Source organism: Hyperoodon ampullatus, assembly GCF_949752795.1.
Source record: "Hyperoodon ampullatus genome assembly, chromosome: 7".
Lineage (NCBI taxonomy): Eukaryota > Metazoa > Chordata > Mammalia > Artiodactyla > Ziphiidae > Hyperoodon > Hyperoodon ampullatus.
Window position 1 is genome coordinate 71,721,954 of NC_136920.1, and position 288,358 is coordinate 72,010,311.

Consider the following 288,358-nt stretch of genomic DNA (forward strand, 5'->3'; position numbering starts at 1 on the left):
TTTTTTTGTTGTTGTTATATTCACTAGTTTGTTGTATTTTTTAGATTCCACATATAAGTGATATCATAAAGTATTTGTCTTTCTCTGTCTGACTTATTTCACTTAGCATAATACCCTCTGAGTCCATCCACATTGTTGCAAATGGCAAAGTTTCATTCTTTTTTATGGCTGAGTGGTATAACATTCTGTGTCTGTGTGTGTGAGTAATATATCACATCTTCTTTATCCATTCATCTGTTGATGGACACTTAGCTTGCTTCCATATCTTGGCAATTGTAAATAATGATGCTATGAACATTGGGATGCATGTATTTTTTCAAATTAATGTTTTTGGGTTTTTTGGATATTCCCAGGAGTGGAATTGCTGGGTCATATGGTAGTTCTATTTTTAGTTTTTTGAGAAAGCTCTATACTGTTTCCCACACTGGTTGCACTAATTCACATTCCCACCGACAGTGTACAAGGGTGCCCATTGCTCCACATCCTCGCCAACATTTGTTATTTGTGTTCTTTTTGATTATAGCCATTCTGACAGGTGTGAGGCAATAGCTCACTGTGGTTTTGATTTGCATTTCCCTGATGATAAGTGATGTTGAGAATCTTTTTATGTGCCTGTTGACCATCTGCATGTCCTCTTTGGAAAAACATCTATTCAGGTCTTCTGTACATTTTTTAATTGGGTTGTTTGTTTTTTTTAATGTTGAGTTGTACGAGCTGTTTATATATTTTGGATATTAACCTCTTATCAGTCATATCACTTGCAAATATTTTCTCCCATTCAGTAGGTTATCTTTTCATTTTAATAAAGGTCATATATGACAAACCTACCACTAACATCATACTCAACAGTGAAAAGCTGAAAGCATTTCCTCTATGATGAGGAAGAAGACAAGGATGCCCACTCTCACCACTTTTATTCAACATAGTATTGGAAATCCTAGCCACAGCAATAATACAATAAAAAGAAATAAAAGGAATCCAAATCGGAAAGGAAGAAGTAAAACTGTCACTGTTTGCAGATGACATGATACTATACATAGAAAATCCTAAAGGCACCACCAGAAAACTACTAGAACTCATCAGTGAATTTGATAAAGTTGAAGGATACAAAATTAATACACCAAAATCTGTTGCATTTCTATATGCTAACAATGAACTATCAGAAAGAGAAATTAAGAAAACAATCCCATTTATCATCACACCAAAAAAAGTAGGATACCTAGGAATAAACCTACTTAAGGAGGTAAAAGATCTGTACTCGGAAAACTATGAGATACTGATGAAAGAAATTGAAGACAACAGAAACAGATGGAAAGATACATTGTGTTTCTAGATTGGAAGAATTAATATTGTTAAAAAGGCCATACTTCCCAAGGCAATCTACAGATTCGATGCAATCCCTATCAAAATACCAATGGCATTTTTCACAGAACTGGAACAAATAATCTTAAAATTTGTTTGAAAACACAAAAGATCCCAAATAGCCAAAACAATATTGAGAAAGAAGAACTGAAGGAATCATGCTCCCTGGCTTCAGACTATACTACAAAACTACAGTAATCAAAACAGTATGGTATGGGCACAAAAACAGACACAGATCAATGGAACAGAATGGAGAGCCCAGAAATAAACCCATACACTTATGGTCAATTAATCTATGACAAGGAGGCAAGAAAATACAATAGAGAAAAGACAGTCTCTTCAATAAGTGGTGCTGGGAACACTGGGCAGCTACATGTCAAAGAATATTAGATCATTCTCTAACACCATATACAAAAATAAACTCAAAATGGATTAAAGACCTAAATGTAAGACTGGATACTATAAAACTCCTAGAAGAAAACATGGGCAGGCCACTCTTTGACATAAATCATAGCAATATTTTCTTGGATCTGTCTCCTAAAGCAAAGGAAACAAAAGCAAAAATAAACAAACAGGACCTAATTAAAATTATCTTCCATTTTTAAGCTTTTCATGTAAAAATATCTTTTTTTCCTATTCATATTACAAACTCATTAATGGCAGAAATTGTTCTTCAAAGACCTGAACATTTCCCAGAGTTTTTATATCCAGCTGAGCATTAGCGCTTAATAAATATATGTTGAATAGACCTAACTGATTCACCTTGAAGAAAATAACAGAAAAATATTCTAAGGAGAAGTTGCCCTAAATCATTATTAGAACAAGGTAGGAGTATATACAAACTTAAAAATAAAATAAAATACAAACATAAATATATAATATACATATACTTCCAAAAGGAAGTCTAGTTTGATCTGAATTTCTCCGTCCCAACCAACCCATGGTCTTTCCTTAGCATATGAGAATTCAAGGGATTTCCCCCAAACTAATAAATACTGGGAGTTCTCTGGACTGGCAGCACTAGCCCCAAGCCCAAAAATAATCCATTTGACCAAAGCAGATATCAACTTACATGCCTGTGATAGAATGATATACAGTAGGAAATCTGGATTATAGGTTATACCTATAATGTCCCTTGACCACTAGAGAAATCAAGACCATTTGAGCACCTAGATTAGTGCTGTACAATAGAACTTTCTGCCATGATGGAAATGTTCTATATCTGTCTAGCCACTAGCCACTTGTGACTATTGAGAATTTGAAACATGGTTAAGTGAGACTAAGAAACTAAATTCTGAATTTTATTTAATATTTGTTAATTTAAATAGAAATTTAAATAGCCAGATGTGGTTAGTGGCAACCAAATTGGATAGCATATACCTAGATGCTTTGATTTCCTTGAAAAAAATTTTGATTTTTTTATAAACTTGATTGTGAGAGTTTTCTAACTTTGTACACTATTATTCACTTTCAATTAATTACTCATTATGCTGTAGCTTTTAGTGTGAAGTTTACTTTAAAAACACAGCATTCCTCAAAAACCTAACCAACTAAAACTGAGACCTAGAGAGTTACTTCCCTAATGTAGAGCAAAGACAAAAACCTATGTCTTCTATTACAATTTCAGAGCACTTCAAACTATATCATACTATGATATCATCTTCTACATTATAAATTCTAAATAGAGAATAAACTTTTCAGATGTGACATATTTTTTTCCCTATTATTGACTTTAAAACACACTTTTCTAGTTCCTGGAGTTAGTCTAAATTTAAATATTTAAAGAATTTAATTATTTTAAAGTGTTTATGAAATGAAGAAAATATTTTATTAATAATTTGAGAAAATTCACAAATGATTTACAAACTAATAAAAGAATTGATGGATTATCTGTCTAATTGTATTTTTTATTATAAAATATCAATTACGTATGCTAATGTTCATGCAATTTTGCTAGCCACTATACATATTTAAAACAAACTCCCAAATTCTTATCATCTAAGACTTTATATTCTAAAGAAAAGCTTCCATGTATTTTTTAAAAACACTATGCTGGTGTTTATTAGAAGAGATAATTTCTCTGAAGTGCTTTAACCCTTCTATGAAATAGAGCCTATATCCCTGTACCAGCAATTAATTAATGAGTATGCTACTTGAGGAAAACACATTGACTATGTAAACTGTTAAATTTACTCTATATGACTTTCTGAGTCAGACCATTGGAAAACACTTCTACAAACATCGGAACCTTCCTCTTACAGACCTTTTTCCAGTCCAAGGACACTGGCTAGCTCTGAAGTTCAATCACTTTTTTCCACTAGTATCCTTCATTCCCTCTAGGCATGGAGAATTTGGACGATTCCCTATTCCAAGCTCACTGGCCAGCCTTCTTGTTTTCCTGAGTCCCCAATCTTCTGAAGGTGTTTGATGTCCCAGACACCTTCAGAAAGCCTGTGTTGTACTGTAATATTTTATGAACAAGGAAAGAAAAATCCTGAATGTTGGATTTTACATCTCCTGAAACAGTCCATGTCAAAGAAACTACCTATGCAATAAACATATATATAAAATTCTTCTCCATACATCTGTTTAAGGAATAGGTTTCCCTTGAATGTTTAGCAAATAAATAAATAATAAATAAAACAATTATTATAAGGTCACAAATGGCATGAAATTTGAATTTACTTTCCTGCAGCATTAAAAATGTACCTTATTTGCCTATACTTTAATAAGTTACAGAGTGTGTCCATAGAATGTGTTACTACATGATCAAATCACACTGATCAGTGTAATATAATACATGGAAAATATATAATTCACAAATATGGATTAATGACCATGAGGGTGTCACAAAATATTTCATATGTTAATGTTAAATGATTAAATTATACTTGTAAGCTGGTCATTGTAAGATTTTCTGAACACCTGGTAATGAAACATTTAATTATTTTATAACTGCCAGAAACATTCTTTTAAATTTTGTTTGATTAAAAAAATGGCTAGTGAATATTTTTTATGAAAAAAATTATTCAAGATAGAAAGAGACCTCTGTGCCAGGTTCCAGCCCAGAGGAATTTTTAACTACAAAGACTTATTTAAATTACGAAGGCCTTTTTCACTTTTGAGTTTCTCAAAGTGTTTCATAATAATATAAAACTAGAAATATAAGCTGGAAAGTAGAGGGGAATGCAAATGGAAAGCTTGAGTGCTATAAAATAAACTTGATATATGTTTTGCTTTTACTTCTCTCCCCATCAAAAACAAACTTACTTTAAAAAATGTATTTGTGCTTAGTTGTTTATTTCATCTTTTTTATAACGTGCTCAAACCTGATAGCTTATGCTTTAAAATTTTACCCATGGAGCATCACTTGTGAATTATAACACAGAGGAATTTTTATTTTGCTCAAAAGTATCACTCTGTGATACACCTTGCAAATAGCTGTCATACAACTATAATTTGTCTGTTTTTCTCTCACAGCAGGTACTCAGTAAACACTTGTTGAATGAATGAATAAATCTCAATGAAGTGCCTTAACTTCTCTTGCCAATTATAGAACTTCCACTTTCACCTCCCACCTTTAAACAGTTCCATGTCAAACAAACAAGTCTAATTTGCTATGGAAGGAACCATCAATTTTACTCAGATTGAAAGGAAATAAACAAGTTGTAATACTGAAGAATAGGAAGAGAAGATCCCAGAATCTCAGATAACCTACAATCTATATGTATCCTTAAATTCCTACCACTGGAAAAGGTAAAATAAGAGAAATCTTATAAGCATGAGTGCTTGGATAATAAAGAATTCATTAAAACTCTGACTCTAATCCAACTAATATCTTCAATTTTACATAGATAGAAAAAGGGGGGTAACATTTAGATAACATTACATTGTTTAAAAGTACAACTCTGTGACCCAGACTGATCACCTAACTTCAATAAACTAAATTCAGCCCCTTATTTCTATAGATAAGGCTCAGATATAGCATGTACTTTGTTTTTCTAAAATTATAAACTTTAAATTGTTTTAAATTAAACCAATGAAATGTTTTATTCTTTTTGATAAATTATTTAGCTGTTTTAAAATACTTTTTCTATTCTTTCAATTTATAACATACCATTATAAAACCATTTTTTTCCTACTACACCTGGGTGACCATAATTAATTATTCCAGGCAAAAATCCTCTTGTCTGTGCATTGATTCTTTGTCAACCTCACTGTCATTCCTTTTTCCACATTACTGGTTTATTTTGCTTCTGGGTTTTTTTAGTTTCAGAAAGACAAAATACACATTGGTGAACAAATGTATCTTTCCATAGACTATTACCACTTTAAAAAAACAAAATAATTCAATAAAAGATGGTTCTTCGTGTTTACATCCCAGTTCCTTACTCTTTCTCAGTACTGCAAAATAAATGCTAAATGAAATCCTTAATTTGGAATTTCAATTTAAACACTCACAAATTGCACAAAGTGAGTGTTTTACTTAAAGTAAGTCACTTTTTCCATTTTTTGTTTCTGCCCTAAGAAACGAGATATAGTTAATTTTAAATGTAAAACGTTGTGCACTATGCAAATCATGTCTGTGTGTCTAAGAAAATAACAAACTTAATGAGGAATGTTAAAAAAAAATCAGAACCCATTAGTTTAAAGATACATAGAAGCAGCCAAAGATGACAAACACGCATAAAATTCAAAACAGTGGGAAAAGGGAATAGGCACTGAAACACATAAATCAGTGTTTTGAATTCTTTTTCTCTGTGGGTATAATTGTACCTTAGTTTCTTATAATGATTTATTGAGGTAAATATTCTGTATGGTTTAACAGCTACAGCTTCAAAGGGTCAGGCACAGGCTCTCCTTTATTCATGAGGCAGCTGAGTATTGGGATGTGAATTCACTTCTGTATTCTGGGACTTGGCAAAGTTTGTTTTTAAGGTCCTTATAAAGAATTCATGTTGATGCAGTCTATTCAAATGTGAAAAACACTGTGTTGTAATGAGTGAAATAGAAAATCTTTACAGTAATTCTGGAGAAAAAAGTAAATAAATTGAAATAAGCCACACAGAATTACTTTCAGCAAAGTAAAAAATGCCCCTGAGTTCATTTCAACCATTTTTTCAGGTTTAGGGATGCCTATAAACCCCATCATTGGATGGGCTACTAACCTAGATACTAAATCTAATATCATACAAAAAGAAAATGGTCAGAGAGAAATACATTTAAGTCTCAGTTTGTAATATTCACGTAAGGAAGTCTTGAGGGTTGATTTTCAATTTGCACATGCTATTGCTCTGGGATTAAGGTCTAAACAACAGAAACCAGTAATAACATTTGCACAGTAGATTATTAAAGTTACCATATAGGAACTTTGTAGTTTGGAGGGGGAAATGAATAATTTACCAAATATATTTCTTTTGAAAGCATCATGCCAAAAGAAGTTACACCTGGATATTTAAGGCACAGAGCCCTATCTTGGAACTCATTGATCTTATGCTTGTCTATGCCAAGATTTTGGCAGGAAATTCAGATTTTTGCCAAGAAATACATGTGCCTTAGATGTATAAGTTCAGCGTGCAGTGGAAATTCAACCTTCCTGGACAGTGGTTCTCTGGTACATGCATACTCCTACCCAGAGTGGCTTTATGATTCCCCACAAGATTGTTTCCCAGTTTAGGGGTTTAGATGTCAACTAAAAGAAAATTTTTAAAAACTTTTTTTTTTGTAATGAGCTTTCCTCATTTCCAGTTAATATAAACTAGGCTTTCAAATTTTGTTCACTTGAGAGAACATTTCACATTATTAGAGAGAGATGACACTAAAAAGTGGCTTTGCTTTTTCACGATTTTTCCTTTAAAATTAAGAATGACCTAAAAATTCTGCCTGCTAAAAGCCACTCATTAAATTATAAACTTTTTAGTTATCCTCACAGAGTCTAACATAGCCATGCCTGGGGTAGATGATCAGTAAATAAGGACTTAAATCAGATAGTAGCTTATTAGTTTAAAATGGCTCTAAAAAAGTGTTATTTTTCAAATGACATCTTTTTTTTCCCAGAATAACTTTTTCACCCAAAAACACACTAAATAAATATACCATAAGACGTGATATTTTGATATTACACTTTCAGGCAAAAATACTCACTAGTTTACCGAACTTAACAATTTCTAGTCAGACAATATCATCTGGAAAGTTCTGCATTTTGTACCATGACCCAAAATGTTCTGCCTTGCTAATGAACAATGAAGATGTAGCATCTTGCAAAACTCTAAAAGTGTGCCATATGTTCATATTAAATTCATGTGAAGACAAGATAATTATGAGCCCCTAAAAGGCTAAAAAGTTGATGGGGAAATGGTACAGAAAGAACATACCTTCCAAAGAATGAATACCTCCTCTTCCACCAGCCACCATCCATTATCCATTTTTCTTCTCCTCCTTCAACAAATACAATAAAACTTTATTATTTTATAGTTTATGTATAATCTACATTTATTTGCTTTCAAATGTTATCATTTATACAAACTTGCTTTCATTGTTCCTCAAATAATATATATTTTCTATCTGTAAAGAGCCTGGGTATCTTGGGTTGGGATAATACATATCATAATTTTTACCATTAAAATTAATGGAAATATTTTTTATTTTATGGCTTTTCACTAAACAGCAGAATTTTCAGAAACAAATTAACATCTTTAAGCAAGGGATAGGTATGCTCTATTTAAATTTTCAAAAGGCATCACACACCTAGAGAAGAAAGAAATTAGTATCAACTGAGCATCCCAGATTTGTCAGGCACAACTCCAGGTAAAGACATGTTAGTTCATCATGTACTTTACAAGAGCTGTGTGAGAGAAGTATTGTTATTCCCCTTTCCAAAGAAAATTGAGACTCGATAATATGAAATGAAGTGTTCAAGTTCACACAGATAGAAAGTAGCAGAGCCAGAATTCAAATCAAATGTTGCCAAATCCAGTGGTCATTTCTCTGTGCTCATCTTACTTGCATTTCTCATCAGCATTCAACACAATCAACACCTCCTTCCTTCTTGAAACACTGACCTCTTCACCTATGAATACCATACTCTCCTGGTTTATTTCATCCTCGCTAACCACTACCTCTTAGTCTCCACTGTTGAACCTACCTCTTCTACCTGACTTGTAAGTTCTAGGGTTCCTCAGACCCAGGCCAAAGTCCCCTGAGATTTGTCTCTTTTCTTGGAATAGTTCACCCATTCCCATGGATTTAAATACTATCCTTATGCTGATGACTTCCACATATGTATGTCTAGCTCTGACTTATATGAATTTCATATCTGAATATTTAATTACCTACTCTGTTTCTTGACATCATCACCTAAACATGTCAAAGACATTGAAAACTTATTGTGTCCAACAAAGAAATAGAAAAAGAAATCATGATACCTACTCACCCAAGTCTGTTCATCTTCCCCCATCTGAGTAAAGAGAAATTCTGTCTACCAATTGTTCAAGTCAGAAACCTAAGAATCATCTTGTATTCCTTCCTTTCCATCATCCCCAATGTCCAATTCATCAGAAAGTTCTACGGTTTCTAATTCTAAAATATATCTTAAATTTTTCTACATCTCTCCATCTCCACCATACCACCTTAACTCAGGTCCTCGTTATTTCTCAACTGGACTGTGCAAAAGCTTCACTTCTACTCAAACCTCCTTTAATCCATTCTTTATATTGTAATAAGAGTTAATTTCTTAAAACATCAAATCAATCACTCTTCTGCTAAAAACCCTGCAAAGGCTTACCATGGCACTTAGGATAAAATCCAAACTCCATAACATGATCTACAAAACCCTGCCTATCCTTCCAACCTCATCTTATGCCATTCTCCTATCTTTTCACTACACTCTAATTCACAATGCTCTTCTTTCAGCACCCAGAACACACTAGGTTCTTCCCAGCCTCAAGGCCTTTTCAGATGCTGTTCCCTCTACCTAAAACACTTCCCTATTAATTCTAGCTCCTTTTCCTCCTTAGTCACAACCTCAAAGAAACAGTCCCAAACCACACTGTCAAGAATCCCTTGTTTGTTTCCTTATGGTACTTATTAAATTTTGTAATTGTTTTATGTACTTGTCTTTTTGTTGTCTACCAAAACAGAACATAAGCTCTACAAAGATAGAGACTAATTAGTTGATTGATTTATATTGTTAATTAGTATTTCCAGTGCCTGGCACAATATAGCTCTCAATAAATACTTGCTGAATGAATGAAAACCAAATGTGTCTGATTCTAAAACCAATATTCTTTTCACTATATCATGCTGCCATCTTAATGGATCTTAGAAATTATCTAGTCCAAACTTCTCTTTTTACACAAGTAAAAACTGTGATCCAGAAAGACAATTTATTTACCCAAGATCACACCATAATAAGTGACAGAACCACAATAACTCTAGGCTTTCTTACTTCTGATTCAGGCTTTTTCTTCTAGACCACATTGCTTTATGCTGATAGCCCCATCCAAAAATATGACTAAGAAGTTTTCCACAAGGTGGCCAAAAATACCACTAAAAACTTTTGCAACCATTTACAACATCAGATAATACAAGAAAGGAATAGATATACATCTATATATTTGTACATACACATACGTATATAAAATAGTGGTACACAAAGCACTGATTGTCCAAATCTTTTACATAATTGTTTTTGTTTTTAAAGAAAAATTTGAAAATATAGACAAATGGTTCTCTATTTTACATTACATAAATCATTTACTTCACAATATAAATAAAAAGTTTTATTTCATATGGATAATACATCTGGAATAAACTTTCTTAGGGAATCATACTTTGTCCCTTAAAATTTACTTTAAGTTTCCCCAATAGCCAGTAACTCTCTAAAATTCATGCAAAATATAAAATTCATGTAATTTTGAAACTAAACAAGAAACTAAGCAAAATATCCACAGTTAGTAATAACCACAGATAAAAGAAGAAACAATCAAACCCAGGAATCCTATACTGCCTACTTCTGGAATCTAATTTCTGGTTTGTAAAGCATTTAGCCATATGTCTACCTACTCAGTTCATGAATCAATGCAGTTGACACAATGCAGTATGTGCAGTATGTCACAACTATACACTACCGCCGCTCCTTCCACTCCTCCAGAACCCAAATCAAATAGCTACTAAACCATCTCAAGCTGCGATTGTCACCTGGAGACTGATGGAGAAAACTATGATCCAACTTTCCTCACCAGCAACTTTTACTTCCCTACTAAACACAGAGTATCAATACTCACTATTCTGTCTACTTGTGTATATATATTTAAATTTCCATGATAAAAATTTAGAAAAATTAAGCTCTATCATTAACCATTTAGTCCTTAAAAACAGCTTTGTCATCATCTACCTCCTTCCTCATCTTCTAAAGAATTCTACATATGGGCTTCCCTGGTGGCGCGGTGGTTGAGAATCTGCCTGCTAATGCAGGGGACACGGGTTCGAGCCCTGGTCTGGGAGGATCCCACATGCCACGGGGCAACTGGGCCCGTGAGCCACAACTACTGAGCCTGCGCGTCTGGAGCCTGTGCTCCACAACAAGAGAGGCCGCAAGAGTGAGAGGCCCACGCACCGCGATGAAGAGTGGCCCCTACTTGCCACAACTAGAGAAAGCCCTCGCACAGAAACGAAGACCCAACACAGCAAAAATAAAATTAATTAATTAATAAACTCCTACCCCCAACATCTTCTTTAAAAAAAAAAAAAAGAATTCTACATAATTTTTCAAAAGTATTAAAAACTATAAAATATAAATCTTTTACTTTTAGCATTATAATAGTATTTATTACTGCAAATGATAAAATATTACAGTTAAGATAGATTTATGTAGGCTATCCTAGTGAACAAGACATTATTTATAGCATTGTTCTCAAAAAAAAAAATCTGCTTCTATGGAAATTTTGTTTGAGCTCCAACTTCCCTAAAGTTACTATGCTAAACTTTCGAAGTTTGTCTTAGTCCATTTGGACTGCTATAACAAAAATACCATAGACTCGGTGACTTAAAAAACAAACATTTATTTCTACCAGTTCTGGAGGTTGGGAAGTCCAAGATCAAGGCCCCGGCAGACTGGTGTCTGGTGAGAACCCACTTCCTAGTTCATAGATGGCTGTCTTTTTGCTGTGTCCTCACATGGTGGAAGGGTCAAGGGAGCTCTGCCCTCATAACCTAATCATCTCCCAAAGGCCTTACCTCCAAATACCATCACACTGGGGATTAGGTTTCAGCATATGAATTTGAGGGGACATAAACATTCAGTTTACAGCAAAGTTATTTTCATATAGTTAGTCATGTCTATTGTTTTTCCCTCATTAAAATTTCACAGTTATTATATAACCTTTGTTATTTACCTTCCAGTTGCTCTGAATGTTGTGTCTCTTAGTTTTCTTTTTTTTTTTGGCGGCGTTGGGTCTTTGTTGCTGCACTTGGGCTTCCTCTAGTTGCTGCAAGTGGGGGCTACTCTTCGTTGCAGTGCACGGGTTTCTCATTGCGGTGGCTTCTCTTGTTGCGGAGCACTGACTCTAGGCACGTGGGCTTCAGTAGTTGCAGTGCACAGGCTCAGTAGTTGTGGCGCATGGGCTTAGTTGCTCCACAGCATGTGGGATCTTCCCAGACCAGGGCTCCAACCCGTGTCCCCTGCATTGGCAGGCGGATTCTTAACCCTGTGCCACCAGGGAAGTGCCTGTGTCACTTAATTTTCATTAGGTCTTTTAAGTCCACCAAATGTCTCTCTTGCTGCTGCTCATTAGTATGCAAATTACTTCAGAATATACTGGACTCCTATAGGTTCAAGGTTCTGATTTAAAAGTTGTCATTTAAACTCTGGCAAAATAGTCCTGTTGGAAAAGTTTCAAAAAATAAATTTCAGTGGTAGAGTTCAGAGCTCTTTCTTATTCACTTTAGAAACTCAAAATCCTATATCTCAAACATAAACTAACAACCCACTATTAGTATACATTATAGTGCAATATAGCCAAAAGCATGAGTTAATAATATCAAGTTTGTACAGCACTGAGCACTCTCCGATTCTATCATGGAAAGCCCCAAACCTGTGCTGTCCAATATAGTAGCCAATAGCAACCTGTGGCTTATTGGGCTACTGGAAATGTGACTACCCCTAACTGAGATGTGCTGTAGTATAAAGTACACACTGGGGACTTCCCTGGCAGTGCAGTGGTTAAGAATCTACCTGCCAAGGCAGGGGACACGGGTTCAAGCCCTGGTCAGGGAAGATCCCACATGCCACAGAGCAACCAAGCCCATGCACCACAGCTACTGAGCCTGTGCTCTAGAGCCTTCGAGCCACAACTACGGAGCCCACATGCCACAACTATTGAAGCCCATGTGCCTAGAGCCTGTGCTCTGCAACAATAGAAGCCACCGCAATGAGAAGCCTGCACACCACAACAAAGAGTAGCCCCTGTTCACCACAACTATAGAAAGCTGGCACTCATCAACGAAGACCCAACGCAGCCAAAAATTAATTAATTAATTAATTAATTAATTTTAAAAAATAAAGTACACACTGGATTTTTGAAGACTTAGTATAAATAAATAATGTTAACTATCTCAATAGTTTTTATATTGATTGCATGTTGAAACAGTAATATTTTGGATATGTTGATTTTCATAAAATACATTATTAACGTTGTTTCTTTCTACTTTTTTTAGTGTGACTACTAAAAATTTTAAATTACATACATGACTCATATTTGTGACTACTTTTTATTTCTATAGTACAGCACTGGCCCAACTGTAATAAACAGAGTTCTACTGTACCTAAACTGTTTATCCCTCGTCCTCTTACAAAAAACTAAATTCTCCTTATGGTGATGATGATGATGATCATGATCATGGTAACACCTTAAATTTTACCACGTACTTTCAAATACAGCATTGTATAAAAGAAGCTAGATATAAAATTATACATACTGGATGGTTCTATTTAAATAAAACTCAAAAACAGGGAAAATTAATTTATGCTCTTAAAAGTCAAGACAGCTATCTTTGGGAAGGAAGAGAAGGTAGTAAGTGGGAGGGAAGAGTTAAGGGGCACTTAAAATATTTTATTTCTTTTTTCTTTTTTAAGTTTACCATTTTATTTATTTATTTATTTTTGCTGTGCTGGGTCTTCGTTGCTGCGTGTGGGCTTTCTCTAGTTGCGGTGAGCAGGGGCTACTCTTCATTGCAGTGCACGGGCTTCTCATTGTGGTGGCTTCTCTTGTTGCGGAGCACGGGCTCTAGGCGTGCAGGCTTCAGTAGTTGTGGCACATGGGCTCAGTAGTTGTGGCACACGGGATTTAGAGCGCAGGCTCCGTAGTTGTGGTACACGGGCTTAGTTGCTCTGTGGCATGTGGGATCTTCCTGGGCCAGGGATCGAACCTGTGTCCCCTGCATTGGCAGGCAGATTCTTAACCACTGCACCACCAGGGAAGTCCCAAAATGTTTTATTTCTTGACCTGGGCAGTGATCACATAGATATGTTCATTTTGTGATAACTGAATTATATACTTAGAATTTGTACACTTTTCTATATATCTATAGTATTTCTATTTAAAAAATTCAAAAAATAAAATTCTGTGGTCACACTAAAATTTCATTTTATATTACTAGTTAAATTAAGACATCATCTGAAACTTAGGAATCTTTTTTTTTAATTGAGATTTGCTTTTTAAAGAGGATTTTATCCTTAACAATGCTTTCACAGGTTTTAAATTCACAGAATTACAGAGCTTTGCAGACGGAAGAAAAATAAACTAGTTTGGCTCTAAGAGAGTTTAGGTGACATGGCCGTGATTAAATTGATAGCAGTGATAGGACTAAAATTCAGAACTTCCATATTACATGGAAGGACTTTAAAAGTTTTTTAAGTAGAGTTAGACTCCATTAGAGAGACTTAGAGTCCCTCTATAATCTTGATGGTTTATAATGCTAAAACAACAAATACTACAAGTTGGTCATTCATTCTTCCATTTCTGTTATAATAAAATAATGAATAAATCATAAAACAAGGAAGGAACGTCATACTCAGCCTTCTGGTGAGGAACTTTATAAGAATTAGCAATCCATGTCCTTTGAACATTTTTTTAAAACTTACTCTTTATGAAAACATACAGAACATTTGTGTTCAACCAAATACTGTATTAAAAACAGAATAGTCTCAATGCACATTGCCTCTTTCTCTTTCACTTTTGTAACTTGTGCATAAGCCAGTTTAGTAGCAACAAAATCAAAAAGTGTTGATTCCTGCTGGAAATGCAGCTACATTTGAGCTACCAGCAATTCACAAGATTCAAGGCTATAACCACTTATTCTCTTTGTTTCCTTCAGACTTTGAAGCAATTCTTCGTCTTTGTTCTTTCTTTCTTTTCTTTTTCTTTCTTTCTTTCTCTTTCTTTCTTTCTTTCTGTCTTAAGAAGAAGCCATTCTTCTGGCTCAGAAATTTAAAATAAGCTATGGTAACATCATTTATGTCTGGTCTTTTCCTGTTTAATCTCTTTTATTTTTTAAAACTATTTTGTTTTGGGGGAAGGGAAGGAAGGAGAGTTCTAAGAAAAGCTTTCATAACAGGTTCAAAAGTATAAAAGCCATTTCAAGCTCCAGACATTTGTAGCCTTTATTTCTATAGTCATTGAAAGGGCTTTTTAAATGTTAACAGCTAGGATAGGACTGCTTTACTACACTGATTTTCCAGGCTTCATTTCCTTTGTAGTCTTGGGTTCTTCCCCACCCTTAAAATCCCCCAATAACCTCCATGCCAGCTTCTTTTCTAAAATAAAACAAAAACAATTAAAAAAAAAAGATTTCATTCATCATGGTAATGTGGATAGGCAGACTTCTGAGATCCCATACAGAGTGACCATCTCTCAAATATAGAGTATTAAAATATTTTTGCTTTAATTTCTTCTGTATTTGGTGCTTTCATGTGCCTACTTAACATCCTTTCATTTCTAACATAATGACATGTCACCTGCAAAGTTATTAGAACTAAAATTGCTGACAAGAAGCTTTGTTAGCTCCCTCTCCTTAGAAATGCTGAAATACAATCTTCAAAAACTAAATGCCAAAAAGGTGCTCATTTATATGCTCTTAAGTTAAAAAAAAAAAAAAGGCTTAACTCATTTAAATCAATAAGGGATACAGGGCTTCCCTGGTGGCGCGGTGGTTGAGAGTCCACCTGCCGATGCAGGGGACATGGGTTCGTGCCCTGGTCCGGGAGGATTCCACGTGCCGCGGAGCGGCTGGGCCCGTGAGCCATGGCTGCTGAGCCTGCGCGTCCGGAGCCTGTGCTCTGCGGCGGGAGGGGCCACGACAGTGAGAGGCCTGTGTACCACAAAAAAATAAAATAAAAAAAAAAGGGATACAATCTTATCCAATTTTAGAAAAAAAATTAAATAAACACAAAATATAAGTCTGAAACACTGAATTCCAAGGTCATAACAATTATTATTTCTGGGTGGTGAGATCATAAATGTTTTTATTTTTTAATTTTCTTCTTGCTTATGAATATGTTTTAATTTATCTTAAGTGTACATTCATTGTTTGTAATAAGGGAAAATGCTGCTCTTAGTTTAAAAAATAAGAGCTGTTTTAATACTTCCAGCACATATGAATCCTTCTTAAAAATTCATATACATATATGCGTACATTTAACTAATTACATGTGCATTTTATAAGTAGTTAAAAATTCTAAAGTATAATATCCAAAAGGGTAAAATCATGACTCTCATATAAATACAAACAAGAACAGCAATCATGAGTTAAAATGTTAAGTGCCAGGGATTTTATTTAACATATTAACAAGGAAACCAGTAAGAAGTAAAAATCAAAATCCAAAGCTGAGACCCGGGAGCTGTGAGAACAAAGAAGAGAAAGGGAAATCTCTTCCAGCAGCCTCAGAAGCAGTGGATTAAAGCTCCACAATCAACTTGATGTACCCTGCATCTGTGGAATACATGAATAGACAACAAATCATCCCAAATTGAGGAGCCAGGAGTGCTGTGCCTCTGAGGGGGGAGAGCCAACTTCAGGACACGGGTCCACAAGAGACCTCCCAGCTCCACATAATATCAAATGGTGAAAATCTTCCAGAGATCTCCATCTCAACACCAGCACCCAGCTTCAGTCAACGACCAGCAAACTACAGTGCTGGACACCCTATGCCAAACAACTAGCAAGACAGGAACACAACGCCACCCATTAGCAGAGAGGCTGCCTAAAATCATAAAAAGTCCGCAGACACCCCAAAACACACCACCAGATGTGGACCTGCCCACCAGAAAGACAAGATCCAGCCTCATCCACCAGAACACAGGCACTAGTCCCCTCCACCAGGAAGCCTACACAACCCACTAAACCAACCTTAGCCACTGGGGACAGACACCAAAAACAATGGGAACTACGAACCTGCAGCCTGCAAAAAGGAGACCCCAAACACAGTAACATAAGCAAAATGAGGAGACAGAAAAACACACAGCAGGAGAAGGAGCAAGATGAAAACCCACCAGACCTAACAAATGAAGAGGTAATAGGTAGTCTACCTGAAAAAGAATTCAGAATAATGATAGTAAAGATGATCCAAGATTCTATTTCCAAGATCCAAAATCTTGGAAATAGAATAGACAAAATGCAAGAAACAGTTAACAAGGACCTAGAAGAACTAAAGATGAATCAAGCATCGATTAAAAACACAATAAATGAAATGAAAAATACTCTAGATGGGATCAATAGCAGAATAACTGAGGCAGAAGAACGGATAAGTGAGGTGGAAGATAAAATAGTGGAAATAACTGATGCAGAGCAAAATAAAGAAAAAAGAATGAAAAGAACAGAGCCCAGTCTCAGAGACCTCTGGGACAACATTAACCACACCAACATTCGAATTATAGGGATTCCAGAAGAAGAAGAGAAAAAGAAAGGGACTGAGAAAATATTTGAAGAGATTATAGTTGAAAACTTCCCTAATATGGGAAAGGAAATAGTTAATCAAGTCCAGGAGGCACAGAGAGTCCCATACAGAATAAATCCAAGGAGAAATACGCCAAGACACACATTAATCAAACTGTCAAAAATTAAACACAAAGAAATCATATTAAAAGCAGCAAGGGAAAAACAACAAATAACACACAAGGGAATCCCCATCAGGATAACAGCTGATCTCTCAGCAGAAACTCTACAAGCCAGAAGGGAGTGGCAGGACATAATTAAAGTGATGAAGGAGAAAAACCTGCAACCAAGATTACTCTACCCAGCAAGGATCTCATTCAGATTTGATGGAGAAATTAAAACCTTTACAGACAAGCAAAAGCTGAGAGAGTTCAGCACCACCAAACCAGCTTTACAACAAATGCTAAAGGAACTTCTCTAGGCAAGAAACACAACAGAAGGAAAAGACCTACAATAACGAACCCAAAACAACTAAGAAAATGGGAATAGGAACATACATATCGATAATTACCTTAAATGTAAATGGACTAAATGCTCCCACCAAAAGACACAGATTGGCTGAATGGATACAAAAACAAGACCCATATATATGCTGTCTACAAGAGACCCACTTCAGACCTAGAGACAGATACAGACTGAAAGTAAGGGGATGGAAAAAGATATTCCATGCAAATGGAAACCAAAAGAAAGCTGGAGTAGCAATTCTCATATCAGGCAAAATAGACTTTAAAATAAAGACTACTAGAAGAGACAAAGAAGTACACTACATAATGATCAAGGGACTGATCCAAGAAGAAGATATAACAATTGTAAATATTTATGCACCCAACATAGGAGCACCTCAATACATAAGGCAAATACTAACAGCCATAAAAGGAGAAATCGACAATAACACAATCATAGTAGGGGACTTTAACACCCCACTTTCACCAATCGACAGATCATCCAAAATGAAAATAAATAAGGAAACACAAGCTTTAAATGATACATTAAACAAGATGGACTTAATTGATATTTATAGGACATTCCATCCAAAAACAACAGAATACACATTTTTCTCAAGTGCTCATGGAACATTCTCCAGGATAGATCATATCTTGGGTCACAAATCAAGCCTTGGTGAATTTAAGAAAATTGAAATTGTATCAAGTATCTTTTCTGACCACAATGCTATGAGACTAGATACCAATTACAGGAAAAGAGCTGTAAAAAATACAAACACATGGAGGCTAAACAATACACTACTTAATAACGAAGTGATCACTGAAGAAATCAAAAAGGAAATTAAAAAATACCTAGAAACAAATGACAATGGAGACACGACGACCCAAAACCTATGGGATACAGCAAAAGCAGTTCTAAGAGGGAAGTTTATAGCAATACAATCCTACCTTAAGAAACAGGAATCATCTCAAATAAACAACCTAACCTTGCACCTAAAGCAATTAGAGAAAGAAGAACAAAAACATCCCAAAGTTAGCAGAAGGAAAGAAATCATAAAAATCAGATCAGAAATAAATGAAAAAGAAATGAAGGAAACGATAGCAAAGATCAATAAAACTAAAAGCTGGTTCTTGGAGAAGATAAACAAAATTGATAAACCATTAGCCAGACTCATCAAGAAGAAAAGGGAGAAGACTCAAATCAATAGAATTAGAAATGAAAAAGGAGAAGTAACAACTGACACTGCAGAAATACAAAAGAGCATAAGAGATTACTACAAGCAACTCTAGGCCAATAAAATGGACAACCTGGAACAAATGGGCAAATTCTTAGAAATGCACAACCTGCCAAGACTGAATCAGGAAGAAATAGAAAATATGAACAGACCAATCACAAGCACTGAAATTGAAACTGTGATTAAAAATCTTCCAACAAACAAAAGCCCAGGACCAGATGGCTTCACAGGAGAATTCTATCAAGCATTTAGAGAAGAGCTAACACCTATCCTTCTCAAACTCTTCCAAAATATAGCAGAGGGAGGAACACTCCCAAACTCATTCTGCGAGGCCACCATCACCTTGATACCAAAACCAGACAAGGATGTCACAAAGAAAGAAAACAACAGGCCAATATCACTGATGAACATAGATGCAAAAATCCTCAACAAAATACTAGCAAACAGAATCCAACAGCACATTAAAAGGATCATACACCATGAACAAGTGGGGTTTATCCCAGGAACGCGAGGATTCTTCAATATACGCAAATCAATCAATGTGATACCCCATATTAACAAATTGAAGGAGAAAAACCATATGATCATCTCAATAGATGCAGAGAAAGCTTTCGACAAAATTCAACACCCATTTATGATAAAAACCCTGCAGAAAGTAGGCATAGAGGGAACTTTCCTCAACATAATAAAGGCCATATATGACAAACCCACAGCCAGCATCATCCTCAAAGGTGAAAAATGAAACCATTTCCACTAAGATCAGGAACAAGACAAGGTTGCCCACTCTCACCACTCTTATTCAACATAGTTTTGGAAGTTTTAGCCACAGCAATCAGAGAAGAAAAGGAAATAAAGGAATCCAAATCAGAAAAGAAGAAGTAAAGCTGTAACTGTTTGCAGATGACATGATACTATACATAGAGAATCCTAAAGATGCTACCAGAAAACTACTAGAGCTAATCAATGAATTTGGTAAAGTAGCAGGATACAAAATTAATGCACAGAAATCTCTGGCATATACTAATGATGAAAAATCTGAAAGTGAAATCAAGGAAACACTCCCATTTACCACTGCAACAAAAAGAATAAAATATCTAGGAATAAACCTACCTAAGGAGACAAAAGACCTGTATGCAGAAAATTATAAGACACTGATGAAAGAAATTAAAGATGATACAAATAGATGGAGAGATGTACCATGTTCTTGGATTGGAAGAATCAACATTGTGAAAATGACTCTTCTACCCAAAGCAATCTACAGATTCAATGCAATCCCTATCAAACTACCACTGGCATTTTTCACAGAACTAGAACAAAAATTTTCACAATTTGTATGGAAACACAAAAGACCCCGAATAGCCAAAGCAATCTTGAGAACGAAAAATGGAGCTGGAGGAATCAGGCTCCCTGACTTCAGACTATACTACAAAGCTACAGTAATCAAGCCAGTGTGGTACTGGCACAAAAACAGAAAGATAGATCAATGGAACAGGATAGAAAGCCCAGAGATAAACCCACGCACATATGGTCACCTTATCTTTGATAAAGGAGGCAGGAATGTACAGTGGAGAAAGGACAGTCTCTTCAATAAGTGGTGCTGGGAAAACTGGACAGGGACATGTAAAAGTATGAGATTAGATCACTCCCTAACACCATACACAAAAATAAGCTCAAAATGGATTAAAGACCTAAATGTAAGGCCAGACACTATCAAACTCTTAGAGGAAAACATAGGCAGAACACTCTACGACATAAATCACAGCAAGATCCTTTTGGACCCACCTCCTAGAGAAATGGAAATAAAGACAAAAATAAACACATGGGACCTAATGAAACTTAAAAGCTTTTGCACAGCAAAGGAAACCATAAACAAGACCAAAAGACAACCCTCAGAATGGGAGAAAATATTTGCAAATGAAGCAACTGACAAAGGATTAATCTCCAAAATTTATAAGCAGCTCATGCAGCTCAATAACAAAAAAACAAACAACCCAATCCAAAAATGGGCAGAAGACCTAAATAGACATTTCTCCAAAGAAGATATACAGACTGCCAACAAACACATGAAAGGATGCTCAACATCTTTACTCATTAGAGAAATGCAAATCAAAACTACAATGAGATATCATCTCACACCAGTCAGAATGGCCATCATCAAAAAATCTAGAAACAATAAATGCTGGAGAGGTTGTGGAAAAAAGGGAACACTCTTGCACTGCTGGTGGGAACGTGAATTGGTACAGCCACTATGGAGAACAGTATGGAGGTTCGTTAAAAAACTACAAATAGAACTACCATATGACCCAGCAATCCCACTACTGGGCATATACCCTGAGAAAACCATAATTCAAAAAGAGTCATGTACCAAAATGTTCATAGCAGCCCTATTTACAATAGCCTGGAGATGGAAACAACCTAAGTGTCCATCATCGGATGAATGAATAAAGAAGATGTGGTACATATATACAATGGAATATTACTCAGCCATAAAAAGAAATGAAATTGAGCTATTTGTAATGAGGTGGATGGACCTAGAGTCTGTCATACAGAGTGAAGTAAGTCAGAAAGAGAAAGACAAATACTGTATGCTGACACATATATATGGAATTTAAGGAAAAAAATGTCATGAAGAACATATGGGTAAGACAGGAATAAAGACACAGACCTACTAGAGAATGGACTTGAGGATATGGGGAGGGGGAAGGGTAAGCTGTGACAAAGCGAAAGAGCGGCATGGACATATATACACTACTGAACGTAAGGTAGATAGCTAGTGGGAAGCAGCCGCATAGCACAAGGAGATCAGCTCGGTGCTTTGTGACCACCTGGAGGGGTGGGATAGGGAGGGTGGGAGGGAGACGCAAAAGGGAGGGGATATGGGAACATATGTATATGTATAACTGATTAAATTTGTTATAAAGCAGAAAAAAAAAGAAGTGAAAATCAATTCATAATAGAATCTGACTTACAGAGATTTATATTCTCTACTGGAAAAAAATTGTTTTGCATTGCCAAGAATAGGAATCAATTACAGTGTTATGGGCAGGAAACATTTGCATTGTTTTCAGTTTTCTACAATTTAACTTTTATCCCTACAGAGCTGTCAAACATGACAAAAAGTACACACTCATATAGAATCAGATAAACCCTCTAGGGCCCCTAACATTCAGCATTCCCTTGAAAAGAAACTCAGTGATTTTTTTTTTTTGTCCATCTCCAAGTCTTTGACAAATTTTTCTGAAACATTTTACTAATTAGTAAACTAAATTAAAACTATCACAGTTAAAATTTTAATTTATTTAATTCTCTTTCTTATGCATCCCCTAGAAATGTTTAGTAAAGTGTGCTGAATTTAATTTGTACATGGTCAAGGTATATCACAAAATATTTGAGGTAGTACAAGCTTTAGAAACTTCAGACCAGTCTAAATGATAAAACATCATGAAATACTGATATACAAAATGGGAAAAACTGTATAAAGAAATGATGAGTAATTCAATATAAAATCATAGTCCCAAACACAAATGTCCATAGAGAAACAAGCTGTTAAATAAAGCATGATCAACTCTGTTTTTCCATTGGTAACTTTTCTAAAGTTGAGAAAATTTTAAGGGAGAAAATCTTAAAACTGAGAAAATTCCATCTGCTGAACTAAATTCCCCTTCTCAACTAAAAAATGATTGTCATCATCTGAGTATTACAATGGAACAACTAAATCCAAATCATAGAAGCATAGTTTGACTAAGAAACTGAAACCCGAAGTATTTCAGTGACACTCCAAGGTCATATAACTACTTAGATATTGAACAATACTTGCTGTTATAAAAATTATAATTCACAGTAGTCCTACCTTACATAAAACATAAAATATCATAAAAACATAAACACAAAAATATTTTAATAATTACTCGACACGGTAATGAATGAAGTGATTAACTACTAGACACAAGCACATTGAAGGAATCCTTGATTTTTTAGATTATTGTCTTGAAAGAGAACAATTATTTCTCGGGATTGAGCATCACAAATTTGTAGGAAATTGATTATTTGCAAGTTTTCATTCAATAAATATCCTGTATGCCATGTGTGAATTAACTCTACATGTAGCAGCATAACATAGTGATTAAGAACATAAACATTACAGCCAGAGCAAGCCATCAGCTCTACTGTTTTTAGATACATGATCTTGAGCACATTATTAACCTTTATATGCCTCCATTTCCTTGGCAAGTTACTTAATCTGTATATGCCTCAATTTCCTCACCTGTAAAATGAGATATTAACATATATAGAACACTTAAGGAAGAAACTGGGCACAAAGGAAGCATTACCAACATGTTTGTCAAATCACTGGTTCTAAACATGTGGTCCTCAGACCAGCAGCAGCATCCAGAAACTTGTTACAAAATCTTCTGACACATCACAGTCCTAACTGATTAAGAAACTCAGGTAGGGCCCAACAATATAAACTCTCACAAAAAATCTTCCAGGTGATTCCAATGCGCACTAAAGTTTGAAAGCCATTGGTGTAAATTAATAAGATTTTATCTCTTTCTCTCTGGACTTTAATACAATGTCATTAGTATACATAGCCATTGGTATACTTGGTGTTTTGCACACCTCATTTTTTACCACAAAACATCTCAAAGATTTGGTTTCAAAACTGAAGGTAACTTCACATCTACTACGATAGCTATAATTAAAAAAACAGATAATAACAAGTATTGCCCAGGCTGTGGAGAAACTGGACCCTTCAAACATTGTTGGTGAGAATGTAAAATGGTGCAGTCACTTTGCAAAACAATCTGACAGTTCTTCAAAAAGATAACCACTGAGTAACCTCATGACGCAGCAATTCCACTCCTAGACATATACCTATGAGAACTGAAAACATGTTCACACAAAAACTTGTACATAAATGTTCATAACAGCATTATTTATAATAGCCAAATAGTGGAAGCAACCCAAATGCACATGAAGTGATGAATGAATAAACAAAATGTGGTATATGACACAATGGAATCCTATTCAGCTATAAAAAGGAATAAAGTACTGATACATGCCACAATATGAATGAACCCTGAAAACGTTATGCTAAGTCAAACTTAATCCCAAGAGACCACATATTGTATGATTCCATTTATATGAAATGGCTAGAATAGGCAAATCTATAGATTCAGAAAGTAGATTAGTGGTTGCCTAGGGCTTGGGGAAGTGGAAGGAAAAGCTGCTGATGGATACATGGTTTCTTTAGAAGATGATAAAATTGATTTTGGTGATAATTGCACAACTCTGTGACTATATTACAAAAATATTTAATTGTGCACTTTAAATAGGTGAATTATGTGGTATGTGAATTATATCTCAATAAACCTGTTATTTAAAAAGCCTAAAGGCTATGCCAAAATATTATTGATGGAAAATATTTGTAAAATAAAAACTGATGCAATAACAAAAATCTGTACCTAAATCGTAAATTATATTATCCTAAAAGTGAGGGAGGGAAGAAAAGGGCAAAAGGAAAAGTGTTAAATTCTTCACACATTTGACAGGGGAGTCAGGAGAGGCTGAGATATTGTTTTAATCTTGATTAGAGTAAAAACTAAAGTATAACCATTAATAATATTGAAAACAAAATGTATATCCTCCAAATTAATAGAAAAAAGAAACTAGAAGGATTTACATTTAGATGTTAACTAGTTACCTCACACCTATGGCACTATGAGTGATTTTTATTTCCTCTTCATTTTCCACATTTTCTACAAAGGGTTGTTTTATCTTCGTGTAAGTCTGCTTACCTTTGTGACTCTGACTTTTTTAAAATCTAATTTTATTTACTTATGTATTCACTTATGGTTAATTTTTAATATGCCAATAGATTCAGGTAATTTAAAATTCAAAAGATACAAAACGGATGGTGAAAAGTCTTGCTGCTACCAGTGCACTCAGCCCCCAGCCACCACCACAAGCATGGAGTCTACAAATATTAGCAGTTTACTTCTTGGGTATCTTTGTTGACATATTTGATACATATATATCAATTCTTTTCTATCTTTTTAATACAAATACAGTGTAACATATACACCGTTTTGTACCTTCCTTTTTTCATTCAACAATGTATCTTAGAGATTGTCCCATATCAGTACCTGCAGAGCTTCCTCTTTCTTTTTAATGGCTACATGGTAGTTCACTGTATGGATTACCATAATTTATTGAGCCTCATATTCACATACTACTTTTATAAATGTCAAGAACAGCAAAGTGATTTTGGAGAAAAAACTATCTTTTAATCTCAGGCTCTTCTTCCTCATTCTACTTTTTTTTTTTTCCTTTTCCAAGTAACTGTCTTCTACATGTTCACTGGGTGAATGCAATCACTCTACTAGTTTGCCCAGCATATCTAGATGGGTGATTTCCACATTTTTGGCTCTCTCCGAACTTTGAAGCCCATATTTCTAACCGTCTACTAGACAACTTCACTCGGTATTCCACTAATACTTTAAATTTAACATGTCTAAAATTAAAAACTTCTTACCACATAAACCTGCTCCTCTCTCACCACATCCATTCATATATTAATACAATAAAATTTTATTGAATCATGGTTTATACACAAGACATGATGCTAATCTTAGATCCTATCCAAAAGAATCTTAAAGCCTAGAATAGCCAGCAAGATGTATATCTTTGTTCATACCTCTGTGATAGCACATATATTTTTGTTGTAAACAGTGATGACAGACTAAGCAAGATAAATAAAAGGTAGTAGTAGAAAATAAAATTGGAATGGATGTTGAGGTCAGAATATAGACCCTTAATTATAGGCTTAATTATATCAACTTAAATCTGTATAAAGTGGAAAGCTCCAGAAGTTTTTGAGCAGGAGAGTGTCTACATTCCATTTTCAGATGATGGATCCGGCCATGATGTGTAAAATGGATTTAACTGGGGAACTATTCAAGGATGAGAGAAGGATATAATAAATCTATTAAACAGATGATTTGAACCTGAACAGACATAGTGGAAGACTGAAACTCAAGGCTTTGATCAGGCTGGCTTTGATCAGGCTACAGAGTTTTGCCTCAGAATATGATACTTTTGCGCTTATCAGGTTTCAGTCACACAAGACACTAACCATTCCCAAATACATGCCCCACCCTGCCTCCACTGTTTTCAAGGCCTACCTCAAACACTTTTGGGGAGGAATTTCCACTTTTCCCTCAGCTAAAGTGAACTGCTATAACTTACTGGTGCCACTTAACCATTCTTCCCCCACCAAGCTGTAAACTCCTTGAGGTAAGGGATTACCCATTATTTATTCTGGTTTTCCAGAAATTTAGCACACTGCCTGACACATACTAAGCACCCTATATAAATGTTGAGTTATACTGGCACAGTGGAAAGTGCATGGGTTTTTGGAGTTTGACAGACTTAAGGACTCGATCACAGCTGAGCCACTCGCTTGGTAGCTCTATGATTATGGACAAGTATTTAACATTTCTGAAGCTTCATTATCTATAAAATAAAAATTCTTGCAAATTGTTGTGAAGCCTTGAGATCAGTTATTTAAAAAGCACCTAACAAAGTATATAGCACATAGTGGATATTCAATATATAATAGTTATAATAATGGCTTCAGGAATTTTTTTTAGTCTCAGGTAAAACAGCAGATTTTTTTGTACAGAGCTTTTATTTCTTCTTTAGGTTTGTTAACTATGCTCACTTATGACTCCCCTTAGTTGAGTGATATCAATGTATGCACTCAACAAACATTTATGAATGCCTACTACATGCTAAGCATTGAGTATATAAAACTGAGGAAGGCATGGTCTCTATACTCAGGAAAATTATTTTAAAATCCTATTAGTATCAGGGTCTCCTCTCCTTGTCTTTACTACCCAAGAAAGAAGGACACTGCAGAGTTTCTGGGCCTTATATGACATACAACTCTGTTATATTGTATAATTTCATATTTCCCATATTAATTTTAAAAATAGGGCTTCCCTGGTGGCGCAGTGGTTGAGAGTCTGCCTGCCGATGCAGGGGACACGGGTTCGTGCCCCGGGCCGGGAAGATCCCACATGCCGCGGAGTGGCTGGGCCCGTGAGCCATGGCTGCTGAGCCTGCGCGTCTGGAGCCTGTGCTCCGCCACGGGAGAGGCTACAACAGTGAGAGGCCAGCGAAATGCAAAAAAAAAAAAAAAAAAAAATATTAACTACCCTGTGGCAGGCATTGTTCTAGAAGATACAGAAACAAAAAAACTGAAGATGGAACAGTTCCAATCCTGAAGAAGGTATTTTAGAGTAGCTTCTTCTTGTTTTTAAAAACAGGGAAGAATGCACCCAACATAGGACCACTTCAATACATAAGGCAAATACTAACAGCCATAAAGGGGGAAATCGACAGTAACACATTCATAGTAGGGGACTTTAACACCCCACTTTCACCAATCGACAGATCATCCAAAATGAAAATAAATAAGGAAACACAAGCTTTAAATGATACATTAAACAAAATGAACTTAATTGATATTTATAGGACATTCCAACCAAAAACAACAGAATACACATTTTTCTCAAGTGCTCATGGAACATTCTCCAGGATAGATCATATCTCGAGTCACAAATAAAGCCTTGGTAAATTTAAGAAAATTGAAATTGTATCAAGTATCTTTTCCGACCACAATGCTATGAGACTAGATATCAATTACAGGAAAAGATCTGTAAAAAATACAAACACACGGAGGCTAAACAATACACTACTTAATAACGAAGTGATCACTGAAGAAATCAAAGAGGAAATCAAAAAATACCTAGAAACAAATGACAATGGAGACACGACGACCCAAAACCTATGGGATGCAGCAAAAGCAGTTCTAAGAGGGAAGTTTATAGCAATAAAATCCTACCTTAAGAAACAGGATATGGGCTTCCCTGGTGGCGCAGTGGTTGAGAGTCCGCCTGCCGATGCAGGGGACGCGTGTTCGTGCCCCGGTCCGGGAAGATCCCACATGCCGCGGAGCGGCTGGGCCCGTGAGCCATGGCTGCTGAGCCTGCGTGTCGGGAGCCTGTGCTCCGCAATGGGAGAGGCCACAGCAGTGAAAGGCCCGCGTACCGCAAAAAATTATATATATATATATGATGCTGACTAGTGGGTAAATTGTACATTTGGAATGTAGATTTAGATTGTAAACTTTCTTTCAATAAACAAACTTTAAAAAAAAAAAAAAGAAACAGGATACATCTTGAGTAAACAACCTAAACTTGCACCTAAAGCAATTAGAGAAAGAAGAACAAAAAAACCCCAAAGTTAGTAGAAGGAAAGAAATCATAAAGATCAGATCAGAAATAAATGAAAAAGAAATGAAGGAAACGATAGCAAAGATTAATAAAACTAAAAGCTGATTCTTTGAGAAGATAAACAAAATTGATAAACCATTAGCCAGACTCATCAAGAAAAAAAGAGAGAAGACTCACATCAAGAGAATTAGAAATGAAAAAGGAGAAGTAACAACTGACACTGCAGAAATACAAAGGATCATGAGAGATTACTACAAGCAACTCTAGGCCAATAAAATGGACAACCTGGAACAAATGGACAAATTCTTAGAAATGCACAACCTGCCAAGACTGAATCAGGAAGAAATAGAAAATATGAACAGACCAATCACAAGCACTGAAATTGAAACTGTGATTAAAAATCTTCCAACAAACAAAAGCCCAGGACCAGATGGCTTCACAGGAGAATTCTATCAAGCATTTAGAGAAGAGCTAACACCTATCCTTCTCAAACTCTTCCAAAATATAGAAGAGGGAGGAACACTCCCAAACTCATTCTACGAGGCCACCATCACCCTGATAGCAAAACCAGACAAAGATGTCACAAAGAAAGAAAACTACAGGCCAATATCACTGATGAACATAGATGCAAAAATCCTTAGAAAATACTAGCAAACAGAATCCAACAGCACATTAAAAGGATCATACACCATGATCAAGTGGGGTTTATCCCAGGAATGCAAGGATTCTTCAATATATGCAAATCAATCAACGTGATACACCATATTAACAAATTGAAGGAGAAAAACCATATGATCATCTCAATCGATGCAGAGAAAGCTTTTGACAAAATTCAACACCCATTTCTGATAAAAAAAAAACCCTGCAGAAAGTAGGCATAGAGGGAACTTTCCTCAACATAATAAAGGCCATATATGACAAACCCACAGTCAACATTGTCCTCAATGGTGAAAAACTGAAACCATTTCCACAAAGATCAGGAACAAGACAAGGTTGCCCACTCTCACCACTCTTATTCAACATAGTTTTGGAAGTTTTAGCCACAGCAATCAGAAAAGAAAAAGAAATAAAAGGAATCCAAATCAGAAAAGAAGTAAAGCTGTCACTGTTTGCAGATGGCATGATACTATACATAGAGAATCCTAAAGATGCTACCAGAAAACTACTAGAGCTAATCAATGAATTTGGTAAAGTAGCAGGATACAAAATTAATGCACAGAAATCTCTGGCATTCCTATACACTAATGATGAAAAACCTGAAAGTGAAATTAAGAAAACACTCCCATTTACCATTGCAACAAAAAGAATAAAGTATCTAGGAATAAACCTACCTAAGGAGACAAAAGACCTCTATGCAAAAAATTATAAGACACTGATGAAAGAAATTAAAGATGATACAAATAGATGGAGAGATATACCATGTTCTTGGATTGGAAGAATCAACATTGTGAAAATGACTCTTCTACCCAAAGCAATCTACAGATTCAATGCAATCCCTATCAAACTACCACTGGCATTTTTCACAGAACTAGAACAAAAAATTTCACAATTTGTATGGAAACACAAAAGACCCTGAATAGCCAAAGCAATCTTGAGAATGAAAAATGGAGCTGGAGGAATCCAGCCCCCTGACTTCAGACTATACTACAAAGCTACAGTAATCAAGACAGTATGGTACTGGCACAAAAACAGAAATATAGATAAATAGAGCAGGATAGAAAGCCCAGAGATAAACCCACGCACATATGGTCACCTTATCTTTGATAAAGGAGGCAAGAATATACAGTGGAGAAAAGACAGTCTCTTCAATAAGTGGTGCTGGGAAAACTGGACAGGGACATGTAAAAGTATGAGATTAGAACACTCCCTAACACCATACACAAAAATAAACTCAAAATGGATTAAAGACCTTTATGTAAGGCCAGACACTATAAAAGTCTTAGAGGAAAACATAGGCAGAACACTCTATGACATAAATCACAGCAAGATCCTTTTGGACCCACCTCCTAGAGAAATGGAAATAAAAACAAAAATAAACACATGGGACCTAATGAAACTTAAAGGCTTTTGCACAGCAAAGGAAACCATAATCAAGACCAAAAGACAACCCTCAGAATGGGAGAAAATATTTGCAAATGAAGCAACTGACAAAGGATTAATCTCCAAAATTTACAAGCAGCTCATGCAGCTCAATATCAAAAAAACAAACAACCCAATCCAAAAATGGGCAGAAGACTTAGATAGACATTTCTCCAAAGAAGATATACAGATTGCCAACAAACACATGAAGGAATGCTCAACATCATTAATCATTAGAGAAATGCAAATCAAAACTACAATGAGATATCATCTCACACTGGTCAGAATGGCCATCATCAAAATATCTACAAAGAATAAATGCTGGAGAGGGTGTGGAGAAAAGAGAACCCTCTTGCACTGTTGGTGGGAATGTAAATTGATACAGCTACTATGGAGAACAATATGGAGGTCCCTTAAAAAACTAAAAATAGAACTACCATATGACCCAGCAATCCCACTGCTAGGCATATACCCTGAGAAAACCATAATTCAAAAAGAGTCATGTATCAAAATGTTCATTGCAGCTCTATTTACAATACCCAGGACATGGAAGCAACCTAAGTGTCCATCATCAGATGAATGGATATGAAGATGTGGCAGATATATACAATGGAACATTACTCGGCCATAAAAAGAAACGAAATTGAGTTATTTGTAGTGACATGGATGGACCTAGAGTCTGTCATACAGAGTGAAGTAAGTCAGAAAGAGAAAAACAAATACCATATGCTAACACATATATATGGAATCTAAGAAAAAAAAAAAAAGGTCATGAAGAACCTAGGGGTAAGACGGGAATGAAGACACAGACCTACTAGAGAATGGACTTGAGGATGTGGGGAGGGCGAAGGGTAGGCTGTGACAAAGTGAGAGAGTGGGATGGACATATATATACTACCAAACGCAGAATAGCTAGTGGGAAGCAGCCGCATAGCACAGGGAGATCAGCTCGGTGCTTTGTGACCACCTAGAGGGGTGGGATAGGGAGGGTGGGAGGGAGGGAGATGCAAGAGGGAAGAGATATGGGAACATGTGTATATGTATAACTGATTCACTGTTATAAAGCAGAAACTAACACACCACTGTAAAGCAATTATACTCCAATAAAGATGTTAAAAAAAAAAACAAGGAAGAAGAGTATTACCGAGTTTTTCTGCCACATATGCAGTTCCATTACACTGCATAATTTCATCCTTACCTATATAGCCTTCTGTATATGAAACTGAATAAAATCTGATGAAACGATCCAGACTTTATTATCTCCTACGTTACTTCTTGGATTTTAATCTTGTTTTATGATAACTTGAAAATTTAGCCATCCAGGTACCAACAATTCTGGTGAAGAAATAAAGGTCACTAGCTCAAGAAACTTTTCTGGACTTTCATCAATTAGTAAAGTTAGAATTATTTACTAACTACTAACCTTATTGACGGCCGTTTCTTATTTCAGAATTCTTTCAGAAGTCTACATTACCTATTCAGCCATCCTATTTGTTTATTGATAACAAAAGTAAGGATTCTAAATTATATATATTATAGTCCGTCAAACCCTTTGAGTATGAACTGTAGTCCATCCTAGAAAATTCTGTAACTTAACTGTATTTCATTGTAGTTATGATAATAGAAACTTGGTAGAATCATGGAGTTAAGCAAAATATTATAAGTAATTTAATTAATAGTAAAGAGCAAGCAACCACTTCCCAAAAATACCTTTTCTCCTCATGGGTTTACTCTTCTCCTCCTTGATTTAAAGTTTATTCTTACCACAGAACTAATTGATAAAGATACACTTGCTTCGTTATAAAATATGACCCTACCTTAGATTTTTAAAAATATTACCCTAATTAGAATTGTTATTCCTTTGCTTCCAAAATAAAAGAGCAAAATTTGAATACATGACTGCATAAATTAAAGAAGTGTCTTCCACTAGTCACAGTTCTATAAAAGATTCAGTCATCATCTGAAATCTAGGAAAGTAATACTATTTCTGCACAGGCAGTCAAACTAGAGTAATTGCTGAGATCAGAAGCTAATAGTTAAGTAGTTTCACGGGCTGCTCTCAGTACCAAAACGCACTCTTCATCTGTATTGTCTGTACAGACTGTACTTACTTTTGTTTTAAAACAAAATTAAAATTCTGAACAAGGTCAGAAAGCTTCAGAATAAGTAAGGAAAAAGGAGGTTCAGGTTCAGGCCTAGTTAAAACTTCAGATACTTTGACACTCCATGAATTAAACTCCAGTATCCTAGTAATACCTATAGATTCAGTGCTTTCTTTCTGACAGTGGTTGGTGGGGAGAGGGGAGAAGGGGGAAGGTCTGCTTAATGGGTATTGACAGTTCCTTTTGGGGGGATGAAAATGTCTTGGAACTAGGAAGAGGTAACGGTTGCACAGCACTGTTTATGTATTAAGTGCTACTTAACTGTACACTTTAAAATGGTTAATTTTGTATAATGAGAATTTCACCTCAATTTTTTTAAAGTAAATATTTCTTAAAAAGAAAAGAAAAAGATACAGGGCTTGTTCGCAGAGATGGACTTCACTTTGCTAAGGCCCCCAAATTACAAAGCCTACATACCAGCAGCGAGGTTGAAGAGGGTCACTCCCACTTCACATAAAGCCGCGTGGAAAGCTTACAGGATTCCCTCGTATGAACCCTAGTTACAATAATGGCCAATTAACTGGCATTTAACACCAATATGAACTCATTTAAGTGAAAATGAGAAAGCGGGAAAACGTTTGTCGGGAGTGTTTTAAAAGCTGCCCCACCGATTTAGAAATCACCTACGAGCAATAGAGAACACCACGGTGGAAACGGTAGGAGCCATATTTTTTTCTGAAAGGTTTTTGTCTTGCGGTGACTGTACTCGTGAGGATTCAATAAGCATCAAACATTACCTTTAAACCTAGGTGCTTAACTATAACGAATGCATTTGTCAGTGGGGCAGCGTCTCACAGGGAAATGCGAAAACCCAGCCTAAGCCTCTTTCTGTAGCGACGAAGCTTGAGCCCCAGGCTCACCGCCATATCCACCCGCGGAAAAGCTCCCTCCACCAGCCGAGGAAGACGCAGCTTCGGCGGGCACTCCCGCCACACAGCGCGAGCTGCGCCGCTGGGCTTCCCGGGATTTGTAGTTTTAGTCAACCCTCCGTCTCCTTTGTTCAGGCGGTATGTGGTGAACCAGAAAACTACAACTCCCAGAGCGCTCCGGGGTGGAGAGCGCACGCGGCGGTGACGACAGTGGCGGAGAAGACCCGGAGAGGCTCTGCGTTGTGGAGTGGCGCTGCTTGTGCTGGTGGCAGACTGCAGGCTGCTGGCGCCGCGGCTGAGGAGAACGGCGAGTGGGTTCGGCATTTCCCGTTGGGGTCTCCGCAACGATGAGTGCTGCCAGAGAGTCCCATCCGCACGGGGTGAAGCGTTCAGCCTCCCCAGACGACGATGTAAATAACAATGGCGGAGTGGTGGAGGGTTGAGGCCTACTAAAGGCTGGGGTAGGCCGGGAAGGGTGGATGAAGACGGAGGAAGCGCCTGAGGTGACCTGAAGGGGGAGGGCCGAGGGGGAGGACCCAGAAGAATGGGAAATATACCTTTTTCTTAATTTGAGTTGGAATGTTTGAAGAGGTCCGCACGCTAAGAGCCGGAGGCCTGCGTAGGAAGGGGAATCGAGGAAGGAAATCCTGAATGGTTGAGAAGTGGAAGAGCTTAGTCAAGGGACCATGTTTGCCTGTTCGGGGGCTGATGAAGCTTCTTTATGGGGCCTTTCTATTCAGTAGAAACGGCAAGATTCCTGTTTTAGGCTTAAAATGCTCCTGTGATAAAGTCAAGATGTTCATGCAAATTTGGACAGATTTTTCTGGCCGGGATTATTTTTGCAATGTACTATTAAGAGTTAAACTTAACTGTACTATTAAGAGTAAACCAAGAAAATATTGAACGGAAAAATGGTACCAGGGGAATAATTTGGTACTGGCGCACCATGCTGAGGCCTAAGACGTTGAGACGTAGAAGCCCGTTTAGATGTCAAGTACCTCTCTTCCCTCTCCTCCCTCCCCCTACAGTTGCCAGTTTAAATTGCAAAGCATTCATTCCTTAAAGTAAACCATTAAATATTTACTGCTGTGCCAGGTGTTGGGAATTCAAAGATGAATAACTGGTGTTTATCCTAGGCCTTTTGTGTATTTGTACTAGCTCCTAGCGCGGTGTCATGGACGCTGCAGTAACCAGTAAACGTAAAACTAGGTCCTTCATACAATGGATAAATGCCATGGAAACGTTGATGGGGAAATTGGGGGGGGCGATGGAGAGGTCATAGTTAAGAGTGATGAAAGGAGGACATCTAGTTTTCTTTAGGTTGTTTAAAGTGCTGTCAATTTCTGAATGTGTAGAGTTTATTTTCTATAGTGCAGTTGAGTGCCTTTCATAATATTTTACTTTGCGAACCATAAAAAGCTCACTGGACACTGTTAGTGCATCAGTTGTAGCAATGAGATGATGTTAAGACTCATCCCTCTTTGGTTAAGTGGTGGGGTTAGGTCCAGAATAGTAAGGCTCTTTACTGAAATTGATTTTAGCTGTGCAGAGAGATTAGTAATCAGTAAAGATTTGGAGATAAATAGTTATATAGTGAGATTTATTCATTCCCGCTGTTCCTCCCTACACCTGGCTTTGAGAACTTTCTTGTTAATATGGTAGGCCAGTACCTACCAGGAATGTATCTAGACTTTTGAGTAACCTGGGTGCCCTTTTAAAAGCTATTACATTGTTTTCCTCCTGGTATTTAACTGTGACTTGATTGCTAGAATGTCAAGCACCTGTTTTGCTAGAATCAAAAAAATAATCTTTTAGTTTGACACAAAACTCTAGGTGATATTAGGTAATTTAACAAAGTTAAAGGGATTAAGTAATTAAATCTCTACAGCTTTTGATGGGATCACTTTAAACTAGATGACCTTTAAGACCTTTTCCAATCCTATAAGCATTCTCTTTGAAAGAGGTGGTTACAGTTGCAATTCAAGATTAGGTCCTAGGACCTTCACACATTATCTGAAAAGGATTATGTTGCTAATTCTATATTTTAGTGCAATACAGTAGTAACTTGTCCCTTGACAGTGATTTTATTTTTTTAGTCAGTTTCTTTAATATTAATTTTATTTTTGTTGGTAATTGGGAGTTATCTTTAAGTGCTTGTGTTTTTAATCTTTTAAGTATAATATATATTGATAGATTTTATTTATTTATTTATTTATTTATTTATTGGCTACGTTGGGTCTTCGTTGCTGTGCGCGGGCTTTCTCTAGTTGTGGCGAGCGTTGCGGTGCAAGGGCTTCTCATTGCAGTGGCTTCTCGTTGCAGAGCACAGGCTCTAAGGGGCGCAGGCTTCAGTAGTTGTGGCTCACGAGCTCTAGAGCGCAGGCTCAGTAGTTGTGGCGCACGGGCTTACTTGCCCCACGGCATGTGGGATCTTCCCAGACCAGGGATCGAACCCGTGTCCCCTGCATTGGCAGGCGGATTCTTAACCACTGCGCCACCAGGGAAGCCCCAGAATATTATATATTTAAGTTTTTTAAATATATGTCTACGTTTAGAAATTCAACCAATTATAGTGTGTACTTGGTCAGCAATTTCTAATGAACCTCTGCATGTAAAAGATAATCAAAGTTTTCTTTGCCCACTGACCTCACACATTTAATGGGGGTAACAAATCATTGAATCCAGTTGTAGGAAAATGCTGACAATGGTAGAAATAAATTCTAATAGTTGCTACAGTGTGTACTGAGGAGGAGGTAAATTGACTGTTTCTATAATAAGAAACAATAAGCTGTTCTATAATAAGGGTATTAAGGATGAAGCCAACTTAAAAATGGTTTCATTGGTTTGATTGGAGGGGAGAATTGAAAGCTATCTTTCAGGAAGTAAAAGGAATGGGGAGGTTAATTTTAGTAACTGGTGGAGAATCTCTAAGAATGTATCAGGCACCCATGTGCTTTTTAGAATGCAGCACTTGAGCAAGGTACTTACTACGCTATGCCAGGTCCAGGAACAGTGATTTAGTGAGAATCAGAACTTAAGCTTCACTGGTACTTTGGTTTTTGGTTTTTTGTTTTGTTTTGTTTTAACTGTATTGAGCCAGAAACAGTTAAGAACTAACTAGTCTATGAAAAAATATGAACTGTCAGATGGAAAGAAGTAGAGATTTGGAACTTAGGTAGACAAAAGGAATAACCATAAATGGGTGTCCAGTATGGTACAAATACTTCAACTCTCATATGCCCAGGAGGGATGGTCATCATTGTTTGATATATGTATTATTCTATTAGTCTTTTATGAATAATATTCAGAAGAATAAAAGGATAGTAAAAACAACTATTAGAAATTTTGATATGAACTTAACCATAGCAGACTTAGTTTTCTTGATTTCTCTCTCTCTATATATATATATATGTATATATATCCAAAATGTTTAGCATTCTCTGAATATAGCTAACAGCTTATCAGTTGTCATGTGTGAAACTGAAACATATAATTTCAGATTTCAAATTTGTTTCTAATAGATTTTAGCTTTATTTTACTTCTTGGATTTGCATCATCAAAATATGATACTTGAAGAATTTTTTTGAAGCGTTTTCATTGCTCATTGTTTTGTGTCAAACGGGGTTTGTCTTCTTTGCTCTATAATTGCAAAACATTTTCATTTTTAGATTATAAACTCAATTAGAATGATCAATCCAATGAATGTTTTCATTTCTATATTCCTTCTAGTCACCTGCCCTCAGCACTTGTCCACTTACAAACCATATCAAGTAAATTTTGGTGTACAAATATCATAAAAGATGATATTAAATAGTCACATACCTCTTTAGAAAAACGGGATGGTCCAGGCTGTTGTAGCAATATTGCAAAATATTGCAAGATGAAGTTCTTCCTGTCGAATGGCTTTCTAGATGAAAGTACCATATTTTTTTGTTTTTTTGTCTCTTATTGACTCCCGGTTGGAGAAAAGTTATCTAGTATTTCATCATCCAAAAACTCATAGTTTAATTGCAGTTAAGTTTGCCATTATCATTAGTTTAGACAGTACCTGTCATTTTGCATTCACCTTGTTATTTGTCTAATAATTGTGAAATGCCTCCTGTCAGTTTTCAGTTTTTTACTCGGTTGTCATTATGAGTAGAAATTAAAATTTTCAACTGGGTCCAAAGAGAGCTAGAAGCATACAACGGAGGGGTGATGTCTTCTTTAAAGATGATGCAGCACTTTGGACAACACGATGAGAAAACTTTTCTGCCACTTTTTCTATCTTATTATTTTAGTCATTTTTAGCATATTTGGGAATGATTAATGGATTATAATGAAATAATTCTTAAATTTGTTTCAATATGTAGGGGAAAATATCACTAGGATTCCATAATATATATTAGATTTATAAAAGGGTTCAATAGACCCATTTGATAATTACAAGATAGAATGAGTTTTAGTCTATTCTTTTTTAAAAAAAAAATTAGTAAATTTTCTCTTTGTTCTTTGGAAGACCTTTAAGTAAGAATAAAAGTCCTAACAGGGACTTCTCTGGTGGCACAGTGGTTAAGACTCTGCGCTCCCAGTGCCCGGGGCCTGGGTTTAATCCCTGGTCAGGGAACTAGATTCCACATGCATGCCACAACTAAGAGTTTGCATGCAGTAGCTAAGGAGGCAGCCTGCCACAACTAAGACTGGGCCCAACCAAATAAATATTAAAAAAAAAAAAAAAAAAGTGCTCACACATCAGTCCTTACAATAAGGAAACTGTTCAAAAAAGAAACTAAAATTGGGTCCAGTTGACTCTGATATTGTACTGTTCTTTAGAATATCAATATAGCCAGAGTTTTAAGTTCAGTTAACGGCTGTAGCAGCCTCCTGGATTCAAAGTTTTAGGTACCCTAGGGCCCTGCAAGGCTCTAAGGCAGTAGGTCTCGAAGTGTGGTACCCTACATCAGCAGCATCAGCATCTCTTAGGAATTTGTTAGAAGTGAAATAAATCTTCAAGCCCCACCCCAGATCTGCTAAGTCTGAAACTCCTGAGGTGTAGCTCAGCAGTTTGTGTTTTAACCAGCCCTCCAGGTAATTCTTATAGTATAAACATTTGAAAACCAGATCTCTGGCTGCAAAAGAACTACAGGACTTTCCCTTAAGGTAACAGAAAAGGAGTATATTCTAATTCGGATATTATGCATATGCTTAACTTCCTAAGCAAGAGTGAGTCCAGTTTATAGTGAAAACTGACGGGGAAAAAGCTTGGGATTTACTGGTAGACTTTAAATTTTAAATATTTGTTACTATGCAAAAAAGATTAATTGGCTAATTTCTTTTCCAGCTTGGATCTAGCAATTGGGAGGCAGCAGACTTAGGTAATGAAGAAAGAAAACAAAAGTTCTTGAGACTTATGGGTGCAGGAAAGGTAAGCATCAGACAGAATATGTTTTTATCTTTTCTATGCAAATAATGCCCTTTTTTATGTATGTTAAGTGAGAAGGAATTAATACACTTGGATCCCATTTTACTGCATGACTACTTTAGGCTTTCGGAAATATAGCTGACCTCACTGAGCTGCTTCTAGGATTCTCAGTGCCACTGGGTGGTAATGTTTAGAGACTGCATAGAGAAAAAATTTGGTTTGAGGAGACTCCTGTGGAAGAAAGAAAACGTGAAAGTTCATGATTTTCCATCTGTTAGCCTGATCATTTGATACAGGGTACTTCTGGGAAGACCATTTGGTAGGTCTTTCATATTTTATAGCTCCTTCCAGCCCTTGAAGTAGTAGCCAAGGGAATAGCCTTTGTCAAAAACTTAATTTTAAAAATGTTCAATATATTTTGAAATCTTTTTCAGTTCGATTAACGTAACAGAAGATATAAAATATAGGTACCAGGAAACATCACCTGTTGGAAAAAACTCTTGTTCCTAGCAATTAATTTTTACATGCAAATACAGTGATCTCTAAATACTGATTTTTTTTGTAAGCAAGTACATTTATTTTCCTAACACTGTCCCAGTAATCTTTCTGCAGAGCTGATGTGGAAGAAAAAGGAAAACTTTTTTCTCTTTCAAGCTCTTTAGAAATAAGTTCTGCCCTTTGTTTTTGTTATTTATATGGGAACGCATTTTACCAACAGCTATTGACTATATACTACATGCCAGGCACGGTACTAGGTCCTGGGTAGGTGGTCACATAGATCAGTAACATAAGTTTGGAGCTATCATGTGCTGGAGGAAACCAGATAATAACAATATAGAATTATAATTGCTATGGAAGAGCTATGCACATAATGCTGTGGAATCAACAGGCAAGGGAAGCTCACTCTGGCTTAGCAGCACAAGAAAGCTTCCCAGAAATAGAATTGATCTGAATCTGAGGGGATTAAGAGTTAGCCAGACTAGAACAGTGGATTTGGGCATAGGGAGAGATCATGTAAGATGTTAAGACCTATACAAAGGAAGCATTTGTATAATATCACATTAATCCAGATTTCCCAATAATTTGTGATTTGTCATAGAAAGTAGTCTGAAGTTTCTCTTGGTTCATGCAAATAAAAGATTTTGCTAAGGATATATAAAGTAATAGTTTAAGGGTATGCTCAACCTAGTAGGATCACATTTAAGTACCTAGGAAGAACACCCTAACAAAAGTGTATGAAATTTAGCTACCAGTAGTCAATTATATCTCAATAAAACAGGGTGGGGGTGGGTGGAGAACAAATGAACAATTTTAAAAAATGTGGCTGCCGATAAATGGGCATAGCATACGTTAAATTCTTTGCTAACAAGGGCAAAGATCATAGCTTTGATCTTTTACGTAGGCTGTTTAGATTTATACTATTTTGTGGCCCCAAAGTACATTCCTAATCCTAGCCACTGAGTATTTTATTGGTCACAGGGAGAACCAACTGAGAAAATATGATAGACCAGTATAATACTATCATCTTAGAATAACTTGATGCCATTATGTATGTTCAAATCTTGTTATGAGGTGTCTTCTGCAATCTGAAGGAACAAACTACTGAATTATTGATTTGCTTTTGTGCTAATAACATGTAAGGCAATAAGCATTAATGCTTGAACCTTTTCAGGAGTATCATCTTTGGGTATGGAGAATGCGTCATGATTTCACAATAGGGTGATTTGTTACTTACTGTATACACAGATAATTGGTTAAGATTGCAAAGTCAAATTTAATCTCACTTTCACTCAGTTTTAGTGAACAATTTCCCTTTTTTTCAGTTTTTTTTCTTAATTGAGGTATAACTGATTTACAATGTTGTATTAGTTTCAGGTATACAGCGAAGTGATTCAGTTATGCATATATATAGATAGATAGATATTCGTTTTCAGATTCTTTTCCATTATAGTTTATTATAAGATCTTGAATATAGTTCCCTGTGCTATATAGTAGGACCTTGTTGTTTATCTATTATATATATATAGTAGTTTGTCTCTGTTAACCCAAAATTCCAAATTTATCCCTCCCACCTCCTTTCCCCTTTGGTAACCATAAGTTTGTTTTCTATGTCTGTAAGTCTGTTTCTGTTTTGTAAATAAGTTCATTTGTATCATAATTTTTAGATTTCACATATAAGTGATATCACAATATTTGTGTCTCTCTGTCTGACTTCACTTAGTATGATACTCTCTAGGTCCATCCATGTTGCTGCAAACGGCATTATTTCATTCCTTTTTATGGCTGAGTAGTATTTCATTGTGTGTGTGTGTGTACCGCTTCTTCTTTATCCATTCACCTGTTGATGGACATTTAGGTTGCTTCCATGTCTTGGCTGTTGTAAATACTGCTGCTATGAACATTGGGATGCATATATCTTTTTGAGTTAGTTTTCTCTAGATATACGGCCAGAAGTGGGATTGCTGGATCATGTGGTAACTCTTAGGTTTTTTTTGTTTTTTTTGTTTGTTTGTTTTTTGCGGTACGCGGGCCTCTCAACACTGTGGCCTCTCCCGTCGCGGAGCACAGGCCCTGGATGCGCAGGCCCAGCGGCCATGGCTCACAGGCCCAGCCGCTCCGCGGCACGTGGGATCCTCCCGGACCGGGGCACAAACCCGCGCCCCTTGCATCGGCAGGCGGACTCCCAGCCACTGCGCCACCAGGGAAGCCCAACTCTTAGTTTTTTAAGGAACATCCATACTGTTTTCCATAGTGGCCGCACCAATTTACATTCACACCAACAGCATCGGAGGGATCCTTGTTCTCCACACGCCCCTCCAGCACTTATTATTTGTAGACTTTTTGATGATGACCATTCTGATCAGTGTGAGGTGATACCTCCTTGTAGTTTTGATTTGCATTTCTCTAGTAATTAGTGATGTTGAGCATTGTTTCATGTGCCTGTTGGCCATCTGTTTGTCTTCTTTGGAGAAATGTCTATTTAGGTCTTCTGCTTGTATGTTGATTGGGTTGGGTTGTTTTTGTTTGTTTTGTTTTGGGTATTGAGCTATATGAACTATTTGTGTATTTTGGAAATTAATGCCTTGTTGATTGCATCATTTTCAAATATTTTCTCTCATTCCATAGGTTGTCTTTTCATTCTGCTTATGGTTTCCTTTGCTCTGCAAAAGCTTTTAAGTTCAATTAGGTTCCATTTGTTTATTTTTTTATTTCCATTACTCTAGGAGACGAATCCAAAAAAGTAATGCTGCGATTTGTGTCAAAGAGTGTTTGGCCTGTGTTTTCCTCTAGGAGTTTTGTAGTATATGGTCTTAAATTTATGTCTTTAATGCATTTTGAGTTTATATTTGCATATGGTGTTAGAGGATGTCCTAATTTCATTCTTATGCATGTAGTCCAGTTTTCCAAGCACCACTTCTTGAAATTAGTGGTCTTTTCTCCATTGTATATTCTTGCCTCTTTCATCGTAGATTAATTGACCATAAGTGCATGGGGTTATTTCTGGGCTTTCTATCCCGTTCCATTAATCTCTGTCTGTTTTTATGCCAGTACCATACAGATTTGATTACTGTAGCTTTGTAGTATAGTCTGAAGCCAGGGAGTGTGATTCCTCCAGCTCTGTTCTTAAAATTGTTTTGGCTATTTGGGGCCATACAAATTTTAAAATTATTTGTTCTAGTTCTGTGAAAAATGACATTGGTGATTTGATAGGGATTGCATTGAATCTGTAGATGGCCTTGGGAAGTATAGTCACTTTAACAATACAGAGTCTTCCACTTCAAGAACATGGTGTATCTTTCCATCCGTTTGTGTCATCTTCAGTTTCTTCTATTAGCATCTTATAGTTTTCACAATACAGTTCTTTTGCCACCTTAGGTAGGTTTATTCCTAGGTATTTTATTCTTTCTGATGTGATGGTAAATGGTATTGTTTCTTTAATTTCTCTTTCTCATATTTCATTGTTACTGTATAGAAATGCAGCCAATTTCTGTATATTAATTTTGTATCCTGCAACTTCACTGAATTCACTGATGAGCTCTGGTAGTTTTCCGGTGGCATCTTTAGGATTTTCTATGTATAGTGTCATGTCATCTGCAAACAGTGACAGTTTTACTTCTTCCTTTCCAATTTGGATTTCTTTTATTTCTTTTTCTTGTCTGATTGCTGTGCCTAGGATTTCCAATACTATGCTGAATAAAAGTGGCAAGAGTGGGCAACTTTGTCTTGTTCCTGATCTTAGAGGGAATGGTTTTAGCTCTTCACCATTAAGTATGATGTTAGCTGTAGGTTTGTCGTATATGGCCGTTATTATGTTGAGGTAGGTTCCCTCTATGCCCACTTTCTGGAGAGTTTTTAATCATAAATGGATGTTGAATTTCATCAAAAGCTTTTTCTGCATTTATTGAGATTGTCAACTGAAAAAGTGCACAACCTAGAAGTTGAGAATTATGTTTTATTTGGCGGATTTTCTGAGGACTTAAGCCTAGAAGACAGCCTCTCAGATTGCTCTGAGGGACTGCTCCAAAGAGGTAAGGGAGGAACCAGGATGTATAGGAGTTTTGCAATAAAAACCGGATAGTTGGAACATCAAAAGATTACTGTTAATTAATGGAACTGTTAAGGGAAACCAGACATGTCAAGTTAATGAATTTAACACTTTTCTACATGTAGGAAGATGCAAGACTAGACTCATTGAAATCATTCCTTTGATTTGCACCTTAACTATCTAGGGCCAGTATCCTTCTTTTCTCCATTCTGAATCCCCACCGGGTGCACGGTTGGGGGTAGCTGCAATGGCTGCTGGTTTGATGGCTGCAACATCCTTTGTTTACTGATAGGGCAGCATTTTTCATTCACAGTGCTTCCCCTTGATCATAAATTCAACCAACGTTTGGGAGGCATTTCATGACCAATTTTGTCCCACAGTGCTAGGAAGGCTCATTCCTAGATCAGGCAAAGATTCTGTTGATAGGCCACTCAAATTTTTGGATTAGGACCTGTTAATAATCTAAAATTCTCTGGATCACCTATCTTACTAGTCTGCTATGATCTAGAAAATGTTTTCTCTTGTTGCTTCTTTCCATACCGAGAGTTGCACTGTTACAGTTATCCTGTGTAGAGTCTTTTATATACATATATATATATATATTTGTGTGTGTGTGTGTGTGTGTGAGTATGATCAACTGTTTCAAGACCTTTAGCCATCATTAATTTTTTTGGAGACCTGGTTACACATTGGGTAAGAGACAATCTTATAAACTAGACAGGATAATTAATATAGTCAGTAACATTAATAAGGTCATAGTACAGCAGAGAGAGACACAGAGCATAAACAATTCAGGAACAAAGAGAACAAATTAAAACTGATTAATGGATAACTAATAAGAACCTGCTGTATAAAAAAATAAATAAAATTCAAAAAAAAACAGTGATTAGTATAACTAGTTGTAATCTGGTCCCAGTAAACCATCAAGTCCATAGGAGAGCCAGGTGGAGAAGCCAAATATGGAAGGATCAGGCAGAGAGGAAAAAATATGTTTTATTTTTGTTTATAAAAGAATACTTGATCAACTTGTAGGTCATAGCATAATAGAGGAAACGTTTTTGTGGAAAACGAAGAGGAAAAGCCAATATATTTCCCTGAAAAAGTCATAAAGTTATAAATCATATTTACAAATTCATTCAGTCCCGTGTAATTCCTGTTGATTTGGATGAAGTAGTCAGGTTTTACATTAGAGTTTTGTCATTTCTTACCCAGTTCAGTGGTATGATCTAAAAGTTATCAGAAACTTATACTTGTTAAAAAGTCCTTTTTATGAATCTTGAAGATCTTCCTTTTATAAAAGCATCAGAATAAAACAATGACTATTTATAAATGACAGGACTTAAAATGCCATAGTTAAAGATCTGATTACAATGCAGTTGACAAGGAACTTGGATATTTCGATAATAACTAGAATTATGATTGATAACGTTATATCTGCATATCTCAGATTTTAGTAATTTCATATAAATTTTGGAATATCTGTATTAATGACATTTATACATACAATATAACATAAGGTTCATCACTGGTTACTTGGCAGTGCTTTGCAAGTACTGGGTTGGCCAAAAAGTTCGTTTGGTTTTTCTATAAGCTGTCTCTAGTAGCACTTAGTTGTCTTTAACTTCATTCGAAACAATTTTCTTAGATTGTATTGTGACAGTTGTCATATCAGTATGCATTTTAAAAAAACTTTATCAAAACTGGTGAATTTTTGTGTAGCCATTTTAATATTGAAGATGGAAGAAAGAAAGCAACAACTTCGGCATATTATGCTTTATTATTTCAAGAAAGGTAAAAACTCAACTAAAACGCAAAAAAAGATTTGTGCAGTGTATGGAGAAGGTACTGTGACTTACTGAATGTGTCAAAAGTGGTTTGCAAAGTTTTGTGCTTGAGATTTCTCGCCGTACGGTGCTCCGTGGGCAGGTTGGGCAGGTAGACCATTTGAAGTTGACAGCAGTCAAATCAAGACATTGATTGAGAACAGTCAACGTTACACCACATGGAAGATAGCCTACGTAGCCAGAATATCCAAATCTAGCGCTGAAAATCATTTCCACCAGTTTCGTTATGTTCATCGCTTTGATGTTTGGGTTCCTCATAAGTTAGTAGTAGCTTTAGTAGCTTTAATTTCATATTTAAATTAGAACTCTCAACCCTTAAAAACTTTGATTTCTAGTGAATACTAAGTAAGCAATTATGAACTGTCTTTTACATTAGCGTTCTGTAGATTGGTGAACATAAATACCAATTTTTATAAACTTTCATCTCAATTCTGCCAACTTTTACACCTTTGATGTTAGTTTCTCTTAGGACCCAATCAGCGAGTCTCGGTATTACAAGGAGTCCTAGAAGCTTTCCTTTCTTTTTTTCTCTTGACCATTTTATCTATTTTGTATAAAAGGCTCTGGGGTCCCCAGTGAGAGGTTGAGCCAACTGACTCAGGCCCTTTTGTCAACTTGATTAATTGGCCTAATTGTTGCCCCAAGTAATTGTTGTTCAGGTACCTCAGTGTAATTTAAACAGGGGTAAATAGAGCAGACTTGCTTGGGGTCCTTTAATGTTGGGTACCAGTACAATGGAGAGGGGTTTCCATTTGGCCCATTGAACCTTAGGTAATGTATCAAAACGTTTTGTTTTAATCCCATTAACATTCATTTTATTTATCCCATTTTAAAGTAATCATTTATCTTAAGATTTCTTTATCCATTTAGGATAAGTTCCTTTAAAAAGTTTACCTTGTGGGGAAAGAGTCTCTAGACTTTCCCTTTAGTTTTTTCTCTTATTTTTCTGTTAATCAACCTAATTAATATTAATTATTCTGATGTTTTTATTAGCATCTGTAAGATCTATTAAGGGGAATCAGAAACCACAATAAGGTTTCCCAAACCAGTTTTTTTGGTTTGTTTTAAACTAAGGGAGTTCTTAAGTTAACCATTATATATTTTTTTCCCACCTTTAATTTTTTTTTCCCATAGATGTCAATAAAACACCTGTTTATAATGAGAGTTCTCTAAAAATTTACCAATTTAGAAGTTTCTCCAATTTAAAGGATCTGTCATCTGGCCATTAATGAGATATATGTTAATAGTGACTTAAACCAATAGGATGCAAGAGGCTTCCCCACAGGAGAGTGTGAAGGATGTGACCTAAACAGATCCAGAAAGTTTACTCCCAAAAATAGTCTAAGAAAGTAAAGGCCCTCACTAAACAGGCTGACACAATGAAGGTTAAGATGGCAAAAATTCAGACAAAAGCCTGCTCAGAATCTCAGTCTATTCGATTGGCTGCTAAATGTACACCATATGTGTACCTTTTGGATGACAGAGACCAAGAACTTAAAACACACAAACACACACAAGACCTGAAGATCAGACAAAACATTTACATCTCAAAGACAAAGGAGGAGGAATGCAGCTTCCCCCTAGAAGGGCTTTTGTTTTTTTAACATCAGAATTCTGAAAATACGTTTTTATGAAGCCAACTTTTTCTAACATAGCTGCGTATACAATAAAAGAGCTCCATTTAGTCATTTTCAGGGCAAGATTTCCTTTATTTACTTGCAGGTATGAGCTCTGTACGTACATGAATCTGGCTGGAGAGTTAGTTGGAGGTTGGCTTTCTGACACCCCTCATTTCTCTGAGAGAATCTGTTTCCCATTTGAACTTGAATTTCTCAGGCATAAAATTTTATTCGTGTACTTTTATCCTGACACATTCTTGTCAAGATAGCCAATTTGAGGAAAATGTCAGGTAAACCTCTTACCTAACCAACTGTTCAGCTGAGACTGCTCAGTATCTTTCAAACTGAGGAAATCCTGGTGTCTTTCAATTGAGTTACCCTAGTATCTTTCAGGTAGGGGACACTTTCTCCCAGTGTCTGTCAACTGGGCTCCCCTAGTATCTTTCAACTAGCAGGGGCCACTCCCCAGTATCTTTCAACTGGGGAGCCAGGTACCTGTTAGACACCGCCAAATAAGACTCAGGATCATCAGCCAGTAATGGGGAGATCCAAGAACCAGGAGGGACTCACCCAAATTCACCTGGACTCTCTGCGGAGCCGGATGGGCACAACAGGCCTCTGCTGGTACCAAGGCCCCAGTTCCTTGTAGAGTTCAGGCAAAGGAGAGACGTCTGCTCTGAGTCCCTTCCTGGTCACCAAAACTGTCAACTGAAAAAAATACACAACCTAAAAGTTGAGAATTATGTTTTATTTGGCGGATTTCCTGAGGACTTAAGTCAGCCTCTCATATTGCTCTGAGGCACTGCTCCAAAGAGGTAAAGGAGGAGCCAGGATATATACGCATTTGGCATCAAAAACTAGGTAGTCGAAACATCAACGGATTACTGTTAATTAAAGAAACTGTTAATTATGGAAAACCAAACATGTCAAGTTAATGAATTTAACACTTTTCCACGTGTGGGAAGATTCAAGCGTCTGGACTCATTGAAATCATTCCTTTGATATACACCTTAACTATGTAGGGCCACTTTCATGCTTTTCACCATCCTGAATCCCCTCAGGGTGCACAGTTGGGGATGGCTGCTGGCTTGATGGCCACAGTATCCTTTGTTTACTGATATAGCAGGCCACATTCCTCATTCACAAGATGATCATTTGGTTTTTATTATTCAGTTTGTTAACGTGGTGTATCACACATTGATTTGCAGATATTGAAAAATCCATGCATCCCTGGGATAAATCCCACTTGATGATGGTGTATGATCTTTTTAATGTTTTGTTGGATTCGGTTTGCTAGTATTTTGTTGAGGATTTGTGTGTCTGTGTTCATCAGTGATATTGGCCTGTAATTTTCTTTTTTTGTGTTATCTTTGTCTGGTTTTGGTATCAGGGTGATGGTGACCTCATAAAATGATTTTGGGAGTGTTCCTCTGCAGGAAGTTTTAGAAGGATAGGTGTTAACTCATCTCTAAATGTTTGATGGAATTCCCCTGTGAAGCCCTCTGGTCCTTGTCTTTTGTCCGTTGGAAGTTTTTAAATTACCATTTCAACTTCAATACTTGTTATTAGTCCCTTCATATTTTCTATTTCTTCTTGGTTCAGTCTTGGGAGATGGTACCTTTCTAAGAATTTGTCCATTTTTCCTAGGTTGTCCATTTTACTGGTGTATAATTGGTTGTAGTAGTAGTCTCTTATGATCCTTTGTATTTCTGTGATGTCAGTTGTAACTTCTCCTTTTTCATTTTTAATATTGATTTGAGCCCTTATTTTCTTGATGAGTCTGGCTGAAGGTTTATCAATTTTGTTTATTTTTTCAAAGGATAAGCTTTTAGTTTCATTGATCTTTTCTCTTGTTTTCTTATTTCTGCTCTGATCTTTATGGTTTCTTTCCTTCTATTAACTTTGGATTTTATTTGTTCTTCTTTCTCTAGTTGCTTTAGGTGTAAGGTTAGGTTGTTTGAGATTTATCTTCTTTCCTGAGGTAAGCTTGTATTGCTATTAACTTTCCTCTTATAACTGCTTTTGTTTTCTGTTTTTTCTCATATTGTTTGCTTATATATTTTTTATTGAAATATAGTTCAGTTACAATGTGGTGTTACTTTCTGGCATTTTTCTTACAGCAAAATGATACTTTGCTGTACTTTATATATATTCTTTTTCATATTATTTTCCATTATAGTTTACTACAAGATATTGAATATAGTTCCTGTACTATACACTAGGACTTTGTTGTTTATTTTATTTTTTATTTTAATTTAATTTTTATATTATATTAGAGTAAGGTTGATTTACAGTGTTGTGTTAGTTTCGGGTGTACAGCAAACTGATTCAGTTATAGATATACATATATCTATTCTTTTTCAGGTTCTTCTCCCATATAGGTTATTACAGAATATTGAGTAGAGTTCCCTGTGCTATACAGTAGGTCCTTGTTGATTATCTATTTTTATATATAGTAGCATGTATATATTAATCCCAAATTCCTAATTTATCCCTCCCCTCCCACCTTTCCCCTTTGGAAACCATATATTTGTTTTCAAAGTCTGAGAGTCTGTATCTGTTTTGTAAATAAGTTCATTTGTATCATTTTTTTTAGATTCCACATATAAGTGATAGCATATGATATTTGTCTTTTTCTGTCTGACTTCATTTAGTATGATAATTTCTAGGTCTATCCATGTTGCTGCAAATGACATTATTCTTTTTTATGGCTGAGTAATACTCCATTGTATATGTGTACCACATCGCAGTATCATATGAGATTTCTCTTTCTCTGTCTGACTTAACTTTACTCAGTATGACAGTCTCTAGGTCCATCCATGTTGCTGAAAGGGCATTATTTCCTTCTTTTTGATGGCTGAGTAATACTCAATTGTTTACATGTACCACATCTTCTTTATCCATTCCTCTGTCGATGGGCATTAGGTTGCTTCCCTGTCTTGGCTATTGTAAACAGTGCTGCAATGAACATTGGGGTGCATGTATCCTTTCGGACCATGTTTTTCTCTGGATATATGCCCAGGAGTGGGATTGCAGCGTCATATGGTAGCTCTATTTTTAGTTTTTTAAGGAACCTCCATACTGTTCTCCATAGTGGCTGTACCAGTTTACATTCCCACCAACAGCGTAGAAGGGTTCCCTTCTCTCCACACCCTCTCCAGCATTTATTGTTTGTGGATTTTTTGATGATAGCTGTTTTGACTGGTGTGAGGTAATCCCTCACTGTAGTTTTGATTTGCATTTCTCTAATAATTAGCGATGTTAAACATTTTTCATATTGGCCATCTGTATGTCTTCTTAGGAGAAATGTCTGTTTAGGTTTTGTATTGCTGTATTCTTTTAAGTTTTCACTTGTCTGGGAAATTCTTTATCTCTCCTTCTATTCTAAATGATAATCTTGCTGCATAGAGTATTCCTAGGTTTCAGGTTTTTCCCTTTTAGGACTTTGAATATATCTTGCCACTCCCTTCTATCCTGCAGTGTATCTATAGAGAAGTCAGCTGATAGACTTATGAGGGTTTCCTTGTAAGTAACTCTTTTTCTCTAGCTGCCATTAGAATCCTCACTTTAACTTTTGCCATTTTAATTATATGTCATGGTGTCATGGTGTAGGTTTGCTTGGGTTCATCTTGTTTCGGACTCTCTGTTCTTCTTGTACCTGGATATCTGTTTCCTTTTGGTTTGGGAAGTTTTCAGCCATAATTTCTTCAAACACATTTTCAATCCCCTTTTTTCTTTCTTCTCCTTCTGGGATCCTGTTATGTGTAGATTGACTCGCTCTATTTTATCCCATAAGTCTCGTATATTGCTTTCTTTTTTTTTTCACTTGTCTTTTTGTCTGCTGTTCTGATTGGGTGATTTCCATTATTCTGTCTTCCAGATCACTTATTTGTTCTTCTGCCTTATTTAGTTTGCTATTTATTGCCTTTAGCTCAAGTTTTGTCTCCACAGATGAGTTTTCTAATATTAATTGGCTCCTCTTTATAGTTCTAGTTTCTTGTTACAGTGATCTGCATTTCTTTTGATAGTCTTTGTTAATTCCTTTAGTATTTTTATTACCTTCTGTTTGGACTCGGGGTCTAGTAGACTGGAGAGGTGTTTCATCGTTTGTACTTCCAGGGGATTTCTCTTGTTCTTTTAGTTGGGAGTAGTTCCTGTGTTTCTTCATTTTACTTATGTTTCTCTGACGCTATGACTTTAGGAGAAACAGTTATCTACTGTGGTCTTAAAGGGCTGTTTTTATGTGGGAATGTCCCTGTGTAGCCTGAATGAGTCTAATATTTTTGGTGCAAAAGCTGTTTTTAGTATGGATGACTGCCATGTCTTTCCTCAATGTGTGCTTGCCCTTATCCCCTTGATAGGGGGTGTGATTGGTGTTGTGGTGACTGGAGCCTGCACTGGATGTTGAACAGGGGCCTCCACTTTGCTCTGTAGCTGTCACAGCCCTGCTGGGGGCAGGGTTTGCTCCCCAGGTGTTGGAGTAAAAGCTCTCAGATCCGTTGCTAAACTGCAGTGTGAGGTAGATGGGACTAGAGTGCTCCCACTGGGAGAGGAGCCACTGGGTATTCCTCCCAGGAGCTGTCCACTGGAAAGTATGCTCTGTGGTGTCTCCTGTCACCTGTCACAAGTACTCACAAAGTACACTGTGGTTGGCACTGCTCTCGGCCCCGCTTCAGCTGTGGGAATGCAGTCAGTTGGCCCAGATGCCCCTCAGGCGCAGTTATCAGAAAGCAACCAGTGCACATCTGCCAAAGTCAGGCACCATGACCCACCTGAGTCGGGCACCTGGACCCACCATGGGAGCTATGGAATTAGCCCTGGACCCTCCCTAATCACAGAAACACCAATAATCTGCTTGGATGTGCCCCAGGTGCTGAGCTTACAAAGGCACCAGAGGCATAAATCTGCCAAAGTCTCAAAGCTGCTGGCTGGACACAGCTCATATTTCAGCCCCACCTCTGTGTGTAGGCAACCACCAGGGCTTGTCTACTAGCAGAGCTCATAGAGTCAAGAGTTGTGCCCACTGTGAGCACAAGGAGAATGAGGCTGCTGTGGTGGGGTCCTGACCCTCCCTTCATGAGCACATTACCAGTGGGGCTTCTGTGGTGGACCCAGGCATTATCCTGCCCACACCTTGTGGCCCGGGCCATACTCCAGTACATTTTGGCTGTCTCCGTGCAGTCAACCCCAGTCCTCTCCCCAGGTCTGTCCCCTAAAGCCAGAGTTTTAGCACCCAGCCCCCTCGCACCAGCAGACACACATCTCAGGCTGGGGAGTAAGTAGAGCAAGGTGGCCAGGACTATCAGTGCTGGTCTCTCTTTGTTCTGCCTGCCTAGAGCCGGTTGCTGCACTCGTCTGAGCTAGTGAAGCTCACTTTCTGTCCTGGCTGATTTTTCCCGGGTGGTGAAGGGGGTTCCCAGGGTTAGAGAACCTTTCCTCTTACACAGCTCCCTCTCCCAAAATTGTTTTCGATTTGTTTTTGTAGGTCTTTCACCTTTTGTTCTCTTCTCTTGTGATTTGATGACTATCTCTAGTGTTGTGGATAATTTTGTGTGTATATCTATTACAGATTTTTAGTTTGTGGTTACCATGAGGTTTTTGTAGAGCAGTCTATATGTATACGTGATTGTTTTAAGTTGCTGCTCTCTTAATTACAAATGCATTTTTGAAATCCTGCGTTTGTACTCTCCTCCCCTCACAATTACTGTTTTTGATATCATATTTTATATCTAATTGCTTTGTGTATCCCTTAACTGCTTATTGTAGATACAGATAATTTTTCTACTTTTGTCAGTCAACCTCCCTACTAGTTTGCATGTGGATTATTTCCTAGCTTTATGTTTGCCTTTATCTGTGAGCTTTTTCATTTCTTAATTTTCTTGTTTCTAGTTGTGGCCTTTTCTTTTTCACCTAGATAAGTTCCTTTAGCATTTGTTCTAAAGCTAGCTTGGTGATGCTGAATTCTTTTAGCTTTTATTTGTCTGTAAAAGTTTTGATTTCTCCATCAAATCTGAACAGGAGCTCTGCTAGGTAGAGTATTCTTGCTTGTAGGTTTTTCCCTTTCATCACTTTAAATATATCGTGGCACTCCTTTCTAGTTTGCAGTTTCTGTTGAAAAATCAGCTGATAGCCTTATGGAATTCCCTTGTATGTTATTTATTGCTTTTCCCTTGCTGCTTTTAATATTCTCTCTTTTATCTTTAATTTTTGTCATCTTGATTACAGTGTGTCTTGGTGTGTTCCTTGATTCTTTGTACTTCCTGGACTTGAGTGACTGTTTCCTTTCCCAGGTTAAGGAATATTTCAGCTATTATCTCTTCAAATATTTTCTCAGGCTTTTTCTTTCTGTTTTCTCTTTCTGGGACCTCTTTAATGCTAATATTAGTGTGCTTGATGTTGTCCCAGAGGTCTTTGAAACTGTCCTCATTTCTTTTCATTCTTTTTTCTTTTTTCTGTTCAGTGGCAGTGATTTCCAGTACTCTGTCTTCCAGCTCACTGATCCATTCTTCTGTATCACTCAGACTGCTATTTATTCCTTCCAGTGTATTTTTCATTTCAGTTATTGTATTTTTCATCTCTGTTTGGTTGTTCTTTAAATTTTCTAACTCTTTGTTAAAAACTTCTACCTTCTTGCTCTGGCATCCATTCTCCTCCCAAATTCTTTGGTCATCTTTACAATCATTATTCTGAACTCCTTCTCAGGTAGATTGCCTATCTCCAGTTAGTTCTTCTGGGGTTTTATCTTGCTCCTTCATCTGGAACATATTCCTCTGCCACATCATTTTGTCTAAGTTGTTATTTGTATTTTTATGTATGTGGTAGGTTAGTTACATTTCTTGACTTTGGAGAAGTGGCCCTCTAGGATGTGTCCTATGCATCCCAGCAGTGCACGCCCTTCTTGCCACCCAAACTATATGCTCTAGAGTTTCCTCCTAAGAGGGCTGTGTGGGTCCTTCTGTTGTGGTGGCCTGACTATGTGAGTGATCTGGTGGGCTTGGTTGGCCCCTAGTCTGGTTGGTTGCCAGGCCCTGCCTCATGCGGATGCTGCTGGCTGCTGTTCAGCAGGCCCTGGTCATGAAGTGGCTGCTTGCAGAACCCTAGGGGGCCCCAAGGCTAGTGCTGGCTACGTGGTCAGAGTCAGGTTCATGAAGACTGTGGGGCTGTTGCCCACCCATTGGCAGGTTAAGCCAGATTCTGGGGGCAAGTGGGCAGTCAGAGCTAGTTCCCGGAGTCTGGCTGCAGGGCCCCTGGATCCCAGAGCACATATAAGATTTGGGGTTAGGAGGTCGTTCTTGACACAGTTGATTATGGGGTCCAGGGTGTCCTGAAGGTTGCGTTGGCCTGCTAGCGGGTACGGTCTGGCCTGCTGTGGGCAGACTTGGTCCGTAGTCTGCGGGAATCATATTTTTCTTGCATCTGGTGTCTGCCCCCTGGGTGGTGAGGCTGCTCTAGAGGCTTGTGCAGGCTTCCTGGAGGGAGGGGCTAGTGTCTGCCCACTAGTGGGTGGAGCTGGGTCTCAGTCCTCTCCTGGGCAGAGCCATGTCTAGGGGGCATATCTTGAGGTGGCTGTGGGCTCAGTAAGTCTCTAGGCAGCCTGTCTGATGAGGGGTGGGGCAGTGTCCCTGCCCAGTTAGTTGTTTAGCCTGAGGCGTCCCAGCACTAGCACCTACAGACTGTTGGGTAGGATAAGGTCTTGGAACTAATGAGCCAAGATGTCAGCCACCAACAGTGTTCCCCAGTATTCTGCCATCAGTGTCTGTGTCCCTAGGGTGAGCCGCAGTCCCCCCACCACCCCGCGTCTCCAGGAGACTCTCCAAGACTAGGAGGTAGGTCTGGCCCAGGTGCCTATCAAATTACTGCTTTTGCCCTGTGTCCGGGTGCATGTGAGATTTTGTGTGCTCCCTCGAAGAGTGAAGTGTATTTCCCCCAGTTCTGTGGAGCTCCTGCAGTTAAGACCCAGTGGCCTTCAAAGCCAAATGCTCTGGGGGCTCATCTTCCTGGTACCAGACCCCTGGGCTGGGGAGCCTGATGTCGGACTCAGAACTCTCACTCCTGTAGGAGAACCTCTGCAGTGTAATTATTCTCCAGTTTGTGGATCACCCACCCCAAGGTGTATGGAATTTGATTATATCCAGGTTGTTGTGGTTCCTTCTTTATGTCTTTAGTTGTAGAAGATCTTTCCTGGTGGGTTCCAGTCTTTTTCATTGATAGCTGTTCTGCAGATAGTTGTGATTTTCGTGTGCTCGTGAGAGGAGGTGAGCTCAAGATCTTTCTGCTCTGCCATCTTGGCCAGTCTCCCGAACAATTTATTTCTTTACCTTGTGAAACTGATGCCGAAAACTCGGCCTCTGTGCACCAGTATGGAATTGAATCTCAGAGACAGTTTGGGATGAAGTAGAAGAGAACAGCTTTATTGCTCTGCCAGGCAAAGGGGGACACAGCAGGCTCAGTGCCTCTCAAAACTGTGTGTCCCGACCCAGAGGGATTTGGTGAGGAGTTTTATAGCAGTGGTTCAAAGGAAGAGTTGCTGATAAGGATCAGGGTGTGTGCAGGGCCTGGCTTCAGGTGGTCTGATGAGTTTCTGTGACTCATTTAATCTGGCCTCAGATGGTCTCTTGAAGAGCTTCTCTGGTTCCTTTAATCTGGAATAAAGAATGCTAATATCTTACATTTGTTGGGGGTTTTCATTCTGTAAAGAACTCATTGTTACCTGTATCCCTTCAGGCAGAACCAGGACCCTATGCAAAGGCTACACTGTTGTTTCTTGACTGCTCCTCCCTTGTCTCTGCATCACCTCCCTTCCCTGTTAAGCAACAGTTCGAATCTGCCCTTTGGAACTCAGGGAGTGTCATGGAGGCTGGAGTCTGTTCCCTATAAATAAGAAACTGGGGACATGGAAAGGCTTCCATGCCCAGGAGCCCCACGGGCTCATGCTCGGTTTCAAACCTAAATATGAACCATGAAGAGTGGATTGGAACTGATAAATTGAGAGTAATTATGTAAGCTGATCAGTTGGTAACTTTGAGTCAGATTTATTTTTATGTTTTATAGAACTAGATTGTTTTAAGTTCTGTGCTTTTTTTTTTTTTTTTTTTGCTGTATGCGGGCCTCTCACTGTTGTGGCCTCTCCCGCTGCAGAGCGCAGGCTCCAGGCGTGCAGGCTCAGCAGCCATGGCTCACGGGCCCAGACGCTCCGCGGCATGTGGGATCTTCCCAGACTGGGGCATGAACCCGTGTCCCCTGCATCGGCAGGCGGACTCTCAACCACTGCGCCACCAGGGAAGCCCCAAGTTCTGTGCTTTTTGATAGTTTGAAAGTGGGTGTTTATTGTAGTCAAAAGTAATGAGCTAGCTATTTGTGGTATGTTAAATAGTAATGGTTATTTTTATGTTTTATATTTTAAATTTTGATCACTTTGTTCATTATAAATCTATTATTTTTATTCAGTTAAATAATCTCATTTGCTTTCTTTCCATGATATATGCCTGAGACATCAGAAAGAGAAGGTGGAAAAATTAAAGCAACTCATTTAACTGGCATTTTAGGAAAGAAAATGTTTAGATTGATCCACTTTTCTAGCTATCTATCCCATTTAAAATTCCAGCTTGAACTCTACATACGTTCTATCCCCTTCCTCTGCTTGGTTTATTGTAATTACACTGCCTTCACACGTACTGTAATTTACTTACTGATTTTGTGTCCCCTCCCTATCCCTATCCATGCAAGAATGTAAGTTCCATAAAGACAGGGATCTTAATTTAGTTCTTTTTCTTCACTGTATCCCATAAGCCTGGAATGTTGTCAGGCACATAGTAGACACTTAATAATTATGTTGAATTAGTGGTCTCAAATTCTAATAAATTTCCTGCCTTCTTACAGAAAGAACATACTGGTCGTCTTGTTATAGGAGATCACAAATCCACATCTCACTTCCGAACAGGTAAGAAAGTAAAATATAATTAAAGTGGAGGTGCTAAATTTGGAATATGAAATATTTGTACATATTTTGGGTATTCTAACTTCCATGTATAATTGTTGATTAGTTCTAGTGATTAACAGATATTAGAAATATATGTAGTATATGTAAACATGTTACGTATATCATTTAACAGTATATACTTTCATAAAAGATTTGAGTATATATACATCAATATGATATTCTAACCAAGAAACTGACCAGTTTCTGTCTCCATTTTTACTAACTCACAACATGTAGTATTTTAATGGTAGTGAGGTTTTATGCCTCATCTTGCCAACTATAGTATCTAGAGTTTACATGTATTTTGTAAATTATTTAATATACAGTGTTATAGTTGGCATATTATACTGGTTTTTAGTTTATTCACTGAGTTTTGCTCTGATATCTTTGAAGAGTATAGACTCATTGGAAAGCCTGAAGAAATTAATTTTTCTTTTAATTTTTGGGGGAAAAACTTTAAAAGTAAAAACTGAAAATGAATTAGAATTTGGATTTGAATTCAGTCTGCTGAAAAGTTTTATCCCATTTAAAATTGGCCCTAATCATAGACATTAGAAATTAATAGGCGTTTCATATTTCTGGTGTTGAACAGTTATTTCAAATTGATTTGCACTGCTACAAAAGGCAAGAGTCCCTGAGCTTTGGCAGAATGGAAATACATTTAACTGTTGCATTCATTCTTTTAAAATATGAAATTCTTCTTGTATTTACAAATTAAAATGTCATGTACAGAAAGCTTCAATGGTATTGGTAATGTTCTACTTCTTGGGTGTTAAGTTTATAGGTGGTTGTTTAGTATTCTGCTTCATAACATATATAACAGAATATATGTTAAAAATAATTTATATATCAAATGTTGCATGATAAAATTACAAATAAGTTTATGTTGGTGCAGTAAACTGATATGCAAAGAAAGGCATAAAGGGAAGCCATTCCAAGGTCATTTTATTTAGCCATTCTCTGAACAGAATTTTGTGCCTTTTCATTATTTCTGTTCAAAGACAGAAGCTTTTGTTTGTTGGAGGATTTTTTCTACATGACTAGGAGGAAACTTTCAGGAGAACCATCATTAGACTATAAATAAACTAAAACATGATGCCCAAAGTTCTTAGTAATTAATATTTACAATATGTAAATTTAAGCAGTTCTGAGATTCCTGTATCTGGTTTGAATTATTACATGGGAAAAATTAAGTTTTTCATCTTTAATAAACAACTTGTGCTTCAGGGGGTTGGTTACTAAAGAAGTAATCATGAATACATCCTTCAATTATTTTATCTGTTGGGTAACTACCTATGGTTTATAAACCCATCCACAAAATTCACTGTAAAATTAGTCACAGTTAGAGAAATCAGCCCTGAATATAATAGCATCTGTATTGTGGGTTTTTTGTGTAATCAAATATTTTTATTAATTTGACTGAAACATAATCAAAGTACACTGGACATACAGGGGAAGAAGACAAGAAAATTAATGAAGAACTGGAGTCTCAATATCAACAAAGTATGGACAGTAAATTATCAGGAAGATATCGACGACATTGTGGACTTGGCTTCAGTGAGGTAGTAATTATGTATTTTCATTAAGTGGGAAGATAATTTCCAATTTGATTATCATTTATTTGTGTTAAATTACTCTAGCAATCAAGAATCCTATGTAGAAAGCTTTCTTTATGCAGTTACTTAAAATATTTTTACATTCCAAACTAGGTCTTTGTAGATAATGAGAACAGATATTTTTGAGAATTTTAGAAATATGTTTTCTGATACTAGCTTAATGTAAATTCTGCTTAGATAATCATTAGGGCACATCTTAATTAGGCATGAACAACATACAAGTTACATGAAATATTTCATGTAAATACCAGTTCAGGAGAGTTTTCTTGGTTGTTTCCTACATCATCTCTTTTCATATAATAACTATTGGTCCATTACTCCAAAGTAATGTAATATGCAAAAAACATTGATAACTGTTTAAATATTCCCATGGATCAGTGGTTAACTTGCCTTATTTACTTAAAATCATACTGTTTCCATCAGGAAGATAATAATATATTATTTTCAAACCAGGGGGGAGGGGAGAAGGTGAGTGGTCTTCAGAGCCCTTTCTTAAACCCAAATCCTACTCAAGTCCCAGTGTATAAAACACATGGAGGTGCCTGAGTCCTCATTTCTTCCCTAGGCAGCCTCTGATCTTAAACTGTTAATTTAATGGCTACGGAGTGAGACAAAAATTTTAGGGTCTTTTCCAGTTTTTGTACTGGATAATGTATTTTAATAGCTGTTGATTGATGTTTTTAGGTAGACGATCATGATGGAGAAGGTGATGTGGCTGGAGATGATGATGATGATGATGATTCACCTGATCCTGAAAGTCCAGATGACTCTGAAAGTGATTCAGAGTCAGAGAAAGAAGAATCTGCTGAAGAACTCCAAGCTACTGAGCACCCTGATGAAGTGGAGGATCCCAAAAACAAAAAAGATGCAAAAAGCAACTATAAGATGATGTTTGTTAAATCCAGTGGCTCATAACTCCCAAACACTTAGTCTTTGTATTAAAAGTAAGCCTTATTGTTATAATGCACAGTGGAGGACTGCTTATAGAGCACAGACCTTTGTATTATAATTTTTAAAAAGGCCCTTTTAAATAATTACAAAGAGTGTTTGCTTTCAGATGCCATGGGTTACACTTTTATGGGCATGACTATAACCATTTTTGTAAACAGTAAGAGTTGTATAAAATAAGAAATAAATACAATACTCAACTTCCTTTCATGTTAGCATCATCAAACTTCTAATACTACCTTTTTACCCCTTCAAATACAGTTATGGGGGAAACTATTTTTTGTGTGGTAGCTGTTTATCTTTTTTTGTTCCTTCATGTCTCTCTCTTATAAAAGTTTATCTGGTACTGTGATGTGTTCATAAAAATATTCTTTTATTATACTCTCTTATAGTAGAACTATTCAACATGGATATTTCTGCTGCCAGTAACAATCTGAATTAATGCTGGCAAAAGATTAGGTACTTAGTTTACTCTTACTGAATCAGCTCTACTCTTTTGGACCAAAGCAACATGAGAGCAAATACTTTTCACACCGGTTAGGATGGAGTTGCAGTTGTCATATATTTGGAATGTTATGATCCCAAGCAGTCTTTACATAATTTGAATGACACTGTATGTTAGATTTTTGATAAAATTGGCCAATTTTTACAGAAGAAATTTTTTCTCTGAACATTTGGTCCTGTCTATTTAGGAATATGTAAAACTGGACTTTTTTTTTTAAGGTAATATGTGACCAAAGTTGATTTTCTTCCTAACACCTAAATAAAGAGAAAGCAGTTTCTCATATGTGGTTGTGATACCTTTATCCTCATTATCTGAAAATGAGGAATAGGCTTATTGAACAAGAAGCTGAAACAAGAAATTCTCTTCATTTTATCCCAGTGCTGTTATCCTGATGATCTAATTACAAAAAGGAGTATTGTTGTATGATTTTATCGCCACTTCTGTTGGAGTAAGATCTGACTGTTATTATGTGGTTAGTTTGTACAGCAGATTAACACAAACTGCATTATGGGCTAGTCAATGATCTTTGAGTAACTGGGTTCAAAATCTTAATGTTTAAGTGACATGTTCAAAGGCTTTGAGTTAAACCTTTTTGTTTGCTGAACTGTTACACATCTAGATACTTAAGTATGTGTTTAATGTGTTGGTTTTTTTTTTTTAATTCCTGTGTCATTTTGAAGTTCAGAATGTTCGAGGAATGTAGCAAATAGAACAAGTGATTTCTGGATTATGCAGTCCATCCTGAAATTTTTTTCATATATCAGACCTCCAACATTTCATTTTTTCTTATTTCTCACATTGTTTTATAATAGGTGCTACCCTATATAGTAAAATACTGAGTCAGTGACTAGTAGACAGAATGTGTAACATTTAACAAATAGTATCTGGTTTAAACAAGTTTGGCTTTGTTTAAATTTCAGTTTGGCCACTGATTGTCAAATAGCTAGTCTGTAGGGTTGCTTATTACAACTAATTTAAGTAGAAATTGAAGACTGATATATGTTTAAGAATGGCAGAGGGAGAGACCAGTATTATGTTTCAGAAGGTATTTTCATCAATTTATTTAAATATGCTCGGTTATTTATAAGTCTTGGTTCTTATATGTAAATAGGAGAGCCTCCTTCTAAAATAACTACACTGGAAGACCTTTTTTTCTTCATCTTCAGAGAGAGAAATTCTCATTCCAATTCATATATTATTGGACATTAACAAAATTCAGGCTTGGAATAAATTTAGGTCTGTTGGTCCATGTGGCCTAGTGTCCCAGCACCACATTAAATATCATGGCTGTCTTTTAAGCATGAACATTGGGTTGGTTTTTGCTTTTTTTTTCCTTATCAAATTGTGTGTGTGTGATGGGTGGATTAAAGGAGGAGAGATGCCATGGCATTTTTATATCCCTACTGAAGTACCAGAAGGGAAAACAATTTTTTTTGTGCCGTGAAACATGCTATTGACGGGAAAGTTGAGTGGCAACTTTTTCTTACTATTGATAATTTTTTACCTGAAATACACTTCTCCCAAGTGCTTGACTATACCAGTGATCCAATGATCTTTCTATTGTAAAGGTTTTCAGGAACGCAGATTCCAATTTTGTGTGTATTGATAGGTAAAAATCCTCTTCTCAAATCTAATTTCTTAAATCCGGATGAATTGCAGGTACAGAAGAAAGTCTGAAATGATTGCTGTTCTGATTAAACAACAGTTTGAGAGCAGAAAGATAGATCATATTCTTTGAGTAAATTTTGAGGAAATAAATTGCAACTACCTGGTTGACATCAGTGGCCACTTATGGGGCTTTAGTTCCATTACTCTTGTCTCCACAGCAGCCACATCTTGGCTACTTTCAATATCCCAAAACAACTTTACCTCTGAAATCACAAATGTAGAAACCTCACCTCTGACCATAACAGTTGTATTCCTTTACACAAGTTCAAATCAGGTCATCATCAGTCTGTTTTCACCAGTTCCATAAGCCCTGTCGATTTTTAAGTGATCTGTCAATTCAGTGTCACTGTTGTCAGTGTCCCAAATAACCCTCCCCAGTGTCATAACCTTTCTGGAAAATACAGCCCTAGATGTATCCAATTTCCTATGGATTATTTCTGGAGAAAGGCCACCAACTGTACAAATCAATATTACTGTTAATTAACAACACTGCATGTTATCCTGTTATCTCTCATCAACTCTTCCTGTTCTTAACTGTTGAAAACCCCTGTTCTCAAGTTGTGACCCTGTCTTTTTTCCTTCACTCTTACAACATGTCCTTGCTTTCTGGCTTACATTAAAGAGATTTTATCAGGCAGAAATTCCCTGACTTCCACCTAAATTGACACCTGTGGAGAAGTGCTCCAATGCTCTAGGTGACATCCCAGCTCTACCAACTTAGTGATAAACTCAGTGACCTTGGGCATAACTAAATCTGAGTCTCCTTTCCTCATCTGTAAAATGAGAATATCAACAGCAACCACGTTGCATGGTTATTGTGAGAATTAGTTGAAACAGGTAAAAAGCTTCAGCACACTAATAAAAAAACAGCTCAGTAAATGCCAACTACTGTTAACCCTTTGCATCATCTTGTGAACCTAGTACTTTTGATTATCTTGTTTTAGGAGTCTTCAACCTCTCCCTTAGTCTGTTGATGCTTTTTTGTCAACATTTCTCCCCAAGTCCCTAGGTTATTTTACATCTTTTTAAAAAGATTTTTTTTCTAGATACCATATACTTCAGCTATAATCCTATCTCCACGTTTTCAATATTCAGCTTTAATAACATTTCTATTACTGTCTGCTTCAGTACCATCCCCTTTCCCCTCAACCCACTCCAATATAGCTTCTACCCAACTTTTTTTGTTTGTTTTTGGCTGCATTGGGTCTTCATTGCTGTGTGCAGGCTTTCTCTAATTGCGGTGAGCAGGGGCTACTCTTTGTTGCGGTGCACATGCTTCTCATTGCGGTGGCTCCTCTTGTTGCGGCACACAGGCTCTAGGCGCTCAGGCTCAGTAGTTGTGGCTCGCGGGCCCTAGAGCGCAGGCTCAGTAGTTGTGGTACAGAGGCTTAGCTGTTCCATGGCACGTAGGATCTTCCCGGACCAGGGCTCGAACCCGTGTCCCCTGCATGGCAGGTGGATTCTTAACCACTGCGCCACCAGGGAAGCCCTACCTAACTTTAATACAGCTGTATTGAAAACTACTTTGATCAAATCAACAATTCTTATTTTCCTAAACCGTATTTTAATTCATTCCTTGCTTGACCTGATATAGCAGTGCTTGGCATTGTTAGCCAGTAGTCTTCAAATGAATATACACTCCTGGGATACATGAAGGGGTTCAACAGAATCAATTTCCCGACACTGTACATTCATATCTACTTGTTCTAAATTGATCTCTGAAAACTACTATTCCTTTCACTGTAACCCTTCACCCGTTAGAAAAAAGGAAATACCTCTCATCCATCCCAGAACTCACTGTGTTTATCAGTAAAGCCTCCAAACAAAGGGACAATTTGAAACGTTGATGTTAAGGTCTGAATGACTCCTTTTGCAAGTCAGGTAGTTTCCAGTTACAGGCCCTCAATAAAAATGGTAGAGAACTGAATTGTCAGCTGATTCATCAGACATACAATTTGAAGAAAGATCACTATGATATTTGGCCTAAATTCCAAGAGTTCAGAGGATTAAGTGATGTTTCTAAAATCTATTACTGACTTCATGTGAGCAAGGTTTCTCAGTGCTTTCATCTATAAAAATAGAAAATAGAAATTTTCTCCTTTAGAAGCTCCAATTATGTGCATGTTACATCTCCTATCTCCATGTCATTTTTCTTTATTTTTGTTTTCTCGTGATTGAGCACTGTATACTCTATCATTCCAATTTTGTACTTTTATGATTATGTAATTTTTTTCCTTGAATTCTGCCAGCTCACGTTTCTTCTGTTGTATTTCTCCTCTTGTATTTCTGATGTCAGCACTTTATCGAGATGTTACGATATTAAGGTTGTCATGAGATCTTTGATTATAGTTTTCAACCATCTCTTGAGGCAACATGTTTCTGGTCAGTGCTCTTCACCTGCCATGTATTTTTCTTGATCCTTTTCTATTTTAATCTCCTCCTCCAAACCCTGTGCCAGTTTTTTTATTGTTTGGTCAACTGCAAATATTTTCTCAGCACCTACTATGTGCCAGGCACTGTTCTAACCACGGGGAATACAGCAGTAAACAAAATCAGTCCCTCCTTTAATGAAGCTTTTACACTCTGGTGGAGGGGAGACAAACAATAAACAAATATATATCATTTGTGATAAATATTAAGAAAACAAGGTAAAGGGGTACAATGAATAATAAAGCTAGGGGCAGCAGAGGGTTGTGAGATGAGTTCAAAGAGATAGCAGGAATAAGATCATTAGTGTTGTGACAAGAACTTTGGATTTTATGCTAAGGAGAGTGAGAAGACACTGGAGAGTTTTTATTAGAGTGACATGATCTAACAAAGCTTAGGCAGCTGTAGGGAGTCAACTATAAAAATGGAGAGCACAATTATGAAATTATTGCAAGATTCTAAGTGAGCACAGGGGCTCGGACTAGGGTAGTCATAGCGGAAGTAATGAGAACTAGATTTTAGATTGGATGTAGCATATGAGAGGAGTCAGAAATGAGCTCTTGGAAGAAAGGAATTTCTGTTTACCTGGATGGGGAAACAGATGACTTGTCTTTAAATGAAGTTCTTCCCAGGTGTTGCAGGGTTTTCATGTAGGGGAAAGGTCAAGCTGGCAGAAAAATTTATCATGGTCCAGAGTTATGTGTGTGAACCATTGTAGCCCTGCCAGTGAAGATCAGATGCCAAAGGGGTTTTCACATCGCAGGGGCCCTCGTCCCTGCTGCTCTCACAGACCTGTCCCACAAATAGCCTCATGTTAAAGAAGACACTAGCTAGGTTTCTCAGATCCTGCAGAGGCAAGCATATCCCCCGTACTCTCCTTTGACATTTACTACTTTTTCAACTCTTTCACCCATTTTAGAGTTAAGAGTTTCAGATGTCTCCTAGTTTCGTTGAAGCTGGAGTCAACTTCCTTTTCTCATTCTCCTTATTGCTTCTGGGTGATTTTCAAGAGAGGAGAGAAAGGACTTAACTCTTCTGTCTCCGAACTTGGAAGTACACATTAACTTTGAATACCCAAATTACTATGCCTTGAACCCCTACTCATCTGATTTCTGAACTTACCTACTTACCCCACTCTCAGAAAGCATTCCACAATTACTGCGGGCCTGAGAAAAAGCAAAGGAATACCTCCCATATGCTCCCCACAAGATATGCCACCCACAGTTACCCAACAATGCCTTCCCCCTTCTCCCCAACTCCCAAAACCTGCCCTCAAAGCTGGCCTCAAGTAGCCTAACTTGTACTACTGCAAATGGTGCCTCTTGTGCCGTTACCAGTACCAAGATGTTGCCTGCTAAGGCTTTTCATATGGAGACACTTTACCTGCTGGTCTTTTCAAATTATGTGAAGCCATTTCCTAAAAGATTGTTATGTTAGAAATAAGATCACCCTAACACCATACACAAAAATAAGCTCAAAATGGATTAAAGACCTAAATGTAAGGCCAGAAACTATCAAACTTTTAGAGGAAAACAGGCAGAACACTCTATGACATAAATCACAGCAAGATCCTTTTTGACCCACCTCCCAGAGAAATGGAAATAAAAACAAAGATAAACAAATGGGACCTAATGAAACTTAAAACCTTTTGCACAACAAAGGAAACCATAAGACCAAAAGACAACCCTCAGAATGGGAGAAAATATTTGCAAATGAAGCAACTGACAAAGGATTAACCAAAATTTACAAGCAGCTCATGCAGCTCAATAAAAAAAAAACCAAACAACCCAATCCAAAAATGGTCAGAAGACCTAAATAGACATTTCTCCAAAGAAGATATACAGACTGCCAACAAACACATGAAAGAATGCTCAACATCATTAATCATTAGAGAAATGCAAATCAAAACTACAATGAGATATCATCTCACACCAGTCAGAATGGCCATCATCAAAAAATCTAGAAACAATAAATGCTGGAGAGGGTGTGGAGAAAAGGGAACACTCTTGCACTGCTGGTGGGAATGTGAATTGGTACAGCCACTAAGGAGAACAGTATGGAGGTTGCTTAAAAAACTACAAATAGAACTACCATATGACCCAGCAACCCCACTACTGGGCATATACCCTGAGAAAACCATAATTCAAAAATAGTCATGTACCAAAATGTTCATTGCAGCTCTATTTACAATACCCAGGAGATGGAAACAACCTAAATGTCCATCGTCGGATGAATGGATAAAGATGTGGCACATATATACAATGGAATATTACTCAGCCATAAAAAGAAATGAAATTGAGCTATTTGTAATGAGGTGGATGGACTTAGAGTCTGTCATACAGAGTGAAGTAAGTCAGAAAATTAAAGACAAATACCGTATGCTAACACATATATATGGAATTTAAGAAAAAAAAATGTCATGAAGAACCTAGGGGTAAGACGGGAATAAAGACACAGACCTACTTGAGAATGGACTTGAGGATATGGGGAGGGGGAAGGGTAAGCTGTGACAAAGCGAGAGAGTGCCATGGACATATATACACTACGAAACGTAAAATAGATAGCCAGTGGGAAGCAGCTGCATAGCACAGGGAGATCAGCTCGGTGCTTTGTGACCACCTAGAGGGGTGGGATAGGGAGGGTGGGAGGGAGACACAAGAGGGAAGAGATATGGGAACATATGTATATGTATAACTGATTCACTTCATTATAAAGCAGAAACTAGCACACCATTGTAAAGCAATTATACTCCAATAAAGATGTTAAAAAAAAAAAAGAAAAATGATCAGTCCTGAAAACTGAGGCTCACAGTTAATGTAGTAAATACGAAACTTAGCTTTGAGCTTCCAAACAGCCAAAGTCAAAGGAACACACAGCTATGTCTCTAGTTTAACCGGTGATGTGCTTTCTTTCACAAAGCAGGCCATTGATATTAAGTTTGAAGTGGGTCTTTCTCGTCTGGAGTACCATCCTTAGACCAATGGTTGTCAACCAGGAGGGGTTTTGCCCCACCAGGGAACATTTGGCAATATCTGGAGATATTTTTGCTTGTCACACTGGGAGGTGCTACTGATATGTACAGGGTAGAGGCCAGGTATGCTGCTAAATATGCTACCATGCACAGGACAGACCTTCACAACAAAGAATTATTTTGCCCAAAATATCAGTAGTGTTGAGATTGAGAAACCCTACCTTTAGACCCAGGTAAGATGGGCTCCTGCCTTGGGGCCTATGTGTTAGAGGTCCCTGCATATCACAAATAGATTTTTATCAAAGAGCATGTGGGTGTCTCAGTCACTCAGAATTTGCCACTGAGGACTAGCATAATGCAGCCTATAACCTTAAATATTTAACCTTTAACCAGGAAAATCCTCCATGCCTTTTGCCCTATATCCTTGAAACAAAAAGTGGCCATGTCCCAATTCCATGAAGGTTTGTGGGTTATGTCAGAGACAGACACTGCTTCTTAGTACAGGGAAATTAGAGTGGCAAAAGCATTTCAGTAAGAGAAATGCTAGTTGATTTGTCAAATCCTTTTCACATGGATGTAATGGATTCTTGCATAATAAGATATTGTTTCCCAGGAATGGAAAAAGAGAGTAAAAAGGGTTAGAATTCATATAATTGGAGTCCCTGAAAGAGAAAAGAGAGAGTATGGAGAAAACCAATTTTCAAAGAGATAAAGGTTAAGAATCTTCCAAAAATGACAAAAGATACCCACACATAGATTTGAGATCTACAAATCCTAAGCTGGATAAAGACAAAATCACATCTAGGCATATTACAGTGAAAGTGCTGTGACCCAAAGAAAAGAAGAAAACAAGTACAGACAGAGAAAAAAAAAAGGACACATTAACTTTAGGGGTGCAAGAATAAGACATTTAACTTCTCAACATAAGCCAAAAAAGCCTGAAGACAATGTAATGATATCCTCAAAGCACTGAAAAAAATAATCACCAATTTACAATCCTATCCCGGTGAAAATATCCTTCACGAATAAAGGTGAAGAAATCCGTGGTGGCCAACCCATATAGGGCTTCTAGTCATTGAAAGGGAAGCACACGCAATGAGTCCCACATTCCACCCAGATTTCTCCCTGAGGTCATTTTTCAACCACAGTAAAGGAAACAAGCACAAACAGGTGGCAGACTTGCTGGGTGGAAGAAACAGACAAGCACACGGGGCTGACAAGAGATTGCAATTTGGAGGGAAGAGTACCAGAGGCGAGAAAGCTGTAGAGCCCCCAAATCTACATAAAGATACTCCCCTGGGTCCTTGACTGACTCCTAAGCTGTACACAAACATAGTGAGACTAGGACAGTCTATCAAAAAACAGCTCAGGCTCTCACAGCCAACAGCTTTTGGAATGGACAATTCACTTCAGGAGGAAAAGTGATACCAAATGTTGACCTCATGCTTCCTATTTTTCCTCCTTTCCTCTGGATCTTGGCTCAATAAATTTTCACAGCTTTAATAGCTCTCCATTGCCTTCAAATACGTATTTTCAAAAATATTTTAGCCTCCTTTTCCATTTGTTCTCAGTAGGAAAGTTGCTTCAAAGCATCCTTGTCTACCATTGCTAGAAGCAGAATTCTTTTCTTTTTTTCTATAAAATATTTTGGAGAGAAATATTTAAAGGTTTAAATAAATGAATTTATCATATTCATAATTAGTACACTCATATTGTAGAGATGTAATTCTCTCCAAAGTAATCTACATGCAATGTAGTCTCAATAGAAGAAAAAATCCAATGGAGGATGGGGAGTAAAACTTGACATGTTTGTTCTAAAATTTACAAGGAAAGGCAAAGACCAAAAATAGCCAGGATAGTTGTGAAAAATAAGAAGAGAGACACATTGCTCTTCTGTGTGTCAACACTTACTATAAAGCTCCACTAATTAAAATAGTGCGATATTGGCACAATGATGGACAAACAATGGAACAGAAAAAGAGATTCATACGTATACAGATACTCGATTATGACAAAACGGCACTGTACAGCAGTGGGAAGGAAATGATAGATTCTTCAATAAGTTGGGCATTTATGTGGAAGAATGAAACCTGATGCCCACTTCACACCTTACTTAAAAACCAGTTCCAGGGGCTTCCCTGGTGGCGCAGTGGTTGGGAGTCCGCCTGCCGATGCAGGGGACACGGGTTCATGCCCCGGTCCGGGAAGATCCCACACGCCACAGAGCGGCTGGGCCCGAGAGCCATGGCCACTGAGCCTGCACATCCAGAGCCTGTGCTGCGCAATGGGAGAGGCCACAACAGTGAGAGAGGCCCGCGAACCCCCCCCCCAAAAAAAAAAGCAGTTCCAGGTAGATTGTAGATCTGTGAAAGGCAAAACAAGAAAGCTCCTAGAAAATACGAGAGGAGAACATTTTTATGACTTAAGTAAGTACAGGAAGACTTTTTGAATAAGATGCAAATAACCACAAACTACAAAGGAAAAGACTTACACACTTGCTTACCTTAAAATTAGTAATGTCTATTCATTGAAAGTCACTGTGAAAAGGCAAGCCCGAATGGGAAAAGATATTTGCAATGCATATCATCTATAAGAGGCTATGTGTCAGATATTCCTTGTGCTCCACTGCACATCCTCTTGGCACCCATTTTATTCTAGATATTACTGCAGTAGGATCTCATTTTAGCCACACCTCTCACGTGATGCTCCAGGGCTTCTTAGTTGCCCCAGTGTGGGCTTCCTATGGGAATCACTCACACATGTGGGATCTGGAGATGTGAAGGATTTAACACCCCATGGGGAGCCCTTGGTCAAGGGGGGGCCCTGAGCTAGAAGATAAATGCGCTTCTCTTTTATAACACAGGTGGATAATTTTGAGGAACATTTTACATGGCTCTTCAGAAGGCCCCAATGAGAATGAGCCCAAGTTTCCCACAACAGTGACCAACTTGAGAAGGCGTGCTTCTATTGGTTTCCCCTCCTTTCCTTTCTACTTCTGTTCCTTGGATCATTTCCCAAATTAACTCTCTGCCTGCAAGCCCTTGCCTCAGGCTCTGCTTTCTAGGGGTAGCCCAGGCTAAGACAGGCTTACATCTAGAACCCCTACAAATCAACAAGAAAAAGATCTATAACCCAACGGAATAATGATAAGAGTCCTGACAGGTACTTCACAAAAAAGGAAATCCAAAAGGTCAACAAACATTTGAAATGGTGCTCAATATCAATAATGTCAGAAAGATGCTAATAAACCTAATTCATACACATTGAAAATGGCTACAATAAAAAAAAAGTCTTGTTGAGTATATTAATTATCTATTGTCATGTAACAAATTACCCCCAAAACTTAACAGCTTAAAACAATAAACATTTATCTCAGTTTCCATGAATCAGGAATCTGGGCTCTGCTGGGTGCTTCTGGCTGAAGGTCTCTCACAAGGTTGTAATCAAGGTGTCAGACAGGGCTACAATCATCTCAGGGGTTAACTGGAGGCTGGGAGAACCCATTTCCAAGCTCATTCATGTGAGTTCTCAGGTCCTCACTGGCTGTTGGTCAGAGACATCTGTTCCTTGCCCTGTGGGCCTCCCCACAGGTTAGCTCACAACATGGTCCTCACAGTAAGCAAGTGAGAAAGCAGAGGACGCCCAAGACAGAAGCTATAGTCTCTTTATAACTTCATCATGAGAGTGCCATCCTGAACTTTGCTGTACAGAGCACAACATTGTAAAGCAACTATACTCCAATAAAAAAGAAAGAAAGAAAGCGACATCCTGTTATGTTCTGTCACATCCTATTCATTAGAAGGGAATTGCTAGCTCCAGCCCACACTTAGTGGGGAGGGGCTTACAGAGGGTGTGAATGCAAGAAGGCGGGGATCACTGTCTCAGAGGCTGCCACCAGAACGAGGATGTGAAGCAACTCACATGTTCATGGTAGGAGTATAAATTAGTACTACTTTGGAAAACAGTTTGGCATTTTCTACCTAAGTTAAAGATATGCTTACCTTATAACCTAGCAACTCTACACGTAGGTATATACCAAAAGAAATATGAGTGCACGTGGATCAGAGATATGTTTAAAAATGTACATAGCAGCATTATTTGTAATAGCTCCAAACTGGAAACATCCAAATGTCCCTTAACAGTAGAATGGATAAATACTCCTCGAATATTCCTACAGTGAATACTATACAACAGCAAAATGAATGAAACAGTTACATGGATGAATATCATAAACAATGTTCAGTGAAAAAAAGCCTGGCACAAAGGAATGCATTATTATTCCATTCTATTATTCCATTTGTACACATTTCAGAGAATAAATAAAAGAGTATCTGATGATGCCTGATTAGATAGAAAAACTATAAAGAAAAAGCAAGTAAGGGACTTCCCTGCTGGCGCAGTGGTTAAGAATCCGCCTGCCAATGCATGGGACATGGGTTCGAGCCCCGTCCAGGAAGATCCCACATGCCACGGAACAACTAAGCCCGTGTGCGACAACTACTGAAGCCCGCGCACCTAGAGCCCATGCTCCGCAACTAGAGAAGCCACCGCAATGAGAAGCCCGTGTACCGCAACAAAGAGTAGCCCCCGCTCGCCACAACTAGAGAAAACCCAGGCGCAGCAACGAAGACCCAATACAGCCATAAATAAATAAATAAATAAATTTATTTTTTAAGAAAAGGCAAATAAGCAGTAGCAACAAAAGTCAGGAGGGTGGTTATCCTTCGTGGGAGAGGGAGGGCCTACTGAGCAGGAAGGGGCACCAGCAGGGCTTCCTGCATCCTAGCAAACTTGAATTTCTTAACTAAGGTGGTGACTGCAGAGATGTTTGTTTTCTGATCATTTACTGAGCTGTGTGCTGTTATCTTATATACCTTCTACATGTATGTTGCATTTTACCGTGAAGAAAGCTTTCACAAAACTACACACATACCCACATCCTATTATTGAATTGCGCACAAAAGGGGGCCCAGCAGAGGGCCTGGCCTGAGGTAAGCGCTCAGTGTATGTGAGCCAGTATCCACTTCCGGGACCCCTTCGGGTGAGAAATCCTGTCTGCCCCCTCTCTTTGACCATGCCAGGCCCTGGAAGGAAAGAAAGGCAACAGGGCTGTGCCTCCTGGAAGCCCCGCCATGTGCAGCAGGGTTGGGCCTGGAGGGGCCGAGGCTCCTCTACCTGTTAGAGGGCCCAATCTTCTCCCATGTTCCCAGCAGGAGGCAGGAGTGGGGCTGGATGGGGGGACCTCGGGCCAGGGGTCAGGGACCAGGAGCCCTTTTGGAGCAGTCACTGGAGCTCAGCTCTAAGACAACCTGCCTGCCCCATGTGACTTCAGCGAGAAGACGCAAAAACCCTCTCTCACCACCTCCCCACCCCCGCCCCCAAACACACACACACAGGACTTCAATGAAAAGGTCAAGGGAATTTTCCTCCCCTGTAAGTGGAACGAATCTTTCTTGGGCCCAGAAAGAATTATTTATCAGGTGTTCATGGCATTCCGAGTGCCTTTACAGGGCCCAGCTGTGCTCTGAGGCACAATAGACAACTTTCTTCCTGAAAGCTCGGTTTACAGGCCAACTTCAAAGCCCATGTCCTCAGGGCAGGGCACGAGGCTCCAGTGTGGGAACTGACATCAAAGGCGCCCGCAGCACAGGTTGATCTGATGTCGGGTGGACAGCCGCAGGGCTGCCAGGGGAGGCCCCAGAGGACTCGCCTGTCCTCAGCCCCTGGAGAATTCAGGGAGGCAGCCTGGTGGTGGCACGGTCCTGTGAGCCCAAACTTCAAAAGCCCTGGGCCATTGCTTTACTTGCTGCAGGCAACTGTCTAAAATGGCAGACGGATGGTGGAGGGCAGAAGACTGGGGTGGGCGAGAGCAGCTGGCCGCAAACCCATTTATCCTGCCGAGCCGGGGAGAGGAGACAGGCTTTAAATGTGGAAGGACTGCCTGGAGCCTTGCTGTTCGTAAGGATCATACATGAGGGCAAAGCAGCATGGTGACCACTGGCTGGGTGTCCCTGCCAGGGATGGCGCTTAAAGATGATCTCCTTTAGTCCTCACATCACCCACGTAAGGTAGGTGCCGTTATTCTCATCTTTCAGAGAAGGAAACTAAAGCTTAGGGAGGTTCAGGGACTTGCCTAAGGTCAGAGTTAATAAGAGTGGATTTGCATTCCACAGCTCCTGCTCTTACCTACTACTCAAGGAACTTAAAAATAGGGTACTAGGGATGCTCTCTGGGGGCTAGAGTATAAAAAATGCAACAGAGCAGAGAGAGGCAGAATCATCTGAAAAAGAGAGAAGCCTCCCTGGGCAACAGCCCTTGACTTCTTTCATTCTCTCATTCATTCAACGAATTCTTTCTCTTAGCAAGCTCATATTCTTGTGAGGGAGACAGGCAATAAACAAGTAAACAAAGAATGAGAATGTGGTATGTGTTAAATAATTATAACTGAAGTGTAGGTAAATGAGAACTTATATGCCATATTTTTTCTAGTGCTTCCTATGGGGCCAGGAACCATGCTTAGCATTTTCTTTGGAAAAAAAAAAAAAAAATTCTTTCTTTCTTTCTTTCTTTTGGCTGCACCAGGTCTCCTTTCTATGGGGTCAATCTCCTAAAAAGGGACTGGCCAGTCATGGTCACAGAGAAAGGGGGCACCTGAGGGTCAGTGCCATCTTATTCTATCCTGAGAGAGGAAGCCCTGGTCTGGAAATGTGGGCCCCAGGTCTGTGGAATGGGGGCATCCTGCAGTGGAGGTGGGACCTCGGGCTGCTCAGTGTGCTGCTCAGTGACACCAGGATTCTTCAAGACTGGTCCCGAGACTGCCAGGCCACCTTCCAAGGAAGACTTGGCCCCTGGAGCAACAGGGGTGGGGGCAGCGTGTATGGCAGTGAACACAGTAGCTCGGCAGTTGGGCTCTCACTCAGTTTCCTCCATGTGTCTCCCGAGCTCAGTCACTGTGAACATAGCCCTGAGAGACAGCCCTGCTCTTGGTGGTGACAAATCCAGTTTCTGAGCTGCAAAGCCCGGGGACCAATGGCCAGGTTAAGTGAGCCGAAGTAATGCCCCTTCATGGGATCCCCAGGCTGTCAAATCATGGCTGTGGGCGCAGCTTACCTTCGCTGAGCTGAGCACCTCCTGCTCACCAGGCACTGTGTTAGGCGCTTCCCTGTGGGTGTCTCTTCATGCTGTCCATGAGCTCACTGTCCTCACCACAGACAATGCTATTTCAAGTGACCCAGAATCCAGGCCCACAGGACTGTCCTCCCCCACCATCTCCTCTTCCCAGGGTAACAGCAGCCAATGCAGTGGTTAAAGGCTCTCTGGAGTCAGATACAAGCTCCAGCTTCAACTCAGTCTCTGACTAGTCACGGAACCAACATGCCTCAGTTTTCTCATATGTAGTACGGGGATAATGATACCTATAACCCGGGTAGGCTAGATTATGCAACAGTAGAAAATGAAGCCTAAAGTCCCAGGGGATGAATACATCAAAGTTTATTTCTCACTCATGCGAAGTGAGCCGTGGGCCTCGGGGCCTCTGCTAGGTAGTCCCCTTCCAAGTGGAGATTTAGGACCAGTCGGCGTGCATCCTGTGGTTACTCCATCCAGAATATGTGGCTCCCAGGTGTCCACTACAGGGGAAGAGAAAGCTGGGGCGACTGCACTGGCTGTTAAATGCTTCAGTGGCTGTAGGAGAATGAGGAAGGAGTCCTGTGGTAGACAGTCTCCAAGACGGCCACCGTCCATCCCCTCCGTCTGCACGTGCACGCCACTCCACCCCACCCATCAAGGGGTAGAATCTATTTCCTTCCCCTTTAAGCTGGCTGGCCTGTGCCTGGCCTTGGTCAAGAGAATGTGGAGGAAGTCACCCTGTGCCAATTCCAGATCTACGCTTCAAAAGGCCTGGCAGCTTTGTTGCCCTTGGAAGCCAGCTCAGGTAAAAAGTCCAACTACCCTGAGACCTTCACGCTGTAAGACGGAGCAGCCACGTGGGGAGGCTGTGTGGAAAGACAGAGATGCCCAGCCAGCTCCCAGCTCCCCAAGCCATCCCAGCTGGGGTGCCAGACACGCGAGCAAGGAAACCACCCTGGACACCGCAGTCCCCCCTCACCACGTGGAGCAGAAGGCCTGCCCAGCTGAGCCCAGCTCAGATTGCAGAATCATAAGAAATAACAAATTGTTATTTGGGGTGAGGGAGGAGGAAACAGAGAGAACGTGCCTGAGCCCCACAGACAGGGGACCTGAGCAGAAGCTTGAAGAAGTGGCTCTCCCCAGGGCTCTGGGTGAACCAGAGCACACAAAACCTGCTCTGGGACCTGAGAGACACAGAATTAGGGAGCACAAGTTCTCCTACGTGCATGCAGACTGCGGCCTGGGCTCGGCCAGGGAGGACTCGTGGTGAGACACACTCATCAGGCACTTCGAGGGTCTGCAGCACCGGGAGAGGGCTGTGAGCTGGGCAGGGACGGTCCCCCTGGGGCACAGGCAGTGGCTTCATGGCTTGACGACATCCAGGAGCTGCAAGTGGAAGAACTGCAGCTTGAGAGGCCTGTGGTGAGCTCACGTAAGATATGCCTGGGGACCCCAGAAATGACTGGGGAGACATGGGCACAGGACCTGGACCCTGATTGTGAGCAGAAGGGGGCAGCGGCCATGAAACCTGAGTTTTTACTGTCAGTGGAACTTCACTGGTGTCCACTGGGTAGTGTGGCCTCAGGAAACACAGATAACAGCAGGAAGGCCCGAAAGTGTCAGCCAAAAACACTAATTTCAGAGTGTATGTGAGACACCCTTGGGGGCTCCCACAAGAGGGAGGAGGAATCTGAATGGGGCTGGTGTCCCCAGTTGTGGGCAGAGAAGACTGGGTATCTTCTACCATTTGTTACTGCGATTCTGACCCCATTTTGACCTTCCCAGGCCAATCTTCTAGGCTGGAGATTTGGCAAGGACACTGAAAGGATTTTGCTGAGATGCCCAAGTCCTGGGTTCTTCCAGTGTAGGACCTGCTTTTCCAGCTCCTCCCTGGGAGGATTCTGCCTCTGATCTCAAATTCTGGGTCTAGAAAGGAGGTGCTTTCTAGATCCAAGAGGCCTCCGGAGGCAAACAGACCCTTGAAACTCATTCAAAGGCGGCGGCTGTGTGCCTTCAGTGGGCCAGGAGAGGCCCCTTGTGTGGAGGGAAAATGCGACTCTGGATGCTTCCAAGGGCCCAGGCCAGGATGGCAAGAGGGACCACTGCTGTGGCCCACACAATCAGCAAAACGTCCTAAGACGTCAAATCAGTTGAGGATTGGGATGCAGCTCAGGGCTCAGCAGGAAAGCAAGCACCTGCAATTGTTAAGTGATGTCAAGGGCTGAGGACAGTGGCAGCTGCTTTTCTGGCTCTGTGACCTCAGCCAAGGGGCTGTGCCTCTTATTCCTTCTCAGTTCTAAAACACAGTGTAAGAGAAAGCGAGTGGCTGAGTAAGGAGCCCCTTATTCCCAAGGACAAAACCCTCGCCCATCAGAAGGGGCCCCTAGCAAGTACTTCTCAGCTCTCCACATAAAGCCTTTGAGAAGCTCAGCTGGGAACCTCTTCCTGTCTCCTAAGCTGTCCCCAGTGAGCTCAGAGAGATCCTTTCTGGGGTCTGTGTGTGCTGCCCCGCAGGCTCGGCCTCTCTTCCCAAAGCTTAGCCCTTCCTGGGCTGGCCTGCACCCTCCAACCACAACCTGCACCCTCCGCTGTGTGGGCACGTCCACCCCACGGGTGCCCTCGCTCCATCCTCATCTGCATTTAACATCCCGTGTTGGGCTGTGGCAGAGAATACTCAACAGACTCGTATTAAAAATGCCCTTTAAAATTCAAAAGCTTTGAACTAAAGAAATACCTCGAGAAGTTTTCATGGAAAGTTCAGTTCCGCTGGTTCAATTCACTACACTTAGATGCACCTTTTCAAATAATAGGAAAAAAATGTAACAAGGTCAGACCCAATCAATATGCTTGTTCAAACAGAATTGCAGGGACTGTGATGTGTGCACATTTTGTACTCTGCCTTTGTACCCTGCCACTCGCTCTGAAGAAAGGTTTCTTTGCTCGGTGAGCAATGAAAGTGGTAGCCTTTGGAGTGGAGATGGCAAAGCAATGGCGTGTTTACCGGGCCGGGAGGGGCTGCCATTTTTCACCTCCCCCCCAGCCTCGTCTCTTTGTTCTTTTCGTAACGGCACGCAACCCACATGGGCAAAGTCCCTCATGTGCCCCGGTGTCTGATGCTGAATTGGAAGCCGAGGGCTCCCAGCATTTGCCTGCCTCATCTCAGAGATGTGATCTGTGGATGAGACAAATAATTTGCCGCTTCTTTCCCGCCCTTGGTGCGAACACAAAAGGATTTGCCATAGAGTTCTGTACCATAGCCGGGGGAAACTCCCAAAGCCTAAAGTGGGCTCTTGTCCAGCTGAGTCAGGGTCCACATCCACTCCACCCCCCATGCCTTCTATCCCCAAGCTGACCTTGGGCAGATGGAGGTTTCCCTGGCCTTAGGCTGCAACCTACAACAGCCAGGAGAATTCTGGAGAACCCAGCTTAAGTGAAGGTGGCCAAGGGGTCAGAGGGAGAAGGGACTAGTTGCAGATCCCATCCCCCCAGCCAGACACACAAAGGCGGGCAGAAAAGTGAATGAAAGGGAGCAAACAAAAGGCCTGCTTTCAACATCCGCATCAGTCTGGGCACATCTGCCTCACATGCACTCACAAATGTACACACATCTCAACTTCAATCATTTAAACAACACCCTGGACATGTTGAGAATCTGGGCAGTTCAGAAGGGTCAAGTGGGCATTAGGAAAAGATTATTCCCAACCCCTGTTAATACTAGACCCTAAAATATTCTTGTTGGTTCTTGCTAAAATAAGATAGACATCCTGGGCTCGACTGGGACCTGGGTTAGAGTTAAAGTCAGGAATGGATGTCAGCAAGGGTGCAGAAGCATGCTCACGCCCCCTCTGCTGACTGCAATCCCATCGTTTCAAACTCTGCTCAGGCCCCGTGGGTCCCGGAAAAGAAGCAAAGCCGGAATCATTGGGCCACGTGGGGTTTCCCAGTGGCCCCCCACCTGGAGGGTCCCTGGTCAGCCAGTCCTTCCGCAGATGGCATCTTACCTCAGGTAACGAGTCCTCTCCAGGGGGCGGAGAAGGGGGCCGGGACATGCGCCTGCTCACACGTGACATAGCCAGAGGGTGCCTTTTCCAGATCACGCGTGCTCTCCGTGAAGTCTGAGGTGAGGGCCTGTCACGCTCTCTGTTTGAAATTTGGGCCACGATTCTTACAGAACAGGCTACCCCTCCTCCCGGCTGGAGTGGAGAGAACAGTCAGGAGTCACCCTGTGGGCTGGGCCGGGGGGGCCTCCTGTACCTTTTTTCTTGCCTTGCACTCAGTTATGGACAAACCCTCCTCCCCACCGCCCCTGCCTCCCTTTCATCGGTTATGGAGATAGCTCCAAGTAATGCTTAAAACCAGAGAGTATTTTTCATTTTAAAATTCAAAAAGAGAGCAGTAGCTAAAAAAGCAGCAGCGTTCCCTCTTTGGAATGCCTTGGTATCTATTTTCTCCAGTTTAACTAGTTGGAAAGTCACTCTAAACTGAGGGCGCCCTTCTTGGCAACAGAGAAAAACTGCCATAGCAACAAACTTGGAAGCGCACGCATTCCTAAGCTGAACTGGCTCTTGCCTTCTGTTTTAAGCACATATCACAAGTCAAAACGAATTAAACACAAGTCCAGTTTGCAATGGTCCGTCACTAACCCGCCTCATTGGAACGAGCCGGAGGCGTGTGGGCTGGAAGAGGGCCTGCGGAGTCCCTCCCTTTGTCTGGGATTGCAGACCGCCTGCCAAACCAGCCCTGCACAGGAGTCCACAGCCCGGCGGCCCCTCAGCCGGGCGGGGGTGAGGTGGGGGGCCGTCCTGAGCGGCTGCTGAAGCCCAGCCAAAGGCCCAAGTGCGCAGGCCTTCCTCCCTCAGGCCTCCAGAGTCAATCACGTGTCACGGAACTGTCATCAGGAGAGACTTCATAGGTGAACATCGCAGGATCCAGAGCTGACACTGGGGGTTTTCCAAAGAAACGGAAAAAAAACTAACAAAGGCCACTCAGGAGAATATAGCCAGCAAAAAGCAGGAAGCATATCAGGTTAATAGTTTAATCTGTACATCACATTTTTTTTTTTGCAAACCATTACAGTTTTATTTAAATTAACTTTTTCTTGCAAAATAGTCATTTCATTTTTTCCAACAAAATCTTATAAAGGCAAAAATAAAATCTTATTTTGGCAAATGTCATGAAGTTGATACTGGCAGCATATGGAGTTAGTTAAAAATAGACGGCAACTTCTAAATATATTCAAGATTATTTTTCTGACCATAGTCAAAGACAAATTTTCATTTAAAGTGTGGCTCCACCCAATGGAGTTGTTTTATGTTTTTTTTTTTTTTCAACTTCATTTTCCGAACGCAGAATATCATGAGCTCATGACTTACATAAAGGGCCACAAACACTGCACCTGGCTTAACAGCGCCCTCCCCATTTTAGGCTGGAAGTCAAGTCATAGTCCTGTCATCATGGCCCTGCTGGCCATCAGGGAGGGTAGGGGTCCGCTGCCTGCCCACCTGCCACCTGACCCAAGTCCTGGGTAGGCTGACCTGTGTTCTCAGGGGCCAGCCACAACAAGCCCAGGATACCTATCACAGCCTAGTGCGGACTCGGGGAGTTGTAGGTAGATGCCACCCAGTGTGACGTTTATTGCTTATGATACAAATCAAAGGTGTTTCTTCTCACCTTTTCTGTATTTCAAAGTGTATTTTTTTTTTTTTAATTACAGCGAACTGTTTTTGTTTTGTTTTTTTTGAAGAGCCCTTTGTTGAGAGAACCTCATGGGCAGGTTGGGAACCAAAGTTCTTGGACACACCTTTGGGCCTCAGCCAGACCCAAGGCCGAGGCTCCACGTGCCAGCTCGGTGGAGTTTCACCCTACAGAGCTGGTCATCAGGCCAGGTCAGGGTCCGCTGATCACTGCCCTGGACAACACACCAATGAGCCCAACACTGGAATCCACTGGAAGTACATCTCCAGTCCAACCTCACCTGAGTTCAGCAGATGCTGGACTGGCTTCTGCTCACCCTGCCCTTCGGCTCCCACCCACACCCACCACCCAAACGGTACCTGAATCTGTATGTGCAGCTCCAAACTCCTGCATCCTCACCTTCTCAGCCACTCAGCCCTTGAGGTGAACAGTATAAAACATAACCTGATTCTAAAATACAGAGTCAGTATTTTACAGTGTGTATGAAAAGTGCCTTTGTCACATGTAAAAAGGAGTCTGAACTAAACCAAGCGCGGGTGTTCGGCCCCAGCCCTGTGGGGAATGCCCCACCGCTGGCGGTGCTCTGTCCTCCAGCCTGAACCCCGGCTCAGCTGGAAGGGGAAGGAGGATCAATCTTCTCGGAGGAAACTGGCTCCACTGGCCCCTGGCTCCAGACTTCTCTGCACGCTGGATCACGGGTCAGTCACTGCCTGGGCTGGCAAAAAGCACAGGAGACAATGAGAGGCTGGCAGGACCCCAGCCCACGTCTGGGGAGCAGGCGGTGGGCATGTCTGTGCACACGTGACAGGGAAAGGCAGGCTGACAAGACAGAGAACAGCAGAGCAGGGGGCTGGGGCAATGCGGCCGCTGCTGGGGGACCCTCGGCTTCGAGGACTAACGGGCGTCCCACCTTTCCTCCACCCTCACCACTTCTAGGAAGTTTGCCAGACACATGCTGGCCCCTAGACTGGGTCCCTGCTCTGATAGGGCAGAAGGCCTGAGCAAAGAGGACTCTGGGATCCAGTTCTGGCCCTGCCCTTCATTTGCTGAGGGACTCTGGGTAACTCTCTCAGCCTTCATGGGCCTCATTTTCTTAATCTAAAAACAGGGTGACTGTACCAATCTCCTAATGAGGGTGCTGGAAGGGTACAAGGGAATGTGTGTGTGCTCTGAGAAGAGCATTAGAGGCCTATCTCATGACCACAGGGGCACCAAAGCAGAGAGGAACAGAGCCTCTCCTCTGCTTCTCTGTGGCCTGGGGTGGTGTCACCACACTCGGATCTCCAGGAGAAAACCATACACCATCCCGTGGCCCCAGAAGACCCTGCAGCCTTTACAAAAGACCTGGCTGGAGCATTCCCTGGGGTTCCTCAGTCACGGGGTCCCTACTGCACATCTCCCGAGAGCCTGGCCCAACAGGCCAACCTCCTGCCACCCTCAGGACAGCGAAGTGCCCAGGCGAGTGGACACTTGCCCAAGACCATGCCTCCGTCCCAACCACACACTGCCATCCCTCACTGCACTCCCTTCTCCAAACATCTAGAGCCCCCGGGGGTAGCCCAGATGGGCCAATGGAGGTGGCCCAGGTGGGCCCAGGGTGGCGATGGAGAACAGAGGCTCTGAACTCGCACAGAAGGGGTTCAAACCCTGGCTCTGACACAGCTGCAACTCCTTGGGCAAGTCCCTCAGGGTCTCTGAGCTGTGCTTCCTCATCTGTAAAATGGGGTGAATATCTCCATTGGGTTGTTGTCAAAGGAGATGATTAGCGTGATGCCTGGCACGGAGTAGGCGCTCAGCAACGTGCGTACAGAGGGATGAGAGGGGAAGCCCTACACAGTCGTACGAAGTGGAACATCAGGGAAAGGGCTGCTGAGACTCCTGATCCGCCCTCCCCGTCCAGGTGAGGCAACAGCCAAGAACTCAGAACAACAGCCTGGACTTGGCCCCGGCCTCCCGACTCTGGTCCAGCACTCCCTCCCTACTCCCATGCTGCCTCCTCTCACCAGTAAATGCCCTCGTGGGGAGGACTCAGAAGGGCTGGTGCTGGAATGTTCTGCAGGGGTGAGGGCCATCACCCCGGGCAGCCTCCTCCTGAAGCTTCCCTTGTGACTGGAATGAGCCCCCATCCCTCACAGGGCCCATGTCCTCATCTGCAAAACTGGTTTTTCTAGGCTTCCGGTTCTTCAATTTCTTTGGTCAAAGCCCTGACGGGGAGAGGCCATGATCTAATTCTTCCTTCCCAGCCAACCCCCCCGCCTTCCCAAGCTGGCCGTCTGGCCTGCCCTGGTCCCCTGGGGCACTGGGCCGCCTGCAGGAAGGACAGCGGGGCGGGAAGGGGCGCAGCTCTGCCTCCTGAGATTTCAAGGAGCCAGGGGGCTTGGATCACACAGTCCCTACTGTATCGGAGCCGCCGAACATTGAGTTCCTAAAAATCATCAGCCCCCCACCTGCCTACCAGTCCAGGAGGGGTCTCCCCAGCGGCCGCTTTGCCCATGGAAGGAAGCGTCAGCAGGTGGCACTGCAATCATCTCAGCAGCAGAGAGGAGGGGACATGCTCAGCGCCAGGTGAGGGGCCACGCCAGGAGGGGGCTCTTACTTGGAAGGTGTTAGACAAAGGTGTAGTGGAGTCCGTTGCTTAAGGGGGGGTAAGGTGGCACCGTCCTGGAGGACAGCGGGGCTTTAGGCGGGAGGAGGGCCAGATGCTGCGCTAGACGGGCAGACAGGAATTAAGTGGTGCGTTAGGTTCCTCGTCTGCCCCTGCAGCACCAGACGCCCTGCGCGGCAGGACCAGGGCGCCGTGGGCCCCACTGCCCACCACTAACGGCCTGGGCTTGCGGGGGCATATCCATGGGGCCTGGCCGGGGGCCTGACCTGCAGTTCCCAGAAATGTCTCTGAGCTGGAGAGAGGGAGCAAGAGCGAGGAAAGGCTGCAGCAAAGGTGGCCACTGAGCAGGGACGTGATTGCGGGGTGTCAGGGTGTCAGGTCTGGGGCACGCTCGCCTGCTGGTGGTTAAGGAAGCCAAGGACAGTAGGTCCACATAGGTAGAGCAAGCACAGGCCAGAGAGGAGGGCACTTTATGGCAGGGAAGGTGCCCCTGCTAGAGCCCTGGACATGGGAAGGAATTCAAAATCGCCACGATGGGCTCAGGGAGCCCCAGGATCATTACGAGGAGGGGCCCGGGAAAGCTGTCTGCTGTCTCCCCAAGGAAGACCCCCTCTCAGCCCACGCACATGTCCTCAGGGGAGTCAGAACAGCAGGGACTTCAGTGACTCTGTACGGGATCCAAGCTGGGAGACAGAGAACAGGCTGCCCCTTGTCCTCGGTCATACCCATGGTTCTGCTTCCCAGGGCCAGCCACTTCAAGGTCCAGCAGGCCCCACCTGTGGTCACTTCTAGACCCTTTGGCCAGGGTTGGAGGACTGGTGGGGACTGTGACCCCACTTCAGGCTCTATGACCACCCCTCTCGCACCTGGCCAAGGGCACCACCTAGACATGCAGTGGCGGCTGCATCTGGGGAGAAACAGCACTAGGTGAACTGTGAGAGCTCACACAGGGAGGGCACATGTGGGTGGGGAGAGGAGCCAGGAGTCTCTTTCCTGGCGCGCGCGCGCACACACACACACACACACACACACACACAGACACACACACACACACACACTCCCATCCCATGGTGCTGTTTTTTTCCCACTGGACAGCAAAGTCCCACTTCCCAAGTCTTGCTTTCTGGCACAGGCCACTCTGATAGGTGAACAGTGACTTTGATTTGGGAACCAAAGCAGGGACCCCAGGGAGGGTTAGAGGGGCCCCATTCTGCCTTGCCCCAGTAAGAAATCCAAGCACTAAAAGGCTTTCCTGCCCCTTCTTCGTGAGGCCAGAAACCTTAGCCTTGACCCCTTAGCTCAGGAGAACAGGAAAAACCTGTTCACAACCCACAGTCTCAGAGAAAGCGGAATAGCAGTACCACTCCCAAGATTTAAGAATGAGCTATACACCCTCTCCCGGGACACTCCTGAGCCCCAGTCCCCCTCGCAAGCCCTGTAGTGCGCCTGGGACAGGGGAACATACCACTGTCCCTCAACTACCGAGCCTGACGCCTGCTTTTCCACTGACCCCGACAGGCCATGTCAGGCCGAGCCCAAGGAGCAGGGGGTGGGGCCCAGCCTCAGAGGCTGTCCCCAGGGCCTCACCTGCCACCTGCTTGCTGCGCTGGGAGGCCTCTGAGGCCAGGGCGTAGGAGATGTTGATGATGCGCTCCTGTGCCTGCAGCTGCGAGTCCAGGTCGGCCACGCCGTCCCGGTCCTGGCTGGACACCGGCTGCAGGTTGCACATGCTGTGGGAGAGCCAGAAAGCAGGCTGTAGGCCTCGCCACCCCCAGGCACCTGCCTCAGGAGAGCAGGGTCTCCCTGGCCGGAGGATCTCACCCTTTTGGGGGCATCAGATAAAAACGGTGCACCTTCTCTCCAGACAAAGGTGCACATGCTTCTCCCCAAACACCTAGTCACAGCTTTGTTCCTCCTTTGGCGAATCACAGACCTCAAGATAAGAGTTCCAGCTCTAAGCTCCTATTAAATCCAGACGGGAAAAGGGTAACCGGTCTCTGAAAGGGAGGCCCCCAAATAGCCAGTTTATGTTTCTGAGGCTACAGAGGCTGATGCGACAGGAAAGCCACTTCCCGGGGTCCCATCCCAGCCTCCAGGGATGTGGGCAAGGCCTCTGGCACCTCAGGACAAGGCTGGGCCCCTGGCTCTGGTCTGGGGATCTGTGTGAGGGAACATGGGCCCTAAGGCTTGGAGGGCCGTCCTTGGGGCCTATCTCCAGCTGTGTCCACTTCACCACCACACTTGGCTCCACTCCCCACGCTTGCCAGGGCCACGGGACACAGATTTGGGGCCAAGGGCCTAGGATGGCCCTCTGAGTGCTTTAGGACCTCCCAGATGACCTGGGCAAGCTTCCTGGCTGATCTGCGGCTAACGTGCTGAGAGCCGGCCTGCTCCTTGCCATGAGCGGCGCTGGTCTGAGACGGAGGCCTGACAAAACACATTCCCCGGCCAGCCCAGCCCAGGGCCCATTCAGTTGCGACACCCCTGGGGTCGGCCTAGCCGGTTGTCAGGGCTCAGGCAGCATGAGGGCTGACCTGGACCGGGCAAGGATGTTACGGATCTTCTCGGCCTTGCGGTACCGCGCCTCCAGCTCCTCCAGGCTGGGCGGCTCTTCAGGATCCAGCTCCACATAACGCTCGGGGATGGAGACCTTCTCTGGTTTGGAGAGCTGAGGAAAGGTGGTGGGAGGCACAGATGTTGGGTTTGGGACCTGCTCCCCGCATCCTGTCCCCCGCCACGAGGTAGGCGGAGGAGCCCGCAGACTTCAGCGATTTGCTAAGATCACAGGGGCAGTTCACCGTGCAGTCCCGATCTGAATCTGGGTCTGACTCCAAAGCCCGTGTTCTATCTACCGTACCAGGCAACCTCCTACAGGCCAAGGGAAGGGAAGGGGGAAGGCAAAATAACTAGACCAGTAAGCCCTGAGGATACAAATGATCACCCTAAAAGCTACCCTTGATGTGATCTGACCTCTCCAGCCACACTGACCCACCTCGGCCCCTGCTCTTTCCTCTGCCTGGGATGCTCCTTCCTTGGGCTCCATGGCCTCTTTCTCATCCTCCCAACCTCACCTCCAGAAGGCCTCCCTGACCCTCCTTCTCCCAGCCACCCACCCCTGCCACTCCCTCCCGTTTCCCATTTGTTTCTCCACTGTCTAGAGCAGGGACTTGGTACTTAGCAGCCCTTCAGCAAACACTCCTTGGATGGGTGGCTGGAGGGCTGGGTGGAGGGATGAAAGAAAGTGATAGTGCTTTCTGCCCCTACAAAAGACCCAGACAGGAGGCAGCCACATTGAATCTACTGCTCTCAAGAGGAAAATGACCCCAGCTCCTCCCCTCACCAGGCCCTCACACACACCCAACAGCAACCTCAGCTTGGTGAACCTTTACGTGGGCCAAGAACGCTAAAGGTAACTTTTGCACACACCTCAGGGAATTTTTTTCTTCCTTGAACTACATTAAAATGGGGTTGGTTGAAACTTCCAAAAACAAGCTAAATCCAATCCCAGGGCAAATCTGGACTTGAATTTAAGCCCATGCAGACCTTTCATTCTGGTGAAAGATGGCAAGAAATAAGCTCTTTTCTGTCATTTCCCATGAGGGCAGATGCAGAGGAAGGAAGCAGATTACATTGTAGCAGGAGGGATTTAGGTTAGAGATAAGGAAGAACTTTTTCCCCTGGCTGGCAGGCCAATTAGGACACCGCAAAATGCACTTCCATTGCCAAGGCAGTGTGTAGAAGCTTCTTTTGTGGACCTGAGAAAGCACGGACCTTTGGCTGTTTCAGAGGTGCCAAAGGGAAAAGGTCTGAAGGTAGGGGACTAACCTCGTTAAACCCTGGAGCCCCAGCTGATCCCAGAGCCGAGCAACTCCACAGGCGTCCATTTGCCCCCATCCTGTCTGATCTATCCTTCATGTGGTGAGAGCATTTCCTCTCATGCAGTTTCAGGCCAGGCCAAGTCCTCATACAAATATGTTTGGGATATCTGTGGGCCACTGTGCACTCCATTCAACAGTCGTCATTCAGCAAATATTTACAGAGCATCTACTGTGTGCCAGGCCTGGTGCTGGGTGCACAAAGGTGAACCAAACAGCCAAAGACACTGCTCTACAGAGCTTACAAATGGCACAACATAGGCCACAGGAGACCACCCTATGTCTTGAAGACCCTAAGTCTGTCACGCTCTGACTCCCTTTCTCTTCCCTTGGGTAAGACACGGTCCTGACCGGTTACTTGCTTTTCTGGGCCCGCCCGGCCATGACGCGTTTGAGCCACCAGAGGGCGAAAGAACCCAGACCAGACCTATCCAGGTCTCCTACCCTGCCGTGGCTGGATATTTCACCTGTGATTTCTAAACCTGCCCTGCCTTTTCCCCCAAGTCTGACTGCCCAAATTGGCCTGACTGGCCAGATGCAAGACCAACCCCTGGTTTTCCAGGGAACATATCCTAACAATAACAGCTACCTCATCACATGCCTACTATGTGCCAGGCCCCGTGCTCACAGCTTTCTGATCATTGCTAATTGTTCGGGCAATGTGCTGAGTCACTTAACCCTCCCCACAACCCACATTACTGCTGAGGAAACTGAGGCACAGAGAAGTTAAATGACTTGCCACAAATTACAAAGAGAGACAGATCTGAACCTGCATCAAAACGCCTGGTCTCCTCTTACTACCTCCAGGTGCTGTTCATCTATCCTCCTGGGCCACACTGAAACCGAGCCTGTCCCCATTCAGGGCAACAACCCCCCACCCCACCCCAATGCCCCTGGGAGGGTTGGTCAGGCTGGCGTCTGAAGGCTGGGCCTCCTGGGGGCAGCGTGAAGGAAGCCCCTGCCCTCACCTCTCTGCTGATGTCCACGTCATAGTCTTGTGGTTCCAGGTCCAACTCAGTGACAGGCATAGCCTGCACCTTCAGCCAGCCATTCTCCTCCTTGTCCTTTCTGTCCCCTTGTACGGCCCGTTCCAGCAGCTGCAGGTCAAAGTCCTGCTCGCGCTTCCACTGGTAACAGAACAAGAGGGTGAAATGTAGTCACTTCCTGGCTATCCCTTTTGGGTAGGTCTTGCAGGCACTGGGGTCCTTGGGAAGATGGGCCTGTGACTCATTAGGGAAAAGCTGTGTGACCATGGACCTCAACCTCATCTCTAAAACAAGGCAGCAGCAATCCTGGGACACGGATGGTCTCTGCTGTGTTCTGAAACTCTGTGACAGAGAGAACAAGGCCTCTGCCCCTTTGATGCAGCCGGTCTCCAGACCGCTGATTTCTCTCTGATATGGGCCCCAAAGTGTCCAAACCTCCCGGGCACGGGTCTAAGATCCACGACTTTAGACTCACAATGGTCCCCAGGGATATAGGAGGCTCCCAGGTCCAAGGAGGTGACCCTAAAACAGAAGCTGGGACAGAGCTCAAGAGAAGAGGTTTGCCGTTTCTGTCGCATGACAGATCACGGAAGCCCTTCTGGTTCAGGAGCCATGTTGTTCCAGCTCAGAAACAATGGGCGAAACAAACCCTCTGAGGCCCTGGTAAGCAAGTGGAATAGCCAAGAGCCTCTCTAGCGGGCAGTCCCAGCAGGACACAGTTAAGGGCAGGGAATAATGCCCCCACGGTGGGACTGGGGAGGTGCAAGCAGGAGCAGCTTGCGGCCAGGGAGGCAGATAAGCTGCTGCGTATCACGCAGCTATTTGGGGCAGATGTTTTAAGTTAGAAAAACCAAACACATGTAAAATTTAAATGCTAAATCAAATGCAACATTTCCAACTCTGTAACAAGCAGGCTTCACAGAGGGAAACTCTAACCCAGCCACTTTAAGATCCCAGCACAATGGTTTGGCTCCGCCGCAGCCTTCCTAAATCACCTGTGGCCTGCATCACCACAGGTCTCAACGCTGAGCAGGTTGTTGAGAGGAGGGAACGGGCCCAAAGCCTCCCTTTTCTTGAGCAGAAGCCAAGCAGACACTTCTCCATCCCAGGTTGTCTTCTCCTTCCCACCCCACCCGCCTCACAGCGCCCCAAGTGGTCACCGTTGTCTTTAATGCCCCCTCAAGCCCGCACTCACCCAAGCCCCAAACCCACGGCCATAGCAGCACATTTCACCCATTCGTGCACAAGCTCTCCATACTGACTCTACGTCAACGTAATTGCTTTTAGGTGACGGTTTCCAATTAAAGTGTAAAAGGATTAGGCAGTTGAAAATTCAGGGATGAAAAATTAATTTCATGATTCACAAAACACACATTTTCTTACACGCTCACCAGTGCCCCAAAGAGAGACAAGACCTCACATAAACCCAGCCTGATTGTTTCCACAAACAGAAAAAGTTCACTGGACTCTACAATGTATCCTGGGGAAGAACCACGCCAATCCATTATCATTAAGCAACACGTTTATTGGCGCTGAGGCAGAGACTTACAGAAGTCTTTTTTCTTAAAGAGAAAAATTACAAGGTATTCAAGTTACGATTTTTAGATCATTTTTCTACATTTGAGACATCAGGTTGTGAAAAGTCAGTTTTACCTCATATGACATTTACTTATAAAGTTTAAAAGTTACTGGCTTTGCAGCTTTTCAGGATATGAGTATCCTGGGTCTTACCCCTTTGGTGTCTGAGCTAACAGCTGCAGAGAGGCCCTCTGAATACAGATCATAATGTATCTTGCTACCCGTTCAAGTTATTAAATACTAGAAACACAAAAAGTTTTCCGTAAGAAATTGTGCCGATGGGGCTGGAGGAATTAAAACTGAACCACCTCAGACTTGGCAGAATTTATTCCAACATGCAATCTCTGAAGTCTGTGACTACTGTCCAGATGTGAGGCATGGACTTTGATAAATTCATCATGCCCAGACCTCTGACAATGACCACGGCCCTCAGGCAGTGGGGCTGGCTCAAACTTTTGGGGCAGCTTTTGGGATAAGGGAATTATGAGTCAGTAAGCCTGCATAAAGGGGGCAGCAGAAAGGTGAGTCACACATGGGAGTGCTCACTAGGCTATGGAGAAAAGAGCTGCTATTATAAGCCTGGTAACAAGAGCACAGGCCAGTTAGAGAACGGTTGATGCAAATTAGAAGCGTCTGTAGACACAATCAGGCAGGATTAGAGAGGCAATGAGCGGTAACGCTAAAAGCAGAAGAGCTTGTGCAATGAATTAGGGGAAGAGCAGTCAGGCTAGAGGTCTAGGGAAACATTTGATTTCAAACAACAGGGAAAAGTCAAATGGAATGTTTCCAAAAGGGACCTAAGGCGACTGTGGGCAGGGTGCCATGCCTGGAAGCACCACCAGGCGGCAGCAGACGCCCCGGCTCTCCTGGGGCATGGGGAGGCCCGTCAGCACCGCGGCAGTGGGAGAGCCCCAGTCCTCGGAGGTGAGGGCCACCACCCTCTGCTCAGCTGCCCCACAGGGCACCTGCTTGGAGGTCTGGGAGGCTGGTTGGCTTGCACTCCTCCTCCTCAAATCATAGCACCATCCTTCTCCTCCACTCCTTGAACCCTGTACTTCCCAAGTCCTTGGTTCAGCTGAGAGACTCCGAATGCTTACAAAGGCCTCCCTCAAGCTCGACTGCAGAACTGACTGTGGACGTTCTCTCTGGCTCCTGGGCTCCTGCAGTGACATCCTCGTTCCTGCTCTAGTTCCGGGGCGCCCTCTGACCAAGTCACACTTGCGTCCCGGCTTGTGGACACACAGCCCGTGGGGTGTTCTCTGAGCCATCCAGGTCGACAGCCCACTCTCTCGGGGCTGAGAAGTGCTTGTGTCTGGGGGACTCGGGGAAGCTCTGCTCCCTGTCCCAGCCCCGCCTGCCTGAACCCTCCTAACATACTGAGCCGAGATCTCCAGGGAGTGGTTGGCTGAGGTAGCGGGACGAGGGCAGACCCGTCCTCTCTCCTTGGCTCAGCGTCCTCTTGCGCTCCCGGACCAGCGCCTTCTGGTGCCGCTTCATGCGCTCGAGCTGCTCCTCTGCGCTCATCTTGCCCCGCTGGTGGTCCCCTGAGTACAGGCGCTCCAAGGCACTCCTGGGTCTCTGAGGGGCAGGAGGGACAGACAGGGCAGCTGGGCTGGGAACACAGAGGGCAGCCACCCCGCTGGCTTCATCCTCCTCTCTCTCTCACTCTCTCTCTCTCTCTCTCTCTCTCTCTCTCTCTCTCTCACACACACACACACACACACACACACACACACACCACACACACTCTCTCCAGATGGGCTCCTCCTGGCCACTGACAAGCACCTCCTCTAAGCACACTCGTGGACATGATACCGCTGGCCCTCGCGGGCTCTCTGGGCAGCACCCAATTCTGCAGATGCAGACACTGAGGCCCAGGCCTGTCCAGTTGGGCAGAAGCACATCATGGGCCACAACTCAGGGTGTGACTCACTGGGCGAGACTGGGGAGAAAGGTGGGAGCCCCTTGGGAAATGGGGAGGGCAGTGTGATGCCCTTCTTGGTGGGCAGTGGTGAAGGCATCATGAGCACCTGGTGACAGGGAATCTGAGCTCTGGAGGGGTCACCTGACAGGATCACCAGTTACCGTCTACCTCGGGGCCCTTCCCTCTGTGCATGAGGGAGCAGTGAGTCCCTGAAGAGCTTCTCAAGGCCACTCACAGGGTAGGTCACCTTGCTGCTTTCGGCATCTAGACCCCTCCGAAGCGTGACGTAGGGAGCAATGGTGGACGATTGCTGGAGCCTTGACGTGGACCCCGAGAGCCCTTAGTAAGGAAAGAGAAATGCAAGTGGATTTGTGGTGAGGAGGACAGGCTACCAGCCCCTTCTTGATCATCTCCCACTCCCGTGAGGGGACCACGAGGATCCAGCCAACAACCCACGCTTCTTCCTCCCCAGGGCCCGGAAGAGCAAGGCCCCAGGTAGGGAATAAGGGGCCAGCCCATGGGTGCCCTCTGTCCCCAAAGGAAGATCTGGGGACTACCCTCGTCTTCCCTCACATGCAGAAGACCTGGGCTGCTTGGCAGGAGGAAGGGATGGAGGGCGAGGAATGCCCTGCATCACTTCCTCCTGATGAACTCCTATGCATCCTGTGTGACCCAACTTGGGTGCCTGCCTGTGAGAAGCCTTCTCATATGCTCCAGGCAGAATCAGTTATTCCCTGTATTCTTCAGTATATTCACTGGATACTGCACTGACCACAGTGTCAACATGCCTGTCTACAAATTCAACAATGCCTGGTTGAATGAATAAATGACTGAATGAATAAATGAAGAATGGAAAGAAGAAGGCACCAAGCATTTACTGAGTACTTACTATATAACAGGCAGGCATCGTGCCAGGCATTTCATATAGATTTTGTCCCGCTGGCCCTACAAAGTAGCATTACCTAACCACTGCGGAGGTACACAATCTAAAGCTCAGAGAGGTTAAGCAACTTGTCCAAGGTCACATGGAACCTCAGCCCGTGCTTTCTCCACTAGCAACATTCTTATCAAGGCTGGTCCCTGACATCTGGAAACGGGCATCACACTGAGGACTCCACCAGCATTTAGTACATAGGAAAAAGAATGATAAACGTCCTGCAACGCCAGAGACTCCTAAGCAACAAAGAACTGTCCTGCCCACAGGCCACTAACACTGCCATTGACGAACACCTCTAGGCTGTAATGAATGAAGGGAAAAGGGTCCCCAGGCACAGTGCCAAGGGTTGTGTGGCCCAACTCAGCAAAAGCCAGTCCCCTCCAGGGACCAGCTCAGGACACAGCAAGCCTACACAGCATCGTGGGCTGGGAGTCACATAACCCCATAGGAGTCCAAATCATGGCGGTGTGGCCTCCTGTCTTCACACCCTGTCAACGGGGGAAAGCGCCTGACCTCCCACCAAATGAGGGAGTGTGGTCAGGCTGCTCTGGGGTTCCAGATGGCCTCCTTTTAAAAGGATTTCAGAAAGAGGATCTGGCTATGGGGGAAAATAGGGCATGGGTGAGCCTAATGGCCTAAATCTGTTCCCACCCCCATCTCAAAGGGATAGGGGAGGAGAGTGAGAAGACCCAACTGAGGAGAAAGGTGTGTTTGTTTCAATAAAGGACTCATTGAGTCTTAGAGTGACACAGAAGAGGAGAAAAGCCTCTGGAAGGCATGAGATGGGATGGCCAAGCTGATGACAGTCACCCAACATCCCAGCCTGCAGGGTGGGATTCTGGCTCTATCACTTATTGGCTAATTGGCAAGTTGTTTCATTTCTCTGGGCCTTGGTTTTCTTATCTCTAAAATGGGGATAACAATAGTACTTCCCTCACGGGATTATCATGAATCTTAACTAAGTGAATATAATAAAGTGCTTAAAACAGCACTGGGCTTTATAGTAACTGCTATTATCATTGTTCCCCGGGGCAGATGTAATAAAAGAGGATGAAATCAGGATGTGAGCCAGAGGCAGGAAGGACAGGCCCTCCCTACAGCCCAGAGTCCGCTGACAGCTGCTACCCAGGCTGAGGCCCCACGCTACAGGCACAAGGGTGTGAGGACAGGGTAGGGCTGCGGAGCAGTGGTATGGCAGTGGTGGGGATGCCCAGGAAGACTCCATGGAAAGTCTCGCCTTACCTCTGCCTGGCAACGTCTGGTACCTGCTCTCAGAGCCCACGAGTCCCAGGGAGGGAGGGGCCATGTCCCCACTGAAGGTCGCCAGCTCAGGCTCACTGACGTATGACCGGAGTTCCACCTGTGGGCAGAGTCTGAGGCCGTCACACCTGCCCCACCGCCGTCCCTCTCCCCACACACATTGGGGCAACCCCAGGGGTCCCCCCTGCTCACCCTTGAGTCCCCGTTCAAACACTGCCCCTGCTCCCGGTCTCGCTTCCTCTCGTCTGACTGCCGCTTGAGGCCCCTCACTGAAGTGTGCCGGATGATGGTGGCCTCCCTCGGTAGAGGTGGCACGGCCGGGGGCTGGTCCTCCGGGCTGTAGAGCTCAGGGAGCGGGGGCCTGGGAGGTGCCTCGTCTTCCTGCTCAGAAACAAAACCAGAAACAGTGCCCGGTGAGAGAATGCTCAGTGGCACCATCACAGTGGTGGCCCAAAGGGAAGGAGCAGGCCACCTTGGGTCTGCAGGGAGTGACCCCTTCAGCCCAAAGATGCCAACGTTTCCCCTGGTTGAGCTGTGAGGTCGGGAGACGTCTCTGCTCCAACCCCATCCTTCCCTTTGATTCACACATCTTCCATTTTTCAAAGTGTGATCTACACACAATCCAGAACTCAGGACACGGGTCCACGCTCTCATTCCACTGGCTCGGAGTGCACCGTCAGGGGAGGCAGGCTGGTAACTCTGTGTTTACCTGTATGTTTATGACAGCACCCCACCACCGCCACCCCATCCCACCATGCTCAGACGGAGCCAGCCCGCGGTCCCTGCACCGTCTCTGGATCCTTCAGCAGGCTGGGGATCTGAGCAAGGACCATCTACATCCTCCTGCCCTTTCTATCAGAAATGCACATGGTTACAAAATATTTCCTCCTTCCTGACTCAGGCACAGAATAGGCAGTCAGGATGGGTGACTCACTGCCTTCTCCACAGCCCACTCCCTGGGCTGGGATGAATGTAACTATTTTCCTTGAACCCCCCTGTCCACAATGGTCTCTGAGGGCTGTGACCTCTCTACAGACCGACAGCCTGGCCCCTGACTGCCATGAACACCCACTCCTGGCACAAATGACCATCCAGACTCCTTCCTCCTAACCACCCCCTTTCTTAGCCTCGTTTTGCTTTGTTTTTCAGAGTTCAGGAAAGGGTGCTGTAAGCTTGTTTTGCAAAAGTTTATCAGCACTCTTCTAAAGCAACACATTTCATTATTGTGTGAAGTTTAAGCTGCCTACCTAAGATACCCAGAGGCTCTCTGAGCATCAGTGGTTTCCAAACCCTGACAAGATCTTGGAATCACCAATTCCTAAAAAAGCCCCCCAGAAAGATAAACGCAAACCATTGACTGCCTTTGATTGAAGGGAATAGAATGTCTGGAGACAGAGGGTGGAAGGGAGGGAGACATTTTATTACATACTTTTTTATATCCTTTGATTTTGTACCCTTTCAGAGTATTGTTTAATTTAAAAAATGACATTAAACTTAAGAAAAGCCAAATAAAAATGAAAGAACTGGGCTTCCCTGGTGGCACAGTGTTTGAGGGTCCGCCTGCCGTTGCTGGGGACACGGGTTCGTGCCCCAGACTGGGAAGATCCCACATGCCGCGGAGCGGCTGGGCCCGTGAGCCATGGCCGCTGAGCCTGCGCGTCCGGAGCCTGTGCTCCGCAACGGGAGAGGCCACAACAGTGAGAGGCCCGCATACCACAAAAAAAAAAAAAAAAAAAAGAAAGAACTATAGCTACATGCAACAATATGGGTGAATCTCACAAACATACTGTTGAAAGGACGCAAAATATGAAAGAATAAATATAGTATTATATATGGGCAAAATAGAAGTGTTTCGGATGCAAATATAGGTAGTGAAACAAAACAAAACAAAAAAGCAAGGAAATTATCAAAAAAGTCAAGATAGTGGTTACCTCTGGGAGAAAGAGAAAGGGCCTACACTGGGAAGGGACCCACAGGCCCAAGGGCTTCTGATTGCTGGCAAAGTCCTATTACTTAGTCACAGATGTAGAGAACAAATGTATGGATACCATGGGGGAAAGGGGGTGGGGTGGGAGGGATGGGGAGACTGGGATCGACACATATACATTATTGATACTATGCATAAAATAGACAACGGATGGGAACATACTGTATAGCACAGGGAACTCTACCTAATGCACTGTGGTAACCTAATGGGAGGGAAGTCCAAAAGGGAGGGGATATCTGTATGTATCTGGCTGATTCATTTTGTTGTGCAGTGCAGGATAACAACATTGTAAAGCAACCATACTCCAGTAAAAATTAATTAAAAAAAAAAGTCCTATTTCTTGGTCTGAGTGTTGGTATGAAATGGGTAGTCTCTTTATTATTATTTACTAAATTATATGTCCATGTTTTTTTGTTTGTTTGCTTGTTTTTTGCGGTACGTGGGCCTCTCACCGTTGTGGCCTCTCCCGTTGCGGAGCACAGGCTCCAGACGCGCAGGCTCAGTGGCCATGGCTCACGGGCCCAGCCGCTCCACGGCATGTGGGATATTCCCAGACCGGGGCATGAACCCGTGTCCCCTGCATCGGCAGGCGGACTCTCAACCACTGCACCACCAGGGAAGCCCAATATCCATGTTTTATGTCAATTTCAGGATGGATATCATTGTTTCACAGAAAAAAATATAAAACAAGCAACCAACAATAAAAATGGTAAAACTGGTGAACATACATACAACTAGGAGGGGAGAGAAGACCCACCCACCTTGGTGACCCTGATGCTCAACCAAGTTGAAAAGCCCTGCTTCCGAGCCACAGCAACCAAGCTATGAAGAGGAGCCTCTGTCTTCATCTATTTCAAGCTGCTTGTTCTGCACAAGGGGAAACTGAGGATGCTCAGAGAGGGTATGGGCCTTGCCTGAAGACCCAGAGACAGACAAGGGCTGGAATCCAGGCAGTCCTGCTCACAGGCCTTTTTCCCTTTGCTCCTCGTCCCAGGGGGCAGGCATCTTGCATTATATTAGCACCCGTCTGTCCCAGCCATTCCTGCTACTTGTTTTGCTATTTTCTACCTCCTGTTTTGTGGCTGGTGCTCCATGACTCTTAGATCTGGGAGTGGGAAGGAAATCTCAAGATAAAGAAGTTCACAATGACCCTGGTTCCCTGCACCTGTCTTCCAGCTCTGGGCTCTAGACCATGGCTGGAAGCAGGTGAACAGGGAAGACCAGGTATAGGAACTCGTGTGTTTTAGCCAGCACTGTGCACTGATCTCGTCAGACGTCCTAAGCATACACGGTGCCCAGGCAAAGCTCCTTCAAGCCCTTGTTGGCAAAAACCTAGAGGTCTCCATTCCAAGGTCCCCTCTGCTATAGCTTCCCTGTCACTTGGACCAGGCCCCTCATGCTTTCCAGCCAAGGCTGGCCTGCCCTGGAAACATGAGCTATCACAGTACCTGACCACATCTTTTATTTCCTTAGAACCTTCTGTGCTCCCAGACTCAGCCAAGGGCTTGGCCTCTCTCTATGCCAGGCAAGCCAAGGTGTTGGCCCAGGCAACCACATGGGGCACATACCTAACCTGAGGACCAGGGCTGAATGTCCAGTTACATGTCGGACGGCACAAAGAATGGTCAGGAGATGTGGATTGGATTCACTAACTAATATGGAGACCTTATGCAAATTTTAACACCTTGGGCCTCAGTTCTCTTATCTGTGGGAGGGAGATGCTGACCTTCCTGTCTATACTCCAAGAGGTTACTGTGAAGATCACATGTATCCTCACAACCCAGCACAATCCTCAGCTGCAGATGGAGATATGGATACTCTTCTGCTAAGATGAGCTCACTGCCCAAACCGCAGGTTTGCACGGAGCCCTGCGTGGGGCAGCCACACACTTCTCTGCACGATACAGATCACAAATTCTGCCCTACTCAGTGCAGTCACTGCCTCTTGCTAGGCTTCAGTTTTCCCAGCTGCAAAATGGGAGAGGTGGGCTAGATCGCCTCTAAAGGCCCTTCCAGTTGTGGGAGACTAAGCACAATAATGGCAGGAGCCCCTACCTCTCCTTAACTGCTCAGGGCTCAGGAACCCCTCAGGACTCTGGCTGGTCTGTCTCCCCAAGCTTCCCTAAAAGCTTCTCTCCCAAGAGAAGAGGACCTGAGGACAGAGAAGGACAATCATCTGCCAGAGAGGAAACGACAGCGCCCAGCTCCTGGTCATCAATACTCACAACTTTGGGCTTCGTCTTGGTTGGTGACTGAAGGGGAGACGTCACCTTCCTCAGCTGGGGCAGGTGAGGTCGGTACGGCACGTAGGTTTGCAGCTGGGGGAAGAGTCGAACCTCCAGAGGGGTCCGCATGGGGCTGATGGGTGGGCTGTGGTGCAGGAACGGCTTGCTCTCAGAAGAGGAGATTGAAGGCACAGGCGGGTGAGGAAGCAAAGGCACTGTTTTTCTCTCTGAGGGGTGTGGAGAGAAGCAAAGGGTGCGATGAAACAAAGACCCTCTTCCTCGGAGGACAAGGGGAGTGACTTAGGCCACGAAGACCCGACCTCCCCAGGGGCCATCCCCCAGGCTCCAGACGCTGGCCTCCACCACCCCCACCCCCAGGAAGATGGCCCGCTTACCCGGATTTTTGACCGATTCCACCAGGATTCTGAAGTTCTCTTTATTTGCACTCAGGCCTGCAATGACATCTTCGATCCTCCAGAGATCCTTCTGTATCTGCGATTTCTCCTGAGGAAGATGAGGCAGTGGGTTCACTTCCTTCTTACCTCCTCACCAGAAGTTTCTTCTTAGGACTTCTGCTGTCATTCAGACAGAGCCCCTCACCCTGGGGGGGAGTATCCCCTTGGAAACCCCACCAGGTCTAGAGCCAAGCCTGCTTCACAGCTTCCTGGGCAAGTGCAGACATGAAAGATGCCCAAGGTCCAGGGGAGAAGCTTCAGAGAAGCTCTCACAGTCTACCTTTCCTGTTTCTACCTCATTTAAAAATAGACTCCCTTAAATACTGTATGATTCCACTTATATGAGGTTATCTAAAGTAGCCAAATTCAGAGACAGAAAAATAGAAGGGTGGTTGCCAGAGGCTGGGACCAGGGGGAATAGGGATTGTTTTTTTAATGGGTACAGAGCTCCAGTTTTGGCTGGGGGGAGGCGGGAATGCAGATTGTTGTTTAATGTGTACAGAGTTGCAGTTTTTCAAGACGAAAAAAATTTCTGGAGATTGGCTGTGCAACAATGTGAATACACTTAACAGGACCAAACTGTACACTTAAAAATGGTTAGGTAAATTTTTGTGCTACATACATTTTACAATTTAAAAAAAGACTGTCTTAGGCAACCATGGCAGAAGGGAAGAGAAGGCAAGGCCTAGAGGTTATACCATCCCTAGAATATAAAGAGCATCTTTTTGAAGACAGAGCTGAATCTTGGGATTTGGGATTTAGTATAAGGGGCAGTGGATATTATTTGGCAGTAAAAAGGAATGAAGTACTATGTCTGCTACAACATGGATGAACCTTGGAAACATTATGCTAAGTGAAAGAAGCCAGACACAAAGTGCCACATACTGGGCTTCCCTGGTGGCGCAGTGGTTGAGAGTCTGCCTGCTGATGCAGGGGACACGGGTTCGTGCCCCGGTCCGGGAAGATCCGACATGCCGCGGAGCAGCTGGGCCTATGAGCCATGGCCGCTGAGCCTGTGCTCCGCAACAGGAGAGGCCACAACAGTGAGAGGCCCGCGTACCGCAAAAAAAAAAAAAAAAAAAGTGCCACATACTGTATGATTTCATTCATACGAAATGTCCAGAATAGATTAAGTCCATAAAGACAGAAAGTAGATTAGTCGTTGGCTAGAGCAGGGGTAGAAAGTTGGGGTGGGGATGGGGAGTGACTGTCAATGGGTGCCAGGTTGCTTTTGGGGCTTGATGGAAATGTTACACAACTGACTGTGGGGATGGTTACCCAACTCTGTGAATGTGCTAAAAAAAAAAAAAAAAAATCAGTGAATTACATACTTTAAAATAGTGAATTTTATGGTATGTGAATTACACGATAAAGCTGTTATTTTTTTTAAAAAAGTACGATGGGAAAAGAGGCAGGCTACACAACCATGTGCAAACTCTGAGAAGCTACACCCAAACCACCAGGGAAGAGGCCCTAGAAAGAGGTAAGCAGGGTCTGCTGTGATTAAAGGGTCGTGGGCACCTTTTAATCGAGTTGTGTAAACATCAGATATGGTATTCTTTTTTTTAAAAATTATCATGCGGGGCTTCCCTGGTGGCGCAGTGGTTGAGAGTCCGCCTGCCGATGCAGGGGACATGGGTTCGTGCCCCGGTCCAGGAGGATCCCACATGCCGCGGAGCGGCTAGGCCCGTGAGCCATGGCCACTGAGCCTGCGTGTCTGGAGCCTGTGCTCCGCAATGGGAGAGGCCACAACAGTGAGAGGCCCACGTACCACAAAAAAAAAAAAAAAAAAAAAAAAAAAATTATCATGCTCCCACCCCATGGACTTAAAAAGGAGGCTCCACACCCCTATCTCCTTTCCAGGTACATCGCCGGCCTCAATTGGAAGAGTTCTCACGTGTGTGATATTTATGGACCACTGCTCCTGGATACATCCCCACAGGGCTGGGCAGTGAGCAGGTTCTCAGGACATGTACGCTGAATAAATAAAGGACCAATCACATAAAATTCCCTGATCAAATACTATCTAACAGGCATAACAACAGACATCTGAAGCCTCCCTCCTAAGGGGAGCTCACACTCTCATACTCTCTCCACCCTTCCAACACCAGTGCACATCCTCAGGGCTGATAAGCAAATAACAGGCTTAATGTTCAGCTCCTCACTAAAGAACGAGTGTCCTAAAACAGGCACGTTACTGAGCTAACAGGATTATCTCTAGAGCTGAGGTCCCCAAGCAGAGTGCTGGGAACAGGTAAAGAAGGAACATGGGGTTAAGATCCTCTCTCCCTCTCTCTCTTTCCTCCCCTGGCAGTCTACCTGGCGTACTTCTACCTGTCGGTTCACAATCCTGCCCCCATTTTGCCTGTCACCTCAACATGTAAGAGAAGAGCAGAGAGAAGCAAAGGCCAGAGAACTTCAATCCAAGGACGATGGAATTTCAGAACTTAACGACAAGGTGAAGGAAGCTTTTGGGGAACACGAGAGTGGGGTTTCATACCTGTATCCTCACATCACACCAAGCAGGAAGGCTCCAATGTACTACATTCAGCAAAGGCTTGAACTCACTGTCCAGAAGTACGGACACCTACACATAGCCTCATCTCTCACTGACTCTCAGGGTTACCTGGAAGTTCTTTTATCCTCTGGTTTCCCTGCTTGGGTGGCCATGAGGATCTTCATAAATAAAGCTACTCATCTTTACTCAAAAGGCTATGGGTTTTCTCACAGCCAACCCTGGCTAAAGAGGGGTGAGTTTCCAAGCCCCATTACTGAGAATTTGCATATGGGGCTGCAAGCCTATCTCCAGCGTCAATGATTTATTCAGGACTCTAACAGCTTGCCTGGCCTAGAATTACACCAAAGAAGTTAGCACAGAGCCTGCTCAATGAAAGGCTTTGTGAGCTTCCCAGGTCATTGTGGCACTCAGGGAAAGCATAAGCAACGCCACTAGGCTAGGTGGAAATCAAGCTGCAGGGACCAGGCTTCAAACTGGCCTATCTCCTAGTAACTTATAGGGCTAAGTTCTCTAGGAAGTCTGTGACAAGACCTATACATGGCACCCATTTGTTTTTTGGAGGGAAAAGAAGGATTCTGGGCCTGCTGTATGTTAAATTACCACGAAATAAGGCACAGTAGAAATACAAATAGCCAATAATCATTAAAAAAGATGTTTAACCTACTAGTAATTAAATGAATGCTAATAAAAACATGATGTCCTTTTTCAGCATGCAGACTGGCAAAAACTAAGAAGACTGATAACATCAAGTGTTGGCAAGGATGTGGGTAAACAGGTTCAGTACTCTCATGCACTATGGGTGGGAGGGCAAATGAGTGCAGCCTTTCAGAGGGTGATTTGGTGGTATCTGCCAACATTTAAGATGTACACTCATGTCAACCCAACAAGTCCACTCCTAGGAGCCTATCTTAGATAAATGCTCATAAACAAGCTCTAAAGGCAGTTACACAGATGCTCACTGTGATACCATTTATAAAAGCAAAACACTGAAAATAACTTAAATGCCCATCAGAAGAGGAATGGCTAAATAAAGTATGGGATATCCACACTATGAAATCTGTAGCATCAAGACCAACAATGTCTAATACAATTTCTGAGATTATGTAAATCTTCCATAATCTGTGCTGTCCAATACAGAAAGCCAGTAGCCACATGAAATAATTCTGGTGTGACTAAGGAATATATTTTTAATTTAGTTAATTTTGATTAATTTATGTTTAAATTTAAATAGCTACCATACAGGGCAGCATAAACTTGGGGGTATCTTTCTTGGAAAGATTTCCATTACATAAAGTTATGACAAAAAAAGCAAGTTACCAAACAATGTGTAAGTATGATTCCTGTTTAAGTAAGCCCAACTCCCTCTCCCAAATAAATTATATGATACTATGTACGTGCATACATTTGGAAATGCACAGAAAATGGTCTGGAAGGCAACACTGCAAACCAATGGCACTGATTACATGCTGGGAAGGTGAGGGACTGGGCAGAGAAGGGAAGGAGGGAGGAGGATCTTTTGTGTCCTGTTTTGGTTTTGCTTCTCATTGTTTGGATTTTTCAGGGAGATGCATTTATGTGTTTTCTGTATAATTAAAGAAACATAAGGAATGAAAAGCTAAAAAAAAAATTATGGCTGAAATTAATGTGGATGGTTGAAGTCCAAGAAGATAAGTCTAATGAGACCGAACAGTTCAAGGAACTAGTAACTAGAAACAATTGTTTAAAGGACTTTGCCAACAATATTCACTTATTTATTTTCAAGCCACTATGCTAAATACTGGGGATACAAAAAGAAGAGGAAAATGTTAGCTCAAATTAAGGGAAATTATGGGAAAAAACCAACAGCCACAGGAGACAGACAAGTTCTGGGTGACCTCACAGGCCAACCCTGAACTACAGGCAAGAGTCTCCTCCACATGCTCCTAGACCAGGCTCTCTAGGACCAGCTCTAAAGCGGTGAGTGGAGGTGAGTGGAAGCATAGCAGGGCCTGGGAAAAGCCTTCTAGTCCACAAACCTAAACCTGCTCCCGTATTCCTTCGGTTTTCTGGGGTGATGCTGATGTGAAGAGAGTCAACACATTCATTAAGTCACTTGAATGAAGAGGCCTGGCTAGAACTAGTTCATCAATTAGCAAGCCTAGCCCCCAGACTGGCCCAACAGGCTGCCTTGTACACAAGAACCCTCAGTTAATGCTTGCTGAATTCAAATAAATAGAATTTATGTCAGGGTCCTGAAAGAAGAGATACAGATCTGAAGTTAGGTTCAAAAGCAGGTTATTTTCCATTTTCAAAACTTTGAGGGTGGGGTAGAAGCCTGGTTGGGCACCCAATGGGGGAACACTGGCAGCTGGAGGACCCAACCTGCAAGAAGGAAAACCACACAGGGCCTTTCTTCCTCTCAGCTTTGGAGGCAGAGGCAGCCACCAACGGGGCAGCCTGGTTTTAGGGCAGAGAAGGCAGGACTCTAAGGCTGCCTTTCCCAAGTGAGGCAGGGGCCACAGCAATGGGTATCACCCCACCTGGCCTGAATTCACACTACTGATCAGGTGAAGGCCTGATAACATCTATCCTCAGGAGTCCGGGAGGGAAGGAGGCGTGGCTTCCTGCTGCTAAGTGAGTAGCTAGGAACCCAAGGCAGGGCCAAGAACCAGGAACACAGATCACCCTCAAGTATCTGCAAGGTTAGGTCACTACTGTCTCCCCTTGGGGCTGTTTCCCCAAATGACCAGTAGTAAAACCCTTAGAAAAATGCCCAGGAGCTTGTCTTTGAGAGCAGAGAGGCAGGGGGAGCTGAGGTGAGGCTTCTCACAACAACCTGGCTGGGGCAAGGGTTCCCCAAGGGAGCGCTTGGGGTGGTGAGCAGGCTGAGTCCGGGTGCAAAAAGAGAAGGCCCCTGGGTAGGGCTAACATCCCCCACAGGTGAAGACTCCAAGAAGAAATCAGAGCTCAGAAGGGATGAAGAACCCTTGGGTCACCTGGAAAAAGAAGGCTCTTCTGTGTTGCTCCTGCAGGGTCTGCTTCAGCTGCTCCACATCTCTCTCTAACTTCAGGTATTCATTCCAGGCATTTTCCATCTCCTGTTGGCCAAGGAAATGCTTCTGATTCTGCGTTATGACATGCCCACCCCTCAGAAGGCCCCACGAGCACCTGTGCTCCTGACCACTGCTGACCCGACAGGGGAAGAGGGAAGGGGAGCCTGGTGGGTCTCAGGCAGGCCTGGGGAGAGAGACAGGCCACCTGCACCATCCCCTCTTCCACCCTTGGGGATGCTTTGGTTCCCAGCTCTGGCAGAAAGGGCCTGTACCACATCAGATAGACCAATAAAAGAGCAGAAATTCTGACGTCTCAGAGTTAACTGCGCACAGATCAGGGGAACAGCCTTGCAGGCTGCTCTCAAACATCTGACCCCTTGGGTGTCACTGTAGCCACCCAGGAGCCACTGAAAGAAAGCACCTTAAGGCACCGGTAGAGACAAGGTAAGCTTCTGTGAGGAGGCAGCCTGGAGGCGTTCTGCTCTGCCAAGACTCTCGCCCCCGGCCACCAACTCCACTACAGCTTGGGAGGTGAGGAAAGCAGCCCCCCGGCCAGCCCATGCTGGGGGGTCAGGGGAGCGTCTGCCACCCTCCACACCCTCCACGCACAGTGGACTCTCTGGAGAGCTCTGCCCGGATGTGGACAAGGTCCTCCTGCAGCAGCCTCTGCTGGACGGCAATCTTCTCCAGGTGCTGGGGCTGGTCTCGGTACTGCTCAGTCTGTCTGTGCAACACCTCCAGCACGGATTCCAGCTGATCCTGCACCAGAGAGACCGGGGCCAAAGAGCAAGGGAATGGCAGAACATTCCAGGGAGGCCGTCCCCTCCAACCCCGCCCCGCCACACCAGGAACTAAGCAAACCTGCTGGATCTAACCGAGGCTGAAGGGGCCAGTGCCCAGCTAGGGGCCTGAGAGTCAAGGCCTCTGATTCCAGCTCTGACTCTGTCCGTTGGGTGGCCTCCTGGGACAAATCACCTAACAGCTCTGTGCCTGTTTCCTCATCTATAAACTAGGCATTAGGCCATCCACTCCTTAGGGGATAAACTATGAGGCTAAATCAAAGAACAGATGGAAAACTCTGTAAGCACTTGAATAAAAAGGCCATGTTAGGGCTTCCCTGGTGGCGCAGTGGTTGAGAGTCCGCCTGCCAATGCAGGGGACGCGGGTTCGTGTCGTGGTCTGGGAGGATCCCATGTGCCGCGAAGCGGCTGGGCCCGTGGGCCATGGCCGCTGAGCCTGCGCGTCCGGAGCCTGTGCTCCACAACGGGAGAGGCCACAACAGTGAGAGGCCAGCGTACCGCAAAAAGCAAAACAACAACAAAAAAGACCATGTTATTTATAAACCTTGAGCATCACAAATACAATGCCTTGTTAAAATGTGGAAAAGAAAAAATTCACACGAAGTGTCTAAGAGACCAAACATCAGTGGCTACCAGCCTATTCGTCCCCTCCCAACCAGACTTGCTTCACCTAAGGCCCAGATCCTTAGAGGAAAGGAGCTTTAGGAAGTGAGAGCCTCTGCCCTGCTACGACTCTGGCCACTTTCTCCAAGGCAGCTGCCGTTTCCCTGGGGTTCAGGAGCCTGGGGTCATCACTGCAAGCCAGTGGAGCCGTCCTCTCCCAGGCTCACCTCACAGCGCTTCCACGGAGAGGTGGGGGTGGCCCAGAGCAGAATTAAGGTCAGGGAGGTAGTACTTGGAATAAGTAGGCTGAGGTCTCCCTGGAAGGTTTCCTCTGGGTTCAGACAGAAACCCCACAAGAAATACCCTTTAAATTCAAAGACATTGTTCTGAATAAACTAACAGACATCTGTTGTCCAGTACTAACATGAGAGTCCAGTCTATACTGAGGAAACACAGGATGACAAAACCCCTGCCACCCAGCCCAAGACTACGCAAAACCGATACATACTTTGTTCTCCTTAAGGGCTCGTATCTTGTCTTCCAAGTCCTGGAGGATCCTGTCTTGTTCACAGAAGACGCTCAGTTTAACCTGTGAACAAGAATAGGTTGGAGAGGGCTCCCCTAGTGGCACAGTGGTTGGGAGTCCGCCTGCTGATGCAGGGGACACGGGTTTGTGCCCCGGTCCGGGAGGATCCCACATGCCGCGGAGCGGCTGGGCCCGTGAGCCATGGCTGCTAAGCCTGCGCGTCCGGAGCCTGTGCTCCGCAACAGGAGAGGCCACAGCAGAGGCCCGTGTACCGCAAAACAAAACAAAACAAACAAAAAAAACCCCAACATGTTGGAGAGGGCCTGGGATGATGAGAAAAGGCCACGGCTTTGGAGCACGATCCCAAAGCCTTTGGCTATAGACCCATCCAAACCCTGCCTGAAGCTGTGGGTCTGGAGGCAGCAGGCAGGTGCGGGGTCAGCCTGTCACTCTGCTCACTCACGTCAATGTCACTCTCGGCAATCTTCACTGGCTTCAGACTTCGGTCCTTGAGAAGATCCCGGCCTGTCATCTGGGAGGTGAACAATTTAAAGAAGGTTTAACCATGGGGTTCGGAATCAGAAGTCAAGAAGGAAAGTTACCCCTACAACGGACAGGTGTGGAAGTCTCGTCAGTGGCAGGTAGGGTCACGGCATGGAAAGGGCAAAAACTTGGACAATACCTGCTTTTTTATGCTTATTTCATTTCAGGGAAAAAAGAAAACCTTTTTGAGATCTTTTAGTAGTACTTGTAAATTTCTCAAATTGAAGAAAACACAGACTTTCAAGTTACAGTATCATCAACTGTAAAGGCTTAAATTTGCTCCAAGTGAGTTCAGTATGAATCTTGGAAGATTTGCCACTGATAAGAGAGTTTTGCTACTAAACCTGGGGTCAAACATAATTAACAGAAGTCCACGACCCCGCCCAGGGCCATAGGATGGGTGGACCAAGAAGAACTAGCAAATCCCTTGGGCATCGTTGAGCCTTACTTCAAGGAAGTCTGAACAGCCCACCTCCCCATGACTAAGATCAGCCTTCCTCACTCTTCTGCTATTTGGGAAGAGGATCTGGTCAAGAGAAGAAACCTGGATTGTTCCTGGCTGAGGTTTTCAACTGATCCCTGAATAGCTGTACTTGCAATACAAGTTACAAGCTACCCTGTCCTCTCAAGAAAGGAAACCACAAAGCAGTAGACAAAAATCACCCAAACTTAGAAGCCAGTGGAATTTCACAACATTTGCCATCTTTCCCTAGACCCAGCATGGGCGACACGTTGCCCATCTCTCACTGACCCCTACGAAGTTAAACACTAACTCTTTTAGTCCATGTTTTCATTTCCTCCAAATCTTCTTCGTCAAAAACTGTGCAGGGGCAGGGGAACCATTTTCACAGATGTACCCCCGTGGCCAAACCAGAGCCAGGTCAAACGTGCCCCTTGTAGGGGAGGCCGTCTGGCTGAACTCCATTTTGCAGATCTGACCAGAGAAATGGAGGATGGAGCTAGCCATAGCAGAGTCACTATGCAGAGGGTCCCAGTATGGAGGGACACACAGCTGCTGGAGAAATGGCCCTCACTTTCTCCCTACTCCATTAAGTTTGTGAGTGTGAATCAGAAGCAGAGATATATTAGCAAACATTCCCCTCAAAACTCAAGCCAACCACGTGCCCAAATCTAAAGGTCAAGGTGAAGGTCAAGGGAGAAGCCCTCTCCACGCCTTGAGCTGAAGGCTGAGCCTGGGCTGCAGACCTGCCCCCACTCATTCCCCTGCTCCCTTTGGCGGCACAGTAGAGGACAGGGACCACTGTCTTCTTTATCTTGGTAAAGTCAGCCCCGAACGGAAGGCCTGGCACACTAGAATGCGCTCGGCAAATTGCTTATTGCCTCACAGGTAGGTGAAAGGGAAATACATGTAGGTCAGTCCTAGAAAAAGTAGAACTCCAGCCAAATTCTGCTCTTCAAACTGGCAAATTATGTGTACATACAACCATACACACAGTCACAGAACGCACTGACCACAGCAACAATCCACAAAAAATGATGGCTCCTGCAAGGGTAGGGGGCGCAGTGGGGGAAGCGAGGAAGGGGAATTAATCCTGGTGAACCACCAACACCAGGCAGGTGTTGAATTTCCCAGGCAGGACTTGGGACCCTAGCAGGTAGAGGGAGGGGAGTCTTCACTCTGTGTCACAGTCCTTTGCCAAAGTGAGGGGCCATAAGCTTGTCTACTCTCCAAGGGGCTGACCCTTGCCTCACTTCCTAGGAAGAAATCATTTTCAAATTGAGATAATTCTTTGGGGACTTCTCTTAGCAAAACTCTTCCCTTTATGTCACTGAAGCTTTTTCCAGATGATATGTTTTTGATACTGAAATAGCAAGGCAGAGAGTCTAACTGAGCAATGCCTCATTTATCCAGCACCATCAGGCAACGAATGAGGTATTTCTGCACAAAAAGGGCACTTTCAGAAAGCTGTCTTTTAAACTTTTTGATGGAAAGCTTTCTAAAAGTATGTCCTTTACTACCTTCACAGAACACTGAATATAAATTCAACCTTTTGGGGGATGAATCAGAGTCATTACAAAAATCAGTAATATAGAATTTCTTAGAAGTTCCTGTTTAGGACTATTTGCCTATCTAGCTAAATGCTCCCAAATTTCTGCGCTTTCATTTCCATTTCAGATTGACTTATAATGTTTCTTCTCTCTCTCAGGATATGAGCACTCCCTCTTTCCTAAGAAGTAACTTTGTCTTTGTCCCCTTTTAATGTGCTGCTTTTAAGGTGCTATGAATTAGGAGCTCAAATGACTGAGTCTATGAGGATTAGAAACTCAGCAGAAGGGACACACTTGCTGCTCTTCCCTGTCTCCCTCCCTCCATCTGGGCTTGGTACCCACCAAGGGACATCCTCCCACCCCTTGTGTCTGCCACTATTATGGGCCTTAGTAGATGATCTGTTCTGTCTTCCCTCACTTGACAAGAACCTAATTAGGAAGGACTGTGGGGACTGTGATGCATTTTCTCTGTACCCTCAAAGCCCAGCCCAGGGCCCGGCGTGAGAAGCGTTTGCTTAGTGAGTCTGGGAATGTGACAAAACGAGGTGAGCTGGCTGTGCTCAGGGCCTGAGACCTCTTTCGGTGGAGTAAAGGTCACAGGGTTTAGAGCAGGGGCTTCGTGACAGTGTTTACACAACTCACAGGCCCTTTAAGCTTCTGAATTTAGCTTTGTTCCAGAGAGCTGAGGCTTCTAAGACACAGCCACAAACAGTATATTACATCTCATTTTCCTTTTAAAATTGCACTTTGTGATAGCAATGTTTAAATCCATTCAAAACATCAACTATGGGTCCCTAGCACCTCTGTCACCAGAAAAAGTGAAAGTTAGTGGGTACTCATCCATTTGAAAGAGTCTCCACATCGGAAGGCAATTAAAGGCCTCCCAGGCATCTTACTCCCCCCTCCAGCACATCCCAAGACACCTATATGCAGGGCTCAAGATGACTGGACACAGCTCCTGCTTTCCAACCTGCAGCCTCCCTTGGAATGCTATAAAAGCTGGTCACGTTTCAGGCACTACCTCTGCATCTCTCAAAGGGGTGGATGGTGGGGAGGTGGGCGTTTTGTTCTAGTCCAGCTCCAGAATGTTTTCAAACATCAACACCCTGCCCTGAAGAAGAGCCACCCTAATCCCAGGGCCACGGTGGAATCTCAGGACACCCCAGCTCCTCCAAGGTGACCAGGAACTGCTGCTCCCTCCCAAGGAACCCAGGCTCTAGGGCAGCCCTCACCATGAAGGCAGACGAGCGAGAATGGGGACACAACACAAGCTGGTGGCAAGCTAGGCAAGCCCCACCACCCCCGCCCCCAATGGCAGCACAAAAGATGGAGTCACAAAACACTACGGATGAGAGGCTCAGCCTGGTGCACCAGCCAAAACGCTGAGGGAGCTTCAATAGACAGAAAATAAACCGAAATGACTCGCGGGAAGCCTGGAGGCGGTCAGGAGAGCCCCTGGTGAAGCAAGTGATGGAGTCGGCACTGAGCCAGAAGCAATGGAATGGCCCCGCCTGGAGATGCAGATCAGATCATCTTACGCTTCTCCGGGGCCGACAGCCCCGTGCTGACTTCTTCAGCACTTTGTAAAGCACGTTGATCAAAGGTTCATTATTTTTTATCTGTTCCAAACAAAAAGGCAAATACAACAAATCGTAACAGGTAAGACATCAAATGACATTTGAAGGAGCCAGAATTTGGAGAACTGGCAAGGGGAAACCTTAAGGAGGATGTGTGTTGTGCAGTTCAAATGAGTGTGTCTCCGTCTGGTTATGCGGCTTCCCAGCCGGTGGACCTTTCCAGACTTCAGTTCCCTCATCCGTAAATGGGGGATCGTAAGTGCTGCCTGATCTTCGTGCAGGCTCGTTTACGTGGGAGTGCTGATTTCAGTGCCCATGTCCTTCCTGGTTCTGCCACAGAAGGCGAGAGGGGACTGCTTCTTCCTCTGTCCTCCCCCCATCACATAGTGTAAGAGAGTGGAGCCATGCATTAGTCTCAGCCCCACCCACCTTTGGTCCCTCAGACTCTCGCCTCCACACCTAAACCATTATGTCTTACCCATGATGCCAAATGCCTCCAGCTCCTTTGAGAAGGAACTGTCCCCACCCACTAAGACACTGGATCTCAACCCTGCCTCCACCACTGAGATCACCCAGGAGCTTTAAAAGACTGAGGCCTGAGTCCCACTCCAAGAAAACTTGGATATAATTGGTCTGGGGTGGGGCCTAGGTACTGGGATTCTTAAAAGCCCTCCTGGGTGAGTCTGATGTGCAGCCAGGAGTGGGAATCACTCCACTGAAAAATGGTTCTCACACTTGAGCATGCTTCAGAATCATCTGGAGGGCTGTGAATATACAGACTTGCTGGGACCCAACTCTAGCAGCTCTGGGGTGGGAGCCAAGATTGCTCATTTCTAACAAAGCCCCAGGAATTGCTGACACTGTTCATCTGGGATCACACTTAGAGGACCATTGCTTTTAAACCACGTTTCTCAGCCATACCTACACATTAGAACACCTAGGGAGTGTCTTTCTTTCTTCAAGAGTAATACCTGAGTATTACCAGTTAAATCAGAGTCTCTAAGGGGTAAGACCCAAGCATCCATATTCATTGCTCTAGTTCACAACCAGCATTAACAATCTCTCTTCAGAATAAAAGACCTCCGCTTACTGTGCACAAGAATCACCCCAGAGCTTGATTTTAAAAACACAGAATTCTGGGCATCATTTCCAGTGGTTCTAATTCAACAGAACCCTCCAGATCTGCAATTTTATATCAAGCTCCCAGATCATTCTGAGATAGATGGTGTTCCAGGCCATGACTTAAGAACTCTGCTCCAGAAGCTAACTGGAAACAGACTGCGAACAGAGAAGCCTAGATCTCAGGCTCTGTCAGGAAAAGTCCAGAGGCCAGGCACCTGGAGCCACTGATGACGTCCCTCACTAGGGACAAGAGCCCCTTTGGGGCTGACGTCAATCTGCTCCACCTAAAAGGCACCACCTGTGTGGTTGCAGGTGCCCTCCCCCCAACCTCACTTTACCAGCTGTGCTTCCCAGATGCATAAAAACAATTCAAGCCGTAAACAACAGCGAAACTTCATACCCCCTTTTCAGACCTGGCTCTGGTGTAGGGTTCTGAAGAGCAGAGCATTAATGCCAGAAATACAACTCAGCGAATGCAACTTCAGGGCAGATGAGGTACATGGCACACGGAAGAAAGGAGGCAGGTGTGAAGTTAGTCACAGGGTTCGAATCTCAGCTTTGCAGAAGTTACCTCTCTGATACACGGGTTCCTGATTAGTAAGGTGGGGATAATAATTCTTATTTGCTCAAAGGTGCTGAGAGGATTAAGTGAGATAATGAACAACAGGTGCCCCCAAATTTCCAGGCAAGAATAGGTGCTTAATCAGCGTGAAATCCTTTCCACCCTGGCACTGCCAAGTAAAATGCCAGGAAAGTAAACATTTCCAAAGAGAACACTAACACAGAGCATCTTTTAAGAGAGCAGAGTCTGCTTTTATTTGATCATTTGGCACCCCAGCAGGAATGCTCACTTCAGGAGACCAAGCTCCACAGCATGTGGGCAAACACCACCAACGGGTTCTGGAACCCAAGCATCAGCTGATGGAGGCGGAGGGGACATGGGCTCTGGATCCTTAAGTCTGTGGCCTTTGGGACAGGGACGCGGGGGACTCTGTGCCAACCTGGTGGGGGCAGGGAGACCATCCTTCTCCAGAGAGGCTTACCTCTCCCCACAAGGACCAAGGAGGGACCTCTCACAGAAGCTGGTCACAGCGGGGCTGTGCTCGGCGCCATCTCCACGACCAGGCTGGTCTACACCGCCCATTCAATTGTGTCTTCCGAGGCCCTCGTCTCAGGGACCCCCACTGGGCTCGCGGCAGCTCATCTTGTCTAGCACGTCACAGGATCTCAAGAGTCAACGGGCCTGAGGGTTTTCCTGATCCAGTCGCTCATCCCACTCAGTGCTCACCTGGCCTCAGCTGCACCCCAGTGATGGGGAGGTCACTGTGACCTGTGGTGGCCCTTTTAGAGAAGTCTTTCTTCTACTCAACTAAAACCTGTCCTTATAGCTGTGATCCACTTGTCTTAATCGCCCCTCAGAGCCACGGAAGACACATGGTGCCATTTTAGAGCTTTATAGACAGTCTCTATGTCTTGCCTGCATTGCCCCTTCCTCCTTCAACCAACCACACTGTAGCTGGGCTGCCTGCTGCTGTGTTTCTTGTTCCTGTCCAGTCTGCTTTCCATCAGGGAATCCCCCACCCTTCACTCCACAGGGAGGCTCGGCTGGGATGAAGCCAACCTGAGTGTGCAAGTGGCCACCTTTCTTCCCTGGCCATGTGGAAAGTAGAACAGTTGGTGGCATGGCCTGAGCTCCTGGAACACAAGCCCTGGCTACGTGAACCAGTATATTCCCCTTGTGGCTCAGCAGGCTGATCTGGGTTTCGGATACCTGCCAACAAAAGCACCCGCCTGATACACTCCTCAGCCACAGTTCTTGCAGCCCCTCATCACCTCTCCTTTGATTCCAGCCCTTCCCTCGTCTGGATCCTGAAGTGAAATGTCCATCTGGGAACTCTACACCCCAGCTGGGTCTGAGCAGAGCAGGCCCACTGCCTCCCTGATTTGGAGGGAGGCCAAGGTGATGTCAGCCTTTCTGAATGATGACTCACACACAACACAAACCCCAGCATCTTTTCCCACCCATGTTGCTGGTAAGCCAAGTATCTCTCACCTGCTGGTGCTGTTATAGGGGGACTGGTTCTCTAAGAGGAGCTTAGCAACTGGAGTAGCAGCTATGAGACCAGGGAAATTCTGGTATCAACACAGCTGTTTTTCAAGATAAACAGTGACAACTTCCAATCACTAGTTAATGTTTTGGTCACATACGGCTCCTAGCTGGTGAAACACCCCAAGGATGCAACCTTGTCTCTATCACAGCATAAACATTTCCTGGCAGAAGGACCCCAGTTCAGCTCCATAAAAAACTTAATACCTTTGGGTCCACAGTAGTAGAAGCAGCATTGTAAGAGCGGCTGGGAGGCAGGGTGATTAAGAGCACCAGCTTCAGAGTCAGCGCTGCTCCCAAGAACTGACTCCCCCGTAACTACTTACATGGCCTTGGGAGGGTCACTTACTTCTTTGAGCCTCAGTCAGTGAAAAAAAGATAACACCACCTCCCTTATAGGGCTACTGCCGCGGGTACATAATTTAACAGAAGTAAAACATGGTGACTGACACACATTTTACCCTCTATTGTTATTCCACTTCTGTTGGCAGTCAGGACACAGACTCCTGGCTCCACTCTGCTACCCTATGCCTCAGTTTTTCTCTCTCTCTAAATCCCTTTTATTGAGCTCAAGTTCTATAATCTTTAAAAAAACCAACCTGAGCTGGATCTTCTCTCCAGGACCAACTGTGAGGTCGGCTATCTCACACAAACAGGAATCAGAAGACAGCTATTTCCTGTTACTCTGGCTCAGGCACTTTATTAAGTTCCCTCGCACCATGCACCAAGCACTCTGAAGAGTGTTTTTTGGTACACCTGTGCTGCTGTGAGCCACGCCTCTCCCACAGGCCTAGGTACATCGTGGATGCTCTACAAATACTTCTGTGTCACCTGCATGGCCCCGGGCATGGTAAGGCCGGGGAACAGGGACATGGTGGTACACAGGGCAGGTGGAGGCCGGGGGCTGCTCCAGGTCAGATGGGGGAGGTGGGCATGGTGGAAGGACCTACCCAGGTTCAGAGTGCAGGAGGGAGGGCTGGGCTGCGCATCTGGCCCACACCACCACGTCTGGGCACTGAGGCCTGACTATCATACTCACTCACTCATGCTCTACGTGACCTGAATACCATGTAAGCTAGAAAACGTCCTGGTTTTGAGAGAACCCTCCTTGTTTTGCTCATGTCTGAAAGCCAAGTCTGACTTTTCTTCACTGCACCTTCCTTCCTAAAGCCTAGAAAGACTCCAGAACCTGGACAATCTGCCCCCACTTTTCCAGCCACACCACCCTCACCCTGGCTCTCCCTGGCTCCCACAGTTCCCTTCCCTTTAACGTCAACCAACCTAAACCCTTGGCTCTTCAAGGCTCTGGACACACGCCACCTCCTCCAGAAGCCTTCCCAGCACTGCAGCCACAGTCATCCTCACTATCTCAACTCTAAGCACTGGGCCAGACCAATCTTTATACGCTCATTGCAGAAAAGTCTGTGTTATTTCAGGACGCTTTCTTTCCCCGACCCAGAACATCTGGAAGTTTCTCAAGGCCAGAGAGCCTCGATTTTTCTCTTCCATCCCCCCTAGCTTCTCCAGAGCTGGATACAGCACAAGTGCTCATTACCAGATACATTAAGTTAACTGAGGGGTTCCTAATCAAAGGTCTTGATCTTGCCTCAGAGTGGGGAGGCCCCTCCTCTGCTGCCTTAGGACCTAATGTTCATACCCCTGCTTCTACAAGGCTGGGTGACAATCCCCAAGTTAAAAATATCTCAAGCCAGGTACACTGGGGACCGAGGGAGGCATCCCCCCCGCCCCAGTCACCTGGGTGTCCTCCCGCAGGGCCCTCTGCCCGCCCTCTCACACCCGCAGTTAACTAAAGGTCACGTTCCTTCAGTCTAAGTCATGGCTCAGGCATAAGAAGTGCTTTTCACAGTGGGAGCTTTCAGAGAGCTGTGGGAACAGAACAATAGCAGCTCTCTTCCAGGCAGAATGCCTCTCGCTCCTCTAGCAGCTTTCCCGGCTGTCTGTGCTGTGGAGGCTGATTTAGAGCCTGAACTTCATCACCTACAGGGAGGGGCCCGACGTTCATCTCCTAAACACGGATGGGAGGGATGGGAGGCTCTGGTACCCCTCAGAGCCACATGATTCCATGTGGCACTTGCTCCCCGCCCACTACAAAACCAGACAATCCACCAAACTGCTTGTGCCTGAAAACACACATCAGTGGCACCCTGTGAACCAAACCCATCCCCGCCCCACTGGAGGCTCTGAAGAAGCAACTGGTTATTATTTGGAGGAACCTTGTGGCTCTAACCAAGGACAGGAAGAAAGCAAGATCCCATGCCCTCATTCTGTAAGCCAGAGACCTTACAGCAGAATTCACAAGAAACTGAGAAGAGCCCAGAGTCTGAGGCTACAAGAAATAAGACTCTTCTAAAAGGTACAAACTTCCAGTTATAAAATAAATAAATCATGAGGATGTAATGTACAGCATAGTGACTATAGTTAACAATACTGTATTGCATATTTGAATGCTGCTAAGAGAGTAGATCTTAAAAGTTCTCATCATAAGGAAAAAAAAAATTCGTAACCAAGAATGGTGATGGATGTTAATTAGATTTGTGATCATTTCCCAATATACACAAATATCATTAAGTTGTACACCTGGAACTAATACAATGTTATATGTCAATTATATTCAATTTAAAAATGAAATTTCCAAAAGCCACAGCAACCAAAGAAAAAAATAAAAAATCCCAAAACAAAAAAAATCCCCCTTCTGATTCAGACAGGAGACATCTTCATTTGAAACCTAGATTTGTAAGACCTGCAAGGCCTTTTTGGCTTTGGGGCTGGTCTCCAATGAGGCTGACACTCTCAGAAAGGTAAGTGTCGCAGGAAAGCAAGACCCCTGAGGCCACTCACCTTTAGGTCCAGATACTCCAGGTCTTTCTTCAGCTGGAGGTAGGTATCGTCAGCCTTCAAATGAAGCAGAGAGAGAGAAAAAAGCCAGTTATGAACACCAAAGGTGTCCACAACTCAGGGCTTCACGTGTGACTCATTTACACCTGTGCAGCTTCGGGGACAAGAGACCACAGCAGACCAACACATCCAGGCCACAGAGGAAGCACAAACGTCTCGGTGCAGCTCAGAGCTCTCTCAGCATGGTGGATCTCCCAGGTCTACCATGTGGGGAAAGCCAGCTTGTTCCCCCCATTGGCTGAGGACAGTTTGATGAGGAGGAGGGAGACAGCACACATCCCACCAGAGGACCAGGACAGCAGAGCAGCTGAGGCAGAGGCGAGCTCCTGAGACAGAACTAGAGAGGTCTACCTGGAAGAGGACATGCCACACTCCAAACCTTTGCACTGGGCCACTTCACATGCACGAGGGAAAATGACCCCCTGATGGGTGTGGATGGATGCCTGGAAGAGGCATGGAGATGACCTAGGTGACCCAGGGAGGTTCCCTTTTGACCTTGGGTTCTAGAATGATAAGCACCAGTAGCTGCAGAAAGTTTCCTGGAAGTTTTGGCTCCATTTGCTGAGCGTGGGGCCAAGGTGGCTGGGTCAGGAGCTAGATAAGGAAGGTCCAGGCAGACCTGTCTGCTTGTGTCATCTCTGACAGTCTGTTGAGTTCTTCAGTATAATTACCAGAAACAGTGAGAATAAGGAAAAGACTCTTTGATTTCCTAGAACTTGTGCTTCCTATGTAATGGATCACAGAAGCTAACTGTGAGGGAGAGGGGCTACGAAAGCTTAAGAAAAACAGTCCGGGGACTTTCTCAGCCAACGAAGAGGCCTCTCAGCAAGCCAAAGCAAGCCAGGGCTAGGAAGGTGGTCCAAGTTTAGAGCTCTGGTGTAAAACAAACAAAAATAAATAATGCAAAACGTTCAGGCAGTGCTTTTAAGCATGAGAAGGCCTGAAGGACCACTGCCAGGGACACCAGTGGTTTGCAAGGTCTTATTTCTGTCCCTAAACTGTCTCTTTACCCATCCCTACTTCCACAATCAGCCCAGTCCCGCAGTAAGAGGGACAGAGAAATGTTATTAAAAATCACCCAAATTCACAAATTAGGATTTTGCACGTGCTCCCTTATATTCATTTTTCCAAATACATTTCCTGTATCTCTCAGGTCCCACTAAAATAGGACAGGTAAGGATAGTGACAATTCCCTCAACCTCCTCATCTGTCCTCTGCCTACGTCTGTGCAGCTCGGGGGACCAGGCTCGTGTGGACCAGCATCTTCTTTAAGATGCTCGGGATGCCCAGGAGAACGACTGTCTGGCTACTCCTCGAGGAGCTTGCCTGCAACCCTTCATGTCTCGGAAACAGTTTAGAACACTGTGCCAGACAGGACCTGGAATCCGGCTCCAGCCTGCAGGCCACTAGCTGAGGGATCCTGGGGAAGCCACTTTCCCACCTGTCCTACCTAACCTCTCCCAGGCTACTGTGAAATTCACTGGGATAAGGGGTGTGAAGATGCTCTGACAGTCAGCAGGGCACTGTCCACATGAGAGGGCACCATGCCTCTCCCTCCAGGCTGACACACACCTCTCAGCATCCCAAGGAGTACCCAAGGTGGCAACAGGATGACAGCTAGCACAGCCCTTGGACACGACCACACACCAGCCTTGCAGTCATTGCTCACAGGCAGAGAAGCCACAGTTCAGGTCCCTCACACCACATGCAGTCTCCACCCCAGCAACAGGGGCGTGGGCCCCATGACGGCTGCACAGTGTCTGGCAGTAGCATCCAGAAGCAAACAGGCAGGAACAAGGGAGAGAGCCAGATAGCAGGACAGACTAGAGCACGGGCACGAGGGAGCACGGGCCAGCATGTCACTCCCCTGTCCCCGGGGTGGCCCCCAGCCCTGAGAGAGCCCACCAGTGCTGACCTGGCAGGTGGGAAAGGTCAGCTCGTGCTGCAGTAACTGGCCGATGGCGAAATTTCGCACCCTGGCCAACTTGGCCTGGTGCCGCCGTAACCGGGTGAGAAGCAGTGAGAGCTCCTCCAGCTGCAGGTGTGTAGACACATCATGAGGAAATTAGCCACCGCAGGAGCACGACGCTATAATTACTCTTCACCCCGGTGCCGGCACAGCATTGATGTGACACCATTAAGTAATTATTGCATTAATTCTGTCATTAGGACAAGTAAAGGCACCGGCAGAGAAGGGGCTGCAGGAAGTAGTTTTTATCAGGAAACAGCCACCAGCAGTGCAAGCTCACCCAGACTCGAGTTTTGAAGACAGTGAACTAATCAAAGCAAAGACCAGGAAGAAAGGAGAGGAGCTAACCGGAGAAAAAGGCAGGTGGCTGGAAAATGCTGCAGACTAAATGCTGCCCAAAAGAGAATAAACACCACAGTCTCCTCCACTTCCCCCCACCAGGCTCTTCCGCTGACCTCAGGAGGTCCCAATGCCAGCGGGATGGGCCGGAGCAAGTCATTCGACTTCTCTGAACCTCAGTTTCCTCACCTCTAAAATGGGGATTGCATCTGACTGGCTCAGGGAAGAACTCTGATGAGATTAGCCCTTTGAAAGCTGGATAAGATCAGTCACCTGGAGGGGAAGAGGAGGTGCTGCTTACCGATTTTCCATGTAAACTGGGAGCACTGACAGTGTGGGTCATGTAACCCATGGAGGGCATGGAGCGTCGGTCCACATGAGAGGAGTTCTGCAGGAGGGGAGACATGAAGTCACACAGAGAGCCGGGTGTGGAGGGGGGCGGGGGCCAGAGCCTCTGCCACTCACTACCAGGGCAGCCAAGCACAGGGCATGGCACCTCCCTCAGCCTCAGACTCTTCATCTGTCAAATTAGGATACACATCTTTCTCACCAGGTTATGACGATGACAAACTGTGAGAGCCCCTCCGGATTTAAAACGTAAGTCAGGTTATTATAAATAATTGAACTAGTCAAACACAGACATCTTTCCCTGCCTTCCAAGCTGCAAGGAAGCAGACTTCTAGTTGTGTGACCATGTGCAAGTAACTTCATCCCTTAATGCCTAAGAGTTCTCATGTGTGAAATGGGCACACGGGTATCCCCTGCTTTACAAAAGTTCGCTTTATGCCACTTTGATTTTACAAAAGACCTACCTTTAGCCCGTTTTTGATAACCGAAATCCAAAGGCGATTTTCACTTTCACAGAAAATGTAATTGCTTCTTCGCTTTATGCCACTTTGGCTTACTAAAGGTTTCATAGGAACACTCTACCTTCAGATAGCGGGGAAAACCTGAAATAATAGCACCTACCTCATAGGGGTGTTGTAAGAATTAAAGCCTTTAGCGCTACACCCAGCACTGAAGTACAGTACTATGTAAGTGTTACCTATCATTATCCTACATTGCTCAAGTTTGTGTTCAAACCATGTGAGGCTCCTAACGCCCTAATGCTGGGCTCCAGCAGTCTGGCAGAGCCTCCGGAGTCTCACCTTGGTGGTGTGGCCCCACGCCTTCCGGGGAGAACCGCTCAGCGAGATGTCCACACTCCTTCTCTGGTCCGGGGGCTTCACAGTGACCCGCTCTGCTGGCGTGTGTGGCCGCCGGGGTGGGAAGGCCCTCAGGGGTCCCAGGGGAGGGATGTCCGAGGGAGATGGAGGCACGGAGATGGAGCGGGGCACCTCTAGCATGCTCCTGCTTCGGCCCTGGTCGGTGAGCTCTGGGGAGCCGGCACAGATGGGCGCCGTGGGGCTGCCGTGCCGGAACTGCTGGCGCTGCTGCCACTCGTAGAGCTGCCACACGGTGCCATCCCGATGTGCCCGGCGCTCCTCACTCGACATCTTCAGGTGGCTGGCTCGGTCCTGCGCGTACTTGTAGTCACTCGGCAGGTTGCGGGGAGGGGGTGAAGAGCCCCCTGAGGGGCGTCGGCTGCTCTTGGGAAGAGTCTGGTAGTTTTCTGGGAAGGACAGGGATTGGCTGGGACCCTGGCGAGGAAGGGTCTGGTCCAGGGGCAGGCTGAGGAGAAAGGAGAGGACAGGTAAGAGGACCAGCAAGGGGTCTGCTGGGCTTCTGGAAACACAGCTAGGCAAAGCCACAAAGCCAGGCACGTGAGGGAGCTCTGTACGAACCCCAAAGAACAATCAACGCAGACACCCAGGACTTCAGTCACTTCTTCCCTTTGCAGAGGATTCCTAAACCACTTTATCCATCAACCTTGGAGTGTCAACCCCCCTACCAGGACGACTTGGCTGCCCCACTCCAAGTGCAGCATGATTAAACCTGCCTCTCTCTCTCTTGCCATCAGTCAGCTTTTCCATCAGGTGTGCACATCTCTAGGAGATGTCTCACGGTCACCAAGACATTCCCCAGCACCAAGTCCTGGAGGTTCTTAAAGGAAGTGGCTGGCATCAGTTCTTTTCTTTCCCTATTACTTTTTTTTTTTTTTTTTTTTTTTTTTTTGCAGTGTGTGGGCATCTCACTGTTGTGGCCTCTCCCGTTGCGGAGCACAGGCTCCGGACGCGCAGGCTCAGCGGCCATAGCTCACGGGCCCAGCTGCTCCGCGGCATGTGGGATCTTCCCGGACCAGGGCACGAACCCGTGTCCCCTGTACCAGCAAGCGGACTCTCAATCACTGCACCACCAGGGAAGCCCTATTACTTTAATCCAGATCCTGATTAACTACCTCCACCCAGACAACTCTGAGACCTTCCTAACTAGTTTCCATGCTGTACAGAGTCAACTGCTTGGATCTAATCACTCCTGTGCTCCAAAACCATCAATGGCTCCCTAATGCTTATGAAATAAAATTTAACCCCCTTCTCCTGATACTCACAGCTCTCCAGCACCTGACCTCAACCCACCTTCCCTTCCTGCTGTTTTCTCACTGCTCCACCTACCCGGGCCAGGATCAAACTGGGGCAAGTTGGCCGTCAAGGGTCCAACATTTAAGGAGGCACCCCCCTCTCAGGTGCACCCTTGCACTTGCTGGAGCCTGAGTGTGAGGGCCTCACCCTAATATTGCCTGGCCTCCTACACACTTGGACAACTTTCTGCAGTAGAAAAAGCAGAGGAAGTCTGACCTAGGGTTGAATCCACTGGCTGTGTGACCCTAGGCAGCTTACCTGACTGCTCTGAGCCTCAGCTTCCTTACCTATAACATGAGGACAGAACTACCTGCCTCCTAAGGCTGCCTTGAAGAATAAATGAGACAGGAAGAGAACACAGGCTCCTTGCCTGATACACAGGCGGTACCTTCACCAGTGGGTGCTCCCTTCCCACTTCTCTCTCCTTATTCTCAAAATACTGTTCCTCCTTCCCCTACCTGTATGGGCTCACCTTGCCCTATCACCAAATCTCACTCATTCTCCAGGACACTGTCCCATGCCTCTTCCACAGAGGCCTTCTGCAATGCCACAGCCCTCAGGGTTCCTGCCCTGCTCTGACCTAGTTACTGTACAGTCCGTAACTTTTCCAAGGTCCTGTATTGATGTAACCTTTTCCTACTCGTAAGCTGTCTCTTCCCCAGCCAAGCTGTAAATCCTTGCGGGGCAGCAACTCTGTCTTACATTCTGCGGTGATGTCCGCGGTCTGAGAAAGTGCTGACACATAACCAGCCCTTCAACAAATACTCCGGCACACAAAAGCTGGATGGGATGGTGAAAACTACTACCGACCAGCCATCTTATTTTCTGAAAGAAAAATTCAGCAAGGGTCAACTACAGTTTTATTAAGTTTTAAAAGTCTAACCTGAGAGGCAGCAGGATGTAAAACGGACAGGTTCTGGAGTCAGGCCTGGGCTGGAATCCTGACTCTGCCTTTACCTATCAATTTTATCTAACAAATCTTTATACAGCGGCACTCACCAGACCTTGTTCTAAGCTCCAAGTGTAGTCCAGCAGCATCAGCACCACCTGGGAGCTTGTCAGAAATGCAGGTTATCAGGCCCCACCTGAAATCAGGAACCCTGGGGGTGGGGCCCAGCCACCTGTGGTTTAACAAGTCCTCCAGGTGGTTGATGTTTGAGAAGTGCTGTTCTAATTGTTTTTAAACTCACTGTATCACTCTCCTTACGGTAAAATGGGGCTACTAAGAACCATTTAATAGATTGTTGTGAGGACTAAAAGTAGTTGTCATTCAAAAAAGGGTGGCTTTCTTCTCCCTTTTTATCGTTATCTTTGCAATTACGGGAGGTAATTTTAAGATCTCTTCAGCTTGCCCAGCTTGTCTCCTTGCCACCAGGTGGCAGGGTTTGCTATGGATTTCCCAGAGTCAGAGGGGAATGTGTCTCTGAGGAAGGGCAGTGCCTGAACCCTCAAACAGCAGTGGTGGCAATGGCAGAAACCAGGCTGGGGGCTTCCCCCGGGGAGTTCATGACTTTACTAACCATGGCTCACTCTGCCTGAAGCAAAATGCAAACGATGCAAAGCACGTCCCAGCCATGCTCGCTCTATACACCCCTTCAGTCTGGCTCTGCAGCCCACTCCCCATGCCTGCCTGTGGTGTTCAGATGGTCAGAGCCCACCGCCGCCAGGGCAGTGCCCCAAAGCCCTCAGCTTATCCTCTAGCCTGTGCCCTCTGCTTATGCACTGCTGGCCATCCCCCCAGAGCTGGCCATTTGGGGGTGACCCCAAAGACCCCAGGGCAATGGTGAGTCCTGGTGCCAGAGGCCAAACCACAGTAACCAACGGATGGTGGAGGGAGGGACACAGGAGGTAGGGTTGTAAGATGAGGTAAAGGTCACCTGGGAGCAGGCAGGAACGCGCAGAGCAGCTCTGTCCTAAGAGCAGATCCATTTGCTGGCCCCCAACCCCAGCTTTATCCAAAAGAAGCCTCGAGGTCTCCTGCCCTCAAATCCCGCTCTGTGCCACAGGGGGCTCCCTTTCCAAAGGGCACCTATATATGCTGATATAGCCCCTATAAAATGGTCATATCGAAACGTGAAATCAAGTTTTATAACCAATTACTTATGCAGCAGGCAGTCCTCACCTGAGCTTCCACATCGGCTATGCAGGACTTCCACGTTTTACTCTGTTCCTCGTGGTAATGTCTGCACCCCTGACTCGACACCCACCCCTGCCATTTTATTTTACAAGTATGCATTACTTTAAACACCAGGGAAAAAATGGAAAGCTAGAATTTCGAAACAACCTCATTGAATGTGGTAAGATTCTAAGGGTGTATCAGTCTGTGTTGCAAACCATTATTCTAAAGGAGTTTAAGAAAGTGAAATAATATACATCTCCAAGTACTAAAAGAACAATTAGAAATAATTCCCTGTGTTGGTCTAGAGCCGAGAATATGAGATCATATTAACAGTTCAAATAACCCTCCTTCCAATGTCTAACGTGCTCCATCTAACGAGATTAGCACAGTCTCAATCATACACAGAGCAGGGATATCCCTCTTCTGTATTATCAACAGGAGGAGGTTCCTTTATTAAGCAGCCAGAACTACTTATTACTTGACTGTAAGAGCTTACAAACACATCTTTAAGGAAAAAAAAAAAAAGATAACTCTGATATGCAATATGCAGTCCTTCCCAGCTACAGGTGAACGATCAGACGTTGAGCATTCTGCTTACGCAGAGGCAGACAGCTTTCTTCTCAAAGGGTCGTCTTCAATCCCTCACGTTTACTTTTCAGCCCCCTGAGAACTACTTCTGTCATTAGACTGAGATTCCTCTTACTGAGTGCTCAATGACCTCCAAGGCCAACAAACTGTTTTCATTTAGACCTAATGTCTCCCTGCCCCTTAGATAAGAAGGGCTCGAACTCCCCCCTCACATTCTAGGGACAGTCCGACGCCTTCCCCAACCACCTCTTATCTCCTTGCAGTTGACTTCTCATCCTTTAGCTTCCCATGTGCCCCCAGCCCCCATTATGTGTAGCAGAATAACGTAGGTCTGTGGGCTGCCAGAGTTATGTAGAGACATTTCACAACCACAGCTTATAACTTACATAACGTACAACTTACACCAGCGGTACAGCTTTGCAAAGTCCTTTCTGCACCCCTGCCACGAAGCGTTTCTCAATGGCCATGCCTTCCTTCTGGTTCCCTTTGGCCTTCCCCTCGCATTACTCTGCCTCCTGACTTAACTTCAAAATTCTAGTTCTATTAAGAAGGTCTACTCATCTAAGCCCATCAAGAAGCTCAGTGGAACCAAAGGTCTCTGCTACTGAGCATGAGACCAGCAGAGAGACCCTGACATTCCAGATTCTCCTTCCGTGGCACCCAGCCTCCTCAGAAGGCACCACATCCAGGGAGCAGTCTCATGCTGCCAACTGGACTCCTTCCAAATGAAACTTCCCTCACCACACTCCGGTTTTCCTCCTCCATCTTCTGCTAGACTTCTTTATGCAGACTCTGCTTTTGCCCACCCCCTTGGACTGGAGATCCTCAGGGTTCTGCCTTTGGCCCTCTGCTACTGTTCTAAGCAAGTTATTCTCAACCCTGATTACATGCTACAATCACCAGGGGTAGGGGGGGTTTTGAAAACTCCTGATGTCCAGGCTGAAATTCAGATCATCAGAATCAGATTTTCCAGCATGGGACCCAGGACTCAGTAAATGTCAAACCTCTCTCATATACTGGTATCACCTGGAGAGCTTTTATTTATTTATTATTATTTTTTTTTACATCTTCATTGGAGTATAATTGCTTCACAATGGTGTGTTAGTTTCTGCTTTATAACAAAGTGAATCAGTTATACATATACATATGTTCCCATATCTCTTCCCTCTTGCGTCTCCCTCCACCTGGAGAGCTTTTAAAACAGACTGATGCCCTCACCTTGCCCCAGACCAAATAAGGCAAAATCTCTTGAGCAGGGCCTCAAATGACCAAATTGTGCAGCCACGATTAAGAACCACTGCTCTAGGGCTTCCCTGGTGGCACAGTGGTTGACAGTCCGCCTGCCGATACAGGGGACATGGGTTCGTGCCCCGGTCTGGGAGGATCCCACATGCCGCGGAGTGGCTGTGTCCGTGAGCCGCGGCCGCTGAGCCTGCGCATCCGGAGCCTGTGCTCCGCAACGGGAGAGGCCACAATAGTGAGAGGCCCACGTACCACAGAAAAAAAAAAAAAAAAAAAAAAAAAAAAAGAACCACTGCTCTAAGCATTCAACCCTCAGTGATTTTGACTACTGCCAGGGCATCAGTTACCACCTCTAGGGCAATGACTTCCAAATCTCTCCCTAAGCTGAACCCACATTCCCTATAACCTACTGCTTATCTCCACCTGGCCACTCCACAGGTACCACATTCCTCTTCAAGCTCATTTCTTTCTCCCATGCTCACATCTTGTGCACAGCGCCACATGCACCTATTAACCAAGTCAAACTTGAATGTTAACCTCAACTCCACCTGTGGCCCTCCTCACCTTCCAGCCCTGGATGAATCAGTTTCCCAAGCCCTATACCTACCCAATCTCAATGTCTAGGTATCCTGTCCATCCCCTCCTCACAATCCTCACCATCTTTACCGCTTTTGTTTAGGTCTTCCTCGCCTCCTACCCAAAATATGACCACCTCACACTTGGTCATGTTCTTTCCAGACTCTTCTCCATTTAACCATCTTCTATATGGTCACCAGAGCAAGCAGTTAACCTAAAATAGTAGTTTTCAGAGATGATGTGGGGTGGGGAAACAGGGACACTTGGTGGGGTATAAACTCAAACAGCATTGTTGAAGGTCAATTTTGTAATATCAATCAAAATTAAAATCACATATATCCTCCGACCTAGTTATTCCACTTCAAGTAATTTGTTCTTCAAGTATACCTGCACTTGTTTGCAAAGACAATTAAGCATGGATATTCACTGCAGCATAGTTTGTAATAGCAAATGTTTATAACCAACCTAATTATCCATCAATAGGGAAATTGTATAAAGATCACTGTAGATGCATACAATGCAATACTCTGCACCATTTCAAATTAATAATATGTCTATATGTGCTGATACAGATAGCCAAGGTATCTTAAAATGTCTATCGATATATTTATTGATATATTAAGTGGAACAAAGCAAGATGAAGAACATGGATTTTTGTTTTGTTTTTAATATAGTGGTTGGTCTTTGGGGAGTAGTCTAGGTTTCTGAAATAAAATAGGAGGACATTTATTTTTCAGTATTTACCCATTGGTCTTATTTGGATGTTTTACCTTGTAAGTAGATTACTGATTATTTGAGGGTACTGAGCAAAGAGAGATTTACACATCTAGCTATGAATTTGGTGATGAATTAATAATGGGTACAGAGAAAACTAAGCAAGCTATAAGCCTGAAAATTATCAATACCAGAAAATAAAAAATTGTACCACAAATGAAATTTAATTATTGTATACTACATGGCCCAGCTGTGAATATTTATACTTCACATTATACAATAATGTAAAAACTGACTAGTGATCTAAACAAAAATTATGCTATAACTATATTATGAAGCTGGGATAAGGCTAAGTGTGTCTTTGGAAAGGAAAGGTAGAGGGGGGGAATAAGAGACTTGAATCTTTATCATCCAGAGTAGAATGTCGATAGATAACTAAAACTGAAAACATACTGCTGTTTCTTTAGTTATCTTATTTGGAAATATAGAGATAAATACATAAAACTACTAAAAGAATTGAAAGTGGTTGCCTCAAAGGTGGTGGAATCAGGAATAGGGATGGATGGGGTCATACGACTTAAATTCTTAAAACTATATACAGGTATTACTTTAATTCTAAAAAGTTTTTTAAACAAGGGGTAATTAAAACTGCCATTCTCATTTTGGGTGGGGTACATCAGAAGAGCCTGGGAAATTTCTTCACCATATTCATGGACCTGCTGTGTGAGAACTGAGATGAGGTAAGGAATATCTAGTCTGAAAAATCTCCTGAGGCCTCTTCCCTGCCAACACCCTTCAAACCACCCTCCTAAATATTAGAAACTATCATGCCATGCTCCTGTTTTAAGTCCATCAATGGCTTTCATGGGCCTTCAAGATTAAATCCAGACTCTTCAGTAGGAAACACAGGCTTATCAGGGCCAAACTCATGCCCTTTCTATCTGCTTCTATTTCTGGTTTCTCCTGCTTTTACCTGCCCTAGTCAGCCCCATACCGACTTCAGTTCCTAAGAGTTGCTATCAATACATATAAAAGGAAACAGCTAACTTATCAAGAGTAGCTTCTCTCTGACACACTGTCTCCTCTACTGGATCCCCCTTCTGTTGCTAACATCCAAGCTGGGATACCACTTATGCACTGATTGCTCCCAATCAGCATGTCCAACCAAATGTCAAACCTCCACACCACAATCCATATCCAAGTGCCTAACCTAACACCTCCCTCACTGGATAGTTAATAGGTTTCTCAAACTTAAAAGTCCCCAAAATGGAAACCCCGATTTGCCCCCAAAACTTGTTCCTAAGCCTTCCCCATTTCAGCAACCACCCGGTTGTTAAGTCAACGTTTAAGGGGTCATCCTTGTTCCTCTTCCCTTTCTCTCATCCTGCACATCCAATTCACTGACAAGCTTTTCTGTTTCAACCTGCAAAATGTACCTCAAATCTATTTCTTTCTATTTCCATTGGCACCATGCTGGACTACTGCAACAGCCTCTCCCCTAGGCTCTTATCTTCTTTGTGAATCAGATCACATCATTTACCTGTTTAAAACCTTCCAGTGGCTCTCCCTATTGCTTTTTCAAATAAAATCCAAATTCCTTACCTTAGACTATGAGGACCTGCACGATACAACCCCTGCCAGCTTTCCAATCTCACTCAGCAGTAAGGTCACTTAGAACTACCTCCTAGGAGGTCTACCTAGCCCAGCACCAAGAATAGCAGCTTCCCTCCTCTGTGTTTTTGGGCAGTAGCTATTTTCAATAAAACACAAAATCTGATCAAACAGAACTGACACCTGGTCTGTCCCAGGAGGGAATGGGAAGGTATCTTAGCTACAACACAAAGGGCCTTCCTTCTCCTAGTCTGACCCACAACAATGTCTACCAACTGCTTAGGGAGTTTCCATTAACTCCCAGTGAGTTCTCCACCACCTAACCTCACAATAGCCCACCTGGACCAGATTAAAGAAGCTACACAACCCACACATGCATACGACACCCACATATTCACAACAGCCCCACCCACCTAAAAAGAGGCCTAGCCTATTCCCCTTGGAGCACCACCGCCTCCAGACCCCACAGTGGAAAGTGTGGGCCTCACAGCAGGGAGAATGGAGAGCGGCACTTTAAAGCATGTGTATCAGGCCTGTGGCAGACTTGGCCTGAGCTCTGACACATCCACTGTGGCCCCTCCAGCCCTTGGCGGGCTTTCTGAATGCACCACGACTTTGCTATCTCGTCTCCAGTCTGAGGTTTGTTTTAGAAGCCTGAGGATGGCGAGGGAGATTTGCTGTCTTCAAAGTGAAGACAACACACAGTGGCTTCTAAGGACAATGTGGAAGCGGAATGACCCTGAATTCTTCACATTCACAAATGTGTCCTAATTAATCTAAAATTATAATAAAATACAGATAGTGCTTTGCAAATAGCAAGAGATGCATTCCCTCTAAATAATTAAAACCACTTCTTGAAGGAATGGGTATAATAAAGCTTAATGTCAACAGTGCCTGAGCACTCCTCTACCTGCCTGGAATTAAACATGGATCTGTATTTACTCTAGCTGCTACAAATATTTCCCGGATGCAGAGAAGTAGCTAAGCAAGAGGAGAAGATCAGTTACTGTCTACATGCCGACAGTCTCAAGGCACGCTCCCTGGGGAATGGGAAACCCCTACCCCCGATATAATCTCGTGTGCACATGGGAGGCTCACGGACTGAGTCTAAACTCTGCCTTTGCTGCTTATCTGTGTGCCCTGGGCAGGTTCCCTCGCTTCTCCAAGCCCCAATTTCTTTGTTTATAAATTGAGGCTATCGCCCCTCCTTGCAAGGCTGTTGCAGGGATTTATGGAGATAACAGAGGTAGAGTTTAAGGCCGGCATGTACCAGCATGTGCTGGGTAAGTGATAGCTACTCTTATGACATTTTTATGCTCGTTAGCGGCAGTGATCCTGAGTTCATTACTGACCTCCTGCCGTCCACCTTCTGGGCCTTTGCCCACTGCTCCACGTGCGCCAGGCTGCTCTTCCTCTGGCTGTGCTTCTCAGCGTTGGTCCTGGAAGAAAAGGCCCGCTGGTACCCGCCAGTCCCGTTCTGCTCTCCTGGGCCAGATGTGCCAGGCAGCACACCGTTCCTCTCTGCCCTTTGGGGCTGAGCCTGTTGGCCTCTCGGGCCACAGGGTAAATCCACGAACAAGGCATCCTCTTCGGCGGGTGAGTATGGTGACCTGGCCTTGCTCCTGTCCCGCTTGCCCTCCAGTGGGTCCCTCTGGGAGCGGTACCGGTCTTCCTCCTGCTCCCGCCTCTCGAATCCAAAGGAATCCTCGTGGTTGCGATGAGAACAATCCCTTGCATGTCCGGGTCCCATGCGGCCACATTCTCGACAGGACTCTGTGTGGTTGGCCTGGGGGACCGCCTGCCGCTCCACCTTCTCCATGTCCCTGCAATGACAGCAGCACGTTCAGCCCGATCCAGACTGGAACCCCCAGCCAAGGCTTCCCAAAGGATACACTTTACACTCCAATTACCTCCAGGCCTTTGCATGGGCTCTTCCCTCTGCCTGGAGCTCCTTTCATACCTATTCCCTTACTCTGCTGGCCTAACTTCTACTCCTCTGGGATCTGGCTTAAACGTCACCTCCTCCAGGAAGCCACCATACACACACACACACCCAGTCTAGATCAGGATCTCAGCTGACCCCACTATCACACTAATCACACTGGACCATAACTGCATGTTTACTCATCTAGCGCCCAAGTAGACTATGAGTTCCTTCAGGCCAGAGGCCCAGCTGGCCATTCATTGTATGCCCAGACCTTCCATGAAATAACGGTACAGAATAGGAGCTCTATAAATACCAATGAACAAATAAATGGTACATGTGTTATTCTCATGCCTTTCCCTTTTGCTGTTTGTCCACCTGTCTGTCTGGGGCAGATCAGCTTGGATAGAAGGCTCCTGAGCCCAGGGTCTCTTCCACTGGCATCCAGCACAGCCCAAAGTACAATTAGCAGCATAATTAACATTCTTCCAAGATGGTGAGTAGAGAATTGGCACAGCAATCTTTTTTTTTTTCTTTTTTCTTTTTTTGTGGTACACGGGCCTCTCAGTGTTGTGGCCTCTTCCACTGCGGAGCACAGGCTCCGGACGCGCAGGCTCAGCGGCCATGGCTCACGGGCCTAGCCGCTCTGCGGCATGTGGGATCTTCCCAGACTGGGGCACGAACCCGTGTCCCCTGCATCGGCAGGCGGACTCTCAACCACTGCGCCACCAGGGAAGCCCAGCAGTCTCTCTATATGACTACTTATCTATCTTGTCGGGGAACTGCTCAAACAGGAACGCAAGAACACTGACCTGACAACAATTCTCTGAAGAATTATTAGTCAGATTTCAGAGATAAGGAAACTGAGGCACAGAGAAGATAAATGATTTGCCCAAGACCGTACTGCTGGGAAAGAGAGACACCAGGGCTTAATCCCAGGCAGACTGCAGAGCCCATGTGCTGTAGCCACTGCTCTCTGCTGCCTCGCCAAATGCATGTCCATGATTTGCACATACGCAGACCTGGAAGCTGCAAAGGAGAACGGGGTGGGGATGACAGGGGAGGACGTGAACCGAGGCTAAAGAGCTTCTGAGGCATAGAGAAGGGCAGGTTTCTTTCATGGCCCACCTCGCACTGGAAGCTGCCTTTCTCCCCACCTCCTTGGGTCCTAGTTATGTCTGCCTCCTCATTACTTGATACCAGAGAGACAGCTGCAGCAGCTCCATGAGCTTAGCAGAGTTTAGACTGGGGAGGCAGGGGAACCCACTCCAGCCTAGCTCAGAAGGACCAGAAAAATTACCAGGGAACCTTGAATGGGCAGCTGGTCGACTTGTGCTCCTTGGTAAAAAGGTCCTGGTCTAGACATCCATCACTCCTTGAAATGGCCAAGCCTGAGGGTTCTCCACTTCAACAGGAGAACGAACAATGGAAATGCTGCTGCATTTACGTCTCCGTGGCCAGACCTCAGGTGTCCCTGCAACATACCTCAGAACCTCAGCTACCAATAATCAGCACTGATTCAGGGCAGATCAATCCAGTCAGGGAGCTGGTTAAAATGTCAATGTACAGTGAAAATATAAACCCTAACACAGGTCTGCTTCTTAGTGTGTGCAGGCTGAACTGTTGGCCTTAACTTAGGCATGGAAACTGAGAAAAGCGATCTCCCGTCTCATGTCCATGTGCTCGTGACTTCTCCATGAAAGCCCAAAGCTTTGTGGGGAGGTGGGGGACGCTTGTCTGGACCTCCTTCTATCCCTCACTAGGGGACATCTTCCCCCCATCTCCCAACCCTTCTTCTAACAGTGCTTCAAGTTTCATTTGGGGATCACCCTCCCCCACGCTCAGTCCTTGCGGTTTAAAAGGTGCTGCTGACTCTACAAGTCCCTGTGGAGCTGAGGCTCCAAAGTCTCAGTGACTGGCTCAGAGGCTGACACATCACCCAATCCAGGCCAATCAGAGTTAGCTCTAGGACTCTGGTTGGAGCTGGTCTTGAGCTGCTACGACTACATGGGAAGCAGCTACTTGTGAGTGAAACCAACACCAAGAAAAGCAGACGGAGAGAAATAGAATCTTAAAGACTTGACCTGAACTCCTAGATTTAGCCATACCTAAACCAGATATATCCTTGGACTTTTTGGTTGGGCATCAATATATTCTGTTTCTCACTTAAGCTAGTCTGAGTTTGGTCTCCATTACTTATAGCAGAAGGAGTCCTATTACATCATTTTATAATGACATATTTAGATGGTGATCTCCAAGGACCCTTCCATTCCTAAAGTCCAGTGAGTCTATAAGCTCAAATAGTAGAACATATGGGAAATATTCAGGGACCTGCACTTTAAGAAAAAGCAATTCTTACCGTAAGTTTTTAAAGGGACAACTCCGTTCCACAATGTACACATTACAGGTTTTAACTTTGTCTTTCTTTTCTTCCTTTAATCCTCCCTCCCATCACCACATCAGTGTAACCCCAGTCTTCAAGTCATCTAAGTTGGCCTTTATCTTCTCTACTGTTTCTCAAATTCAGGAAACCACCCCTTAGTGGTGTGCTTAGGCTGCTGTCTAGAAGATTAAAGCTCTGGCTGCCCTCTGGGTCACACCCCAGCCAAGATACTGAAGCTTTATAACCTGCTTACTCCAATTGTGAGACCAAAGTAACTGTACCTCCTTGTTATTCCCACCACAAAGATAAACAGCCCCTTGTCATAAAAGCCATGTAGTAAAACGAGCATGCACCTAAATGGATGACATTAGAATTGAAGGGAAAAGAGGGTTTCTTCAATCAACAGATGAATGGATAAAGAAGACGTGGTACATATATACAATGAAATGTTACTTAGCCATTAAAAAGAATGAAATAATGCCATTTGCAGCAACATGGATGGACCTGGAGATTAGCATACTAAGTGAAGTAATTCAGAAAGAGAAAGACAAATACCATATAATATCACTGATATGTAGAATCTAAAATATGACACAAATGAACTTATCTATGAAACAGACCCACAGATATAGAGAACAGACTTATGGTTGCAGGGGGTGGGGAGGTGTGGGGATGGATTGGGAGTTTAGGATTAGCAGATGCAAACTATTACATATAGAATGGATAACCAACAAGGTCCTACTGTATAGCACGGGGAACTATATTCAATATCCTGTGATAAACCAGAATGGAAAAGAATATGAAAATGAATGTATATATAACTGAGTCACTTTGCTGTGCAGCAGAAACTAACACAACATTGTAAACCAACTATACTTCAATACAATAAATTTTAAAATAAAATAAAATAAAATAAGAGGATTTCTTCAACCTCAGAACCCAGGGGTCGTGGGTACCATGTCTTAGCCGAACCAACTGTAACGGGGATTTTTCTTTCTTTACCAATCAACTTCCATGTATTTATTGAGAACCTATATATCCCCACTGGTACAGGCACTAGGGGATATAAGAAAGTAGTAGAGAAAATAGCCTCTGCCGTCAAACCCAGACAATCCTAAAGCCTGATTTAATCATGGTAACCACATTTAATACTGTTCTCATAAGCTGACCCAAATCACGGAGTTTGCCAGTCTTTACTAACCTTGGAATTAACTTGTAACTACAAATATTAGTCCCTACTGTGTGTGTACATATGAGTGTACACACTCCAATACATGCCAACACGTCCTGAATATAAAGTTGATTGAGAAAGATAAACCCTTTTCTCAGATTGACACCAGCATTTACTGCAAAACAAACCTTTAGAGGATGGCTAAAAGAATGGTAGTCTGCTTGCTACCTGGCAACTTTCTAGGCCCTAATACTCGGGGTTATGAACAGCTTCTATTTCCACAGCTGCTGGGACTCACCTCAGAGAGTATGCCTTTGTGTCCAAAACGTTCAGGCTCTGGCTGCAGGTAAGAAAGGTGAAGGGAATGTTCCCGACTCCCCCACCTTACCTGACAAACATTTAACTTAGTAAGTTACAGGATTTAAGGCAAAAGTGTTTTTTGGTCTTCTCCCTGTCTCCTTGCATTCCCACCAATGTAACACATGACTTCTCAAATCAGGAGATCTGTCACAACAGATTTGCAATGCTCAATTTAGCACAGTGGTGGGAAAGAATGAAGTATTCCTTGGCTTTCAGCGATGGTTTCAACTTCAGAGAAGCAGATGTTCAGCTAAGATGACACAAGCCTTTCTTGTGCAGGTCATTACTATCATTGTGAGCACCCGGAATCAGTGACTATTCAAAAACACAGGGAATTCCTGACATTTGGTGACCATTTTGGCCACATGTGTCACTTCTCAAGCTTGACAAACCCAGAGTGCATAGGATTAGAGCCAGTCAGACCTGGATTCAAGAGCTGGCTCTGGCCCATAGAAGCTGGGTGACCTTGGGCAAGTCCCTGACCTCTCTGGTCTGAGGTTCCTCATATGCAAAATGGGGACAACCCCTGCCTCCTTGGGTCGTTTTGAGGATTAAAGGAGACAATGCACGGAAAGAGCACCGCACCGGGGCTGGCACATAGCGTGTCCTCAAATGCAAATGTCCTGGCTTCCAATATCTATTCCCTCCTTCTTCCTTGCCCCAGTTTTTTCAAAGTGGCAATGTACCCAACAAAAAACTTACATTTCCTAACCTCCCTTGGAGCTGACGGTGTAACATAAATCTGGCCAATAAGATGTGCACAGAAATTGCTGGATGGGTCTTCCAGGAAAGCCTTTAAAAGAAGGAACACTTGGCTCTCTTAGCTAACCCTTCCCTTCTTCCTGCCTGGAATTTAGACTCTATGCTGGATTGCAAGGTGACAAAAATGAGGACGAAAGCCACCTGCCAAAATCTGGGTAGAAAGTGAGAAAGAGCCTGGGTCCCTGACAGCATCATGGAGCTACTATATTAGCCCAAATTAACTAACTCTGGATCCCTGCTAGTGAGAAAACTAAAACCCAATTTGATTACGCCACCCTAAGTTGGGTTCTTCTATTACTGGCAACCAAACGCAATCCCTAACTGATACAAGGGGGGCTGAGCCCATCATTGGCAGGGACTGGGCCCCCCCATTTTCAGCACATCACAGCAATGCTTTATGCCTGCTTAGAGAAAATCCTTGTTTTCTCCTGCAAGTGGGAAGAGCACCTATCTCAGACTGAGGATACTTCTATCTTATTCCTGTCCTTCACAAGAACTTGGAAGTAAACAGATCATACCAAGCAGTTGTACGCTATTATTTTATTCTGCCTCCAAACCCTTTATCTCACCAGGAAATAAGGAACAATATTTACTTCTATCTTAATGTTAAACACACACACACCTGAAATCTCATTCAAAGACCTGGATGAGAAAAGGAACAACAGCTTGTAGGAGCTTGGCTGGACCTTGGTCCTGTTGGCAGACAGTCTTTCTGTCGCAATCCCACTGGAGGATCCCTCCCTACTCACCATACCTAAATGACCAAACTAATAGCCCAAGAACAAGGGTCAGGCCACTGATATCCTTAGAGAGTTTGGTCTGAGCCAGGTAAAGGGCAGAAGTTCCTGAGCACTGACCCCAAGGCTCAGGACAGTGGGCTCAAAAGCTAGAACCCACCCTGAGCACAGTCCATAGACTTGTATAAAAGGCTGAAGAGAATGGGTCCAAAGTCTCTAGGGAGCATGAAGGCAGGCTTGCTCAGTTGAATTAGTTCCTAGATTTGAGGAAGGAAATAGCTGGAGAGAAATGGAGACAGGAATTGGTTTCTACTTTTCCCCAGAGTTAAATAGGGCAGTTCCCCTGGGATGGGGGAAGATAACTTGCTGCCTTTCACGCTCTGCTCTAAATAAACAAGAAGAGGGCCTGTCCTCCCCCAGAGAAGAGTGAGACTGAAGGATAAATGAAACACCAGACTCCTACCTGAGGCTGTCACTTGCCTCAGCAGAGTGGCTATTGGCAAAGTCCCCTGTGAAGTTTTAAGAACCTGACAAACCAGACGAAGAAGAAAGGAAAGATATATAATGGCTGCCAGGTCGCCTCACTTTGTTCATTCCTGCCCGGAGAATCCTTCCCTCTTCCTTCTAGCTGGGTAAGTAACGCTCAACTGTCACAGACCAACCCGAGCCCGTCTGGAGCTCTGGCACGCACCAAGCTCACTCACTTCCCATCTCTCTACGGCAGTTACAGTCTGGGTCATTCATTTTTTGTGGCCAATGCTTGGTTATTATATGCTGCGTCCTACTGTGTGCCAGGAACCTGACATAGCCATCTCTAATCCCTACAACAATCTTGCAAGGTCAGTACTGTCAAGCCCAGAGAGGCTGAGGGCACTCACATGAGCACCAGGTTACTTACAATAAATTGTCGCTACTGAAAGAGAGGGACTATGGTGAGCACTTACTAACTGCAAAAGTAAGTTAAGCTAAGAACTTTAAATACATTATCTCTTCTTATCATTGCACAAAGCTAGAGATATTATTGTTTCATTATAGGTAATGAATGTGAAACTCAGAGAGGTTAAGCAACTTGCTCTGAATCATGCAACCAGTGACATAAGCAGGACTCAAATTCCATCTGATCCAACCCCAAAGCCCTGCACCTGGGCTGAAAACATGTCTATAAATTACTTCTGTCAAGGGTCCAAGGGGCTTGTCCAACCTCAGGTGTTGTCCTGCCACACTTGAACCAAAGTGATCAGAGTTTGGAAGGCCAAAGATGCCATGCTCTGAAGAGAGTGTAGATAGCCAGAAATGTGTGGGCCACTTCTGGGCAGGCTGATTCCCCACAATCAATCACACAGCAGGGCTCAGACTGCTCTCAGACACCCCAAGTTCTTATCTGAACATCTTACAGGTAGAAGTTTTCTTCATCCATCCAACCACCCACGTGCCCAGCCAGCCAAACATCCACACACCCATCCATTAACTGAACGCTTACTATGTGCCAGGACTATTCTCATTTTCAAGGAGCGTACAGTCTAGCAGGGTGACGGTGAGAAAGCAGGTCAACATAACTTTAACATGAAAGTTCTACGCATAAGGAACGAAAGAGTGCTATAAGCAGAGGCATCTGACACACTGAGGGTCAAAGAAGGAAGAAATATGCATAGGCTGGGACCTGAAGGCTGTGCTGAATTGTCCTAATAAGGGTGAGGGCCAGGGCAGCAGATGAGCAAGGCCCAGAGGGATCCTGGGCCTCACGATATGGACCTCCATCTACCTGCCAGAGCTCACCACAGTCTCTTCTCCCCCTAGCTCGCTTTGATTCGGCCACAACTCCCTAGCTTTCTGTTCCTTGAATAAACCGGGCTCATTCCTGCCTCAGGGCATTTGTAAGTGCCATACCTTCTGCCCAGAACACTCTTCTTCGAAGTTTTACATATGCAACTTTCCTGCATCAATCAGGCCTCACCTCCACACCTTCCCCATATGGAGGCCTCCCCCGACCACCCAAACAAAAGTGGCTACTCCCTGCCCCTTAGTCCTCCCCATCTCATCACTCCATTTTACTGCCTTCATGCATAGATCATGACAGAAAATCATCTTGTTGATTTGTTTGCCTGGATACGGTCTCTCTCCCCCCACCCACCCAAGAATGCATGGGACTTTGCCTCTCTATTGAAGACTGCTGTATTTCTCAGTATGCTTAACGGTGTCTGACGCACAATATGCCCTCAATAAATAACTGTAGAATTAAAGACTAAGTGGACAAAAGTACAGACAAATGCACCCAATTCAATAATTTGAGTATGGTTGGGGCCGAGAGGATAAGGAATAGCATAATGTGAGCCAAAGGCATCTGCAGGGACCAGACTCAGGCAGGGATCCTACTAAGGAGATTGGATTTTATGCCAAAGGTGACTAGGCTATAAGTTCCTTCAGTCCCAAGACAGGACTATAGTTACACCACAGACCACCACAGAGAGGTTTGGAAACTGATAAAAAGAGATAAGTTGTCTTCCGATAGCCCCTCCTGTCTGAATTGCTTGTCAGTTTTGTGAACTGTAACGACAAGCTGACCTCCTTGCTTAGTGCTTTAGCTTACTGGAAAGAACAAGACATCCTTAGACAAGAGAAGAATAACCAGTTCAACGGGGGGAACTCAGAAGACGAATTTCAAGGAGGCTGTAGAGAATCAAAAACCAGAATCCAAAGTCTGGTAAGTGGAAGAACATGGAAATAGGGGAGAAGAAATTATGGACAGAAGGAGGTAGAGGGGAGGCTCTGGCAGCAGTGCTCGGTGCTCCTTACAGCACAGGGCTGGGGTCTCAAGAATACTTGTCTATCAAGAGACCCTGAAGCCTGTGTAGGAAACAAGAGGACAAAGGCAGGAGGTGCAGCAAGGGTGCTCAGCACCCTCTGTGGTTAGAGGATGTAGGAGGAGGCTGGAGGAGGAGAGCGGCGAGGGGCAGGCTGAGGGACAGCGCTGGAGGCAGCCTGGATTGCTGAGCCACAACTCACACTGCTAGGGGATGGGCACATCCTGGCAAGGGAGACAGTATGATTTGCTCACAGGAGATTCATCATCAATGTAATCCAGAGGATTAACGATGAAACTGGAAGGGTGCAAAGGAAAAAGACCCAATGACATTGTTAAACCAAACCCTATGGAAGCTAGCACATCTGAGATGGAGTATCAACTATGTCTTAGGCAACGTGTGAAGTAAGCACTTTATACACTCATTTAATTTAATCTTTGCAAAAATCCGATAACTTAGAAAAACTGAGGTTTAAAAAGCATACCTAAATTGCACAAGTGACACAGCTAGAAAGTAGTAAAGCTGGGATTTAAACCCCGGTCTACCCAACTTCAGAGACTAAATTCTGGGAGGAATTAGTACTTAAGGCAAGAGAAATTGATACAGTAGGAAGTGGCCTGGATATTGGTTGCCTGCATCTCGTTTACCACATCCCATCAAGTCATTTCTCCTTCCTCTGCCCATAACCCTAGCATTACTTGGGAATCCACCCCTACCTGGCTCTCAGTCCCCATGGTCTAGATCTCAGAAGTGAAGCATGTATCCCAGGTCTGTGCCAATCAGTACATGCATTCCCTAGCCACAGTATGTGATTTTGGGAATCAATGTGACCTAAGCCTGTCTAATCAGAATAAGACCTCAGAGCTTCTGGATAAGACTCTGGCTCTTTCCTGCTGAACTTAACTTGGACAACACAAGTCTGGGGCTACTGCAGCTATCTAGCCACCAGGTCCTAGATATGCCAGGGACCTCCACATGGAGTTTAAGAATGAATCCAGCCCAGGCAGGCAGAGCCTGAGAGAATTACTTGTAATGATACTGTCTGAGCCTTGAACCCAACTGTTTCTAAAGCTAGAAGCTATCCTGAACTTTTCACTGACATGAATCAATAAATTCCTCCCCTTTTAAGGTAAATTTGCATTTTCTTTTACCTGCAGTCAGAAGTCCTACTGTACCACATTCATAAAGAAAGCGTTTGCCTGTATGAATAAGGATAGAAGCCTTTGGGTGAGAAACAAGGAGGGAGAGAACAAAAAGCTATGGTTGGGGCCACCCACGTAACAGAGATGGAGGTTTTGCAGAGCAGATCACCAAAGTGGAGGAGAGGCAAGATGTAGTCCTGCACGATGAACACTTCTAACTAACCAAATGTCTGAACGTCTTATTCTGGTAAAATAGAACATTTAATAAGTCTGAATTTCCTTGGCTGACAACTTCATCTCTCAGAAAATTAAGAGGAAATGTTATTCTGCTTTTCATCTGCGTCAGAAGGTATAACAAGTTGTTGTTGTTTTTTTAAATGGGGAAGAAACCTTGGGCAAAGATGATTATGGGATTTTAAGAGTTTATTAAGAGCATAGTAAGAACACATTTTAAAAGTTCAGAAGAAAGCTAGGGGGCTTCCCTGGTGGTGCAGTGGTTGAGAGTCCGCCTGCCGATGCAGGGGACACGGGTTCGTGCCCCGGTCTGGGGAGATCCCACATGCCGCGGAGTGGCTGGGCCTGTGAGCCATGGCCGCTGAGCCTGCGTGTCTGGAGCCTGTGCTCTGCAATGCGAGAGGCCACAACAGTGAGAGGCCCGTGTACCGCAAAAAAAAAGCTAGGGACAATAAAAATATCCTGAGATCTGGAAGGCAGCCCAGTGGAGAAGGGAAGGAGCCCCTCTAAAACCAAAATCTGAGAGTTAATTACAAAATCTTCAGGTAGGAAAAAGTAAAAAAACAACAACAAAAAAATCCTAATCTCAGCTAGCAAATTCATCCTGAATGGTTCAAGGCAGACATCACTTACCAATCACAGCACTTTTTCCTATTAAGCCTGATCTCATTCTCAAGTTATCTTTGACCCAGTGCCCTAGTCAGGCACGAAGAACTGAGCAAAGCTGGGACACAAGAATGAACCCATTTAACATTGCTGGTAGAAAGAAACCAATGTAAAAACACAGGGAGCTCTCAGAGCTCACGTTATAAAAGGACACAAGAAATGCATCAAGCAGAGATAAAATACAAATCCAGTGGAATGGGCCTACATGAATGCCTACAGAAATGTTAAAGTCTAGAAGGGACTGAGGTTTGTTTATTTAAAGCAAAGTAAAATAAAACAAAATTTTCTAAGAATTAAAATAAAGAAGGGGAGAACTTAAAAAAAATATGAGACATAGGTATCTCTGCTTGGGAAGATGACCACAGCACAAATAAAGTTGAATTCTTCAACTTCTGGATTTAGTTCCTTAACTTCATCAAGATGAATGAACTTCATCATGAATATGAGAACCACCTTGGTTAAGAGAGACTGAAAGACCAAGGTGGGGAGGAAGATGGAAAAGGCCCAGCTGTTAGCATGCCAGGGCCCTAAGGGAACTCGGAGATGGGCTCAAGAAACCTCTCAGGTGATCTCTGAGGAATCCAAGAGAACAGGGAAAATGCCAGAATATTACAGACTAAATAACAAGACTGGAGAGCCTATAACCAACCTCTGCAATAGGCTAAGCTGCATTCCTAACTGGGCAGATATCAGCACATGTAGGAAAGGAAGCACCGAGGAAAAGCAAGCAACTCAGTAGAAAAATGGGCAGAGAATAGGTACCAGCAATTCAGTGCAGAGGAAATACAAATGATCAATAAATATAAAAGGTCCCTACCATCATGAAAATACACATTAAAATAACCAGATACCATTTATCTACACAGCAGCTCAGCAAAAATGAAAAAGATTGATAATATCAACTGTTGGCAAAGATGTGGGGAAATGAGCGCTCTCACTTGTGGTGAGAGCTAGTAGTGAAAAGCTAGTAGTGAAAGCTCTCACTAGCTTTCTTTAAAGGGCAGTTTGGTGGTATTGATTAAAATTAAAAATGCATTGTATATTGACCTAGCAATCTGAAAGCCTCACACACGCAGAGGCTTGTAGAAAGTTTCTCATTACACAACTACCTACAACAGTAAAAGAGGACAAAAAATAAACTATCCAAGATATGGCACATGCTTAACTACATTATGGTACCTCTACCTTATGAAGTGTCATACAACAGTCAAAAACAAAGGTAGCCCATATACACCGAAACCGAATGATTTTCAAGATCAATATCATTCATGCTACAAAAAAAGCACAAAAAACTCCTCTATATTTATATAAGCACATATATGAATAGAAAATAGTTTAAAAGGATCACTGTTAACTTGGTAACAGAGGTAACCCTGGGAAGGTGACCAAGGATATTTCTCTTTATTTTCTGCATCTTTTTTTAATTGTTAATTTTTCTTGCCTTTATTGTGTTGATTTTTTTTTCTTTTGGCCACGCCACGTGGTATGTGGTATCTTAGTTCCCTGACCAGGGATCGAACCTGTGCCCCCTGTATTGGCAGTGTGGAGTCTTAACCACTGGACCACCAGGGAATGTCTTCACTTATTGTACGTATGTACGTATGTATGTATAAATAAATAAATAAATAAATTTTTTAAAAAAAAGAATGAACAACAAAAACTAGGAAACAGTGAGCATGTACATTAGGAGTAAGTCGTGTCAAACCTGCCCAGTTTCCTTCTCCTAGGATGAAGGTGGAAATGCCAATGTCACTCTGAACAGAGTGCCTGCAGGTTAATGGCACAGGCTTTCATATCATCATTATGGACACAACAGAAAAATTCAGGCAGGATGACAATGCTAAGAAGCAGAGGCAAACCTGACTGAATACCTGTAGTTAAGAGTTACTGATTCAGGGCCCACGGGGAAACCTCCAGGACAGTCTTTGGTCCTGTTCTGTTCAACATATTCATTCATTCTTCCAATCTCTCACTTACTCACTCAACAGACACTTGAGAGCTTACTATATGTCAGGCGTGCAGAATATACAAAGATGATTCCCACCTGAAGCCTAGGATACTGAAAAATAGACAGAAAAAAAAAACCCCAGCATGACAAACGCTCGACTGAGTTTCTAGGAAGCTCCAAGGGTAGAGCCTGACCCAAACCTGGTCTCTTGAGGGAGGTCACTATCTATACCAAAGGTCTGATCGTCTCAGGAAAGATATCATGAAGCTAGGAAGTACCACTAACACCAAAAATCGCATACACAGGAGTTGGAAAAGGTGGACAATATAAAAACATCCATGTGAAACCCATTTGCAGTTACTGAAGAATCGTGTCTTTAGGTTGCTGGAGGACACTACTCTTGTTTTGAGGCCTCACTAACAGATCTTTTTCAAAGAGGCCTCTAAGCAGAGCAAGGTGTCCAGAGAGTGAAGAATGGGGCTCATGTCAGATGAGGACTGGCCAAAGGCACCCTGACTTTCCAGGACTACCCCACCTTCTCCAAGCCCATGACTCCACTCATGTTTCTCCTCTGCTTTCTCACAGGGAATCACCCACAGTCAACAGACTCAGGAACTTCAAGATCCCTGATGGTACCCTGGTTGGCCCACTCAAGGGAAGAGGCAGCTGGAAGACAGCTCCCAAGTCAGCTCCCAACCACGAGGTGGGCCGTCGGTGGCATGTTTCCAGTTTGCAAGATCTTTCTTGTCTGTCCGCTCCCTCCTCCCCAATCTTAGCCCCAAGGGTTTCCTTTCCACCACACTCAAGAGAAGAAAGACTGAGAAACATACAACCAGGTACCAAGGCTGTGTATCCCAGGCAGTCATTTCACCCTCCCAGCCCTTCCTGTTTCTCTGTTTAATGAGGACAGTGGACTAGATAATTCCTAGGGGACCTTCCAGCTCTGCCGGCAGCATGTGCTGGCCCCGTAAACAGTCTCCTCCTGGAAGAAGTCACCATTTAAAAGGACTTCAGGGGCTTCCCTGGTGGCGCAGTGGTTGAGAGTCTGCCTGCCGATGCAGGGGACACGGGTTTGCGCCCCGGTCCGGGAAGATCCCACATGCCGCGGAGCGGCTGGGCCCGTGAGCCATGGCCGCTGAGCCTGCGCGACCAGAGCCTGTGCTCCGCAACGGGAGAGGCCGCAACGGTGAGAGGCCCGCATACCGCAAAAAAAAAAAAAAAAGAAAGTAAAAGGACTTCAAAGAGAGGGCAATGCTTAATAAGAGTGAGTGAACGGTGGAATTCTGGGCATCCAAGAGTTCTTATTTGGGTTCCCCCACCTGTGCAGGAAGCGCTCTGGCAGGGACCCTCCATGGGGACTGACCTCTTCAGTGACGATCGAGATAGCACCTGTGCAGCCTGGTTCATGGCCCTGACCCAAGCGTTCATGTCCTCCTGGGTGTCGGCACTGAAGTAGTAGGTCCTCATGCCTGACTGCTCGGCCTGAGAGCCCCTGGTGGAGCTATTATAGATGAGTGCTCGCATCCCCATGTGCACGGCCTGGAGGGAGAAGACGGAAACCCAGGTCAGAGAGGTTAGTGCGCGTCTCACTTCCAGGAGCAAAAACCAGAAACGCCCCGGCCAGGTTCTCCCTTCTTCCAGACTAAAAGCCCACGCACCACCCAGCTTATTTCCACACCTGGAAAAAACGTCACGGGCTGGATTCCCTTTTCTTGGTGAAGCCAGGCCTAGGAACAGCTGTGTCTGTTCCCCCACAGCAAAAGCCCCGCAGCTGTACCTGTTTCCTACTTATCTTACTCCCACTTAGGGAGGGGCACACAGTCAATTCAAGGTTTGAGAAAGAGATTTTTTTTAAAAACCCTCATTCCATAGAAGCAGACTCTCGGGAATCCCTGTTTTAGTTCTTCTGAAGCACCTGCTGACTGGAATTGATTCAAAAATCAGCTGCTCAACAGCAGGCAGCTCGGTGCCGATATTCACTCTGCTTCCTGCATGGGCATGAAACATGATGTACAACCATCAAGGAAGCTGCTCTTTTGTCTCGCCAAAGAGGCAATACAAAGTTCAGCTGAGCAGTCTAACACTTGACTGAAGACCCTGGCACACCTACTATACGTCAGGAAGCCTCAAGGTGCTTTCACATGTTCCACAGGTACTGGGAAAAGCAACTGCAATGGACTGCGAACAAGAGGTTTTCCCCCTTGTGCTCTGATAAGCAAGGTCCTTTAAATTTGCAAGGAAAAAGCTCACCAAATCCACATAGGAAAATGATATGGAAATAGGAAGATTTACAGAGTGCCTACTATGTGTCTCCTAGGTACTTCCGTGAGTTTAATCTCATTTTAATCCCAACAGCCTTATAAGGAAGGAACAGAATCTCTTTTACAGATGTGGTAAGTGAAGCTCTGAGAAGTTAAGTAACTTTCCTAGATTTCCACGCTTGGTCACAGATTCTTCACAGCACCTATTACCTGGTATTCTTTATTTTACATGCTTGTTTATCATCTGTCTCTTCCCTGCAGAATATAAACTCGATGAGAGCAGGGACTCTGTCTATTTTGTTCACTACTATATCCCCAGGAACAGTGCCTGGTACATAGTAGGTGCCCAATGAATATTTTTGGAATGAATGAAAAGTTGGAGGCAGGATTCACACCTAGGAACGTCTGACTCTGAGTCCAAGCTTCTCTGTACAGTGCTCTCAGGCTCTATCCAGAAATGAGTCTGATACAGATCACTAGTCTGATAATCTGGATCCAGAATGACAGACAGACGCCATGCAAGGACCAGACAGAGAAAGCAAAATGAGAGAACTAAACAGAATCTGGAAAATGACATGTTTCTAAAATCACCAATGGTCATGGATAAAACCTCTCAGATGAACTGTCAGCATTCACTTCTCCACTCACATGCCTAACATCCAGGTCCAAAAACGATATTAAATACAGGCCTGCTTGTGACATTCACATATCTGAATCCATCCAGCCCAGTGCCAAGGGAGTCCAGGCAAACTCGGCTTGCAGCTAAGGGTTCCACAGCAGGTTCTGGGGCAGGCATTTACTTGAGTAAGCTAAGGTGATTCAGTGAACAATTACTGACTTACAGAGGACTAAACATGAAACAGAAGTAAGCCTGAACCGACCTTAACTTGGGAAGTATAAGGAGTGTCATTCACCACAACTCCTACTACACATGACTGCTCCATGTTATCTGTTTGCAGAATGGGACTAGCCCCATCTATCCTGGCAGAACTAGCTGATGGTTAGTTTTCCTGGAGAAAGCTCTGAACGGGTAATCAACCATTTATAGTGCAGTGATACCAGACCTGTGGATGTTCAGAAGAAAAGTACCTAACCCGAGGACTCAAGGAAGGCTTCCTGGAGGAGGTGGCCCCTGAGCAGACACCTAAAGGACAAGTAAGTAAGAGTTGGGGAACTCTTCAGGGCATTCCAGGCTGTGACTAAAGCTCAAGGGGGGTGGGGGTGGGGGTGGGGAACGACGGCTCCTAAAGGCCACCGAGAGCCCTGCTTGGCTCGTCCTGCAGACCTAGTGGAGCCTCAGGGTGCATCTAGCGCCCTGGCTCCCTGACAATGCCTAGGAGCTGCCTGGCTGCGAGTACAGTTAGAGAAGACAGACAAGAGAGGCCCACATGACCCTTTAGGCTCTGCCTATGTACCACTACAGATACTCTGAACAATCTCAGGCAAGGTGCCCTAGCAACAGTCATAGAATTTCAGCTCTGCAAACTGAGAAGAACTGACATCAGAGGCAAGCATAAGGCCCAGGACACAAAATACTGCACACTCCTCAGGATGCCCAAGAACATGGATCCTGAACTGTCCCAGGGCCCATCCTCAGGTTCCTAAAAGAATGACACTGCAGCCCGAAGGGAAGGGAACCCTTTCACACTCAGGAAACCACAGCCCTGTCTGGAGGACCACCTGAACATCACCCATTCTGTCTACAATAGCTTTTCTCCCTTCTCAGGCCCTGAAGACCCCAACCATCCCCCCAAACATGCATGTCTTCTGTCTCACAGAAAATATATTTAGGGAACACTCTTGGTGAAGCCTATTTTTAAAAAAAGAAAGAAGAATGTACGACACATAAAAGATGTTTTCCTAGAATGTATTTTCACACCTCCCAATGAAGTGTTAAGATGAACTATATATAGTTATTATAATCAGTTACTCTGAGGATATCCCAAACGCTGTCCACCCCACCCCCCCAAATTCACATGCAACAGCGTTATCCCAATTGTTTGCCCAGTAGCAACACTAAACCCTAGAAAGGAAGGTTTTTCTGAGGAAGGCTTTCAGGCTGCAAAAGACCAGTGTGACACCCATCGAACAAAATGTTTTCAGAGCCAACAATAAGCAAGAGAGGCTCTGAACAATTTAATAGAACAGTATTCCTAAAATGATAACAATAAACATTAATTGAAACCACCTCCCACCTCCTGCAATGCGTATACGGGTGACCAGAGTAAGACATGGAAGAAAAGCAAAGAAGAAGAGAAAGAAATTGTCCTCCCTCCCTGTAATGCAACTGAAAGAGGACAGAGTTCAGGGTGGAGATCTGCCTCCATCATCTTCCAACTTTGGGACTGTGGGCAAGTTTTTTCAGCTCTCGGATCCTCGTGTTCCTAATCTATAAAATGAAGCTAATGATCCTGACCTCATAGGCTCCCAACAAGCACCAAATGAGGTAACATGGGTAAAAGTAGTTCTCAGTCACAAAAGGTTTTACAGAAATAAGGCAATGCCATATCATGCAACATGAAGCGAAGGAGGATCCAGAATCTTCAACCCACAGCAACTCCGGAGTCACCGAGGACAGCGACAGTGGTAAGAAAGCATGAGGAGGGCTGTGCTGATACTAGTCACAGAAATAGCAACAGGAAAAGAGGGGTCTAAATACTTAAGCTAGGCTGGAGGACTCAAAAGCTAAGATACAAATGAAAGTACTGTGATGTGATATTGTTTGTTTAAAGAACTTATAACTTTGTTAACATGAGTCTGAAACGCTCAACCTCTTAACTTCTTCCCCCCGACCCCCAACAGAAACAACTGCTTTTGTGAAGCCATTCTGGGGAACACAACATTTCTTAGGATGGAATTGCTGCACTGGAGGAGCGGGGGCAGTACCTTAAAGGAATACTTGCGACTTATGCGATCCTCGGGGCCCACTGTTGAGATCACGTAGCTGGGCAGAGGGATGCTCCCAAGGACCACTTCTTCTCGGCTGTCTTTGAACGGAAATACAAATCAGAACAACCTGTGGCACCTTCTTTGGGCTGGTCCATCCCACTGCCCTAGTTCAAGGCTCCTTATCTCTCCCAGGATGACTGCAATCACGGATCGCCCATTCAGGTGCTCTGGGGACCTCTGTGCTAGTGCTGGAACTACACAGGTGAATCAGACAGGGCCCTCTCCCCGAGGAGGGGGACAGGCATGTGTGCTCAGCTCGACCTGCTAACTCCTGAAATACAGAGGCATACCAAGTGCTGCGGGAACACACAGACAGGAGTGGCACACAGCCTAGGGAAGTGGAGAAGGCTTCAGAGGGTGATATTTAAACTTCTGTAAAGGATGGGGAAGGGAATTCTGGGTGGTACACACCTCATAGGCAATGTTAGAGCAGGTGTGAAATATCCTACCTTTGATGTCTATTCTCTTCCTCCCCCAAACCGTCTCCGTTACCAGAGGTAACTTCCTAATGACAGAATTGGTCCCACTGCTCTCCCACCCGAAGGCACTTGCTGACTGTCCACTGGATACAGAATGAAGCCCAACTTCCTCTGTCTAGTGTCACAGCCCTTTTGCATTTTGGCTCTTACCCACCTGCTGAGCCTTATCTCCTAGTGTGTGCTCCATGCAAGACTCACTCTGGCTTTGCAGGTCTGTCATTCCACTTTCTTCTGCTTCTAGAACTTTAATCAAGTTGTTTCTTCTGCCTAAATGCCCATCTTCCCCCTACACATGGGCAAAGCTCTACCCATCCTAAAAAGCCCAACTCGAGCCCTAATTCTTCTGAGGAGCCTGCCCAAGTTCTCCAATATGGAATTGGCTTCTTGTTCCTCTTGAACTGCCTAAGCACTCTGGATGTCTTCCAAAACCTAGTCTTGTCTTAAAATTAGGCTATCTCTTCCTCCATATTTTGAGCCTTACTTCCTTCTCACCTTTGCACAGCCCCTAATTCTATGTACTGGGGCTCCACAAATGTTCATATGGCCAATTTAATTCACCAGTTGCCCATCCAATAACAGGGGATAAATCCAGATAACAGGTTACAAAATATAATGTTCACCTATTCTTCCCATCTCTCCAGATTGAATCAAAGGTGTGCCTGTGCCCCAAGTGGGGCAGAAGTTGGAAAACCTCTAGATCTTCAGACCTTAAGTAGAAGGCAAACTGGATTCTATTATTTTAACTCAACAAATGGCACTTCCAGTGCTGGGACTGGTAAAAATGAAATCACCAACCATGCACATATGTAAAAGTGAACACTTTGGCAGGTTAACAGGTTATCAATTAGCTCAGGCCACTGGTCCATTCACTGGATTTGAGAAGACCACCATTTGCATCACCTCACCACCCACTCTGGCACAAAGACCCCTTGGTGACCTGAGCCTCAGCTCACCTTTATAGTAAAACAAGCAATAATCAGCAAGCACAAACCACCTCCTCTTCCACAGCCTCATCCCAGAACTGTCCTGCAAAGCAAAGGAAACTAATCAGGGCAATATCTGAGCATACTGTTCCCCCTCCCCAGTCATGTACAACCTGATACTGGAACCGAGACTTGCCCATATTCACTTTTTCTTTCAATAAATTAATAAGGGGCTTCCCTGGTGGCGCAGTGGTTGGGAGTCCGCCTGCCGATGCAGGGGACGCGGGTTCGTGCCCCGGTCCGGGAGGATCCCGTATGCCGTGGAGCGGCTGGGCCCGTGAGCCATGGCCACTGAGCCTGCGCGTCCGGAGCCTGTGCTCCGCAACGGGAGAGGTCACAACAGTGAGAAGTCCGCCTACCGCAAAAAAAATAAATAAATAATAAATTAATTAATTAATTAATAAGTTTTGGGGTTCTTTTTGCGGTACGCGGGCCTCTCACTGCTGTGGCCCCTCCCACTGCGGAGCACAGGCTCCGGACACGCAGGCTCAGCGGCCATGGCTTACGGGCCCAGCCTCTCCACGGCATGTGGGATCTTCCCGGACCGGGGCACGAACCCGCGTCCCCTGCATCGGCAGGCGGACTCTCAACCACTGTGCCACCAGGAAAGCCCGAAATAAATTAATAAGTTTTTACTGCATAGGCATTCTTTGAATAGGACATCAAAATTTAGATCCAATGATGGCTTATCCCCAGGAAGTTTTGTTTCCTATAAACAGACTAGTATATCATAAGCATCCTCCTTTTAGAAAGGAAGATATGAATTCAAAAATACAGTTCTTGGGCTTCCCTGGCAGTCCAGTGGTTAAGATTCCATGCTTCCACTAAAAGGGGCACGGGTTTGATCCCTGGTTGGGGAACTCCCACATGTCACGCAGTGTGGCCCACAAAACCCCAAAATACAGTTCATCCATTAAGAAAGAAATCAGTTTTTAACAAAAGGGAAGTTATTTATTTATTCCTTCCTTCCTTCATTCACTGATTCAGGTGCTACACTGTAAAATACTTTCACTTATACTGATTAGAAAATTGGTTTACATAGTATGAAACAAAGAGTTTAAGTTAGCTAATTAATCAATGAGGCAAAGTTCTCATTTGACTAAGTTCAGTTATCTACCACAAAGGACTGATTTTGCTGTGGTTTTCCTTCCTTTCAACAGAAAAAGACCTGGATTTTCTTGTGAAATTTTTTTAAAAATATGGCTAGGGTAGGAAAATAGTAGTTTTAGGGTCCCTTTTCTCCCAAACCTAGGAAAATTCCAGAGCCATTTTTAGCTGTTAAAATTGTCTTCCTTCTGCAAAAGTTTTTGACAGGCTTAAGTTTTAAAAAATTTTATTCATTCTCCATTTACTAAAGTGTTAAAAACTTGCTAAGCTCCTGCATTTCTTGGTTTTATCTTCTGCGTTAACCAGGTGATCTGGCATATGATACTTGCTTTGTTTGAAAAGCTCTTCTCCATCCTTCCACATCTGCTTCAAATGTCACTTCCTCTGGAAAGCCTTTCAGGACTCCCCCAAGCATAGCTACATTCTCTCTGCTGTGTGCCCACAGCACTGTACACAGACCTTGGTTACAGCTACAGCACAGCCAAGGAGCCGAGGGGCCTGGGCCAGGGGGTGTCTGTTGGGGAGAATGATTATTTACAATACCTTCCCTCTACCTCCACATTTCAAAGGAGCATCCTTTTGTTTAACGGAGACGGGGATGCAAGTGGGAAAAGTCAGAGGGTTAGATTACTCAGGTAAGAAAAGAGAATGAGAACAGAGCTGTGAGGGGAGAGGGAATCATTAAGAGAGGGTGGTGCCAGAGGAGTACCGGCCAGAAGAGGCTGGAGAGCTGTGGGAGATTTCAAGGGGACATTTAGGAATTTATTCTGTGTGGTGTGAAAGGTAATGTCTTCCTCTGTTTTCCCACAAAGCCTTTAGTAAAAATGTACATCATTGCTCTCAGAATTTGTGCTTTTTTTGGATAATATGCTATGTGAGAGACTGTGCTGGGTGATGACATGACACGTGAGAGGTGTTTCTATGTTTCCCCCTGCAGACTATGACATGAGTTTCTCAAGGGCGGGAACCACATGTTACTCATCTCTTTGTCGTTGCTGTGAGAGCACTCAGAACACGGCAGGCACTTGGTAGGTGGGTGGGTAGATGAATGGATGGATGGCAAGAAGAGAAGGAAGGAGACAAAAGGGACGTGTTCTCTGACCCTGGGAGCTCACAGCCTATCCAAGGCCAGAGGACCAGAGGCAGAACAACTGCCTCTGGTGAAGCTGTGGTGAAGTGTGGTGAAGCTAGAGATGAAGGATGGCCTGTGAGAGAAGGAGCTGGTGATGGTGCTGAAGTTTCTAACCTGGGTGCCTGGGAGAGTGGTGGTACCCCCACCAAGATCCAGAAAAAAACAGTTTAGGGGAAAAAGACAGGTAAGGGGTGAGGAGACAATGAGCTGAGTTTGGCTGATTTGGAACCTGAGGTGCTAGGATGCTATGTATGTGTGTTAGACTGGGGGAAAGGAAAAGATGGGATTTTTCAGGCAAATGATAACAAAGGCTCTTTCACATCAGGAAGGCAAGTGCTGGCAGAGAATTGGCAGTAAGGCTGGATTCATACTGACCCACCCACACTTGGGCCCGAGTCCCAGGACAGCCAAGAGCACTGGGAACCAAAGCAGTTAAGTGGGTTTGGGGAAGGAAACTGCAGCCACTGAGCAGACTGCCGACTCACAAAAACGAACAGCAAGTCGCTTAGCACTGGGGGCAGAATCTACTGGCCTCAGACAAACTCAGGAACAGAAAGCTTATTATGAGCCTGTTCCCAGTTCCCGGGGGTCAGGGTAAGGAAGGAATTCAGCAAGAACTACCTCCCTGCTACCCCTCCCTCCTCAGTCTCCTCACCTGCTTGTGCAACCAGCCCCTCACCACCACTGGAACATTGGGGTTCCTCCGAATGGCTTGGTCCCTCTTCCCAAAGCTGTGGACTTTACTGCTGGACTTTATGATCTAGGAAAGAGCAGACTTGAACTCTAGCAGCAGGGGGGATTTGGGGAGGCCCAAAAAGCATTTGCATGATAGGAGGGCTGTAGGCTCCCTGTGCCTTCATCTATGCAGCAGTGCCCTCTGATCAAAAGAACAGCAAGAAGACAGAGAATGGGCGTGCACACGGCCCAGCATCCTAATTAAAAGGCGGGTGCAAGAGCTAGCAAGCTTCCTGTTTGGGTCACAGAGGAAAAAAAACGTAAAGGGATTTTTCAATCAACTTTCACCAGCAGCTGCTGGCCCTAATATGTCCTATGGCTTTCTGGAGCAATGCTACACTCTGGTCACAGCATTTGCCAATTTCCAGATATTTACCCCTCCTATCTGGTTCACTCCTCAGCACCCTCCCCTTCTCTACAATGCTGGTTCTCTTCCCTGCTCCTCAGTCAGTGCTTCCATATCGTGGGCACAGAAACCTCTGGGCCCTTCTGTTGTGAATCTCACCATGCGGTCTTTGACACACATGTGAACAGAGGTGTGGCCCTCCAAAGACACGACAGGAAAATGAAGAATGCGGCCAAGGCCGTAGATGTCAGTCCTGGTTCTGTCAGCAATCACCTGTTTTCTTGGACATGTGACATACCCCAATTGGCCTCAATTTTCTGATCTGTCATCTGGGGAGAATACTTATTACATGTCTCCCTCACAAAACTATGGTGAAGATCAAACGGGTTTCTGGCTACAAAGGGGCCTGGCAAAATACAGAAGAGGGGAAGTGGCCAGGAGTTCACCTTGGGGCCAGGCTTGGCCTCCACGGTAGAAGTGGTCCCGGCCGTGGACGTTTCACTGACCATGCTGGACGGTCTTTGGTTTCTCTCTTGCTTTGACATAGGTGGATTTGGCCTGTGGGGAGACAGAAGGGAATCCAGTGATTAAGTGGCCAGGCTGCAATGGGAAGTGGAATCTGAGATTTATTTCAGGTTAGAACTGGTTGATGGACCTTAAACAGCCCAGGACAGATCTTCTAGACACCACCTAACTCCAGACTACCGTTAGAGGGCCACAACACCCAGCCTACCCACGTGCTTCAGGGAATCAAGAGCATGACAGATGGGCAATCTCCACAGCCTGACACCCTACGAAGGGGCCAGGTCACTGCTGCCTGCTGTCCCAAGGTCCCCACCTTTATTTTCTTACTCGGGTGTTTGTGGCAACTGCCCCATCAGATGGGCACACACGGTTTACCCCACTCTTTACAGCAAAAACAATCCACACTCCTTACACACACACACACACCTCCATTTCCCCTGGCTCCCAAAAGAAGCTGTTTCTAATTAGTAACAAGAAACCACGTGCGCACACATCCACACCCCCCCAGATACACAGAATCGCTTACATAAATGCCAGTGGGGCTTGCCTCCCAAAATAGATTACTCAACAAAGAGTCTTATTCTAGGAACACTCCATTAGCCCCAAAATAGAGCCCCTGAAGATATTAACCCCTTGTGCCATGCCTGGAGAGCACGAAGAAATGAAGTATGCCTGCATCCCCAGTGAAGTTCCCCTTGATGTGTCCCCATCAGCATCCAGCAACATCATGCGTCCCACCAAGAAGGTCCACCTGCCCTGGGAGGGCCAGCGCCCTGGGAACATCGTGGTATAGCACTTAAGAGCCATCACAGAGAACCCTTCTTACCTGCCTCCACGGAGCCCCAGCATTTGCCAGAGTCTTTCAGAGCAGCAGCGGCAGCAGATGACTACACAATCCAATCCCTATCTTTAAACAGCTCAATGCTTGATTCCCAGACCCTCCTAACTCTAGGATCTGTAAGCCTTCCTCAAAGTGTAAGTCCCAGCATGCTGTGGCTGGGTTGTCTGCTGCTCTGATGGGCAACAGGATCCAGGTAGCTGCAGTAAACTGAGGCTTTTGGCTTGAGGAGTGGAGAATATCCGATTTGGAGGCCTGGGCCAGGGCCCTGAGGAGATGGAGATGGAGGATCCAGGCAAGACACAGCTGAGGAAGACACACTCTGGATGTCTGTTCGCCAGGCTCACTTTTACACAGGTGCTACGAGGGAAAATCCTAGTTTCCACCCTGGAGACATGCTGCTTCCTTCAAAACCACTGCTGCTCAAAGGATAAGTGATCCTTCCCACACCCCAAGACAGAGACCTGACACCCTGTACCACTAGGGAAGTCCTTCGCGGAAGTAGCTGTGACTCCCGTGCTCTCTGAGTTGTGCCAGGAGCAGGACCACTGCAGCGGGCACCAGCTTTCCAAGCGGCTGGGCCCTGCCGGATGCTTGGCAGCTGGAGGTGCAAGTCCCACCAGGCAGAAAGATCGCTGGCTCCTTGTCAGCTCAGGCACTCACTCCAGATTCCCCGCCCCCAGCCTCCATCCCAGCCAGACTTTTGTTACTGCTCCCCACTCAGAGAATGTCACCACACTTAGAGTCCGCTCACTGTTGGCAGAAGCTGTGTGCAGCAGAGATAATCGCCAACTGGGGGTGGGAAGGAGCTCTGAGAGGCTGCCTTGTCCAGCATCTGCCTCGTCCAGCCCCTGCCTCCAGACAGAACTATGCCCGAAACGTCTTCCTGGAACCTGGTCTTGCCTGACTTCAGACTTACAGAGGTTGAGACAAGGAAGAAGAGTTCTCAGGTTATCTCAGTCATGGCAGCTGTATCTCTAAGCCAAAATTCAGGACACAAAGTCCAACAGTAAGAGAGGTTTGTTTCTGATTTTATCAAGTTTAATTGGCTCCCATTTAAGACACTGATATGACGGTTATTACAGAATACTTGAGAAATATAAGAAAAAACCTAAAACAAAAGAAAAAATCACCATAGTCCTGTTACCCACAGAAAAGTCATTTTTAATACCTGGTATATTTACTTTCATTCTTTTTTATATGCCTGTGTTTTTTTTTGGGGGGGTGCTTTTTTGTTTTTATATAATTGTGATCATACTGTGTTTAGGATTTGGCATCTTGATTTTTAAACTTATTGTAATATAAACATCTTCTCCTTTCTTCTTCTTCTTTTTTTAAAATTATTTATTTATTTATTTGGCTGCACCAGGTCTTAGTTGCGGCATGTGGGATCTTTAGTTGCAGCATGTGGGATCTTTAGTTGCAGCATGCGGGCCCTTAGGTGCGGCATGGGGGATCTAGTACCCTGACCAGGGATTGAACCCGGGCCCCCTGCATTGGGAGCATGGAGTCTTACCCACTGGACCACCAGGGAAGCCCCTCTCCTTTCTTTTAAACTCATCCATGTCATTTTAAATGACTGCATCACATTCCATCAACTAGATATGCCATCACTATTCTGTGGGACAAAGAAGAGACTATCTGGATTTGTGATTGCTCAGGAAATCCAGGACAGATGCCCACCACTTTTGCCATTTCTGCACCTTACAATCTTGAGCTCTAACTGTAGTCATTTTCCTGTATTCTAACCCCATGTCCCCTCCCTACACTAGCTTCTGGGATGCTGGCTGGCCGGGAAGCTCCTCCAGCCACAAGTGCAGGAAGAAAGATGACTTCCTTGCAGCCTTGGGTAGGTGAGGAAAGAAGGTACGACTACCACCTGGAGAGCCAAGTATGAACAGATTTCAGCTGGAAAAGGACTGTTTGTGGCCCCAACACTGAACATTAGTGAGGGACGGGACGGGTGTGGCGGGGTGAGGACAGGGAGAAACACATGAAGACAACTTCATTCTCCATGACTATAGAGACCTCTGCTCAGTAACATCCAGAGAAAGCTGCCTTATTAGCAGACAGGACTAAAGTCCAAACTAAATCTGCCCCACAGAGGGGACCATGTCATCTCTACAAACAGGGAGCATGTCTTCACCAGGACTTCCCACTCAAGCAAAAGACTCAACCATTACCTAGCAGTCCCCAACCTGACTCTTTGAAAGAACAAGGCACACACAGCTACCCACTTGGCCAAGTAACAAGATCTGCATTCAGAGGATGTTCCTCTGAATCTCTTCAGCATGGGCAATGGTCTCTTAGGTCCCTCCAAGGGTGACTATCACTTCTGGAAATCACTAGAAGTTACCTGGAATTTCAACTGGTTTAAAACAAAAAAAAACCCAAAAACGATGGTGGTCACGCTTGGGACACCATTTGGTATTCAAAAATGAGGATATGAAAAATGTCTCAAAAACAATTTACTCACTTGGCTGAAAAGCTGGCTCTGATGGAAACTTCTAGAGGTCATTTACCACATTATTTTGAGCAGTGGGGACATCAATGGAGCATGTGTGTAGCCTCCTGAAGAGACAACTCTGAAAGGAGCAACAATCACTTGGATGTGGGCATTCTGGCACATTTGCTTCAGCCAGTTACGTCTTACAGGTGTGTTCCCCACTTACAAGTCTGACAGGGCAGACACTGATTTGTCCTCAACTCCCCAGACTCCTGACAGGTCTTACTCAAGAACAGTGCCCTCCCCGAGAGGAGAGAAGAAGAAGAGCCTGTGCCCCTGAGCTGAGCAGCTGTGAAGGTGGTTCAGTTCCCAGCAGCATGCCCTCAGGCACATGAGTCACACAGATGCTGGCAGAAGGGACAAAAAACTGCACACACTAGGGGAAGGCAGACTCTTAGTGTCATTCAATAAAATCTATTACCTTAAAAGCCTGTTTGCCAGGTTTCTGTGCTATCATGAATCCCAAAGTACAGTGGGATGATTTGAACAAAGACTTCTCTTTCCTTGACTTGGGCTACATGAATGCTGATTATTTTGCTGGAGGGATGTGGGCTGAAGTTCAAAACAGTGAGCTAAAGTTTTAACTCAATTGCCTCCCCTCTGAAAAGAACAAAAGAAGTCAGAACCACACAAAAATCAGTCTGGAGAAGCCCAGGAGGAAAGTGACCTTCATTCTACTCTGAACTTCCTCAAGGATGTGTCAGGTGAACCTGGGCAGGAAGTCATTTTCTCTGTCCCTCAATTTACCCGTCTACAAAAGGAGCTGCTTCTGCTTCCTACATTTCCAGGAGCAAATGCATATAACACTGTCAGACGTAGTAAGAGAGAGAAGTTATAAATTCAGAAGCCACTCCTTTCTGCTGGGTCTGAATTTAGGTGAGTTTGGTTAATGGGCTCCTCAGCTGCCTCTCAGTCAACATCAGGAACTGGAGCAGACTGAAGCGGCGGCACAGCAAGACCCTATTGCTGTTGCAACAGGTAGGTCACCAGGCCAAGTATCACCAACCCTTAGGGACGGGTACACAAGGTCAAGCAAGCCCAGGGACCAGGCTATATTTGTCCAGTACCTGCTGTGTCAGGCACTTTGCCTGCATTATCTCACTTACCCTTGCAAAGCCAGTTTTACCTTCTCCATTTTGTCAAAGAGGAAACTGAGGCTCAGAGAGATTAATGACTTGCCCAAGAGAGAAGCTGGACTCCAAAACCTAGGCTTCGCCACAGAGATACCATCCCACGGCAAGTCCCAAGGTCTGGCAGAAACAGGCTTTTGCTCTTCTCAACCCCAAGAGCAACCCCCAAACCAAGAAGATCCTGGGGTGGTGGAAAGACCATGAGCCCAGAATAACGGGATCTCAACAAAGCTCTGCAGCTTACTGACTCTCCAAGAGTCACGTCACTATTCTGGGCCTCAATTTCCATTTTTGCAAAATGAGGTGAAAAGAACTCTCGTCTCACAAGGTTATGGTTATGTAGACTGAAATGACACTTTGAAAACCACGAAGCACGGCACTCAACGAAAAGCACTGTTTGTCCCTGTTACCAGTGGAGACTCCAGCATTTAAATCTCAGGTATACTTTATTTTTATTTCTAAGGCACTTCTCTCCAGAAAGCTGAAGGTACCAGACCATTAACTTCTGAACAGCAATCATTTCCTATAAACAGCCTTATAAACACCTTCGCTGGGGCTTCTTTAATGTGTAATGACCCTGTGGCTGGGGGGTTGGCCTCCCTTTCTTTCTCCAGGAGAAAGATAATGTCAAGAGTCTTCAAGGCTATGATGGGAGGTTAGGAAGCTATGAGAAATCAGGAATCTCTTACGAAGAAGATATCATTAGATGACATCTGTGTCCCATTAATTCCTAGAAAAATAGGCACCCCGGGCTTCCCTGGTGGCACAGTGGTTGAGAATCTGCCTGCAAATGCAGGGGACACGGGTTCGAGCCCTGGTCTGGGAAGATCCCACATGCCGCGGAGCAACTAGGCCCGTGAGCCACAACTACTGAGCCTGCGCGTCTGGAGCCTGTGCTCCGCAACAAGAGAGGCCGCGATAGTGAAGAGGCCCGCGCACCGCGATGAAGAGTGGCCCCCGCTTGCCACAACTAGAGAAAGCCCTCGCACAGAAACGAAGACCCAGCACAGCCAAAAAAAAAAAAAAAAAAAAAAAAAAAAGCCAAGCATTTGAAGCCCTTTTTGAAAAAAAAGAAAAATAGGCACCCAAATTCATGCTGTATCCTCAAGGACTCTACATGGAGAACTCAGTTGAGATTACTGGGTGTGTGAGAACAGGCACACTCACAAACAACCAGCACAACCAGCATTTTTTAAGGCGCTCACACCCACTACCCTAAGGGCTTTGGGGAGAGCAATACACAATGAAAAGCAGGAATAAAACAAAGTTCTTGTCCCAAACAGGCAGACACCTCCACACCCCCTCTTCCCAGAGAAAGAGACACACAGACGGACCACCAACGCTCCCTGTACACACTCCCAACACCCTGGGGGAGGCTGTCTGACAGGGGTTTTCATTCAGCGACTGTGGCCTCATTACTCAGCTAAGGCCTTCTGCATTCCTTCCCCTTCACCCCCAGCTCCTCTCTTGAAGCTCCTCTCACAAGCTCCCATTCCTCCCCCGACTCCACACCACCTCGGGGGCTGGAAACCAGCCCAAACGGCAGCCCTCACCCAGCACAACAACAACCCAGCGAGCTTCGAGGGCTCCTCTCTCCCACCTTCAAACCCAAGCACTGTCCTGAACTTGGCCTGAGTCCCGCTCTGCCGTATGAGCCTGGTCCAGTCTCTTCTGCTGTCCAGGCTCCATGTCTCTGTCTATGCCGAGGGAGAACCAGACTTTGACCTCTATTGTCCTCTTCACCTCTGTTCTGCTGTTTCAGAGATGCTACAATTCTAACCCCGGCCTTTGGTAAGCCCTTTTCTAGCATATCCGCTCCTCCTGGATTACCAGGCAGCCACTTTACACATTAGAAAATAGCCTTTTCTAATGGAGATCTGGGTACTTCCAAGACCAGGAGGAGGTAAAAGAAGAGGACAAGGAGGGCAGTCACAGGAAGACAAAATCACTGTGCAAGCAGCAGCTTCCTTTCCACACACAGCAAAGCCACCACTGCAGCATCTTCCTCAGCACAGACAGCCGGAGACGTGCTTGCTGTGTGGCAATGACTACATCCCCAGCACCAATGCCCTTCGAAACATCAACATCAAAAGCCAAGCCAACACCCAGGTGTCTGAATGAACTAAGGACACCATCATCACCTCTTCCCTTACCTGTGACTGTCACCAACACCGTCTCTTAGACCAGGAAGGAAAACTGAACAGTCAAGTTTCTGCATCTGCTTGCCAGGTGTTCCCATTTTTCCTCATTTTTCTGCTGCCATGGCAACCAAAAGCAACAGGCAAAGCTAGCCCAAGACTGCCAGTCTGGAAAGACAAGGTGCTGGCTGTATCAGCCGCAGACAGCAACACATCAGCCTCACAGCCCAGGGCTCAGCTGGTGAGCTACAGGACAGACTCCTTCTCCGAGCTCAGAGTTGTAGTGCACCCCCTCTGCCAACCTGGGCTCTTAATCTCTCACTTCGAGCTTTCACCAACTTGAAACTGCAGGAAGAACGGGAGACAGCCATCTCTAGCAGCAGGAGATACCCCACCCCCAGGCATAATCAGCATATGCCTTGGAGAGTCTTGCCCTGCAACCTGCAGCGTGAACCCCCAAAGAGGTCAAAGGTCAGGAAGGTAAGTCTAACCTTCAGCAAGATAGTATCTTTTAAAGTCTTATCCTCCAAACACCACTCATGAAATTCTAGGCAATTCCAACTGTGGTTTTTCTCTAAGCAGTCCAATGAGAAAATGAAGGGCTGCTCAGACCTCAATGGAAGGAACAAGCTAAACTTCCTAGGTTGCCCAGAAAGACAGGCCAGGCAAGGGTCCTCTCCCCTAGTTAGGAAACTCCAAGGTGATCCTGGGGGCCTAACAGCTGGCTTCTGAGCAGAGCAGGCTTCTGAACTTCCAGAGCGCATACTCTCTCAACTAGGCCCCACCTCGTCATCAAATGTTTAACAGAGCCTGGGGATCAGTGTACACAGCCTGCTGTCAGTCAGCTGCCAGCCTCCCGGCTCCGGAATGCTTCTCTCCTCTTCCCCAAGAGCTGCAGAGGCGTCTGTCAGCGGCTTCCTGGGCATCCCAGCACTGAGGAGTAAATGCTCCTGCGCACAGCACCAACCACAAAAACCAAAGCCTGGGAGTTCTCTGTGCCAAGGCTTCCGCCTTTATGAGGGCCCCTGGGTGTGGCCCTTTAAGCTACAAGCTCCCAATTCAAGAAAATCACTGAGAATCAGGAAAGAGACCTTCAGAAGAAGAGACCAAATGATCCAATCACTGTAACTAAAGCCCTGTAAAAAGGCTTGAGGATGTTTTCTGAAGAAGAGACTACCAGGGAAGCTGGCGCCTTTCAAGCAAGCGTTAAGTTATTAGATCACATTTCATTACTGCAAATACAATTACAATTAAAACTTCTAAGGAGCAGTAGCCTACTTAGTCAACACATTAACGCCTAAGTACAGCCAAGAAAGGGGTATGTCTCCTGAAGACCACTGAAATGAGAGGCAGTAGGTGTAGTAGTTAGAGGCATAGCATCTGCGGCCAGACTACCTGGTTTCAAATCCTAACTCTGCCACTTATTAGCTGTGTGACTTCTGGCAAGACTCTTAACCTCTCTGTGCCTCAGTAGCCATGATAATAACATTATCTTCCTCAAAGGACTGTTGTGGAAATTAATATATGGAAAGCACTTAGAGAAGTATCTGATAATAAATCATAAGGACTCTAAGTATTAGCTATACAAATAATAATAATATCAATATTATTATTAGTGGAAAAAGCCAACTCTTATTCTAAGAAGTAGACTACTTCATTTAATGTTAAAGATGAAATTCTAGATCTTGAAACAAGGGATGATAGAAAATCTCCTTCCTAGAAAATTAGAGACTGAGCTGAAATTTGCCTGTCTTTTACTTTTACTCATTGATCTGATGCCTGCCTTTGGCAGCCACGTGATAAACATACCCCACTTCCACCTGCCAGCCCTTCTTGAAGACTTACAGCACATCCTCCTTCATCTTCTCTCCTACAGACTAAACATGATCGGCCATAGGACAGGGTTTCCAGACCCCTTTTCATAAGGGGATTCCCCTCCTCAGGGATATTTCAATTGCTCAACATCCCTCTTGAAATTTAGTACCCAGATCAGAGCGTCTGGAGCTTGGCATGTCCTTGGGGCTCCATAAACTCAGAACGAATTAATGAAGTAGCCCACAAACACCATGGTATACCAGAACTATTCTCCCCCTTTCTCTACACATTATATTTTTATTCATGCAGTCTGGGCTTATATCAGCTCTTCCAAGAGGGATTTCCACATGCCTGTTGGCTTGGGTATGCAGGGGTCTCCCCTGGGGGTCAAGGCTGCAGGACCTGTTGACTGCTACCCACCTGCCTTGGGGGTTCTGACAAAGAACTCAGTAGCATAACAGAAAAGGTGAAATGAAAAAACAAACGCTAGTCATGCAACAAAAGATGCTGGTTGGGCTTCCCTGGTGGCGCAGTGGTTGAGAATCCGCCTGCCGATGCAGGGGACACGGGTTCGTGCCCCGGTCCGGGAAGAGCCATGGCCGCTGAGCCATGGCCGCTGAGCCTGCGTGTCCGGAGCCTGTGCTCCGCAACGGGAGAGGCCACAGCAGTGAGAGGCCCACGTACCGCCAAAAAAAAAAAAAAAAAAGGATGCTCGTCAGCGACAGTCTCAAAAGGTCCTGCTTCCCTTAATAAATCTGCACTGTGGGTTATTAAGCATAGTCATTAGTGCTGACCAACAAATATTTCTGATTCCCTTCCCAGATGCCTGGTAGAAAAGCACTTCCCTGACCCCTTGGAGTTAGGAGTGGTCATGTGACTCGCTTTAGCCAATGAGATGTGAGTGAAAGAGCCAGTGCACAATTCACCAAGTTTCCCTTTTCTGGCCTTTGGCAATCATGGAAGCACAGAGATGCAGGTCCTTCAGTAAAGGTGACAGAGCTGAACCCCTCAGGGGACCTATGATGGACACATGGGGCAAAAGTGAGAACCTTAATTGTTCTAAGTCACTGAGATTTTATTTTTCGTTGTTATTACCAGAGCAGACCCTAGACTATCCTGACTGAACCTGTATTACTGAAACAGAAACTGGAACATTCAGAGTTTATGTCCTCTAGATCCACCAGATCATAGCTTTCACATTATTTCTCTTCTCCATGCTTCTAATCAGTAAGATGGGAAACAATCTTTTGGTGGGCATGCACCTGGTACACCAAACAGCTGAGGTGAGCCCCACCTGCCAGCTGTGCGGGAGATGGGTTATCTGTTCACATCAGTAATGCTCTAAAGGAAGTCACCATGGAGAATGTTTTTTTTTCTTCTCACAGGATAAGGAATCCCAAGATTATCTGACTAAAATCCATCTGAGATTGCCACTGCAGCCCAAAGAATGATGGGTTATCTGGAGGAGACTTAAGGATAAATAGAAGAATCTGGGAGTAATTCAGAAGGGATGGGAACAGCAGGTTGTTTAAGTCAGTGGTTCTCAAACTCTTACCAGAATCAGAATCACCTGAAGGCTTGTTAAAACACAGTTTATGGGGGTCCTACCTCCAGACTCTCTGATTCAGTAGATCTGGGGTGGGGCTTGAGAATTGCATCCCTAACAAGTTCCCAGGGGATGCTGGTTCAGAGACCACACTTTGAGAATCACCGCTCTAGAAGTGGTGAAACCGAGGCAGAGGCTCTGGCGAGAGGAGTCAATGTGACCGTAACAGACCTTTGGAGAAGGAAAAGAAAAAAGCCGGTTTTCCTTTTTCTACCCAACACATTAATCTGAGAGCTGATATAAAGACACAAACGGTCACCTCAGCCATTTTTTTTCTCACCACATAATACACTACACAACAAAATTAAGCTCCTCTAAGGGAACAAAGTGGAAATCATATTCCTTAGCACAGTTTTAAAAAATGGTTCCTGGGAAGGCAAATAATGCCTCACTCACCCTCCAGAGCTCCCCCAGGATTTACCTGGAGGAAAAGCCAAGTCTATTTCAGGAGGAAGCAATTTGGATAATTGGCTGCAACCTCCCTCTCCAACCTTATCTCTCCTTCACAAACCTCCATTACATGTCAGTCTTCTTCTGGAAGGCTGCCTATCTCCACTTTATTGAGTTGTTTTTCTGGGGTTTTATCTTGCTCCTTCATCTGGTACATAGTCCTCTGCCTTTTCATTTTGTCTATCTTTCTTTGAATGTGGTTCTCGTTCCACAGGCTGCAGGATTGTAGTTCTTCCTGCTTCCGCTGTCTGCCCTCTGGTGGATGTATAGGGTAATGCCTTATTTCTGCTAGTGTTGGAGGGTCTCCTGCAGAGGCGGGAGGCAGCTGTGGCTCACTGTGGGGACAAGGACACTGGCAGCAGAAGTTCTGGGAAGTGGCATGTCAGTCTTCTTGCCAAGGCTGGTCACACTTCCCTCAGCTGTGAATGACCCTCACACTCGTGCACACTTATCTTCTCTTATCTAAATCTTCCCCCTTCCTCCAAGTTTAGGGCCAGACACTTCAAGAAAGTCTTCCCTCTCTTTCGTCCCCATCACAGCCAATCAATCACCAAGTCCTGTCAATTTTACCTCCCAAGTATCTCCAGAATCCACTTGGTGCTCTTCGTTTTTCATTCTAACTCAACTAGTATAGATTCCCCATGCTCTCCCCTCTCCGTCTTTGCACAAGTTGTTCACCTTAACTGGACAGGTCTCAATTTAAACAACATCCTTTCCCAGCATGGAGAGGCCTTCCACAATCCCTGAGCCAGGTTAGAACTCTCTCTTATAAACTCCCATTGAACCCTATATTCCCTCTATCCTGAACATTTATCACATTTGTGATATCTTGTTTAATTATCTTCCCTACTCAACCGTAAGCTCTTCACAGACAGGACCACATTTGTCTTGTTTGCTGCTATAACTGCAGAGTCTGGCATAGCCCCTGACACATGTAGGCACTGACTAAGTATTCAATGAATAAGTGCAGCAATCACCACATCAGTTCATAGGAATCCCTTTCTCTCAATGCCTAAAGCACATTCTGTCTGCTTCAAGGAATGTCTGGCCATATAGTTGTACCCATCATCTGAAAGGAGCAAGCACCCCTTATGACATTCAGGAAACGGGATCTAGAGGGAAAAAGTGACCCTTGAAAAGAAGGAATATCTTTTCCTTGGAAACTGGATGGAATTGAGATTAGCTGCAGAGATATTTTGGTAGGATAAAGAGGCTACCTTCTCAGAAGTGGTCAAGGGATAAAGTCTTCTGTTAACAATGAGAAAAAGAATGTATGTGACAGAGGTGTTTAGTGATGGAAAGTGTGCATTTCTCCAGAAGCTCTTATTAAAGTTGGTAACTTCTCAAGCTAAATGTTCTGATGGATTCTACATCCAGACCTTTAATAATGACAGGCGCCTGTGTCTCCTGGATGCCTAAGGAGGGGGGCTGAACTCAGTAACCTCCCAAGAGCTTCTAACCTTCAGGATTCTATAAACAAACTCATTCCAACCTGGAATTCGGAGAATCCACATTCTGGCTTTGTCTTTACACAGCAGGTCTTTTTCAATGTAGGAGACAAGACCATCTTTACCTTACATCCCCTCTTTCTCTAATAGTATTAATGCTTTCAAAGTCAAACACCCCCAACCCCCCACAAGCCCCACAGTCTGGCTGTCATGTCCTGTGGGCCACGAGCACCAAAATAACTGAGAAAACAGCTTCTGACTAGGGCAAGGGTTAAACCTGAACAAAAAGAGATCAGGCTGGGATGACATCCTGGCTTTTCTACTTCTAGCCAGGCAACTTTGGGCAAGTAACGTGACTTCTTTGGGTCTTAGTATCTTCGTCTCTAAGATGGTGATGATGGTCTACCTCTCAGGATTATTGTATTAAATGAGATATGCATATAAAATCCCCAGCACAGAGTAAACATGCAAGGAATGTCAGTATGATCACAATTACAGATTTCTAGATTTAAAAGTTCTGTTGGATAATGATTCTAAGTTGAAAACACTATTTAGATGAAATAATATGTTCGGAATTTGCTTCAAAATAATCCAGGGGTGAGGGGGAGGGTACAGATAAAATAAAATCAGCCATGTTTGGAAACTGTTGAAGATGGGTAATGAATATATCGGATTTATTACTGTATCTCTCTACTTTTGTATATGTTTGAAATTTTCCATGTTAGTTTAAAAGTTTAAGTACTGAGAGAGGGAAATGCTGTAAAAATATAAATACTGATAATTTAAGATTATATTTGAACATATCTAGGTGATTGAACAGAAGAAAAGTGATTTGAAGGGGGAAAAAAAAACCCTTGGGAATTCCCTGGCGGTCCAGTGATTAGGATTCCGCATTTTCACTGCCGAGGGATTGGGTTCAATCCCTGGTCAGGGAACTAAGATCCCACAAGCTGTGTATCGCGGCCAAAAAATATATATACACATATATACACAAACACACACACACACACACACACATTATACATATATATGTATGTGTGTGTATATTTTTTTTTTTTAAAAAAGAAAAACGCTTAAAGCCAATGTCTCTTTTAGTTTCTCAGACAGAATTGTTTTCTTCGAACAGAACTGTCTCAAATGATCAGAAGGGAACACAGACACTTGCACACATTTCTCTGCCTTCATTTTTGGCAGAACACCTCCCCAAAATGTATGCGTGGGCTGTACATGCATTTTTAAGCAGACAAGCCCTGGGTGGTACAACCTACCTCTGAGCACCCCAGAGGCCCTGGTAAAATGGGACTGAGGGGCAAGACGGTGCCCGTGTTAGGGAAAGCAAGCAGAAAGGACTCAAAATGTTCAGGGACAATGGGTGCCACCAGCCCTCCTCTCTTCTAAGCCCTGGCTTTGGGCTCCTATATGAGGCCTCCTCAGGAGGTTGGTTCAGCTGGACCTGAGGCTGTATTTAAGGTACTCTCACAACAGGTGAGTGGGTCCTCTCAGAGCACAGCTAGTGTGTTAGGTGATGCTTGAGGGGAAAGGGATCATTCGGGGAAAGGGAGCTATGAAGAGGCTCTGACAATAACCATCACAGCACATCCCCATATCATCTCCCCGCTTCCACATCTACCCGCTGAAAGAAGTCTAGAGATTGACAAACAAAATTCTCGAGTTTCACCTTGAATCAAACAATCCATGCCAAGCCCCTATGTCTGAGAGAGAAAATAGTCCAACAAGCTTTGTTTTAAGCAAATACCTTTAAGCTCCCAAGCTCTGCCTGGAAAAGGAGAATATACAAATGTACTTACTCTTCTTGAAGAATAAATTCGCTATTTTCTGGAGAAAACTGCCCACTCACAGGATGCCTGAAGGCTGTGGTCTGCTGGTTATGGCTAAAGAGAAAGAGAGATAATGAATGAGAAGTCCTGTGAATGGAAAGGCTCACAGACACAACAATAGGTCATTAATGTCTGAGGATCCCTGGTCAACACAGACTCCTCCCAGGGTAAGACCACTCCAGAACCCAGCTGCACTGAAAAACCAAAAACTTCCAGCTCAGGCGCCAAAGCCCCACCTAAGATGTGGGGATTTCAATTCTAGGCAAGTCTTGCCTCCAAGACAGCACTGTATCTTAGAGGGACAGTCCATGAGGGCTAACTCCAACAAACTGACTCACTCAGCGAAAGTTACTTTAAGATGGCACGAGCTGAAAACAAGAATGAAGGAAAGCAGATGGCACTTTCAACAGCTTCCAAAACCCATGAACCAGGGAAAGAATCCTAAGAATTAACATCCACCCAGAAAAATCTATCTTCTTAAAATTCTTCTCCCTACTACAAAATGTCTTCACTTCAGTGATGGGATATAAATGTATGGGCATGTCTCTGCAATGTGACCTGTACAATTTCAACACTGTGGAGTTTCTATCACCCTTTTGAAGTGAGAAGGGATCAGCTTCCACGCCGAGTTGACAGACACAACCGAAGTGTGTAGGTGTTTTGTGTATTCATAAAGGCTGCCTGGTTCTTTGAAAGGAAGGAGGAGTTGGCTCTAGAGGCTGCTGCTCTGATCCACGAATAAACTAACCTAACCTCCTTTTTCTATTCTTTAAAGAATATGATTTATGTTAAAATGTTTTTCTCAACCGCGAAATCATAGTTATTTTAGAAATTTTAGAAAATATAGAAAGAAAAAAGGTCACCCATGATCTCACCACCTAGAGATATACCTGGGTATCTTCTCCTTCCTAGCTTTCTTTTTTTATCATTTTATTAAAAAAATATGATTTTACTATATTTAGAAATCTGTATCCTGCTTTTTTCACATCCAATTAACAGACAATTTCCTATGTCATTAAGATGTCTTCATTTGAAATAGGTGAATAATAAATAGTCTTATCATATAGATGTAAAATTTTTTTCATATAACTGTTCAAAGAATGTTTACTGGCCATCTGTGTGCCAGGTACTGCCTGAGGTGCTAGAGATACAGAGCGAACAAAAAAGTCCTTACCCCGCAGTGCTTACATTCTAGAAAGATTTACATTCTTCTAATGCTGGACATTTTAGGTGCTTCCCCTACCCCACCCCCACTATTATAGTCAATGTATCTTTGCATATATGGGCTTTTTCTTCAATTCAAATTATTTCCTTGGGTTAAAGTCCCAGAAGTAAAATTACTAAATCAAAGGGCATGGTCATTTTTTAAGGCTCCTTATACAGACGTGGTTAAAATGCTTTTTCTTGTCAGAGTCAACATATCATCTCAGTTCGATAGGGTTAAGATATCAGCCCCGTCCCCAAACTGAGCCCTGACTCACCCCAGAGATTAGTAGGTTTAAATGAGCATAGCATAAAGGTTAAAAAATAAAAAACGTCTAAGCCTACAAAGTTTGTCTTACTCTGCCCTGGGGCTGTCAGAGCGTCCTGCATTCTGGTGTCTGGGTAAAGCTGGCACTGAGGTCTGAGCAGCGTGAATCCTAATAAGCCCTATGTGAAATAGGCAGAGCTATCAGGCCAGTCTGCTCCCTGGCCCTGCAACTGCACACCACCCCTAGCACCCTCTCAACCCTCCCAACCACGGCCAGCCTCTGAATTCCCAGCTCCTGGTTCCAGGCAAAGCCCTTGGAATCCTATGACCTCATCTGGCAGGCAGCAGACTGTTCTTCCCAAAAAAATAGAGTTGAGGAATGAGCACCTGGATAAGGATGAGAAGCAGGCCCCCATAACACCTATTTCAGAAATCCTTGCATTGTGTTCATGGGTTAGGCTTTATTTGCACCCAGTTTCTTTTAGCCATCTCCATTCACCAGGGAATTGGAAAACACTCTACCTAAGCCTGCCTCATTTCTACCTAGAGGAAAAAAAAAAAATGCTCTGCTCATAATGGGAATAACAATAATTCCTAATCACGATTACCTCTACAAAGCCTTTTCTTACACATCTTAACTATCAACACCGTCGACCCCTGTTTTATGAATAAGGAAATGGCTCAGAGAGGTTGAGACTTGCTCAAGATAACTTTGTCAATAAGTGATACGACTGGGACATGAATCCAGGTCTTCAATTTCTAAATTCGATGCTCTTTGCATGATAACCTGCTGTCTCTTTCCCTTAGGAGTCTGTGGGGCTGGCAGCTTCCTGGTCAAGATCAGAAGTCCCTAAAGTCAAGGCATCTGAAAAACAGCAGCATCTACTGCTACTCCCTCTCCCTCCCCTTATGCCCAGGGCCAAATTTCTGAATGACACCACCTGTGTGGCACTCAGTAGCCCCCAAACAGCCTTTGGTCCTATCCCAAGGTCAGCCTGGTGAATCTCTGGTAGATGTGAGCAAAGAGCAAATCTTCTATGTGCTTGGAGCAGCATCCGGCATCCAGCAATGCCTTCATATACACTGTACAACCTGAATAGCAACTCCTGGGCTCCCCACACCCAACCTGTACCAGCTTAAACAAGCCCAGGGTCTTGGGTAAATGAATCCTGAGCTGGAAGATGCAGGCACTGCGATGATTTTCACATTCTAACATTAGAAGAAAGATAGTTTTTTAAAGTGGACAAAAATATAGCTGTCATTTGATCAGACCTAGAGGCAGCTCCTCAACCTTCCTTCCCTAATATGGATGCTGCCCTTGTTGCTAAAAACAGTTATCAACCACAGCACCATCACCACCATTTCCTGCATTTACATGAAGTTTTAAGTGTGGTCACATTCATTATTGTATTTGACCCTCCCGAGTACCCACTGAGGTAGGCAGCACAGATATTTTTATTCCTATATTATGCAAAAAGAAATGAAGATGTGGGTTACGGGATGTTATTGGAAGACTAAGTTAAAAAAAAAAAGGACTCAATACATTGAGAAAAGAGATGAATCAAAGCAATGCCTCCTGGGGGACTTCCCTGGTGGTCCAGTGGCTAAGACTTTGAGCTCCCAGTGCAGGGGGCCCAGGTTCGATCTATGGTCAGGGAACTAGATCCCACATGCCACAACTAAGAGTTCGGATGCTACAACTAAAGATCCCACGTGCCGCAACGAAGATCTCATGTGCAGCAATGAAGACCCGATGCAGCCAAATTAATACTAATTAAATAAAATTTTTAAAAAGTAGTAATGCCTCCTGAATACTGAGGTCTTAAAATTCGATGGTTTCTGGATCAAACTCGCCCAGCTTGCTAATGGCAGAGCTTCTGGTTCAGCACTTTTTAGCAAAGGAAGAAGAGTTAGGTCCTTGGACTATTTCATTCAATCTGTCTAAACACCCAGGAGGGCAGGCTGTGTTTCGTTACATCGAGCCACAGGTGAGGAAAGGCCCAGAAAGGGGAAATGACGTGCCCACAACAGTCAACTCCTGTGTTCCTGCACCCACCACCTTTCTGATCTCTTTCTACCACTCCAGGCTCACCTTCACCAAATAGAGGTTGCCTATTGAACGCTGGATTCCCCCACCCATTGGGAGATTGCAAAGTCCTCGGACTTTTCCTGCTGTCCTCAACCCCTCAGCCCAAAAGCCCCCAGCCTGCCCCATTTCCTGACTTTTGATTTTCTAAAACCCATGAAGAATCTCATGTCCTATCACCCTATCTTAAGATGAAGTTAGCAGGCAAAGACAAATCCCCTGAAATACCTGTTCTTAAACCTGAATTGCCACCTTGCTCCCTGGCAGTGATGTAGGTGACCCGGCCGGGAGCCAGGTGGCTGGTTTCAACTGAGCACAGAAACTCTCTCTCCTCCATACAAGGGCTTCTGTTGCATTTCAGACTACGGAGAAAGTAACTCGGCAGATGAGGTAGAGCAGAACCTAGCCTTTATTTTCGGATCCCACTCTTCCTGCCAGGAGCAGCCCTCCAGGCTGAAGGACAGCCAGTCTCGCCTGTGAGAGGACCAGGGAGCACGGGTGGAAGATGGCAGGGAAGGACAAGCCCCATAAAGGGGGGCCATGGGTAACCATCCATGTAAACAAGCACGTCTTCACAAGCCCTGGGCTGGAAGGACTTGGGTTAGGCCCTAAAGAAGTAGGACAGCCCACACAGGAGACTTGGTAAGAGAACAGAGTGAGGACCAGGGAGAACCGGAGACTGATTTGAGCTCACTAGAAGGAAGAGCCCCACCTACAGCCACAGACAGGGCTAGTCAAAATGTAAATGAGTCCTACAGTTTCTTGCAACATTTTTGCAAGATTAATTCTTCCATTCATACAGATTCTGACTATAATGTGAACAGTGACTCTGGTTGGTTAAACATAAAGGGTCCAATTTACTTAGCACAGCCATTTTTTTTGGCATGGCAAGAAGTTCTGGAGTTATGTGAATGGTGCTCAAGAGTGGAGGTCGGAGCAGCCTGATAAATCTGCTTTTCTGACAGTGGTGGTATTGGTATGCTGAGAGTGTGACAGATCTGCTCTATCAGCACGAGCTCTTATCTGGCCCCTGCTATAAAGAGGAGAAGAAACAACTTAAAATGTAAGGAAAGTATCCGGCCTTGAAGCCCACGGAGGGACTCTATGAAGGCTCTTCTCATTGGTATGCTTGGCGGCAGCTGCCACTCTGGACCTTCTGGCTCCTCAATACGGCTCTCAGAATGCTGTAAAAGAGTCACCCTACAGACCTCAAGCCACAGTCAGCACTGCCTCCAGACTTGTTAAGGCACTTACTATCTCTGTTCTAAATCCCAGTGTCTCCAGAAAGCCAAGGTTCCAGGTAACCTACTAATACTCCTAGTTAGGTCCCCAAATTAATAATCCAAACTCCAAAAACACAAGAAATTGCCTCCCCCCTTCAGCTCCCATGTGGGCTGCAGAGTAAAGAGATAGCGGCCAACAGTCGAAATGGCATCTCTACATTCCCCCAACACTTCTTAAGAAACTTTTGTTTTATTTTACTTAACACTTTTGTAAAATTGCTCATTTAGTACAAAGTGTCACCGCTATTCGTGTGGCATTTCCTAAGGGGGCTGAGGACGTTACTGAAGTGGTCTTTGGAGCTTGCACTATTTGTAAATGTCAAGCAGCTCGTTGCACACTGGCATTACTCTGACAGGTCTTTCTTCCAGAAGCATGGGAATGAGGCCTTGGCGAGACAACATATGGTTCCCATCCTCTCTCCAAGTGAGTGCCATCAACACAGTATTAACCAGCCTCCTTCAATATCCACCCTGGGCAACAAGTCAGCCCAGAGTCCTGGGGTCAGAAGATCTGGGTTCAAACCAGAACAAGCCACCTCAGGTCTCTGAGCCTCATTTCTTCCATTGGCAAATAGGAAATAATAATAATATCCTTCCAAAAGGTTGTTGTGAGGATATATGAAAGGGCATCACACAACGCCTAGCATACAGAAGGTACTCAATTCATGTTTGTTGAACCTGGCTGTGTCTTTTGTTTTGTTTTGTTTTGTTTTTTGGTTGTGTTTGGTCTTCGTTGCTGCATATGGGCTTTCTCCAGTTGCAGTGAGCGGGGGCTACTCTTCGTTGCGGTGCCTGGGCTCTAGGCGCACAGCCTTCAGTAGTTGTGGCTCGAGGGCTCTAGAGCGCAGGCTCAGTCGTTGTGGTGCACAGGCTTAGCTGCTCTGTGGCATGTGGGATCTTCCCGGACCAGGGATCGAACCCGTGTCCCTTGCATTTGCAGGTGGATTCTTAACCACTACGCCACCAGGGAAGTCCCCTGGCTATGTCTCGACAATGGCAATGACCAAAAGCCATCTAAATTTTAACAGGGCAAAACTAGAATGAATCTCCTCCCCTCACTCCCACCAAATCCAATTCTCCTCCTCCAGGTTTCCCTATGTCCGTTATCAGCATCGCTATCCAACAACCTAGGAGTCATCTTCCACTCCTTTACCTTAACCGCTACACATCATATGTTCGCAAGTCCTGTCGCCTCCATCTAAAAAACATACTCTGGGGGCTTCCCTGGTGGCGCAGTGGTTGAGAGTCCGCCTGCCGATACAGGGGACGCAGGTTCGTGCCCCAGTCCGGGAGGATCCCACATGCCGCGGAGCGGCTAAGCCCGTGAGCCATGGCCACTGAGCCTGCGTGTCCAGAGCCTGTGCTCCACAATGGGAGAGGCCACAACGGTGAGAGGCCCGCGTACCGCAAAAATAAATACATAAATAAATTTTAAAAATATAAAAAATAAATACGTACTCTGAACTCATACGCTTCTTTTCATGTCTACAGCCAGCACACTAGTCATCACAACAGCCACCTAACTGCTCTTTCTGCTTCCACCCTGGCCTCTGTACCACCCATCCTCCTCATCAAAAGCCTGATGGATCTTTTAAAATGTCAGTTAGATCACACACACTCCTCCTTTCAACCCTACAACAGCTCCACATCACACATAGAGTAAAATTCAAGCTCCTTACCTTGGCTTACAAGATCTTAGATGATCCGACCCCTGCCTAGCTCCATCCTCTTCTTGCACCACTCTCCTCCTTCCCCATCCTGCTCTGGCCACATCGGTCTCCTTTCTGCTCCCTGAATACCAAGCTCTCTCTTACTTAACAACCTTTGTACTGGATGCTCTTCCCCATACTCTCTAACTGGTTCCTTGTCATTCAGACCTCAGCAGAATTATCATCTCAGAGCCCTTCCCAACTACCCACCGAAGTAGGCTCCCAGTCACTTCATATCACATCACCCTATTTTAATTGCTACTGTTATTTTTCTTACTTAAGTCTGTGTTTGATGATCATCAGAACCCCGGACTAACAGTGTATTCCAGGAGAGCAAGGACCTTGCCTGTCTTTTTACTGCTATTATCAGCTTGTAACAGAGTCTGGCTCTGTGGTATGTGCTGAATGAATGAATGAGAAATAATGATTAAGAAGACTCCTACTTTAAAGCGAGGCCATGCCTCCAAATAGGCTAGCTAACCCTACCGAAGTCTGGACTTGGGTCACAAAGAGACAAAAACAAGGGTCATAAGCCATCAAAAGGCAGTGGCTTCTGCTCTTACTACCTGAGGAAGGAAGCATCAGACACCAACATGGTAAGAATGCTTAATCCCTGTGACAAAGCGAGAGAGTGTCATGGACATATATACACTACCAAACGTAAAACAGATAGCTAGTGGGAAGCAGCCGCATAGCACAGGGAGATCAGCTCAGTGCTTTGTGACCACCTAGAGGGGTGGGATAGGGAGGGTGGGAGGGAGGGAGACGCAAGAGGGAAGAGATATGGGAACATATGTATATGTATAACTGATTCACTTTGTTATAAAGCAGAAACTAACACACCATTGTAAAGCAATTATACTCCAATAAAGATGTAAAAAAAAAAAAAAAAAAGAATGCTTAATCCTTGGCTCTCTCCCAACTGTGTTACAATATAATTTGGAGAAATTAACCTTCCCCTGCAACTCCCCTCCCCCTCACTGCTGCAAAGGAGAGGTAGTACACTCGGCAGAGAGAATCAAAGAATGGAATGCAAACACCCTAGAGGCAATTACTGAGTGATTAAAAACACACAGGAGGGGCTTCCCTGGTGGCCCAGTGGTTGAGAGTCCGCCTGCCTAAATAGTGGACACGGGTTCGTGCCCCGGTCCCGGAAGATCCCACATGCCGCGGAGCCTGCGCGTCCGGAGCCTGTGCTCCGCAACAGGAGAGGCCACAACAGTGAGAGGCCCGCGTACCGCAAAAAAAAAAAACAGAAAAAAAAACCCAACACACAGGAGGATAATACAAACATCACCTGTATCACCTTTTTGTGAACTTGGCAAACATCACCTGTATCTCCTTTTTGTGAACTTGGAGAGTATTTGGTGTGAAACCTACGATTTGGTGACTGGCTATATGCTCTCACATTGCTCTCTACTGTTGCATGTGTGTTTGCTCTCCTCCCCCTCTCTCCCTACCTCCAGTAAGATCCTAAGTTCCCACAGGGCTGGGGGCAGTCATTCACCGATTTCTCATGTATCTCCTGCAGCACAGAACAGCAATACCATGGAGCAGGCACTTGAAGTCCTTTCTCAACGGCCTGAGCACAAACACACGCCACCTTCAGGGATAGGCTGTGCAGAACCACTCTCATTTTCTGATTTCAGCAGCCCAAGTATCACACATGCCCCAGAGAGAGTTGGGGAGGCAGGGGCCCCCAGGCCCTGATAAAGGATCCTACACCCAGGCTAGAAGACTCCACCAGGCCTGGGGAGCACGGTGCAGACCAAGGAAGGGCCTTCCCCACTTCCACACTGTCCACAGTTGACTCACTCACACACCCAACTAGGCAAAGACACTGAAATCCAGCCAAACCTCAGACCCGCCACCCAGAGGGGCAGTCAGTACCTGTTCTCCTTGCCCAAAGGTGCCAAAAGGGGCTGAGCCTGGCAGAGACAGAGCTGGGCTCAAGGGAGTCACAGAATTAACTGAGTGAACTGGAAGCTCTCACGTCTTGCAAGAGGGAGGTCTCTCCTTTCCAAACACTGAATTTAACAGACTGAAATCTTCCATCATGATCTGAAAAGATCTATGTTTCATTAGGCTCTCCACTCAGTGGCCAACTCATTTCATAAATTACCTCTTCTGACCCAGTAACCCACACTGCAAGCCTCTCTTCTCCCCAAGCCCCAACATGGGGCTCCAACACTTAGGACTGATGGTTAATAGGAAGTTTTAATTGTGGCTCCACAGGACTTCAATAACCATGAAAAGACTAAAGCCAAACTCCCGACTGAATGAGGAAAGCAAACCCAGAGAGCCTCCCCTCCCCTAACTTTTTTTTTTAAAGGAAGTTGGCAGAGAAGCAATGTAACAGGAGCTGAGGTACCAGCTCTGTTACTACCAACTAGTTTCACACCCCTGAGCAAATACACAACCTCTCTGGGTCTTAGTTTCCTCATCTGTCCAATGAGGGGGTTAGACTCTGCATCAAGGCCACACGCAGGCTTCAAAGCATGAAGCCCAGGCTATTCAGTCATACAGGCTGCATGCAGTTCAAAGCCCAGCTCTGCCGCACGCTGGCGGTACCCGACCTTGAAAGAGTTAATGACCTTTCTGAGTGTTGGTTTCCTTATCTGTAAAAAGAGGAGACAATTCCAACCCTGCAAGATTGTTATAAAGAGTACTGATAATGTGCCTGGCCTATGGCAGACACTCAACCTTCAGTGTCTGTTATATTTTTCTTTTGCTAGCTCTAAAACTCCACTCTAATAGAGTTGTTTTGTCTTTTTCTATGTTGCAAACTCCCATATTATTAGCCTGGCTCAAGAACACATTTTCTTCCCTTTGAGTTAAGGCAAAACACCCAGCCTCTTGTTTAAACTTAGAACTCGCCTGCCAGGCAAAGTAGTTTCAGATCAATAAACACCTTCCTTCAGCCACACTTCTGTCCCTCACTGGGTCGAGCCCCATGGTTCAGAAAGTGCAGCCCAAGAAAAAACAGCCTTCCCAGCAGGCTGTGCTGAGCCAGGGACACACACTCTTCAGAAGTTTTAAAACTTCATGGAAACATTTTCGACCTCCGAGAACACCCAGTTTTATGCTTCTCTTTAATGCTCTTCAATAAGTCAGGTTCCTCAAGTGTAAAATGAGAAGGCTAGACCAGGTGACGTTCTAGGGATCTTCCAGCTGTAACATCTTGAGACACTGAGGTTCACCTCAGACTACTGCTGGAGCCACAGACTGAAATGTAACAACACTGCACATAATTGAAAACACAAAGGAAGGAGGCAGAACAGCTGTCCTCCCCAGTCTCACTTGCCAACAGAATATCCTTTGTAATGACACCGGGGAGGTGTAGTTAATGATACTTTTGTCCTGTTTATTCCCAATTAAATTGGGTTCTTCTTTTTTTTAAACTGCAGACGCTCCCAGCCAACCCATCAAAAACTCCCTTTCTTTGTCATTACTTGACTTTCATGAGTCGGAATACATCACGGCAAACTGAATCCCAGTATAGTAACCAGTATAGGACTAACCTGCTCTCCAGCTCTGTTCTCGCTGGGAAAGGCGGCAGACACACTCACTCTCTCCTCGAGCTCCATGCTGTGTCTTCCCAGCACGGGGCCTTACGAAAAACCCAGTTCAGGTCAGACTGGGAGGGAGGGCCCGGCCACCTGCAGAGGTGAAGCAGAGGCTCCCAGCCCGCCTGTTGTCTTTCAATTTCGGTTCTGGAGCAGCTGCCTCCCAAGGTGTTACAAATCCAGCAGACACTTGCTCCTACTCATTCATTCTCCTTTCTCCTCGCCCACCCCCACGCAAAACCTGGCAGCTACGCAGGAACGCAGTTCCAGCTGTGAGTCACTGTGGCGCTGTGGCCAAGTGGAGCACTGGCTGGAGGTAAACACGGAGGCAGGCACTTTGTGTCTCCAGGCCCCAATTCTTCTGTTCTTTGAGACCACGGGGTTGGCTGCCCCTCTGGTAGCAGAATATAAGAAACACCTCCACTTGTGAACCCCGGAGTCAGAATGAATTGCTCACTCAGTTCTGCTCTGTCACACTGTGGCTGAAATCAACCCCAAAGCAGAGAGCCTTTGGTGGAGAAATGAAGGCTCCTCTATCACTATCTCTCATGGTCATGGCCAGGAAGAGGCTGAGCAGTTACAAGCCATCATACTCACTCCCAAATCTATGATTCTTTCATCACTGCTTGGGATGGCTACCAAGAAGGGCAGGGGGTTAGAAAGGCAAAACTAAGGTATCAAACTGCCTTTATCTCCACGGCCTCAGAGCAACACTGTGGCTCTTCACTGAATCCATGTAGGTCTACAAGTCACGATGCAGGTGACAAGGATTTCTTTTTTCACAGCTATGTTCCAATGCCTACATATGCCTGGCGCATAGTAGGTGCTCAATAGATATTTGCTGAATGAAAAAAACCCAAAAAAACATAAAACAATGGGGTTTTGTTCTGAGTCTACTTGGAATGACAGCGTTACTAAAACCTGTATCCATTAACATCATTTTTTCCCTTTTAGAAATTTCCATATCCTTCACAATTCCCACCCCTGCCTGTAGGGAGTATTCTATAAATCTTTAAATGCAGAGATGATTTATTGTGAAACTAAGGAATTTCAAGTATTAGGGCCCCTCACTTTCACAAGCCCCTTCCAAGGCCCTAGAAAGGGGCCTAGCAACGTGTGTACATGCTTTCTACAATTGCTTATATTTTTAAAGAAGACCTCCCAAATTTTATAAACATCAAGCCCCACAAAACAGATCTGCCACTGTAGAATGAAAGAATGAAGGACTCAACAAGCCATCCTGACATATCATCCTAACAAAGGCATTTGAATTGACAAAACTTGTTTCAACCACAGAGAAGTTAGGCTCTCAACTACAGATACACCCTAGTTGATCACAAGTCAACTGTTTGTAAAAGCTGGAGTAGGTTTAAGAGCACAAACTCCATTCATCCAACATTTATTCAGCACTACTATGTGTTCTGCACTGAGTGTTTTGGGCTAAAACAGTGATTAGAACATAATTATTCCCACTGAACTGGAGCTTACAATCCAAAAGAACAGACTGATATAGTCATAAATAGATGCAGTATTTTATAATATTAAACATAAATAATATAAATATACATAACTGCAGATCAGAGTGAGTACCACAGTGTAAAAGTACAGCAAGGCCCACCAACTTGCTATGTGTCAATCTGCTGGGTACAACGACCCTAGAAGGTAAATCGTTTTATCCCCATTTTGCAAACATGAATATTGAAGCCCAAAGGGGTCAAGTGCCACCTCAAGGTCACATAACCAGTAGGTGACAAAGTCAGACTTCAAGCCCATATCTGCCTGACTCCAAAGTATGGGCTTGTTCTTAGCGGCTACACTTCAGTCAATGGCCAGTTGCTCCACAGAACCTCCAAAATGTCTGGGGAGACATGCTGGCAGCAGAGGTACAGGAACCACATCGAGCACCAGGAGAGGCTGGCCAACTACCAAAGCCCACACTCCTGAGAGTGGAGAAACGGGAAGTGCCATGAGCTTATTCACCAGGTATACAGCTATAACCTTCGTTCACCAGGCAACTCCCTGGCAGGGATCAGTGACAGCTACCTGGGAGCCCAAAGAGGCCACATGAGAGGCTCCCACCCCGTAGTCCTGCCTCCAGACTCCCTCGTCCTCACTGCCAGATTGATCGATCGATCATGCTGGAGCACCACTCTTGTTCCATTATCGCCTGGCACACACCCTCCGTGGCTCCTCACTGCTAAAGCCTCCTTCTCTCTCACCACTTCCCTAGACCCTCAGTTCCTACCAAATTTAAGTGTTTATCAGTCCCCACATCACCCCGTCTTTCCCACCCCTGGGCTTTGTCTCCCGCAGTCTTCTTCCCTAACGAATTCTACCCAATCTTCAAGGCCTCTTCTCTTCCCAGTAGTCCTTCCTGATCACTCCAGACCACTCTGTCTTCTTCCTTCCTTGTACTCTCAGCACTGAAGGCTTACACCCTTTTTTTGCGGTACGGGGGCCTCTCGCTGTTGTGGCCCTCCCGCTGCGGAGCACAGGCTCCGGATGCGCAGGCCCAGCGGCCATGGCTCACAGGCCCAGCCGCTCCACAGCATGTGGGATCTTCCCGGACCGGGGCACGAACTCGTGTCCCCTGCATCGGCAGGCGGATGCTCAACCACTGCGCCACCAGGGAAGCCCTAGGCTTACACTCTTTATACGGCAATTATGCTTCCCAACAACTCTTTTCATTTTACCCCACAAAAATTAAGTACAATTGTCCCTTGGCATCTGTGGGGGATTGGTTCTAGGACCCTCCCCAATTCCAAAACCCACAGATGATTGGGTCCCTTATATAAAATGGCTAGTACAGTGAGCCCTCCTTATCTGTGGGTTCTGCATTTGCGGATACAGAGGGTCAACTGTATTCCGTGTTACAGACAGGTATAAACTAAAAAGCAGAAGTTCCCTTTCTTGCCTTGAATTCAGTGTCGATCTCAGAGGCAACACCTTTACCAGTTTCTTGTGTATTCTTTGTTTTTGTTTTTCGCCTTTATGAAATGTTTATACATTTAAAATTTATATACACATCTTTTTAGAAAAAAATTTACATAAACAGAATAAAACTGTACACATTATTCTTTAACTTGCTTTTTACTCTACGTATCTTCGATTCCTCCATATCCACATGCAAGGATGAACATCAGCGGCCCCCTCCACACACAGCTCCGCTAGGACCGCCCCCCACCAAACCAGACCAACCCACAGAGAGATGACCCAGGAGCCCATCCCATATGCCAATCTGCCCCAACATGTAGAAGAGGTTTCAAATTGATTACCTGCAAACCAATTTGCCCCCAGAATTCATTGTATTTGAACCACACATTTTTAAAAACTTGAGCCCAAGTTCAACAACAGGAAATTTTCATACAAAAACCCAGCTCATCTTGGAAAACCAAACACTGTGGCAACAGCGGGCCCCCATGAGAGGTGGGATGGCCCTTCTAGTTCACTGCAGTCCCCACTACTCCCTACTGCTTCCTGATGTTGAGGGTGTACGCCTCGTGCTATTTGTCATCACACCTTTATTTCTAATTTCCCTACAGGACAGAAATTTCTTCATACCCATATCTCAACCAGAATTAGGGAAACAAAAGATAAACAGAGAGGACAGAGTATTCCTAAAACAAATTGGAAAGCATACACACAGTCTGGTGTTTTGTTATCTGCTAAGCCTCTACAGACATTTGAGTTTGCAACACCTATCTTGTACCAACACCATTGATTCTAGAGAAGCTCCTCCTTTTACGAAGGAGATCTGTTTCAAAGAATAGAGATTTCTTACATAAGAGTAAGAATGGAAAGAAGACAGCAAAAATAGGCCAAAAAATTTCCCTCTCACAAAAACACTTAGAAGAATCTTCCCAACAATAATGGCAAGTGGACTCGCCTTTAGCCTTCCCTGACTGGTCTCCTGAAAAGGTGAACACCATGACAGCCAGCAGACTGTTTCTTGCACAGAGTGAAAAATCCAGAGAGGCACTGCCAACAGTCTGACCCTAAAAAATGCACAAGAAGAGTGGTGTCAGTGGCTGCAGCTCCTTACAGAGACACACAAGGGCCACTGAAGGCAAGCAGGGCCTCCTGCAACAGAAAAGCATCTGGCCAGGTTCTGTCTGGAGCAAGATCACAGACCTACCCCAAGCTGAAAAAGGCAGTCTCCTGTGGTGTTTAGAGCACAGGCACTGGAGTCCAGCCCTCACAGCCGCCTATTTCACAGATAAGGAAACTGCTCCAGAAAGCAACTTCGAAACACTGCCACCATCTTTTAAAAATAATTGCTTCTGGGTTGGGGGGAGGAAAGAAATAGGTGAGGGAGATTAAGAAGTACAAATTTCCACTTGCAAAATGAATGAGTCATGGGTATGAAATGTACAATGTGGGGAATACAGTCAATAACTAAGTAATTCCTTTATATGGTGACATATCGTAATTACACTTATCATGTTGATCATTTTGAAATGTAAAGAAAAAAATCACTATGTTGTGTAACAGGAACTAACGTAGCATTGTAGGTCAATTATACTTCAAAAACAAACAAAAGCAAAACTACAAACAAACCTACAGAGAAAGAGATCAGGTTTGTGGTTACCAGAGGCGGGGGTGGGAGTGGTAACAGTAGGGTGAGTGAGTTGGGGGAGGGGGAATTGGATGAAGGTAGTCAAAAGTTACTATGGGGCTTCCCTGGTGGCGCAGTGGTTGAGAACCTGCCTGCCAATGCAGGGGACACAGGTTCGAGCCCTGGTCTGGGAAGGTCCCACATGCCGCGGAGCAACTAAGCCCGTGCGCCACAGCTACTGAGCCTGCGCTCTAGAGCCCGCGAGCCACAACTACTGAGCCTGTGCGCTGCAACTACTGAAGCCTGCGCGCCTAGAGCCCATGCTCCTCAACAAGAGAAGCCACCGCAATGAGAAGCCCGCGCACCGCAACGAAGGGTAGCCCCCGCTCGTTGCCAACTAGAGAGAGCCCACATGCAGCAATGAAGACCCAATGCAGCCAAAAATAAATAAATAAATTTATTTTAAAAAGTTACTATGAACTTCAGTTATAATATAAATAAGTACTAAAGATGTAACGTACAACATGATAAATATAACTAGCACCGCTATATGTTATATATGAAACTTGTTAAGAGAGTAAATCCTAAGAGTTCTCATTACAAAAAAATTTTTTCTATTTCTCTAATTTGTATCTAGAAGAGATGACGAATGTTCACTAAACTTATTGTGATAATCATTTCATGATGTATGTAAGTCAAATCACTATGCTGCACACCTTAAAATTATAGAATGTTATATGTCAATTATATCTCAATACAACTGGAATATAAATAAATAAAAATAATTGCTTCTGCTAGGAATACACTCGGGAGGAATCTTAACAGGCCCACAATTACTAGATGATCAGACCTGAATGATACTGCATTACTTGCTCCCAATAATGATACATAAGTATATTCGTTCACTCATGCAACAAATATTTAAGAGCCAACTAGATGCCAATCCTGTAGAGTCTCATACTACATGAGTAATCGAGAAGAGGGAGGGGGTGTGTCACAGCTCAGACTCTATATCCTGTCAAAGGTGAACAGAAGGACAGGGTTTTTCGGATTTTCAGATTCATGAATGATTGTCTTCTTAGTCAAGAGCTGTAAATTCTCAATCCGTTTAGTAAGGCAACTTGAGCCCTTTTATCACCAAGGGTAACCCTTGCTTTCCAGAAATCACTGTATTAAGAATTTTAGAGCTGAAAATGACCCAGAGGTCACTCACCTCATCCAATCTCTTTGTTTTACACATGAGGAAACTGAGGTCAGGGAAGGTTAGAGAATTGCTCAAGGTCCTAGCTATTACTAACCATAAATTAACACTAGGTTCCTGAAAACAAGGATTATGGAAAGAAAAAAAAAACAAAAAACAAAAATCATCATCACCACCCTGTTTTAAAATTTATTTCCTGCCTTAAAAAAAAAAATCCATCTTCCAGTGACTAATTTCTGCTAACAAACTTGAAAAATATATTTTAGAGAGCTGGGAATCCTCGTGTCCAGTCAAAAGAAGTTGCACAGAAATCCAGTGCCGTTGGTCTGGATTTAAGTGGCACATAAAACACATGCAGGGAGAGATGGTCATGTGAAGCCAGAGGCCAAGAGTGAAGCAATACATCTACAAGCCAAGAAATGCCAAGAATTGCCAGCAACCACCAGAAGCAAAGAGAGAGGCATGGAATGGATTCTCCCTCAGATCCTCCAAAAGGAACCAAGGCTGCAGATGCTGTGATTTCAGACTTCTGGCCTCCAGAACTGTAAGAGGATAACTTTCTGTTGTTTTAAGCCACCAGGTTTATAGTAACTTGTTACGGTAGCTCTAGGAAATAATACAGAACTTGTATTAGTTTAGTGATTTACCACAAACCCAATTAGTATGGAAAAGCTGTCACAAAGCCACTAAGACCTTGGGACTCACTCAATAGTAGTACAGAGTCTAAGACAAGGGAGGTAAAAAATGTTCTATTTTTGAGGGCTTCCCTGGTGGCGCAGTGGTTGAGAGTCCACCTGCCGATGCAAGGGACACGGGTTCGTGCCCTGGTCTGGGAAGATCCCACATGCTGCGGAGTGGCTGGGCCCGTGAGCCATGGCCGCTAAGCCTGCGTGTCCGGAGCCTGTGCTCTGCAACGGGAGAGGCCACAGCAGTGAGAGGCCCGCGTACCGCAAAAAAAAAAAAAAAAAGTTCTATTTTTAACTGATCCAAATATTGTGTTCACTTCTGGTAACCACACCTACAGGCCAGAAGTGGAAAGCTGGAGCATGTCCAGGAGAGAGAAGCCAGGGCTGTGAAGGGTCAAAGCCACATCACTGAAGGAACTGGAGTTTTGTGGCCTGGGAAGACTCAGGGCACATGACCGTTGTCATTGCCTCTGAAAGGCTGTCATGAGGAAGAGTAATTTGATTTGTTCCCTGAGGTCCAAGATGGTAGAACTAGGATCAGTGGGTGGAGTCACCTGGGAGGCATATTTTTCAAGGAATCAAGTGTCAACAATGTCACAGTCAGAGTGGCCTCTGAACATCAGACTGGCTGGCTGTCTCCTGTTGGTGGATGTTTTCGAGCCCAGGCCAAAAAACCCATTTGGCAACATGTTGCTAAGGAAAGAACATAAACCCCAAGCCTGCAATCTGCCAAGATGACCTTATGTTCCTCTCTAGCTCTGTGAATCTATTAATTCATGAAACACACCATTTAGCAATTATGTGAGTCAAGAGATTGCTGAAATACATGGGTAGGATGACGAGATTCTGAGCATGAGGAGATACTTTGGTGGGAAAACAAAGAAACAAGGCCCTGTACGGAGCTATGGCTGAGAACCTATGCCCAACTCCCAGGAACCTGGCCACAGGAGCAGGTGGTCACAGTCCTATAGTGGAGGCTGGGTTAGGTTCCTTAGCCCCTTCTCACAGGAAGCTTACATTGAGATTGACAATACCTATGTCAAGCTTTTTCTTTCAGATCCACGGCTTGCATAGTTCAGTACAGCCAGTATCCATTAACAAACCTACTGGGGCTATATTCAAAGTAACCGTCACCTTTTCCTGAATACCTACCACTGTGAGTAACTGCCTGAGATGCTTGCATGTATTACCTCTAACGGTCATTTTAACACTGCAAGGTATTATCATCTCAGGCTGAGGTTAAGAGGGGTTAAGTCATTTGTCCAAGGCCACACATTTCAGGATTTAGGATTCCCGCTGGAATCCAGGTCCAGAAGCCAAACTCTTTTCCTGCATCATGATGATGTCTTCTCTGCATCCTGCTTCAGGCATTTAATTTGTTCAAGGTAAACAACAATACCACGCAAGGGGGAAGCAAGCAGGTAGCTTTCCCTCTCTGGGCCTCAGGGCTCTCGTCTGTAAAATGGGAAAAGGTTGGAAGTGATGAGGAGAGGGAGCCCTTCCAGCTCTTGACACCTGGTGCTGCTCGACTAGATTCCTTTACCCCATGTACCCTTCCAGGCTGCGAAAGTGGTGACAGGCGAGGCGGTTAATCTCTGGTACTCACAACAAGGGGGACGTGGCTAGCAATGTTGTTTTGCATGCTGCCTGGAGGTCAGTGCAGTGATGGAAGGAGGAAACCAAGAACAGGCCCATAGTCAGTTGTATGAGCTCATGCGCAGGTGTGCAGTGAAGAATGGCCCACATAAATCTTGACATTTAGCACTTCATTCCATAAACCAGGGCTGTCCTGTAAAGTATCAGCACACAGATCTGAGGGCTATCTGTGCCAGGACCCAGGGGATGTCCATGAAGAATTAAAGCCCAGGGTCTTTGTTTGGAAGTTGTTGGTGGGGGGTGAGAGGTAAAGTAGTCCAGCCACATTCCAGGGGGAGGGGCCTCCTGCAGCTGCTCTGCACAGCACAGCCTCCATGGATGCTGTCCTGAATCAGGTTAGGACGCCCGTCCACCCTCCACAGCTGCTTCCTCACATGCCCGCTCGGGACAGCCTAAGGCCACCTATTTCCCAGCTGTCCCTCTGGGGTCTTCTGGCAGTGGTATTAACAGAGCCAAGGGACTCCGGACACCTAATCACACAGCGTGACTGGCCCAGCATCCCTCCATGACCCAAGGAGGGGGGACTATCCCAACTTCAGTGCTGGAGTCAGGGGCAGGGGGAAGGACTTCAGACATCCGGTCAGGGAGGGGCTCTCTCTGCCTATCTCACTTCTAGAAACCCCCCCACCCAAACCCATTTCCTTCTCAATTTCCTAGTGATGCCCATTCAGGAAGGGAGTGGAGCCTCAGGTCAAGAAGCACAGCAGGAAGAAGGCACCTAACCCACAGGACCCCGAGTACTCAGACTTTCCAGTAAGCACACCACGGAGCCCAGACAGAATATCCTGACAGGCCTTTCTGGTTCTATTCTACTGTTTATTTATTGCTTTTCTTTTTTTTTTTTTTTTTTTCGGTGGGGGGAGGGGCCAGGGGCAAAGCAGGCCTGAAAGGGGGGAGGGCAGGGGAGAGACATCCAAGTCAGTGGAAGACTGTGGATTTGGAGTCAGAATGGGTTCCAGTTCCAGTCGCACACTGCCAGTGTAGGTTCTGTGAAAGACCTTCTAAATGGTGTCTGACATCAGTAGGTGAACAATAGGGTAGCTGGTCTTATCGAGGTCCCCCCTCCCTAAAGAAAACCTACTAGCTCTCCACATCCCCAAACAGAGGACCCACCATGCCGAAGGGCCAGGTTTCCGCAGATAGCCAAAAAAGTGTGCGGAGGGGAGGGGGGTGGGAGAGGGTTGTAGATACAGAACCACATAAGGTGAGAGAGACCCGTAACAGTAACTGCAACAAGTATATCATATATCATATCATACGTTCCAGGCACTCTGCAGGTATTCTATATCTCATGCCTTATTACAATCCTAGGAGGTAGGTATTATTATCTTCATTTTATAGATGTGGAAACTGAGGATGAGAAAAATTAAGGGGTTTGTGTTAAGATTACACAGTTAGGTAGGGGCAGAGCCAGGATTCAAACCTAGGTCCTCTGACTCCACTCTGGAGAGGTGGATGATGAGGGGTCCACCAACTGAAGTGGACCCTGGAGTGGAAGGACGGACTATTCCCCACGAAGGCAACATGGCAAAACTGGCTCCTTATATTTCCGAGGGAAGAAGAAAACTTTGGTATAGGGTAAGAGCTTACTAGAAGCCAATCTTACTAGAACCTTCACACTCTGAAAATAAATCACCAGCCCTCCACATCCCGGTCTGAAGTCCCAACCCCCTGGCATGGGTACTGGCTGAAGGCCTGAAGGTTAGAGTCCGGAACTTGTTATCTTTAACCTGGAATGACTCCTACATTTGAAGAAGGTAATGTAAAGGAAATGGGAGTGCAAAGCCTCTTGGACCCCTTACCATCCAGCTCTCTAAGCACCCCTACTTTGGAGATAGCTGCACATCACTGACTCTGAATCACACATTTAAACTGTGTTTTGCCAGATTCAGACTCAATCCCCCAACGTCAAACTATGGCAGCAGGGAGGGATGCAGACATCAGAGAAAGAGCTCAGTGAATCATTTTCTCTGCTAGTGATGGTATCTGATGCATGTTAAACGTCTCCCTGCAATTCCTCAAGTGTCTATTAATCAGTGAACCAAGAACACAGAAGGCACCAAGGAAAAATCTGCCATTGCAGGGAAAAAAGCAAATCACGAGAAGCCGCCTTACTAACGCACAAAGACTTCTAAACCCAAGGTGAGGCAGTGATAGTAACAGCCCAGTCACTGAGACGCTTGGACCAACTGGCCACAAAGGAAGACATCAAAGAGTCCTTCAAAGCAAAGGGGCAAAATCCACTTCTCCCCAGCCGCATCTGGACACTGGCTGGGCCAAGGGAGAGAATCTGCCAAAATTGATAAAAAGAGAAACTTGGAAATGTCATTTGCTCTTGCAGAGCTTCAGTTTCCTCTTCCCTGTAGACCCTGGAATACTATCTGTCCTCCTCAGCACACAAGATTAAACAAGATACATGATGGTCCCTAAAGTCCTGCCATCCACCTGCCCCTTCTCATGGTAAGTATCCTCCCTGGGAAGCTCCTCGGCTGCCATGGGTATCACTCCTGAAGCTGTACTTCTAGTGCTGTCCACTCTCTTGTGCCCTGGAGCGCTAGATCCAACTGCTTACACTTCTACCAACATGTAAATCAAACATAAAATCAACATACTCCACAATGGAACTCTTCCCACCCTATTTCTCCCTTTTATTCCCCACGTTGGTGAAACCACCATTTCATGGTTTTGAACCAGGGGCGTTTGGAAAACTTACAGTGACATTTTTGCTGCCACAACAACTAGGGAGCATTTAGTGGGCAGGGAACCCAGGATGCTGAAAGATACCGTCCGGCACAATGAAAATCTGTCCCTCCCAAAATGCCAACAGCAACACCATTTAGAAATGCTGAAAGTCATCCTACAGCTTTCCCTCATTCCCTCTCAGTCAGAGACTTGTCAAGTTCACTTCCTGTTTCACCAATCCAGTCCATCTTCTCCATCCCCATGGCCACTCTCACTGGGATGACTGCAGTGGCCTCTAAGGTCATTATCCTATCTCTGTACTCACCCACCTATTCCCAATTAACTTTCAATAATCCTCCACACAGCTACCAGTTATATTTCTAAACTTACAATTGTGTCACTCCTTGTCTTAAGATAATCTATCAGCTCCCCCCACCTCTGGATAAACACCAGCCTTTATCTGTTCCCTGCCTCATGGTTCACTGCTCACTAGGCTCCAGTGGTGCCTCCGTGCCTTTGCACATACTGTTCCTTCTTCTTGAAGGCTGTCTCCCTGTCTCTCTGGCTAACTTATACCCATCCTTCAAGACTCAGTGCAAGGGTCACCTCCACCTAGAAGCCTTCCCTGACACCAAACAGAGTTAAGTGCCTGCTGGTGCACACTGGAATCACACATTTCCATGTTATTCTTTTTTTTTTTTTTTTCTTTTTTTCTTTTTTTGGCTGTGCCGCACAGCTTGCGTGATCTTAGTTCCCCAACCAGGGATTGAACTCAGGCCACGGCAGTGAAAGTGCTGAGTCTTAATCATTGGAATGCCAGGGAAGTCCCCTCCATCTTATTCTGCTTGTTGTTCTCACCCTGCCTCTCTGTCGACTCTGATTCTCCAGCACAGAGCCTAGTGTACAATATGACCTTAATGAATTAGAATTTACAGCTTATACAGCACATACAGCTGACAAAGCATCATCTCAAGCAATACAATGACCTGGAGAGGGAGTTACTGTCAATGCTACAGTTTTCTGGAAGAGGAAACCAAAGTTAAGCTCTTGCCCAGGTTCACAGGGCTAGCTAAGAGGTGGAGCTAAGACTTGAACCAGGTTCTCTGATGGCAAATTCTTTGCTCTTTGTCACGACACCACTCTACGTGACAGGTTATAGAAGAGCTGTCCAGTTGGGGGTGGGAGGTGTCACAATCCTGTCTTCTTCACACCTCCAGACAGAACTCTGGAAAATCCATCCATATTACCCAACCCCCCAACATCATTCTTCCCTACCTCCCCTTCCTACCCCCCAATCACACAGTGCAGAAACCCCAAAGCCAGTAAAAGAGCCTGGTTATACTGTCAGAAACAGCCACACTCTGCCTGCATGCAGCCTGATGGCTCCAGTGTGCCGGCTGGGTGCAGGGCAGGGAGGACCGGTGGTAAATGGCAGCATTTAAAGTTGCCAGGCATTAAGCACAAGTCTCGTTCAATGGGCTGTCCAGAGAGAAGGTGTGTCAGGCAAGACTTCTGAGTGCCTGGAGGGGGGCAGGAGGGCTGGGACAGGGAGGAAACCTCCCAAGCTGTTCCGCTGTGCCACGTGAAAGGCTGGTAGCTCCTGATTACTTTCTGAGAGTTTTCATGAGCACCTCACATGTGCCATTTTGCTTCAGGAGCACAAAGTAATTAGAAATGGGGTTTCAGACTTTACGACTCTAACCATGGCTACAAGCAGAGCTCATTCCCTCACATGCGCGCATGCACGCACGCATGCACACAGCTGGCTCAAATTCAAATTTAAGGCGATTAAGGAACTGTGCAGTTTGGTTCTGCAGGCCTCTCGGGGCAGGGAAAATGATAAATGCTCATTTCAGGGCTCTGGATGGCAATCACTACCCACTTTCAGCAATGTCATTCAGACATCACCATGACAACCACCGAAAGGCTTCCTTCCTCTGTGGCAAAGACAATAGAAATTTTAATAAAGGCCATTCTTTTTTTTCTTCTGACCAATGGACGAAAAACATCAACAAAATGTTACGCAGAAATACATGACCAAGAACACTTTCTGAATTCAAAATTCCTTCTGCTTTCCACAGAGTTACAGAATCTCCATCCCCAAAGCTGCCCTCCTGCCCTCTCAACAACTCACATTTTATAATCTCATAAATTCCAACTTGCCTAGATCTTTTATCAAACATTATAAAACTAGGTAAACATTCCAATTTAATTTTCTGACTATGACTGCAAACAGTATTTTCGTCACTTTTATTTCAGTCATAAAATTCAAAAGGTCTAGCACATTTCCATGAAGTACGTCCAATGAACTCTGAAACAACCCGAGATTACACAAGTGTTCAGTGGCCTTCCGGCAGGAGCAGATCTAGATGTGAACGAGCTTGGTTCCCCTGGGTGACCTTGGGTTAGTTACTTAACTTCTCTGATATTTAGTTTCCTCACCTGGAGGATAGAAGTAATAATGCCTACTCTGGAGCTTTGTGAGGAGAAGTCATGAAGACGGTAACACGCCAGCACTTTGCTTGGTACACAGTGAGTTTATCAACAAATGGCAGCAAGTGTTATTCTTCTTCTGCCTTCTTCTGCCCTGAAAGAATTAAGAAGGCCCCGTCCGCTCTTCCTAGGAGATGTCACTGGCATGTCTTGGCTCCTCTCCCTTCTCACAGTCCTAAATCCAAGCTTTCGTCTTATCTCACGTCTTCATTGACTTTCTTGCTTCTAGACTCTGCTCTCTCTTGGCCTCATGGCCACCCAACCAATATCCCTTGGTCTGTGAATCTCTGATAGGACTTTCATGGAGAAAATATGGGTTTACTGAAAAACATGTTAAAAGGCCTAAGTGAAAGGAGAGCTGGAGAACCCCAATGTCATAACGATGTTGCTTCTTCCTTAAATTAATCTATAAATTCAATGTGAAACCAATCAAGATCTCACAGGGTTTTTCATGGATCCTCACAAACCGATCTTAAAATCTAAGTGAAAGAGTAAAAGGACAAGAATAGCCAAGAACATTTCATTATCATAGAAACTTCTACTGGACAGGTTAATCTACAGTAAACAATTTTTTGTTTCAATGGGTTTTATTTCGGAGAAATGTGTTCAATAGAGACTAAAATTTAGCACAAAAATAGGTAGGTGGGGGAGAAATTATTTTAATAATACTGACAGGGGGCCTCTGGAGGTGGAGAAAACTGGGTTACTTTCTCTGCCAACCCAGTGTAGGAATCAGGTGAGGGAAAGGGGAGGCAAAGAAGAAAAGTGGATCAGGAAAGAGGTAATGATCATTAAAGGCTTAATGTGTCTCAGGCACTGTGCTATGCATTTTCCATATGATTTTCATTTAATATAGGCATACCTCGTTTTATTTCACTTCACAAATATTGCATCTCTACAAATTGAAGGTTTGTGGCAACCCTGAACTGAACAAGTCTATCAGAACCATTTTTCCAACAGCATTTTTTTTTTTTTTTTTTTGCGGTACGCGGGCCTCTCACTGCTGTGGCCTCTCCCGTTGCGGAGCACAGGCTCCGGACGCGCAGGCTCAATGGCCATGGCTCACGGGCCCAGCCGCTCCGCGGCATGTGGGATCCTCCCAGACCGCGGCACGAACCCGTGTCCCCTGCATCGGCAGGCGGACTCTCAACCTCTGCGCCACCAGGGAAGCCCCCTCCAACAGCATTATTTTTAAATTAAGGTATGTACATTGTTTAAGACCTAATGCTATCGCACACTTAACTGACTACAGTACAGTGTAAACATAACTTTTATATGCACTGGGAAGCCAAAAAACTCGTAAGATTCTCTTTATCACAATATCCGCTTTATTGCAGTGATCTGAAATTGAACCTGCAGTATCTCCAAGGTGTGCCTGCATCTGCCATGAGCATGGAAGGTAGGTGGCACTATTTCTATTAAAGATGAGGAAAAGCTTAAAAAGGATAAGTGATTTGCCCAAAGACAAAGAGCTCTTGTAAGTGGTAGAGTGAGGACCCAAACCTTGCTCTCTGGGATTTCTCTTTCTACCATACTTATGAGCTATTCCATGCCTGCTCTTAAAGGTCCCAGGTGTCTGCAGGAAAAGAGAGAGCCTGGGTGCCAGGGGGTGTGCCAAAAAGTGCTGGCAGGCTCACTGGGTAAGGTGGGGGTCAGGTGCCTAGCAGACCTGCTCCCACTACCCTTACTCCTCACACCCCTTTTACCTGGAAGGCACCTGGACCTTACTTGCAGACAAACACACGTGCACACAGTAAACGAGAAGACCTCAGGGCCCAAAGCTTGCCACTTCTAGCCTGAGAAATCCAGGTCATGTTCCAAGTTGCCTACTTAATGTGTAATGGGAAAAGAACTCTCCATTTAAGCCTCTCATGGGTTGTAAATCCTCAGCTTTACTCTGATTGCTTGACAGCAAATTCTGCCCTCAAACATACAGACAGTTGGATCTCAATACATTTCACTTCACTGATCCATAAATCCTGTTAAAAAACAAAACAAAACATACCATGGTCTTATTAGCTCAGGTAGAAAGGTGGGGGCTACAGTGAATTCCCCTTCTGTGAAGGCCTTGTAACTTTCATGAGGTATTTTACTGGGTTACGAGTAGACTATGAAATGCTGGCATCAGCAACGGAACAAATTACCTAACGGCGCAGACCCCACGACATTTCTTCCTTTTACTCATATTCAATTTGACCATCCATCACCACCACTCCTTCCCCCCTCCCCCAATCATCTTTCCCTTGTAAGGAAAGTTGTGCACAAAACTGTATACAACACTGTGATCATCAACAACTTGGTGGTCCTTGGACAGGCACAAAGAGCAAGTGAGAAATGAGAGGGTGAAAGGCAGGAGGCTTTGAGGAGTGACTGGATCCTGAGACCAGCTCAATTCAGGGACGCACACTTGTGGTACCTCTCACTTTTTTTTTCCCCAAAAATACTTTCTCTAGGACAAAAATAATCAAACTAGTTCAAGTGGCACAACATGTAGAAGTCATGATGTTATTTTTGCATAACCCAATGGAATACATATTTCATGACATACTTTATTTTGGTTTCCTACTTATAAAAAGTAATACATATGCCTTACGGACTTCCCTGGTGGCACAGTGGTTAAGAATCTGCCTGCCAATGCAAGGGACACGGGTTCGAGCCCTGGTCTGGGAAGATCACACATGCCGCAGAGCAACTAGGCCCGTGAGTCACAACTACTGAGCCTGCGCCCTAGAGCCTGCGAGCCACAACTACTGAGCCCGCATGCCACAACTACTGAAGCCTGCATGCCTAGAGCCCATACTCCGCAACAAGAGAAGCCACCGCAATGAGAAGCCTGCGCACCGCAACTAAGAGTAGCCTTGCACACAGCAGTGAAGACCCAATGCAGCCAAAAATAAATAAATTAATTTTTTTAAAAAAAAGTAATACATACGCCTTAGAGAAAAACTGAAAAACCCAGAAAAGTAGACAGCTGAGAAAAAAACCACCTCTAGGGTCCACCAACCAGACAATCAACTGGGAACTAAGTATTTAAGTTTGAGCTAAATTCCACCATTAGCAATTTGTTTCTTTGGGTAAGAACTGTCCTTCCCAGAACTGTCCTTTTCTTCTTTTTTTTGGTTTGGTAACAACTTAGTGAGACATAATTCACATGTCAAACAATTCACTCATTTAAAGTGTACAATGCAATGGCTTTTAGTATAGTCACGGTTGTGTAACCATAAGCCCACTCAATTTTAGAACATTTTCATCACTCTAAAAAGAAACCCCATACCCTTTAGCCATCATCCCTCCCAGCCCTAGAAAGTAGATTAGGCAACCACTAATCTCCTTTCTACCTCTACAGATTTCCCTATTCTGGACATTTCATATAAATGAAATAATACACTATGTTATTTTTGTGACTGGTTTCTTTCATTAGCATAATGTTTTCAAGGTTCATCTTTATAGCATATATCAGTACTTCACTCCTTTTTTTTCTTCACTGCTAAATAATATTCCATTGCATGGATATACCAGATTTAATTTATCCATTCATTGGTTGGTGCACATTTGGGTTATTTCCACTTTGGGGATATTATGAATAATGCTTCTATGATCATTCACATATGAGTCTTTATACAGATATATATGCTTTCATTTCTCTTGGGTATATACCTAGGAGTAGAGTTCATGAGTCATATGTGGCTCTATGTTCAAACTTTTGAGGACCTGCAAACTGGTTTCCAAAGTGGTTGCACATTCTCACCAGCAGTGTATTAGTGTTCCAATATCTCCACATCTTTACCAGCACTTTTAAAATATCTGTCCTTATACTACAAAGCTACAGTAATCAAGACAGTATGGTACTGGCACAAAAACAGAAATGTAGATCAATGGAACAGGATAGAAAGCCCAGAGATAAACCCACGCACATATGGTCAGCTTATCTTTGACAAAGGAGGCAAGAATATACAGTGGAGAAAAGATAGCCTCTTCAGTAAGTGGTGCTGGAAAAACTGGACAGCTGCATATAAAAGAATGAAATTAGAACACTCCCTAACACCATACACAAAAATAAACTCAAAATGGATTAAAGACCTAAATGTAAGGCCAGACACTATCAAACTCTTAGAGGAAAACATAGGCAGAACACTCTATGACATAAATCACAGCAAGATCCTTTTTGACCCACCTCCTAGAGGAATGGAAATAAAAACAAAAATAAACAAATGGGACCTAATGAAACTTAAAAGCTTTTGCACAGCAAAGGAAACCATAAACAAGACGAAAAGACAACCCTCAGAATGGGAGAAAATATTTGCAAGCGAAGCAACTGACAAAGGATTAATCTCCTAAATATAGAAGCAGCTCATGCAGCTCAATATCAAAAAAAAAAAAAAAAAAAAACAAACCAAACAACCCAATCCAAAAGGGGAAGACCTAAATAGACATTTCTCTAAAGAACACATACAGATTGCCAACAAACACATGAAAAGATGCTCAACATCACTAATCATTAGAGAAATGCAAATCAAAACCACAATGAGGCACCACCTCACACTGGTCAGAACAGCCATCATCAAAATATCTAGAAGCAATAAATGCTGGAGAGGGTGTGTGGAGAAAAGGGAACCCCCCTGCACCATTGGTGGAAATGTAAATTGATACAGCCACTATGGAGAACAGTATGGAAGGTCCTTAAAAAACTACAAATAGAAATACCATATGACCCAGCAATCCCACTGCTGAGCATATACCCTAAGAAAACCATAATTCAAAAAGATACGTGTACCGCAATGTTCACTGCAGCACTATTTACAATAGCCAGGACATGGAAGCAACCTAAGTGTCCATCCACAGATGAATGGATAAAGTAGATGTGGCACATATATATACAATGGAATATTACTCAGCCATAAAAAGAAACAAAATTGAGTTATTTGTAGTGAGGTAGATGGACCTAGAGTCTGTCATAGAGAGTGAAGTAAGTCAGAAAGAGAAAAATAAATACCGTATGCTAACGCATATATACGGAATCTAAAAAAACGGTACTGATGAACCTAGTGGCAGGGCAGGAATAATGATGCAGACATAGAGAACGGATTTGAGGACACGGGGGAAGGGGAAGCTGGAACGAAGTGAGAGAATAGCACTGACATACACACACTACCAAATGTAAAATGGGTGGCTAGTGGAAGCTGCTGCATAACACAGGGAGATCAACTCGGTGCTTTATGATGACCTAGAGGGGTGGGATAGGGAGGGTGGGAGGGAGGCTTAAGAGGGAGGGGATATGGGGATATTTGTATATATATAGCTGATTCACTTTGTTGTACAGCAGAAACTAACACAACATTGTAAACCAATTATACTCCAATAAAGATGTGGAAAAAAAAAAGAACTACCATATGATCCAGCAATCCCACTTCTGGGTATACAACCAAAGGAAATGAAATCTGGATCTCGCATAGATATGGATACTCCCGTGTTCACTGCAGCATTATTCAAAATAGCCAAGATATGGAAATATGGAACAATTTAAGTGTCCGTCAACAGATGAATGGATAAAGGAAATGAGGTTTTATATATATGTGAATATTATTCAGCCTTCAAAAAGAAGGCAATTTGGCCTTGAAAAGAAAGCAATCCTGCTATTTGCAACAACACAGATGAACCTGGAGGACATTATATGCTAAGTTAAATAAGCCAGACACAGAAAGACAAATACTGCCTGATTTCACTTATGTGGAATCTACACGAGTCAAACTCATAAAAGAAGAGAGTAGAATGATGGTTGGCAGGGGATGGGGAAAATGAGGAGATGTTGGCCAAAGAGTACAAAGTTTCAATTATACAGTGTGAATAAGATCTGGATATCTAATATACAACATGGTGACTATAGTTAATAATACTGTATTGTATACTTGAAATTTGCTAAGAGAGCAGATCTTAAGTATCCTTACCACAAAAAACAAAAAAGGTAACTATGTTAGGTGATGTGTGGCCATTCTTTCACAATGTATACATATATCAAAATATCATGTTGTATACCTTAAATGCATACAATTCTTACTGGTCCATTATACCTCAATAAATCTGGGGGAAAATAAAAAGTCAAGGTCTTTGCTATAAAAAGCACAGCAAATAAACTTAAAAATAAATAAAGGTGTATGATTCAAAATAATGTAAAAAAAATAAAATATTTGTCTTTTTGAATATAGACATCCTAGTGTGTGTGAAGTAGTATCTCATTATGGTTTTGATTTGCATTTCCTTGCTGTCTAGTGATGTTGAGCAGCTTTTCATGTGCTTATTGGCCATCTGCATATGCTCTCTGGCCCAGCTTTTGTTTTAAACTGCAAGTATCTCTGGACAGGGATACTGCCTGAATTCAAATGTACTTATTCGCTGAATCATCTTGGGTAAGTCACTTAACTTTTATTAACTTCAGGTTCCTTATCTGTAATGTGGAGATAATACTACTAAGCATGTAATAGAGGATGTGAGAATTGAGAGAAGGCATATAAAGGACTTAGCACACAGCTGGGCACTAAGTAAAAGGGCAGCAAGTAACAGCTATTATTATTAACAATGGACTCGACCATTAACACTTCACAATCCATTAATCCCAGAAAGGAACAGTCTAAAATCTGGGACAGAGAAGTTGGGAGCAGGGAGCAAGGGGAGTTCAAAAGAGGGAGAAAAAGGAAAAAGAAAATGTTACTCGTGAACCATTTTCAGAGTCTTGCTTTAGGAGTCACTTCCACAGGCCAGCTTAGATCTCGCTCCTCCACCCTCCCAATAATGATGTAAGCACCTAATCCACTGTATTCAATCCATGTCTGTTTCGAATAGCTAGTTTCTCATTACTGCCATTGAACCCTGACTGAAACAGGAAGGAAGTCTTAGTCACAGCTGTGTCACTGCAGCCTTGACACTGCATGACGTATAACATTAGGTGATCGATAACTAAAGTGAACCAAATAGAATAAATGAGTGAACGGAATGACTAAATGGACAACAGAACATGTATGGGGTGTATGCTCGGCCAGGTGAATGAGGACTCCCTTCCCCAGAGGGTCCTAGGAAAGGCTAAGAAACAGCACAATAGGACCCAGCAGCCGAGCTTCTCCCTGCCCATCCACAGCCCATCACCACCACACAGATGTCTACATGAGAATAATTTTCATTTCTTTGTTGCCAACACTCAGGGATTATAGAATCTAAAGAATGCTGCTTTCCTTTATTTATTTCTTGAAGTCGTGAGTGAGAAGGTGGAAAGGCCTCCACTTGTGCTTTCTGGCATATAAATAGCTCACAGTGTAAAGAAAAGGGGAGTCAGTTGTTCCAAATTCAAAATAAAGACAGGCTGTTCTGACAAGGTCCAAATTACAGAGCGCTCCAGGCACAAATAGAGACACTTTTTAGAGAAATTCTATTTTCCTATCCAATTCCAAAAGAGAGAGTTAAGCCAGGAAAACCGTCGCAGCCTTCCACAAACTGATTTGGTTTCAGCAGCCATTTGGGCAGCACACAGTCAGACAACAAACCATCTTTAGGCTTTTGTCCTTCTTGGCATGTTCCCTTCCTTCAGAAACTGGAAAAGTATCAGTGTCACTTGATCCTTCAACGTGGCACAAAGACAGAGCAGCTCTACATTCCGACTGTACAATTTTGTAAATCACTGTCTTCCCCCAATACATTTCATGGCTGAAAGTGCAGAACCCTCTCAAAAATCTTGAAGCTATCAGGATATGACAGGTTTGGATTTTGCAGTCCATCCTGAGGTCCCTCTTGACAGGCCTTCACTGCTGTAAAACATTCTTTATTCTTTCATGTTATCATTTATCGAAATAATTTATAGAACACTCCTTCACTCATGTCCCCTCATTCACTAAGCACAAGCAACTGCTGCGTGCCTGCTGCATACCCATCCATTGGATGATGAATTTTTTTTTCCAATTTTTTTTTACTGTGGTTAAGTACACATAATATAAAATTCACTGTCTTAACTTTTTTTTTTTTTTTTTCCTTCCCACTTTTGGCCATGCCGTGTGGCTTGTGGGATTTTAGTTCCCCGACCAGGGATCAAACCCAGGCTTTCAGCAGTGAAAGCATGGAGTCCTAAGCACTGGACTGCCAGGGAATTTCCATGCGTACCCATCCACTGGGAATAGAATTCCTCTAATCTCTGGACTGATTTTTTCAGGGTTGACACTTCCAAATGCTGTATTTACTTAGTTGTTCATCCTGGCATTATTTTAACAGTGAAAACTGGAAGTTACTTAACTGTCCAATCATAAGAGAATGATTAAATAAAAGTGTTTCTACTTGATAAAATATTCTACGGTTATTAAAAACAAAGTTTATGAAGAATTTAAGCTTAATAAATGCTTATGTTAAATGAAAACCAAGTAGGACCCACAACAATATAAAATATAATCTCAACTATGTTTATAAAATGCAAAGACTAAATAGTCAATAAAAACAGGCCAAAATATTAATTCTAAGATTATGGACAATATCTACTCAGCATACTTCTCTGACTATTCCTGCTCATTGTAGAAAATTTAGAAATAAAAGCATAAAAAATAAAAATAAATATATCCAGACAAAACTATAATTCAAAAAGATACATGCACCCCTATGTTCACAGCAGCACTATCTGCAATAGCCAAGACATGGAAACAACCTAAATGTCCATTGATAGATGAATGGATAAAGAGGATGTGGTACATATATACAATGGAATATTACTTGGCCATGAAAAAGAATGAAATAATGCCATTTTCAGCAACATAGATGGACCTAGAGATTATCATAAGTGAAGTCAAAGAGAAAGACAAATACCATATGATATCACTTATACAACATAAATGAACTTACCTATGAAACAGAAACAGACTCACAGACATAGAGAACAGACTTGTGGTTGCCAAGGGGGAAGGTGGGTGGGGGAGGGATGGATGAGGAGTTTGGGATTAGCAGATGCAAACTATTACATATAGAATGGATAAATAACAAGGTCCTATTGTATAGCACAGGGAACTATATTCAATATCCTATGATAAACAAAATGGAAAAGAATATGAAAAAGAATGTGCATATATATATATATATATAACTGAATCACTTTGCTGTACAGCAGAAATTAACACAGCAATATAAATCAACTATACTTCAATAAAATAAATTTTAAAAAATTTTTAATAAATAAAAATGAAGGTCACCTGTGACATGTCACCACTGTTACAATTTGGTATTTTGCTGTCCACTTATGTAAGAATAAAAATTTTAAGTATATTTTTGCACATATTGCTTGCAAAATTTTTAAAACCTTTAAAATGGGGAAGAATAAGACATTTAGACATGTGAAGATCAAGTAATGTTGACTGAAAGAGTCAAAATCATATGTATGGGGACTTCCCTGGCAGTCCAGTGGTTAAGACTCTGCGCTCCCAATGCAGGGGTCACAGGATCGATCCCTAGTCGAGGGACTAAGATTCCACATGCCACACAGCATGCCCCTCCCCTCCCCGCAAAAAAAAAAAAAAAAATCCTATGTATGAAATGACTAAAACCATGTTCTATAAAGACTTATTTTTCACTGCTTTGTACCCTGTCGAATGTGTGCCATGTTACATATACCTATTAAAATAAATGAAAATTATTAGTCCTCCACCTCCCCGCAAAAATCCAGAAGAAATACATTATGGTGAAATGAATATGAGTGCTTTTTACCTTCTTCTCTATTATCCAATTTTTAAGGTAATGTAGTTATACTACCTTCGTGATGAAAAATTTTTTTTTTAATTTTCTGCTTTCCTCTAGGTCACCATAATCCAAAGTATCTATTAGCAATTTCCCTTTAAACAACCCAAGTCTGCCCCCAAGCAGCCCTCTCTACCCCAGGGAAAAGCAGGGTGGGCCCTGTGGCGAGTATCTGCAGGGGGACCTACAGGAGCCCCTAGTCCTCCAACAGTGCCTGTGATCACTTCCTCCAGAGCAGGTAGGGAAGCAGAAACACATCCACACAGGGTGCACTGGCACTGCATGAAGCAGGAAGGCTGGGTGAGAAGGCCTTTAAAACGGCTGGCAAATGGAGATTAGCTTGCTTCTTCTACCCCAAAGTGTCCCTATATTTCATTCCCTTGAACATTCTCCCCCAGGCTCCCACTCGCCTCTCCTCTGGAATCATGATGGTGATGCACCAGGTGCTGAGTAATCATTAGTCTCACAATCCCACCTAAACCCAGAGTTTATAAACACTTTCAATATGAAGTGTCTAACACTCTCAAAAGAAAAAAAAAAAAAAAAAAAGAAAATTGTGAGACAGGAATTGCCTCCACTTTATAACCAAGGGAGATGAGGCTCCAGAAGGTTAAGGGAACCATCCAACCAAAATCCAGGCCTTAGTCTCTAAAGGTTGTGCCTCCCTTGCCAGCTGGCCTCTAGGTTCCTGAGTCAGGGACAGCTCTTCTCATTCAGACTCTTGGCACAGCCTGAGAGGGAATGCTCGGGGGGCAGGTGGAGAGCCACTCAGTCAGGACAGCTCTAGAGGTTCATACTGGCCATCTGAAGCAGGTCCTCGAAGGCCTCGACGCTGGCTAGAGAGGAGGAGCGGGCTGGTGGGGTTCACAGTAACTGCCCCCAAGGGAGTCAGGAACTACAGATCAGGAACGAGCCTATTCAGGTTTCATCAGTTGGAAGGGTTTGAATCTCAGCTCACCCTCCCACTCTGTGAGCTTGAGTAAGTTCCTTAATCTGTTTCCCATTTATAAACAGAGACAGTTATAGTACCCTCTCAGTAGAGTTTTTGGGTGGATCAACTGAGATGTGCATTGTGGTAAACACTTCACATGCACACAGGAGACACTCAATAAACAGCAGCAAGTATTAATAACACTAACAATTAATATCAGCAGTGATGATGATATAGGAGCACATCATAGTGGGAGAATATGTATAGCCAAGGGATGGTGCTCGAAGTGGCTGAAGAAACAAGCGGGGCTTCAGTTTCTCAGTCTTCTTCGTCTTCAATATGTTTACAGCGAAACTGGTGCCTTTTCCCCTCAAGATGTACTGCTGTAAGAATCAGCAGAAATCATGCTGTGTACTGTGTTGAATTCTGGTGAAGTTCCATCCATAAGCTACTGAGCTAAAAGAGATGATCTCACAAGACCTATCAGGCAATATCTGAAGTAAAACAGAGGGCAGCCACAGCACCCTGGATATGGCGTGGGGCCTGCTCCCCCCACACCATCCAATCAGCAGCCTGGACACGCGTGAACATGTGCCGAGAGCCTCGGCCGGCACCTGGAAAGCCTGGACCACAATCGTACTCTGCCCCTGTGACACCTCAGACATGTTCCCTCTCTGGAATCAGTTTCCTTGTCTGCAAAATAAAGTGCTGGACTAGCAGCTTTGCTGTGACAACAGCTCAGAGACCTTTAATCTCCAAGTTCATTTGCATGCAACTCTTTACAGACTGATGCTGGCTTCACCGCCTGCATTCAGGCTTCATGTACCAATTACTATGGACTTCCCTGGGTGCTGGCCATGAGGGAAAGGAAGGTGAGACTGGTTTTGATTTTCATAAACTATTTGACGGCCCTTCTGAAACCTTACCATAAAAAGAACCCGGCTTGGGCTTCACTGGTGGCGCAGTGATTGAGAGTCCGCCTGCCAACGGGTTCGTGCCCCGGTCCGGGAAGATCCCACATGCCGCGGAGCGGCTGGGCCCGTGAGCCATGGCCGCTGAGCCTGCGCGTCTGGAGCCTGTGCTCTGCAACAGGAGAGGCCACAGCGGTGAGAGGCCGCGTACCGCAAAAAAAAAAAAGAACCCGGCTCTTGCCAGTCACAGGTAATAAACTAACAACTAATTTTGCAGAGGCAATGACCCAAAAGAGGTATTGCAACGGCCAGTAAGAGGAAGGAGATTAAATTTAAAGTGAGAGGGGGAAGATTAACTTTATGGGCAGAAACACGACAAGGGTAACATACTTGGCCAAATACAAGTCTAGAATTGATTGCTGTGCTGAGTTCCGCACTCTTGAATTTGAGAAAGCCTCAAGTGCTCGTAATTAGACCTGAATCTTATCATCATCACTTAATATATGAATAATGTTTTATAAACACTTCCACATTCAAGGTGTCACTTAATTCTCATTCAAAACAAACATTTATTTCTATCATAATCAGATGAGGAAAGGGGCTCAAGACGGCAAGCGACTTTCCCCAAGATCCCACAGCTAGGACATGCAGGGCTGGCAGGCAAACCATAGACTAGAGTCCAAATTCAGTGGTCCTTCCAAGCTTATTTATGTCTTTCCTCTGCAGGCCAAAACAGAGGAGGAAAGAGCTTATATTCAGCGTGACTTCATTAATGTGTGCAATTCAGCACAGTAGCCAAGTCGGGTAGAAGCCAGCTATGCAAATTTAAAAAGTGAATCCCTAGATATAAAAATAAATGCTGTAGGATGCTTTTAGGGAACATCCCTGACACACAGCTTTTGCAGCTAAAGCTGTGGTTCTCACCTGGGGTGATTTTGCCCCCCAAGGACATTTGGTAATGCCTGGAGACATTTTTAATTATCACAACTGGGGGATGCTACTGGGATCCAGGGGGCAGAAGCAAGAAAATGCTGCTAAAAAATCCTACAATGCACGGGACAGCTCCCCACAGCAAAAAGTAATCTGGTTCAAAACAGACGATGAATGACACTTTCCATCTTAGCAAACTAGAGGGGCAGAAAGTTGGGCTACGATTTCAAAGAACAAAGGTCTATACAACTATGAGGTGATGTTAACATTCTGGACTTGGCTTAGGTTCTTCCAGCTTGGCTCCCAGCCCAAATTCATTGAGTGCTGGGCAAGTCACTTAACCACTCTGTGTCATATTTCCCCTGTAAAACAAAGGGGGTGACTTTTTTCATTTTATTTTATTTATTTATTTATTTATTTTTATTTTTGGCTGTGTTGGGTCTTCGTTTCTGTGCGAGGGCTTTCTCTAGTTGCGGCGAGCGGGGGCCACTCTTCATCACGGTGCGCGGGCCTCTCACTGTCGCGGCCTCTCTTGTTGCGGAGCACAAGCTCCAGATGCACAGGCTCAGTAGTTGTGGCTCACGGGCCTAGTCGTCCACGGCATGTGGGATCTTCCCAGACCAGGGCTCGAACCCGTGTCCCCTGCATTGGCAGATTCTCAACCACTGCGCCACCAGGGAAGCCCTTTTTTTTTTTTTTTTTTTAAACAAAGTGATTCTCAAACATTCTTGTACTTGATAATGGCCTGGAATTCTAGCTAAAATGCAAATTCCTAGGTTCTAGTCCCAGAGATTCTGCATTTTTAACAGGCACCCCAGGGGAATCTGTTATAGACAGCTAGCAAAGCTGCAGTTTGAATAGCATGAGAAAACTAAAAATAAATAAATAAAATGTGTGTAGCTTTTTCTAAGCAGGATTTGTAAGTTTGAGGAACAGTGCCATCAGCACCCCAGGGGTTAATCTAGAGGCCACCTCACCTCTGATAAAACTACACGGGGCTCTCTTAAGGGAGCTCCAACTTCTCTAAGGATGAGAGGGCCTGGCAGTGGCCAAACCATGAAACAGAAGTCAAGGAGCAGCTGAAACCACAAAAGCAGCCCCTCAATCTGAGAGGATGCTCATGGAACAAAGCCCCAACCACAAACACCCCAAAGAGGGTAAGGGAAGGTACAGGACTTAAGACGTCAAGTCAAATGCATTAGTCAACAGGGGCATAACCATCCTCGAATCACGTAAAGGAACCCACCGGCAAACCCAAATACCCTTGGTGAAGGGGCTCATTCACTCATGGCAATAACTTGGTCTCCTATTATCTCCTCTGGGAAGAGGTATCTACAACATTCAAAAGGAAATTAGCATAGGTGAGGCCTTAGGGATCCCAGCCTGCAATAGGTAACAGAGAACCATGAAGGGCTGAACATTCACTGCAGTAACCCACTGCTTTGACCTCTCTGTCCTCTAGCCTGAAACTGAACGCCATCCTCTGCCATTCACTCACAGCCCTGTTCCCCATCCATCCCGTTTGCCCCATGTTCCAAACGTTTGAGAAGAAGGTGAATCCAGGCCCTGGCTAATGAACCGAATATAAACAGGCTCATTGCCTGTTTGTTCCTTTTTATCTTCCACCTTAACTAAAACATCCTCCTCCTGCCCAGGTCCCCTGCTTAATTACCAGGCAGACTGACAGCCAGAGCACATCTTGGTAACAGAAAGGGATGCTAGGTACATCCACAGGGACTTCCCATCAAGCTAATACCACCCACGAAAGCCTGTCACAATCCTCTCATTCATCATGTTATCCTTTCTGCTTCCATAAAGGATGTGAGCAGCCTACTGCTGCAGATATCACAGGCTTCTAACACATCTTTCCATGAAGTGAAACTGCTGACAGGACAGAGCAAGAATGAACATCCTACTCCTTATTCTGGGAAAATTACTGAACACTAGAATCACCTGTGGAATGTTTTTTAAAATGATGGTGCCACAAAAACAGAAATATAGATCAATGGAACAGGATAGAAAGCCCAGAGACAAACTCACGCACATATGGTCACCTTATCTTTGATAAAGGAGGCAAGAATATACAGTGGAGAAAAGACAGCCTCTTCAATAAGTGGCGCTGGGAAAACTGGACAGCTACATGTAAAAGAATGTAATTAGAACACTCCCTAACACCATACACAAAAATAAACTCAAAACGGATTAAAGACCTAAATGTAAGGCCAGACACTATCAAACTCTTAGAGGAAAACATAGGCAGAACACTCTATGACATAAATCACAGCAAGATCCTTTTTGACCCACCTCCTAGAGAAATGGAAATAAAAACAAAAATAAACAAATGGGACCTAATGAAACTTAAAAGCTTTTGCACAGCAAAGGAAACCATAAACAAGACGAAAAGACAACCCTCAGAATGGGAGAAAGTATTTGCAAATGAAGCAACTGACAAAGGATTAATCTCCAAAATTTACAAGCAGCTCATGCAGCTCAATATCAAAAAAACAAACAACCCAATCCAAAAATGGGCAGAAGACCTAAACAGACGTTTCTCCAAAGAAGATATACAGATTGCCAACAAACACATGGAGGAATGCTCAACATCATTAATCATTAGAGAAATGCAAATCAAAACTACAATGAGATACCATCTCACACCGGTCAGAATGGCCATCATCAAAATATCTACAAAGAATAAATGCTGGAAAGGGTGTGGAGAAAAGGGAACCCTCTTGCACTGTTGGTGGGAATGTAAATTGATACAGCCACTTGGAGAACAGTATGGAGGTTCCTTAAAAAACTAAAAATAGAACTACCATATGACCCAGCAATCCCACTACTAGGCATATACCCTGAGAAAACCATAATTCAAAAAGAGTCATGTACCAAAATGTTCATTGCAGCTCTATTTACAATAGCCAGGACATGGAAGTAACCTAAGTGTCCATCCACAGATGAATGGATAAAGAAGATGTGGCACATATATACAATGCAATATTACTCAGACATAAAAAGAAACAAAATTGAGTTATTTGTAGTGAGGTCGATGAGTCTGTCATACAGAGTGAAGTAAGTCAGAAAGAGAAAAACAAATACCGTATGCTAACACATATATATGGAATCTCAAAAAAAAATGGTCACAAAGAACCTAGAGGCAAGACGTGAATAAAGACACAGACCTACTAGAGAATGGACTTGAGGATACGGGGAGGGGGAAGGGTAGGCTGGGACAAAGTGAGAGAGTAGCATTGACGTATATACACTACCAAATGTAAAAAGATAGCTAGTGGGAAGCAGCCGCATAGCCCAGGGAGATCAGCTCAGTGCTTTGTGACCACCTAGAGGGGTGGGATAGGGAGGCTGAGAGGGAGGGAGACGCAAGAGGGAAGGGATATGGGGACATATGTATATGTATAGCTGATTCACTTTGTTATACAGCAGAAACTAACACACCATTGTAAAGCAATTATACTCTAATAAAGATGTTAAAAAAAAAATGATGGTGCCAGAGCCCCAACTGAGACTAAATAAATCAGAATCTCTGGCGTTGGGTCCCAGGCATCAGTATTTTTAAAAAGCTCTCCAAGGGATTCTAACAGGCAGCCAGGGATGGCATTCACTGGGCTAAGGCCTCACAGTGGGGACACTGGGCTCCAACTTGTCAAGGTAAAAGTACCAGCAATATTCAGCTCCAAAGTGCACAAGGGATAACAATAAGGTGAGGCGGGGAAAAAACGCTCCCCCTCTTCAAAAGGAAGAAAAACCATCTGACATGGAATTTTCAATGGGGGCTGAAGAGCAGAGAACTAGCTTTTTTACTGAGTGCATAACACCACTGGGTTTTGCCTCATAAATGCTTCTTTCATTTCAGTCAAGCACTAGCACTGTACCAGGCACTAAAGGAAGGAACAGCAAACAGGAAACAAAGCATCTCGTCTTAAGAGTGCAGACCTTCTGAGGAGGTAAAGCTGGAACATCAAGCAGTTCGTACTGAGGCAGGATCTCCTGGTGCTGACATGGAAGGGACGGCAAGGAGCTGGAGGAGGTCAGCCAGCCTGGGCCGGGCCCCAGGGACACTTCAGGCTCCAGCCATGCTCAGATACTCCCACAGGTGCTGCAGGACTCAATCCCCAGTCTGTTTCCTGTACGACTTGGTCCACTCTGCTGGCCTATTGCCAGCCAGCTCTAAAAGGCCTAAGTGAGGGACACAAGGGGCCTCTTGCTACCCATGAAGTTGCAGCTATATTCATTTCCCTTCCAAATTAACATCCTACTGCCCCATAAGAAAGCTGTCAGCTCTCAACAAAGGACTCTGGCTAAGAAAGGTAGCCGAGGCTCTTCAGGTGGAGGGCACAGCAGCTACTTGATGCCAAAGGTGGGAGGCCCAGGGTGGGACCCTACCCTTTCCACACTGACAGCGGGCTCCCTCATCACCAGAATGCACTCAAATGCCCCCCCTGCCTGGCTGAACTCCTTCACTGCAGTTACCACTTGGCCAATGCACTTGGGACTGAAACACAATTAATCCCTGCTTTAGCCACATTTCTTTTTTCCCAGAGAATGAATCTGATAGACCCGCAGTGTCAATAGGAGAGCACCACTCTGAATGCTAATTGCCCCCACGAGTTCTGCAGAGGGCACGGGAGAGGCTGGGATGCTGGCCTCCACGCCATGGGCACTCTCAGGTTTGGAAACCCTACCTGGTGTTATCGGCAGCAACTCGATGCAGGGACCGCCCTCCTAGTCGTGACAGCAGTAGCCAGAGACCTTCAAGTTTCCTCCAGGGTAACATAAGGCTGGTGGCCGGAGCCGCGGTGGTCAGGCAGTGGGGAGAGAGGCGAGTGGGCTGCCTGCAGAAGGTGCACAGATCCGCTCCACTTTGCTCCACTCCCACTGAGGGGAGTCAGCAGCGGGTGAGGATTTTAAATGCAGCAGATGAGATTTAGGTTAGATTCACAGATGAACTTCCTGACAGAGAGGGAAGCACTGGAGAAGCTGACCGATTACTTAAATTTCACTGGGGAGCTACAAGGGGCTGATTGTACTGTCTGCCAGGAAGTGAGTGAGCGGTGAGGAGGCAGCCTCCTGTGCACAATGGTCAGAAGCAGGGACCTCACCCAGCTGGCCCACAGCTGCCTGACACGCCATGATGTTTTTGCTTTAAATATAAGGTAAACAGAACAGTCCGATAATCCCCACCAATATGCACTTTTAAATGTACTGATTCTTTGGTCTAGGAATTTCCAGTTCTAGGAATCTAAGAAGATAGTTTAAAAAAAAAAAAACCAACCATAGTCAAATATTTTTACATATTTTAGGGGAAAATACGTATTTATGTATTTCAGTAGTTGCAATCTAAATGCCCAACCTCTGAATGGGGAATGATTAAGAAAATTATGGTACATGTACCCAACAGACTATTATGCAGCAAATTAAGATGTTTCTAAGGAATATGTAATGATCTGGGAAATGCACATGATATAATGTTAAGTGAATAAAGCATATTCAACTCTGTATCTTGAGAAAAAGTATATGTTCATTTCAAAAAGAATGGAGGGAAATACACTAAAATGTTAGCAGTAATCATCTCTGGGTGTGGAAGTAAATGTTTTTATTTAAAAAAAATACTTTCCAAATACTCTAAAATAACCACTACCTTAATAACCAGAAGATGTAGACATTCAAAAAAAAAAGGAACAGTCTATTCTTTGAAATACCTCAGCGCCATAAATCTACTTTATCTGCACGGCCATTATTCCCAGAAAGCAAAACAGTGACACTCAATCCTGTACTTGGCAAGATGAAAACAGTCTCGCTTCCAAAATGGCCCAGCAAACCCACTGCAGCCACCTGAAAACCACCTGTCACCATTTCTCGCTGGGAAGCACAGGGTCTTCCCCATCAAAGAGTCATGGGTCTCTCATTCTGTGGCCAGACCTCCGTTCACATCCAATTACAATGTGCCTAAGTGAGTCTGAAAGGCAAGGGATAAAAGTGGAATTTCTGCAAAGAACTGGAATCTGTTGGATTAACCCTGAGAAGTCTCAAACTGCCAGCTTTACAGATGGTCCCTATTTACTGAATGTCGGCTCTATGCCAGGAACTGGGCAGGATGCTTTCACATACTTTGCAAAGTAGGAATCATTAGCTCTATTTTACACATGAAGAGACTGAGGCTCCAGAACTCACATCAACTTGCCTCAAATCACTAAATGTTGCTCGCCCAACTTCCAAGTCAGGAAAATTTCCCCCTCAGTCACCTCTAGCGTTGGCATCTTTGCAGGGAACACAATGCAGACTACACTTCTTCCTTCCAGACTTACATTCCCACTCTCGGTACCCTGAGACAGGCCACTCCCTGTCTCTTGCCCACTTTCTATCTCTACCACCACCCACAGATGCCAACACTCTAGCCCCATGTGGACACGTCAATGATCCACTGTGGCCAAATTCCCCAACCTGCCTCATGACCCTTAAGGATGACTAGTAGTGCAAGATAGGGCTCACTAACAAGGACCTTTCTGGAGGTGTCTGAAACTCTGGTGAGAGGAGAGGAGTTCACAGCGAGAACACATTCCTTCAGCATCTCCTTTAGGCTCACAACATCTCTGAAGCAGGCAGGTCTCTTATCCCCTTTTACAGATGGAAATACTGAGGTTGAAGAGTAGATTGACCTAAATCTAGTAAGAAGCACAGCTAGCACTAGATCTCAGCTCCTCTGATTGCTGACCCAGTGACCTTCCTACCACAGAGGAGAATACTAAGAACGCGAGCTCGAAGGCCTGAAGGCCTGGATTCAAATCTCAGCCCCACTACTTACCAGTTATGTGGTCTTGGGCCCATTACTTAACCTCAATTTTCCTCAGTTGCAACATGAAGAAAATAATAGTCCCTACCTCTCACAGTTGTTGCGTGGATTAAATGGGAAAATATATGTGAAAGACCTAGCAGGTGCCCAAGATGGTGTTAGGTCTATCATCACACAACCCTGAAGGCGTAGCACCAGGACTTTTCCATTTTAGTTCCCACTGTGCAAGGCTTTAGTCTGAAAACAGGGCCATGAGGACCTGCACCAACTTAAACCAGCTTTCTGCCTTGGAAGGCCTGGCCAGTCGCCTCCATCTAGTTTTCAGATCTTATTGAGATGACCTTGAATATGCTCTTCTTTCTCCATAAAAGCTCTTCCCAGCCTCCTTCATCCCCTAACTCCAACTCTCCTTCAGTGGCACCTCTGAGGTCAGCTCATCCAAGAAGGTTTTCCCCAGGCTGAATTCCCTTATCTCCCACAGATTCCGGAACTTACAGCCCTAACGGGATACTTATCACTGTTATCAAAATTGGCTCTGTACTTGCCTGTCTCCCCCACTGGACTGAGCACCACTGAAGGCAGGCAAGGACTGTGCTATGTTCATTGTTTGATTTTCAGTACCCATCTGTTATCAGTTTGTATTATATTTGTGGTGTAACAAATTACCACAAATTTAGCAGCTTAAAACAACACACATTTACCATCTTTCAGTTGTGAAGGTCAGAAGTCCAAAATCAGTTTCACTGGGCTAAAATCAAAGTGTCAACAGGGCTGCATTCCTTCTGGAGAACCCATTCCTTGCCTTTTTCAGCTTCTACATTCCTTCCTCACAGGCCTGCATCACTCTAACCTCTACTATAGTCATCACATTTCCTTCTTTTCACTCTGACCCTCCTATAAGGATTCCTCTGATTACACTGGGCTCACCCAGATAATCCAGCATAATCTCCCCATTCCTCACTTAATTACACCTGCAAAATCCCTTTTACCACATAAGGTAACACTGACAGGTTCCGGGGATCAGAACATGGACCCCTTTTGGGGAGGGAGCCATCTTTCAGCCTACCCCACTATCACAGCTCTTAGCGCATAACAGATGGGCAGTGACTGACTGCCTCCTGCAAGAAACCAGGCTCCATGTGGTCCTAAACCACTGAGACGTAGAAGCTTCTCGACAGGTTTAGGAGGGACCCAAAGCCTATAGAGCCCCTGTTCTAGCCAAAATCTCCCACAGGAGGCCTTCCCTTCATAACCTGCAACTCTTGAGTCTCTTCAGCTAATGTGGAAGCAGCCCACACACCTCTACCCTAGGTAAAAACCTACTGGTTGATTCTCTGAACTCTGAAAATACAGATAAATGAATCAGTCTCAAAAATCATTCGGTAATTGCCCTTTAGATAGACTGACAGGCACAGTCTGTCTTCCTGGAGCTCACAATCCACATGGCGTCATCATAATGTGTACAGAAGCCAAAAGGCAGCAGGATAAGGATTTTACCACTTACCAGCATGAGTCAGATTTGATAAATACACATATTATAGATACAGCACATTCTGTGAAATTCTATCAAAATCAAGCTTTAAATTAGCAGGCTACAGCAGCAACCTAGCAACCCAATCACATTCATTTCCACTTGAGCCTGGTGCCTGAACAAGAAAGTGTCAGAACCCTGGACAAAGGCAGGCTGGGTGCAGGGCGCACCCACCTTGTAGAATGTGGCAGGTGTCAAGGAGGGGCAAGGGAAGGAGCCCAAGCTGGGATCTGAACTCTCACTCTCCAGTCTACCCTGTGTGACCATGGGCTTGTTAATCAACCTCTCAGAGCTTTCTCAATATACAATATACACACAATGAACCCATTCATACTGACCGACAGGTAAAATACCTAGTAGGTAATATGCTTCCACTAGGGTCTGGCCCCCTTCTTCCTGCTCCTAAAAGAATCAAGTTGATAGGGCAAGTAAATCCTCTCAGAGAGTACAACTTGGTGTATCCGCGCTGTTTCCCTAATGTCATCCACGCATTGCCCTCACACTGCCTCCATGATTCTGCCACCTCGCTGTCCAACCTGTACGTCCACTTTTTCCTTTAAACAGACAGCACAGACTTTAGACACATCCTAAGCAACAGTAGCTGTCAAATGATGAGTTCAATATTCCAGTCATATTTCACATGAAAAAATCATATACTCAGGTGTAAAACTATTAAAATTTTAAATACTCACCCCTGTATTATCCCATATCCTGTTACATTTTGGGAAACTCTGGTGAAAAAACCTGAGTTCTGGTCCTGACTGCGCTAACAACTACTAGGTATGCCCACGTCAGGTCCCTTCTCTGAGACTCAGTTTCCCCCAAGTAAGAAAAGAAAGAGAATGATCTAGACAACCTTTCCATTTCCTCCAGTTCTGAGGTTATGAAATTTATTATCAAGTGGTCCAGATAAGCAAAAGAATCCAAGCAGGGAATTTTCAGAAAAGGTAATGAATACCACTCAAAATAATTAGAATCATTTATCGTAAAAGATGACAGAAGAAAAAGATGAGAGAGAATGACAAAGAGATAAATGCCATACCTTCCCTCATCTTGAAAGACTCAGACTTTGTGCTTCTCTTTTAAGGGATTTTCAAAAGAGAGGGCCCTTGGTCTTAAAATGGGACAACCTGGATTTGAATGTCAGCTTGGATGGTTGTTAGTTTTATCACCTTAGGCAGGCCATTTAACCTCACAGTTTTTCTACAACTGTAAAATGGGTAACACCCCCTTCACAAGGTTGTCTGGGGATTAAATGTGAATTACTTGTCTAAAGCACCTGGAACAGAGCTGGATACAGTCGCTGTTTGCTATTACTATTACACCTGGACTAACTGGTGGAGTACACATCTGCCTCTCCCACTTAATGATAAACTCTCTAAGGGCAGGAATGCCTTGGTCATCTTTCTCTCCCCCACCGTGCCTAGCACGGTGTTTCACATAAAATAAAGAACTTGGCCTGAATTTGTAGGGAATCAAAGCTCACAGAAAGAGTGCCTGCTCCAAGGCAGGAAACTGGAGATGCCCAGAGATGTGTAAATAACAAGCAATTCTTCCCTGACAAAGACAAACATTCCCTTCTTCCTAAAACAAAAGTCTTTAGAATTCACCAAGATGTACACAATGCTTGGGCCATGATTCCCTGCTTCGACCTTCCTTTATAATATTCTACATTTTCCATCATGTGTCCATAATAGAAAAATTATTAAAATTGTTACAAGGATAAATGAGACTGCTTGCCTCTGACTCAGAAACTCAGAGACCTGGGGTCCAGTCTCCAGCATGACATTATCTGGCTACCTGACCTCAGAAAAGTTACCCCATTTTCCAGTAAAATGACAGGAACAATACCCCTCTGATGACATCACCAGGCTGCTGTGGGAACTAAGGCACCCAGGTCCGTGCTGTGAAAAATCTCTGCTAACGAGAACTCTGGAATCTTCTGAGTATGCCCGGAGTCCCACCAGTTGCTTTTCACTTTTTATCCCTAAACAGACCTTTATTCCTTTATTTGTGTTATACGCCCATAAATGTTATTCCTGTTATAAAAAAAAAAGAATAACCCCCAAAGCTGCAGCCTTTTTCTTATCATATAAACGTGCTACAAAAGTAATGAGAATAAATTTGAGGCTGTGATCATAACTCTCTGTTAATGAGCACCACCCGTGTTTGAAACACCACCAGCCGTGAGTCCTTATTTTCACAGGGTGTTTGTTTCTTTCTTCCCCTTTTTTTTTCCCTAACACATTTAAAACTTCAGACCTGAGAGCTCACTGGCAGCTGGTTTGGAGCAGAGGGAATGACTCAAAATAGCTAACCAGAACCATTAGAAAGAAAGATGGGACCTTGAAAACTCCAAGCCTAATGGTTGGCTCTAAACCAAACATTTCCTCTGCCTAAAGTCAAATCAAGCTAGCAACCTCTTTCTTTCTTTCTTTCTTTCTTTTCTTTTTATATCCACAAACATTTAGTTTATTTACATGAATTACACTCAAGTCAGAGGAGATACAACCGATCCTCAGTACCTAAGTGTGGCCCAGCATTAAGGCAAGCTGATGTACAATCCTTTTTATATATCTTGCATTACTATCCTAATATCAACTATCTTTGATCCACCAGCAACCTCGTTCTTAAAAGGTACCACTAAGTGAGTGAGCCCAAGAGGGTTACAGTCCCACACAAATGACACTTAAAAGTAACAGCCAAGAAGGTGCTGTGTCTATAAGCTCCACAGAGCCTATGGATGAAAGGCAGAGGGGACAAGAGAGGGGCACCGAAAAACCAAAATGACCACTAAGGACCTCTTTTACTCATTTTACAAACATAGCCAGAGCTAGCTGGAGATGTTAGAATAGGTGGATGGAAGAAAGGCAGTATGCAAATGTACTTGCAGAAACTTCAGTTTATTCTTACTCTGGGAGGCAGAGATCTTCAGACGCATGATTTCCACAAGGGGTCAACCACGCAACAGTAACAATTCCTAATAGTCAACTTCCTCGTCAATAAAATGCGGGCAATAATTAACTGCACCATAAATCGTTGTGAGGATTAAATGAGATAATATACGAAAGCACTTAGAACAGTGTCTGGTACATAGTAAGCTGCATTACATTACTGCATTACACTTTTGCATACACTATTCCATTTAATCATAAGAGGCAGTCTTTATTACTCTCACAGAATACCGGTTCAAAGAGACAAAAGGACTCGTCCAGAGTTACAGAGATAAAAAGTGCCAGGTGTCTGGTTGTTCTTGGGACTAACAATCCACAATCATGGCTGGACCAGAGATGGCTGCATGAGCAAGAGTTTGAGGCTGCTACCTTTCCAGCTCAATTATGCTCTGTGCCTGCAGTCAGGGATTCACAGGTCTCCAAGGCCTCTTTGAATAATTTGAGACTGGAAAAAAGACTTAATGTGAAGGTCAGAAGAAACTCTTCCAGGACAGTTCTCATATCTGACCCTAGGAGCCTAGGTATGGCCTCTGGGGTGGACACAAAATGATATTTCTGACATTCTCATCTTCTGTAAAATAAAACAACCCTCTCAGCTGCTGCTCCAAGGATCCTCTAGTTACCTTTAATTAAAAAAAAAACACCTAGCAATTAACAAGCACTGTGTTCAATCCTTTACAAACGTCTTGTATAATCGTCACAATTATCTTACTGGGGGGAGGGGGTGAAGAGAGGTACCCTTATCCCTGTTTAACAGGCAAAGAAACAGACTCAGAGAGGCCCACAAACACAAAGCTAGTAAACAGCAGAGACTGAGTTTGAACCCAAGTGGGCAGAGAAAGTGCCACAAACCATATGCCTCAACTAACTCCTCATCATTCTCTCTCCCCTCACCTGGAGACGCAGGGGGCCTAGGCCTGGAATAACTAGCCTCTTTTCTCTTCACCAGAGATAGTACAAACCCTAGGGAGGAATTTTGTATTTTACAAACCAAGACTGCAGAGACTGCCAGGGTCTTTATTGTTTCTCCTCTTGATCTTCTGTGATTCAGAACAAGCCTTCAGAGCACCTCTCTCTCTTTTTTTTTTGCGGTACGTGGGCCTCACACTGCTGTGGCCTCTCCCGTTGCGGAGCACAGGCTCCGGACGCGCAGGCTCGGCGGCCATGGCTCACGGGCCCAGCCGCTCCGCGGCATGTGGGATCTTCCCGGACCGGGGCACGAACCCGTGTCCCCTGCATCGACTCTCAACCACTGCGCCACTAGGGAAGCCCCCAGAGCACCTCTCTCTTAAACTGGGTAACTTCTCCAGCTGCCCGTCCCAAGAAGAGGCTCCCTGCCAGAGCTGGGGCTGAGGAACACAGTAACAGCCACCATTAAACCCAGCACCTCTGTTAAGAGGGAAGGGAGAAGTCTAGGAGCTGCTGTACAGAGAGAAAGACTGACCCTTTTCCCAGGTGGCAGTGGCAGTCAGGTCCCAGAACAGAGGCCTCAGCTGATGCTGGACTCTCCACAGCCCGCTGTGCCCAGCATGGACATTAGGAACAGGACACATGGGGGAATCTCCAAACCAGCCCTGCTCAGCCCTCTGACCCTACCACTCACAGTGACTCTGATCTCCTCCCGTTCACCCCACAATTCCCACAGCCTTTATAACAGCTGCCTCACTTTCCCCACAACATCACAATCCCTGATAACCTCCTGTTCGTTTCAGAGTGCCCCCAGGGACCCACCTACTCTTTACAGAATCACCTTGAGTAGCTTCCCAGGCAGTGGCCAGGCCATTATCAATGAGTATTCAGCTATGACCAGTAGGCTGCAAGTGAGCAAACATTAGATGGCAGACTTCCCATAATCTAAAAAAAAATCGTTCTTAATCAGGAACATCTCCAAATCCTCAACTCGCAGAGTGCCAGCAGATCACCAGCAGCTCAGGGCACTGCTGGAGAAGGTGGCACTCTAAAAGCATGTGAGTTGGGGGAGGGGTGCCACTGAGTGCACATACCACAAACCCAGTGGGAAGACAGGTGGCACAGACTCCCCAGTAACCCAGGGTGTCAGGATCAGAGGCCTCTCTGAAGCCAAGCCCTCCTCCACTCATTTCCTCCCCGGAAGGCTGGGGTGAGATGGTGTCCCTGGGCAGCCATCAGAACAGTCCAGCCCTGGAGACCAGAGCCAGAAGGAACCCAGTAAGCCAAGCCACTGAGGTAGGGGACAGACAACTGAAGGGAGGAATGTAGGGTACTACAGCAGCCTGTCAGCGAACAGGCTCTGATACAATTCACAGCCCACAGTTAGAGCTAAAATCCCCTTCCCTGCACTGCTCACCCCTATAAGCCCATCCTCCTCCCCACATTCCTCTCCCCCGCCCCCCCCACCATAAGCCCAGCCCTCAAGTTGACACCCTCAAGAGTGTCAACTTCCAAGGCAAGCTCATCTTCTCATCACAGATCTGCCAACCCTTCAGTTTACAAGGCTGAGTCCTCTATCCTAAACTGACAAAGAAAAAGCAGTGTCCCAGGTCTCGAAGGCACAATGCTGCCAGGAGGGCTGAGTTTGACAATTCTCCTCAGGCTCCAGCTGGGGCAAAATCTCAGCCCTCCAGCCAGCCCAATCCGCCAAGCCAAGCCTCATCCACAGCCGTCCACTGAAACCTGGGCCCTCCCATTCTTATTCAATAGCACACACAGAGCACACCTGGTGAGACTACCAGTTTTAGAATCCACCTTCTCCCAGCCAGCTGGGAGGGAAACTGAAACCAGAGCAAGAACTCCGCCCTCAGCTCTTCCCCAACCTTGACCTCCTCCTTCCTCTTGGAGCTGAGGGAACTGGGAGAGGCAGGTCAGGTGACCGCCTGACAGACACTTTTGCCTCGGCCCACAGTCCTACAGAGCAGGGGCCTGAAAATATACCCCAGGGCACTTGTTGAACAGGGCGGAGGCACTGAGGCTGGGACACGGCAGCTCTTTTCAGAAGGCTTCAGACTACCGGCTGAGGGCTCAGGTCTCACACACCTGAGCCTGGAAGCTGCTCTGAGGCAGGGGGCGGGAATGAGGTTGGTTTCAGAAGGCAAAGGAGGAAAGGTATGGGCCGGTTCCAAAGTAGATAAAAAAACAAGAGCTGCTCCCTCTATGCCCTCCGGGGGGAGATGGGGCTGTCCCACAGATGTGGAAAGGGGGTCCCTTTCGCAGAGTGCCGGTCACTGGGGGAATGCCAGCATCCTTCTCAGGAAATAGGCTGCAAACCCTGGGCTTAAACCTTGATGGCCAACGCCAAAAAAGGGAAAGAAAAACCTGCAACCCACCAATCTCATTTCCAGATTCCCTCCCTGCAGCCTAGACACATTAATAATTAACTTGCCTACCCGGGAGCTCGCCGGCGTTGCTATAAAAGATGAGTAATGGCACTGGAGTCCCGGCCCGATGCCCGCGGGCTTCTGGGCTCGGGGCTGGGACGGGCGCTGAAACAAAGCCTCCGCATTCCTCCGGGAAGGTGTGTCTGAAACTAGACCTGTCAATGGCGAGAAGCTGACCCCCTGCCTCCCCCATAGCCGGCTCCCTGCGAGAAGGGGTGGGGGGAGGGGCCCGCGCCCCGGCGCGCGGGGCGGAACGGGTGGACAGGTCTCCTTTGCCCACTTCCCCTCCCCCGCACCCCGACCGACCGGTGCCCCCAGCCACAGCCGATTTCGGGAAGCCGCGCTGTCTGCTGAGAGATAATCCCGTTACCACGAATGCAGTCTACTTGGAGACCAATTCTCAAAGCAACAAGGCAGCTCCCTCGGCGCCCTTCCCGATGAGTAACCCAAAGCCGGTCGCCGGCTCAATGAATTCTCTCGCTGAAACTCCAGCGGCGAGCTGCGGCTCCCACGCGGATGGCCGGCCGGGGACGAACCGGCTCCCAACACGCCAGCGCCCAGACACAAAAGCACCCCTAAATGCTGCCCGGGCACCCTGAGCCCTACCCGCCCAACAGCCCGCAGCCCCCCGAAAGTTACGGCGCGCGGACACACCTGCAGGCCCCCCGCGGCGGCCCCCTCCAGCCCCCCAGGGCGGCGGGGCACGCGTCCCCGGACTGGCAGCGCCGCGGCTCCATGAGCCCGCTCCTGGAGCCGGGGCCGACTACCGGTCAGCAGCGCGGGGCGGCGGAGCGCGCTGGGACCTCAGCGCGACCGCGGCGCATCTCGCTCCCTCCTCGTCCTCGCCCGGCCTTCCCTAAGAGCCCACACCCACTTGACATCAGTGCGCATCAAAGCACTTGGCGCAGCGCCAGACGGCAGACCCCGGCGGTCCAGAGTGCGACCGGGGTGCCGCCGCTCGGCCAGGACAGCGCGTCCGAGCGCGGCACGTTCCTCTCCTTGCAGAGGATGCTGCAAGCAGGAGTGGGCAGGGAGACGGAGGAGGGGGAGGAAAACCGGCGGAGGGGGCAGGACCTGCAGCCTAACAGCAGCGCTGCTCTGGCGCCCAGCCAGCCACCAGCAGACCTTACAGCCGTTGCCGCAAGCGCCCAAGACTGTGAAGACCAGGTCGCAGGTGACCTGGGTTGCTGTCCTCTCCCCGCCAAGGTGAGTCCTGACCTTGAATTCTCTTCCTCAGAATGACTCAAGGAGGCTCCTCTCCAACCACCTCTACGAAATTGCCGGGCTGATTCTGCCAAGCCAGTAGTAAATGCTTGACTGGATGTGGGTGCTGACCCCACCACCCAGGAGGCCGCAATGGGGCACCCAGGGAAGCAGACCATACCCTCTGGCTTGTGGTTATACCAGCAGCCTCAACTGGGTCTCCTTTCTCTCTCTCTCTCTTCTCTCAATGCCTTTGGCAATAAGGGTCAGCTCTCCTGGTTCTGCAGGCAATCAAAAACAGCACCACGCAGCAGCTCACACACACTTCTAATTCACTCATTAGCATCCATCCAAACAGTCAAACATTCGAGCACTTATTAAGGCTTAGTATATGCCAGGACCAACAGAAGATAAAACAGCATTCCTACACTCATAGAGCCCTACACTCATAGAGAAGATAGTCTAGTCACCGAGAGAGATATTAAAAATAAAGCAAGGTAATTACAATTGTGACAAGGATATTAAAGGTAAGAGGTGCTACAAGAATGTACACAGGGACCCTAAACTATCTTGGCAATCAGGAAAGGCTTCCCTAAGGAAGTGACAGTTGAGCTGATGAGGAATGAAGAGAAGTTATCCAGGGGAAGGCAAAGTTCAGGCAAAGACCCTGGTTATTAAAGTGTAGGTCTGCTCACATTCACAGGTGGAGATAATCAAGCAGACAGTGAAATGCCACGCCTGAGACACCTAGGTCTTTGTCCAGGAGGGGCGTGAGGCAGCTCCCAGGCCCTGGAAGAGAGCCTGGCCATCTGTCCAAAGAGACCCTATGTCTGCTTTCTCATCTCCCCCTGAACCAGGCTGGCCCACCTCATCATTGAGCTCTGAACAGGTAGTCGGGAGCCTTTACTCTGGCTCCAACTCCATTATCAATTTGCTGTGTGGCTCTAAAGAAATCCCTTCCAACTCTCTAGTTTCAGTTTCTCTATCTGAAATGAGGGTTTGGATTAGAGCAGTGTTTCTACACTTTTTTTTTTTAAACCATACTCCCTTTTGGATAAACATAGAACTGCCGTTCCTGTTCTGTAGTATCTATGATGACAAGACATCAAATCATTTTCCAAATCAAAAATTATAATATTGAATGTGCTTTTAAAGCTATATATTCCCTTTAAGTATTCACCATTAAAAGATCTCTGCTGAAGATAACTTGGAAGCAGGATTAAAGAAATGGTCTCCAAGCTCCCCCTTTTCCTGTTATCTGTCCCCATTCCTCCAACATGAACCTAGCCACAAGCACTTATCATCTCCAGCCTCGTTTCTTTTATTCTTTCCAGGATAAATTGGCCAGGCGATGAACAGAAGCCGTGGGTCATCCAAAAGGCATGCTGTGGAAGGCTCTTTTGAATGATAATTTCCAGTGATGCTGGGAAATAGACACTTTGAAGGAAGCACATAATGTTCCTGGGGACAAATTAGCTATATGATTTAAAAGCCTTAAAAATGTACTATCCTTTGAACCATCAATTCTCCATCTAAGAATTTATCCTCAAGACATAATTATGGATGAACACAAAAATTTATACACAAGGATTTTTATAACAGCAAATGATCGGTTAATAAACTGTGGTACATCTTTGCAACTGAATATATGCAACTTTAAACCTAATATATAGAATATTTGCTGTTGAATAAAACAAAATGAAGGTTACAAGACAAATGATCCCAATTGTGTGTGCATGTGTCTGTGTATAGGTTTGAGAGGGGTGGTAAGCACCTATGGTGGAATGGTACTGTGTTCATTTTTCTTAGGATGACTCAGAACCTACCCCTTGGACCAAAACGTGACATCACTATAGCTTGTCATCCTCACAAGTAAATCTATTAACCCATATGAAAGTTATAGAAGTTTAATATTAAAACAGAACAGAATAAACCTTACAGACAGGCAAGAACACAGTTAAATTCTCCACCGCCATCCACTTACCATTAGGGATTTGATAGTAATCTTAAAGGTAGAATGGTTTTTCCCCCAGACTTTTCATTTCATATAGATTTGTTTTAAGTTGTTCTTTCCTTGAGTCTAGTTCAATAGTTTCCAAATTTCAGAGTGCATAAAATTTACTATCCATGGTGGTTGTAGGGTAATCTTGACTTTGGGATTCTTTTCCCTTATATTCTGAGTTTAGAACCTCATCACTGTATGACAGTTCAGAAAAAAAGACTACCAGAAGGATATTTAGCAAAATGTTAAAATATTGGAATTAGAGTTGGTTTTTATTTCCTTCCTTGGGATTTTCTGTGTTTTCCAAGTGGTCTGACAATAAATATATATTACCTTCATAATCAGAAAATAAAATGCTGCTTAAGTGGGTTAAAACCCCTCCAAAAGATAAAAGAAACTATGCCTTGACTTTAAAAGGGGTGACACCATGCCTTTCACATGCCTTCTCTCTGCCAAGTTCTCATACTGCCCCAGTTGGTGCCCCAATACCCAAGGACAGACAGTACATTGTCGCTAGGATACCACGCAGGAAAAACTGGCAAGAAAATTATTTTTACATTTACCTCCTGGGGTGTGCTTATAATAATGCTTAGAAGCTTAGACTAAAGGGTCCAAAATGAAGCAGCCATGACCATCCACTAATGGATCTCCTACCCACGAAACTCTCTACCAAATATTCTAGGTTCTTAATAAGCTGAGAACATATAAGGCATATAACCTTTGGTCCTAAGGACCAAAAACTATTCAGCTTGCTTTTCCCAGACCTGACGGTGCCACCAAGCACACTGGCAAGGACCAGCAGAAAAAGGACAGGCCATAAATCAGACTGGGCTCAGCCAGTAACCGATGAGTGATCTGTGCCTCAGTTTCCCCTCTGTTAAATAGCCTAATAAAGGCTCCACTTTTCTTTTAAGGGGTGGATATAAAAGCATTAGGATAAAGTGAACAGTAGTATCTCAGTGTAGCATGTTATTATTTAATGAAAGTATATGCTAGGGCTTTTGGGAGGAGAAGGAGCTGGCTAGTTGTGAGTTCTTTGGCATAAGGGCAGTAAACTGCAATTTGCCTCATATGTCAAGCTTTCTGAGAACCTAGGGTGCTCACAAACCAGATGAAGGACGTGAGGTGGGAAACATAACTGTGCTGACTTTCTCTTGTGGCATAACTCATGAACTCCTGAGTCAAGGACAGAAGGTGAGTTAGATGAAAAATCCAAGCTGGAGGCCCAGGTTTCTCAATACACAATAGCCAAAAACCATCAGGGCAGCATCTAAAGATGAGGAATGCTCATATTATTTGGCCACTTTAATTAAATAATCACTAAATCCCCCACCAGGCTCAGCAACTGCATTCTCTGCTCAAAATGAAGCACATGACTTCCAAGCCAGACAGAGATGCCATTAGGTTACATTTTAAATCCATCTAGAGTCTAATAAAGTTAATTTTACTGTTATGGCATCTATTAAAACATGGGGCCTTTGTTTAGAGAGTAAACAGAGGGAAGGGAAGCACAGACGTGAAGATCTGGGAATTCTGATTATTCCAGAATTGTTTCTGGAAAGGAGGTAACAAGAACAAACTTGATTTTAAAAAATAATTTTAATGGGACCAAGTGTGTAAGAAGGGCTGCTCTCGTACAACTATCCAGCCCCCTTGAGAACAGACCAGCCTCCCCCACCACACACAGCCAGGCAACAGCTCAGGGACAAAAATGAGGCACCCTGCTTCACCCAAGCAGGAAACATTGAACACACTGACCACGGTAGCCAACTTGGGTCTGGAACTTGCAGCCTAGGAGTCATTAAGAATGGGAAAAATGCTCCATGGTCAGAGACTAAAAGCCATGCAAATGAGTTTTGATAAAATGAATAATTGATAAGCAAATATACAGCTTTACACATCTTTTAAAAATCAAGAACAAAACCAAATCACAAAACACCTAATTAGTTAGAATACAGGTCTATGACCAGTGATCCTCATACATCCATTTAAATCAAAATAACCTTGGTTGATTGTAAAAAAGCAGATGCCAGGGGTCCACCCCTAGAGAATCTCATGCAACAAGTCTAGGGTGAGCCCAAGAATGTGCATTTTAGCAAACCCAGGTGATGTCACTGTTTGTGGTCTAGAGACCACACTTTGAGAAATGTGAAGCTACAAGGCCAGGAGGGCCTAATGCACCTGGCTCCACTTACCTTCTAGCAGGTGTCACCCTCCTGGACATGAACCCTCCTGGACTTGAATCAATTCATAATGGAAGCTGAATGAATACAACTGATACATCTTGTGAAACCTCAACAAAATTGCAACAAAACTAGGGCATGATGAAGAACGCCAGAAAAAAAGAAAATAGGAAGCACTTAGCACATAGGAAGTGCTCTAAAACTGTTACCTTTTAGAAGAATGAGGATAGTGAAATTTTGATACCTGTCTAGTCTCACCTTGTACTCATAAGCCAGGTATAAACCCCCTAAATTCACTAGTGTTATCACCAAAAAACTGCACAGACTCAGCCAGACATGAGTTAAAAATCCGGGCTCACCCACTTGCCAGCTGGGTGGCCCTGGATAAGTTTTTTCTTCTCTGAGTCACTCTATCTGCTCAGCTCTAAAATGGGTTTAAAAAAAAATCTATCCCCTTAATGTTATGAGGAAGAAATAAAGAATTGTGAAAGTGCGTGGGACATAGTAGGTACTAAATAATTGGCAGCTATCATTACTTAGTCAATGGATAAACATTTATTAGGGCCTTTTATAAATCAGGCACTGTCAGCACAGGTGATACAGTAGTGACAAAAGAGACAGAGGGACAAAAATACAGATAACAAACAAATAATTTCAGAGATTGATATCTGCTATGAAGAAAAGAAAACAGTGATGTGACAGAGTGAAATGGTGGTTCACAGTATGTATCAGGAAAGGCCTAAGATGTGGCATTTAAACTAAGATCTTGTGGAGGAGCACTTCCGGCACGAGACCAGGTGGGAACAAACCAAGCGCATTCCTGGGAAGGAAGGACAGTAAAGCTAGAACTCAGTGACCAGTGGGATGGGCGGTAAAAGAGGAAACTAGGGAGTCAGAGAGTGAAGGTTATGGAGGCCGTGTAATACCTAGTGAGAGTTTAGATCCTCTTCCAAATGGCAATAGGAACCATAGAAGAATTTAAAAGAAAAGATTCTGCCATGGAAGAGGCATGATCTGATTTGCCTTTTTAAAAGACTTTTGTAGCTGCTATTTGGAGAATGGCTTGGGGGTTGGGGACAAGCCATTAGAACTGTCTTAAGAATGTTACATGTATGATCTCTTTTAATCCTCATGAAAACTTTAAAATATATATTTTTTATTTTTGGCTGCATTGGGTCTTCATTGCTGCGCACGGGCTTTCTCTAGTTGAGGCGACCGGGGTCCACTCTTCGTTGCAGTGCGCGGGCTTCTCATTGCAGTGGCTTCTCTTGTTGCGGAGCACGGGCTCTAGGCACGTGGGCTTCAGTAGTTGCAGCACGTGGGCTCAGTAGTGTGGCTCGTGGGCTCTAGAGCACAGGCTCAGTAGTTGTGGCGCACGGGCTTAGTTGCTCCGTGGTATGTGGGATCTTCCCGGACCAGGGCTTGAACCCGTGTCCCCTGCATTGGCAGGCGGATTCTTAACCACACTGCCACCAGGAAAGTCCCATGAAAACTTTTTGTATGAGTACTATTATCATCCCGATTTTACAGATACCAAACCCAGGCATAGAAAGATTAGGTAACTTGCTCATCACAGTAAGTGGAGGATCCAGTATGCAAACCCAGATGGTCTGACTGCAGTGCCTCTCTACTGCCTTTGAAAAGAAGTAGGGAGAACTAGCAACACTAGGTAAAGAGACTACTGCAGGAGTACAGGCAAGAGAGGGTGGGGGCTGACCAAGATAGCAACAGAGAAAATGCTGAGGGGGATTCAGCTGTGCAAAATGTCTTGGTAGCAGAGCCAACAGGACTCACTGATGGGATTTATGACAGGGGTGCAGCAAACAGACAAGCAAAAAAGACTCCCAAGTTTTTGATCTGAGCAAGAGAGTACATGGCAGTGCAGTTTCCTGAGATGACTAAGACTGGGGAAGAAAAAAAATCAGAGAGGGGAGGCATTAAAATCAACTAAGAACTCAGTTTTGTACTTGTTAGGTTTGAGGTGTCTATTAGACATCTGAGTGGAGAAGTCCTGAAGGCAGTGAGCTGTGTCAGTCTCCACTCAGGGGAAAGGTCAGGGCTGGAATTGTAATCAGAGGTATCTCATCATCACGTGACTCCTTACTTAGTGTATGTGTATTTGTGAGGGTAGGAAGAGGAGGACTCTTCCAACTACGGACCTCTGGTTTGTTGTAATAAGCCAGGGCAGAGCTGCATCTGAACACAGGACTACAACTTGCTCTGAGGCTGAAAGCACCCTGCCCAGCCTGCCCTCTGTGATCCAGTAAAGTCTGCATCCCAACCCCATCCTCTAAACTAGCTTCCTGGGAGCCTATGTAGACAGAATTCTTTCAAGATGACCTCCAGCGTGCCAGATCCCCCGAAGGCAACAGAGGCTGGAGGTACTAGAGGAGAGGCTGAAAATAGGAGCTGTGGAAGGAAGTTTATCGGGCATCCTGCCAGCTTGTGAGAAAATGACTTCTGCCTCCCTCTTCCACTTCAACACTCCTTTTTTCGGTCCTCCTATCATCGAAGCCCATACGGGTGTGAGTCCCTGGAATTGTTCACAAGGGCCAGGGTGTGATAATAATAAAAGGGTTTCCAAAATAGCCTCCCACATTCAGGCTTCCCAAATGCCCAGCTGACCTCCAGGCTACACCATTTCCAGAAATATAGCAACCTCGTTTGATAAAATACTTTCAGTACTGACACCACCTTGGCTCAGAGGAAGTGGGTGTGTGCTAGAGGTCAGGTAGAGGTTGGAAGGAGAAGAAAGGCAATTTTTAAAGTTCAGCTGAAATGTCAGGAACACGAAGCTGCCCATGTTTACACAGAGCTTTCCAAAACTGTGAGCAGCTTCCAAGCAGCTTTAAAAAAAATGGCTACACTAACCTGTCCAATGAAGTGGCTTTTTAGCTTAACAGAAATAGTACCAGGCTGTTCTCATTCTCCTGTCTCCTTAGGCTTGATCTCCTAGTATAATTTATATTCTTGCTGTTGCTGATTGTTTTCTTTTTCATTAATATTTTATGCCTTTCTCATAAGCTGCTTCGAATCCACTGTGTAACAGGATAAAGCAACAGATGAATAGACAAATAGTGCACAGTCTTGACATTCCTGGATACTAAACTTTCAGATTTATGTAATCAATAAAGGTCGTCTACCAGGGACATTAACTGGAGCTTAGGGGGAGGAAAGGCCCTAATTAATATGTAAAACCCTTAAAAAATTTGATCTCTTGTTAAAAAAAAGAGAGTGAGAGAGAATCTAGTAATAATTAGCACCTACATTTTTCATATTTTTTGTCCCTAATTGCCTGACCAATAATTTATAGGGCAAGTGGGTGAAATCTTACGTCCTATATCTGTATGGATGATTTTGTGGCTCTTATCATTCAAACTAGGAACAACAGGATGCTAGTTCAATAACTGTGCTACTTCATCTTCCAAATAAGACTTGTCAAAGCCACTGAAGGAAATCAGAATAAGACTCAATCTAAACCTAACCACAAACAAAGCTGGAATCTGTCAGTCCTTTTCTGGCATAGAGAGGTAAAGACATGTCAATGCCCACTGCTGTTCTCTCGTGTCCTTCTAAATGCAGAAACAAGCTTTAGAATATGAAATAGCCAGCAGCATGGGAACACAACTTTGGAGACATAAAAATTATTAGGTTTTCTAAATCACTGACACGAGCCAAAATCCTTACCGAGACTAGTGGGACAAAGACAGAACCGAAAGCCGCGTCACATTTACAAGCATCCCCTTAAATGCCTTCTTCAGGAACACTCTCTAACATAGACCCGAATATAACAATTATTCAGATCCCCAAGTGCAGGCAGCAAATGTTTTTGAGGAGGCTCATCCTCAAGGGAGCAAAGGAACAGTGCTATTTTTTTAATCACCAGAAGTCACTGGAACCAGTATGTTGGCACTCTAGAGCACACAGTGATGACAGATGCTTATAAGGAGCATGCTGAGGACTTGTAACCTTGTGGAAGAACAGACATCAAATTATGCCTTGTTGCAGTTTGAAATGTGTTTTACTGCCTTCTAATTTTCTGAAGATTGACACTCCATGCAGTACACGGTAGGTGGCAACACTGAGCTATGAGAATCTCCCATTTGCCAGCCTTGCAGAATAGACAAAGTTTAATATAATAATAAATCCCATTCTAAAAATTAGGTCTCTATTAAAAGAATGACAACAGGCACAAAGTAATTAAAAATACATGCCTGACAAATTTGGAATCAAATGCACCATCAAACGTTATGTCCTGGCATATTGTCACTTCCTGCCTCTACTCTCCCAATCACTGGGCAAATCCAATTATTCCTGAGACAACCGAATTGTGCCTCTCTTCTCCCTGTCTCCCTAGTGACTTTTATGAAAATAATATTCAACTTTAATGCGCCTGCACTTCAGGAGACACTGTGACAAGAGTAATAAACACATTCTCTGTATGCAAAAGCCAGGACAAATGAGTTCTGAGACTGCCTTGGCCAACACTAGGTGTGGGCTTTCTTTCCCCGACTCAAGAGAGACCGAAATGTAACAGCTGTCAGAAAGCAGCAATGGCCTGTGCCAGAAATACCTTGCTGTGCAGCTCTAATTGCCAAGAGATAAGAACCCATAACTCACACAGACACTTGTGGCTCAGGCTCAGACACAGCAGGCAGAAAGGAAACAGCATGCACTTGAGTCAGAGAGACCTACACTCTGACTCTTACCAGCTATGTGACCTTGGGCAAGCCCTCCACCTCCCCTGAACCTCAGTTTCCCTCATCTCGGAGGACAAGCATCAACGTGTACCAAATGCCTACTACAGGATTGGACTTATAGCGGGTGCACAATGCCCTGGAGCTATTATTATTAACAATCTCTAAAGGGTACAGTGGAGTAAAATGAACTTGGAGAAACTGCGAGAACTACAGTAGTCAAGCTCTCTGGACAAGAGATAGTTTGTACCACTGAAAGAACCTTGATTTTCTGTGAGAGCTCTATAAGAATCACATAAAATCCCTGGCTGCTTTTGCCTATTCATTTGTTCAAACAAGTATGTACCGAGGGCTCACAGTGTGCCAGGATTATGCCAAGCACTGAAGACAACATGGCCCTGGCCTCATGGGACTTAAAACCTAATGGAGAAGACAAGCTTTCAAAATAATATGATTAGTAGATGTAAATGTACATCTGTGATAAGTACCACAAAGGAGAGTTCCACGGCCATCTGTAACATGGCCACCTGAAATGAGAAAATTAGCCCAGTCTGAGGAGCTGCAGGATGATGAAGACTTAATAAAACAAAGAAGAAAGCTAGAGGACACTGTTCTCCATAACCTCAGTGGGCCCGACGTAAGAAATTTAACCTAAAGGAACAAACCAGGAGGCATTTAGCTTCCTCTTAATGACTAGGGTGTTTTTCTTCTCTAACAGTAAAATCCAGAAAACCTACTCTGTCCCCTTTTTTGTTTTGGCTACCAGGAAGCTCCAAGTCAAATGTGAAGCTCAGCAGTAATGCAGATCCTTAACGCATGCATATTAACACTCTCCCCATCCCCCTTGGTTTGTCTTCTTTTTACTTATATTTTCCCTAGTCCTGATTTCAAATTCCTATTTCTATTTTATCATTGTATCTATTATTCATGAATCCTTGGTGAAAGGAGACAGGACACAAATAGAGACTTATTAATACTCTTTCTAAGGCTAAGGGGCTGAGCTGGAAAGAATTAACAAGAGTGCCCTTTGTGTCCCCGCCTGGTGTGTTACCCCAGAGGCAGAGAAAGACATGTGGTTTGGTCCACTTTTATATAAGCAGTGCATTCCTTGTGGTTTGAGTGATCTAGCACAATAGTGCTTTTTTCCAGAGACACTTTATCATGTTATATTTCTACCCTAACAAGCAGCTTTCCTTTTGCTCATTTTTCTCTGAAACATTCAGTGACCTATATTTACAGTGAACCTACATTCTGGATATTCCAGGATAGGTGCCCCCTCCCTTTTTAAAAAACTTTTTTTTTTTTTTTGCAATTTTCTGTTTAATAAAGGCAACTCATGAAATATATAACTGGAGTTTTCCTTTTATACCTCTGAAAGGCATGATATATACACATAGATTCTTCATCAGACCATATGTCATGATTTTTGGATCAGAAAATAGTCACTCTCCTCTTAATGATGAATTAACATTCACACGGTGAAGGCTGAAAACAGGATAGAGATGAGGAGGAGATGTGGGAGAGGCCATTACCATTTTTCAGTTTATCTGCACCTCATTAAAAAAAAAAAAAACAGGATGTTTTATGTGTAGAAAGTCCATTTTTTGTAGAAAACTATTCCGCTTCCTGGGAAGGTGAAATCTTTGTAAATGAAAATTAGGCATAATTCCAAGAACTGCAAACTGTGGCTCTTCTCCTTATTTGGTCCTGGCCCCCTTTACATGATGAAAACTTGAACTGTCTCCCCCAGGAAAAAAAGACATAAACACAATTTTGGCCAGTTTTAGGGGATTTCAAAAAGCTTCTGAAAGTCCATTCATGAACTTCGTAGGCAGAATTTCCCCAAGAATGGAGCAAATACCTGAGGGTACCTGAGATGGCAGTGCGGCAAGAACACTTGAAAAAATATAAATGCTATAAATAATAGTTATACATAATGTAGCTAAGAACTATGAAGGCTAATAAATATGAATATAAAATTATTTTTTTTAATCACTTATTTGTTTTTTTTTAAGTGAGTCAATTTTATATGGCTATTATAAAAATGCAGAGGTGGAGCAGGAATGCCTAAAGTTTGAATGCCTGAAGTTTAGGGAACATTGTACAGAGGATTCACAAAATCTAAATTTAAAACACTGTAGATACATTCTGAAATTCATTAAACATTTGTCCAAACCCATAGAATGTACAGCACCAAGAGTAAACCCTAATGTAAACTATGGACTGCAGGTCATAATGATGTGACAATGCAGGTTCATCCATCATAACAAATGTACCACGCAGGCGGGGGATGTTGATAACGGGGGAGGCTGTGCACATGTGGAGGTGGGGGGGATATGGGAAATCTCTGTACCTTCTCCTCAGTTATGCTGTGAACCTAAAACTGCTCTAAAAAACAAAGTCTATTTTTTTAAAAAAAGTCACTCTCATAAAGCAGCTCCTTCAAGGACACTGGTTTTTCCTTTTCTCTCTCCTCATGTTCTCTCAGACCAGCTGGCTTGGCAACACATACCCCATGTCACTCTTAGCCCTCCTCCCGGCTTTCCTTCTGTTCCCAGCCAGAGGATTCCCATACTGCTGCAAAGATTATGAAGAGTTAAAGGCTGCTCTGGCACAGGAGGCGTGTATGGGGTGAAGGGTAGGGGTTTCCCTGAGCTGCCTGTACAGAGGTAACTGACCAGGGTGAGGCGACAAAGACCAGCTGCATTTCACTGACACCCGGGATCTGATGAGACCCAGACTTCGCCATAGGAAGTGAGTCAGAGACCAAGGAGCTCAGACGATGTGCCAACAGAAGCCAGGGCCACTGGATGCTGGGACAAGAAGGGAAGGGAAGAGCCACCATTCAGACAGCCTGCGTGGGTCTGTCTCCCCTTCACAATCACGACCTTAGAACTACTCACTCAATGCCCCTCTCCCCTTCTGGGCTATAACTTCCAAGAGAAGGACCACTTATATCTTTGCTCAGCCCCGTATCTCCAGGCCCTCGCACAGTGCCTGGCACACAGTAGGCACTTTGAAGGAACGGAAGAACAGTGGCTAGCAGGTGCTTTGTACCAGTAGATGCTCAGGAAATGGTTCTGTTAAAGCAAATAAACTGCTTATCATTAAAAAAAGAAAAGAGCAAAGGAATTCAGAGAACACAGTCCCTTTGCTTATTCACTTCCTGTAGGCAAGTCCAAGGTAGCAAACAAAATGGAGGAGTGATTGAAACCAAAATTAAAAGCTGGCTGTGGCTTCCCCAGAGCTGGCCGAGTGGTCCAGACATTAGGTGTGCTCCTCCACTAGCCACTTGGCTCTGAAGTCATTTCAATCTACTCCATCCCCAGAAAAGGGAATTTAAGGATAAGTATGGCACTGAGACTCAGGTACCCCCACTCTCTGGATAAACAATGTGGTAAAGGAGTGACATGCCTCTCTCCGACTCAACCCTAGCACCTGTGTCCAAGAAATAAATACACTCAGAAAAAGAAGTATTAGCTGCAATGTCAGGGTGAGTGCCCCTCCTGGCTGGGTGGAGCAGTAAGTCTCTTGAAGTCACAGCTGCCCTTTAGAAACGGGCGCCCCAAGGTGTTGGGATGACCGGGTACCCCTTGCTAGGGTTTCCTTACCTAGTTGGACCAAATGTTGATGACCAAACAAAGGCTCCATCAACTCAGCTGGAAGCAGTCTTCAAAAACAACGAACCCTGGGGCTTCCCTGGTGGCGCAGTGGTTGAGAGTCCGCCTGCCGATGCAAGGGACACGGGTTCGTGCCCCCGTCCGGGAAGAGCCCACATGCCGCGGAACGGCTGGACCCGTGAGCCATGGCCGCTGAGCCTGCGCGTCCGGAGCCTGTGCTCCGCAACGGGAGAGGCCACAGCGGTGAGAGGCCCGCGTAACGCATAACAAACAAACAACGAACCCAAGGACCATCCCTTTACAATATCCCTGCTGACTGTCTAGCTTGGACAACCCCAATGATGAGGGACTCCTACCTCTTACCTCTCAAGAAAACCTTCTCCATCTTTGGGTACCTCTACTGAAATTCTGGATCTCTATTTTTCTCTGAAAAAGAAAGGATTCCAAGGCAGTCCTGAACCACCTAGCCCGTGGAGAGGGGCATCACAGGAGAACATGATTCAGTTTTCCCTTACACCAGCCTGAGGAACTTTCAGTTTTAGAACCCCTGACTTCCAGAATCTCCAAAACTAGAAGTGATGGCAAAAATAGCTAACACTTACAGAACACTTACTACCAGTCAAACATGCTAAGAGCTTTACAGGCATTGTCTCATTTGGTGTAACATTGAATGCCCACACTCTCCTTTGTGGAAGATATTATAACTTTTAAAAAAAAGAAGGGCTTCCCTGGTGGCGCAGTGGTTGAGAGCCCGCCTGCCGATGCAGGGGACACGGGTTTGTGCCCCGGTCCGGGAGGATCCCACATGCCGCAGAGCGGCTAGGCCCATAAGCCATGGCCGCTGAGCCTGCGCGTTCGGAGCCTGTGCTCCGCAACGGGAGAGGCCACAACAGTGAGAGGCCCACGTACCGCAAAAAAAAAAAAAAAAAAAAATAGTATAACTTTTTTATACATGAGGAAATGAAGCCTTAGAGAGTTAATATAACTTGCCCAAGGTCACACAGTGAAGAGGTAGGTGAGCTAGGAATGAAACCCAGGGTTTTGTATTTGCTTTGTTTTGTTTTGTTTAGCAGTAGAAAACTTTAAAAAAATAGACTCACTGTCAAAACCCAATAAATAGGGTGATTGGGATTGACATGTATACACTGATGCGTATAAAACTGATGACTAGTAAGAACCTGCTGTATAAAAAAGTAAATAAAATAAAATTTAAAAATTAAAAATAAAAATCTGGCTCAGTTTTGGCTTCTAACAATTAAAGCTGTGCAGTAATGAAATCAGTTGTCTCACAAAAAAGTAGTGAGATCACTGTAAATGGAAATATACAGGCAGGTGCTAAAAACTGTGAACTGTAGGACTGTCAGTCTCTTTCAACCCTAAAAAAACATAAAATAAAATTAAAAGCCCAATAAATAAAATAAAGCAGCACTGTGCATGCAGGTCCCTAAGGTAGTGACATACTCTGATTATAATTAATAAATATACCTTGAATTCCTCCTAAAAGCACCTCTCTCAAAGAGAGTTTTACTGCTTTGTTCACTGCTGTGGCTCGTGCTTAGAACAGCACCTGGCACATAAAGGCACTCAAAAAATATTGTTGACTGAATAAATCCAATGTTCATAGAGTATTTACTACCTTCCAGGCAGGTCCTGTTCTAAGGACCTTCCAGGTATTAGCTCAATTAACCTCACAACAGATCCTATTGTCCCCATTTTATAGATAAGGAAACTGAGGTACAGAGAGGTCAAGTAGCTTTCCCAAAGTCACACAGCTAGCAGGTAGCAGAACTGGTATGCAATCTGGGGTGAGACTTTGTGTCTTTTTAACTATATTGAACTCTTCTATTCCCTTAGTTTATAATAGGAGAAAGATCTGAGGCCTACAGAAGGGAGACAGTTTGCCACAGAAACAGTTAATGGCAGGGGACCTTGATCTTCCAGGCTTTTACTATTAACTATTTGTGTACCCTGGACATCCTGCACCCCCCCTTTTTTTTTTTGCCATGCTGTGGGGCACATGGGAATCTTAGTTCCCCAACCAGGGATCAAAACCACAGCCCCTGCCTTGGAAGCTCGGAGTCTTAACCAAGGACCACCAGGGAAGTCACGTGGACATCCTGCCTTTTAATTTCTCCTTTTTACTTCTCATAATCCCACCATGAGGTAGACACAAGAGCTTTTAGCATTGCCACTTTGGTGATGAAGAAAATGGTCTGAATTCCCAGGAAGGCTGCCATTTAGGGAGAAATTCAGTGACCAGTGCCCACTCCAACTTGGCCATTGCTTAGGAGCTAAATCTGCTTTTCTTAGTCCCGCTGTGTGAATGCCTGGCTGGGCCTCACACACTGTAATCACCAAACAATATCAGGGGAAAAGAAAGAGAAAGGGGAGGGCTAGAGAAAGGCCAAAAATGATTAGGAAAAAGGGTAAGCAGTGCTTCTATTGCTATTTCATAGCAGTTTCATCCCAAGTCCACAGTTAAAAAATGAACTGCAGTGTCCACTATAAACTGCGGTCTTCTGGCTTTGCAGCTCTGCAATAAAAATCCAATCTGAGCAAAGCAATTTCTCGCTTAGGTTTCCTTCTTGTCCCTCCTAGAGATGTTAGAAAACTCTCTTTTAAAACAGTAGATAAGCCACAAATGCCTTCAGACCAAATTCCATGAAATTCCCACTACAAAAAAAAAAAAAAAAGCACCAGTGATAATAATACTGCAAATATTCAAGGTTGAATTAAATAGTTCAGAATAACTGTTCTGGATGGTCACCTCAAATATAAAACATGGGGCTTTCCTGGCAGTCGAGTGGTTAAGACTCCACGCTTCCACTGCAGGGGGTGTAAGTTCGATCCCTGGTCAGGGAACTAATATCCTGCCTGCCATGCAGCGTGGCCAAAAAGAAAAAAAAAGAAGTAAAACCCAGCTTTTGAATTTGCAGGGTAAAGACCATGAACTTTTTGAACTGGCCCCCAACACTGACTTAAAACCTAAAGCAACAGTGTCTGATGAAATATAATGCGAGCCACATATGCAATTTTAAACTTTCTAGCAGTCATATTAAAAAGGGTAAAAAGAAACCGGTACAATTAATTTTAATAATATACCTTAACTCAATATATCCAAAATATTATCATTTTCAACATGTAATTAGTATAAAAGTTATTACTGATATATTTCACTTTTTTTTTTTAGTATTAAAGATAAATCTGTTATGTATTTCAAATTCACAGTACATCTCAATCCAGACTAGGAGAATTTCAAGTCCTAACCAGCCACATGCGGCTAGTGGCTACCTTTTTAGTATAGCACAGACCTCAAGCTTTCAAGTCTCAATCATAAATGCCTGGCATGGTCTCCCCTCCTCAGACAGACCAAAGCTCAGAATCAGAGGCTTTTTAACGGCAAAGAATTTGCTCTTACACCAAAGCACAGGCCTTTGTTACTTATTTTACAACATTAAATCCTATCAGAATCAACCACAGGCTTAAAAGATCTGTTGTATTGCAGTGGTAACTCTGATTCAATCATTAGGAGTGGTACTGGGAAAAAGGGATTATTATAATGAATAAATAGGAATGATAATCCCTTACTTTTACTGAGCCCACATAGAAGTGTTCTCACCCACCATCTCATAAGATGCGCATGCCTGATAACCCTGGGACTACCAGAGCCTTAGTGACCAGGAGGTCACCCAAGTAGACAGAGGAAGCACCAGGAAAAACTAAGCTCAGGGCTTAGCCTCAGAGTCCTGATTCTGTCCTGGGTTCCCTAACTGAGCCCCAAAGGAGAATTACCTGGAGGTACTTATTTAAAACACAGACTTGCAGGCCCTGTCCAGATATACTGGAGCAGTTTGGGATAGGGCAGAAAGGCAGAACCCAAGGGTCTGTATTTTAAAGACATTTCCCAGGTGATTCTGATGTTGCCTATCTTTGGGAACAACTGCACCAAATCACCTTACAAGTATTAAAATGCCTCTCCTTTAAAAAAAAAAAAAAAAATCCAGTGTGCAAAATCCATACTTGATAAAACAGCGTGTTACCCTTCACCCAGTAGGCTCCTTTCACTGATGAATTGAACTGCTGGAGTTATTCCTTTCACTTATGCTGAGGCGTGTTACAACAGACAGGTTCATAAGACTTGTTGGATTCACGCTGAGCAAATTGTTGGAGATGTTTTTCTGTGCATTTTCAGTGACTTCCTTCCAAGGATCCTGGAGAAATTTTCTTCTCTGACTTTGATAATTGATAACAATTACAAAAGCCAATATTTCTTTTTTTTAATTAATTAATTAATTTTATATTCATTTTTGGCTGCGTTGGGTCTTTGTTGCTGCACACGGGCTTTCTCTAGTTGTGGCGAGAGGAGGCTACTCTTCGTTGCAGTGCGTGGGCTTCTCACTGTGGTGGCTTCTCTTGTTGCGGAGCACTAGCTCTAGGCGCGCAGGCTTCAATAGTTGCAGCACATGGGCTCAGTAGTTGTGGCTCACGGGCTCTAGAGCACAGGCTCAGTAGTTGTGGTGCACGGGCTTAGTTGCTCCGTGGCATGTGTGATCTTCCCAGACCAGGGCTCGAACCCGTGTCCCCTGCATTGGCAGGCGGATTCTTAACCACTGTGCCACCAGGGAAGTCCCAAAAGCCAATATTTATTGAACAGTTACTATGTTCCACAAATATACATTATTTCATTTAAACCTAAACAACAATCCTATTAGGTTGGTGCCATTATTATGCCTCACCCAATTTACAGATGAGGAAGTTGAGGCTCAGAAGAGTTCATACTTCTAATCAAGCTTAGTTTGAAGTAGGTCTGTATAATGCAAAAGCTTCATTATCATTATTCTTCCTAATACTAAAAATCACTAGATTTCTTCCCAGCATCTAGTGTGTTCTGACCTTACAAACATTGGCTGGCCATTAACAGATTCAGCTCACCTTTACACAGGTGCTCCTCCTGTTATCCCACAGTTCACCAAACTTGCCTCTGTACTTGACTCTTCTGAGAGTTCCTTAAGGATTATACACCTGTCACACGTATCTCTGTACCCTTGAACTTCACAAAGCCCTATAGTACTTGGTAAGTGTAGGATGGATGGATGGATACAAGCCTGATAGGAGAAGAGGGAGATCTAGATCACTGGACTTTATCAGCTGAATAAACGGAAGCTCCATACAGTTTCTAAGAAGGCGACAGGATGAAAACTTTGGTCCAGGAGTATCTGGCCCTAACTGGACGTGAGGGGCTGTGTGGGGACATGTGGCAGCAGGGAGTGGGGTTGGCCCTACAAACAGCATATCTGAAGGGAAGAGGGCTTGCCTCAGCAAAGGTCATATTAAAGGCAATTTCAAAGAAATCAGGGATCTGGGCCTAGGAAAAGGCTGGACCATGGGCCCAGTAGGGACGTAAGCAGGAGCAAAAGTCCTACAAAGTCTTGTACTTTCACTCTGGCTCAAAGGACATCCCTACTTTGCTCTCTCATTTAGTTCACGGGTGTATTTGGTTTTATTTTTAAGGGAACATGCTTAAGGGCCATCCCTGTCTGCTTATGACCAAGCCACAGACAAGAACCAGCCTGATTCCGTCCCCGGTGGCTTCCTTGGCCTCCTCATTTACAGGACAGCCAGAACCTCCACCATCGGGAAGTCGCTCGCTTTCCAGAGTCCTCCTCACGGGGGCAGCAGGAACCGTCTGTGGCACCACCCACACTCTCCACCTTGGGGTGCATCAGCTGCTGGCTCCTGCCAGAGACCAGAAGGGAACTGGCACCCACTCGAGCCACAGTCCAGTGGGCCCAAAGCTGAGGCTTCCAGGTTTTCTCCCAGGACCTTCTCCCAAACAGTACAGCCGCTGGATAACCAGCTTGAAGAGGACTGGACGCCCGCTGGGGCCAAAATCCTGAAAACCAAGCCCACCCCCACCCCCACCCACCCCCACCCCCCCGCACCTCTTAAAGTTTGAAACCCTCCTTCCTTACTTTACATCACAAGGCAGGATCAACCTCAAAGTGAGGATGGACAGGAACTTTGAAATTGAACACTGAATATTTTTAAGGGTTAGGAATCACTGGGATTTTTTTTGTTTGTGTTGACGTTTTTGATGTGTTCAAAGAATTTCACTTCAAGTGTCTCCCAAGAGGTTCACAGCATCGGGATGCACAGAGGGCGCCACAAACCTGCCCAAAAGCCTGACTTCAGTGCCTAATTAGAAAGGCAAATCAGGGTATTTGAAGGCAAATCAGTTTGTAAAGTGAAATTTCTGTAGAAAACAGCAAAGAGTACTCATTACTGACAGGCCCCAACTTGCTGTGGGTCTTAATGAGCATTCTGTTAGACTCAGGCTCTGGCAACACACACCCACCATGCAGAGGAGACCTGGGGGAACATTCCCTCAGCCAGGCTTGGACTGCTCTGTGATGGACTTTCCTCTCTGCTGATCAAAGTGGAGAAAGAAGGAGTCATTCTCAAGTTAAAAAAAAACCCATCCCAGCTGAGGAATTCGCAGGCCCTTAATCCCTTGGTAAAAGGGCAAAGCTACTGCGTCATCTGCACTGATGGTTCCAAAATACAGCTACATCAGCATCAACAAGCTCCCCTGGGAGCTTGTAAAGAATACAGATGCCAGAGCCCCACAGGACCTGAGGAGCTGTAGCATCTGTAAGCCCCGGTGGTGACCACTGAAGAGGCGACTGTATTTTCAAGTAGCTGGCTGTAAAAATATATCTGAATGTATCGCACTGCCTCGCCGTCTATTTCCCTCACACCAGGAAGGTGACAGCAGTCACAGCAATGAGAAGAAGGGAAAACAGTAAGACAGCATCTGCACAAATACATATATATATATACATATATATACATACACACACACACACACACACACATGGCTGGGTGAGCTGTGAGGCAGGATGAAGGACACACACACACACCAGCCTCTAGCAAGTTCAGAGGAGTTGGAGAAGATTAAAAACAAAGCACAGACACTTGAAACAAGAAGATACACTTTCACATTAAACATGGATCACACCTCTCAGAATGGCCATCATCAGAAAATCTACAAACAATAAATGCTAGAGGATGTGGAGAAAAGGGAACACTCTTGCACTGTTGGTAGGAATGTAAATTGATACAGCCACTATGGAGAACAGTATGGAGGTTCCTTAAAAAACTAAAAATAGAACTACCATATGACCCAGCGACACATGTACCACAATGTTCATTACAACACTATTTACAATAGCCAGGACTTGGAAACAACTTAAATGTCCATTGACAGATGAATGGACAAAGAAGATGTGGTACATATATATAATGGAATATTACTCAGCCATAAAAACAAATGAAATTGGGCCATTTGTAGACATGCGGATGGACCTTGAGTCTGTCATACAGAGTGAAGTAAGTCAGAAAGAGAGAAACAAATATTGTATATTAATGCATATATGTGGAATCTAGAAAAATGGTACAGATGAACCTATCTGCAGGGAAGGAATAGAAAGGCAGACGTAGAGAACGGACGTGTGGACATGGGGGAAGGGGAGGGTGAGATGAATTGGGAGATTAGGTTTGACATAAATACAGTACCACGTGTAAAATAGATAGCTAGTGGGAACCTGCTGTATAGCACAGGGAGCTCAGCTCAGTGCTTTGTGAGGACCTAGATGGGTGGGATGGGGGGGATGGGAGGGAGGTCCAAGAGGGAGGGGATATAGGTATACATATAGCTGATTTACTTCACTGTACAGCAGAAACTAACACAACATTGTAAAGCAACTATACTCCAAATAAATAAATAAGGATAAAAATAAATAAATAAATAAACCATGGATTGAAGTGTTTTAGGACTTGATCATGAGCTGTTTCCCACAGCCCTCTCCACGAAGCCCTTTCCCAATGTTCCCCCACTCCACAGTCCCCAGGGATATCCTCAACACAGAGGGAGAAAGGCAGGCCCTGCAGGTGACCGGTCCACACAGATACTGACACTCCCGCTTCCTCAGCATCACCTTTAGGGTAGGAAGTCACCACTCCTCAGTATGGTGTTCAAGCCCTCATGACCTGAGTCTTTCATGTGCTTCCCTTCATATATTTCCATCCAGCCAACCCAGATCCCTTGTCATTTCCACACTCTGGATTTCTCACCTCCATGCCTTGCTCATGCTGGTTCCTCCTCCCAGAAAGCCCCCAAGCCCCCTTCTCGTTCCCTTCTCCCCATCTCTACTTAGCAAGCCTTATCTGTCCATCTGGTTCAGGGTAACCCCCTCACCTCCTTTGTGCTCCCCTCCCATTCATCGCTTTCCAAAGCCATGTGTTCCACCCAAGCCTCAACGCCCCCACAGGTGGGAAGGAGTGGACAGGATCATGCTCACCTTCCAGACTTCATCTAGAAGACATTTCATGCTTAGCAGCTGAAATGCATTTAAGATTGGCTCACTGTACATTAAACCAGGAGTTCTCAAATTTCAATATGAATAAACTCACCTAGGAGGGGGTTAAAAATGCAGGCTGCAGAACCATACTCCCAGTGATTCTGGTTCAGTAAATCTGGATAGGGCCCTAAAAACCTGCATTTAAAAAAATACCTCATTATACACACATGAATCTGATGTAGACGGTCTGTGGAAAACACTTTGAGAGACATGACTATGCAGTTAACTTACAACAAATCCCCCAAAAATTGTTTGTTCATTCATATATTCCAATGTCTGACTGCCCACTGTATGCCTGTCCTCGGCACATGGGGGGAGTAAAGAAGAGAATTAAGGATCAGATCTTGCCCTGAGAGTCTGGCACAGGAGTTAAAAGATAAATATAAATCACCAAAGTAAACCAAAGTACAAGAAAGAAAGCAGCAAATGCCATCAAAGTACGGAGATCATAAGCCACAAAAATTCAGGAGAGAAAGCAACCAAACTGGAGATAGAGAGTAAAGGAAGGTGACCATTCAGAATGATCAGCAAGGGCTTCCCTGGTGGCGCAGTGGTTGAGAGTCCGCCTGCCGATGCAGGGGACACGGGTTCATGCCCCGGTCTGGGAAGATCCCACATGCCGCGGAGCAGCTGGGCCCGTGAGCCATGGCCGCTGAGCCTGCGCGTCCGGAGCCTGTGCTCCGCAACGGGAGAGGCCGCAGCAGTGAGAGGCCCACATACTGCAGAAAAAAAAAAAAAAAGAATGATCAGCAAAATGAGGTTCTGAGAAAGGCAGTCTTGTCACTAAAGTCAAACTCTATAAAGACTTGGGGGAATTAGGCCTGACAATAGCCTTTGGACTTGGTGAGTAGGAAGCCAAGCAGATCTCAAAGAGTGGAGGGTGAAAGCCAGACAGCAAATGGTTAAGAGTGAGTGAGTGGAAGCAGAGGAGGGCCACAGAGAAGAGAGGGAGGGAGGGAGAGCAGAGAACTAAGAATGATTTTCCAGGTGCTGAGAAGGGTTTTTCCTTTTGCTATAGGCCATGCCTTAGCATCTGTGAGGTGAGACAATGGAAAACAAGTGGGCATGGCCCTGACTACCATTACAGGTGAAATCTCAGGTTAAGGCAGAGTAGCCCTCAAAGGGATGGAGAAGAACTCCCACACCAATGAGGCGAAGAGATGCCCACTCTGGAGAAGGTTCCAGGGATCCATTTCTTCCTGGTAAAAAGATTTCCCCTGATGTTCCTAAAGACACAACTCTGTGTGTTTGGGGTGGGGGTGGGTAGGAAGGTGATCCTATCCCCTGTTTTCTGGAATACAGACAGGATGGCTGGAGCTCAAGCAGCCATCTTGAGCTTTGAGATGAAAGCCATGTACTAGGGATGGCAGAGAAGACTAGAGCAAAATTAGAATTCTTGGGGACCAGGAGATTTTTGAGGCCAATCTAACAGATCCGAGATGACTACCTCCAGACTTCTGTGTAAAATAGAAATAAATTTCTTTAAGTAAGTCTCTGTTATGTCAGGTTTTCTATCATTTGCAACTAAACATAACCCTAACTAAAACAAGTAAGAATAATGATTTTTAACTTTAAAAAAGACATAGACCTCCATTATAACAGTTATACCTTTAGTATTTTTTACTGTAAAAATACAAAAGGACAAAGAGCTACTATGAATTCAGTAAGGCATTTTAATTAATTAAATTTAAATATTTTAATTTCATTTTTCACAATGGCATCTAAATACATTTGAAAAATAATATTTTTAACAAATGACATATTGTTTATTCAGTCTGCAGATGTTTAGTATCCATGTGAATTTGCTGAACCACTGAAATAATTCTGAGGTTCCTTTCTAGGAATCTACAGCCAAGGTTGGGGGATCCACTGCCCTGAACAAGACAGGGAGGTTTGAGCTATGCCTTGAAGGCTAAGGATTAAGTTACCACATGCACAAGAGGGGACAAACAAAGGGCACTCCAGGCAGAGGGAACAGCTTATGTAGAGGCATGGAGATGATACTATTAGATCTCACTGGATTATACAGTCTCATAGACTATTCTTAAACCTTGGTCTTCATCATAGTAATCAGCTAAATGCCTTGTATTGGTTAAATGACTAAATGAATGTAAGAACATATGAGTATGAAGAAATCAAAGAGGGACTTCCCTGGTGGCACAGTGGTTAAGAATCCGCCTGCCAATGCAGGGGACACAGGTTTCATCCCTGGTCCGGGAAGATCCCACATGCCGAGGAGCAACTAAGCCCATGCACTACAACTACTGAGCCTGCACTCTAGAGCCCACGAGCCACAACTACTGAGCCCATGTGCTGCAACTACTGAAGCCCATGCGCTTAGAGCCCGTGCTCTGCAACAAGAGAAGCCACTGCAATGAGAAGCCCGCGCTCCGCAACAAAGAGTAGCCCTCACTCTCCACAACTAGAGAAAGCCCGTGTGCAGTAACAAAAACCCAACACAGCCAATAAATAAATAAATAAATAAAAATTTTAAAGAGAAATCAAAGAAAATTATCAGAAAGGTCTTGTGAGTTCTAGAGTCACTGTAATCTACAGGAAGCCTGACAGTTCAAAAAAAAATGGGTAAAGAAGATGTGGCACATATATACAATGGAATATTACTCAGCCATAAAATGAAATGAAATTGAGCTATTTGTAATGAGGTGGATGGACCTAGAGTCTGTCATACAGAGTGAAGTAAGTTAGAAAGAGAAAGACAAATACTGTATGCTGACACATATATATGGAATTTAAGAAAAAAAAATGTCATGAAGAACATAGGGGTAAGACAGGAATAAAGACACAGACCTACTAGAGAATGGACTTGAGGATATGGGGAGGGGGAAGGGTAAGCTGTGACAAAGTGAAAGAGCGGCATGGACATACATACCCTACCAAACGTAAGGTAGATAGCTAGTGGGAAGCAGCCGCATAGCACAGGGAGATCAGCTCGGTGCTTTGTGACCGCCTGGAGGGGTGGGATAGGGAGGGTGGGAGGGAGACGCAAAAGGGAGGGGATATGGGAACATATGTATATGTATAACTGATTAAATTTGTTATAAAGCAAAAAATAAAAAAAAATAAAAAAAGAATAAGAGCAATTACACACACCACCCCAATTTAAAAATTAAATAAGCTAGACCAAATGGTGAGGACCAGGGCTCTTCAGAAGGGTAATAAACTAAGACCTTTGGTCACATGATTGAAATATAAGATTTCATTTTATGTTCTATTTTTGCACCAAAATAGAATTTACACTGACAAAGTTTGCATCAGAGCTCTTTACTGGTTAACTTTTAGTGTTTGAATAAATAGTACTGCATTTAAGGGCACAACTTAAGTTACCTCCTAAAGATAAATTTACCTGGTTGATTAGACAATGTTTTTCTAATTTGTGTTTATTTTATTTTACTTTTTTTTGTTCAAATAAATGAAAAGTCTATTACTTACTCTGCAGGAACATGCAAAGCAGATTTAGAGGGTGCTTACTTTTCTTTCTCTTCCTCCTCAAGAAACTGGAAAGACGGGAATGTGACAAATGACAAAGGTTTATAAAAGAATAATTTGGCCTTTATCATGATTAGAAAGTTGACTCACCAAACATAAACTTATATAAAGTTCAGAAAATAACCTCTCAGACCCACAAGAAGCTAAACTGAATGGAGAAGTCAGAAAGGAAGTTCTGGGCTTCAGTAGGTAAGAAGCAAACTTAACACAAAGACGAGGGACCTCCACAAGTTAAGAGGGATTGGTAGGGTTTCTCGCCCTATATATTTTGTTGAACAAAATAATCATTAAATAAAATAAAAACATCACCATAAATGTTCTTTTATCCAGCACTATCAGAGCACAGAATAAAAAACTAATAATTATAGAATGCCATAGTTACTTGAAAGGTCACAGAAATCCTCCAAATAAATTTCTTGGGAAGAGAACAAAATAAAAACAGCTAACAAGAGAGGTAGATATTATGTACACACCTTATAGTTGTCTCATGCTTTATTTCCATATACATTGTTTCACTTGAAATTCAGTTTCTGCAAATGTCAGAGTAATTTTTACTTCCCTTACCTATCAGATGGATTTTAACCTACTCAAATATTTCCCAAACAACTGTTGTATACAAAGCACTATGCTAGACACCCTAGAAAATATAAAGAAGAAAATCTAAACTAACAAACTATGGTGCCGAACTGTGGCAGACTAGAAGGAGAGACTTGCTGAACAAATGAATGGAATGAAAGTTTTTTTCCAGAATACTCTTCCCCTACCCATCCATATGGCAACATCCTACCCATCCTTCGAGGCTCAGTTCAATGTTGCTTCCTATTGAGTCTATCCATGGAATGAACTGCCCTCCCCTCTGTGTTCCTGTTGCATTCTATACAAATCCACAAGAGGACACTTGTCCCATTGCAGGTGTTTATGTATCTGCTCATCCCCACTGGACTGGGGCATCTTGAGGGATCATGATTTACTTATCTTTGATTCCCTAGCATCTAGTATAGTGTCTGGCACACAGCAGAGGTTCAGTTAATGTTTGCATTAATTGAATAAGTCAGTCGTTTACAGGCTATTAGAGAAGACAATGTATACACTTAAGCTCAGAACCAATAAAGCTTAAAGAAAGTTACTGATCTACATAGATTCGGAGGTTTTTTTCCTCCAAGCTGTGTCAAACATGAGCCAGCAGTCTATAATGGCCATAAAAGACAGTCAAGACTACCTCTAGAAAGCTCTAGAATGGTGGGCAGGGAGCAGGATGCAACCGTAAGGACTGCTCCCAGTTATATCAAGTGAAGGTAGGCCTAGTGAGCCCACACAAGGGATCTAAAATGACTGAGGCATGGTTAGAGACCCAGTCATCTAGCAAAGGAAGATTTCAGAGCACACAGCCACTTAGAAAGCAGAGTGGGGGGAAAACGATACCCAGTGATCTAGTTTGTAGGAATATATTCTTTTTGGATAATTTCCATAGGGACCAGGCAAATAGGCACATTCTATCATCATAACGGAGTAGCTCAGAGGAATGTGTGTGTGTGTGTGTGTGTGTGCGTGTGCACATGTGTGTGCCCAAACTTGTTCATGTTGAGGCTCACTCTGCCCCAGGCACTGTATGCTAGGCTTGGAGGGAAGAGTCATCAAGGATGGTCTAGCAAGTGCAATTCTGAAGCGGGGGCTAATGCTCAGGGCAAGTCAACACCCACCTAAAGTACAGATAACCTGATTCCCAGAGGGTAGCATGTCTTGCCCAACGTCACACAGCTAATTAGTGGCACAGCAAAGCTTAGATCTCACTTCGGTGTTTCTCCCATCAGCTCGTTCTGTGTTGTACACTCACTCTTGCTCTCTCTCTCTCTCCCCACAGAATCAGCCAAGGACCCTTCAATGATCCCATGCTCACAATGCCACAGGAAGAGTCAAAAGTAGCTCACATTTTATAATGCTTTTTTTTTTTTTTTTTTTGTGGTACACGGGCCTCTCACTGTCGTGGCCTCTCCCGTTGCGGAGCACAGGCTCCGGACGCACAGGCTCAGTGGCCATGGCTCACGGGCCCAGCTGCCCCACGGCATGTGGGATCTTCCCGGACCGGGGCACGAACCCGTGTCCCCTGCATCAGCAGGCGGACGCTCAACCACTGTGCCACCAGGGAAGCCCTAGCTCACATTTTAATAACACCTAATCCAGGTCTGTGACAGGGATAAAGGAACATCCTGCCAGTCTTGGATTTTGCAGGAGATCTGAAGTCTCTCCATGAGTCTGCTCCTGGCTAAGCCCTAATCCACAATCTGTCTACACAGAGCATCTCAGAGCCAGGCTTACGCTGGCACTTCTTGCACCTGGATGAGAGACAGGAAACAACAGCTTTTACCTGAGGTCTCTGGCAGCTACAAGTTCCACAAGCACTGGCCAGCCCTGTCAACTAAATCTAAAGCAGTTTAACCAGTCTCTGCAAAAGTTACGTTGCCCTTGGGGCTTCCCTGGTGGCGCAGTGGTTGAGAGTCCGCCTGCCGATGCAGGGGACACGGGTTCGTGCCCCAGTCCGGGAAGATGCCACATGCCGCGGAGCGGCTGGACCCATGAGCCATGGCCACTGAGCCTGCGCGTACGGAGCCTGTGCTCCGCAACGGGGAGAGGCCACAACAGTGAGAGGCCCACGTACGGCAAAAAGAAAAAAAAAAAGTTACGTTGCCCTTGAAGAACAGAAAGATTCAGCAAAAACAGCCCAGATGATCCCAACGGAAGTGGCAGGTTTAAGTGTTACCTTCTTAAGCGCTACCTTTGTGTAATGTGAGGTATTATCACCTTGCACGGTTTAAAGCAGCATTAGTCACACTTACAAAAGAATGGCTTTGATGGAAGATATAAAACTGTCAAAAAAGCAACAGGCAGACGGAAGGTTAGAGACTAGAGTCTTTCATTCGAGGAGACAAAAAAAAGAGTTTCTTTCATAACCATTTTCAAACTAAATTACACGGGATATTCAAGAATGTGTGTCCTTGCTAATCTGAAATTTTTAAAAAGGTTTAGGCAAAAAGATGTTCAACACATTCTTACTTGTAGGCATTAAAAAAATGGAAACAACCTCAGTGTCCACAGATAAGGATTAGATAAATTATGGTATATCCATATGACAGAATTCCAGCTCCCTGATGATGACACCTTACACTGAAGACCAAGGGCCTGTTCAAATAGATCCATACACGCATACGATGAGCCAATAAAAATCAAGTCTCGTGTATGATTCCATTTACATGAAATATCCTGAACAGATAAATCTATAGAGACAGAATACAGATTGGCTGGTTGCCAGAGGCTGGGGGAAATGGGGAGAAACTGCTTAATGGTAAGGAGATTTACTTTAGAGGATGGAAATGTTTTGAAACTAGATAGAGGTGCTGGTTGCACAACATTGTGAATGTACTAAATACTACTGAGTTGCTCCCTTTAAAATGCTTAATTTTATATTACATAAATTTCACATAAACAAATAATTTTTAAAAAATCATGTCTCAAAGCAAAACTTCATGTCATGACACACATTCATGGGATATTTTTAAGTAAAAAGGGAAAAGAAAGGATGTCTGTATATGCATGACCCCAATTTGTGGTGAGAGATAATGTGTGTATATGCTTGAGAAAAGAAAGACTGGCAGTGTACACATATAGACAGTCACAAAGAGTGGATCTCTCTGGATGGAAAAAATAATCAGTGCAATTTTTATTTTTCCTCTCTGTGCTTTTCCTCTGTATTTTCCAAATTTTCTACAATCAAATATGAATTGTTTCTATAATAATAAAAAGAAATAACTATCCTGCAAGTGCAAGATATATAGACTTATGTATGAAGAGTGTAAGACCACAATAATATTTTTAAATGCCCCCCAAAATCTAGAAGGAACTATGCTAAGATCTTAAGTGCCATTATCTTGGGGTGGCAGGATACTGGGTAACATATTTTCTTATTTGCTAATTCCTTAATTACACAGCAGATATAACCAGAGAAAAAATATTGAAAAGAAAAAGAATCATGAAGTCTCTCACCCAGAAGCACAAGCAGTGTCTACTGCAAGAATGGAAGCCTCACGGCTGGGAGATGGGGGGATGGGTCTGGGGGCCCAAACCCCTGCCTGAGCCAGGAAGCTCCCTGTCTTTACACTTGATGACCCGCCGCCAGCCATGGCAGCCTTTCTTTCCAACTTTCAGCCTGGCTTCCCTTCCACCATTGTCTGATTCCTTTCCAGTCTGTCTTTACTGTCTCCATACAGTAAGAACTGATGGAATTATTCATAAATGACAACTGGAAAGAACTTTTGAAGCCCATCTTGTTTGTGCCGGATTACCTCGGGAAACTGAAGAAAACACGTTTGTAAATGTTTAATAAAATTCAGAGAGCCAAGAAAACGTGCCTACATTCTTGGGTTATCTTTTTCCAGGCTCAGCACCCTACGAGGGTGATACCTGAGAGAGATGCCAGGCCAGTAGTTAAATCGAGTTTGAAAAACTGGACCCAGTGGGGCCATAAGTAATAACATCAGGGCTGAATACCTGGGGTGGTAACAGACCAAAGTAATGAACCTGAATTGGCTCAGTGAAACCGTAGCAGTATTGAAACTACGGTGATTAGAAAGGTTCCTGCAACAAAAGGCCCACTCAGTTGAAATCTAATCTGTGTTAATTAACGCCCCCGAGAATGAAAACACTTTTTTATCAGGGTGCGGTTCCTGGCTCCAGCTTTCCCATAAAACATGGCTCCTGGGTGGAGGGGCCCTTCCGAGCCACACAGGCCTGCACCTCCATATGTGGCTCACCCCAGGCCAAGCCCAGGGGGAGGAGCCCAGGTGACACTGGTGGATTTTTAGGGCTGAAACCTACTGCCCCCAAGGCACCCACTGATGACAAGGAGATGAGTGACGGCCTGGGTTCCGGGTTCCTGAGCACCCCATGCCCCAGGCCTCTACTCTCCAGCCCAGGTCAAGCTCATGTACACACCCTCACCCCTCACATCCATCCCCACCATGGCTCCACCAACCATAACCCTTGCTGTGAACCGGCTTCTCTGTCCACCTTGGGCCACACGTCCTTTCAGTTTCCTTCACTCCTGGACGTTGGCTCCTGTTTCCTTTTGTCCCGTATGCAGCCACTGGCAGCCCCCCAGCCCCACTCCCGCAGCCATCACAGCCTTAAGTCCCACCAGTCCTGGAGAAGCCGGCACAGCCACCAAGTGGCACCCAGAGCAGAAGGCATGGGCACCCAGGGCCTGAGCTGAGCCAGGAAACAGTAATGAGATGAGAAGCCACTGAAGATCTAGATTCCACACACAACCCCCCACACCCCGTCTGTTTACTCAAATGTTTCCTGAGACCTGGGTGTCAGGAGAGTGAGCATCAGGCCAGTCCCTGGTGAGGGGGGAGAAGAACAGGAGGCAGGGAGAGGGGGACATGCACAGCCACACTGCAGAAACAAGCGCTGCCGGGGTCCACAAGAGGAGGGAAGAGCTGCCCTGGGGATTCCCGGAAGGCTCCCTGGCCTCCATCCCTAACCCGTGTGAAGCATCTGGTGCAGTCCCGGTAAGCAGTAGGTACTAACTACAAACAGGTGATTGCAGGGTCCAGCGGAGAAAGGGTTCCCACAGCCCAAGGTGATACTCCACTCACAGGCCCCTGGTCAGCCACAGGAGAGGTGCTTAAATAATAAATAACGACAACAACAACTGTGTAACAGCTACACCCCCGAGGCTGAGGCCTCCCGATGCTCCAGGGGATTTCACCCCCAATGTACAAATGGGGACACTGAGGAACACAGAGGGCTGGCCCAGGGCAGGGAAGAAGCTCTCACTCGTTACCTGTCAACTCCTTGAACCCAAACTTGTCCTGAGACTTTGGCTTCCTTTCATCACTCAGTCCCCGCTGCCCAGCTCTGCAGTCTGTCCTCCCCAGGAACAGACCCAGCCAGCAGCTCCCCTCTGCACTGCTGCAGGACCCACTGCCAGTTGTTGCCTTTGGGGGGGGGGGTCTCAGGCTGAAGAGCCTGATTTTCTGAAACATATTCCTCCTCACTTCTGGGTTACAGCTTTTTCCAAACCCGAAACACAAAGCCCTCAAGTTTTAGAAAAATCAGGTCATCGAGCAAAGTTTCCTCAGCACGGTCCCCAAACTACCCCCGCCCCAGGCTGGTTTCTCTGACACTCACCAGGATGCCCGAGGCTCCTAAAGAGATGACAGAATCTCAGCAGCTCAGCCAGAAAGGGCTGCAGAAGGGCCGCCAGCTCCTTCAGGTAATCCTGATTCCAGGCTCCGCAGCTCATGGGAGGACAAGTCTCAGAGGCAGAAGAGCACCTGCTTCTCACACCTGTCCTGGCCCCTCAAAAGCACTGACCCTGCCGCGGCTTCCAACCAGCAGCCAAGAGCTCCTTCCAGAGAGTTTACAGTTACGGCTACAGGCAACCTGAGAAGTGGCCCAGAAAAGAGGCCCTTAGCCCTGCACCCACCCCTGGCCGTGCCCAAAGGGGGCATCCTAGCTGTTACTCTCCCCGGGGCAGGATCTGCAGGACACCTGGGGGAAGCATGAGGACCCTCCTCACCCACCTCTACCCTCAGCATCTCTCCCAGAAAGGGCATGTGTTGTTTCAACCTCGGCCCTCAGACCTACCCTGGCATCATCAAAGCCGGAGATAGGCAGAGCCAGGAGTATGGAAGGTCACAGCAGCCCCACTGCACCCTCCTGGAAGAGGGTGGAAAGGTCAGAGATTTTTTTAATCAGATGGTCTTGAGATCAAACTGAGGTTCTGCCATTAATTAGCTATTTAACTTGGGCAAGTGGTTCACCTCTCTGAACCTCAGCTTTCTCACCTGTAAATTGGGAGCAGTAATACCTAACTTACCGGCTGTTGGGAGATACTATGAGTGAAGTGCCTAACATAGGGCCTGGCACATAGTAGGTGTCTGATAAATATGTCCGTGGTAGGCATGACCAAATGCAAAATGCAGAAAGCAGGAGCCTGCATGCCACAGTCAGGCTGACGTCAGCCCCCATCCAGCAGGGGAGCAAACGGGGAGAACGGAGCAACTTTTATTCTGTCCTTTTTCCCAAAAAAGGAGGCTGTGGGAGGAGGAGCAAAGCCCTGAGTCCTGATACTGTGCCCCAGGTGAGGAGGCAGCCCTGTGGCTTTGACAGAAATGACTGACTCACACGTAGCGAGGTGCACAGGCCCTGGAGACAGACTGCATGGGTTCAAATCCATCTTTACCTCTTGCTGCCTGTGTAGCCCTGAGCAGGATACTTAGCCTAAGTTTTCTCACTCTAAATGGGCATGATCACAATATCCACCTCATGAGGTTGTCTGCATAAAGACCCCTGGAGACAGGCCCAAAATGCAGTAAGTACCCAGTATCTTTCACTATTATTATTGTTATTATTGTCTCCATGTAACACTCACTTCCTGAAACAACTATAAGTCCTGCAAACTCAAGTTCTATCTGTGGGAACAGGCACCTTGATGTTGCCCTTGTGCATCCTCCCTTGAACCTATGTTTCTAAGAATCTTTCATGCACCTGGTCTGCCCAGTGCCCAGGACCAACAACAACAAAAAAATCAAGTGCCCAAGATGTGGCACTTGGCTGCTGGAGCCTTGGGAACTAGGTGGCACCAAGGGTGTTTCTGAGTTAAAGGCAGCCCTCCCCAGGAGATCCAAGAGCTAAACAGGCATTCTGAGAGAGGGGGTTATGAGGAGAAGGGGCAGCCACTGTGACCCGGCGGACATTTGCCAGTTGCCTCCCCACCCCAGGGACAACTCATCATGAAAGACAAGGCCTTGTACACAGTCCATTCCTCCGGGACGAGGGTGACGTTGTCTCTGTACAGCTGCAGTACTGGGACAGGGTGACGAAAACAGAAAAGCAGAGAAGCAAGCACCTGAACAAGAAGCCATATTTGGTATTTTCCAGATTTCAGCATCTTTTATTTTTAGAGGTACTTATTCCAATTTGGTTGAAGTATCTTCAGGTTCCATGTACCCTGCTTAATTTAGGACATTTTTTTTTTCTTTTTTAGTGGTGCGATAGTTGTTAAATACAGCTTCTCTCTGCCACCCCTGGATTCTAAGCCCTAAATTTAACTCCAAAGAAACCTGTCTGCCCTACTTCATGATTCCAGCCCTCAGAGAAGAACCATTACCTGCTTCTGAAAATCTGAGAGCTCTCACAATGGAACACCCAGAAAGGTGTGTCCTCGATCACAGGGTGCTGGGCTGCAATACCAAAGCTGTCATCAGCTGACTAGGGAGAGGGCAAAGAAGGGGGACAAATGGCCCTACTTCATGGCCTAAATCTTGATGACCATTCCCCTGGGGGGCCTGGAGAGCTACCTGTACAGCCAGGGCGTGGCCACGGGTATCCCATTCTAGCAGCCCTAACGCCAGGCACAGGTGCCTACAGGGAAAGGGACAGCCTGGCATCTGATCGGCAGTGGTAACACATTCAGACGAGGAATTAACTGCCTGTCTCTCCACCCCAGCCCCCGGCCTCCTCTCCTTACTTATTCTTTTTTTTTTAAGTTTTTTTTCTTATTTTATTATATGTACAGTGTTGCATAACTGTCACCATTATTTATTTCTAAAACATATTCATTACCCCAAACAGAAACATTATAATCGTTCATTAGCAATAACTCCCCATTCCTCCCTGCCCCCAGCCCCTGAAAACCTCTCATCCTTCTGCTTCTCTGTATTTGTATGTGTCTATCCTAGGTACCCCGTGTATGGAATCATACAATATTTGCCCATTTGTATGTGTCTATCCTAGGTACCCCGTGTATGGGGTACATACAATATTTGCCCATTTGTGTCTAGCAGCATGATGTCTTCGAGTTTCATCCATGATGAATGAATATATCGAAATTTCATTTCTTCTTATGGCTGAATTATATTCCATTGTATACATACCACATTTTATTAATCCATTCATCTATTTAGATAGACACCTGAGTTATTTCTACCTTTTGGTTACTGCAAATAATGCTTCAGTTAACATTGGCGTACAAGTATCTGTTCCTGCTTTCAATTCCTTTGGGTATATACCTCGAAGTAGAATTGCTGAATCATATGGTAATTCTATTTAGATTTTTGAGGAACTGCCAAACTGTTTGCCACAGTGGCTGCACCAGTTTACGTTCCCAGCAGCAATGCACAAGAGTTCCAGTTTCTCCACATCCTCACCAACCCTTGGGCTATACCCAAGCCCCCCGAAAACAGCCTTCCCTTGTACCCTAGGACGTCTGAAAGCTACTGGGGACTGAATGAGGGGCTCAGGAATAACAGCAAAGGACTGCAGCCACAGAAGCATCTAGGAGAGTCTCCCCCTTAGCTCCAGGCAATTTGGTAAGAATTTAAGCAAAAACCATGAGGGCTGGAAGGGCTGTGCCTGCCTGCTTTGTTTCTGAAAATCAGAGCACCTAAAAATGGAAGGTCTAGGTAGATATGCCCTCTCTCACAGGGCACTGGACTACAGTAGCAGAGCATTTATCAGATAACTGGCGGGACGCAGGGGTTGCTATAGGGGGGCACACTCAACCCTGAGGTGCTCAAATGACCCACTTCAGTTCAGAAAGAAAATATTAGAACATCTATTCATGTTTATTTTTATATCATCCTTTTAAGTGTGCATGTGTATGTCTTATAGGTACATTATCACAGCAGTTTATGAATATAATTTATGAGTATGCATATATTAGGGTACATGCTAATTTATTAATAGGATATGCATGATCAAAAAAGTTTGAAGACGCCAATCCCTCCTTTGTTGCCTTTTTTCCTTCCTGATTTTTATAGTATATTGTACCAACAGCAATAATAATGACAACGGGGGAAATAAACTCACAAAATCCACCACCCCAACCCCTCGGAGCCTGAAACTTTCCTACTGCCAACTCATCTTCAGGGAGCTCCTACTCCAGGGGTAAGTGAGACAGTGGAGCAGAGGGGAGGGGAGAATGGGCAGCATCTTTTCTCCCTGAGGCACTCACTCCACTCCAGCTCAAAGCCCAGAAAAGGGAGAATTGTAGCCCACAAGTTAAGAACTCAGCTTTATTTATTTATTTTTTTTTTGCGGTACGCAGGCCTCTCACTGTTGTGGCCTCTCCCGTTGCGGAGCACAGGCTCCGGACGCGCAGGCTCAGCAGCCATGGCTCACAGGCCCAGCCACTCTGCGGCATATGGGATCTTCCCGGCCCGGGGCACGAACCCATGTCCCCTGCATCGGCAGGCGGACTCTCAACCACTGCGCCACCAGGGAAGCCCAAGAACTCAGCTTTTGAATCAGGGATGCCTGTGGGTGAGCAGCAGTAACACCATTAACTTCTGTGGCAAATTAGTTAATCTCTCTTGACCTTGACTTTCTCATCTGTAAAATGGCAACATAATACTAGCATCTACTTCATAGAGTGGCTATGGGGAGTCAATGAGACAGCTGACATAAAGCACTAGTGCAACACCTGCCTGGCATATACTAGGTCTTCTAATAAAACAAGTAGGAGTGAAGACACACAAGAGGCAAAAGAAAGTGAAGACACACAAGAGACAAAAGAAAGAGAACTCCAGGTGGAGCTGGGAAAGTGAGGACATACAGGGACAGGACCGAAGGGGTGTGTGTGTCTGTGTGTGTGTGTCTGTGTGTGTGTGTGTGTGTGTGTACATCACACAAACATCCACTGAGTAACCACTGGTGTCGGGCACCTTGAGGGATATAGGTACGAGGCAGGCAGAGTCCACTCTCTGAGCTCATTTCTGGGTGCCACACTGTGAACCACAAGCCCACCAGGGTACCAGAGAGAGTGAGCAGGGCACAGGGACGCCTGGAGTAACTAGCCAGGGTGTGAACGTGAAATCAGAAGCCTAAACTAGGGAGGGCCTGAGATCCAGGGCCTCTAACAAAAGGTACCAATCTCCTGCAGTAACACACACCACTCGGAATCCAAGAGGAGCCTCCGTTTCAGTTTCCCTAAATTTTCCATTCAGAGATTTTTTAAAAACCTCTTCTCTTTTCCAAAGCAAACTCTGCAGAAGGACTTTGTCATCTCAGATACCAGACTCCCTGCTTTATTCCTTGCATCAGCCCCACCCCTGTTCAGCCATGAGGGTTTTATCCACCCTTGTGTGCCTGAAGCATCTGCCTGCATCGTGATTTGGGTCTCCCTTTCCTGCTGCAGCCACCTTCACTGGGCTACCCTCTTCCCACCAGGGGAAGAGCTGCCCCAGCTCTGCGGTTTTACATAGTGGTGAAATGGCCTCCTGGTTCATCTGCTAATGGGCAGCACAGTAGATTACTTTTCAGGGTCAGGGAGCCTGGCATCAGGGCCTTCTGGAAAGGCCACTAACGATAACAGGGGCATGGAAACCCTTCCAGTTAGCACAAAACCACTTATTCCAACAGAAACATTGAAATCATTCCAGGACACACATGTTCTCAATGTCCTATTTTTTAAATTCCCTACCTTGTTTTTTAAATTGGCTGTTAAACTTCAGCTCAACAACTCACCAGGTACATTATTAACTGCAAACACTGCTATGGCTTTGCTAGTTAAAGTTTAGAAAAGAACATTCCCATTAAAATATAATTTCACCAGCAACCCCCAAGAATAGCCTAGAGTGCATTTCATTAGGGCAAATCTCAAGGAGCACCCCTGCTTCCTCCCACAGGATTTCCCCAAACTGGCTTCTGTTCTCCTTATAGCAGAGATAAGGGAAAATCTGGACAATTCAAATTGACCCTTGGCTGGGTATCTGAGGTCTGGGCAGTGCTGATCAAGGACAAGCACTAAAGAGACACTCATGTATGTCTCTCTACCCAGCTGGGGAAAGGGAAGGGAGAAACAGCTCTGCTTAATGCCAGGCGGCCCTCCATGCCTGGGTCCACCCTTTACAAGCCACAGTGTGAACACAAGTCACCTCCTGCCAGGAGAGAACGGCCGCCAGCTATCACTTCTGCTCTGCCTCGCTCCACTAGCGCCCCTTCTCCAATGCATAGGTGCTCTCCAAACTAGGTTCTTCTGGTGTGACAGGCTAGGAGCCCAGAATGAGACCCAGACAAGCATTTGTCTTGGGCCCTCCAGATACCAGCGTGATTTGGGCATCCGCATTAGACACACAAACTTGCCAGCCTGCTGCCTCAAGCCCCAACCCCTCAGCAGTCAATCACAGCACTGGACTCTAGATCCTTCTTTGGACCAACTGCCCAGGAAGAGGGGCTCATCTAAATACTAGAACAGTGTTCCCTGTCTAACCAAGCCCCAAACTCCCCTGGGGTAGAATGGGGGCTCAGGGCATGCAGGAAAAGGGGAAAGAAGTGATGCAGACAAGGAAGGAGAGAGAGAAAAGGAGTGGGGAGAGAGGGAGAGGCAGAGACAGAGGACAAGCAGAGAGAATCCCATTCAGCCCAAGCCGAAATAAAAAGTCCAACGGGAATCTGGTGCAGGCAGAGGAAATAGAGAGCTACTGGGCTCTACCCATAGGAAGTCATCTGGATGTCAAAAGGCAGGCTGCCAAAGCATTGAGCGGTTTGGCCAACCCACCCCAAGGTGAGGAGGCCTCAGGTACCCCTAATGCTCATCAGCAGAGAGACTTGCCGCCCTCTTCTCCCCAGCAACCACTAGGGAAACTGCTCCCAGACTCAGATCTCGACACAAAGACACACACAGCATACATGAGGCTCCATCAGACCCACAGGGCGACATGTGAAAGGCCGCTCTCCAGTCTCATTCCTGCCCAACTCACAGGCGAGCCAGTGCCTAGATCAGGCCTCCTCCTGCCATCGTCTGTGGTCTCAAGGCCTTCCAGGGCAAGGCTCCCCCCTACTACGCTCTGTTCCCCAGGGCTCCTCCGGATGCTGCTGTCCAACTCTGCTTCTGCCAGGCCATGTGGGGCGGTTCGCCCTGTGCTGCATCAGATGAGTGTGACACTCTGCCAGAACTGCTGCACGCCCACCCGCCCTCTCTGAAGGGCTGCTTTGTGTTTCTTGCTAGCAAAGGAAGAAAACTGTTTTTGCAGCTGAACAACACAGTTTGGAGTCTTCAGTAGAAGGATGGAGGCCAAAAGCCACCCGGCACACCCATGCCACGCCCCCAGCTACCAAGACTGCCCACAAGCAGGGGCTGGCACGCTCGACCAGCAAAACGCCCAAAGGGCTCATAGGGACTTCCAGTCCCCTACTAGCCACCCTACAGCACTGCAGACTTCTCAGGAACCTGCTAATGCCTGAAAGCCTCTGGAAATGGACGTACCACGTTCTCTAGAATACCCTCCCTACCCACCCATGACACGAAGTGAGTAAAGTCTAACCTAGATCCTTCCGACTTCAACTTAGGTCCATTTGGGGCCTCGGTAGAAAAGCAGACTGCACGATGTCCTTCTGCCCTTCCTGGTGACCTCTGACACACTATGAACCCAGAAGGCTGACCTCATGGGCCAGGAAAAGGGAACTTTAGAGGTTTGTGGGGACAGGGGAAGGCAGGAGAAGATTCTGGCTCTTTTGATGCAGGTGATTACCTGGCGCTATCTCATTCCCTCATCCCTCCCCCGCCACTCACCAAATGTCTATCACCTGATTGCAGAGAGCACTGAGCTGGGAGGGAGACCAGTGTGCCTCATCACAGAATTAGAGCTAAAGGATCTCAACAGGCTGATCCTCTGGACCCAATACAGCCATAGGAAATCTACAGGGATAAGCTTAAAGACCTAACATGAGTCCAAAATCTCCCAGCAGAGGTAGCACAAGAAGGGAGAGACAGACTGAGCACTAACCCTTGATGTAATATGGTTGCATAGTAAAAGGGAAACCATTTTGATTTTAGGCTACATTAATAAGAAGTATAATGTTGAGAAAAAGAGAGATGATGAACCCACACTCTCTGAGCTGGCCAGACACCAGCTGGCACACAGTTCGATTCTACATATCACAATACAATGGGTTTGCATTGCTCACACGCATCCCTTCCTTAGGAAAAGCCATACCTCCCCATCCTGTCGTGTTGCAACTGTCAACCAGCATGTGCCACTCCTAGGGGTGGGCCCCTGATCCGAGCAGGGACAATGAGAACCTTCTCTAAGAAGTGATCTATAGATCCTGAGAGAGTGAACATCTCTCTGACAAGGGGGTTAGAAGAATTGAAAGGAGAGAGAACAACGCTGTCAAAATGCCCTTTGAGCACTGGGGTCCAACAGTGCCAAGACCAGGTCAGACGTACCCTTGAAGTTTCCAATTACTGGAGCCAATATATTTCCTTTTCTGTTTAAGCTGGTTTGAGTTGGGTTTCTGTCACTTCCAACCTGAAGAGTTGACTAATACACACACTTCAAGATGATTACTGATAAAGTGGAATATGCCCAGAGTGGCATCAAAGACAGTAAGTTAGTAAAAAAAAACATGTTTCCTAAAAGAACAAGGACGATTTAATTTGGAAAAGGGAAAGCTTAGAGCCACATGGGAGCCTCTTCAAATACCGAAAGGAAGAAGACTGGTTCTATGACGGGCCAGAGGGCAGGCCCAAGACATCAGTGGAAGTCACAGAAAGTGGAATTTCTAGGAAGTCTGAATAATACAACAAAACTGATGAATCTGAACCCATCTCCTACTCTATTCCCTCAGACTCACTGGATTAAAGCAGTTCCCTTCACCATTCCAAAGTAGTTTCTTATCTTGAGCAAACCGCAGCTTTTATAAACCTCAGCTTCGCATGTGTACAATGGGGATGATAATCCCTCCAGTACCAGCTTCAGGGTGTTATTTTAGGGATCAAAGGAGAAAATGTAAATGAAGGGTGCATTATCACAGGCAGATATCCTAGGACCCATCAATGACTCTTCTAAGAATTTATCCCGAGGAAACAACCAGATGCTAATAAAGACGAGGGTATTTATAACAGCATTATTCATAATAATGAAAAAAATCAATTAACAACCTAGCGTCCAATAATTCAGAATCACTCATAAAAACTAGATACTGTACAGCCTCTGGAAATCATGTTGTAGAAGAACAATTACTGACAGGGAGAAGGATCTAAAACAGATTAGTAAAAGAAGCAAGAATTAAAACCATGTATACAAGGGACTTCCCTGGAGGTCCAATGGTTAACAGTCCACGCTTCCACTGCAGGGGGCATGGGTTTGATCCCGCATGCTGCATGGCGCAGCAAAAGACAAACAAACAAAAACACATATGTACAACATGGTCCCAAGTTTATAAAATTTATAATATATCTGCAAGGAGAAAAGACAAGAAGGGGACTTCCCTGGTGGTCCAGTGGTTAAGACTCTGCATTCCCAATGCAGGGGGCCTGGGTTTGATCCCTGGTCAGGGAACTAGATCCTACATGCCACAACTAAGAACCTGCATGCCGCAACTAAGACCCGGCGCAGATAGATAGATAGATAGATAAATGGAGGGAGGGTGGAGGAAGGGAGGGGGGAGAGAGAGAGAGAAAGAAAAGTAAGGAAGAAAAAATGTTAATAGTCATTATCCCTGAGGGATTATAAATATTTTTTCCTTCTCTGGAGTTTTCCCTACTTTCCTAATTATATAATAAATGTATTTAAAAAAAATTCTTTTGCTGTTGTTGAAGTATAGTTGTGTACAGCAAAGTGATTCAGCTATACACACATATGCATATAACTCTATTCTTTTTTTGATCCTTTTCCATTATAGGTTATTACAAGATACTGAATATAGATCTCTGTGCTATATAGTAAATCCTTGTTGTATATCTAAATAACTATTCCTTTGAAACTCAGAAAAAAAGTTATTTACAAGTGCTTTATTAACTGTAAAGAGCTACAGAAACAAAGTAACATGGTTGTCAAACAGGTCTCTGCCTCACTTGTCTCTTTTGCTCTAAACATAGCAACTAGCCCTTGATTATAAAACGTCTTACTCTCTATTTTTTTTTTAATAACAGAAACATATGAGGATGGTGAGAAGCACACTGGATTCTTATAAAAGACCACATCCAAAATTCTGTGACCTTTAGGCAAGTCAATTTCCTTACCAAGGAAATGAGGGGGGTGATAGTACTGCTTTGTACGTTTGTGGATTTAAACTTTCATTGAGAACCTCCAGATGCCAACATATTTCATAATTTTCTTTTATCTGCTAGGGCACAGGGAACATTTTCCATATCACTGGTGGATATTTTACAGCACCACTTTATTTATTTATTTATTTATTTTAAAAATAAATTTATTCATTTATTTAATTTTTGGCTGCACTGGGTCTTCGCTGCCGCACGCAGGTTTTCTCTAGTTGCTGAGAGCAGGGGCTACTCATTGTTGTGGTGCACGGGCTTCTCAGAGCAGTGGCTTCTTGTTTCAGAGCACAGGCTCTAGGCACACGGGCTTCAGTAGCTGTGGCTCCCGGGCTCTAGAGCGCAGGCTCAGTAGTTGTGGTGTACGGGCTTAGTTGCTCCACAGTATGTGGGATCTTCCCCAACCAGGGCTCGAACCCGTGTCCCCTGCATTGGCAGGCAGATTCTTAACTACTGCACCACCAGGGAAGCCTTACAGCGCCATTTTAAATAGATGCATAGCAATTCATTGTATGAAGGTATCATGACTAATAAAACCAAGAAGTAGGGCTTCCCTGGTGGCGCAGTGGTTGAGAGTCCGCCTGCCGATGCAGGGGACACGGGTTCGTGCCCTGGTCCGGGAAGATCCCACATGCCGCGGAGCGGCTAGGCCCGTGAGCCATGGCCGCTGAGCCTGCGCGTCCGGAGCCTGTGCTCTGCAACGGGAGAGGCCACAACAGTGAGAGGCCAGCGTACCGCAAAAAAAAAAAAAAAAAAAAAAAAAAAAAAAAAAAAAAAAAAAAAAAAACACCAAGGAGTAGTAAGTTTTATTCCTTGGTTTGATTTCTGAAATAGAAATAATCTCCTCAGCAACCCTTTAAGCTTAGGTATTCCAAAGTGCCACAATGCAGTGTGCACTCAATAAATGTAAGCCATTATTACTACCATAGCCACTATTACTATTACCACTCAGGTTCCAGTCAGTTAAGCAAGTTCTGTTGACTATCTTAGGTTTTTAAAAATGTTTCTCTGGAAGCCAGGAAAAAATGCTGTTATAGGTATATTTTAAAATCACTTCCTTGTTTTCCAAACACCTCCAAACATTCTGATGAACGGGTATTAACATATCAGTACACATGTGCTGTCACTCAGCAGCTAGTTTTCATAAATGCCTGAAAAATTAGAAACCTTCTGGCCAGTAACCATACACCTTGCTATAATAAAACAAAGGGTTTCCCAAGGAGGCATAAACCCAAGGTCTCTAGCAAATCCATGGACCTAGATGGTTTTGTGGAAAAAAAGTAGACTGATAGTCAAAAGAGAGAGGTCCAACTCTGACTCACTCCTTTGAATCAAAGACCCTCTACCCGCTCAGAGCCTCCATTTCCCCAACTATAAAACAGGAGTAAGACTGCCTGGGCCATCTGCCCCATAGGCTGGATGGGAGGATTGGGTGATCCCATGTCTGAGGCACGCTGTGACCTAAAAAGCACCAGGGATATGTAAAGAATATCACAGTCTCCCTCTGATCCCCCAGACACTTACCAGGCCCCACATCTGCTCTCTTCTAGTCCTCACCAGCCCCTCCTTCCCTCTGGGTGGGCAAGGGCTTTGGCCACATAAACATCGACTGCAATGTTCAAAATTAGCAATCAGCTCCACACAAGGTAAAGAGACATGGGGACTGGAATCCCAGTTAAAGGGTCACCAGCATACAAACATCAGACTCAGCAGGGACCATAGCAGGGAGCCCCCAGGTCAACCACCTTTACACTAGCCTCAAACTCACCTGATGACAGCATGGAGGTGAAGTGAGATGTTTCTCTTCATGCATCTCCTAAATGCCCTGCACTGTGCTGAGTCCTGGGGTAAAAGAACCAACTTAAGTGTTTATGGTCTCACCACATGGTTCTCAACCCTGGCTGTACATTAAAATCACTGGGAGCTTAAAGAAAACACTGCCAGGGACACAGCCTCAGAGATTCTAATTCATGTATTTATTTTATGATCAGCTACCACAGAAAGATACACCCTTTTAGAAAACAACCCCCCAAAATCTCATCCATTACTAGTTAGGTAACTCACAATACAACTGTATAAGGACATACTATGCAGCCATTAAAACTGATGAGGTAAATGTTAATTAATGATATGGAATATATACCATTATTAAAAAATACAAAATACTTTAAACTGTATTATCCTAGTTTTCTTAAAACACACACACATAGATACACAACAAAATGTTAACAGTGATTATCTCTGGGTGACAGGATTACAAGAGATTTTTACTCTCTTCCTGTTGCTCGTGTACATTGTCTAAATTTACAACAATGAACATGAACAACTTTATAATACAAAAAGTAATTTTTTTAAATGCTTGGAGTAAAGCTCCAGTTTTGTCACCATTAAAGCTTCTAGCCAAAATTGTGTCCTCCCGCTAGCAAAGTATGTTGGGTGGGTCTCCATTCTAGGACACATTCCATTCACAGGTGCAGTACAGCTGCTTGTTGGCTTGCCCATCCCACCTGAGGCAGGGGCTGCACTGCCAGCTGCCTCCCTGGGCCCCGGGGCCAGCCCTTGAAGTGGGTGGGGCATTGGTACTCAAGAAGGACCTGAGGCTGCAACCACAGCAGGGTCTGTTTGGCCAGAGCCCCAAGGCTCAAGGGAAAGCTTCTGGAATTTCGGCAAGGTATCTGGCCTTCTGAAGTGAGTGACATCTTGGTCCCCACCACCTAGGCCTTCAGAAATAAGGCCTTCAGTAATGAGTTACCGAACCACAGGCAAGGTGAAGATCTGAGCCCAGCCGAAGCCTCTCTGAATCCCTGATTTGGGGCTTCACAGAGCAAGTGAGAGTGTTCCTCCAGAGCTTGTCCTGTTTGAAGCATTCTCTTTGTTCCATTCTAATGTCCATCCTATCCCCTTTTTCTCCTCCAGCTCCTCCTCCAATCCAAGGGCAGAATCCAGCCTGGAAAGACAGGCTCAGCCAGAGAAGAGCCAGCGTGGTTTGGGCAGGAGTGCTGGGAAGCAAGGATGGACAGAATGTGCTATATAGCTCTGAGGAATTCCCCCAGCGTCTGGGAGACCCCACTGTTCAACTCACCTCTAAGAAAAGGGAGCTGCTGTCTAAAACCCCACCCTCTGTGCAAGCTCTGTCCAGGAGCTTCCTCTATAAGATCTCATCTCTGCAGTGAGAAGCAATGTTTTCACTCTGGTGGAACAACCAGGCTACGGAGCACACTGTTTTCTTAGAGCAGCTCAGGTTTTTTTTTCCTGTCATGTTTTTTTTTCTCACATGACATATACTTTCAAAGCCAGACCCAAGGAGAGGATCAGGTCTGTTTCACTCACTGTCATATGCCTAGCTTAAGTGCCATGGTAGACACTCAATAAATAATTGTTGAATGAATGCACAAATGCACACCAACCGTTCCTTAAGCTGAGCACCTGGCAGGATGTGGTCACAACCCTCCCACCCCCTGGACCAGTGCACACACAGCTATCTGTTTCCTTCTACTGTCAGGACCATCATACACCCATGTCAAAGCAGACCTGATAGCCCCAGTCCACCTCAGCTGGGGCATCCCCACCCCTCCCCATCACTACTCTTACAGATGAGTAAACATTCTAGAGAGGTGAGGCAACTCCTCCTCCCTGCCTCCATCACCCACAGTTTACAGGAGGGCCAGGTACATCACCCTAGAGTTGTTTCCCTCCATGTCAACTCCCCGATCAACAGCCTTCAGTGGCTCCCCATGACCCAGAGAATCAGGCGATGCTCCTCGGTCCAGCATCCAAGGCCTCCCAACCCACCACCCTCCTTGCTTCCCAACGAAGCTCACACTCACTCCTCACCTCCAAGAAACCTCCATTTCAGCCCAGAGCCACCATCTTCACACCATAGCTCACGCCTCCCCCTCTTCTCCCCAGCCGCTCAGTCCTGCTGGTTGCTCCTCTTCAGACTTCCTCCACCTCTTGTTTTCTGTGCCCCTATTCATCCCTCACCACCCGTTGCTGTAGCTCTCCGTGTTAGAAAGAGTGACTTCAACCAGATGGTAGACAAGGACAGTGTCATCCTGGCCTCTTCTCTGTGTCCCCTCAGGGTTCAGCATCATGCTGCATACACAGTAGATATGAAATACACACCTGACTGGTTAATCCTCACGCTGCTCCAAACTCAGAGCCTTCTACCCTTCGCTCAGCGTCCAAGGCCAAACGTGGTGACACTGCCTAACTGCCCAGACTGAGGCCCAGTCCCTGCTCTAGGACCACTGGCACCTAAGGCAAAGCACAGGGTCTTGAGGGCAGACAGACCTGTGGTCAAATCCTGGCTCTACCAATTCCTAGCTGGGCAAACTAAGCAAATTATTCAATCTCTCTGAGCCTTGGTATCTTTGTCTGCAAACTTCCCTTCCACTTCAGGCTGCTGTGAGGACGAAACAAGATAATATATGGTGCTAGCACCCAGTAGAGGTAAGGCAAAGCTTTCCCCTCCCCCTTTGCCACCCCAACAAAAGCACACCGGCTCAGATGTGCATGAAACCTCATCTCCCCTCACCTCTAGTTGGCTCCCTAAGACAGGAAACAAAGCCTGAATTTACTCTCACCCACCCCCTGCCCCCAAAGCAGGGAGGTCTCTGGAAGAGGTCTTTGTTAACACAACCTTAGTTTAAAGGCTTCTTTATGGGCTAGATACACTGTTTCCGTTTGTAAGAGGGAGGGAGAAAAAAGGGGGGTGAGGGAGAATCAGCCTACAGCTTAACATCACTTAATGCTGATAACAGGCCCTTTGTTCACATCCCTCAATTAAATTCTGCAGTAATTAGCGGCCACCTACTCCTGTTGCTTGAGGGAAACAAGGGAGCAAGAACAAGGCACGGTCCTTGTTCACAGAGACCCAGACACAAAACAGTTATCAAGTAACATAAGACAGAAAGTCACACACAGGGAAAAAGAGCAAACCCAACCTTGGCCGTCACTGACGAGTCATGGAGAATAATGGCAAAGCGCTAGCAGGCTAAATGCTGCGCATATGTTCTTCTGTTCTTTCAGTTGATATATGTGTGTACCTTGCTGTGTTCAGAAAAAAAGACCCACAGCATCATTTTGGGGATGCATGGCTCCATAATTTAGTTATCTGGTACCTAACTGTTGGACAGCTAGGTTGTTACTCAATTTCCTAGTCTTATATACAAGGCTACAAGGAACATCCCTGTACATGAACCTCTGCGATTTTGTCTACTTACCCTGGAAGGACAGAGCCACTGTGATGGAACTGCTGGGTGTCTGTATTTTTGATTATCTCGTTAAACAACAAAACTATCCTATGTGCATACAGAGGGTTTTACCCTTTCCCAGAACATATAAACATGCACACACACACACAAATGTGCTTCGTGTCCTCCTCTGTGCCCAGTTCAGGCCCATATCATCTCTCACTTAGATCATCACAGGAGTCCCGTAGCAGGTCTCCCTGCCATTCATCAAGTCACGCCCTGACACGGACACCAGAATGAGGTTTGTAAACTACTGACCAGATTCTGCTCTCTGTTGCCTCAAGTCACTCTACCCCAGGCCAACACCCTCAGGGTGAAACCCCAAAACACCTAGCCCACCTCCTGCCTGGTCCACAGGGCAGCCTCTCCCCCACATGCCCACAACCCTACCTTCACCCCTTGGCACAGTCCTACAATGCCAAGGTGTGTCTGCCTCTAGCTGGCGCCTCTACCTTATACCCCTACCTTTCTTATCTCTGCCCCACTCAAGTGTCACCAGTTCTGGGAAGCCTCCCCTGACCTCCCAGAGTTGAGTACCAATATACCTTCTGGGTGCTTCTAGCAAAGCACTTGCCAGACTGCCATGTTCACGATATCCATCCACTCACACATCCCTCCACCATCACCTCCATCTCTGGGCTCCACGAGGAAGGAGACTACATTCTATCCATCTTTAGATGCCTGGCTCTGGGACACAGCAGATCTAACAGAGGTTGGTTGGTTAAATGAATAAATATGAATGCACAAGAGCACGTGATCTTTAACTCCTGAAAACAACTCTGGGAGGCAGGCAAAGCTAGATGGTTACTCCCATTTTACAGACATGGAATTTGAGGCCAGCATGCTCAAGGTCCCATAGTCAGTCAGTGACAGAACCAGGATAAAGCCCCAGCTCTCCTGACTATTGAGCCCAATAATCAGAGAACTGAGGTGACACAAACCATACATCACCATAGCTCGCTGAAATTAAATCTTCCATTCTTTTCTCTTTCTAAGGCCTTTCAATCATTATCATTGTTTTCAATGAGAGGTATTTGCAGAATACTCAAGTCTCTGAGAACTTGGCCCTAATAAACTCAGCAACATGAAAGGAAGACATATTCATTCTCCCCCCCCCTTTTTTTTTTTTTTGCGTTACGCGGGCCTCTCACCGCTGTGGCCTCTCCCGTTGCGGAGCACAGGCTCCGGACGCGCAGGCTCAGCGGCCATGGCTCACGGGTCCAGCCGTTCCGCGACATGTGGGATCTTCCCGGACGGGGGCACGAACCCGTGTCCCCTGCATCGGCAGGCGGACTCTCAACCACTGCGCCACCAGGGAAGCCCCATTCTCCCCTTCTTGACCAGAGATTGGTTATCTGGATAATCTCAAATCAGAGCAATTTTTTTTTTGTCTATAAATAATTCCCATTCGTCTACCAAGTATCCCATTCATAGGCAGGCAGGTCTATCTGTAAGCAGTTTGTGTACATGGGGTCTCTACATCTTGTGAGGCTACCCTGTGTTTGTTACCCAGTTGCCACCACAAGGAGTGGCTACATCAATGAGCTAAGTCAGTGGCTGAGAAGCAAGGGATCCTGCCAGGGACAGACTGAAGCGAGGCAGGAAGTGCCAGGCAGGACAAGGAACCCCTGGGACCTCCCTGATCCACTGTATGTCTTCGATTCCTGTTATCCCCAAAGAAATCGGTCCAGTGCTGAGCCTACAAAGAGAAATACTCCACACAGAAAAATGCTGTATCAGACCTTTGGAAAGAGTTGCAATGGCCGAAACAGCTAACACGTGTTGAACACTCACAGTACATCAGACATTGTTCTAACGCTTTACGTGGATTAACTTTTTGCAAGAAACCTATAAGGCAGGTGCTATTCTTAGGGCATGTTAGGGCCACACAGTTAGTGGTGGAGCCAGGATTCAACCAGAGTCAGCCTGGGTCCTTAGAGGATGGTGGTTAGGGAATTCCCAAACTCTCCCCTGGTGTGGTCTATTCCCCTCGACCACAACCACCACCCACAGGGCATTCCTGGCAGAAGGCAGAATGTACACAAAGGCATGGAGGATGAAAGCCAATGAGACAGCAGGGAGGAAAACTGTTCTCTGAGGTAGCGTTATGCTTTTCTTTGGCTTGGTTTTGCGGGGTAGGGGAGAAAAGACAGGCAAGATAGAGCCAATTGATGAAGGGTCTTACACAGACTTTGCACTTAATCTAAATGAGTAGAGGTGCACCAAGTGCCCAGGACTTAGCCACAGTAGGCCTTCAATAAACAAAAGTTCCTTTCTCCTTGTGCAGAGAGATCAATGGGGACTCACTTAGGTTTTCTAAGCCAAGGAGTGACAAAATCAAATTTGCATTTTAGAAAGAATGTTGCTCTGTTCATCTTGTAGTCTCAGATGAAGCCTTGAAGGGTGAACGCAATATTGATGATGATGAGAACACAATAGTAAAATGACATAGGGCTTCCCTGGTGGCGCAGTGGTTAAGAATCCGTCTGCCAATGCAGGGGACACGGGTTCGAGCCCTGGTCTGGGATGATCCCACATGCCGCAGAGCAACTGAGCCCATGTGCCACAACTACTGAGCCTGCGCTCTAGAGCCTGCGAGCCACAACTACTGAGCCCGCATGCTACAACTACTGAAGCCCGCATGCCTAGAGCCCGTGCTCCGCAACAAGAGAAGCCGCTGCACATATATACACTACCAAACGTAAGGTAGATAGCTAGTGGGAAGCAGCCGCATAGCACAGGGAGATCAGCTCGGTGCTTTGTGACCACCTGGAGGGGTGGGATAGGGAGGGTGGGAGGGAGACGCAAAAGGGAGGGGATATGGGAACATATGTATATGTATAACTGATTAAATTTGTTATAAAGCAAAATAAATAAATAAATTTAAAAAAAAAAAAAGAGAAGCCACTGCAATGAACAGCTCACGCACCATAACGAAGACCCTATGCAGCCAAAAATTAATTAATTAATTAATTTTGAAAAAAAAAATAGGGGCTTCCCTGGTGGCGCAGTGGTTGAGAGTGCACCTGCCGATGCAGGGGACACGGGTTCGTGCCCTGGTCCAGGAGGATCCCACATGCCACGGAGCAGCTGGGCCCATGAGCCATGGCCGCTGAGCCTGTGCGTCCAGAGCCTGTGCTCAGCAATGGGAGAAGCCACAACAGTGAGAGGCCCCCATACCGCAAAAAATAAATACATAAATAAATAAAATAACATAATATAATGATAAATGCATTTCCGTGGTATTTACTATGTGCCAGGTATTATCTTTATTACGTTATGTGTGTTAAATTAATTTAATTCTCTTAACAATCCTGTGAGTTAGACACTATTCTTATCCCCATTTTGCAAATGGGGAAACTGAGGCCCAGAATGGGAAGTGTTACCACTGGGATTCCAACCCAGCTGGTCTGACTTTATAGCCAGTCCTCCTAAGGCCCAGGCAGCCCTGTCCAAGGGGAGGAAGAGCTTCTTATATATAGCACCTGTGATGATACTCCAGCCTAGGTTACAAGGATGTCTCCCAGCCACCTCCAGCCCCTCACCCCAGCACTCCTCTCTCTCACCATCGCCAAGTTAGCCAAATGCAAACCACACCCCAGGCTGGAAACACCATTTTCCCACAAGAGGCTGGTAATATTAGAGGGGAAAAAAGGAGCTGCAATAAGTTGGCTCTTGAGACACAAAGAGAAAATGAAGGAATGAAGAAGAGTGGGCCACCAGATCCCCTAGATTTCAGGGTGGAAAGTGTTCAATTAAAATGCATTCTGCCCGAGCTCAGCAGCAGCATCTCAACAGAGCCTCCATTGTTCCTGTCTAAGCTGCTGCTGCCCACAGCCCACACGCGGCAACGGAACAGGCTGTCGTCATGGAACCGGAATGTGGGGTCCTGGCCCTCAGACAGTACCAGAAACACCACTCTGTTTACCCACGTTGCCCTATTTAAAAACAAAACAAAAAACCCCACTCCACCCTTGGACCTTCAGCATCCAAGACCCCGGGGAAGGACAGACGGTGGTGGGAGGACACTCCTTATGCCGGCTGTGCACGGCGGGTCTGCCAGAAGATTCCCAGTGAGCCAGCCAGGCTGAGAGAGACAGGCCTCCCCCAGGGTGCTCAGAAAGTACCTTTGGGAATATATAAAAATCAGATACAAACAGCCATCTGTGTGGGGCGTAAACTTCCCTGGAAGGGTCCCAGGCCCCTTCAAAAAATCTTTATGCCCGAAGAATCTGGAATGTTTGGCCAAGGGCTCGGAGTCCAGGCGCTGTTCATGCAGGCTCCCTGCATAAAGAGAAACCCTGCAGGGCAGAGACAGGGCTGTGTGTCCAGCCAACTCTGGGACAGAGGCAAGCTGAGGCCGGCCGCTGGCCATGGTTACAGTGTCCCAGCCTCTACCCCAACGCAGGTAAGGGGTGCTCCAGAGGCAAGGGCCTGAAGCCAGGCTCACCCAGTGCATTGAGCTCAGAAGCATGATGTCAAGGGTGACTGGCACATTCAAGGTGCTGACTTGTCCCCGCTCTGCTCTACAGAGGTCCCAAGGACAGGTTTAATCAGTAACTCCAGACAAGAGCAAGAAAGAGAGTTTGAGGTACTCAGAAACCCATTCATCAGTTCTAGGAGAATGTGAAACCTGTGCTACCTGGGCCCCCCAATAAACCCATTTTTAAAACTCATTCTCCTAGGTAGCCCTCTGACTTCAGGTTTGTGACCCTTGGCAGGTCACAGGTGGCCCTTCACGCTCTGGCTCTGGCCTACCTCTCAGGCTTCACCTCCCTTATGATCCCCCCCACCCCACCCCCACACACACTCCCTATTGCTCCTGTGATACGAACTACCTAGAGTTCCTGGACTCTACATACTATTAGAAGACACTGCCTTACCTTCTGCCTAAAGGCTTTTCTTCCCTTCCTCACCTGGCTAACTCCTCACCCTCAGGACCCCACTCCAACATCATGTACTCTACAAAGCTTTCCTTCACCTTCCCAACTAGCGGATCACTCTGAGTAATAGAGCAAGAACTACAAAGAGTCTCTTGGGACACTAGTAAACTTTTTCCTAATTGGGAGGAAGCGAGGGGTAAGGGATAAAAGGGGTGAGAGAGAATACAACTAACTCCCTGTATTTCAGAACTAAAAGCAATGAGGGAAGTCAGGACATAGAAGATTTCAACTCAACCTAAAAGGGAACTTTCTAACAGTGACGATGTGACAATTAAAGGAGGGGCTGCTTGGACGGGTAGCAGGCTCTTCCTGTTATTCACAGGAATCCATCAGAGGCAATTTGATCAGCACTGCTGCTGAAGGGATCACTGTATGGGGTGAGTGGATAAACTGCATCAGAGACCACATCAGCATCCCAAGACCTCTCCATAAAGGCCTGAGATTTTGGGGGTGGAGAGAGGGAGGAGAGATGCTCATGAATGAATGAACGCTCCTACAAGGTAGGTGTTCTTACTAGCCCTATTACAGATGTGGAAACAGAAGCTCAGAAAAGTTGACTCACTTGTCCAAGGTCAAACAGTCAGCAAGGGACAAGATGGGATTAAAAACCAGTCCTTTCTGAAGGAAACAACCTAAATGTCCATCGACAGATGAATAGATAAAGAAGATGTGGTGTATATATATATATATATATATACAATGGAACACTACTCAGCCATATAGAAGAATGAAATAATGCCATGTGTAACAACATGGATGGACCTAGATAGTACCATACTAAGTGAAGTAAGTCAGAAAGAGAAAGACAAATACCATATGATATCACTTATATGTGGAATCTAAAATATGACACAAATGAACTTATCTACGAAACAGAAACAGACCCACAGACATAGAGAACAGACTTGTTGTCAAGGGGGAGAAAGGGTTGGGGAGGAATGGATTGGGAGTTTGGGATTAGCAGATGGAAACTATTATATACAGAATGGATAAACAAGGTCCTACTATATAGCACAGGGAACTATATTCAATACCTTGTGATAAACCGTAATGGAAAAGAATATATATATGTATAACTGAATCACTTTGCTGTATACCAGGAACTAACACATTATAAATCAACAATACTTAAAAAAAAAAAAAAAAAAAAAAGGAGGGTCTGACACCCTCCTTAACTCTGTGATGCCATCTTCTTTGACCAAAAGAAGTGTCTGGGCATCCTACACCACAAATATTCTGGGTGCCAGCAGACTGGGCACCTCCTCACCCTGTCTACATTTGCCTCCGTCTGGGCTCCTCAAGGCAGATGCCTCTGCCCCATTCACCTAGGAATGCCCAGCACCTGGCCCAGGGCTGGCACACAGCAGGTGCCCACCAGACATGTGTGAATACATCAACCCACTTCGAAGCCCTTGGTCCGTCCTTATATTTTTATTTCTTTATGCACCGCTTCAAATACTGCTCTTCATTTTACTGGATATGAGAAAGGGCAGCAGTACATAAAAATTGAAATAGAAATGGACCTTGCCTTGAAGAAATCTATAACCAGGTGAAGGAGAGAGATGTCGACACAAAAAGTAATATGAAGCAGGACAGTCCCATGAGCAGCACATACAGTGCCAGAAGTGTGAGGGGGAAGAGTGCGGCAGGGGGTGGCAGGGCTGCACATAGGTAGATATGGGCAGGTTAGAAGGGAGAGGGAAGTGCGAAGCCTGCTCATGCCCTCATTTATTCAACATTAACTTTTAAGGTTTTCTTTGACAGACACAGTGCTGAGTGCTAAGAATACAGAGATGAATGAATAAAACATGAGGAGAGCTCACAGGTTAATGTGGAGACAGAGAAACATTAGTGTAAACTAAGGCGATAGGTAGCTGGAGAGGATGCTAGGGTATAAGCTCCATGAGCACAGACGCCTTTGCTTCGTTCACTGCTGTACTCCCCGGCACTTATAACGCTGCAGGCTCATAAAGGCTTCTCATGACATACTTGTTGAATAAATGAATGAAAGCACCAATATGGGCTTCCCTGGTGGCGCAGTGGTTGGGAGTCTGCCTGCTGATGCAGGGGACTCGGGTTCGTGCCCCGGTCCGGGAAGATCCCACATGCCGCGGAGAGGCTGGGCCCGTGAGCCATGGCCGCTGGGCCTGCGCATCCGGAGCCTGTGCTCCGCAACGGGAGAGGCCACAACAGTGAGAGGCCCGCGTAACGCAAAAAAAAAAAAAAAAAAAAAGCACCAATAAAGGGACGTCACAAAGCCTCAGTGGAGGCGGGTCAGGGAAGGTTTCCTGAGGGAATGTCTGAGTCTTAAGGATGCATAGGAGTTACCTGGATAGAAAGGGGGCATTGCTGGTGCTGGGAACTGCAAAAGCAAAGGCACAGAAGGAAGAAAGTGCTACAAACACTACGATGCTGTTGGGTTGTGCTCAGGCCAAGGCGAACACTGTGATCCGACAGGACACAGATCACATATATAGAAGCCCCAAGTTAAGAACACCTTGGAAGGCCCTGATCTGGAGGCACGTTAGGATGAGGTCTTTGGGCCCCTGGAGAGAGGACAGGACCAAAGCAGGACAACCATTCAGGACCAACTGCACTAGTCCAAGTTTGAGCTGGTGACGGCAGGGCCCTCAGTAGGCACCAGAGCAAGGCACTGTGCAGGAACCTTCACCAACCACAGGTGCCAGACCCCACTGGGGAGGCAGATGGTCAAAATGAGCCACAAAACACCGTAAGCATGCGGGAGAAGGGCAGCCCCATCACAGCCCCCATAGGAATGCTGCAAAACTGCTTGGGGGAGATGGGAGCAGAACCATGTCACATCTTGTACACAAACCAAAGCAGGGACCCCTGTGACTGGCTGGGGGCAAGGAGGAAGTCAGGGAGAGAAACCAGAAAAAAAGCCCACGATTTCTTTCACTTGCACTTTGAACACACGAGAACTGGGAAGACACCCTGGCCCAAGAGTGGAGAAACCTGGCTGCAGTCCCAACTATCACCAGTGACCTGAGTGACCTTGGACAGGTAACCTCACCCCTGGAGCTCAGCTTCCCCATCTATAAACCGAGCTGCCACCATGGGCCCCAGCCCATCCCACCCCTAACAGCATCCTGGAAAGGCTCTAATAAATAAATACCAGCTCTGTACAGTACTTTATAAAGCACCTACTGTGTGTTCTTCCTTGTACCAGAGGGGAGGCAGGAAAAGGACATGCCCAGCCCCTGCCCCCAGGAAAGGTTTTAACAAGGGGCCCAAGCAGGGAGAGAGCATTCTCAGGACGTTCTCCGGCCAGTCTGACTGCCCATTCCAGCCCAGGGAGGGGGAGAGGAAGTAGTGAGCTGTTTTACAATCCATCAAATTAATTGCCCCAAATGGGAAATTTACAGGCCTCCCTACAGCCTCCCATGTATCCCATAATCTCCCACAGCCCTAATCTCCTGAGAAAGAATGTGTGGGCTGTAATCTTTCCAGCCCACTGTTCTCAGGGGCAATGCCTTGGAAAAACCTCAATCCCTACCAGTGGTCACCCCCAACCAAAAGTCCCCCAGCTGGGGGCCGGCCAGGGCCTGACTCCACCCACCAGGAGCCAGCTCAATTGACCCTGACCTAAGACTGGCCTCAGCAAGGAGACCTGCCCAAGCAGCCCCTTTGGTAAATACAACTTTGCTTTCTCCTCCTTTACCTTCTTGAGAGGAATAGCCTGCCGGGAGGCAGAACCAGAAAAAATGGCAACGGGCCTACTCATCCATGGAGTAAGATGAAAACCTGGAGGAGGTGTCAGGCGTTGGTTCTAACCTCAGCTCACCCTAAACCTGCTAGGAAACCCTCTTCCCATCTGGGCTTTACCTTCATCTGAGAAATGAAAAGAATGTAAAACAGCCTCCCCAAAAGTTCTCACCCTGCCTCTTCCTGCCCCACGTTCCACCAGCAAACTGCAGTAAACCCGGACCCCTTTCAACCATGAGACAGCTTCGTGCTCTATTTCCGGGAAGGGAAGAGTCTTCCAGCTGGCAGGCAACACCCCACCCCAATAAGGAGACTCCCTACCTACCCCAGCATCTGATTCTCTCCCTCCATGTCATTTATACCCCACACACGCCTTTGACTCCTCCAGGCCCTTGCCCCCTTCCCTGCATAATGAAATCTTTGTCTAGGCCCTACTCACATGTCACTTCCTCCATGAAGGCTTCCTGGATCTCTCCTTTCTCAACACCCATCCCAGTCTCTCCTTCTGCCTCCACTCATGGGCCTTGAAGGCAGGGGACTCTCTTGCTCATCGCTAGTGATGGGGAATTCACTTTATCACAAAATATTTCACAGGGCTCCGCACAAACCTGGAGTCAGTGCTCCAAAGCACCTCACCTAACAAGTCCTCGATCACCACTGCGTGAAGTTTCCTAGACATGGAACAGCCAAGCTCCTTGAAGTTGATTACACTCCTGGTGGCCAGAGCTGCACCCATTAACAACCAGTGTTTGAACCCTCTCTCCTTGACAAAGCATTTTCTCACTCACTACCTGATAAAAGACCAACAGGTGAGGGCCTGACATGATCCCCTTTACAGAGAGCAAATGCATGCGCAAGGTCACACAGCCATAAGGGGCTGAGCCTAGGTTCAAACCCAGGTCTTCTAATTCTAATTCTAACCCTGTGTTTCCTCCCCCACCCCTGGAGGCACATACAACCCTGGAGTCTGCTGAGGAGATCTGGGTTTGGGAGAGATACAATCTAAACCCTTCCCTTCTGTACCCCCTCCAGGACCCATACCCAGAACAGCAGAGACACAGCCACAGTCAGGGGCTCTGGGCAGAGGAATGATAGAGGGCATTTAGTCCATACTCTCCACGGCTTCCATCTGTGCTTGATTACCTCTAGTGACAATATCTCACTACATCCTAAGATACGTTAGAAGGTTCTGTTATAAACCTGGAGCCAAAACCTTTCTCTGTAGCTTTCCCAGAGAATAAGACTCTTCTACGTGACAGCCCTTCAGATATTTGCAGCCAGCCCCCATTTTCCTGTGGGTCTCCTCTTCCCCACATGAAACGCCCCCAGTTCCTGCAGATGTTCTTCAGGAGACAAGGTTTCCAGTGCCCATCACAGCCAGAAGGGCTTAATCTAGTCACATCCCTCTTAAAAGGGTGATCTCAGAAGGGACCCCAATACTCCATCTGTGATCTCCCCCATGTCATGAGCACTATACTTCCATTAATGCAGGCTAAAACAAAATTAGCATTCTGGCTGGTCACATCATCCCGTAGACTCCTATGGAGTCCACGGTCAATAAACCCCTTTGCCTAGAGCTGCATCTCCAAGAGGACCCTGGCTGTGCTGGGGCATGGACGAAACTCATTCTCCTCAGCTGGATAGAGCAGAAAGCGCAGGAACTTTGGAGTCAGACCTGGGTTGGAATCCTGGTCCTGCCACTTATTTACTAAGTGACCCAGACAAATTACTCACCCTCTCCAAATTTCAATTTCTTCAGCTACAAAATGGAGGAATATTTTTACCTCAGCAGGCCGATTTTAGGAATAAATAAGATAAAGTATGTAAGCACCTAGCCAAGAACAAGAGCTTGCCCAAGGTCAAGTAACTGGTTGGGTCAAACCAAGCCTGCCAACCCAAAGCTTTGTGGCCTTAGTCACCATGCTCCAGCCTCACCCTGTTTTCTTTGTCCCACAGCCTTCCCATGCTGAATATCATCCTTGGTTTGTCTTTCTCCTTGCACTGGACTGTAAATTCCTTGACAACATCATTGTCTTTGTAGCCCCAGAATCTGGCAAGGTGCCACCTGGTACAGAGTAGGAGCTAATAAATGCTGATAAATGAATGATTACATGAATAAATTAATTGAACTAATACCAAGAAGACAGGGCTTCCCTGGTGGCGCAGTGGTTGAGAGTCCGCCTGCCAATGCAGGGGACACGGGTTCGTGCCCCGGTCTGGGAAGATCCCACATGCCACAGAGCGGCTGGGCCCGTGAGCCATGGCCGCTGAGCCTGCGCGTCCGGAGCCTGTGCTCCGTGGCGGGAGAGGCCACAACAGTGAGAGGCCCGCGTACCACAAAAGAAAAAAAAAAAAAAAAAAAAGAGGACAGGCCCTTTCTCTAATCTCACCAGCATGGGCTGGGTAGCAAGAAGCATTTATTTCATAAGGGCTTTAAGATACTGAATCATGCCAGCACTACCTACTCCCCCTAAAACAGGGAAGCCCATTTCACAGTCCCCATTCTTTCCTCAGGCTCCTCCCCTACCCAGGATATAACAAAGTTCTGCCTTCCCAACCACAAAATCTCAAAGACTGGTGAGGTTTGCTCTAAGCTGCTCCCAGAGCCAGGCTGAGCTGCATGTACTCATATGGGTATTGTTTGGCATGGTCCCTGGTGACCCCAGGATGCACAGGTCCTATGTGGGGGGAAGGCTGGTGCCAGGGTTTCTCCAGACCCAGATTGCTGGGGTTCCATTAAAAACATCTTCTCCCTATTCTCAGGTAATTAATAATGGGAGAAAAACAATCTGTTCATATTCAACAGGCTGTCTTAAGACCATCCAAGCCACACCTGATAGAGCATTCCTGTCTCTCCATCTGTGCCACTGCTTGATGTCACACTGCCCCTGTGACTCATATACTAACAGTTCTTTACAGCCTGGTTGTGAGTTCCCCTTTAGAGCCTTTCCTAGTTATTCCCAAGGCTCTGGAGTCAGTGAGAGCCTTGATTACATCACTTCTGAGCCTTAATTTCCCCCATCCATCATAGGGGCACTCAATCATCAACTTCAAGGTTGGAACATGGTTAAGAGTGAAATAACCATTGCGACCACGTGCTACAAACAACAGGTGTTCACTGAACCTCGGTTCCTTTCCTTCCAGTCTATTACATCCTGAGCCCTGAATCAGACTGTTGTCCTGGGCATAGCTCAGCTCCAACTCTGCAGGGAGAACCTCGAGAGATGGACACCATCTCCTCTGGCCACCACAAGTATTTGTATGGCTTTGAGAACTCAAAGGGCATTCAAATACCCCTCATGGTTAGTTGGTAAGCCAACCCATTTTAATTCCCCGTGGTCAATGTGGACAGGCATGATAGAAAATGTCTGTTTTCAGATGATTCCCCAGAAGGGGTGACTGGAAGCCAGCATGGAGACAAATAAGGACGCCATGTAGTCCCCACACTGGAGGGGAGTCTCTGGGGACACCCGAGACAGAGCACCCAAGGCCTGTGCCTCTCAGGCCACAGCAGGGAGGCACCACTCAGTGGCTGACGGGCTTCTCAGGCAGAGTCCCAAGGAAAGACTACCACAGAGTTCAGTGAACCATTTAATAAATTCATCCAACACTTATTTTCTCTCACCACACACACAAGAAAAAGTAACCACGTGAAGTGATGCATGTGTTAACTACCTCGATTGTGGTGATCATTTCACAATGTGCATGTATATCAAAATGCCAAGTAATACATCTTAAATATATACAATTTTTATTTGTCAATCATACCTCATCAAGCTAAAAAAACTATTTTCTGAACACCTACTTGTTCCAACCACTATTCTAGGCACTAGAGGTACAGCCTTGAACAAAACAGGCATTATTCTGTGTCATCACGGACGTCAGATTCTAGTGGGACTACTGGGCATATACCCTGAGAAAACCATAATTCAAAAAGAGTCATGTACCACAATGCTCACTGCAGCTCTATTTACAATAGCCAGGACATGGAAGCAACCTAAGTGTCCATTGACAGATGAATGGATAAAGAAGATGTGGCACATATGTACAATGGAATATTACTCAGCCATAAAAGGAAACAAAATTGAGTTATTTTATTTGTAGTGAGGTGGGTGGACCCAGAGTCTGTCATACAGAGTGAAGTAAGTCAGAAAGAGAAAAACAAATACCGTATGCTAACACATATATATAGAATCTAAAAAAAAAAAAAAAAAAAAAAAAATGGTTCTGAAGAACCTAGGGGCAGGACAGGAATAAAGATGCAGATGTAGAGAATGGACTTGAGGACAAGGGGAGGGGGAAGGGTAAGCTGGGATGAAGTGAGAGAGTGGCATGGACATATATACACTACCAAATGTAAAACAGAAGCAGCCACATAGCACAGGGAGATCAGCTGGGTGTTTTGTGACCACCTAGAGGGGTGGGATAGGGAGGGTGGGAGGGAGACGCAAGAGGGAAGAGATATGGGGATACATGTATATGTATAGCTGATTCACTTTGTTATACAGCAGAAACTAAAACACCACTGTAAAGCAATTATACTCCAATAAAGATGTTAAAAAAAAAATTCTAGTGGGAGGCAACTAAACAAGTTAAAATTGTAATATGTCTGGGTCGAGTTGAGAATTCTAAAAAAAGAAATAAAGAAAGTAGGGTTAAGGAAATAGATTGTGCTGGGGGAGAGGAGTCAAGAAAGGCCACCTTGGGGCTTCCCTGGTGGCGCAGTGGTTGGGAGTCCGCCTGCCGATGCAGGGGACGCGGGTTCGTGCCCCGGTCCGGGAGGATCCCGCATGCCGCAGAGCGGCTGGGCCCGTGAGCCATGGCCGCTGGGCCTGCGCGTCCGGAGCCTGTGCTCCGTGGCGGGAGAGGCCACAACAGTGAGAGGCCCGCATACCGCAAAAGAAAAAAAACAAAAACAAAAAAAAAAAAGAAAGGCCACCTGGCGCAGTGTTTAAGAATCCGCCTGCCAATGCGGAGGACACAGGTTTGATCCCTGGTACGGAAAGATCCCACATGCCGTGGACCAACTAAGCCCATGCGCCACAACTACTGAACCTGCGCTCTAGAGCCCGGGAACCACAACTACTGAGCCTGCGTGCCACAACTACTGAAGCCCGTGTACCTACAGCCTGTGCTCCACAACCAGAGAAGCCACTGAAGTGAGAAGTCCATGCACCGTAACGAAGAGTAGCCCCTGCTCGACATAACTAGAGAAAGCTTGTGCACAGCAACAAAGACCCAATGCTACCAAAAATAAAATAAATTAAAAAAAAAAAAGGCCACCTTGAAGGGGTGACACCTGAGCAGAGACTTGAAAAAAGTGAGGGAGCAGTAGGCTGTGGGAACATCTGAAGGAAAACATCCCAAACAGAGGGAACAGTGAGTGCAAAGGCCCTACGGCTGGTTGTGCTCACGTGTTTGAGGAACAGCAAGGAGGCCAACGTGGCTGGAACAGGGTGTCAGGGAGAACAGGAGGAAACGAGGTGATGGGGTTCGGAGGGGAGCAAATGACACAGGGCCTCAAGGGTTACTGTGAGGACCCGGGATTCTCTGTGTGAGATGGGAACCCTTAGGTGGTTTGAGGTGATCCTACTTCCTTGGCTCTCACTCCCTCGTGCCACGTTCCTGTCGGGCTCTGAGTACCGGGAACTCCTACAGGACCAAAGTGCCCAGCAATTTTAAACGTGGCCTCGGGCTCCAATTCACCAGAAACAGCCAGCACCTGTGGGTCAACCAGAGAGGCTTTTGCTCTCTCAGTTCTTGAGGTTCTCGCTGCTGGTGGCATGGACCTCCCAGAGCCATTCAGATGAAGGACCAGTGAGCACACAGTAGGTGCCGAAGAAGTGGTTGTTCTGTGGTTACAGAAACAAGCCTGGGGCACCCTCCTGACTCAGGATTGCAGACCCGAAAAACAACACCAGGGGCCACGGTTAGACGGTTCCACCTCACATGCCTGCAATGTCATTTCCACACAATTTCCATCATACCCACAACCTCAGTTAAAGTTTAAAAGTCCTGCGCAAGGACCTTCAGCAGATCCTGCATATAAATCATCAACCACAGAAATAAGTCCTGAAGGCCTCAGAGAAATCAGGACGGACCAAAGAAAAATGAGGCAGAGGGCCTAAGAGAAAAGTGAAAGCCTTCTCCATTTTCCTCTTTTCTACTATCTCTGGGTGGGATTTAAGGAAGTTGGGAGGGAGAAGGAACGAGGGAGTAAAGGGTGTTACTGTCTGTCAGATAATTAAGTCTGTGAAGAATTATGATGCACTGTGGGGAACAAAAGCCTAAATATAAAGAGTTTTTCCTCAAAGTCTTCTTCATTTGGAGTTACATTTAGTTCCATTAACCTGAGTCCACTAACCTATTTTCATCCCCTTACTTCTCTTACTCTCAGCCCCCCCTACCCTTTCCCAGAAGCACACGGGCCTGCGAACCGGACTTCCTCTGTCGGTGGGATGGGGCCGAGGCCACCTGGCGACAGGACTTCTGCACACAGCACAGGCTGAGGAGGGACGAGGCAAGGAGGGCAAGGCTGCCCTTGGCAGCTGCCCCTTAGAAGGCTCCGGCGTTTGAGCGAGGGTGAGTGTGGCTCTCGCGCTTCCAGGGGGTCAGGTTTTAACTAGGTCACCCCTTGGACACTCACACCACCACTCACTCTTTATCTCCATCTCTTTCTATTTTAAGGCAGGAGTGCTGCCAGGCAGTGGTGTGGGTTTCCCAGCTTCTCCTCCTCTGGAGGCCAAGCCCTCACCTGCCAGGTGGGATGTCTTGCAGGCTTCAACCTACTTCCTCCAGCCCCACCTCTCTGGACTCCTGAGCCAGAGTTTGGGAGAGTGACCAGCACACCCAGGATATCTCACCTTCCTCCCTCACAACCCCGGGGGCTCCGTCACACCCCTCCTTAAGCCCAGATTCACACCACCCTCACGATGAAGCCCCAGCTCCTCTAAGCAGCCCTTCTTGCAGCCTCCTTCCTCTCTCAATGTCCTTGAACATGCCACGTTCTCACCTAGTTCTGCCCATGCTGCTTCCTCTCCCTTGAACATCCAAACTCTTTCACCACCCAACAAATCCCTGCTTGTTTTCCAAGGTCCAGCTCAGGCTCCTCCCACCCCCCCAGGAAGCCTTCCCTGGCCACCCTTCTCTGTGCCCCTCTAATCCCCATGCTTCCCTTATTAAGTCATTTGCACAGTATCCTCTAGTTGTTGACGTCTGTGTCCCCACCAGAGAACAGGCTCCTAAGCTCCTTGAGGACACCAGTGGCACTTTGATTCCTTAACTGAATGCCTACCATGTACCAGATACCTTCTGAGAGCCAGCGATATACCAGTGAACACAACAGAGAAAATGCCTGCCCTCATGGAGCTCATATTCTAGTGATAATAACAGTGAACACTCAAGAGTACTTGTATTCAAGGGACTTCCCTGCTGGCGCAGTGGTTGAGAATCCACCTGCCAACGCAGGGAACATGGGTTAGAGCCCTGGTCCGGGAAGATCCCACATGCCACGGAGCAACTAAGCCCGTGCGTCACAACTTCTGAGCTTGCGCTCTAGAGCCCGCAAGCCACAACTACTGAAGCCTGCACGCTTAGAGCTCGTGCTCTGCAACGAGAAGCCACAGCAATGAGAAGCCCGCGCACCACAACAAAGAGTAGCCCCCGCTCGCCGCAACTAGAGAAGCCCGCGCGCAGCAACGAAGACCCAATGCAGCCAAAAATAAATAAATAAATAAATAAAAATTTATTAAAAAAAGAGTACTCTATTCAAGACCATCCTGAGTACTTAATGTTAATTCATTCAATCTCCACCACAATTATTATTATCCCCATTTCACAGAGGAAGAAACTGAGGCTCCATATTACATAATTTGCTCAGGATCCACAAGCTAGTAAGTGGTAGGGCTGGGATTCAAACCCAGGCAATCTTGTGCTAGACCATGCTCCCAACCACTGGGCCTTTCTGCCTCCCAAAACTGTTTTCTCTACTCTGCTTTACCCATTTTGGTATCCACAGTGCCCAGGCTGGCGCTTGGCACACACTGATAGCTCAGTAAAGGTCTGCTAAATGAAGGGACCGCCCCCCCAATAATGAATGCTGGTCCACCTGCCTAAGGCACCCACTCCTCCTCTCATCCCCACCCAGTCCAGCTCACAAGACCCCTCAGTCTTCCCTGACTGATCCAGTCACTGAATTATTTCCTCCTGGATGCTCCTCTCCATGCTGTACCTGCACTACTTACCTGACACTTAATCACACACCACCTGACCATCCTATGGCCTGAAACTGTGTGGACATCTTGTTTCGCCAGCTCCCTGATATCCCCCAGAGTACAACAAATATGGTGCCAGGCACACAGCAAAAATGGACACAGAAATACTAAACTGAGTCTTGCCTCCCGTCTCCATTTTTCCATTATCACGGGAGCTGTTTTTCCCCTTGCCCTGGGGAAGCAAGCCAGGGTCCGGGTCAGACACAACCTTTGCTGCAACTATATCTGAATTGCCTAAACCCATAAGCTGTAACAGCCACAGTCATAATTAGGGTGCAGCTATGGTTAAAACCAGCAAGTAGAGTGGGCCATTTTCAACCCCTTGGGCAAAATACATCAAGCTGTTCAATGCCCTCTATAAGAAAATGCCCATAACTGAGAATCTGAGCTAGGCAGTACCCACAGGTACCCTCTGTGTATATCACAAGACAAGAGTCCCTGCGGGATGTAAGTCAAGGAATCGCTCAAATACTCTTGGACCAGTGCAGCCACTATAGAAAAAAAGACAAAATACCCACTGTTAATGGCAATACTTGCTAAAATTGATCGAACTCTAAAATGTTCCGAGGATTGAGTACTTTACATGTATTATTCTCATGCAACCAGTGCAAAAAGCCCATGGGGCAGATGCCAGCGCTTGCGCCATTTTATTTAGAGGTTAAATAAAACGACGTGGCCACAAAGCTGGGCTGCCTGTGCGCTCGCCCACAACCCCAGAGCTGCCCTATCTGAAGTCTGGAGTGGAACAGCTGAACTGTATGTGAGCCTGAGTCCAAACGGAAGCGCTCAGCACGCAGGGAGGTGGTCCCTCCACCTATCCCACCTGCTAACAACACCCCAGGCAGGTGCAGCCAGGGCTGGCAGGGGAATAGGCCTGAGGCCACATCCAGCTCCAGAAAGGTTCAGAGGGGCAGGGTTGGGTGGGGGGTAGGGGGAAGGGGGAGGTATCAATCTTCAGCAGGAAGTAGGCCGAGCTACCAGGCCCTTTTCTCACGTCACACAAGCATGGGTCCGTTGTGGATCTGTCAGAACCCAGTGAGATTGCCCTGCCCGGAGGCTCTGCTTGTGAGCCAAGGACATTTCTGCTCCCTCCCCCAGGTGGCCAGTGCTCCCATCACCACCCCCCTTACAATAACCCTGAGGCGACTATGGGGACAGAAAAACCAGCCACCTTCTCCTTGCTTCAGCCCACAGACTGCCTCCCTCTCCTCCCACCAGGAATGTCCGAGGACAGGGGCCTGAGCAATAACCCGGAGGCTGCAGGAAAGTACTAGATGTGAGGTTTTCATGCTAACTCTCCTCAAAAGGCCAAACCTTTTCACTATGAAGAGGAGTTGATTTTCAAAATCTTCTTTCCACTTCGGGTGGGACTAGGGGAGGGAGCTGTCCATCCCTAAAAGGAGTCAGGTCCAAAGGAAAGGCTTTTGGTTAAAAGGATCTGTTTCCTCTCCTAGACCCCATGCTCCTGCAAGATAGGAGAGGCAGAGTGGCTCAGGGAGCAGGGGAACCTAACCAGCCCGTGGCTTTCCTCTGTCACTGCCACTCTGGGCAGAGAAAGTTGGTGAAGACCTGGGGGCCTGCCTCAGCCAGTCTCTGAGCTCAGGATATGGTCCTCTGGTCAGAGTCTGTAAGAGCCATTTCCAGGCACACCTTCTGTGGGAGGGACCACTGCAAAGTCCAGGGGGTTCTCTACAATTGGATGTACGTGTGTTAGGGCAGGGGGGTGATAATTCATACCAGACCAGCCAGGGCTCTGTCCAGGAGCTGACGCAACAGAAGGCCTGACACGGTTTGCTCCCAGTGAGTCCTAGGCCAACAGCCCAGACCACATCCTGGCCTCTCTCTCCCCGGCCACAGCCCCTCAGTGACGTGTGTGAAGCTAGAGCTTTTCCCTGAAACAAAATGGAGCCAGTCTCCACAGCACAGCCCACCATGGAATGTGGTGGAGACAGGCCAAGCAGGGCACAAAGGGACCATGAGGACCCCAAATAAGGACAGCTGGGGTTGATCCCACCCCTGCCACCTAACACCTGTGCCGAGAGTTCCGTAACCTCCCTCATCTATAAAGTGAGGATCATAACAGGACCTGCCTCATAGGGTTGGTACGAGGGTTATATGAGCCCACATTTGTTAAGCCCCTAGAACAGCGCACATAGCGTGCGCTAGATAAACATTTATAAAACCAACAAGTAAATAAGGACTCAACAAAAGCAACTGGCTTCTCACTGTAACAGTCCCCCTGCCCCAGCACTCAGCTTACTGCCCCCGAAAACCAAGGAAAATCCAACAAAGGCCTTAAAGAAGAAAAGAATTCTCACCCCCTTCCACGAACTCAAGGAGGCAATCCAGCACCAACCAGGTCCTCCCTGCCCCAAGGAGCAGCCTCAAAAGGCCCAGCAAGATCACTGCACAACATGATTATTATATCTTAAATCACTGTGCTCCTCAGACACATGGAGTTTTTGAAATAAAAAGAGTGTGCTTTGGATTCTAATTTAAATTATCTATCCATTCACAGACTAGGAAGCCAATTATTCTTCCCTCCCCCAAAGAACTAATATCACCCACCCAGAGTTTTAGGAACCATATGGTGCCAAACACGCCAACACATCCATGCATTTTCAGGTGAGGAGGGCCGGGGGGAAGTTGAAGCAGAGGCCGAGTGAGCTCTCTCCAGCTCCCACCTACACACCAGGGCTAAAAAAGAATGTAATTATTCAAAGCCTCGGCAAATGGATGTAATTTCAGGCACCGCCAATTCTGCTTAGAAATACATTAATGGGTACAGGGATTATAGATATTTAGCTTCACAGCATCCATGTGTCTATTTTTTTAAAATCCCCAGGTCAAAATGTGTTGAGAAATCTTTCCAAACACTTTCATGGGCAGAGAAGGGAGTGATTTGCCCTCCCTGGGACCCTGACCACTGACTCTGTGTCCCTCTTCACCCCTTCAGCTTACAACCCCAATTTACTCCTAACTCCAGTAAAGCCTCTCTCCTTGTGTGCCTGCCAGTGTCAAGAGGGTCATGCCAAATGTCAGATCAACAAACCCACACTGATTTGGCTGAGCAGCGACTCTGTGCCTGACACTGTCCCCAGGGAGTTGGTGAGCCGTTCACCGCACTGAGTCACAATCCTGCCCCCACCCCATCTTCCCCAGGACCAGCTCAGGAAAGACTGCAACACCAGACTCCTCTAAGACTCATCATCACAACTGTCTGCCGGGGCACATTTATTCTTCTCCCACACAGAAGAAGCATTCCCATTTCTCAACTTAATTGCGGCTGCTTGCCTGCTCTGCCTATCAATCTGCCAATGTCAATCACTCAGAACAACCCTCCCCTCACCCCAGCCTCTCCTCTGCCCTCAGGAGAATCTCTAAGTGGTCATGGGGTTCTGAGATGCGTAATGGCTAGCCCACCCCTCAGGCAGACACAGTCCCCACTCAATAGTCACCCAAAAGACCAGCCACAATGCCAACTTGGGGGCTGACAGCATCGTCTGGGCATAGGGGAGGAGAGCGAATTCCCAGCCTCCACAGAGGATACCAGAGGTCCCAGGGAGCCTGGCTCTCCAGGATCTAACTGGGGTCACGGGCTGGGCATTACTGATAGCTATACCCACTGACGCTCTCTCAAGGCCTTTCTCGAAGCTCCATCCAATGAATCCTGACAGACGTCCTCTCTAAATGAAAGGGCTCACGAGGCCTAAGCACCTATTATGTGCTAAACAGCATGCTAGGAGCTTCAGATGGGCCATCACATTTAATTCTCACATAACACTTGATCACATTTAATTCTCACATAACACTTGGGAGGAAAGTAGCACAGCCATCATCGCACAGATCGAGAAGCTGAAGCTCCGAGACGTTTTCATTTTCAGGGTCCATAAGAATCACCCATGGAGCCTGTAATAACGCTGATTCCCAGTCCACCCCCTATAAGTTATGCCTCAGCACAGAACACAGCTTCTACTTCGTGTCTACCCTCCCCGCTCCCTCATCAAGTGTTTTAAGACAGATACCAGGGTTATTGCTTCCAAAACAAAGAGCTCAGACGCCCGGCCAGGCAGTGCAAACACTAATACTAACACCTGGGAACCCTCTCCCTGGTGATGGTGGTGGCAGCAGGGGATGGATGGGAAGGAAATCAAAACAGCCCATTTGGAAAATGTGTCAAACACAAGTACAAGAAAAATACTCATTTTCTCTCAGGTTGGACACAGCCAGACAGGGCTTCGAGGAATCATTTCTTTGACATTTAGCAACAACCATTTAGTGCCCAGCTTCCTTTTAAAGACAAGTCTCAACAAGAAAGCACAATTCTGCCTCCTGTTAGCCTGATCTCAGGAGACTTCCCCCAAGAGAAAGAGCTCCTTTGATTGGGCCACATTTCCCCACGGGAGGAGGCTCCCTTTATGGGAGCGGCAATGGTTAATAGTTAAAAGCTAGTTATTATATACCATGGAGGATTTGCCAGGCACTGTTCTAAGTTGGCAATACAGTCACTGCCCCCATTTTACAGATGAAGACACAGAGAGGTTTAAGTGACCTGCCCAAGCTGGCAGCAGAGCCAAGATTTCACCCCAGGTGCCCAGACTCCAGAATCTGTGTTCTGTAACCCCCACGCAGCACCACCCCTCACACGTAGAATTTGGGGAACCCCTAGGCAAAATCCCCGATTACGTCACTCTCCTAAAGCCCAGCTACTAGTCAAGCGCGGTATCCAGGTCAAGTTCCTACTACTCAACTGGGTGCCAGCCTCTGCAGGACGCAGACAGGCACACACATACCCTCAGCCCCAGCTCCTTCGCATTTCCTCCAATGGCCTCTCCTGCCTCGGGCTGCCTACCACTCCGCTCCACAGCTGCCTGGCCTTCCTCACACTCACCCTCTGAAGCTCCCTAGAGCGCCCTCCTCAGGCTGAGAGCCCCAGTCACCCACACTGAAACTGCCCAGTATCCCTCTCCTCTCTTGGACTGGGCACTGCTGGAGGGCAGAGACAGTGACCTCCATTCCTCTCCACATCGCCCAGTGGGGAGATTGGCATATAGTAGATGTTCATCAGAGTCTAGATGAAACCTGGATCAAAAGCCATCCAGCCTGTGGTTAAATGCTCCTCCAGCAAGGTGCTATCTGTGGACACACACAGAACCTATCCTCTCCAAACTCTGTTTGGAGAGCACAGGCTTATTGCAGACGTAACTGCGTTAACCCACAAAACTGCTCTGCTTCCACACCTCCCAGGTCGGAGATAGTCTCATCTCTCACTTCACCCAAGGGGAGAGAACACAAGAGGCTGTGCAGCCTGGGCCCAGGCACAGGGCTGGAATGGGATCTCTGCCCCCTTCATCCCCCAAGCACACTGCCCACCTCCCCCCAACCCCTCCCCATGCTGCAGTGTTCCAAGGAAGCACAGGAGGTAGCCAGCAGCCCCTGGAAGAGAATGCATGCTAACCTCACGCTGTCAGACCTCAAGAGGGTGAGGGCTCTGCCTTGGCAGGAAAAGCCCCTGAAAAACCCTGAGAACACTGACTGTGACGTTGGAAACACTCTCCTGGCAGAACCTTGAAAGAGACAGCCTGGCTCTAAGTAGGCTTAAGAGGCTCATCAGCCCCTAAGCTGTGGTCAGCTGACATCTGGGGGGAGGTCGGGGGATCTATTCCCCCAGAGCACCAGGGACCCAACCCACTGCCCTGCCTGGGAACCATCTACCCTGCCCATCATTCTTCTATCCTGCGGGGGACTTACTGAGGGAGGCCCAAGGGGGCGTCTGCCTCAGGGTCATCAGGGAAGGTACAGAGGACCATTCTGGGGGAACAGACTGTAAAGGGAGGATTCAGGACAGAAGGAAAGGCGCGATGGGAGCCAGAAGACACCTCGCACCATGCTAGAAACAGTACACAAACTTGTAGCCAAAAGGACCCAGGTTCAAGTCCCAGCTCCTCCACTGATGCTCTGGCCTTGAAAAGATCTTTTAACCCCTTCTCCCATCCTCAAATGCTTGCTTGCTTGATCTGTAAAATGAGGACAATAAAATAATAAAAATACCTGCTTCTAAAAAGAACGTACGTGTATTTCAACAATCAAGCACCACGGAGATTATTACTGCTGACATCTGTGGCCCAGGCAGCAACAGACAATGTGTGTCCTTCAGCTGTCAGAGCCAATAACCAGGTGGCCACCCAGATTAAGGATCAGACATCTGTGCAGCCCTCTAAATGCCCAGGAAAGAGACAAACCAGGAGCCGTTTTCACACCTCATTACCTAGGGCTCTTGGTCCCCAGGTCCCGACAGCCTGGACAAGGTACCCATGGCCTTGGAACAGCATAGTTGTTGTTGGACAAGGTTATACTGTGGGTTTTTTTGTTTTTTGTTTTTAATTTATTTATTTTTGGCTGCATTGGGTCTTCGTTGCTGTGAAAATCGAGAAATAAATGTTTTGACAGCCACTTGAAAACAACAGACAAATAGAACCATATTCCCCCATGCTTTTCCCTCTGCCAATATTTACTTAAGACACCCTGCCAGTCTGCTGAGATGCTGCTGTCTTACACTGATCAAAAAAGACTCAAACCCATGCTCTTTTCTGAAGACACAGAAAACTAGAGTAAGCACCTCACTAAATCACCAAATAGTTCACATCATGAAGTGCTTTCTTAAATAAGCTCCTTTTCCCAAAGTCCTCGATTTAGGAAGCCCAAAATTTACTCCCATAAATATCAGGAGAATGATACCTACACCCACAGTCTTCACATACACACTGCACTGCAAATCAGGGGTCACATTCTCACCACCCACCCACTGTCCTTTCTCTGAAAAAAAGAGCCTTAAGAAGCCACTTGCCACCATTCGTCTTAAAGAGGTTTTCCCAGATCTTTGCTAGGTTGGTTTTGAGACCGTGGCACAAATCATGGCTCTTAGTCCTCCCTCCGGCTCTCTACACAACACCGCTCTTGTTCCTTTTGCACAGAATCTAACATTTCAATCCATGAGCCAGTTTTCACCCTTGACAAAACAAGCAGGAAATGAAATATAAAGTGTGGGATTAGGCCAAGGCTTGCCAAGCTGGGAGAACCTTTTCTTAACCTTCAACAAGAAGAGGTTTCAGAATTTCCCTTCTAAATAGATGTAAGCTGTTAGTTTCCCAGAAATTCTTTGTGGAACTGTTGCTTTCTGGTTTGAAATAAAGTTGCTGGGACAGCTGTTCCCAGCAACACCTCAATGAGAAAGATGACAAATACTCGAATTAGCAAGCTGGCACGCTACAAGACAAATTTCACTACCATGAAGCTCAACATTTGTCTGGGGAGGAACATGTGGCAGACAGGACAGATTTCTTCCTGGGGTGCCCTGGAAGACTGTCCCTTGGATGATGGCTTAATTAAACCTCAAGAGGGCAGCTTCCTGGGCCATCCAGTATTCACAGGCTTCTACACCTGGTACCTATGGCCATCTGGGGTCCCCACCTGGACATTCTGTCGCCCCTGGTTCAGGCTTCACTCCCTAACTCCTCTTCTCTCCCTTTCAGACTGAACGATAGATTTTTAGAATAAAAAAACACACACTCTAGATATTTAGCATTATTCCAGAGGACTAATCCTTCTGAAGGAGGCTTGAAGCCTTGGTTCATGCCTGGTCTCCACTCCCTGCCTCCATAAGATGGGTCCTTAACTGCCCACTCCCAGCCCCCTGGAGCACCAAGCCCTGCCCAGCACTGCTGCTCCTCACTCCTGTCCAGGGGGCCTGAGCACTGGCACTCTCACCCTGTGGTGTCTCGTAGTGAGACATGATGGTGGTGATTCAGCCTATGAGGTCAATGCCCTGATGTTTTTTTTTTTTTTTTTTTTTGCGGTACGCGGGCCTCTCACTGTTGTGGCCTCTCCCGTTGCGGAGCACAGGCTCCGGACGCGCAGGCCCAGCAGCCATGGCTCACGGGTCCAGCCGCTCCGCGGCACGTGGGATCTTCCCGGACTGGGACACGAACCCGTGTCCCCTGCATCGGCAGGTGGACTCTTAACCACTGCGCCACCAGGGAAGCCCAATGCCCTGATGTTTGCATTTAAAGCTTTATAGTCCACAGTACAGAGATGAACCATAAGATTTATGCTAATAATTTAAATTTCTAATTTTTTAAACTTAGAATGACATTAAATAGCAAATAGAAATGCCATAACAAGTTGAGGGAAAGCCAGCAGAAGAAAGGAAAGAGCTTTATACTTTAATACTTTTTTTTTTTTAATTTATTTTTGGCTGCATTGGGTCTTCGTTGCTGCACGCGGGCTTTCTCTAGTTAGGGCGAGCAGGCTTCTCACTGCGGTGGCTTCTCTTGTTGCTGAGCACAGGCTCTAGGCTCGCGGGCTCAGTAGTTGTGGCTCACGGGCTCTAGAGCACAGGCTCAGTAGTTGTGGCACACGGGCTTAGTTGCTCTGTGGCATGTGGGAT

The 288,358-nt window shown here is 44.9% G+C and overlaps 2 protein-coding genes across 3 annotated transcripts; one reads left to right on the top strand and one right to left on the bottom strand.

Moving 5' to 3' along the window:
- Positions 1-33,714: 33,714 nt before the first annotated feature.
- LOC307056475 (small acidic protein) lies at positions 33,715-59,597 on the top strand. The gene is made up of 5 exons (XM_079709291.1): positions 33,715-33,849; positions 38,760-38,843; positions 56,729-56,789; positions 58,281-58,390; positions 59,129-59,597. Exons 1-5 carry the CDS (start codon positions 33,787-33,789, stop codon positions 59,357-59,359), a joined length of 549 nt encoding a protein of 182 aa, XP_079565417.1. The 5' UTR covers positions 33,715-33,786; the 3' UTR covers positions 59,360-59,597.
- Positions 59,598-82,391: 22,794 nt separating this feature from the next.
- On the bottom strand, positions 82,392-216,757 carry PLEKHA7 (pleckstrin homology domain containing A7; the record flags this gene model as incomplete). Of its 2 annotated transcripts, XM_079707701.1 has the most annotated exons (25): positions 82,392-82,492; positions 83,978-84,120; positions 84,925-85,058; positions 87,234-87,392; positions 90,207-90,407; positions 90,989-91,092; positions 92,933-93,050; positions 93,143-93,331; positions 97,162-97,388; positions 97,557-97,665; positions 103,110-103,211; positions 103,776-103,925; positions 105,078-105,158; positions 105,559-105,627; positions 115,314-115,367; positions 117,980-118,066; positions 118,827-119,349; positions 128,400-128,870; positions 142,539-142,714; positions 146,323-146,423; positions 147,818-147,890; positions 150,742-150,846; positions 151,614-151,725; positions 165,432-165,515; positions 216,675-216,757. In XM_079707701.1, the coding sequence occupies 25 exons, from the start codon at positions 216,755-216,757 to the stop codon at positions 82,392-82,394; spliced, it is 3,756 nt and encodes a 1,251-aa protein (XP_079563827.1). The 2 variants fall into 2 exon arrangements, with proteins under 2 accessions (XP_079563827.1, XP_079563828.1); XM_079707702.1 differs by lacking the exons at positions 82,392-82,492; positions 83,978-84,120; positions 84,925-85,058; ... (1 more) ...; positions 165,432-165,515; positions 216,675-216,757 and having other exon boundaries at positions 90,198-90,407; positions 93,143-93,334.
- Positions 216,758-288,358: the final 71,601 nt, after the last annotated feature.

What these genes read in the sequence shown, in the direction of transcription:
- LOC307056475 (XM_079709291.1), top strand. Translation starts at nt 33,787, where the DNA reads ATGAGTGCTGCCAGAGAGTCCCATCCGCACGGGGTGAAGCGTTCAGCC. An exon ending in GACTTATGGGTGCAGGAAAG is followed by an intron (nt 38,844 to 56,728) that starts GTAAGCATCAGA and finishes GCCTTCTTACAG; the next exon opens with AAAGAACATACTGGTCGTCT. An exon ending in CACATCTCACTTCCGAACAG is followed by an intron (nt 56,790 to 58,280) that starts GTAAGAAAGTAA and finishes CTGGACATACAG; the next exon opens with GGGAAGAAGACAAGAAAATT.